This window comes from Colletotrichum gloeosporioides, assembly GCF_011800055.1.
Source record: "Colletotrichum gloeosporioides strain Lc1 chromosome Unknown consensus_6, whole genome shotgun sequence".
Lineage (NCBI taxonomy): Eukaryota > Fungi > Ascomycota > Sordariomycetes > Glomerellales > Glomerellaceae > Colletotrichum > Colletotrichum gloeosporioides.
Genome location: NW_025544651.1, coordinates 497,106 through 728,067, shown reverse-complemented (window position 1 = coordinate 728,067; position 230,962 = coordinate 497,106). Strand labels below are relative to the sequence as shown.

At 50.2% G+C, this 230,962-nt stretch overlaps 59 protein-coding genes and 2 pseudogenes across 61 annotated transcripts; 26 read left to right on the top strand and 35 right to left on the bottom strand.

Moving 5' to 3' along the window:
• Positions 1-2,656: 2,656 nt before the first annotated feature.
• Positions 2,657-3,625, top strand: GCG54_00014610 (uncharacterized protein; the record flags this gene model as incomplete). The annotated part of the gene is made up of 1 exon (XM_045414435.1): positions 2,657-3,625. One exon carries the CDS (start codon positions 2,657-2,659, stop codon positions 3,623-3,625), a length of 969 nt encoding a protein of 322 aa, XP_045271013.1.
• A 24,665-nt stretch (positions 3,626-28,290) lies between these two features.
• GCG54_00014609 (uncharacterized protein) lies at positions 28,291-28,725 on the bottom strand (the record flags this gene model as incomplete). The annotated part of the gene is made up of 1 exon (XM_045414434.1): positions 28,291-28,725. The coding sequence occupies one exon, from the start codon at positions 28,723-28,725 to the stop codon at positions 28,291-28,293; it is 435 nt and encodes a 144-aa protein (XP_045271012.1).
• A 2,133-nt stretch (positions 28,726-30,858) lies between these two features.
• GCG54_00014608 (uncharacterized protein) lies at positions 30,859-32,646 on the bottom strand (the record flags this gene model as incomplete). Its single annotated transcript, XM_045414433.1, has 1 exon — positions 30,859-32,646. One exon carries the CDS (start codon positions 32,644-32,646, stop codon positions 30,859-30,861), a length of 1,788 nt encoding a protein of 595 aa, XP_045271011.1.
• An 820-nt stretch (positions 32,647-33,466) lies between these two features.
• GCG54_00014607 (Serine/threonine-protein kinase PLK4) lies at positions 33,467-35,486 on the top strand (the record flags this gene model as incomplete). Its single annotated transcript, XM_045414432.1, has 3 exons — positions 33,467-33,778; positions 33,830-34,045; positions 34,098-35,486. 3 exons carry the CDS (start codon positions 33,467-33,469, stop codon positions 35,484-35,486), a joined length of 1,917 nt encoding a protein of 638 aa, XP_045271010.1.
• Positions 35,487-35,899: 413 nt separating this feature from the next.
• On the bottom strand, positions 35,900-38,672 carry GCG54_00014606 (uncharacterized protein; the record flags this gene model as incomplete). The annotated part of the gene is given in 7 exon segments (XM_045414431.1): positions 35,900-36,430; positions 36,444-36,909; positions 36,963-37,435; positions 37,476-37,843; positions 37,861-38,150; positions 38,276-38,615; positions 38,636-38,672. 7 exon segments carry the CDS (start codon positions 38,670-38,672, stop codon positions 35,900-35,902), a joined length of 2,505 nt encoding a protein of 834 aa, XP_045271009.1.
• A 621-nt stretch (positions 38,673-39,293) lies between these two features.
• Positions 39,294-41,581, top strand: GCG54_00014605 (Copper amine oxidase 1; the record flags this gene model as incomplete). The annotated part of the gene is made up of 5 exons (XM_045414430.1): positions 39,294-39,640; positions 39,715-40,417; positions 40,475-40,669; positions 40,719-41,368; positions 41,419-41,581. 5 exons carry the CDS (start codon positions 39,294-39,296, stop codon positions 41,579-41,581), a joined length of 2,058 nt encoding a protein of 685 aa, XP_045271008.1.
• Positions 41,582-41,712: 131 nt separating this feature from the next.
• GCG54_00014604 (uncharacterized protein) lies at positions 41,713-43,353 on the bottom strand (the record flags this gene model as incomplete). The annotated part of the gene is made up of 4 exons (XM_045414429.1): positions 41,713-42,244; positions 42,332-42,549; positions 42,606-42,868; positions 42,933-43,353. 4 exons carry the CDS (start codon positions 43,351-43,353, stop codon positions 41,713-41,715), a joined length of 1,434 nt encoding a protein of 477 aa, XP_045271007.1.
• A 1,110-nt stretch (positions 43,354-44,463) lies between these two features.
• On the top strand, positions 44,464-46,118 carry GCG54_00014603 (Polyamine transporter 1; the record flags this gene model as incomplete). The annotated part of the gene is made up of 5 exons (XM_045414428.1): positions 44,464-44,492; positions 44,557-44,848; positions 44,912-45,667; positions 45,721-45,825; positions 45,879-46,118. The coding sequence occupies 5 exons, from the start codon at positions 44,464-44,466 to the stop codon at positions 46,116-46,118; spliced, it is 1,422 nt and encodes a 473-aa protein (XP_045271006.1).
• Positions 46,119-46,359: 241 nt separating this feature from the next.
• GCG54_00014602 (uncharacterized protein) lies at positions 46,360-46,997 on the bottom strand (the record flags this gene model as incomplete). Its single annotated transcript, XM_045414427.1, has 2 exons — positions 46,360-46,659; positions 46,716-46,997. The coding sequence occupies 2 exons, from the start codon at positions 46,995-46,997 to the stop codon at positions 46,360-46,362; spliced, it is 582 nt and encodes a 193-aa protein (XP_045271005.1).
• Positions 46,998-47,509: 512 nt separating this feature from the next.
• Positions 47,510-49,454, top strand: GCG54_00014601 (Acetamidase; the record flags this gene model as incomplete). The annotated part of the gene is made up of 6 exons (XM_045414426.1): positions 47,510-47,818; positions 47,866-47,988; positions 48,043-48,195; positions 48,260-49,138; positions 49,189-49,276; positions 49,339-49,454. The coding sequence occupies 6 exons, from the start codon at positions 47,510-47,512 to the stop codon at positions 49,452-49,454; spliced, it is 1,668 nt and encodes a 555-aa protein (XP_045271004.1).
• A 54-nt stretch (positions 49,455-49,508) lies between these two features.
• GCG54_00014600 (uncharacterized protein) lies at positions 49,509-49,691 on the bottom strand (the record flags this gene model as incomplete). The annotated part of the gene is made up of 1 exon (XM_045414425.1): positions 49,509-49,691. One exon carries the CDS (start codon positions 49,689-49,691, stop codon positions 49,509-49,511), a length of 183 nt encoding a protein of 60 aa, XP_045271003.1.
• Positions 49,692-50,146: 455 nt separating this feature from the next.
• GCG54_00014599 (uncharacterized protein) lies at positions 50,147-51,311 on the bottom strand (the record flags this gene model as incomplete). Its single annotated transcript, XM_045414424.1, has 2 exons — positions 50,147-50,232; positions 50,429-51,311. The coding sequence occupies 2 exons, from the start codon at positions 51,309-51,311 to the stop codon at positions 50,147-50,149; spliced, it is 969 nt and encodes a 322-aa protein (XP_045271002.1).
• Positions 51,312-52,012: 701 nt separating this feature from the next.
• Positions 52,013-53,739, bottom strand: GCG54_00014598 (Cytochrome P450 71A20; the record flags this gene model as incomplete). The annotated part of the gene is made up of 3 exons (XM_045414423.1): positions 52,013-52,104; positions 52,164-53,381; positions 53,538-53,739. 3 exons carry the CDS (start codon positions 53,737-53,739, stop codon positions 52,013-52,015), a joined length of 1,512 nt encoding a protein of 503 aa, XP_045271001.1.
• Positions 53,740-56,238: 2,499 nt separating this feature from the next.
• GCG54_00014597 (Secondary metabolism regulator laeA) lies at positions 56,239-58,133 on the top strand (the record flags this gene model as incomplete). Its single annotated transcript, XM_045414422.1, has 10 exons — positions 56,239-56,319; positions 56,392-56,439; positions 56,688-56,778; positions 56,833-56,855; positions 56,924-57,116; positions 57,259-57,304; positions 57,359-57,383; positions 57,441-57,553; positions 57,609-58,028; positions 58,082-58,133. Coding segments are annotated over 10 exons (1,092 nt in total), but the record flags the coding sequence as incomplete, so codon positions are not given.
• Positions 58,134-58,499: 366 nt separating this feature from the next.
• Positions 58,500-59,003, bottom strand: GCG54_00014596 (uncharacterized protein; the record flags this gene model as incomplete). Its single annotated transcript, XM_045414421.1, has 1 exon — positions 58,500-59,003. The coding sequence occupies one exon, from the start codon at positions 59,001-59,003 to the stop codon at positions 58,500-58,502; it is 504 nt and encodes a 167-aa protein (XP_045270999.1).
• Positions 59,004-60,155: 1,152 nt separating this feature from the next.
• GCG54_00014595 (uncharacterized protein) lies at positions 60,156-61,259 on the top strand (the record flags this gene model as incomplete). Its single annotated transcript, XM_045414420.1, has 5 exons — positions 60,156-60,405; positions 60,468-60,590; positions 60,646-60,791; positions 60,841-60,921; positions 61,044-61,259. 5 exons carry the CDS (start codon positions 60,156-60,158, stop codon positions 61,257-61,259), a joined length of 816 nt encoding a protein of 271 aa, XP_045270998.1.
• Positions 61,260-61,598: 339 nt separating this feature from the next.
• Positions 61,599-62,713, bottom strand: GCG54_00014594 (uncharacterized protein; the record flags this gene model as incomplete). Its single annotated transcript, XM_045414419.1, has 3 exons — positions 61,599-61,738; positions 61,797-61,945; positions 62,016-62,713. The coding sequence occupies 3 exons, from the start codon at positions 62,711-62,713 to the stop codon at positions 61,599-61,601; spliced, it is 987 nt and encodes a 328-aa protein (XP_045270997.1).
• Positions 62,714-63,677: 964 nt separating this feature from the next.
• Positions 63,678-64,661, top strand: GCG54_00014593 (uncharacterized protein; the record flags this gene model as incomplete). Its single annotated transcript, XM_045414418.1, has 3 exons — positions 63,678-63,866; positions 63,919-64,508; positions 64,589-64,661. The coding sequence occupies 3 exons, from the start codon at positions 63,678-63,680 to the stop codon at positions 64,659-64,661; spliced, it is 852 nt and encodes a 283-aa protein (XP_045270996.1).
• A 1,649-nt stretch (positions 64,662-66,310) lies between these two features.
• On the bottom strand, positions 66,311-67,513 carry GCG54_00014592 (L-asparaginase 2; the record flags this gene model as incomplete). Its single annotated transcript, XM_045414417.1, has 1 exon — positions 66,311-67,513. The coding sequence occupies one exon, from the start codon at positions 67,511-67,513 to the stop codon at positions 66,311-66,313; it is 1,203 nt and encodes a 400-aa protein (XP_045270995.1).
• A 956-nt stretch (positions 67,514-68,469) lies between these two features.
• On the bottom strand, positions 68,470-69,676 carry GCG54_00014591 (uncharacterized protein; the record flags this gene model as incomplete). The annotated part of the gene is made up of 3 exons (XM_045414416.1): positions 68,470-68,948; positions 69,016-69,567; positions 69,637-69,676. The coding sequence occupies 3 exons, from the start codon at positions 69,674-69,676 to the stop codon at positions 68,470-68,472; spliced, it is 1,071 nt and encodes a 356-aa protein (XP_045270994.1).
• Positions 69,677-70,675: 999 nt separating this feature from the next.
• GCG54_00014590 (uncharacterized protein) lies at positions 70,676-71,595 on the bottom strand (the record flags this gene model as incomplete). Its single annotated transcript, XM_045414415.1, has 3 exons — positions 70,676-70,787; positions 70,840-71,377; positions 71,430-71,595. The coding sequence occupies 3 exons, from the start codon at positions 71,593-71,595 to the stop codon at positions 70,676-70,678; spliced, it is 816 nt and encodes a 271-aa protein (XP_045270993.1).
• A 971-nt stretch (positions 71,596-72,566) lies between these two features.
• On the top strand, positions 72,567-73,038 carry GCG54_00014589 (uncharacterized protein; the record flags this gene model as incomplete). Its single annotated transcript, XM_045414414.1, has 3 exons — positions 72,567-72,610; positions 72,671-72,923; positions 72,985-73,038. 3 exons carry the CDS (start codon positions 72,567-72,569, stop codon positions 73,036-73,038), a joined length of 351 nt encoding a protein of 116 aa, XP_045270992.1.
• Positions 73,039-78,016: 4,978 nt separating this feature from the next.
• On the bottom strand, positions 78,017-81,268 carry GCG54_00014588 (uncharacterized protein; the record flags this gene model as incomplete). Its single annotated transcript, XM_045414413.1, has 9 exons — positions 78,017-78,159; positions 78,226-78,378; positions 78,452-78,749; positions 78,810-79,019; positions 79,082-79,114; positions 80,043-80,338; positions 80,395-80,550; positions 80,620-81,148; positions 81,239-81,268. 9 exons carry the CDS (start codon positions 81,266-81,268, stop codon positions 78,017-78,019), a joined length of 1,848 nt encoding a protein of 615 aa, XP_045270991.1.
• A 2,478-nt stretch (positions 81,269-83,746) lies between these two features.
• Positions 83,747-85,168, bottom strand: GCG54_00014587 (uncharacterized protein; the record flags this gene model as incomplete). Its single annotated transcript, XM_045414412.1, has 5 exons — positions 83,747-84,029; positions 84,098-84,193; positions 84,248-84,633; positions 84,692-84,813; positions 85,003-85,168. The coding sequence occupies 5 exons, from the start codon at positions 85,166-85,168 to the stop codon at positions 83,747-83,749; spliced, it is 1,053 nt and encodes a 350-aa protein (XP_045270990.1).
• Positions 85,169-86,173: 1,005 nt separating this feature from the next.
• GCG54_00014586 (uncharacterized protein) lies at positions 86,174-86,776 on the top strand (the record flags this gene model as incomplete). Its single annotated transcript, XM_045414411.1, has 2 exons — positions 86,174-86,383; positions 86,456-86,776. The coding sequence occupies 2 exons, from the start codon at positions 86,174-86,176 to the stop codon at positions 86,774-86,776; spliced, it is 531 nt and encodes a 176-aa protein (XP_045270989.1).
• A 2,785-nt stretch (positions 86,777-89,561) lies between these two features.
• GCG54_00014585 (uncharacterized protein) lies at positions 89,562-90,564 on the bottom strand (the record flags this gene model as incomplete). The annotated part of the gene is made up of 2 exons (XM_045414410.1): positions 89,562-90,399; positions 90,473-90,564. 2 exons carry the CDS (start codon positions 90,562-90,564, stop codon positions 89,562-89,564), a joined length of 930 nt encoding a protein of 309 aa, XP_045270988.1.
• A 716-nt stretch (positions 90,565-91,280) lies between these two features.
• GCG54_00014584 (Mannosyl-oligosaccharide 1 2-alpha-mannosidase) lies at positions 91,281-93,142 on the bottom strand (the record flags this gene model as incomplete). The annotated part of the gene is made up of 6 exons (XM_045414409.1): positions 91,281-91,430; positions 91,488-91,741; positions 91,791-92,010; positions 92,062-92,273; positions 92,323-92,943; positions 92,995-93,142. 6 exons carry the CDS (start codon positions 93,140-93,142, stop codon positions 91,281-91,283), a joined length of 1,605 nt encoding a protein of 534 aa, XP_045270987.1.
• A 1,322-nt stretch (positions 93,143-94,464) lies between these two features.
• GCG54_00014583 (uncharacterized protein) lies at positions 94,465-95,523 on the top strand (the record flags this gene model as incomplete). The annotated part of the gene is made up of 2 exons (XM_045414408.1): positions 94,465-94,808; positions 94,860-95,523. The coding sequence occupies 2 exons, from the start codon at positions 94,465-94,467 to the stop codon at positions 95,521-95,523; spliced, it is 1,008 nt and encodes a 335-aa protein (XP_045270986.1).
• A 281-nt stretch (positions 95,524-95,804) lies between these two features.
• GCG54_00014582 (Nonribosomal peptide synthetase 12) lies at positions 95,805-103,999 on the bottom strand (the record flags this gene model as incomplete). Its single annotated transcript, XM_045414407.1, has 3 exons — positions 95,805-99,789; positions 99,843-100,990; positions 101,051-103,999. 3 exons carry the CDS (start codon positions 103,997-103,999, stop codon positions 95,805-95,807), a joined length of 8,082 nt encoding a protein of 2,693 aa, XP_045270985.1.
• A 7,477-nt stretch (positions 104,000-111,476) lies between these two features.
• On the bottom strand, positions 111,477-112,734 carry GCG54_00014581 (uncharacterized protein; the record flags this gene model as incomplete). Its single annotated transcript, XM_045414406.1, has 2 exons — positions 111,477-112,422; positions 112,481-112,734. The coding sequence occupies 2 exons, from the start codon at positions 112,732-112,734 to the stop codon at positions 111,477-111,479; spliced, it is 1,200 nt and encodes a 399-aa protein (XP_045270984.1).
• A 1,660-nt stretch (positions 112,735-114,394) lies between these two features.
• On the bottom strand, positions 114,395-118,817 carry GCG54_00014580 (Extragenic suppressor of kinetochore protein 1; the record flags this gene model as incomplete). Its single annotated transcript, XM_045414405.1, has 5 exons — positions 114,395-115,150; positions 115,473-115,655; positions 115,776-116,444; positions 116,495-118,078; positions 118,134-118,817. 5 exons carry the CDS (start codon positions 118,815-118,817, stop codon positions 114,395-114,397), a joined length of 3,876 nt encoding a protein of 1,291 aa, XP_045270983.1.
• A 4,378-nt stretch (positions 118,818-123,195) lies between these two features.
• GCG54_00014579 (Aldehyde reductase 2) lies at positions 123,196-124,979 on the top strand (the record flags this gene model as incomplete). The annotated part of the gene is made up of 5 exons (XM_045414404.1): positions 123,196-123,459; positions 123,512-123,692; positions 123,742-123,914; positions 123,965-124,359; positions 124,835-124,979. 5 exons carry the CDS (start codon positions 123,196-123,198, stop codon positions 124,977-124,979), a joined length of 1,158 nt encoding a protein of 385 aa, XP_045270982.1.
• A 479-nt stretch (positions 124,980-125,458) lies between these two features.
• Positions 125,459-127,816, top strand: GCG54_00014578 (G-patch domain-containing protein; the record flags this gene model as incomplete). Its single annotated transcript, XM_045414403.1, has 1 exon — positions 125,459-127,816. The coding sequence occupies one exon, from the start codon at positions 125,459-125,461 to the stop codon at positions 127,814-127,816; it is 2,358 nt and encodes a 785-aa protein (XP_045270981.1).
• A 2,817-nt stretch (positions 127,817-130,633) lies between these two features.
• GCG54_00014577 (Nitric oxide synthase inducible) lies at positions 130,634-135,580 on the top strand (the record flags this gene model as incomplete). Its single annotated transcript, XM_045414402.1, has 3 exons — positions 130,634-130,786; positions 130,839-131,637; positions 131,688-135,580. 3 exons carry the CDS (start codon positions 130,634-130,636, stop codon positions 135,578-135,580), a joined length of 4,845 nt encoding a protein of 1,614 aa, XP_045270980.1.
• Positions 135,581-137,058: 1,478 nt separating this feature from the next.
• On the top strand, positions 137,059-137,711 carry GCG54_00014576 (uncharacterized protein; the record flags this gene model as incomplete). The annotated part of the gene is made up of 2 exons (XM_045414401.1): positions 137,059-137,547; positions 137,637-137,711. The coding sequence occupies 2 exons, from the start codon at positions 137,059-137,061 to the stop codon at positions 137,709-137,711; spliced, it is 564 nt and encodes a 187-aa protein (XP_045270979.1).
• Positions 137,712-138,648: 937 nt separating this feature from the next.
• GCG54_00014575 (Nuclear distribution protein PAC1) lies at positions 138,649-140,148 on the bottom strand (the record flags this gene model as incomplete). The annotated part of the gene is made up of 3 exons (XM_045414400.1): positions 138,649-139,833; positions 139,892-140,057; positions 140,111-140,148. 3 exons carry the CDS (start codon positions 140,146-140,148, stop codon positions 138,649-138,651), a joined length of 1,389 nt encoding a protein of 462 aa, XP_045270978.1.
• A 2,769-nt stretch (positions 140,149-142,917) lies between these two features.
• GCG54_00014574 (Spindle pole body component alp14) lies at positions 142,918-145,932 on the top strand (the record flags this gene model as incomplete). Its single annotated transcript, XM_045414399.1, has 4 exons — positions 142,918-143,154; positions 143,216-145,427; positions 145,480-145,856; positions 145,906-145,932. The coding sequence occupies 4 exons, from the start codon at positions 142,918-142,920 to the stop codon at positions 145,930-145,932; spliced, it is 2,853 nt and encodes a 950-aa protein (XP_045270977.1).
• Positions 145,933-146,492: 560 nt separating this feature from the next.
• GCG54_00014573 (uncharacterized protein) lies at positions 146,493-146,885 on the bottom strand (the record flags this gene model as incomplete). The annotated part of the gene is made up of 1 exon (XM_045414398.1): positions 146,493-146,885. One exon carries the CDS (start codon positions 146,883-146,885, stop codon positions 146,493-146,495), a length of 393 nt encoding a protein of 130 aa, XP_045270976.1.
• A 1,106-nt stretch (positions 146,886-147,991) lies between these two features.
• Positions 147,992-149,788, bottom strand: GCG54_00014572 (uncharacterized protein; the record flags this gene model as incomplete). Its single annotated transcript, XM_045414397.1, has 1 exon — positions 147,992-149,788. One exon carries the CDS (start codon positions 149,786-149,788, stop codon positions 147,992-147,994), a length of 1,797 nt encoding a protein of 598 aa, XP_045270975.1.
• Positions 149,789-153,013: 3,225 nt separating this feature from the next.
• Positions 153,014-154,928, bottom strand: GCG54_00014571 (uncharacterized protein; the record flags this gene model as incomplete). The annotated part of the gene is given in 2 exon segments (XM_045414396.1): positions 153,014-153,098; positions 153,112-154,928. 2 exon segments carry the CDS (start codon positions 154,926-154,928, stop codon positions 153,014-153,016), a joined length of 1,902 nt encoding a protein of 633 aa, XP_045270974.1.
• A 2,323-nt stretch (positions 154,929-157,251) lies between these two features.
• GCG54_00014570 lies at positions 157,252-157,589 on the bottom strand (annotated as a pseudogene). The gene has a single exon. A coding segment is annotated over exon 1 (338 nt).
• A 5,648-nt stretch (positions 157,590-163,237) lies between these two features.
• On the top strand, positions 163,238-165,136 carry GCG54_00014569 (Amino-acid permease inda1; the record flags this gene model as incomplete). Its single annotated transcript, XM_045414395.1, has 4 exons — positions 163,238-163,531; positions 163,585-163,642; positions 163,702-164,822; positions 164,879-165,136. 4 exons carry the CDS (start codon positions 163,238-163,240, stop codon positions 165,134-165,136), a joined length of 1,731 nt encoding a protein of 576 aa, XP_045270973.1.
• A 2,260-nt stretch (positions 165,137-167,396) lies between these two features.
• On the top strand, positions 167,397-170,538 carry GCG54_00014568 (uncharacterized protein; the record flags this gene model as incomplete). Its single annotated transcript, XM_045414394.1, has 3 exons — positions 167,397-169,543; positions 169,595-169,872; positions 169,928-170,538. 3 exons carry the CDS (start codon positions 167,397-167,399, stop codon positions 170,536-170,538), a joined length of 3,036 nt encoding a protein of 1,011 aa, XP_045270972.1.
• Positions 170,539-171,102: 564 nt separating this feature from the next.
• Positions 171,103-172,298, bottom strand: GCG54_00014567 (uncharacterized protein; the record flags this gene model as incomplete). Its single annotated transcript, XM_045414393.1, has 3 exons — positions 171,103-171,445; positions 171,504-171,991; positions 172,047-172,298. 3 exons carry the CDS (start codon positions 172,296-172,298, stop codon positions 171,103-171,105), a joined length of 1,083 nt encoding a protein of 360 aa, XP_045270971.1.
• A 2,728-nt stretch (positions 172,299-175,026) lies between these two features.
• On the bottom strand, positions 175,027-176,151 carry GCG54_00014566 (uncharacterized protein; the record flags this gene model as incomplete). Its single annotated transcript, XM_045414392.1, has 1 exon — positions 175,027-176,151. The coding sequence occupies one exon, from the start codon at positions 176,149-176,151 to the stop codon at positions 175,027-175,029; it is 1,125 nt and encodes a 374-aa protein (XP_045270970.1).
• Positions 176,152-179,385: 3,234 nt separating this feature from the next.
• On the bottom strand, positions 179,386-180,880 carry GCG54_00014565 (FAD-linked oxidoreductase aurO; the record flags this gene model as incomplete). Its single annotated transcript, XM_045414391.1, has 2 exons — positions 179,386-179,873; positions 179,923-180,880. 2 exons carry the CDS (start codon positions 180,878-180,880, stop codon positions 179,386-179,388), a joined length of 1,446 nt encoding a protein of 481 aa, XP_045270969.1.
• Positions 180,881-181,578: 698 nt separating this feature from the next.
• GCG54_00014564 (uncharacterized protein) lies at positions 181,579-183,329 on the bottom strand (the record flags this gene model as incomplete). Its single annotated transcript, XM_045414390.1, has 4 exons — positions 181,579-182,386; positions 182,436-182,844; positions 182,903-183,256; positions 183,308-183,329. The coding sequence occupies 4 exons, from the start codon at positions 183,327-183,329 to the stop codon at positions 181,579-181,581; spliced, it is 1,593 nt and encodes a 530-aa protein (XP_045270968.1).
• Positions 183,330-184,860: 1,531 nt separating this feature from the next.
• GCG54_00014563 (Short chain dehydrogenase sol3) lies at positions 184,861-185,939 on the top strand (the record flags this gene model as incomplete). The annotated part of the gene is made up of 2 exons (XM_045414389.1): positions 184,861-185,759; positions 185,810-185,939. The coding sequence occupies 2 exons, from the start codon at positions 184,861-184,863 to the stop codon at positions 185,937-185,939; spliced, it is 1,029 nt and encodes a 342-aa protein (XP_045270967.1).
• A 4,717-nt stretch (positions 185,940-190,656) lies between these two features.
• On the top strand, positions 190,657-191,042 carry GCG54_00014562 (uncharacterized protein; the record flags this gene model as incomplete). The annotated part of the gene is given in 2 exon segments (XM_045414388.1): positions 190,657-190,985; positions 191,003-191,042. 2 exon segments carry the CDS (start codon positions 190,657-190,659, stop codon positions 191,040-191,042), a joined length of 369 nt encoding a protein of 122 aa, XP_045270966.1.
• Positions 191,043-191,054: 12 nt separating this feature from the next.
• Positions 191,055-193,881, top strand: GCG54_00014561 (Sexual differentiation process protein isp4; the record flags this gene model as incomplete). Its single annotated transcript, XM_045414387.1, has 5 exons — positions 191,055-191,123; positions 191,199-191,852; positions 191,918-192,348; positions 192,401-193,619; positions 193,678-193,881. 5 exons carry the CDS (start codon positions 191,055-191,057, stop codon positions 193,879-193,881), a joined length of 2,577 nt encoding a protein of 858 aa, XP_045270965.1.
• A 1,400-nt stretch (positions 193,882-195,281) lies between these two features.
• On the bottom strand, positions 195,282-197,243 carry GCG54_00014560 (uncharacterized protein; the record flags this gene model as incomplete). Its single annotated transcript, XM_045414386.1, has 2 exons — positions 195,282-196,891; positions 196,955-197,243. 2 exons carry the CDS (start codon positions 197,241-197,243, stop codon positions 195,282-195,284), a joined length of 1,899 nt encoding a protein of 632 aa, XP_045270964.1.
• Positions 197,244-198,861: 1,618 nt separating this feature from the next.
• GCG54_00014559 (uncharacterized protein) lies at positions 198,862-200,338 on the top strand (the record flags this gene model as incomplete). Its single annotated transcript, XM_045414385.1, has 2 exons — positions 198,862-199,488; positions 199,538-200,338. The coding sequence occupies 2 exons, from the start codon at positions 198,862-198,864 to the stop codon at positions 200,336-200,338; spliced, it is 1,428 nt and encodes a 475-aa protein (XP_045270963.1).
• A 465-nt stretch (positions 200,339-200,803) lies between these two features.
• On the bottom strand, positions 200,804-201,312 carry GCG54_00014558 (uncharacterized protein; the record flags this gene model as incomplete). The annotated part of the gene is made up of 2 exons (XM_045414384.1): positions 200,804-201,044; positions 201,098-201,312. Coding segments are annotated over 2 exons (456 nt in total), but the record flags the coding sequence as incomplete, so codon positions are not given.
• A 2,310-nt stretch (positions 201,313-203,622) lies between these two features.
• GCG54_00014556 (uncharacterized protein) lies at positions 203,623-204,918 on the top strand (the record flags this gene model as incomplete). Its single annotated transcript, XM_045414383.1, has 3 exons — positions 203,623-203,728; positions 203,782-204,046; positions 204,102-204,918. 3 exons carry the CDS (start codon positions 203,623-203,625, stop codon positions 204,916-204,918), a joined length of 1,188 nt encoding a protein of 395 aa, XP_045270961.1.
• A 136-nt stretch (positions 204,919-205,054) lies between these two features.
• GCG54_00014555 (uncharacterized protein) lies at positions 205,055-206,577 on the bottom strand (the record flags this gene model as incomplete). The annotated part of the gene is made up of 4 exons (XM_045414382.1): positions 205,055-206,002; positions 206,109-206,176; positions 206,319-206,338; positions 206,387-206,577. 4 exons carry the CDS (start codon positions 206,575-206,577, stop codon positions 205,055-205,057), a joined length of 1,227 nt encoding a protein of 408 aa, XP_045270960.1.
• A 5,445-nt stretch (positions 206,578-212,022) lies between these two features.
• On the bottom strand, positions 212,023-212,258 carry GCG54_00014554 (annotated as a pseudogene). The gene has a single exon. A coding segment is annotated over exon 1 (236 nt).
• Positions 212,259-212,351: 93 nt separating this feature from the next.
• Positions 212,352-213,035, bottom strand: GCG54_00014553 (Secondary metabolism regulator LAE1; the record flags this gene model as incomplete). The annotated part of the gene is made up of 2 exons (XM_045414381.1): positions 212,352-212,560; positions 212,636-213,035. The coding sequence occupies 2 exons, from the start codon at positions 213,033-213,035 to the stop codon at positions 212,352-212,354; spliced, it is 609 nt and encodes a 202-aa protein (XP_045270959.1).
• Positions 213,036-214,047: 1,012 nt separating this feature from the next.
• On the bottom strand, positions 214,048-215,154 carry GCG54_00014552 (uncharacterized protein; the record flags this gene model as incomplete). The annotated part of the gene is made up of 1 exon (XM_045414380.1): positions 214,048-215,154. The coding sequence occupies one exon, from the start codon at positions 215,152-215,154 to the stop codon at positions 214,048-214,050; it is 1,107 nt and encodes a 368-aa protein (XP_045270958.1).
• Positions 215,155-218,374: 3,220 nt separating this feature from the next.
• Positions 218,375-220,890, top strand: GCG54_00014551 (Trehalose phosphorylase; the record flags this gene model as incomplete). The annotated part of the gene is made up of 5 exons (XM_045414379.1): positions 218,375-218,491; positions 218,540-218,925; positions 218,997-219,277; positions 219,348-219,550; positions 219,745-220,890. The coding sequence occupies 5 exons, from the start codon at positions 218,375-218,377 to the stop codon at positions 220,888-220,890; spliced, it is 2,133 nt and encodes a 710-aa protein (XP_045270957.1).
• A 1,000-nt stretch (positions 220,891-221,890) lies between these two features.
• GCG54_00014550 (uncharacterized protein) lies at positions 221,891-223,600 on the top strand (the record flags this gene model as incomplete). Its single annotated transcript, XM_045414378.1, has 1 exon — positions 221,891-223,600. One exon carries the CDS (start codon positions 221,891-221,893, stop codon positions 223,598-223,600), a length of 1,710 nt encoding a protein of 569 aa, XP_045270956.1.
• Positions 223,601-226,379: 2,779 nt separating this feature from the next.
• On the top strand, positions 226,380-227,648 carry GCG54_00014549 (Flavohemoprotein; the record flags this gene model as incomplete). Its single annotated transcript, XM_045414377.1, has 1 exon — positions 226,380-227,648. One exon carries the CDS (start codon positions 226,380-226,382, stop codon positions 227,646-227,648), a length of 1,269 nt encoding a protein of 422 aa, XP_045270955.1.
• Between the last annotated feature and the right edge of the window lie 3,314 nt (positions 227,649-230,962).

The following is a 230,962-nucleotide window of genomic DNA, read 5'->3' as shown; positions in this document are numbered from 1 at the left end:
TATTATATAATCAATATTATAGTTATAGGTTATAATAAATAGAGTATTTTTATATAAGGTTTAATACCTTAAACCTTATTCGTTTATTTTATATAGAATATTAAAGTAAGTTAAGCGTTATTATTATTCTTATATTATTATTATTATTATAAAAAAATGTTATATATTAATAATCTATACTATAAGAGAGGTTAGGAGTATATTATTAATTAAAATACTTAGATAGAGTTATAGTAATATAAGTAGTAGACTTAGTGAGGTATTAAACTATAGCATTTATTTATAATAAGTGTAATATTTATAGAAATTATATAGTAATAAGAGATATAGGTTACTAAGGCTACTAAGAAGGAGGTTAAGTAGTAACATACTATATTAAAAAAGGAGGCTAAGAGGTAGGAGAAGGAAGTATAAGTAGAATATATAGCTATAAAGTACTAACTAATTAATAGGTATATAAAATAACTAAATTTTAAATAATAGCTTATTTATATTAATAAGATTAATAACTATATACTATTTAACGTAAAAGACTTATAATAATATAAGCTACTTAAGTTTAAGTAGTAGATTAATTTTAACTTTATATTACTACTAAAAGAGACTTTAGATATTATTAAATACTATATAAGGCCTCTTAGCTACCTTAATATTAAAGAGATATTAGCTATAAGAGGGTACTATATTAATAATAGTAACTTAAATATTTATAATAATATTAATAACCTTATTAAGGAGGATAGTAATAATACTACTTTAAGTGTTAATTTAATTAGTAACTTTAGAGTTAATAATAATATTATTAACGCTAATAAGCTTAAGTTACTATTATTATTAGTATTAGCTTTATTAGTTATATTAGTACTAGTAGTAGTATACTAAGTATCTTATTTTGCTCTATAAGAGGGTTTAGTATACTTCTATATTAATAGTATTATAGAGGGTAACCTTTTAATAATACCTCTATTAATATAGGTAATAAAAAAATAGAAATATATTATTAATAATATAAAAAGTAATAATATAGTTATCTTCTATAGCTTATTAATACTTATATAAGATATATAGATATTATATATATAGCTAGATAGCCCTACTTAAAAGTAATATAATAATATTACTTTTATTACTATATAATATAGTTAAGGCTAAAAATTATATTACGAAAAGTTATTAATTTAGTGGGCTAATATTGAAAAATACTACTTTTAGTGATATAAGTAGAAACCCCCTTTTTTGCGTGGAAACCCTGTTTTTTTACCTCCTATGTGAGTAGGGGGTCTAGCGTTAGCCTGCGCCGCTTGGACCCCTGGGTAACCAACTTATTAATATTGTGCACGCTCCAGTACCTTTTGATTTATCCCTGGCACGAGCGCGTCGCACAGCCCACTTTGCGGTTGAAGCATCAGAGACGGGACAAATGAGGGCGTCACGGCTCGATGTTATATTGCTCGTCGGCTGCATTCAGCTTGCATCCTGCGATAGCAGTCTCATCTGGGAATCAATGAAGGCTATTTCGAGAATAAACAGGCTTCGCGATATAGTTAAGGGATCATAAACAACACGATAGCCCCAACTGGCTTTTGCAGGAATCACGGATATCGAATAAGCCTCCACCACGCTTCCTCGACATCTGACCACACATAGCCTTTAGGTGGCCTGCCACTAAGATCTCGATAACCTGCAACTCCCCTCAAAATTTTTGTTGCCAAGAATAAGCTTACCATCCTTCCACTGCAGCTTCCGGCAGGCGACCAGCCACGAGGCTCGGAATCGGAGCCCGGGTACTCCTTCAGTCTGTGGCGTCTGACAGCGAGACTGCGCTGCCGCCTTCGACTCGCTCTAGTTCTTCCTGTAGGCCTAATGCAGTCTGGTTACCAAGACTGTATGACAGTCCTTCCCGCGTCTCAGCCCCAGGAACTCAGCCAGAGCCTGCATCTCAGCCCAGCTACCTTACGCTTATCGCGCTTGTTTGATCAGAGCTGGTAAGCCTTGCACACAGCTTTGGGCGAATTCCCAAACTGCTGATTGGATCCTTCTCGTCTAGTCCGGAGGGAACGACTGAGAGAGACAACAGAGTATGCAGGTCATGCAGCAACCCCATTATTAGCCTACTGCTGATACACCATTGTACGGTTGTTCGTCAGCTTCCACGGAGTGTGCCGGCATTATGAGTCCCAGCGGGGAAATGTAGTTTCCGCAGTCAAACACAGGTCCTCAAAGTATGTTGGCTTATACTAGATCACAGCCCCAGGATAGCAGGTCTCGCAGCCATAGCCCTCGACAGACAAGTGTGCTGTCGCCTCAACACGGCTTGCGGTCCGTAGTGTGACCTACCTCCATGTAGTTGGGTCTAGGAATACACGGAGAATAGTTCCCGAGAATGGAGTCCTATGTCCTCATTCTAGAACGAGGTTTATAAATTGATCGCGTCTTCTCCATCATGATTCTATCTTCTCTTCTCATCATCAACCCAGCTACTCAAGACAACTCAACAACCGCACCAATTTTCCCTTTTCTCTTCTCCTTTGTGATTTCCTTATTTCCTTTGTGGATCTATCTCTTTAAGAAACTCGTACAGACATCTGATCATTCTCTTCACAAACTTAACTAGTCGAACCCTGCTTGATCTACTATCCATCCTATCATCCTCACCATGCATTCTTCCATCTTCTTTACCGTCTTCGCCGGCATCGTCGGTATCACTACTGCATCTCCTACCGAGTCAAACACTGTTCCTACGGTCTGCGCTCCTGGCACCGGTTTCTTCCAATCCTGCAGCAATGGCTTCAGGGGCTGCTGCAAAGCCGACGCCTGCACGATTGGGCACTGCCCCGATGTGACCGTCACCTCATCCAAGACTGCCATTGTGACGGCGACCCCCGTTCCCGAACATAAGTCTCACTGGCAGCCCGAGACCGTCTCCGATTCGACTGTTTGCAAGCCCGGCACTGGCTTCTTCCAGTCTTGCTCAAACGGCTTCCGAGGCTGTTGTAAGGAGGACGCCTGCACTTTGGGCTACTGCCCTCCTGCCTCTGAGAAGCGCGATGAGACTGTCTGCCCTCCCAACACTGGCTTCTTTCAATCTTGCGCCAACGGCTTCCGCGGCTGCTGCAAGGGCGACGCCTGCACCCTTGGTTACTGCCCAGATGTACCTGCTCCCGTTATCAAGCGTTACGATCCGACTGTCTGCGCCCCCGGCACTGGTTTCTTCCAGTCTTGCTCGAATGGATTCCATGGATGCTGCAAGTCTGATGCTTGCACCATTGGCTACTGCCCTGATCTGAAGGTCCGCGAGCCTGCCGTCAAGCGCGATGAGACCGTCTGTGCCCCTGGCAGTGGGTTTTTCCAGTCTTGCAGTAACGGCTTCCGCGGATGCTGCAAGCAGGATGCGTGCACCATTGGCTACTGCCCGGATATCAAGAGCTTCGAGACCGTCACGATTGCCCCCAAGACTTCGCCCAGTCCTACCCCTGAGGCTAAACACGAGTGGCACGCGGAGCCTAAGAACACCGACCCGACTGTGTGTGCCCCTGGGACTGGCTTCTTCCAATCTTGCAGCAATGGCTTCCGTGGATGTTGCAAGGCCGACGCCTGCACCATCGGTTACTGCCCTTCCAACTAAACACATACTGGAACGGGGTTTAGTGGGCCCACTGGATTTTTCGGCGTTTTTAGCGTTTAGAGGTCAGATTACTAGCCCCCTTTAAGAGGCGAGAAATTAGCTCAGATATTATTATTAATCCTAATAAATTAGAAGTAGAATTCACTTATTTTTTAGTAGATTTTTAAGCTTTTAATCTTATTCTTTTTATTTTAGATCTATAAAGTAGATAAGAAATCTTTTCCTTTTTTTTTTAAAATTATAGGCTTTAAAACTATAGAATTATATAGCTATAGTAACTATATATACCTAAGGGTATATATATACTACTACGTTATATAGCTCTTAGCTACTAGATGTTACGGTCAGCTATCTAACAGTAGGGTCTACTAACAGAAGCTGGGGATTAACACATTATAACAGTACACTAGGGTCGTAGACTTAGGTTGCAGGTTGTAGGCTGATAGTAGATTAGGTCTTTAGAGGCTAAGGTGATTAGTCTTAGACTTAATAAGTAATTTATAGTGAAGGTAAGCTAAGAGTATTTATGAGGATAAATACTAAGTTAATTACTAAAGAGCTATAGAAATCTAACTATAAACTAAGCTTAAGGTTATACTATATATAAGTCTTAAATAGTCCCTTTATCTAACTACTAATTCCTAACTTAGTACTAATAAGCGCTTAGTAATTACTAGTAAGCGCTTAATAGTCCTTACTAAGTATTTAGTGATCTATACTACTTACTTAGTTTTATCTTATTATTATATAATTTATATTATAGTTCTCCTGTTTCTAAGTAAGTCTCTACTATTCCTATAGTTCTACAGTATAAATATCCTATCTTAGCTACCTAACACCTAAGGTAGGTTAACTAACTATTATCCTTATTTATAAGTTATAATATTAAGTCTCCTCTCTAAAGGTTTTATCCTTAAGACCTAATATAAGTAGGTTATTAGTCTTAAGTTAGAGATCTATTAATTATACTTCCTATTTTTACTTATAATACTAATATTATATTAGGTTATATTATTAAAAATCCTATAATTTCTACGCTTTATTACTATTATTATTCTCTTAATATTATAGAGAATAGTTTTAAAATTATACCTTATTATCACTATTATTTAAAGGGGCTTTATTATAAAATACTACTAAGGTCACTAGTTTACAAAGAGTATATTACTATTAGTAGCACCTATTATTCCTACAATACTTCTAATAATACAATCTGCTAGTGTGAGGTAGTATCTATTTTAGGTTTTTTCTTTCTTAGCTAATTAGTTATAGTAGAGCAGTTAATAGTAAAATCTTATCGTCTAGATAATAAAGAGGAGGAAACTAAGGAGTTATTTTAAAAGAGAATAGAGGCGCTATAAAAAGTATAAGCTAAAGTAAATAAGGTACTTATAAAATTAGATTATATTTATAAAGTAAAGAGAATAATTTTTAAGAAGGGTTATAAAGAGATATTAGTAGTTATAAATAGAGGTAAGGCATCTAAAGTTCCCTCTATAAAATCTTCTATATTAGAGGTTCAGTCTATAGGTAGTTTTAGTACTATAGATTTAAATTTAATCCTTAATTAGAATCTTAATACTCTAAACTTTTTATCTAAGGAGTCTTAGTTATCTTCTAATATTCCTAGTTAAATAAATAGTTTTCCTAGTTATATTAGCTAAAAGCGTTCTAATTATAATTATAGAAATAGAAGTTATATCCTTTATTTCTTAGCTTCTCTTTATTTCTATTATAGTCTTTTCTATATTTATTTTTCTCTTTTATTAGCTTATTTTATATATTCCTTAAATTCTTCCTAAGTTATAAGTAAGCTTAATCTATCCCTAAGATTAATATAATTAAGCGTTCTAATATACTTATTAATCTTATCTCAATAGTTAAGTAAGTTATTATTAGGTTCCTATATATTATCTTTATATCTATAGTTTTTCTATTTAATAAGGTATTCCTATTTATTATCTCTATATTAGTAGTTAAGTAGCTTTTCTACTTTATATTCTAGTTTATTATTTTCTATAATAATAAGGTTATTCGTTTATAATCTTTATAGTACTTACTTAAGAAGGGAAATATAAAACACTAGGTAATACTTTATAGTTTCTAAAAGTTTAAGCTTATAGTTAACTAATAAGATAACTTATAAGATTTTAAAAAGTTTAAGTTTTTTATAGTTAAGTTTATTACTTAGTTATTTTATTTTAATATTTTACTATATAAAATAGGTGCTATCTCCCTCTTTTAAAGTTAATCTCTTAATTTTTTATTTATTACTAAATTTTAATATTTACTATTAGATAAATTTAAGTTCTTTATATATATTATCTTAGATATCTTTAATTTATTATACTAAGGTAGTAGCTTTAACTATAGCTAAGCCTACTTAGAGTTCTCTATAAGTAGTTAGTTTAAAGCTATAGTTAAAATAAAAAGGGGATTCCTTAGTGCTTTCTCTAATTACACTATTATAGGTAAACTAAGTAATTAGTAAAAATATAACCTAGTTATTTTAATTATAGTTAATATAGGTATAAAGGTAAGTTTTAAGGATTTAGTTAATTTATTCTATTTATCTATTAGTCTATAGGTAGAATATAGTAGATATAGATTACTTAATATTAAGTTATACTATAATTAACTTTTAAAATTTAGAGGTAAAGATCTTATCTCTATCTAATATAATTTCTTTAAGTATACTATAGTTAGTGAGGATATACTTAAGGAAGGTATATATATATTCTTTAGCGTTACTTACTTCTTTATATAAAATAAAGTAAGTATACTTTATAAGTTAGTCTATAATAATAAGAATACTATTAAAGTATACTCCTATAAGGGGTTCTTAAGACTTTAGTAATTTAATAATAAAGTTAAGGAATATAGATTACTAAGCAGTTTATAGTATAAGTAAAGGTTATAATATATTATAAAGTTAATATTAAATAGGTTTACTTTTTAAATATACCTCATAATCCTTAATTACTTTTACTATATATTCTCTTATAACCTTTTCTCTATATTATTATTATAATTATTTCTAGGTTTTTATAATTCCTTAGTAACTATATATAAAGTATATATAAAATTCCATAATTACTTTATTATCTAGTTTATTAGTTAGGCTAATACTAAATTATCTAGCTATTATTAGGAGTTTAGCTACTAGTATTAGGTCTCTATTATCCTATTATTTAAGAATTACCTAGGTTTCTTTAAGTACTAAGATATTATAATTTAGTTATTAGCTAAGAGCATCTACTCTACTATTATCTAATCCCTTTTAATAGATTATTTAGAAGTTAAATTTTAAGAAGAATTCTAACTATTAGATTTATTATTTATTAAGCACTTTTAAGATTATAAAGTATAAGAGATTCTTATAGTCTAAGTATATAAATACTTTATAAATTATTCCTAAAAGTTTAAGTCTTTATTTTTTAAAAGCTTTAATAATTACTATAAGCTCTTTATTATATATCTAGTAGTTAAGTTTTAATCTATAGAGCTTACAAGAGAAAAAAGTATATAAATATAAGCATCCTTTTAAATCTTATTATAATAGTTATGCTCTAATTATATAGTTAAACGTATTAAGTTCTACTTCAAACTATTTTATTAAGTCTAAGATAATTAAGATAGGTTTACTAATAATAAAGTCCTTAATTTTCTAAAACACTATCTATTATAGTTCTTCCTATATAAAAGGTATATCTTTATAGCTAAAGCTAATAAAAACTATATTAATCTTACTATAGTTTTTAATAAATTTATAGTAGAAATTAATAAAACCTAAGAATCTTTAAACTTCCTTAAAGTTACTAAATTCTAGCTATTCTTTAATAGCTTTAATTTTATTTCCTAATATATAAACCTTCCTAAGGGTAATAATAAATCTAAAGTATTCTACTTTTTATATATAAAATTTACTTTTCTTAGGTTTAACTAAAAGTTTAGCTTCCTAAAAGGCTTATAAGATATAATAAATATCTTTTTTATACTTCTTAAGTATAAATAAGAAGATAAAGATATCATCTAAGTAAATAACTATATAGATATTAATATATTTACATAATACTATATTAATTATATTCTAGAATATTATAAGTATATTAATAAAACTAAAAGGTATAATAAGGTATTTAAAATATCTTTTTTATATCTAGAAGGCAGTCTTCTATTCTTTACTTTATTTTATTTAGATTAAGTTATAAGCTCTTTTAAAGTTAAAAGTTATAAACTAATTAGCTTTATATAGAAGTTATCTTATCTTATTAATAAAAAGTAATAAGTAGTAATTCTTAATTATTATTTTATTAAGCATATAGTAGTTAATATATAGTTATAATTTTCTATTCTTTTTTAGTATAAATAGGATAAAGCTTCCTATTAATAATATTAAAAGTCTAATATAACCTTTCCTAAGGTTTTCTTTAAGATATTTATTTAAAGCTTCTATCTCTATTAAGTTAAGTCTATAGATCTTATTAAATTATAGTTTTTTCCCTTTCTTAAGGGGGATTTTATAATTAAAACTAATATATTTAGGCAGTTTAGTTTCTAATTTAGCTATAAAGAGTTTCTTATAAACTCTATACTCTTCTAGAATAGATAGAAGTAAATTATTTTTTTATTTAAGATCTATTATTATTAATAGTTATAAAATAGCTTACTTTACCTTAAAGTAGTAAATATATTATCTTATAGTTCCTTACTATATTAGCTTATTTAAAGCTTATTTTTAATAAGGCTACTTAGAGACTAAATTATTATAATCCTAATAGAGTTAGCCTTTACTCTAATCTATCTATAAGTTACTTATTTATAGCTAAAGTAGTCTTAGCACTATATTATATATTCCTAAATTAGTAATATTAAATTAAATTCTTTCTTTCTAATTTAGGTAGCTTATCTTAAGAGGTATAGTCTTATTATAAATAGTACCTCCTTTATACTTAAATTCTTCTCCTTCTACTATATATAACTAATAAAGTTATTCCTTTCCTCTCTATAATACTTTTAGCTTATTAATAGCTTAAGGAGCAATAAAGTTTACTTTAGCTCTACTATTAATTAGTATAAATATTATCTATTAATTAATAATAACTTTAAGTTTTATATTATCTTAATATCCTTATAATATTTAATAGATAAACCTTTTCCTTATTACCTATTATAGTTTTATATTAATAGGTAAGTCTAGTTTTTTAACTACTTTAAGTATCCTAAGTAGGTAATTTACTTTCCTTTCTATTATACTTTTATAAAGCTATTTTTATAGTATCTAACCTAAAGAGGTTAAAGTCTATTCTTTATAATTCTCTAGGCGTATACTTTTTCCTTATAGTAGATCTAATATTTATTATATTAGTATTTATCCTATTTTATCTATTTATTATAGAGGTATTCTATAAGAAATTATTAACTAGAGATAAATATAGCAATATTACTATTAAACTTTCTAAGTTTCTATCTAGTGAAGGTATATATAATATAGATATTTTATAAAGGATTATTATTATATTACTTAAGTTAGAAATAGTAGTTATATTTATCTCCTATATAGATTTCATAATAGTTAAAGAAATACTATACCTAAAAGAGGTATTAGTAATTAGGGTTAATAATTTTAAGGTAGAAATAATCTTTAGTTTAGAGTTATAAGGTATAATATATTTTTAGTTTTATATTAGGTATACTATAAAGTTTAATAAACTATTTATTATTATATAGGTTAATTTACTTATATATAATTTGCTTAAATATATTATCCTTTTTAAATTCCTCTTTAAAGCTAGTATTATTTATACTAAGAGTAAGCTTATAAGCAATCTCTACCTAAGCATATTAGCATATAATATTATAAGGTTTATTTAAGTTATAAAGAGAACCTTCTTCTTCTCTAAAAGTCTAATTATTTATAAGCTTAAATAGTTACTATTCTTTTAGGGGGTTATACTAATGATTTAGCTTATTATTAAATTCTTCCCTTATCTATTCTTTTAGTGTTATATAGGTGGTCTAGTTTAAAAGTTTATAATTAGTCTAACCTTAGTTATTAGTTATTTTAGGGGTAGAACTAGGAATTAGTTAGAGTTACTATATTTATAATATCTCATCTAGTTATTTTTTAGTTTTTCTTTAGATCTTACTATTACTAATATATATTATTACTAAGGTTCTTAGATATATATCTAGAGTAATTATATTATATTTAGATTATCTAAGGTTACTATCTCTTAGGTAATATCCTAATATTTCTTTATCTTTAAAGTAGATTTAATAGTTATTATTATAATATTTAGTTTAAAACTAAGATATATATAAGGTTTTTATAATAGTATTAACTTATTAAGGTTATTTAGCTATTAGCTTCTAGAGAAGCTTCTTAGGCTACTTATAGTCTCTAGTAATATATCTTTATTTGTTATAATTATAATACTTAGAGTTTTAAAGCTTCTTATTATTAGGTTTAGTTATTATACTAAGATCTATAGGTCTACTATACTATCTATAGGTAGTACTCTAATAAGTGTTATTCTAGTTATTATAAGGTCTACTATTATTCTATTAGGGGTTAAACTTCTAATAAGGCTACTATTAATACTTATATCTAAAGTTAAGTCTTTATTATTTCTCACCTTTTTCCTTATAGTATTTAAAAAGTTAATTATTAATCTTAATAGTAAGGTTAGTATATTAGAGAAAGTTTTTAGGGCGATTAATCTTAATAATCTTATTTTTAACTTTATTTTTAAGTTTTTAATAGAATATAAAGATCTTAGTTTCTTTAGTAAGGTTAAGTTAAATACTAAGTTATCTAAATATAGTAGTATATTCTTTAGTTAACTTTATCTATTATAGCTATATAAAGTCTCTTTTAGCTTATTATTTCTTATTAGGGTTTTAGAAGAGAGAGTAGAGGGTATCTTTAAATCTTTTAAAGCTACTATAAATATTATAAGTCTTAATAAAATATTTATTTAAAGTTTTATACTTAAGAAATTCTTTTTAGATAAGTTTAAACTACTTAAGAGCTTATCTTTATAGGTAAGTAGTAATATAGATAACTTTCTTAGTTTAACTAGTAAAGTCTTTATAGTAGAAGTTCTAATAGTTCTTAACTTAGATTAAGAATAACTTAAGTTATCTAGAGGTACTATTATAAGTGATTAAGGTACTAAGTTTAAGTTTCTATTATCCTCTAATTAGGGTAGTAATAATATTAGTAGTAGCCTAAAAGGTATTAAGTTCTTCTTAGAGTTCTTAAACTCTTTTAAGGTTAGTATCTCCTCTAATATCTTTTTTTAGTTTTTTAAAGGCTACTATAGTATTCTAAAGTTATTTATTAAGGTTTTTAATAACTTACTTACTTTTATTTATAAATATCTATATTTCCTTAGATTTAGCTTCTTATTTCTAGATAATATATTAGAGTTTTTTATAACCTTCCTTAGTGAATAAGCCTTCTCTATTAGAGTTATACTTAAGGTTTAGTATATTATAATTTTTAATACTAATAAGTTCCTATACTAAATTCTAAGGCTAGTTATGTAAGGAAGATAAAGATCTTAAGGTAGGGGATTTAGCTAAAGTATAAAAAGATATACTTATCGTTTTACTATTAGTAGGTATTAATAGTTAACTTACTAAATAAAAGTAATTAAAGTGTTATAGTTAGCTATCTAATAGTAAAATCTACTAATAGAAGCTAAGGATTAATATATTATAATAATATACTAAAGTTATAAACTTAAGTTATAGGTTATAAGCTAATAGTAGATTAAGTCTTTAGAGGCTAAAGTGATCAGTCTTAGACTTAATAAGTAATTTATAGTGAAGGTAAGCTAAAAGTATCTATAAGGATAAATACTAAGTTAATTACTAAAGAGCTATAGAAGTCTAACTATAAGCTAAGCTTAAAGTTATACTATATATAAGTCTTAAATAGTCCTTTTATCTAGCTACTAATTCCTAACTTAGTACTAATAAATACTTAGTAATTACTAATAAATACTTAGTAGTCTTTACTGAGCGCTTAGTGATCCACACTACCTACTCAGTCTTATCTTATTATTATATAATTTATACTATAGTTCTCCTATTTCTAAGTGAGTCCCTACTATTCCTATAGTTCTATAGTATAAATATCCTATCCTAGCTGCCTAACACCTAAGGTAAGTTAACTAACTATTATCCTTATTTATAGGTTATAACACTAAACTTATAACTATTTTAATAGTACCTAAAAGTAGATTCTTTTTTCTTTTAGATATTTATAAAAGGTACTAGAGAAGAGCTTACTTTTATACTAAGTAAATAAATTAATATAATATATATAATAACTATAACTATTATTACTAGCTATATAATACTAAGAAATATAATATATTAATAGGAGTTAGGTAATTATTTATAGACCTAATTTGTAATAAGTAGAGAAGTATAATAGCTAAATATAATTTTAATAGTAGAAATATAAAGATATAAAAAGACCTTAAAAAAGACTTTAAAGGTATTATAGTTTATATAGTAGGGAGTATTAGATTTTTATTTATTTTTACTCTTACTACTCTTTAATATTATAAGCTATTAAGGCTAGATTAAATCTACCTAATAAGCCTTCTAAACTAATAAGAATATAAAACCTCATAATATTTAGATAAAATAGCTCTTAAGAACTAATAAGTTCACTATAGAAGAATAGAATAAATCTACTATAAAGTTATTAGTAGTTTATATAACCCCTAATAGATTAACTAATAGAAGTTTAGAAGAAGGAATATAAGGTTAACTATAGAGACTTAAAATAGTATAGCTAATTAGGCTTAAAACTAATAGGAGTAGAGGTATAATACCTACCTACTTAGTTATACTCTTTTCTCTTATCTCCTTTTCTTTTATTATATTTTCAGAAAAAGTAATAATAATACTTAAGATTAAAAAGACTAATACCTTTAATTACTTAAAAATAATAACTTATATATTTACTATCTTAATTATTAATAACTACTATAGCTAAGATATAGCTTAAGATAACTAAGGAAACGTTATATAAAGATATCCTAACTCCTTATAACTTTATTACTAGAGGTAAGTCTACTAATATATTTAATATTTAAGCTAAAGTGTTTAAGAATATCTAAGATTAAGCTAAAGTAACTCTAGCTTCTAAAGATAGCTTACTTAATAGCTCCTCTAGTTTATAAGCTTAAACTACTAATATTAACCTCACTAAGGTTAACTATATTACTAATAGTACTTACCTCTATATTAAAGTTAATAGAGGTAAGAAATAAGCCCCTAATATTAATCCTTACTATACTTTAAGTAATAATACCTATAAAGTTTAGTAGTAGCTTATAGTTCCTATTAGTAATACTTATCTTATCTCTATAGACTAGTTAATAGAAATTATTAAGTAACTAATAGAGTTATACCTTTAATATCTTATACTAATTATAATAAATCCCTTCCTAAATAAGAACGCTCCTATATTTATAGGTAATAATATTATAGATTTTATTAAAACTTATAATTCTTAGTCCTATAAAGCTTATTAAACTAATAAGGATAAGTTAATAAAGGTTTATTTCTATAGTCTTAAAAACTTAAGGTAGGGTATTAAATTACTAGTTAAAAACCTTAATAATTAAAAAACTACTAAAGCTACTTTTATTAACTAATATAATATTATAGATAAAAGCTTTTATTAAGATCCTAATAAAAAGCTTTAAGTAATTAAAGATAAGCTCCCCCTCTCTAAAATAGATATTATTAGTATTATAGCCCTCTTTAATTATATTAAGGGCTTATACTATAAGGTTACTATAAGGGAACTTCTAAAGTATTAAGACTAAGATCTTATTCACTTTATTTATAAGTACTTACTAAAGGGAGCTATTAAAGCTACTATAAAGGCTCTCTTTTATAACGTTATAAACCTACTTTAGAAGCTTTAGTTAAGTATTAAACGTATAATTATTAAATAAGTAGCTAGAGAGACCTCTTATATATATATTAGTAGAAGGAAAGCTATAAAAGTAACTACTCCTCCCTTAATTACTAGTCTTATTAAACCTATTAACTAGCTTATATAAGTTACCTATATTTAGTAGTAATATAATAACTTAAAAGTAGTAGACTCTAATAAAGTTACTACCTTTTAAGAGTAGATATACTAAATATCTCTTAATAATAAAAATACTAAAGAATAAATAAGGGTATTTATAACTAATATTTAGAAACTAAGTATAAATATTAACTAGTAGCTTAAATTAATATAGAATAATTATATTATAGATATAAACTAAGTATTTATAGTATAAAGGAGTTATAGATAGTAAAAAGAGGCTAGCTAATTTATAAGCTTAACTACTATAAACTAAATATAATATAATATACCTAAGATTAAAGGTTACTACTCTTATAGAATAAATAGATATTATATAGCTAAATATAATATTATAAATAAGTTAAGGAATACTAAAGTAGTATATTACCTAAAGGGATAGTATATTAGCTCTTATACTAATTATAATATTATTTAGAATAGTATTATTAATAAAAGATAGAAGAACTTAATACTTAATTTAGTAACTATTTAAGCCTATATCCTCTAAAGTAAGGTATACCCCTAGCTAGAGGTAGTAGTAAAGTAATTCTATAATAAGTACTACTTAGAGTAAATATTTAGCTTAGAATTATCTATTTATTATTAAGAAGCTATAGTTATAATAGATAAAGCCTAAAGAGAATAAGAAGAGGCTAGATAATAAATATTAATAACTACTATTAATTATATTAATATTAGGTATATATATAACTATATAATTAATATTAACTATATAAGAGATAAAGAGCTAATAGAGGTTAATACTATTACTAGAATAAAGAATAATAACTTCTAATATACCTTATATAATAACTCTTTAATAAGAAAGGTTCACTTTATAAACTAAATCTTAACTTAATAAAACGCTATACCTATAGGAGGTACCTAAGTTAAAAAAATAGTTAAAGATAAAATAATTATATAGGTCTTTTTATAACCTTAACTATAAAGACCTATTTACTATAAAGAGACTAAAGAGCTATACTAAATAACCCTCTTTTTAGACTTAGAAGAAACTTATTCTTAAGTTATAGCCCTTTATAGTAAAAAGTAGATAGATAATATTACTTTATTAAAATAGTTTCTCTTAAATAACTAGCTAAAATATAGATAGCTTAAGTTCTAATATATAATAGTATATATAGAGTAATACTAAGATTAAGTATATAGTAGTAATATAGTTACTATTAACCTAGCTTTAGCTAATACTTATATATAAATTAAAAACTAAGAAGTAAGTATTAGGGAACTTATAAGGAAATAGGATAAGGAATATAGAGCTAACCTATAGTAGCTTAAGAATAGTAATTTTAGATCTATAAAAAGTAGTACTAATATACTAATAGAAGAGCTATAACCTTTTAGAAGAAGTTACTATATTAATATAAATATAGTAGATATATTAATACTATAAGGCTTTAGATTAATTAATATTAAGGTCTTAGCTATAGAAGACTTCTAGTAACCTTAACCTAAAGTTATATTTTACTCTAGTAGAGGGCGTATAGTTATTATATATAACTTTATTATACCTCACTTTTAGGTAGCTATTTAAATTAGATATTATTTAGCTGAGGAATAGTTAGGAATTATTAATACTAACTCTATAGTAAATATTATATCTAAAGACTATATTAACTTTAATAGATTTTAAAATAAAGTTATATTAACTTTAGTTATAATTAGAGGCTTTATAGATATTATATTAGAACTATAGTTTATAAGTACTATTATAGAGGATATATATATTAGTAGCTACTATATACCTAATATAGGTTTTTTTATTAGCTTATTTAATAAGACCTTAAAAAGCTTAATCCTTAGTAGCCTTTTTATTTATTATACTAAGATAAAACTTAGCTATATAAATAAATAGATTAATAATAATTTTTATTATTATACTACTTAGTATTTATTAAAGTATACCTTTAATTTCTTTACTAATTAGTCTATAGCCCTCCTTCCCTATATTATCTCTAACTTAAATATATTTAATAAGATTTAAAGCTCTTATTATATTCCTAAAGAGGAGGGAAACTAGAGGCTACTATTATTATACTTAGCGTAGTAACTAGCTTATTAGAATTAGGAATAAATAGAGCCTTAAATCCTATTATAGAGGAGGATTATAGAACTAGTAGCTAGGAAGATATTTAGATACTTAATATTAAGTAGTTATCCTTAGATATAGTAGTATAAACTAAACTTAAAGATAGAGATAAGATTAAGAGCACCTTTAACTATAAGAGTAAGCTCTTTTAGTAAATTCTTAAGATATTAATCTAATAAGCTATTACTTCTAAGGTTACTTTTATAACTACTAAACTTACTAAACTTAAGAACTATAGTTTAAACTATACTTATAAGAACTAGAGGATATTAATAGATTATTATAGATCTAAAATAAGTCTAAAAAAGAAAAAAGCCTTATTATAAGTAGAGGAGGTATATAAAGCTAACTTTAATATATTAGCTATAACTAAGGGGATTTTAAATATAGTAAGGGCACTAAATAATACTATATTCTTTAATAAGCTAGAGAAGTCCTATAGATAGCTTTTAAGTTAATAAGGTAGTAACTTAGTAAATATTTTATTTCTTTAAAATAATATTATTATATAGTTTAGAACTATAAAATATACTATACTCTACTATAAAGCCTTTTTATATAAAGACTTTATTATAGTATATACTATTAAAGCTTTTTAAATAGTCTAAAAAACTTAATATACTACTTACTATTTTAGCTTTATAAATAGATCTAAGTAAAATAAATACTAAGAAAAGGTTCTATATAAAGTAGCTCTTATTAAGTTTAAGTTTAGTCTTAAGTTTCTAGAATAGCTCTTACTAACTAAGGTCTATAAATTAATAGCTATTTCTAAATCTAATAATAAATAGGGTATTAGACTTACTTAAGAGAAAGCTTAAGTTTTCTATTACTCTTAATAAGGTAAGAACCTTCTAAGTAAAGTTATTATAAAGTTAAAAATAATACTCCTCTATAAAGCTTTAGATAGAGGTTAAAACCCTCTTAATATAATTAAAGTTAATACTATATATAAGACTAAGGATAGGAAGATTTACTTTATTAATAATATACTATTAAATAGTATTATCCTAAAAAGAGACCTTAAGTAAAAGCTTAAAGTATAAACTAAGGTTTAAGAAAAGCTTAAGATATATATTAAAGACCTCTTTATAAACTTAATTATACCTAAATTCTCTAATATTCTAATAGGAGAGCATTTTATTTAAAAATAACTAAATAAGTTACTTAGTATTATACTATACTTAACTAACTAAGAGAAAGCCCTATTTATATAAGTTTAAAAGAATAAGGAGATAGCTATAGTATAAGAATTCCCCTATTATAGATCTATCTACCTATTAATAGCCCTACTATAGTCTATTTAAACTATTCTATATAAAGTATAGTAAGCTTAAAGTATACTAATCCTAAAAGTACTTAAAGTTAAAGTTATTTAGATATTTAAAGACTACTTATAGAAAGGTATTCTAGAGGAAAGTTATATATTATATTAGAACCCCTTCTTCTTTATAAGAAAGAAGGATAGGAAAATATACTTAATTAATTTAGCTACCTAAATTAATAGAGTTATACTTTAAGATATAACTTTACCTCTAGTAGGAGATAAGTTTTTAAAAGACTTCACTATATATTAACTTCTCTCTCTATTTAACTTCTTCTTAAGGTATAACTAAGTCCTATTAGATATAAAGAGCTAAAACCTTATAATATTTACTATACTAATTAGATTACTATATATATATACTTTACTATAAGGCGCTACTAACTCTATTACTTAGTTTATAAGAGTAATAATAAAGATCCTATATAACTTAATCCTTTATTATTATAAAGCCTTCCTTAATAATATTACTATTAAAAGCCTTATAATATAGTATAATAATAAAGAAGTATTTAGTTACTTAGGAATATAGAAATTTATCCTTAAGTATATCTAGAATATTAATAAAGTACTACTTAACCTTAAGTTAGTAAAGTATTTAATCTTAGTAAATAAGTTTTAATAAGCTTAAACTACTATAGTTATTATTAAATATATATATAGCACTAATAGTTAATACTTAAAATAGTTAAAAATTATTAAGATAACTAAATAGGAGGCTTATAAAGGACTTATAAAACTATATACCTTCCTTAGAATTACTTTATTCTACTAAATATAAGTAGTTCACTTTTTAACTATTACTAAACCCCTTATAAAGCTTCTAAAAAAGGATATTAAGTTTATATAAAGTTCTAACTAATAGAAAGCTATAGATAAGCTAAAATATAAACTTATATTATCTCTAATTCTTATTAGACTTAACTATAAGCCTAATAGAGGTATTATCTATTTAGTAGTTAATACTAGTAGTATAGGATAAAGAGTAATACTTAGTTAATTTATTAATAAAAAGAGATATATTTTATAGTATAAAAGTAGCTTATAGGTAGGAGTAGAGTTTAATTATAATATAAAAAAGAAAGAACTTTAAGGCTTTTTAAAAGTATTAAAATAAGTATATAACTATCTCTTTAGCTACTATTTTATTATTAAGATAGATATAAAAACACTTATAGCTTAGATTAATAGTATAGCTTTTAATCTCCTTAGCGCTCTTATTATTTAATAAATTATATAGATCTATATATTTAACTTTAAAATCTAATATATATTAGGTATATAGAATACTACTACTAATAGCTTCTCTAAGAAGTCTAATAGGCCTTTAAATAAATAAAACGAGGAAGTAGAAAGAGAAATTAATAACTAGATTAACTAATAGATCTTCTTTATAGATATATAAATATATTCCTTCTTTAATAAGGCTTAAGACTATAGAGATACTTAAGCTACTATAGATATTATAGCTATAACTATTAGTAATAATAATAATAAATAAGATACCCTCTTTATAATACTACTATTAGTATTAAGTAATTTATAGACTTAGTTAATAAAGTCTTAATAGATTATATATTCCTTTAGTACTCTCTACTACTTACTAAGTATTCTTATAAACTAATATAAGTAATAGTAAGTAAAAGCTATTAGCTATACCTTTTATAATAGGTTCTTATTTATATACTTAAGTGTTTATAAGCTAACACTATAATATATTATTAATAATACTACTAAGAGAAACTATCTTATTATATATACTTATATTAAGAGTAGCTATAAGGGATATAATACTATATTTAAAAAGCTTATTAATAACTACTTCTAGCTAAGCCTCTATAAGTCTATTATAGATATAATCTTAATATACTTAAACTATTAACTATATAAAGTATACTAGATTAATAATATATACTCCTTTATAATACCTATTAGACTTCTATTTATAAAAGTAGCTTTAGATATTTAGAAAGTAGGTAGGTATAATATAGTTAAAACTAAAAACCTCCTAATAGGATAAGTTAAGGTAAGATAGATATTATAAGCTAATTTAAAGCTTATTACTAAATTTATCTAAGAAGATATTATCTATTACTATAAATTATATAGAACGCTAGTTATAAATAGAGGACTAAAGAATAAAGGTTATATTATTACTTTTAATAAGAAATATACCCTTTACTAGTAAGTTATAGTAACTTATAATCCTTATATTAATAGAACTATAAAGAAAGGTTACTAGCTTATTACTTATACCTTATTAACCTAACTTAAAAATACTAGCTATAACTTTTAATTCTACTTTTATATTATACTCTTTATAGATTAAATAACTATTTAGATATTAACTAGCTACTCCCCTTTCTACCTTCTTTATAAGTATAACCTAGTTATACTAATTAAAACCCTTATACCTATATAGAGAGTTCTTAACTAAGCTAATATCTCTATACTAAAATAAAAACTTACTATATAAATATAAGCTTTTAGCTAGTTAAATAAAAATAGAGAGGAGGCCTAAAAGATAATTATAAAGTAGTATAAATATATTACTATATAGTTTAATAAGTAGTATACCTATATACTCTAACTAAGCTACTTAAATATTAATAACCTAATACTATCCTTTAATATTATAAAATCTATTAATAAGTTATTAGATACTAAGTTAGACTATAAATAGAAAGGTCCCTTTTAAATCTACTTCTACGCTCTAGAGAACTCTTTATACTAGCTTACTATACTTATTAGAGAACCCCTATAAGGTTTAATATATATAAAAAACTATTTAAAGAAGTTTATCTAATCCCTTAAGGGTTTTTAGGAACCTAATAACCTTATTATCCTCTAAGACGACTTTATAGACTATATTAAGTATATATTTCTACCCTTAGGGTAGCTAAATATAGAGATACTAAATAATAATTCTAAGGATAGAGATTTAGAGTAACTACCTATATAGTAAGGTATAGTCTAAATAATATAACTTTATACTAATAACTAATAACTATTCTACCCTCTTTTAATTATATTATTACTTAAGGATAGCTATTTACTAAGAGGATATCTAAAGAATATACTATAGCTATAGCTTTATAGCTTAACTAATACTACTAAATAATATTTTATAGGCCTAAATTATACTAATATTATCTTAGTTTATACTATTTTATTTTATTTTTATTATATCTTATTACTTCTATACTTTTATTCTATTATACTATTTATATTATTTAGAATTTATAGGGATACTTCTACCTATAATACTACTTACCCTATTTACTTTATATAGGTATCTTCTTATTTTATTTATATAGAAAGTACCTATTATATAATAAGTATAAGCTATTTATTACTATTCCTCTTTATTTTAATTACTTATATCGCTATTTTATATTTATCCTAAGAGAATACTTTATAAATTAAACTAAAGTAATAGGATTTACTTCCTTTATAGTAAGATATCTATACCTTACTTACTTAAGCTATAGTATTTTACTTATACTCTTCTTTATATTCTATTATCTTTACCCTATTATTCTATTATAATACTTAGCTTAAAAGGAATTAATATAAGTATCTTTACTAATTAATATATTATTATTCTACTTTTCCTCTTTCTTTCTCTTTTATACTTAGGATAAAGTTTTAGAAGATTATTATACTTACTCTTATTTAGTCTATTTTTATTATATTTGTTTTTTTATATACTTTCCTTTATAAAGAGCTTTATAGATCTAAACTATATATAGGTATCTATACTACCTATAAGGTTTTATTTATCTCTTACTTATAGCTTATTATTAGGTAACTTATTTCACTATATTTCTATACTATTAGTTATTAATTCTATAGCTATATTTACTCCTTATAGCTATTTATAATAAGCTAGGTTTATAAAATATATTTCCTAACTAACTTAGTAGTCTTACTAACCTTAATAGCTTCCTTTTTCTTAAAGCCTAAGAGCTTATATCTTATAATTAGCCTTATTTCTACCTATCTTTCTATTCCTAGCTTATATCTACCTCCTTAAATATTTATTTCCACTATAAGATAGGCTATATAGCTAAAGTAAATAGAGATAAGAAGGAGCTAGCCCTATAGAAAGCTTCTATAAAAAGTACGCCTTAATAACTATAAGGCTATTTTTTAGGTTAATACTAGTAATCTATTATTATTCCTCTAGTTTATAATGTAATAAATAATTAGAGCTCTAGCTAAATAGGACTACTTAGAACTAAGAATAGTAAAATAGAACCCCCCCTAAAAAGTTAAATACCTTATCCTATATTACCCTAATAAGATTCACTCTATTTATTTATTCTATAAGGATCCTAAAGATAGAAAACCTATAAAAGGAGACTAAAGTAGCTTAATATATCCCTTAATAGATCCTCTTAGTAGGCTAAGAGATTATCTTATTAATCTACTATTCTTCTCTATTTAGTTAAAGCTTTATTAGTATACCCCTCTTTATTTTATACTTACCTCTAAAGCTTTATACTATAGAGTAGAGTTATTACTTTATAGATTAGAATAAGATATAGTAACTATTTTAATACTATTTTATATTACTTACTACTTATTCTACCCCTACTATTTATATAAACTAGCTACTTATAGATAAAAACTATAGGAAAATAACCCCTTATACCTTTAGTATTTTAGTAGAAGTAGTAGTATTCCTTTTTTTAGTTTAACTAAGTTTACCTTTATTTAGATTATTTAGCTTAATTTATATTTAGATTTACCTCTATTTTTTTATTTTTATACTTTTTATTTAGATATATTTAAATTAAGTATAGATTTAATATTTAAATTAAGTATAGATTTAATATTTAAATATAGATAAAAATAAAGTAAATCTAATTAGGTATAAAAAAGCTTATTATTATAATTAATTACTTATTCTCTTTAAGTTAATAGTTTTTTATAATCCTTCCTCTACTTAAGCTATAAGTATCTAAAACTATAAGTTAAATAGAAGCTTTAGGATTATAAACTACTTTTAGTACTATAAGTAAGAATATAAAAGTATATCTCTAGCTAAATACCTATAAGAATACCTATAAAATAATAATATAGGATAGTAAATAGGGGATTATTTAATAAAATAACTAGGCTAGAATAACTTACTCTCTTATACTATAATATAGAATAGTTACTTTATAAATTAAAATAATAAAGTAGGATAATAAAATTAATTTAGTTATATAGTTATAGACCTTCTAGCTACTCTATATACCTTTCTCTTTATTCTACTCCTTAGTAATAAAGCTTTTTAGAAAACCTTACTATAAATATAAGAAGGAAGTTCCTCTATCTTATTATAATTAAGATTAAAAGGAAGCTCTATTATAAATAAGTAGTTTATAAATATAAATAACTTAAAAATAGCCTTATATTTATAAATCTATTTATTTACTATACTTATAATATCCTCTATAAAGTTTAGTACTTATATATAACTCTACTTTATAGTCTATTAATTAATCTTTAACTTAGTAATCTTAATACTAATATATTTACTACTCTTCTAATACTTCTTCCTTTTTCCTATTCTATAGCTAAACTCTTTATAGACCTCTTTATTAGTATATAAATACTCTTTTAAAATATCCTTATAGTAAATATAGTTTATATAAGGTTTACTAAGTATTAAAATATATTTAAAGTATAGTTTATAGACCTAAGTACTAGTTAAATTATCCCTAAAGGAGTAAGTATAAGCTTTATAGTAGTTATAAAGGATAGTATTATAACCTCTAAAGGCCTAAATAAAGAAACTATAAGATACTACTAGATAATTAGGATTAAGGACTTTAATTACTTAGAGCTTATAGGGAGTTATAAAGCTATTTATAATAAATACCTACTTATAGAGGAGGTTAAGAGAGATACTTAGGTAGCTAATTATATATAATAAGTACTTTATACTTATTAAGTTTTACTAGAATTATTTTATAACCTACTTTATAAATATAAAAAGTATAAATAGGTTAAAGTCTACTTTATAATATATATTATAAAGCTATAGAAATTTAAGTTTATACTAGATAAAGCTTATAAGTAACTATAAAGGAACCTATTAGCTAAATAATAAGAGATAATAAAGATATATAATAAAAACCTATAATTAAACTTAAATTATTTAATATAATATAAAGAGGAGAGTTAAACTTTATATTAATTAATTACTTCTTAGAGTTAGTTAGTAACTAGAACTTACGATAAGCTAGAAGGTATTACTCTTAGGACTAGTTAGTATTTTTAACTATAATAAAGAAAAGTATAAAAAACTTATTAGTTAGTGAGGANTAATAAAGAAAAGTATAAAAAACTTATTAGTTAGTGAGGATATAAGCTTTATAGACCTAAAGTGTAATAATTATTTACTTAGGGGATAATATAAATAGGTTATTAATAAAAGAAGGAAATACTACCTTAATAGCCTATAGAGGGGATATAAATAGATAAGTAAATAGGGTAATTAAAACTACTAATTTAATAGTAATTATACTTATTCTCTTATTTTAAACCTTAATTTACCTTAGTAGCTATTTTTTATCTTATCTTTAATAAAATAAGTAATTATAGCTACTTATTTATATCTATAAATTACTACTATTTTACCTATAACTTTTATTTATAAACTTTAAATAAATAACTATATAATTACTATTTATATCTATAAACTATTACTAAGTAACTATTATATTAATTACTTCTACTTTCTCTATCTTCTAATATACCCTCTATATACTATATTAATACTACTCTCTCTCCCTCTTTTTCTTTATTTTACTACTTATATATTATACTATAACTAATTATATCTATAAAATATATATTATACTTTTCTTAAGAACTACTATATCTTTACTACTATCTAACTTAGTTAATATAATATCTATCTAAAAAAGAGCTTTTACTAAAAGTCTTATTAAAGCTTATATAGTTAAGTAACTTATTTAATTTAAGTAGACCTCTAAGACTCTAACCTAGTTATACTTCTAAGTTAACTATAAGAGAGATAAGTTACTTAAATATATTAATAGAACTACTACTTAGTTAGAGCCTATATACCTTAATAATACTCCCTCCCCCTTTAATAAAGAACTAGTTCTAATACTTATATAGCTATAACTAAGAGATATTAAGTTATAATAATACCTCCTTAATAAATAGGAATTAGTAATAATCTACTTAAGATACCTATAGTTAGATTTAAGGATACTTAAAAGTATTATAGGCGTTTATAACCTCTAAAGTATTATCCTTATTATTATTATACTAAGTAGTAATAATATTATAGGAGGCTTTACTATAGCTATATATTATATTAATTAGAGAGTTAAGCTAGCTTTAGGTTTACTTAGAGGCCTCTTATTAGTAGACTACTCTATAGTTAAAAGTATATAATAGTACTACTTTATCTTCTTTACTAAATACTTTATAATACTATTTAGTAAAATAGACTAAACATAAGCTAAAATACTACTAGATACTTTAATAGGATAGATATTTATATATAATAACTACTAAGAAAATAGAGAAACTAAAAATAAACTTATTATAATCTCTAGAAATATTAAGTACTTTTTTACTAGCTTCTCGCTATACTCTTAATAAGTTCTATTCTAATAGTTTATTATTTTAGATATCTTATAAGTTAGCTCTATATAATACTCTAAGGTAATTATACTTAACTACTTTAAGTACTTTAATAACTTTAGTAATTTTAGTAGTCTAAATAGAGTAGTCTAAGATATATTAATAGATTAGGTTTAGTATATTATAACTAAATTTAATAAAGTCCTATAGAGTTTTAAGTACTAAAGATTTAAGCTTTAATAGTTTATAAATAAACTAAAGCTATTATAAGAACTAATTAGTCTACCTACTTTAGAAGCTATTATAAGGTATAAGAGACTATATAATAAATATTTAAAGTATAATAATAAAGAGAAACCTTTAAACTTATTAAGTAAAAAATAGCTAACTCTATTAGTACTAAATAGTAGGTTTATATTAATAAATAGACCTTTTAGAAGTAATTATACTATTTAAGCTTAAGATATAAGAGAGGTAGTTATTACTAAACTTAGAATAATAAGAGGATAAGATATAGTTATCTCCTATATAAGATACCTTTTATAGTAATTTAAAAAAATAAGGATAGTATATTAGTTACCTTATTTCACTAAAAGTACCCCTTTATAAACCTAATTTATTTTTAAAACTACTTAAAGTAGGCTTATACACCCTTATAGCTCTATTAGAACTTTATAACTTAAAGAAGTTAGATCCTATTAAGCTATAGAGTATTATAGTAACTTAAATCTTAGCTTAAAGAGTTCTTTATAGACTTAATTTACTACTAGTTTTAATAATTTTAGAAGATAGGCTAGCTAAGACTTTATTATATTACTTAAAATACTAGTTAATCTATATAATACCTAAAGTATCCTCTATATAAAAGACTTCCTCTAAATTAAATATCTTATTATACTAATACGTTTTATTATAAAAGATACCTACTATAAGGTTTAGATTTACTTATTAAATACTATATTATAGGATACTAACTAAGAAAAAGAGGGGGCTATTAATATAAACCTCTTTATAGATAAATATAAGGATAATTTATAGAATTCTAATATAGTTATATATTTCTTATAAGTTAAATAAAGCTACTTTATCTATTTAGTAGTAGATTAAACTAATAAGAAGAGCTATTTTATAAACTTAAACTTTAATTAGTAGAGTAACTAAGAGTTTATTAATACTATTAAAGTCCTTACTACTTAGTATAAGCTATTTAAAGTACTTAAGGACTTTATTACTATTTTATTATAATATACTTAAGTAGTTAATTTAGTATAGTAACCTAATAGTTATAGCTATAGAGTTTACTATATTAATTAGGTTTACTACTTTATTATAGAAGAACTCCTTAATACCTACTTTAGTAATAATACTACTACTAATAAGAGCTTCTATTACTAAAGCTCTTTACCTCTAGTTAGTAAGTATAAGTTATAGATTACTACTAAGTTTTATAGATATAATTTAATTTATAGGAACCTCCTACTCTATTTTATAATATAGATAGTAGTAGTTTACTTAAGTAAGATAGCTATAAAAGGAACTATATAGCTATCCCTAGAGTGACCCCCTAGTCTACCCCTATTAATAAACTTACCTTAAAAGTTTATAATACTAATTTAATTTCTAGTTACTATTTTATCTCTATTAGAAAGCTTAGTTTCTAGCCCTCTAATCCTAAAAGGGTATAATAATTATAATAAGCCTATATTTATAACTCCTAGCTATAAGAGTCCTATTTTATTATTATATAAATCTCTAGTTTTTATTTAAAGCTTTATAACTATAAGTAACTATTTTATTTACCCTCCTAAGTAACTTATTCTAAAGCTAATAGTAATTAATTAAGTAATATATATTAACTAATATATTAACTTTTAGGCTTAGATAGAAACTTATATACTACTTAGGACTTATACTTATAGATTTTTAAAACTAAAAGGATAGTAAAGATAAGTATACTATAAACTAAAGCTTAAATAGGATACTACCTATATAAGAGAAGTAGAAGAAACTTAGGATTATAAGAATACTTATTATAAGTTCTATTAGTAAATATAGTACTTTTATATATATATAAGTATATAAAGAATTATCTTCTAGCCTAAAAGATTAGAGGGAAGATAATTAGGGATAATTAGAATAGAGTTTAATAAACTTATTAAATTTTTTAGTGTTTTTAGTATTTAGAGGTTAGATTACTAGCCCCCTTTAAGAAATAAGAAGTTAGTTTAGATATTATTATTAATCCTAATAGATTAGAAGTAGAATTTACTTATTTTTTAGTAGATTTTTAAGCTTTTAATCTTATTCTTTTTATTTTAGATCTATAAAGTAAATAAGAAGTCCTTTCCTTTTTTTTTTAAGATTATAAGCTTTAAAACTATAGAGTTATATAGCTATAGTAGCTATATATACCTGAGGGCGCGTACGCACTACTACGTTATATAGCTCTCAGCCGCTAGGCCTATAACTATTTTAATATATAATAGAGGACTTGTGGTATAGATAGGAGTTTGTTAGATGATGGTATAAATTATATTGCACTGGTGGGTTAGATCAGCATTTTGGCGTCTTTTAGGGATTCGTTTTCACGGCGTTTGGCTACACATAATACAACCACATTCCTTTGCATTTTGACGGCCCTGTTTTGCGTGTGAAATGTTTTTGACGACTGGGTTGAGCTGTTAGACCACTCCATTTCGTCAGATCGCACTTGATCACGTTGAGTTCCACCTGGCTTATGCTCTACGCAAATTTCCACTTCTAAACGGACGTTTTTGTTTTCTAATCCGGCGAAATCTCACTAGACAAACTCAACATGACGTCTTGGTAGAGCATAACGATACTATGATCGACTTGCCTAGGCCTATACGCACACCTCGTGGAGGTTCCAAGCAACAGTGGACCAATAAGGATAGCATTCTATGTCGTGATTGAAGAAATAGTATAACTTCTCTCACGTGATACTATCAATTGCATATACAGTGCGACAACAATGGCTGAAAGTATATTGTAGTTGTTGCGACCTGGAAGACCGTTTTCATGGGCAGGAACTACAAAAACTTTCTGTGTGCCCGGGGTAACTTACAAGCTGGATGTGGCTGGACTCCAAAGGTAGAAGAGGAATTGTCGTTGTAAACTCTCGACCAGTCGCGGATGTCGGGGATGAAGTGCGCGAGCTGTCCCCGCAAAACAAGATTAACGAGTTTGAAGTTGATATCAGCTGAAAACCTTATCTGTGTTTTCTCTATTTAAGGCCGTCTGTCAATTGACAAGGCTTCATTCACACTTCGGACGGTTGATCTGATGAAGATCCATTGTTGGAACAACAACACATCTGCGCCTAGAGTATCACAAAGGCAGATTGAAAAGTTTGAGAACTCGTTATGCATCCTTTCATTACATTATACTAATATGTACTTTGCATCATCTCATGACTTTCAATGTCTTTTCGAGATCGTATTTTTCCTCCTCTGATCCTTCTCCACCGTCGCAAGTGCACCCATTTAAGGGAGGTTCTGGGGAGCGTAGCTCTGGTCGGGGTTGACGGCCTGGCCGTTGACAAGCTGCTTGTCGGTGTAGGCGGGCCAGACGATGAGCTTCTGGTCGGTGACCGAGAAGGTGGTGAAACCGGCATCGGGGCCGAACTGGCCGCTCCAACCAGAGGTAACGGTGTAGGCGCCGCACTTGGCATTGGAAGCAGCTCTGCTGGCGGGAGAGCCGGTGGTGGTGAAGGCGCAGGCAGTGGCGTCAGCCGTGTGGGTGTTGATGGAGAAGCTGTAGTTGCAAGAGGTGTCCTCGGCGTTGCAAGAGCGAGTGAACTTCTCGATGGTCCACTCGGGAACGGCGGCCATCATGGACTTGGAGTCGCGCTTCTCAACGGGGGAAGCGGAGACGGCGGCAGCAGCCAGGGCAGAGAGGAAGATGTTGGTGATCTGCATTTTGGAGGTTGGGGGTTGTAGAGAGTTGAGTAAAAGTGGTATTAAGGTTGTGGATTGATAATTAATGTGGTAATGATTGTCCTGTTGGAGTGATGATCCAAATAGTTGCTTCTGGGGAGGAATCTCTGGTCTTTAAGTATTGCTCTGGATGTCAAGGGTGTGCCCTTTGGAGGACTGCACGTGAAGGTGCCCAACAACATAAACACTCTGCCGAGAGACTCGAACGATTCGTAAAGTGACGTTGCCATCGTGTTCCGGGTCGCATTCTGGGAACCGAGAAACCGTGGAGCATTCGGCCGCTTAGCCACCCAGTCACCGCTTCCTTCGTGCCGTCATTTCATTATGACAACAATGCCAGAGTGACATGACCTTGAGGGTAGGCGACTATGCGATCAGGAACTTGGAAGTTACTCCGGGTGCCCAGTAACCTCGCTTAATTACGTATTGAGTTCATTCTGACAGCGAAAGTGGCTCAACCGGGTCCAGCGCATCGCCTAGGAGCCATGTTATCCAGCCACCAAAGCCCGTTTTGTTGAATGGTGGCTGGTGATGCTAGTATAACACAACTGACAACCCGGGACTGATTCTCGTATTCAAGGTCGCATGCATTCAATTTCTGGGGCAGGTGGACATCAACTCTAGGCGCATGACGTACCGTGATGAGACCCCGAGATTAATACGAGCGCTAACTGCCGGGGCCAATTAACCGTAACAACAAGACTCCACGTACTAATCTTCTTCCGGGGCCCCGATCCCTCCGACCATCATCGCCTTACTGTGCCGCCTCCGCTGATCTGCCTGTATTTCGATTGATTCTTCCTAGCGTTTCTTCTAGAATGCTATGTTTAGCGACCGGCTGAGCCGAGCCGATGCTTTCCTCTGGGTGCTGCCGGTGCCCGAAGAGCGCCCAGCCGGAATCGCGGGGTAGCGGTGACCCGTGGGATTTACCGATGGGCGGCTGAACGCGATGCATTGGACCTGCATTTTCTCCCTTGAGTTGCTGAACACCTGGGCTCACTATGCATCGCCACGCGCTATGAAGCAAGCTGCACTGATCAGCGAGGAAATTGACGGGACCTGCAAGCTGCATGCATGAACTAGACAACACTAAGATGCAATCAGACAGGAGGATCCGTTGCGGCCAGGTATTGCTCCTCCCTTCTGAGACTGGTGAAAGCCTTGTCGACGAACACGAGAAGGAAGCGGCCGTAGATGGGTCAGCTCCATCCCACATGCATACTCAAAGTTGATGATCCGGTTGTTGTTTCGATTCAACGAGGGCAGCATGAATGGATCGTCAAGTGCTGACATTTTGGCCGTGCTGCTGCCTGGGATAGTAAACGCAAATCCTGGATTTAAGGTAGGGCTCAAATGCTAGCGGTGTCTTGCAGACAAGTGACACCGCTCGCTTCCGCCAAGGCTTAGTTAAACGTTACAACGACTTTCCGTAATTTTCAAGTGGCCGCTACTAATTGCCACCATCTTCAATTAGGAAACGGATTTACATTTCCGACACTTCGACCCGTCGCAGAGTCGAACACCCGAATTCGTACTCTAGGAGCAAGTTGCATCACCTTTACCCCCTGCGCTCCGTGTGAATGTTGTAATTACTCAGTCACCGCTCTCTTACGAATGATGAAAGATGGAAAAACAAATCAGCCCATTGTTGATGTCATATTGATTCTACAGGGAAGAGTTTCGACAAAGGATAAGGCGATTAAATGATCGTGTCTAACCTTCTATCGTCTGGAAGACGAGCTGGTGTTTAACTATCATCTCAGAGTAAGGTAAAACGTCAATCCCATAAGCGTGAGATATGTGATGCGGGTCGCAGAAAAACTAGAGAAAAAAAGAGATGCCAGGCCATGAGCTTAGTTGAGCTGCCCAGAGGCGGATTCGAACCGCCGTCAACACGGTATCGCTGAGTGACGGAGACCACAACGTATCATCCTAACCAACTAGACGATCTGGGCGACTGGAACCGTGGCTGATTGGAGATACAGCCGGCTTGCGGGACTCTAGTTGGTGGCGCCAATCGCGAGACGCATCGTGAAGAGCGGTTTCCTGGGAAGTGGAGCACAATTTGAATTTTTGGGTGGAGTTGATTTCGACCAAGAAAGCTACCAAGGAACTCTACAGCACGAGAAGTCTTTCGTTCTCCCTGAGTGCAGATTGCAAGTCTCGTCCTTGCAAACCTTGAAGAGGCAGTCCGAGACGCCTCGCTTCGACAGTGTCGAGAAGCTCCAGCAGTGCGTTCCAATCTTCTTCAGTTGTTCCCACGTCCCAGAGGCCTCCATCCTCCTGCTCTTCTCCTTCCTCGTCTTCTTCCAACCATTGAGGGCACATTCCCATGTCGTATTTGTAGTATCGAAGAAACTTCTGGCTTACTTGATCAAGACCGACGCCGTCTTTATACCTGACTTGCGGCTCATGAGTCCCGGCAACCTTGTGATTCGGCCCAGGAGCTGCGAAGTTCAGAAAGACCTGGGCTGCAAGTTCTGTCCGGAACTTATCACGCTTCCTCCTGTAAGTTGACATAGCAATATCTAATTCTTTCGCGTCTTTGTTTGCGTTCTGGTGCCAAAATTCCGCGTCGATAATGGCATCGACATGCTCTTCACCCCACGAGCCTGAGCCCACTTTGAGGATCTTTAGGCCTCGCATGGTGTTCTTCCAGTGCGAGAAGACAGCGTGCCACCGGATGTCGAATTCAACGGTAACATCATCCCATTCGGCTTCCTCTTCATCGTTCGTTGTGAACTGTTTCTTGCTAGGGTACCTGTCGTTGGAAATTTCCATTGAGCTGCCACCGCTGTCTGTGCCAATGATCGTTGTGCCTGTGTCGAGATGCCCTTGCATTTCGGCCCGGAACAGTATGATACAATCATCGAGGTATAGCTCCTCAAGCCCTCCGCTGTCGTTTTTGCGGCCAAGGGAAGCAATCCAATCAATTTGCCATTCGTGGCTGAAAACGTAGTTCCCGAGTGCTAGGACTTTCAGAACAGGGAGTCCGGAATCGGGCCCAGATCCGGGGTTGACTGTTCGAAGATCTAGTCGGGGGCACCATCCCCAATAATCATCGCAGTAGAGAGAAAGAGTTCTGAGGTTCTTTGCTAAGCTTGGGGATAACCATGTGTGCGGAAGGCAGTCAATATCATATCTCTCAGGAAAGAAAATGTTCCTCTCTGGTGCGGCTTCGTCGCTCTCGGTGGTGATGAAAAGCTTGAGGTCCCGTAGATTTGGTGACGAAATGACTGATTTGAATGCAGCCGACTCCGTCAGCCGTTTGTCTTTGAAGTCCTGGAGGTTAGACACAGTGATGGTATCCACATGAACTGGTTGAAGAAGCTGCACGTCTTGGTCCGTCAGCTTAAGGCCCTTAGACTCCTCCCAGTTCGATGATTGGCCTTTGTACATGCTCGAGTGGACTTCTTGCATTCTCAGTTGTTGATTGTTCCCATTCCAAGTGCCTGCAAGACACTTGATGACAGTATCAAGAACCCAGAAACGAAAGTCGTAAGTCTCTTCAATTTCGTGGAAAGATTCTTGGCCATTGCCGACGTTTTCATTAAAACGGATGTTCACCGTCTTGAGCTTTGAAAACATTCCGACAAATGATAGGGCGGCGATGAATTCCTGCGGCATCGGGTAGCCTCCGTTCAAGTTGTATTCAAACGATGGGCCGACCCAGGAGTCAATAGTAAGCTCTCGGACGGCCCTGCGCAGATGTGTCGATCTGGCAATCTTCGCAAACACCTCGCATTTACGACGCGCCTTAAGTGAAACATGTCGAAATGCGACGGATGTCGCAATGTCCCCGACTTTCTTGTTGAGATGACGGCATGTCAAGAGATCCCGCTGAGGTAGCCACGAGAAGATGAGGCCATGGACCTCGTTGGGTAGTGGGCCCAAGTTTGACATATTGGAAACAAATTGGTCAAGACCGAGATGAATACAGAATATCGGGAGAGAAACAGAGAAGGAATACACCGCTATGGGAAAAAAACCAAAAAAATAAATAAATAAAAACCAGCGCGTGGTATGTTTTTGTTGGTTCTGTGGGATCCACATGCTGCGCCGCAGACACCATCGATGGCAGCAGGCAGCGACTCACGATCCACGCAACTATCACCTTGCGGTCTGCCACTGCACTCCAACCGTTGCCACTTTGGCTCAATGAAAATGGTGGTACATCAGGCAGACTTATATTTTTGATTTCCAATCCGTTCCGGATAAGAAGACAACAACAGCATTGTAAGACCCATCACCACCTACATCAAGGCTCGTCGCCGAAAGGCTGTGCTACCGATGATCATGAGTGTCGGTCTACAAGAATAGAAAAGTTTCAGAGGGGGAAACAAGCTCGCGAATGATGACAAACTTGCAACAACTACCTTCTCGTTGTTGAGGCTTCAACTGAAAGATCCTTGCGAGTGTGCCTGTCCGAGCACCACGGCAAATGCACACTGTTACCCGATATCCTCACAACACCGCATTTTCATGACGCTGTGTTTATGGACAGTGCGATTCCGCAGAACTCTCATTCTCACTGCCACACGTCATGAACTCTAATGCCCGACTTTCTCACGCGCTCCTCGCTCTTTTCGATCTCTTCTCTTCACACGTCTCCCAAGCAGCTGGAACCACAAACGGCGGCATCATGTGTTCAGTGTCTCCGTCTTGAATGGCGCCTTGATGTTCCTATCTGTATCAGTCGACAGCCTCAGCGCGCAACAGCAATATGAACGCGATGATCGACGACGACACCGTGCAGCTCGTCCAGAGTGCCGAGCTAGCCGTGAGGATCGGGCCTGACGAGACTGTTATCCATGCTAGCGCCGACAATGGGCCGGGGAAGGAAGAGCACTGGAAGAGTGAATCGTATCTGGGAAGCGGCGGTGTTGGCTTGGTTTTCCGAGAGAAGTGCATTGTGGGACCGTCCTTCGGTCAACTGCGAGCCGTCAAGGAAATCCCGCGACCTAGGACCAAGAAGGACATTGATGTGGATATCATGATTGAGCTGAAGGGACTAACTATCCTTTCTCAGCCCCAGGTAATAACCATTCCATGCCTATTATAGCAAAGCTGACCGCCTACAATTCAGTACGAGGCATACTTTGTAAAGACACTGGGTTGGTACCAGACGCCGTCCAAGGTGTTTGTGGCCATGGAGTTCCTTCCGCATGGAAATCTGCATTCGCATTTAATGGATCAAGGGCCCATACCAGAAGCCCAGGCGAGGCTCGTCATTCGACAGGTGTTCCGCGGGCTAGCATATATACATCAACATAATCTGGCGCATCGCGGGCTGAAACCATCGGTAAGCCTGACAACGTTCTTCTCCTCGTCATCAGTAAGTTGACTGGTTCTAGAATCTTCTCATCCGAACTCAACCTCCCGGGAACGAGTGGTGGATAAAGATTGGCGACTTTGGAATTAGCAAGCGACCCAAACGTACCATCAGCATGTCCTTGGCGGCCGGCGACACAATAGGCTTTATGGCGCCCGAGATTCTCGGTCTTTCTGGTATAACTGATGATCTTGCGCCCGACATCGCAGCTCAAAAGGGTGACATGTGGGCGGCCGGGGAAACACTCCATTTCATGCTAACATGCGCACACTCTTTCGGCGAGGACCTCGAAGCACTTCGCGAATACTCCAATGATGGTCGATCATTCCCCAACGAGAGGCTCCAAGGCCAAGGGGTATCGTCCCCATGTGTCTCCCTAGTGCAAGACCTCATGTGCTCTCATCCGAAGCTCCGTCCCGATGCTGAACAGTCCCTCGACCACGTTTGGTCTCGCATGATAAATCACTACTCAACGTCCTACTCACGAATATCCAGTCAAATCCGCTGCCGTGGACTGGAAGCGCCGTCGGTTACTTTCTCTCGTGACGGAGAGCGTCTTCTCGTAGTTTCTCCCGAGAAACTGTACTTGATCGAGTCCAACAGCGGAAGCGTGATCAAAAGCTACGAAGCTTCGGATCGGACATTTGCGAGCGCGGCAATATCTCCCGACGATAAGTTCATCATGGTGCTGGAGGATAGTGGTCGCCTCAGTCGATTCGATGCGAAGAAGTTGAAGCTTCTTGAAGAGAGGGGGCCGTTTGGCAAGATGCCAGCTGGCGACTGCTTTGTATTGTACTCACATGACGGGCATTGTGTGGCAACTGCACATACCGGCAACTTCGTTATATGGAGACTGAAGGGATCTGCTTTGCCGACAGCTGGTACTTGGCGAACAGGCAACTTCACCGTCCGATCTATGGCTTTCACCACGGACGATAAGAACATTGTGCTGGCGCTCGACAGAGCTGTGCATATCATACCACTAGAACCCGCCATCACTGGCACCGGCTATACTCGGGGAGAGGAGATGATCAAGTACCCGGTCTTTGGGCCCGTCACTGCTGTCTCCCCGGACGGGGCTGATTATGCACACTGCGACTCGGATTACATCTATCTTTGGCGGGACAACGCCCGATGTTGGCGCCGGCAATACTATCACTCCGTGCCCACCTCTGCGGCTTCGTACTCTGCGTCTGGAGCAACCATCGCGACAATTGACAGCCGAGGAGGAGTCACGCTATGGCGAGCCCGGAGCATGAGCGAGGTAGGATGCATGAAGTTTCCGGAGGAGATGGTGGCTAGAGTTGCAGTCTCACCACCACTAGGGAAGTATATCGCGTTAGGGTTAATGGATCAAAAAGGCCCCAGAGTTGTTGTTCGGGAAATCCTCAGCTTCGTACCGTCGGATTAGAGCATGTTGATAAGGAGAATGGTTCTCAGCCCATACGTTTGTAATGAATGCAAAAAGGAATAAGCTTGCCTCATGCCTGAATCGAACAGGCGATCTTCTCATTACTAGTGAGACGCTATACCACTTAGCCAATGAGGCTTTCAACTGCTTGTGATAATGCGGTGCTTCTGGGAACTCATTTCGTCTCGCGATCAGGATTTGTGGTTGTCCCACTTCGGGGTTGGGGCTCACGATGGGGCGTTCAGGGGTTCTGGTCTTATGTGACATGGACCAGGAGCCATACCGGTCTGTGGTCTAGAATCCACGTGCGTCAGAATCAGAGACATAGGATCATTCAGAAAAAGCCAAGGAGGAGATGCATTTGGATCTACCTGTTCTACCTACTCTTCCAAACGTGCTGAGATCACGACTTCTCATGCCTCGATCCAGGGCCCCACAGTCTTCAAACCTTGAGATACGGGAATCTTCGTACCGTTGACAATATCCCAAGTATCCGTACGGCAAATACCTGCTGCCCACGAGTCACCTGACGTAATCTCGTCCAAGACGTCTTTACGCATCCAAAAAAACGCCGTTCTTGTATCCGTCACGAACTTGAACGCTGTAACAATATGGACTCCACCTTTGCGGAACCTGGCGGCAGAGTCCGATACATATCCAGCCTCGGCGTCTAGGAGAGCCTTTCGAAAATCGGGCTGTTTGGCATCGACGAGACCTACGTTGACGAACACGAGGGTGAAGTGCATAATCCGATCTTGTTGTTCACGAAACCTAGGGAATGTGAAGCTACACTCCAAGATCTCCTCTGGCGGAACCAAGGCGTGCTCTGGTGCAATGACCCCAAAGGGCAGATGGCGACGCCAAATACTCAACAAGGTGGTGAACTCGGCTCTCCAAGGCCCAATGCTCACAGATACCGTAAAGTATGTTGGAAAGCCAGTGTGCTGGGTAGCCAACCTTGTGCATCTGGGTAATCAATCGGAACAAAGCGGTCAAGTTCAGAGGAGCATGAACCGGACGGTCGCTCCAGATAGGGCGGGGGTACGGGATGCATATTTTCAGGAGATGGCCGTAAAGCCAATTTCCCAAGGCAGGCCGAGACATCATCCTATTTCGCGGCACCTTCTTCGTTCCCGAGAGAGCCCATGGGAAATAGTTCTCTATCATGAACGTGTTGTCGCCAATTAACTTCTTCATTTCTTCGGGTATCTTCGGAGCGTTGGAGTCTATCTCACGCACGGCACCGAAGTGATCAGCCACCTGTTTGGCATCATGCATGAGCATGTACTCCGCAAGAAAATGGTCGTGGGTGTCGAACATCGGAGGATTGAGAAGGTTATTGAATCTCAAGTTAGACGGCCGGCCTTCGTGAAGAAGAGGCATGCCGTACATCAACGCCGTCAACGGCCCACCAACGTAATCCCTATTTTGGTCAGCGGACGAAGCGAAACGGCTTAGAACTCCAGTGAGACGTACGGTATATTGCTCAGATGGATTCGGTCGTACGCCCGTGGAAACAGAGTGGGATCTATAGCCTCGCTGTCTGTGGGCTTCTGCTTCCGATGCTCCATCCCGTCGTATTGTAGGCGTTCGAACACATCTGCCATCTCGCCAGCAATCAACTCGATCTTGAGACGCTCATGAAGCGACATGACAGAAACAGACAATAGGTCAAAGAATTCTGAGATGCCCTTAAGCACGCCGGAATTGTCACTGCTGCCCATCATACCCATCATGGCGGTCATTGGGTTTGGCAGGTTCTTGAGGATATCTGCTGGGTTGAAGTCCCAGTTTGGCAGCATACCCGGCCCGCTCTCCTCACGAGTGCGTTTCTCATAGTCCATATCAAGAACAGTCTGATTCACGACCCACTGCGAATCGACTTGCTCAAGGAGCTGCTTCTTGGATCCCGGGTTCTCAGCCCGGAATGCCTCGAGCAGGGGGATCAACTCTGGCTCGCGGCGTCTGGTGTGCCGTGTCACCAAATACCACGGCTAGTTCCGCGAATTCCTTGTCGTCCTTATTATCAGTCTTATCACGTTCGGCACCAAACACCCCTCTTTTCCGCTCCCGCGTCTGTGCGAAATCCTTTTGGATCATTGGCCGGAGACGTTTGGTGGCATACATAGCTCCAAGAGGCTCCGCCCATTGCTTCAGCTTGCGAAGAACTTGAATCCGGGTATCTTTCGGGACGTAGAGCATGAACATATAATCTGTCCCGGCACCATCGTCGGTGTCTTCAAAGTGATCGATCAATGTTCGAACATGCTCCAATATCTTCTCGGCAGCGAACTTAGGAATGAATGCCGATGAGTACATGTAAGCCAAGACCGTCGATACGCGGCAATTTCTGGGCCCTTCATGACGCCATAACGAAAGGTCATGTCAAAGATAATGAGGGTTCTCGCGAGCGCGGCGGCATTGATATCGACCAATGTGAAATGAGCCGGAGCCGATGCCATACCCTTTGCAGGACCTCCTACTGATGCAGCCGTTTTGTTGACGAAAAGAGCAACTATGGTGACGAACAAATGACGGGCATCGCCACTCCCGCAGAAGAGGAAAGACACCGGATCTTTCTCACTCATCAGCGGCCAAAGCGGGGCATCAAACAGCGGCTCGGCTTGATCATGGCCGAAAGCATAGTACTCTGGAGCATCTTGCCTGGAACATATCTATCAGCCAGAACAGGTTGAGTTTGATCCAATCAACCTACAGAGAGCCCTTATATCTAGGCAGGCGGTCCAAAAATGTTTTCCCGCGACTTGTCTGCGTCCAATGCGGATGACCGCAAGCTCTCCATCTCCTTGAAGGCGGCTTGAAGGTCCTTGCCCGAGGCATCATCACTGAGAGCCTCCACGGCTTGACTAGCCTTAGAAAGAGACAGAGAATGCAGGTGGCATTTGACCATTCGAGTGTACAACTTCTGCTTCTTTGGGCCGTTCTCCGGCTCGTCGGAGGAGAGGCACAAAGGTTTCTCGAGGTTCTTCAAGGAACCGGCGTAGTCACCCTGCTTAAACTTGATGGCAGAGATGTTGGAACATGGTGCGGGGTGCTCAGGGGCAGGCGAAGCCGCTTCTTTGTACGCCTTCTCCGCTACAAGGGTTCCTTCAAACTGGCGTCGACAGACTGGTGGTGGGATTACGAACCCGCCGTGGAGTCGGACGTTGGACTCGCAGAAGCCATTTTCGGAAGATGGTCACGCGTCGCGTCGTGTGACTTCTATGGTACGGTTCAGTCCTGCAAGGTGACAGTTTTCGTCCCAATTCCTGACCGCATTTGAATCCCGCGCACTAGCAGGGTTGGTTCATCGAGATAAAGGGCACAGGCCTCCTGTCTCAGATTAAGTCATCATGTCGTCAAGCATTTCGACTGTGGGATTTCAATCTCCATAGCCCCTCGAGCTGTATGAATCTGATGGTAGTGATTCACTATGAATAAGTTCACTGGGAAGGTTTCTTCCCAGCACCCGCGGGCCCCGACTAAGCCTGCGATGAGATGCTTCAACGTGCCGATGCAAACACCATCCTCCAATCATGCAACCTTCGATCTGGACTGCCGGATTCTCCACTGTACCGCGGTCCCTGGTTCAATTGACCCGATCTGATTGGCGGGTCGACCTGCCCTATTCAGGCAAACACTAGCAGTATGTACCTGAGGCTGGGTTGTGATGTGTCTAATGAGTATCATGTGAAGTGAAGATGAAGTTATCTGGGAAAATATAAATGGGAACTTCTTCAGTTAAACTGAAGATTTCCTCTTTCACAAAGCCGTTTAACACTGATTGTTGAATCTTTTTTTTCGAAAATGTCGCCAAAGCTCCCTTACGCACACCCACTTTCTCCCCTCAGCATTGAGGAGACCGCCGCTGCCGCGGACGTCATTCGCGCCTTGCATCCTGACACAATTCTTCACTTCCGAGTGATATATCTCAGAGAGCCCGACAAGGCAGATCTTGTCAAGTTTCTTGACGTTGAACATGCTGGCAGGCTGACACCCGAGACGCCAAGGCCTCCTCGTCTGGCCTCAGTGCATTATGTGGTCGTTGCCAATCAGGACAAGCCGCAATCAATAGAATCCATCGTCAACTTGGAGAAGCTTGAGCGCGTGTGGGAAAAAACCGTCAAAACTGATGTCCACCCGAGCTTCACATTGTACGTCCCATCATGCGGTTGTCAAGGCGTTCAGATCATCAATTAGTCGACTTGCTAACCCGGTTGCGATGTAGGCATGAACTTCAAGAGACTGTCAAAATCTGTAATGCGTCTGAAATTCTGCAGTCCAAGATCGCGGCCCTTTCACTCCCCGAGGAGTTCGAAGCGGTCATCGAGCCTTGGCCTTATGGCGGTCTCGACATTTATGACGAGAATCGCCGATATTTCCAAGCGCTTGTCTTTGCCATTGACAAACGGAAGAACAACCCAGATGCCAACTTCTACAGTTATCCGCTTCCTATAATCCCTGTGGTCGATTGGATCAAGCAAGAGGTTGTCCGGGTTGACGAATTGGCCACTGGAGGCGTGGACGACCCTTACGTTGCGCAGCCCAGGGGAAAGGGCATTATTGACCATTGCCAGCCTTCCGAGTACGTTCCGGAACTTCTCGAAACAAAGATGCGAGATGATCTGAAAGAACTCAATGTTCTTCAGCCCAACGGACCTAGCTTCAGTGTCAAAGACGAGAGTCTGGTGGAGTGGCAGAAATGGAGGATGCGCGTCAGCTTCAACCCCAGAGAGGGCGCCGTTATTCACGATGTTCTTTATGGTGGACGCAGTGTGCTGTACAGACTATCGATCAGCGATATGACGGTTCCCTACGCTGATCCTCGCAATCCATTCCACCGCAAGCAAGCCTTCGATTTTGGCGATGGGGGCATTGGCCACTGTGCGAATAATCTCGAGCTTGGATGCGACTGTCTTGGGGTCATTAAGGTAAGCTCTTGAATGAATTACGTGAGAAATGCGAGGTTCTGTGCTGACATTTGATAGTATTTTGATGGCGTTCTGAACCGCCCCGATGGTACAGCTCACAGCTCGCCTAACGTCATCTGCCTCCATGAGCAGGATAACGGCATTGGCTGGAAGCATACGAACTGGCGAACAAACAGAGCCGTCGTGACCCGGCGGCGAGAGTTGGTCATCCAGTTCATTTTAACCGTAGCTAACTACGAATACGTTTTCAACGTGAGTGCACCCTTCCTTAGTTTTGAGTAGCAATTGACCTTTCTCCCAGTACAAATTCGACCAAGCTGGAGGTATCACGGTCGAAACAAGAGCGACTGGCATCTTGTCTGCAGTCAACATCGATGCTGGCAAAACGGCACCATGGGGAAATATTGTGTCCCCTGGTGTTCTTGCCCAAAACCACCAGCACATCTTCTGCGTACGAATCGACCCGGCTATTGATGGTCATGAGAATACGTTGGTCCAGCAAGAATCGCTTCCACTTCAGATTGACACCAGAACAAATCCCAACGGAAATGCGTACAAGGTTGAGGAAAGACCGATCACAACATCGGTTGGTCTTGATGCTGCTCCCCACAACGCACGATTGTTCAAGATTCAGAATTTGAGCAAGCGCAATCCAGTCAGCGGAAAGCCAGTTGGCTACAAGATTGTGCCTCCGCCAACTCAGCTTCTTCTAGCGGATCCTCGGAGTCGTCAGGCTCAAAGAGCTCTTTTCGCGCACCATCATTTGTGGGTGACGAAGTACAAGGATGATGAACTTTACGCTGGAGGTCGCTACACCTTGCAAAGTACGATCGAGGAAGAGGGAGTGTCAGATGCAGCTGCGCGTTGCGATGATGTCTTGCAGAATGACATCGTCATTTGGAGCGTTTTTGGGCTCACTCACAACCCGCGTGTCGAGGATTGGCCCGTGATGTAAGTGCCAAGCAACTCGTTATCGGAAAATCACCACTTACCATGGGCAGGCCCGTCGAAACCATTCAGCTGCACATCAACCCGGTAGACTTCTTCACCTCGAATCCAGCCCTCGATGTGCCCTCGAACCGTGATTTGACGTCTAAGTACGCAGGCGAGACAACCTCAGTAAGTGTCAATGGGAAGGACTCGGGGGCGTCGTGCTGTAAATAAGAGCCATGACTGGAATGAATGTTGGATATGGTTGTTGGTTCTTGCGCTTCCTGCACAAACTTAGACCCAAGTTGGCTCAGAGAGGTCTGCCGTGTATTATCGTTGCTTTTATTCATTATCATTATACGGGCCTAGAAGACCGCAATCTCTACTCCCCTAGTCTGAGCTGCATTCTCAACGTCGAAGCTATCTGAGCCCTCCTTCCAGGCCGCTTCAAGGATTTCATCAATCATCTTCTGGACATGAAAAGAATCCTTCTTGTTGAATGATGCCCTCACATCATCCAAGACCTCCTTCCACTCCGGGTGCGCTGCTAACAAGGGAACCTCTACGCTGGCTGTGACTAGTGGATAGATGAGGCCATTGTGAACCAGCAAGTGGTGATTTGCGGGTATCTCAACTGCTCGAAATAAAGAGTAAATAGACGCAACAAGGCGGCACATGACAACTTCTGTCGAAGAAGACAGCGCCGAATCGGTTGATTTGTCATGCGTTGGCGATACCTTCGGCGCTGCGTTCGTAGCGACGCGCTTTGTCCGCCTCCCTCGCCTCCTCACATCCAGGACAGCTGAATATCTCCAGCAGTCCCACAGAATGCATTGCGCATGCATGCCTATCTCGCCAGGCCAGGCCCAGAGTCGCGCCTCTAGGTCTTCTCTCTCACTATCTTCGATGTCAGCCAAAATGTCCAGAAATGACCTCGGTAACCCCGAGACCACCTCTACGCCCCCGAGTCTTCCCCCTTCCCACTTGTCTTGATGCTTCCGCAGTTTGCGCCAAACACCCATGCTCGGGCTTATCCTTCCTATCACTGATGTTGGCAGGTCCATGATAGATAATACCTCAATGGAATGGCGTGTAGGGAAGTCGTGGTCGGCAGACGGCACTAGGACGTCAAGCTTCGTGTCAAGATGATAAAGGTCTGCCATGAGCTGCAGATACATGGTGAAGGGACGGGCTTGAAGTAACTATGCAGCCAAGATTAGTTCGCAACCATGAATCGTGCAGCTTAGCAAGGACTCACGCATAGAGTGCAAACGAGGATGCCGGCCGACATGGTCGAGACATCCAAAGAGCCATGCCGACCTTCCAGTTCCGCTCGGAATGTTTGCAGGGCATGGTCGACATGTTCCATCGCCAGTACCGAAAAGCCATCATCCATATACGCTTGGATGGCAGTGCAGACGACAAAAAAGGCCTGGCTCTTTTCTGCCATTGCCTGGAAGTGTGACTGGAGCCAAATGTAACTTTCTGTCGTATACAGGCGATGCAAACCGGCATTCAGGACTTGGTACACAAGTCAGCCGTGGATCGTATCTTGGATCTAGACAACTGGGGAAGGACGACTTACACTTATTGAACAATTGCCGTTTTGGGTCAATGTTTGCGCCCGGCGACCGCGCCAAGGGAGAGACAACCCCAGACTCGGAGGCGGAACCGGTCTGCGTGATCCCTTCGGCTCCGGGAGGGGAGGTAGAAGAGGAGGTGGATGGGGCGCTGGCCACCTGCAAATGTGGATCCTCGGTGCTCGGCAGATGATCTGAGTGTGAGAGTTTGCTGGGCTCCGAGCTGGAACTGTAGAAAGAGACATCAGGGATCGCGGCTCCAGCAAAGCGACCACGCGAGGCTATTCCGTTGGTCCACTTGAGCGTTGTGTTGTAGCCTTCGCACTGGATTCCGCGCCGCTGGCAGGCCCGACAGTCTGGACGCGTCTCGTCACATTTCCTCTTCCGCCGCTTGCAGTTGGAGCAGCCTCCCCTGGAACGAACCATGTTTGCCCGAACGATGATCTGTGAGTGGACAGTGGAAACAGGCCCTGCGGATAGTGGGCGTCGTGTATCTCGTTCGGCGAGCTGGCTGGTCCCGATGTCCGTCGGGAGGGGGAATGTCTGGTCGACGTGTTGGGCAAGTTTCTTTTTAGGAGATAAGCTACTCCGAAGAGGCAGAAGGAACCGAGGCGCATATATATGCCCTAAGGGGCATGGCTCAGACGCCTCAACCAGGGGTCTGAGCACGCTGTTGCAGCTTTACAAAATGCGGGGACTGACAGGCTAAAGCGAATAAAGTTCCCGGTCGGCATGCTGAAGCTGCTTTGGAAACGGGGTTATGACAAGTTCCTGCAGGGAATTGCTAGTGAAGGGTGTGGCATCAAAGTTGATTTTCACGCGGCGGCTATCCAAACGCGACTGCATACACACGCGGGAATGCAGCCAAGTCCTGGCATCAGATGCAGTAGGGTTGCTACACCACTGGCCCTGCAGGCCTGTGTGCCCTTATCATTTGACAGATGACTGGGGCTAGGCTACGGATGATCGCCAATAAAGTCTAACACGTCTGAAGAGGGTTAACCTGGACGCATGTCTTATCGCTGGACGTCCTCCTGGGTTGACAGGAGGACAGAACGTCGGTAGTTGCAACGACACCATATCAGGGTCATGTCAATCCAAGATATATCGAATGGCTGTCTGCCTCAATTTCTAGAACTTTTGGATGATCTCCAGCGAACATCAACAGTTAGGCTGGATCCTAGCACTCAATTTACCTACGTTGCCGTGTCTCTCTGACCTCTTGACTACCGACCAAAGCTTCCTATGGATAACTCCTCATCGCCGGGTGTCCAATCCACCCCTTTACCCCCTGGAACTGTCCACTTAATAAGCCGTAAGACATACCCACCGCCCGAAACGGCTTCATGTTGACCCAAACTCAGATGAACAAGCCACAGATTCATCCACGTTCATTCTTTCGCCCGTCCCATCTTCGGACCCAAACGACCCTTTGGTACAGACCTACGTGAACTCTCGGGAAGGCGGCTTGCTGACGAGTGTGTCTGGCATCAGAACTGGAGTAGATGGCGCAAGTATCTCAATTATGGCTTGGCCATGGGGGTGACGGTCGCTGCTTTCACCAAGTGAGTTCTGTTTCGACAGTAAAATTGCTAGGAGAAAAGGCTAACACATGGATTACGCGAACAGCCTATCAATCCAGACCGTCTTCTGGCAACAAATGACCGTTGATCTCGACGTGAGCATCGCCCAGCTTAGCAACGCACAATCAGCTCAGCTTGCAGGACTCGCAACCGGATGCATCTTCTTCATTCCCTTCACCATCAAGTACGGCCGACGACTCACATACTTGGTCTCAACGGCCATTCTGGCCGCTGCCGCTTGGTGGACATCGTCGATGCACTCATACGCAGAGCTGATAGTCACAGCAGTTATAACTGGCTTGGCTGGAGCGATCAACGAGACCGCTGTCCAGATGACGGTACGCTTGCATACCGCAGCCAAAAGAGAAAAGGGAGCATGCGTTTACTAACTAGTTCTCAAGATTGCCGACCTCTTTTTCGTACACCAGCGAGGCTCTGCTAATGGCCTTTACTTCATCGCCGTCATGGCGGGTAGCTTCCTCACGCCGCTGGCTGCTGGGGTGCAAGCCGTTTCTCAGGGATGGCGGTGGTCATACTACGCTCTCTCTATCGCGCTGACGATTCTCTTCATCATGTTCATCTTTCTCTACGAAGAAACAAAATACGTGCCGATTACCGTCGGCCAGAGCCAAGAGATCGAAACAGAGCCCACGGATATTGACAACGGTCTAACCAAGATCAAAAGCACGGAGAAGAATGGACTCGAACTCGACTATACACAGTCGAACGTTGACCGGACTATTCACATGAACACCTATCGCGAACGCATGCGCCTCGTGACCCCGACTTCGGAATCTCTTCTGCGCGTCTTCATTCTACCCCTTCATGTGATCATGCTCCCTCATGTCCTCTTCACCGCCCTTCAGTTCGCGTCAGGAGTTTGCTGGTTGGTGCTGTTCATGTCTGTTGTATCAGTGGTCTTCTCTGCCCCTCCTTACAACTTCGACACTGCTGCTGTGGGGTATATGACACTTGGACCGTTCGTGGGGAACATCTTTGGCAGTCTCTACGGCGGACCATTTGCTGACTGGGCCGTTCTTCGCCTGGCTAAGAGAAACGGGGGTCTTTTTGAGCCTGAGATGCGACTTTACCCTCTCTTCCTACCGGTAATCACCATGGCCGGCGGAATCGTCATGTTCGGAGTTACAGCAGACCGGGTAAGCCCGCCCTCAGCAGGGCCATGTTCATGGCAGGTAACTGACAAGAATAGGGGATGCATTGGATCTACCCCAGTATCGGCGGGGCCTTTTTCGCCTTTGGGCTGGGCGCCAACGGAGATATCACCTTCACGTTGGTTATCGACACCTACCGAGAGGTAAAGCCACTGTAACCGTCAAAACGCGCTGGATGCTGACTGCTGTTTCCCAGCTTACCGCTGAGGCTTTTGTGGGCGTAGCCTTCATCCGCAACGCCGTCAGTGTTGGCGTTCCCTCTGCTCTCGTTCCTTGGATGTCGAGCATGGGTCTCAGTAACATGTACATCCTCAGCGGGGCGATTGCTTTGGTTATTGGACTCTTGTACGTGCCGATGATCATCTGGGGCAAACGGATTCGAACGGCCCTCGCGCCCCGGTACTGGCGACTTGTGGAGAAACGCATGAAGATTTAGTGTGCAATTTTATTGCCTGGTTGGGTTAGGAAGACGTTTGGGGGCTTGGGCGGTTTGCACCCGCACACACCCGCATATCCACCCGCAGCCCGCAGGACCCTTGTCTTCCATCCTCCTTGTGCAAGCTGTATGTCTCGTTGCATCTAGTGTCGATAGCATTGGTTTCCAGGAACTCAGCAACTTGTATCATACTCTTTGGATTATAAACAAAACATGAAGTTCTAGATCCATCGATGTCTCTTCACAGCTTCTCAGCTGGCTTGCCAGGGAAATTTGTCAACCGGTAGCAATCAATGATTGGCTTCCCCTCAAACATCGTCATAACACCGATCGCAAAGACTCCATTCATCCAGTCATAAGGGCTGCCTCCAGGAGCCTCAAAGTTAATATGCGTAAAGTACTCCACGTCATCCTGAGATGCCGTGGGGGTCAACTTCTCCGTCTGTCCTGGGCCGCTTCGATAGATACCATGAGCGTTGACCAATATGAACACTCCATCGTTGGTTTGAAGTGTGTATCGGGCATTTAATCTCGAAAACACCTAATGAAATCATGAGACCCGCGATCGATAACGCGTATCTGGTATCAGTCACTGACCTTCCCAGGGCTGACCTGCTCCGCCCAGTCTGCGCCGCTGCGCTCCACTATCTTGCCATCGATTCTGGGTCCTTTCACCGAACCGCTCAAAATGGGCAATACAAGCCGCGTGGTACCAGTGTTGTCCACGTTGCGTATCTCGGACACAGACGGATCCATATCGCAGACGATCCGATAGATGAAGTCCAGATGCGGCATGCGCAAGGGTGGCACATCAACCCCGCTCGGAGTGAACGCGTTTCCCGGGGATGGAGTGTGAGCGGAGTCTCTTTCTGACCACATGTTTGGGGTAGTGTGCGTGCCGGATGATCCCTGTGTTGCAAAGAAATGGGTGATCAAGTCGGGGATTGACGCAGTTCTGGCGCTAATTGGGGTGACAGATGATGGCTGAAAACGCCGCCCGTTAAATAATTGTTTGTAACACGACCAACGATGACACAGATCACAGAGGAGAACCTTTTCTCCCGACTTCATTTGCCGGGGTTTGAGATGCGGGACACACACCTCACCGCGGCCTCGGCACTCGGCCGGCATAGCTCCCCCAAGCTCCGGCGCCATCTCCTTCCCAATCGAGACAATAGACGCGCCGCCACTTTTCCGAGCTTGCTATTGATAACATGAAGATGATCCCAAGTTCGTTGATCTCTGGCTTCTTGATAAGCGAGCGCGGCTGATGTGCAGTTCCGAGAATCGTTCCGCTGCCTGCATAGTTGTCATCTGAAGTCTTGCATCAGATCAAGCCACCCCTTCCCTTGCCCTCCTCCATTTCGACCAGTAACCACCAGCATTTCACGATGCCTGCAGCCATGGAGTGGGAAGTCATAGCTTCTCGTCACAGAGAGAAGCAACAAGCTTCGATACCCCAAGAATGGGTGTTGTCAGACCAGAAGCTTCAAGAGCTTCGAGGTGCTGGAACACCCAAGGAGGGTCAGTTGAACGCTCTCGATGTTGCGCGAAAGTCGGGATTGTTCACGGATAGCGAACTTGAAATCACCGAGTCTTACAGTGCAAAGGAGCTTCTGGGCAAGATTCACGATGGAAAGCTCACGGCTGAAGAAGTCACGGTAGCATTCTGCAAGCGGGCGGCTCTGGCGCAACAGCTTGTAAGCGATCCGTCAGATTTCATACCTCGAAAACTAACGAGGATTAGATAAATTGTTTGACCGAGATATTCTTTGCTGAGGGTATCACGAGAGCTAAAGAACTCGATAAACTTTTCAAGGAAACGGGAAAGCCCACCGGTCCTCTGCACGGTCTCCCGATCAGCATGAAGGTCAGCTGCCTAGTACCAATAAGACACGTCGAGCCAACTAGCTAACAGAGACAGGACTCGTTCAAAGTAAGAGGACACCACGCCACTGTCGGCTACGTCGAGTTCCTCAAGCGGCCTCCACCAACGACAAATTCGGCGATGGTTGACCTTTTGCTGGACGCGGGAGCTGTGTTTTTCTGCAAAACGAACGTTCCACAGACGATGATGGTCTGCAATCCTTATCCCCTGAAGCCTCTCCCCGAATCATCCAACTGACGGGGCAAGCACACAGACCGCAGACTCTGAGAACAACATCTTTGGCAGAACCCTGAATCCGCACAAGACCTCCCTCACAGCTGGCGGCTCAACCGGTGGGGAGGGTGCTCTCGTATCATTCCGCGGCTCTATCCTCGGCGTCGGTACCGATATCGCAGGCTCCATTAGAATCCCGTCCCTGTGCTGCGGCATCTACGGCTTCAAACCGACAGCCGATCGGACGCCTTTCGGGGGCCAGTCAAACTACCCATTCCCGAAGGCCCACCTGCCGGGTGTGGTGCCCGTGGCGGGCCCCATGGCGAACTCAGTCGATGATCTGTTCTTGTTCATGGAGACTGTGCTCTCGCAAAACCCATGGAGATATGACGCCTCCGCAATCGCCGCCCCGTGGAGTGCTCCCAAATCTGACAACACCAAACGTTTGACAGTTGGTGTACTTCCGGAAGACCCGGAGTATCCCATGCATCCCCCCGTTCGTCGAGCCCTCGAGGACGCAGTCTCCGCTTTGCTTAAGGCGGGACACAAGGTCATCAGGCTGCCGCAAGATCCTGACTGTAGCGCCGGGCTTGGCGGAAGATTGGGATTTCAGTACTTCTTCATGACTTCGGATGGCTTGGACGTCCTCGCAAACGAGATCGGAGAACCTCTCGTCCCTTCTGTAAAGCGAGGAGTGCATCCCTTCACGAAGACGAAGCCTCCGGTTTCTGCGGATAAGCCTGTTGCACACCAGCTTAGCGATTTCCTCGGTCTCCGTGACGCTTATGCTGATAGCTGGCGGAAGACGTGGCGAGAACATGAACTTGATGTGGTTATCGGGCCAGGAGCCATCAGTACCTCTGTGCCCCACGACACTTATGGTAACCCAGTCTACACATTGATGTGGAATGTTTTGGATGTAAGTTTATGAAATACTGATGGAGCAACTTTGTCGCTGACTGGGAACAGTATCCTGCTGGTATCATCCCGTACGGCTTTGCATCCAAGGAGAAGGACCCTTCACCTGAGAAGGCTGTAGCGGAATTCGAGGCAGACTGTGAGTTTCAGGAACCCAACACCACTGTCTTGACACAAAATGGTGATGCTGACTGTTCTTAGACGACCCCGAAGCAAGCGATGGAGCTCCTTGCTCGATCCAAGTGGTTGCCCCTCGATTCCATGATGAGCAGTGCTTAGAGGCGATTCGGATCATCGACAGAGACATCAGAAGATAGAAAGTTGCCGAAGACACCAAGACCGAGGGCTGGAAGATGATGTCAAGGTTGGGATCATGTCTCTTCTCTGATCTTATTTTGGTCACCCTTGTTTTCTAGACCGTGGCGGGTTCGAAACTGCGCCAGCCATTCAGAGTTATCTGCAACGGTCTGGTTCCACTCGTCGTCACTGTCATAAATGACCCGTCTTGATTCCTGCCTGAGCATATCGTCTGTAGGGTTAATCCCCTGCGCCATGTATTCGTCCGCGAAGTGCTTCAGGTGTCGCTCCAATATCTCGGTGAACGCTTTGGAAGTCGCGGCTCTCGAGGTCAAAACCGATGGCGAGGGGAGTGGGTCGGGTTCCTTCAGCTCTGTAGATACTTCCTCCTCAGTGTCTTTGAATCCATGTGTCCGAGAAGAGATTTGAGCAAAGTGATCTTTTGTGCCCTGTTTGGTTGCTGAGAACGGTACCACGCTCATAGACTCCGATCCAATTAGGTACGGCGGTAGAGCATGAACTACCTGCCCTGCAACCGCGGGTGTGAAACCATGCTCTCCTTTCCAATCCTTCATCGTCAAGCCTTTTCGGAAATGGGCCGCAAGATGGTCGGTTCTCTTGTTCCACGTCAACAGCGCCATGCCACAGAATCCGCACCGAGAGGTGATCTCCATGGACTGAACCTTCCAATCGTCGAATCGGGGCAGCTTCTCTAACTTATGCATAACGCGCAAGTGTTGAACAAGGTGATCTTTTCGTCCAAAGGAGCGTGCTTCGATCGGTCGGTCGTGGCAGGCGCTATGGTTGTGCATATCGAGATGTTCTTCTGTCGGGTCTATGGCGCTGCAGTATGCGCAATGGGGCCGTCCCGTCACAGTCGACATTACAGAGCCTCCATGGGGAGCACACACCCAGGACTCCAGATTCAGATGTCGAGATTTTTCATGCCGAGCCCAGTCATATTTCGTCTTGAAGTTGTCGCAACAAAACGTACATTTAAACGGGCGGCTGTCCTTCGTCGTGATGCTTCCACGCTTCTTCCCAACGCGGCCTTGGCGGGTTGGATTCAAGGGGCCGAATCCAGCTCGCCTCCCTCTTGAAGCCTCTGATATACCGGACCATGCAGAATTGCCCGACTGCATTGAAGAGCTGCTTCCACCACTATCAGCGCTCGTGCCAGAGTTAGCCCGGGAGTACGCTGGCTGAGATCGACTGTGTCCATCTTGCAAATCAACCTGATTTGTTCTGAGCGCGTCAAAGATAGCTGCCATCGAAGCAGGTTCATCTTGAGGCGGTGAGTCCTTCCATCGCTGCAACGGATCTGAGTCTTGCTGGGTTGTAGGGGAGGCGAGTATTGGGATGGGTATAGCCCTCTGTTCAGATTGCATGTATCGGTACCGACTTCGCCTGCGAGGGAGACCGCGGCGTCCCCTGAGTTCTTGCTCTTCAACTGCCGCGGACCAGTTGATGTTGTCTGAAGGCCTTGTAATTGGTCCAGGGAGCGGCCATTGAAGGTTGCTCAACTCTTGTGCCGGGTCTTCGTAAGACAGGTTGTGTCCAAACCATGACGGATTTTCGCCGTGGGAGATCGGCTCCGCTTGTGCCATGTCCCCGGACCAGAGGTGGTCGGAACTTTCGGACATCAGGCCGGGGTAAGTTGTGCCGGATACGGCGGCATCTGGTGCCGACCATTGCGGGTGGGAGCCGATGAAGCTGCCTCCATCTGAGTTGCCAGAAGCTAGCCCGAGCAGCGAATCAAGAACCTGCTGGTCAAGGTAGGCCTCATGTTGTGTATGATTTAAGGAGTCATTTGTTGTAGAGCGTGTCGTGCGACGGTATGCACCGCCGCTACCATCTGCAGGATCGCCAGCGGTCATCGGTTTCTCGGAGGTAAGGGATCGTTGGGCTTGGAACAGATTGGATATTTCTTTTTCGCGCGCCCTAGACACTGTGACTGGGCACGTAGGGAGTTAAAGGCGACAGTCACACTACTCCCATCTCCTCTCGTAGCAAACAGATTGCTGCCGGTATGTGGAGAACGATTAGGAAATTTCATGTACGTCCTACGCCTTAGGGCGTGAAGTTACTACCATAAGCCAAGCGTCTCCGGATCCACGTGACGCGGAGTAAGCGGAGACTCCATGTCTTTGGCAGTTGTGGTGTGCTGTCAAAGCGTGAAGAATTATTTTCGCGCCGAATCCAAACCCCGGAGAAAGGGTGCAGACACCGAAGCTTTTGCAGAAAGACCGTCGCTGTGCGAGGCCATCTTCGCTTGTAGGTACTCGGCCCGATGTTTATTACGAGACGGTACATGATGAAAGAGGTCCTTGCTACTTCAGGTTTCATGATATCCGTAAGCCGCTACTCTACTGGATCGTAACGAATTAGGGACGAACCTTCATTGAGCGCCCAGGTTGATTGAGTCAAGCTCATCGCCTCTGTGGACATACTAGACTCGAAATAACCCCAGGTATGTGCCTGACGAACGGCGTCACGACATCAGAACCCGCCTGCCGGCATTTGAAAACAGTTTGAAACTGTCATTTCTCAACTATTTATGCTATTCACGCCTTAGGTCTCAAGCAGGCGTCGCACGCTCAGTCACCTTGACGTTGAACTCCTTCTGGATATGAACCGCAAAGTTCTCCGTCGTCCAAGGTTTGGCGGGGTCTACAATCGTGAAGTCAAATCGCCGAAAAAGCTACGTAGCAACCGTGGTCAGCGATCACCTTTGACGTCCAGTTGCAAAGCGGCTGGTGGGCGGGAACTTACCTCAACATAGACCTTGTTCAGCTCGAGCATGGCGATGTTCTTGCCAAGACACTCCCATCGACTTCCCACTCCAAAGTCCAGCATAACTTGGGTATCCATCACACGGTACTGCTCTTTAGAAATACCGAGCCACCTCTCTGGTCGAAACATATCGGCGTCTGCCCCGAATACCTCTGTCTGACGCATCACTGCAAAAGGAGACCAGGCCACGTTGGTTCCCGCAGGAATGTGCATTCCATAGACCACCTCGTCTTTGTCGGAAACCTTGGGCAATAGACCCGTCGCCGGAGGGTAGATTCGGATCCCTTCTCTTATTACCGCCTGGAGATACTCGAACTTCCTGGCTTCCGCGTCTGTGATCGGCGATGAGATGCGGCCCTGAGCGACATTCGTATCTATTTCAGCCCGCAAACGGGCGTAGACATGTGGGTTCGTCATGATGAATAGCATTGTGGTTCGGATTGCTGCGGCAGTAGAATCAGAACCGGCAATGATTTGAACAGTCGTTTCACCCTCTGCTTCTTCTTTCGTAAGGCCATGGGAGACGAAAGAGCCAAGGATGTCGCGTTTGATAACGGGCTTCTCGCCGTAGCGCTCCTCAACGGCCTCTGCGGCCCTCCGCATGACATCGCCAATGCCGATGATATCCTTTGAGCTGGGCATGAAGAACTTTAGGGTCGAGGACTGTAGGATTCTGAGCATCCAGGGCTGCAATGCTATGACTAGTAGCGAAGGCAGGGTTTTCTCCGTGATCTCAATGTACCGCATTGTATCGGCGTCGGCTTCCAAATACCCAAATTTCTTGCCAAATCCCAAGGCGGAGATGACGTCCAGGGTGAAGTACTGCACCTTGCGAGCCAAGTCGACGGTCTTATATTCAGACCCAGTCGACAAGTATCGCGTTTGTAGTAGGTGAACCAGCGCTTCAACTCGTTCGTCGATGACATCTTCCACGCCATCGACATCCTTACCTGCGTAGCCGGCCGCGAGCTTGGCCCGAAGAGTGTCATGATATTTGTCGTCCAACGCTGTGAAAACACTGTCGGAGTATGGGTCGAAACGTAGGCCCAGATACCAGAGGCCTCGCTTCCAGTGGGAGCGAGCCGCCCATAGAACTCGCAGCGTAGCGCCATCGCCGCAGAGGACCCAATTGGGCGCAATCCGAACAATGGGACCTGCAGAATGGGTTTCATTAGCTTCGCATGCAAGCGGATTGCGTAGATGAGCGTCGTAGACTTGGTGTATATGTGTACTAATTGTATTGGGCATAGACATCGCAGGTTGGATGGGGAACGTGGTTACGCATCCTTGACAGCGGAATTATTACGCACCATGCTTCTTGTTCAGGTCTTGCAGAATGAAAGAGAGTTTGCCGCTGAATTGTGCCCTCATGAGCCAAAGATCGGTCCAGTGTGCCCAGAAGGGCCCTGGGATGTGTCTCATCCGTGCATAGTCACGTACTCGGCAGATGACCAGGTACGCAGTCCACAGCACTGCGGCGACGGATGCCACGGTAGTAACAGAATACTGCATCCTGAGCTCTTGACCCGGCTGATGGGCAGCTGAGCAGGCACAACCAAGCAAAAAGCAAGCTCAATTGGCAGAGGATGGGAGCACAAGACGGCCCTGGGGGTGTGACAGGGGTTGGGATTAGAGGGGCGAGGGCGCGAGATGTGAAATTTGTCGTGGCGGGACCCGGAAAACGGGCACCTGGCGACCTTGGTTGTTGACAAACAACTCGCTGCGCCTCAAAGACTTGATACTCAGAACTGCCGGTTGATGGCTGTCGGATTGTAATTGAAAGCGGCAGGTGACTGGATGTACGGGCAGTAGACTTTGCGACGCGTACTAGGTCGTCGCACAAAATCCGAGGTCTGGAAACCTGATCGGGTTCGGACGGCAGCGTCTGATAGTGTGATGCGTTCGAGCACGTCTGAGGGCCAGGATAATTGTTTCGATGATGTACTTGTGCGTTTTTCAAGCGACGTGCTGACTGCACATAATAGTGAGTACCTTCGACCGAAAAAGAAAGATTAATCCTGGATATGCAGCTCTGCTGGGGGTTCGAGAAGAAGTGATTTGCAACTTGCGAGGTGAGGATTTGAGATCCCCGGGCGTGTAAGTTAGCTGCAGAAGTAACAAGAAAGCAGAAAGCCTGTCAGAAAAAGAAAACGTGAACAGTAAATACGAAAAGCCCATCTCGAATATCCCCTGCTTCGGAATGGCACCTAGATATAATCCTGCATCTTCGCGTGAGCTAAAGGTGTTATCTTGCCTAATGTGTGTTGGCGTAGCGCTGTAGCAGGCCGTCACGATGCATCAACGGACGCCGGCAAATACGGGGCAGCAAATCGAGTGCGAGGTGCTTGCTGACAGGCAGCAGCAATCTTTCCAGTTTGTGGATATGTTTCCGTTGTAAGAGATGGGAAGCTGCAAGAGAAGACGACTCCCGACCGGGATGGTGACATGGATGTCGGTGATGTTGCGGTGCTAATGATGCACACAACCTGTAGCTTTGCTGTTCCCCGGCGTAGGGCATCTCACTGAATTCACTGTCTCTCCAATGTTTGCGACAGAGACACAAAGGCACTGGACTGTCCATCCGTTTAATGCCGTAAGCCTTCGGGCCTTTTTCAGTTCAAAGGCGTTTCAACTGGAAGTTGTTTGGTCCCATGATGCTGTTTGAATCCGAACTAATAATTGATGTTCCATCTCACAGTTGCGATGGTGTTCTTCTCCATGCCCTTGGTCCCGGGATTGAAACCATGTGCCTAACGCATCGGCCACAACATCCGCAACGGGCTCAGGTAACGGTGGGTGGGAACTATGGCGCACTTGTGTTCGCTCGGTGAAGAGCCCTTGGCAGCTTAACTTATCCTGCATGGGACAAGAGCTCGCTTTCATTGAAGCCATGAACGGAAGGTTAAATGAGCTGTGTTGTTGCCCATGGGTCAAGTGGGCGGGTTTTCGCGCCCCAGCAGCATTCTTTTGCAAGCCAAAGCACCTTCGATGCCCCCCTCCTATTGTCTTGTTTTCTTCCATTGCAATGGAAGCGCCTCACATTGTCCCCCACTTGACCCCCGAAGATGGCGGGGTTCCGGTGCTGTGTTTCGGCCAGCCAGAGCGTCATTCGTAACACACACCGAGCACCTAGACTCAGAACCAAACGGGTATTGATACGGGCCGCTTATGGATGATGCAGCGGGCGATGAGATGCATTTGATGAATTGACAATTGCTTGAATGAAAAGAAACTTGGTAATTATTCCCTCCCTCCTCCTGGCCCCATTTCCTCTTGACGACAGCCCAATCGGCACCGCTGAGAAAGCTTTCCCGCCTTTTCTGGACTCCTCATGTCATCATCTTCATGCAGCTAGTAGTCGAGCACGTTGGAACCGCGTTAGTGTCATAGTCCCTTGAAGACGCAAGACTCCGTCGGTAAACCACGCGATGCAACCCGGAGCGTGGGCCTTCTCGCTTCGCTGCCGTCTGTCTCTCCTGCGCAGTCTTCATCCCCGTTTGGCCGCATCATATCACACCACACTACAGACGCGAGGCCCCTAATTCCGCAGTAGTGCCTCCTCGCACGTACACTGAGCCGGCGAGAGACGTCTGCAATCTGCAGTCTGATGTACCACAAAGAATGCCTGGTTGACCGTTGCCTGAGGCTGGTCTGCCTCTTATTAAAGACAATGACATTTTGCAGCCCGCTAGGCGTAACCACTCCTCTTCTCCCTGCGTCTGCTTCGGCCTGCTTTGATCTTGATGTTTTCCTCTCTGGCAGTCTTTGCCTCTAATTCTCCCGCTTGAGTCTCTTCGCAGCTGTCTGATGCTGCATCGGGATACTCGGCAGCTCGTTCTTCTCAACACAGCCACTTCGGGCCCCATTCACAGTTCCGAACAATTGTGAACCCTCTCAGTGGAAGCTCGCGCCATGGTCGTGTCTCCGCCGCAGTCCCCGGTCTCCCCGGTGTCCGCCACAAACGCCCACCAAAGGCCCGCCGAATCCCCTAAAACGGCCCCAACTCCAGCACCGCGGCCAGAAAATGCCTTCTCGCCGCCACCGGAATCTTCATATGCATTGGCGTCCGAACAGGAGCCAGCGCCGCAGATTGTAAGTGAACGCTGCATGCTAGCTACATTCATGGACATCGTTCTCGGAGGAAAAATGCTAACCTGCCAATAGGAAGCGGACGCAATCGACAATTCTGACACCGATTCTGCTCTGGGTGTTGTTAGTCTACCGCATTTTCCATCATTCACCCGCCTTTCCGCCCCTTATTGCTCTCTAAAGACTCCTCCACTGTAACTCCAACGGTAGCCACTCTCAGAGCGCGTACGGAAGACGCACTGGAGACATCTGCGAGTCATCCGAGCAGACCAATCGTTTTTCTGCCTTTTGATATCCCAGCAGCGTCACGCATCGGACCACAAACCTTCTACGCTAGCCAAGGAGTTGCCATGCTGATTCCCGTTGCTTAGCCTTTCCGCGATTCGCTCACATCGCTGCGGTCAAGCATTCGCCATTACCAGCACGAAAATGGCCGTACGTATCATGCCATGAGTGCGGGGAGTAAGTGATGATACGTTGTCAGTCTGCAGCGTGCCGAACTGACCGCTCCCTCAGAATATTTCCTTCCAAACGATGAGGTGAGATTTTGCCCAGTGCAATCGAGCCCCGGTTGTGGATAGTGATTAACACTTTCATTCGTTGAAAGTCGGAGGTCGACAGGTTGGGTAGGAATTCTCCGCATCGCATCTGGGTCACAGTGGCTGACTGCCGCACAGATTTGCAGCATTATGTGATGACTCTTACGATAGGGGGCAATCATTGCCTCTGCCCGAAAAACATGGGTGCTAAAAGAGTGCTTGATCTCGGAACTGGCACCGGAATCTGGTCCATGGAGTATGGTAAGATGGCCCCTCCTGGCACAGCCCGCCCACTCAAGTGTGAGATTAAGGTCTGACATGATTCTAACAACCACCAGCGGATGCGCATCCTGATGCTGAGGTAGCACTTACACGTGTCAGAATTTCTGCCACCGGCTGACAGTATGGCAGGTGATTGGAGTCGATCTTAGCCCCGTCCAGCCAGACCTGTGAGTTGCCCTCCATTCACGATTTGCCTGTTGCGCCTCGCTCATCATAAGCAGTGTGCCCCCAAATTGTTCTTTTGAGGTATGTTTCGTCAACAAAAGACTGTTGTTCAGTTTCACCTGACACGATGTCACAAAGCTCGATGATTTGGAGAAGGACTGGACATGGTCACGACCATTCGACTTCATTTTTTCTCGCATGATGACAGGCAGTTTTGCAGACAATAGAAGTATTGTTTACAAGGCTTTTGAGTGAGTTTGACCTGTGCGGATCGTTGGTTTGATCGCCTACTGATACGCTCTGAAGCGCCCTGGAGCCAGGCGGCTATTTCGAGGCCCAAGATATGGCTCTTCCTTTGGGTTGCGACGATGGAACACTATCGGTTGACTCAGACCTTTGGAAATGGGTCCTCCTGGTAATGGAAGGTATGGCGAAGTTTGGTAGACCTGTCACCGCTGCGGAGCAGTGGAAACAGCTTATGGAAGAAGCCGGTTTCGAAGACGTTGTTGAGACCATCTACAAATGGCCCACAAACCGTTGGCCTCGAGACAAGCATTACAAGGATCTTGGCATGTGGAGCTTAGAGAACATGGACCAGGCCCTTGAGCCAGCCACGCTTGCTCCCCTCACAAGAGCTCTTGGCTGGAGTTATGAGGAGGTTATCGTTCTAGTCAGCAAAGCCAGAAAGGTATTGAGAGATACGAGTGTTCACGCATACTGGCCGATGTAAGGCTCCCCTTAAATACAAAGTCATATTCAGTACTGATATGAGGCTGCAGATACATCGTTCACGGGCGAAAGCCGTATAGAAGGGATAGGGGCACGGCGTGAGAAAAAAATAACATGGAAAGGTTCGGAATACGCAGAATACGAGTCGACTTGCGGATACCCGAGTTGCAAATGAACTAGAACAATTTGATTGCGAACGGAATCATGAATACGACTTTTTCTATCAATCGCGGCTTTTCTTGTAAAGCTTTTCAAGCCAAGACACGATGAACATACAAATACGATACAACCAATTGAAATTTCCCATGGTCCGAAGCTTCCATAGCAATCATATTAGCACAGCAATACCGTGTGGATAACTCGTATCAAGGATGCTACATTATATTATATGCCAATCTATATGAACATGTAAGGCGATGTTGCTATACCAATCACCAATCCTACGGCCGCCGACCGCGATATTTGTACCTAGTAGTGAACAGACTCCTCAAACTCAATAGCAGGCTCCGCTTCCTTCTTGTAGTGGACGGATTCCAGAAACTCGACAGCGGGCTCAGCTTCTTTCTTGTAGTGAACTGACTCCAAGAATTCGATGGCTGGCTCGGCCTCGGCCTCTGGCTCTCGCTTGTAGTGGACAGAGTCTTCGAACTCAATCGCGGGCTCGGCCTCCTTCTTGTAGTGGACGGACTCCAAGAAATTGATAGCAGGCTCAGCCTCGGCTTCGCGCTTGTAGTGCACGGAATCCTCGAACTCGATGGCGGGTTGTGCCTCCGGCCGAGCCTCCTTCTTGTAGTGAACCGACTCGAGGAAGTTGATGGCGGGCTCGGCCTCGGCCTTGGGATTGGCTTCTCTCTTGTAGTGGATGGACTCGAGGAAGGAGATGCTGGCCTCTGCTTCGGCCTCAGGCTGTGCAACGGGAGCCGCAACAGCGAGAGAAGCACCAGCGAGGAAGAGGATGGTGGAGGCCTTCATCTTGAGATTTTGTAAGTCGAGGTTTGGTAGAGGGTGAGAAGTTGAGGCGCAGATTGTGAAAGTCAGGTTGAGAGATGAGCGGAAGTCTGTTGATGATAGAGCAAGACTTCAGGTACATCTTTATACAAGCCAAGCTGCTACTTCTGAGAATGCAGTTGCAATGACTCCGACATCTTCGGAGGTCTCACAAGCTGCACTAAGGCAGAATGGGAAGCTGGCACTACACTGACTTGGATGACCTGGTGCTGTCGGCCCTGGATCCGACGAAGTTGCCATCCACAGTTTACTGGCCGGCATGATCATTGATAACAGACTCCACCGACATGCCCCAGGAACTTCTGTTGCGGGGAGGGCCAAGGTATTGACATAATGACGTACTCTCACTGTAGTATGGCGTTCAGTTTCGCTACATCTTCACTTCCATGGATGTCACATTTTCTGTCAGTTTCGAAATGCGGTATTCGCATTCACAAGAAGTAAATAAGATGAGCTGCAGCTATTATTGAAGCTTTCAGCTCAGACGCGACACTAGTTTGGAATGGCTTTGAGGTGATTCGTCCGTCGTGCGCTTCAGTGAAGCCTCGAAGCGGGATGATACCAACACAAGCTTTCTATCAAGAAGATCAAGCCTTCTTGGGCCGCAACAATTGTGACCCTGGGCCCAGCAGACCCAGCAGACCCAGCCCCTTGGGCAGACGGGACCACTTAGTTCGAGCGATCAGATTTAAATAAGCTTTCCGAAGTCGGCTGACTTGACAAGAAAGGAAGGTGAGTAACCGTATCAAGCTGTCGAGTCAGGTTCGGGTAAGGGTTGAATGAGCTCAGAGCCGGGTGAATGGGGGTCGGAAAGCGGAATGCCGGCGACACCCCAGCTCAATTGGACATGCAAATCAAAGGAGTAATCAATTTCACATAGTATGCTCGTATAGTGACCCGGAACCGTAGAACGCGCTGGAATCCCCAAGCTCCATATCGTGATAGCGAGTCATGTTGGGTCGGGTTGCCCTTGCTTGTCATCTCTGGCCCGTCCAGACCTTTCGGAAGATTCCTTATCTTGTTTCCATGTTCTGGGACTTGAGAAACCCCGAGACGACTTCTCATCGATTCTTGACCTCTTGTCCCGAGTCTCTCAACCAAGACCAATCCATCAAAATGGCGGGAAGATACTTCCCCTTAACCGAAGCGAAAGATGCCGCGGGGCCTGAACTAGAGGGGTTTCTCTCGGATGGCGACAAGCCAATAATGTACCCTCGCGGCGGCTCATCTAGAATGAACTTGCGCGACAAGTTTGCTACCTCCTTGTTCGTTGCCAGTTGCATCTTTTTGGGTCTTTCTGTGTGGATTCATTTGCATCCCAAGCCACCAACAGACCGACAATGCGTGAAGCAACTCAATGTTCCATGTATGTCACAACTAAACGCCACCAATGGTTTCATAGTGTCTTATAGCTAAACCCGAAATTAGCACCAGTTCACGATGTCTTGGAGTACGAGGAAGTCCAATTCGACAACGCTTTCTGGAAGCCAAGCCCATACAAGGGTAAGCCGACACCTGAACTGGAGGCGAAATGGAAAGAGTTGTGGTATTGTAAGTTCACCATGCGGGCTCATGGCAGCTGTGGCCACCGACTAAGGAAAAATAGATGGCTCTTTCGACTTGCCAGACTCATACTTGTCCTCCATGAATAAGTCCTCTGGTGGCGTTGGGGGAGATCCCTGGGCCCGTACCGAGTCTGGAAATCTCCTGGCGGGGCTTGAAGTTTTTCACAACCTTCACTGCCTCAATCTTGTAAGATAATGTCTTTCCCACCAATATTGACGCCGACTGAGATCCAAAGGTGAGACAATATGCACACAAAGACGAGTACGACTACAGCAACGATCCAGCGTTTCACGGAAGTCCCGAGCTTGTCCTAGCGGTGAGTCGCCTAGATACCCCGTTTGGCAGGTCTGCCAAGAAGAGTCCACTGCGCGCGCATCAGACTTTCTGAGACTTGTGCTCCTGTGTCTAAGATTCCTCGGCAATTCTGATTTCTTCCAGCATGTTGATCACTGCATTGAGGCGTTGAGAATCCGATTGCAGTGCGCCGCCGACGTTACACCATTTTTGCACACGAAGGGCGCCAAAGGCACGCAGCCGGATTTTGACTCACAACATAGATGCCCCAAATACGATCGTATTGTGGGATGGGCCAAGGAGCGGCAGATCATGGTCGAGAAGTCGGACTCGAAGGGAGGGCATGGGCATCATAGATGAATAATTATGCAGAACGATCAAATACTAGGTGGTTAGAATTGAGGGCGGGTTAGATTTGGCAGAGGTAAAACTAATTTGATATGCTTATAGTTGATTGGGAGTCTCATCCTGCTACGATACATCGCCAGATTTTTGTTGTCAAATAAATCAAATTGCATGTGCTTATCCCATGTCCGTGAACAGTGGACCATCTTGCGCCGGCCATCGTATCCCCGAGGGTAAATCAAACAATGGTTCTAGGTTACATTGGCAAGCCCCCAAAACAATAGCTGATCATCGCCAAAAACGCGACGCTCACAGACCCGTTATGTGCAGAGAGAAATGCATGTGGATATCATCTTAGTACAGACCGACCAGGATGTCACCGCGTACGCGGGCAGTGACGTGGACTTCGGCTTCCAAGTCCAACTTGATACCGACCATGAGAGCGGCCTTGGTCAGTTGACCCTTGTCGTCGACGGGGCCCTTCAGGAGGTTGCCTTTAAGCTTATGTTAGCATGCTTGGCAACGGTGCCAGGGGCAGGCGGGAAAGCTTACCGACGGGGCCGTTGGCGTTGCCAGAGAGGTTGGGCATGGGGACAGGCAAGCCAGGCTGGGGCATGCTGCGTCCGAGCTGACCATTGTTGGGAGGGTAGGAGGTAGGGTAGGCGGGAGCACGCTGCTGCTCAGCGGCGTCGGTCTTTTGGCTGGAGGCACTGAATGCATGAGCGATCCGCATGCCAAGATGTTGGGAGAAGCTGGCGGGGTTTTACTTACGGAGAAGACATTGTGGTAAGGAATCGGACGACTTGGTCTTGGAGAGAAGTTTGGAGTTCTTCGGGTGAGCTGGCTTCGTCGAGTTCTTCGGGATTAAGAAGACCTCGTTCTAACAAGAACTGCTTGGATGGTGACTTTGGTGAGGGTTTGGGGCTTTTGGCTTGAGGGACTTCGAGGTCTTTCGATGCGTTGTTGGCTTCGACGATAGAGGTCAAAGAAGAGAGAGAGCGTTGTACGGAATGGCGTTTTTTATCAACTGGTGATTCGGATTCTTGAGGAAGAGAAGAAGCTCGAGAACGATTTCCGCTGTTGGCGGGAGGAAAGTTATTATTGTCGGTTGAGACTCGGATGGGTAGCTTGAATGAGAGGGATCTTCTGAGAGCTCCTGGCGCAGCAGAACTGTCTTCGGGTGGAGGAGGTGTTGGAGTAGGAGTTTGGGACGGGGCCGGTTTTGCAGGGGTCTCGGCAGGGATTGATGCAGCTGATGCAGAGAGGCGCTTTGACGACGTGCTAGAAGCTCGGGATGCGTGGCCTGGTCTCTTGGGAATTGGTGGCTGCTGCTGCTGAGGAGGAAGTTCGAACTTTGAGGATATCGTGGCGATCGGGGAACCTGTTCCCACGGACTTTTGCTTTTTATGTTGATCTGTTGCGGTGTTGAGAGGTTGCGATTGTTGTGGTTGTTCGGCCTGCTTAGCCATCTTCAAGTTGGAGGGGGAACATGAGGAGCTTTAAGCTTCGAATGCGAGCGCGGCCGAAAGAACCCGGTATAGATAGTTGATGCTATCATTCTTCTCCGTCCGTCCATCCTAGACAAACTTGCAACAGGAGCAGAGGCGGCTCTGGAGAGCCAACTGACATCGTCCGATGTTGAAACCAGCCGCTCGGATCGAATTTTGCGTGCTGTGTTTTGTCAGACTTGGCCAGACCACACCGACCAACGACTCTCGCTCATGCGGATAACGGTCGCGTTTCCAGAACATCTGAAAATTGGCCAGCGTGGTACGATTCGACTGAGTAGATAGAACGTTTTTTGGTTGCATCGGGGCTCGTCTGTGTCTCAGAGTGTCTTCATGGGAGGCTCGGCAAGGGTCGTGTGCCCACCATACCCATGTCAGCAACCCTTATGCCGGGGAGTTTCAATGGCATCGATCAGGGGTCCTCAAAGATCTGCAACATGGGAATCGCATCTGACATTTTGCAAATGAGCCCATCGAAATCCGATTTCTCCCCCACTGCAGTAGCATTTGGCACATCTACCAGGTGCCTGCCGGCGCGTCCCACAAACATCAGTCGATAATCTTCAACTTATTCAACGTCTGTTCTGATCTTATGGAAGTTTCAAAAGGGTGAAACGACTCAAGCAACACCCTGACTTAACGGGGTTGAAGATCCCCCCGAAACCATCGTTACCACAGTAAACCCCCATTGCCACGTCGTCTGAGCCGATATTCAACGACCCTCACAATCCACCCGTCAAAGCAAAAGAGACACGTTGCTCGACGAGAACCATCACTTGACAAGAAAACAAACACATTTCTCGCGCTCACCTGCCCTTGTCGCATTGATTCAGGCGCTCATCGAGAGCTTCCCATGGGCCGTTTTTTATCTTTCGATTCTCGTTGTCAAGCGTACCTTGCAAATCATTGAGACGCTCAAGTGGGGATGGTTCTGTCACTCCTAGTCAGCTTCGGCACGGCCGTCGGTGCCCATGAGGGTATCAAAGCCTCCATGGCCAAGTCCCGAAAGGAGGAGCATCGAAGTCGGAAGAACAACCTTATTGTCCATTGCCCCAAGTCATCCCAGTACAGCCCTTATCTCGAGGGGCGGCGCGTGGTACTGTCCGGAGACAGGGTAAGTGACCTCCCCACCACAGAGTTTGACAGATGATCTGACAATGTAACAGCTCTACATTGACACTGGCACCGCTCACGATGTCCCTTTTGGCCATCCCTTCGAGGGATACTACATCCCTTATCCCGACTCTCGGTACGCGGGGCTGGTGACCACCATCACGCCTGAAGCACCAATCATGAACTGGGTGTTTATGGACCCTCTCACTTACTCATTCCAATTTGGTGTTCGTGCTGTGGCAGACGCCAACCTAACTGGGCCATGGGACTGCACCCGTCAAGATCGCCGACTTACTTTCTGCGGCTGGGAAGGATTCTGTGCCGTCCTTGAGGACAGTGGCGTTTGGGGTCTATACTATGACTTCGACGGCGATGGAATGAGAAAGAAGTTTGGTCAAGAGGGTCGCGTCGTGATTGAGATTGAGCTCATCAGGAGTGAACTCAGAACACCAAAGCCAGAACCTGAACCAGAGCCCCAGCCAGAACAAGACGTGACTGCAACAGCTGAGCAGAACGATGAATTGGCTCAACAAAAAAGAGAAAGTCCGACAGATCCAGAGAGTTGGAGTCCAGAAAGAGTCGATGCTCCATCAAAACCTGTCCAGGAATTCGGGGTCACCTTGGAGGAGAAGATGGAGAGGATGTATGTCGGAAAGGTGGAGGATGAGGAGACTTATTCTGTAATATCCGAACCATTATCGACAATGTCTACGCTATCAACAGCCAGTGGTGGCATGCCAAAAAAGAGGAGGAAAAGGAGAAGCAGGGCAAAAAAATACCAGAGCCCGAGCGTTGAGAATTCGGAAGAAGAAAAAGGGACAATTGGGGTCTAAGGCTTGGGATATGGGATATAAGTTCGGGAAAGCTCATGGTAGTAAGGTGCCAGTGAAGGATCAGACGAGGCAGATCTGCAGGAACTGAACTTTCTTTGATGGCGCAGAAGGGAATTGTGGCAGGAGCAAGTCGTTTAAACAAAGCCACACTCTCGGTCAATGACTTCTGAAAACGGTCCATCCGTCCGAGCGAATTGTGACTGCGGCCCCTAGTAGGATCGCTGGGAGGGGTGATAACGCAAGGGTCGCTGGCCAGTTCGCGTAGCGTCATCCGCATGGGTTTAAGGGTATTGTAGCCGATGAGACGGGAAGACGTTTCCAACCAGGGCACCAGCTGACAGGTAAGGCATTGTCGTCGGATCCGGCTGGGAGGATACCTTACCTCAGCTGTCACCACTCACGACGGGCCCTTGTTTCAAGCCGGCGCCGGCCCAATCGTTATCCTGCGATGGAGCTCAATGTTAACGAAGGCCATGTGATCGTAAAATCTGATAGTTGTGAAAAGATATTGGTCGAGCATCATTGGAAGTGAGATCTGACGAGGGCGGGTATCTATCAATCAGACATCTTTTCAGAATTGAAAATGGCCGAGGCCACCTTTTTGAGTCCGATTTCGATTCAAAGACCCAGGTGTTTGGCCTCGTCTCACGTGACAAAGGTGTTGATACGATCTCACGATAATAGGCAGAGACGATGTTGGGGGTGAATGTCAACTCGAAAGTTTTGATGAAGATCGATGTACATAAAATGGTCTTGACTCCTCGCCTTGTTCATCCGAGTTAACCAAGCAAATCAATCAACCAATCAACCAATCAACCAGACAACCAGACAAACACACAATCAGCCAATATCATTTTCATCAGACCGACAGAAAAGAGCAACTCAAACATACAGTTGTTCAGACTTCACGTCAACCACCCAATCAAGAAAGGTTTAAAGTCATCCGTCAAAGCTCGTCAGTAAGTAAGAAATAAGACCTGCGCCTAATTGCAAATGCTGACAAGATGACATTAGATAACCTTCCAACCTTACGCAATGCCTAGAAACAACGCCGCACTCAAGGCCATGCGCGCTCGTCAGGTCGAGCGATTCATCTCTCACCTAAAGTTGAATGACCCCAACAACGAGCTGATAAACCTTGTTAGCACTGGCGTTATCTCAGAAGCGAAGAAAATGGCAAAGCTCTCCGCGGGTGACTCTGATGAGGAGTGTTGGCCGGAAACCTGGACCAACGGTAACAATGCTTTCAAGACCTTTGTCAATCGCCATTTCCTCCGATGGGCAACATCACAGCGTGCTCGGGATGAATATGATGGACCTGCCAAAGGAACTAGATCACAGGTCGCCAAGCGTCTGGCAGAGAAACAGTCTGCCTGAAGGAGGCGCATCTTGTCACGGGGAGTTTATGGCACGGGGCTAGAGCGCTATATTGGATCAATTTATTTCTTCTGCGATGTATTTAAGTGTGTCATGGGTTCGGGAATATAGACTAGAGGAGGTGTTGAATAATACTTAAGCATAGATTTCCCCGCAATCGAGATCTATCGTCCTTTTGAGTTGGCGTCTAAATGTTTCAAGACCAATTCCTGCATCTAGCTTCTCGTCACTGAGTTTATACAAGTTCGAAAGCTCTCTTGATTTGCTCATGAGTCCAATTACTCGCAAGACACAGAGCCAAGAGAATGCGAGCTTTCTGGGGGTTGAGATCATTCCCAGCGATAATGCCCAGCTTCCGGTGCTGCTTGCTGTCCACAACCACTCCCGCTCCAAGCCTCGACGACTGGACCACAGTAATCTGCCCGTTGGAATCTTTAATTGCGTCACCAAATGCAGCAATCTCGGACGGTGTGCCTAATCCTGGCCCAAAGCCGGCCGACACAATTCCCCTGGCACCTGCAGCAACACACGCTTTCACCATGGTTGCATCGGCACCGACATGACTGTACACAATGTCCACACGAGGCAATTCATCACGCAGCAGGTCAGGTGAGAACTTGTTGCTGGGAGAACTTAGAAGCTGCGACGTGATGTTGACCGTGTCTCCATCGACGTATCCGATTGGCCCTCGCCATGGAGATTGGAAAGCTCCAACGCGAAGAGTATTCGTCTTAGTGACGGTCCGAGGAGAGTGGATCTCATCATTTATTACCACAAAAACGCCAGGACTGTTGGGATGCGTGTGCTTGGCCTTCGAAAATTCATGAGACGCCACTCGAAATGCTGCCAACAGGTTGGCAGCTGCTTCGGAGGACTTCCCATTCAGCGGACGCATACAGCCAGTGACGACAACGGGGATGTCCAAATCTAGAACAAGGGAGAGAACCCAGGCTGTTTCTTCAAGACTGGCAGTCCCGTGACCAATGACTATGCCATTGATCTTGTCCTTCGGGCATCCCTTCTGAGCTATCGTGCTGCATGTCTGGGCGATCGTGAACCAGTCTTGAGGTTGTATAGCGGTGCTGTCGATCGGAGGCTGGAAGTCGTGGATGACCGGCTTAGCGCCATGGAATATCTCCGAGATTCCGCTCTGGTCAAGTATCTGTTGGCCTGGAACGCGTTCGTCTGTAGCGTTGTAGTCCGTGAAGTCGAATTCATCCATGGCGATGGAAGCGATTGTGCCGCCAGTGGAGATAAAACCAATTCTTCTCGTCAGCTTCTTGACACCAGAGGATGTCCTTGGGCCTTCAGATGGCTGCGTTGTAGAAGGTGTGTCATTTGGACTATGAAGGTTATCCTTGATTGAGGGGTAAGGTGATGATCTGGCAGGATTCGCTGCATGGTGCCGTCGAGACGTGATGTTTCTGAGGACTGTCATGTTGAAGTTGTTGTTGCGCACCGCTAAATGAAGTGGCCGCAGCTCGTTTCAAGGCAATTCACCCCCAAAAAAGATTCGAAGGGACTGTCGCAATGTTTGAGGGTAAATAATGACAGATGGAAGTGCATGGAAAGATGGTACCCGCCAAATGACGGGAGCTTTTAGCATCCTAGTCTGACGAGGGAATCAAAGCGGCTACGTAAGTAATTTGGCCGCAGTGCTATCCCGCGGTTTCTTGCGTAACGTCGGAAGGACGGAAGACTTGCCACAATTGCGCTATCTTCGGGAGGACAAAGGACAAATAAATTAGACCGGGCTCGTGTATCTCAGAAACAAACTAATCAGTGCGCCTGTTGGCCCCCTTTCTGTCGCATGAAACGTGTGCGACAAACGGGTGTGTTCACGCCTGGCAAGATGACCTTTCGTGGGACTGTGGGCGGCGGGAGACGCGTCCTCAAGTAACATCGGCTTCGCATGTGTCTTCAGCCAGTGGATTGGACGTAACTCAGTAGCCAAGGGCCAACGAGCACGTGTCCAAAGATGTTGCTGTATGAGAATGTTGCCACTTGGCTGGAGCAAAGAAAATACAGTCCCAAGATGAGGTGGTCTACCACGGCAATCGTCTCTTTCCAATGAAAACACAACTTGGAGACTGAGATAAACTGGGCCGATGCAGTGGGAGCAGGAATAAAGGTAGGCGGGCCTAGGACTCCGTGGGAGAACGAAAGGCATTGCCTACCCGTCAAAATTCAGACTGGGGTTCTAGAGCATAGTAAAACATACGAAACAAACAAAAGTCGTAATTCGTCGAGGACCTACTTCGTCCTTGTCTAAAAAGTAGGAACTGATACAACATGCGCCCGAGGCCATCGAAGCAGTTTTTCGCCTGAACAAGTGTCTAGGCCATCGCACATCCCATAACGCCGAAATAGACCCCCACACCGACACACCTTCACTTATTCTTCCTTCTCCTCGTCGTTGTCGTACCGGCCCAGGCGGCCCAACGGGCTTACCATAAACACGTCCTCCCAACGTCCGCTCGCAGCCTTTCCGTCCCAGTCACCGCCACTGTACAGCGGCAGACGGAGTTTTCCCGTGCAGTGCTCGTCGATAAAACGGCAGACCTTTTGCATGTCGCCGACGGTGAAGTCATCCATGAACCACAGCATCGTCCGAGGGATGTCCGCCGGGCTGAGACGTTGGGTCTGGTTGGAGGTAGGTGCAACAGAGGACGCGCGTGTGCTCTTTCGGCGCGCTGGAAGCTGTGGCGACGCGATGAGGGTGGCATCGTCGCTTGGGAGTATCTTGGACTGTCGCCGCGTGGATTTCGGGGTCGCCTGGGCAGCTTCAGCAGGGGGTTGTGATTGTCTGCGCTTTGTGGCGGACGATTTGGTTGCGGGAGTCTTCGTGGCGGGCGTCGACTCGTATCTGGACGCTATTCGGTATCATCAGCAACTATTCAAGCACGGTGAAAAAGCAAAACAAGGGCCCGAGAAACTTACAACGTCGACGTTTGTCGCTCGTGGCCTCGGACTGCTCGGCGAGACTCTCACGCTTGCGCTTCGCGCTGAGCTTGGCAGGTGTCGCAACAGCCTCGACTGCGGGCTTAACTTCCTGTGCCTCCGCCACAGACTCCTCCATGCGCAAGTGGCCGAGAAGTGCAGCCTTGACATTGTCATCATCTACATAACCGCAATAATCGATCAACACGTCTGGCGCGTCGACGCGAATCTTGTTCGCGGGCTCCCACGAGACATCCTCGCCTTCGGCCGAGTAGCCGAGCCACTGTACGAGCACTTGCCACTGTCCGCGAACGCGACGGTGTTTGAGAAGTCTGTAGGGGTGGTAAAGCTCGCCAATTTTGAGGACGTCTTGACGTGTCTGGCCCTTGAAGCTAGCCCAGTATTCGTAGAGGAGCCCAGGAAGATGTTCTTGGATGTCCCATTCGGACACGTCAATCCGGTTGCCTTTTGAGAGTGCAATGAGGGTCACGAGGGCAGTCTCGGGGTCGATGGTATGGCCGACAATTTTCTTGATCGTTTCGTATGGGAAATCTGTATCTTGAAGATTTAGCGGTGAACCTGATAAGATGGATTAGTGACGGTGAGTCCTGGCAGACTTACCTTGCTCAGAGAGCTTTGAGCGGGGTCTGCCTCGAGGCATGTTTGCTGCGCTTGGACAGAGAATCACTTTTTGGTGACAATGGAATGTGGTGCTTGGAGATGCGACAGGCAAGTTCGTGGTTCTGTAAGTTGTCGCGCTCTAGACGCGTTCGCGTCGATCGGAACCCTGTTTTATTTTTATTTTATTTTTTCCCTCGGTTCCTGACGGGCCGGCCTTCGGGCCCGAAGTGGGCCCTCAGGAGTGGGGCCCGAGTACGCCGTCTAAGTCGGCAGATTGATCTGCGAGGCCCGAAGTAAAATAAGACACCCTCTTCCCGCGGTTTTCTGATGAAGAATAGCATGGTTTCAAGTGTTCATCTGAGATGCACAGTCATCGGGGGAAGTTGACCAACAATTGGGAGTTCAAAATTAAGTACCTAGATGATACTTCAGAAGTAAATCAACTGTGTTTTCAACACGAATCCAGTCTCATTCCAGCACATGCCCACCCTTTGTTGATCTGTGTCTTTGCCATGCCGCATACTATTTACCAAGTATACGTGTAAGCTTGACTGTGAGTTCGTTTAAGAGTGCGGTGACGGCGGACATTGTCCATGAATTAATAGTAGCAGGACCTTCGGAGCTGAATGGCACATATTTAGTGGACTCGAGTATCACACCCAAGCTATCAGCAGTGATTCCCTGAGAATTGAAACCTCCTACTAGGTTGTTGACCTGTTTATGAGATACAAATACTTCACGAGATGAATGATTTGCATGAAGTAGGTAAAAAAGAGGATTTGGGTACCACTTAAATTGATTAAGGCCTGGACGGCCGGTGTTATGTTATGTTCATCGCACCAAAACTAAATACAGTAGAAGAATTGTTTACAAAGTTTGTATGGGTATCCACGTTCCCTCATTCCCAATTTGCTCATAATGCGCCGTGGCTCCGCGCTGCGAACCGCGATGGAAGATGTCGTTGCAGATGTAGCTCGGATGCCTGCGGGTATGATCTACCTCCCCAGGCTTGAGACATTCAAGTACAGCATGAAGCCGTTTATCGGAAGTTGCCGCTGCCGTTGCAGCGAGACAGAGGGATGGAGCTCTGCTTCTTGATGCAGGCAGTGATGGCGCCGCCAACCCAGGTCACACCCTCGTAAGAGCCATCCCTGAAGATGTTGTTAACTCGAGTTTAATTAGTGGAAATAGGTCGAAACTTACTCGTGAGAGTCGGCCATGAAAGTACCAGTCTGCTTAAGCGCGCCAACGCAGCCCTGGAAGGTGCGGCCGTACTTGCGGTTGGTCCAGGGGCGGGTGATAACGACACCAGTGTAGCCAGGGTCGACAGTGCCACGGATGAGGTAGCCCTGAGTGGTGGTCCAGGTGCGAGAGTAGTCAACCTTGAAAGTGAGACCAAGCTTCTCAATGAGCTTGCTGATGTCGAAAGAACCACCAGCCGTGACACCGTTGGAAACCGCGTAGGACTTGGAGATGGTGATGTCGATGCCCTTGCTGCCAGCACCGATGACGACAGGGGACATCTGCACGTCCCAGTCGACAAAGCGCATCTGCTTGTCGACGACGAACTGGTAGTTGGCGTTGCAGTCACGCTTGCCGAGGGCGACGTCGGTGTGGTTGACGGGGATCTCCGCAAGACCCTCGCCAGCCTTGAGGTAGTCGTGGTCGATCTCGGGAGTCTCGGCCTCAATACCCTCGACCTTCAGAAGAAGGTTCCAAGTGTCCTGAGTAATGATGGCGGCTGTAAAAGCAAAGTCAGTACGATTCAATCCTGGTGGTTGAGGCATGCTTACTCTTGCCATCCTTTCCGAAGACAACCATCTCTCCATTGCGGAGGTTACGGTCGAGGGTCTCGGTAATGTTGAGAGCGGGATCCTGCTCGGCGAGGATGGGAGCGGGCGCGGCGCTGACTGCAGCAGCGAAGGCCGAGAGGAGGGCGATCATGCGAGTAGAAACCATGTTGGGCAAATTGAAGGGATGTCTGAGACCGGAGAGGCTTGAGTGGATGAGGATGAGAGTGATGAGGAATAGACAATACTTGGCGGGATTCTCCAGAGGTTTTATAGATATTTGCACGAGTATCACGACCTGGTGTTTCCGACTCAAGAGATAAGCTTCAGCAGTCACATCAATGATCAACAATGTGGCGCGCCCGCCCGCTTGCCTCCGCCTGGATCGTCTGGAGTTGAGGTTGCGTTCATCCGAGTGTCGGTCACTAGTCAAGCATGTTCCCTACAAGCCTGTCCCCGTAGAATGGGTCACCCTGGACCTTGTTCGTTGGGTGGACCAACCCAGGCAGATTTGAGATCCCTTCCTGGTATATTCAGGGGCCGATCTTCTCCATACTTGGACCCCATCCCGACAAACCGTCCAGCGAGCCTTCGTTGCGATGCCGCTCAGAAATGATCAGCCTCGTGTCGTCGTTGGTTGGAGCACCGACCTCAGACGTCGATGACCTACTTTCTTAATTGGGCCTAGCAGCCCCCATACCGCACGACTCAGCAGCCGTCACGAGAGTGACTTGGTGGTCGGTCAACCTCCTTGAGATAGAGGCCTCAATGAACTCCCAAGGTGACAGCACGATTATCATCACCCCCAAATGCCACTAAAATTGCGGGATTCAACGCCGTGACCAACGAGTAATGTTTTCGATAGCCGGTATCCAATAGATTGCCCACGCCTCAAAGAGGAAAGAGTACACGATAGAGTCATTACGAGATGCCATTATCAGGGTTCCTAGGCGAATACCTCTCGATCTCAAGTCTTACTTCCCAAACCGAAGATTTATTTCAACACTCGGTTTCGCCGTTCCGTTCGACTCTACTCAAACCACTCATCAAACCTTCTTGTCCACATCATCCCTTCCACTTGACTCAGTCTTCCCGTCTACACACAAGGCTCTACCTTTGTTTTCCCGACGCAAATCCAATATGCAGATCTCCACGCTCGCCACTTTTGCGGTTCTTACCACCGTGTATGTTCCACCTCCACGCGAGCTCCCTCATGGTTCACGGTTGTACTGACTTTACTTCAGTGCTTTCGCCAAGCTCCACAGCGCGGCTGTCTGCGTCAAGAGCAGAACGTACGGCAGCACTGGTAACGGAACTCCTTACGGCATCACCTATGGCTCCTACAAGGACTATGAGATCGACACTACCGGCACCCAGTGCGCCTGTGGCTACTACAAGAACCGCAACACCGGCAATAAGCAGTGGGACAAGTGCCCTGACTGCACTTTCGATGGCCTTCAGTGCACCTCTGGCGGCTGGCATATTGGTGGTGACGAGGTATGTGATGGAATAGCCTTTCGTTGTAGGAAAACAAGCGCTAACTGTAGCCTTACTACAGATGACCTACTACTGCGAGAAGAAGTGTGGCTCCCAGGGAGCTGAGGCGAACTAAGAGACGTGAAGCTGCTCGAAGCCGCAGGCGGAATAATTTTGGAATGGTTTTAATGGATGCAAATGCTTGATACCATGGGAGTGTGGTTGGATTCTCTTCTGGACGTAGATATTCACTTTTACTGTATTTACTTCGACGAAACAATCAATTGCCGTTCAACTACACCTTTATTTTTGACTTTCGGGACTTCACTGTACTTTATCTTGATGCATAATAACTTAGAGTTTATTGTTGCCGCACAAGCCAACTTTTACATGTCGTCACCAGGGTTTTGGCTGTCAGCCTGTGCAGTAGCGAAAGGCAAAAAGATGACTCGGCAGTTGCAAATGCGCCGGCGTTTCTATCCAAACAAAGTCCATATCTTAATTCGACTTCAATGTGCTTCTTCATTCAATCTTCACCAAGTTCTGCAATTCTCTTCTAAAACCTGTGAAGTCGCGCTATCCCATGACCTGTAATCATCAACCTGCTCCGTGGCCCCCAAAGCGAGCTGCACAGCAATACCACTCCAACGTCGCACTCCCATGCAGCGCTGTGGGCTGCCGCTACAGTGGCCAAGCCTTGCCACTTCCGCCCAGAATTGGCATCCGCGGGGGTGGGCCTTCAGACTCCAGATGACACCAGAACAACGACTTCGGAGCCCATTCCAACAGTTCCCCTTGCCCACGTGCCCAGATGCCAGACTCTTGGCACGGTGAAACAGTCTGTCATATTCTCAAATGCCGACATTGGCTGCCAGCAGTCCAGCAATAACGATTCAGCGAGGATATTGCCGGTTTCTGCCCATTTACCCTGGAGTGTAAATCACAAACGGAAAGATATTCAACGGCGCACTAGTCATGCCATGCGGAACGGGGCTGGGGGCGAGTCCAGTGACCCCCTGGGCTGAAGGGTTACTTACGCCCTGCCAAAGTGCACCCTACAGGGCTTCAGCTAACGTCGGGTACACGGCAATTAAGTTTTCAGGCATGCCCCATGTCAATTCAGCTAATGAACTCGCTGACGTTCAACCATGCTTCGGGTAGGCCCCAGCTGATCTCTCTTTCAGAGGAGGTTCAGTGCAACGTCGAGCTCAGCCCAAGTGCGCAGATATCCACAGACAATGAGACTTCGTCCGATTAGTGCGGCTGTCAGGCTAGGCCTTCGGGCTAGAAATAGATGTTCCAGACCGATGTGCAGCGACGGCTAAGCTGTTCAGGAACCAACAGCCGAAGGGGTGAGGCTCTTGATCAGCGGGAACAACAATCTAGATAAGCTTAACATGCCAAGTCCTACTTCGACAGGCATTTCAGAATGCTCTACAGCGCGGGCAGACTTACCAAAGCTTGTTTACTCGGGTAAACGTAAACATCTGCTCAGCTTGGGGCTCCAGGACACCTATGGACATGATAAGGGAAATGGCAGACAAAATGGTTTCGAATTGAGAGCCCGATGGCATAAACTCAAAACCTTGGGCAGGAAACTTCCGCTTTGTCTCCATGGTGAATTAACAACACCTGGGGCTCGCTGGAGCCCACAGGTGATCCTAATTTCCTCCACCAATCAGGATTGACTTGTTTATTTCAGCTCCAACGGTTCACAGTTGGGAGCACCCCTGTACACGCAAAACTTTTGATTAAGTTTACACAAGGTATCCCTTTTGGGCACCCTCGCAGAAGCGCTGAACAAGCCGTTCGTGCCTTTTCCGAGTCCTCGGAACCCTAGACTGTGCCATCTATCTTGCTCACAATCTCCCTGCAATAGTTTCATGTCCAGTAATGTTCCAAAACCGTGATGACGATGGTAGATGTCATTGGTTATCTTGCCACTACCTGGGTAACCTCATAACCCCGCAACGATCCGTACTTGTGTCGGCAGCAAGTGGATTACCTGGAGGGTGCGTTTTCCGCGGGACCTACATTGACTTTCTGGATATACATTTCCGGGAATCTCTCCGAAGCAGCATCTTGCGCCTCATCATATTCTGTCAGCCGATTTCGACTCCGACTACTCTGGCCACCGGCGGTGAAAGCAGGCATCGCGAGTCGTGAAGTGGGCGGCTTGATGGGTCGGGACCACATCCAACTCCCAAGATGGGGTAACGGGAGCTTATTGTCACAGACTGTTGTCATTTGCAGTGCCACCAGGTAAGCTTCTCGTCGGACCTGCTTAAGCACCGTGCTCGGCTTCAACTCCCCCGTCGATGGAGAGTTGGGCATTGGATTCTGTCTGCTGTATCTTGTGATGGAGGGCTCCAATGGAGCCATGTGCCCACCGTCTGGGACTTGGTTCAGGATGATTACGACACGTGCTTCCAGTGGACCGCGCACTTCAACGGAGATCGGAAAACACGAATACTTGCCGTGATTGTTGGGACAGACGGTCCAGGCTCTCAGCCTCCAGGTACTATAAGCGACAAAGAGAGCGTACCTCCGTCTAGCTCCGCTGCAGAATGGCGAATGCGAGCATCATGACTAACATCAACGCATTCAACATTTTGTAAAATCACTCGCCAGGGTAAAATGCCGCCAAGTCCACATTAAAGGCATTCAAGAGCAAATCATGGTATTTTTGCCGCTACCACGAAGTCTATACCAGTTCTAGCAAAATGCAATATCTGCATTCCCAAGAGCGATGTGATCTACTTTCGCCACATCAAGCGGTGAAGCACGCAGATAGGTGGGTATCTACTAAACATCACTTCAGGTGACTAGACTTGAGATATGATATCCTAATCTTCTGCCTGCTGGTCCATTTTGCTGTGTACTGCACAGTAGCTATGTGGGAACCCCCACTGAGTCAAGAATCGCATACACGTGCTCTGGGGTCGCCACATATGCCAGCCTCGTATCCATAACAAAGGATGATACCATCCAACCCACTGTGCTGGCAACCCCAGATTCAAATTGGACCCGACTAGGTAGTATAAAGTATATGGTCCTTTTGCTCATCCCACTTTGCTCCGAAGCCATGACTCAGATGCGGCTCCTTTGGGGCTCCTCATGTCTAGGGTCCCGGGGACAGAGCGAGCGCCTCTGTGGCCGTGCACCCACAAAGCCCGAGCCACAGTCAGCTATCCTTGTCGAGATGGACAGTGAGGTTCTCAAATGCGCCCGTTTCAATCTATGAGATGCTTCCTCTTCATCCTTTAACGGAAAGATATCCAGAAGCTAGGCGTAAATCGGATCTGCTGCCCGAAAAGGTTAATGGCGGATCATATGATGTACCAGGCGTCTAGAACCTCTGGGGCGGGACCGAATGGCTGGAACGTTCGGTCAGTGTACGAAGACCCTGTCCTAGCCGGGAAGACTGCGCCTAATTACTTCTTGTTGACCAGTAAAGTATAGATCATCACTGTGATAGCAATCGCGGCGGAATAATACGCGCTATGATCCTACTTCGGTCTTATATTCGCACGAGGCCGCACCGTGACCAGCAATATCATTATGGCGAGTCAGCTTAACCAGGCTGTAGAGCTGGTCAGACATCATGGGTTCATCACGTGTACTTTTTTGATAACGAGGATGTTTAAATCGCAAATAGAACATAGTTGAAATGAGTCTTAGTACGCGATGGCAAGAAAGACATCTCACCCTACTAGCGGAGAATTTCTCGCTCGCAGGTCTGGAGGCGTCTGCCCAGCCCCCTAGATGCCAGCCAGGAGAAGAGAGATATTTGGGATGAAGCTTTCGGCGTGCATGATAGCCCGAAAAGCAGTCGGCGTGCCGAAGTCTCCCGAAGAAGGCTACGGTAAGTTGAGTCGTGTCACCGGCCTATTTTGTGTGTAGCCATTGAAGATGTTGCCGCCTCGACTTCCGGTTTAAGTCGTCCCGACGTGATGGACATACGCTGTAACTGGATGCCCTTGCATGGAAGTATTGGGTCATATTTATTGATTTCGTAAAAATATGAGGATTTACCGGAGGTTCTGGCATGGCGTGTACACAATGATGTGACCAAGATCGTAGGGTCGTAATAAGGATCGTACTTAGCAAGTAGTCTTTTTGAATACTATTGTAAGTCGAGTTGTGGTAAAGCAGCGGTAGGAGAAGTAAGAACGCTCAGCGCAAATGTCTACATCGTGGGTTTCAATACTTGTAATGGCGAATACAAAGCATGGACCATGGTGCCAACAAAGTCGCAGTGTAGCTCATGCTCTTCTGTACCTATTCCCTTCCATGAAAACTATACAGCGTAGGTCTGTCGATATTGCCGTTTGCCATCTGCGGCAGCCGGTAGGTCTTGGACTTCACTCGGCACCGGGGGCTGGCCGAATTCGAAGTGGGACCAGCTCCGGACTCGGGAGACCGTCGGACCGGCCGGATAGAGTCGGCTGTCTGAAGCCATGTCCAGAGAGACCGATAAGGGCGAAAATCAGATATCAGAAAGGGAAATTAGAGTAAGGGCAGCATAAGAAGTGTTTAAAGAAATTGAAATACTTCCTTGGGGGTAGTGGTGATATGATAAAGAACTTGTCATTAGGCGATGGGTATTCAGCCTAGATGGAATTCAGTCTCTTCAAGGGAAAAAACAAAAAAGACAAATCAACCCATTGAACCCGTACAAATTGTAGAAGAATCTACGCAAAGCATCTCGTGGTGTCAATGTCAATAATATTTGACCTCGTTTGGCAAACCAACAACCGTCTACTCTTAGGGATTTGTCGATAAATGATTTCAACTACACCGTTGACAACGAAAACATCCCCTGTCACGACTCACGACTGAGCATTAGACGCTCTAGAGGGAATATTAAAATTTCACTATTTGCTCTCCACTATCTAACGCTTGTGAAATGCCATTTGGCGTACGGGTAACTATCATGCCGACTAAGGTTTTCCTCAGCCTTCAAAGTAGCCCATATATAAGTTTACATAGCCAAGGCATAAACTTTGCGTCTGTGACAACAAAACATGCACGTCTTTGGTCTAGCCACTGATTCTCAAATCAGAGGCCCCCTTCTAAGTATCGCAATCGGTCGTTTCTTGTCACATGGCTTTTCATGAAAACGTCTTGTCCTGGTTCGTGACCTCGACGGTATCTACGGAGGACTCTCGCTTCGAAGAACGATCGATCAAAGGCTTCAATCCGGGAAGGGCAACAACGGTGATGGCAAGAGTCATCTCCACCATGCTCATGGGGTCTGTTGTACAATTGTTAGGCGAATGTTGAAAGATAGAAGACATTTCTGACGCCACAGTCCACTTACAAACAAGGTTCTCCTGACCAGTGCCAACCTTCAGCGTGATGAAACGAACAATGGTAGTGAAGATGGTCAAGGTACCGAGGCCGAATGTCAGGGTGAGACCCTTCGAGGCTGGCAAAACACCCTGGATCAAGAGTGCAAGTGGGAGAGCGTAGACTAAACGAATTTCTGGTCAGTATCCAGGTATGCCCCGAAGATTTCCTGAAAACAGAGAATGAAACTTGCTTACCTGCGAGGTAGCAGGCAAGGTTCAGCGTAAAGTTGAGGATGAAAGGCTCGGGCGCGTAAAAGACGCTGCAAGCACCGTCCTCCTGCGACCACTGAATGGAGACATCCCTGCCGCAGAAGAAGGTATCATCCCAGAGAATTGCCATGTAAGAGATGCCGACGAAGGCAGTGATGCCCCAAAGGGCCTTGCGCATGATGGGGCTAGTGTCGGCGGGGAAATAAGCCCAGTAGAACGCCAGCATGCTCATCTTCGGGAAACCCATTCCGACATCGTAAAAGTAGTTGGAGGCGAAGGAGATCTCCACCAAACGTCAGCATTGTTAAAAGCGTAGGTAATCCGGTAGCTCGTAAGAACCTACTTTGGACAACGCAACAGATGGGGCCCAATCGTCTAGAACACCCATTTGGTAGGTCAGGGTGTCGCAAATGATAAGACCGAGAGCGTTGATCGCCGACAGGATCAGAATCCAGTCCGATACCGCCAGCTTCTCACGGAGACGAAAGAGGCGGGCGTAGACGCGGAGGCCAACGAATACATAGGAAACCGCCAGCAGAATCCATTCGGATATCTGGATGCGTGTGGTTAGGATGTGTAAAACTTTGGTCAATCACTTGGGTCAGGTCAGCTTACCATGCAGTCCTTTCCGTCGATGAAGTACGCCATCTTGTCTGATATGCCTCAAATCACGGACGAAGAGGAAAAGAAACTTGACAATGCGAGTACCACTGCTGTCAGAGTTTTGAGACAGGCGGGACTGCGATCCCATATAACGCCACGGAGAAAATGTCCGCCCACGGTGAATGTCGGAAAGCTCTGTCAGCATGCTATGCATGGAAGATATTCTATTGGCCCAGGATCACAACGACTCTTCTCGGTTGGATGCGCCGAGGATTTGGCAAGGTTGAGTCTGCAACAAGGGGCAGGCGGAGACCGGGGAGGCTTAATCGACTGTTGCGACCGTTGATGGCGAGCATCTCGCCAACATCGGCAGGCGCACCAGTAACTCTGCAGATTCTGCACGAAAGAGCGCCACCCGTTGGTGCATAAATCAGCCCAGGACCCTTTTTTATTTCTTATTCTTTTTTTTCGCCCCTCTGGTGTGTCAGGACAAGGTCGTTGGTTTCTAATATCTGTAGGTTTACGGGTTGAGGTAGGATTGCCCAATTTCTCTGCGCGACTGTGCCGCATATTCGCAGATACGCGGTCGAAGCGAGCCTGAATTGGGCATCGTTTCCCACACAAAGAAAGCCGGCCATTGGTCGTTCGGTTCTCTTCCGTTCGGACCGGCGGGCCCGGGCGATTCCCGCATGCTGTAGCTCCAGGCCTCGCGCTTTTTGGCCCCCTGTTGGTCATCCTGTTGGTTCCGTCTCTCGCGCAGAGCGTCTGCAAAAGTTCACCAAAGCATACAGCTTTCTCCACTCTTGCAAATGATTTTGTATTCGGTACCTCGCAGAAACTTTGTTCTTCCCATCGGACTCCAGGTCCTCAAATGATTCTCAGACCATCAAGATCCTTCACGCGTGATTAACTAGTATCTGGGTCCGGCCTTGGCTTCATCTCCTTCTCCATCCTCGCGTCGCTGATAGGTTACGCTAACTCGTTCCGACTTGTATATCACATCCGATCGCTTGAAAGTGTTGAGTTCCACCTCACTCCCAGATTCGTTTTCGGCGGCCACGCGAGTTGTTGCCATGTACGGATCTCTTCCCGATGAAAGCTTGATGTGGGTATTGGCCGTTGGATGCTTGCTGTATCCCAAACCCGCAGAGCCTGACTGGGCTGTCCCGTACTTTGATGTGCTGAGCCCCCGACGGTGGAGGAGCGATTTGAGTGCAGGCAAGGACACGACCAGAATGGCGGCTGATACCTCAGTCATGGACAGCACGTCTGATTCCATGTCAGCACAAGAGCTCGGCATGTTCTCCTGCTTGTTGACAACTTACAAACATTGGTCCACGCTTTGATGGATTCCACGGTAGCAAAACGGCCTACGCTTGCTCCGATTGTGATGATACCAGTCGAGAACGTGGCAATCAAACCGATGATGTAGCGCCTGCTAAGTTGAAGGCCATGTAGGAGGGGAAACGGGATCGCAAAAACTGTTATTGTTTTGTCAGTGACTGGACACACAAGAATGTCGCACACAGGCGGAGATCATGGCGACTTACTCAGGAGATCTGATATGAAGTTCAAGACCCAATCAATCCGAAAGACGTCCTTGGAATCAAAAGTACTGCAAGTACCCTTGAGATCCCAATTGACTGACACATTTGGACCACACCAAAAGGTGTCCAAGAAACACGTTGTTACAGCGAATGTCAACGTCAGAGCGCTGACTCCGTAGAGAGCCTTCCGCAGCAGTGGCATCGTTTTGGGGATGAGCTTGAAGTAGAATGCTAACATGGCCAACTTGGGGATGTAAATGCCGGTGTCGTAAAAGTAGTTGCCCGCGAATGAAACCTTCATCAACTTGATTTGGTCTGCCACGGGTGGCTCCGGTGCTTTTGGGTCGTACTCGTCCATGCCACCCAGGTTGTACGCCATCGCATCGGTTGTGAACAGGGCAATGGCATCGCATAGAGACGCAATCAGGATCCAATCGCTGAGAGTGAGCTTTTGACGCTGTCGGACAAGTCGGAGAAAAAGACGAGCAAAGACGAAGACGATAGCTAGGCTCAGAAGAGTGGCCTCGATGGGCTGGCCCGTGTCTCGTGTTAGCAAGCAAACACTGTAGCAAACACGCAGATCTGGGGATGCACGTGCGGAGTGTGGATAGGGCTGACTTACCACAACGGCCTCTTTTGCGACACCCGCCATGATGGGCGGCCTTCGGACTCAGAGGGTGTCGACAATGTGCTCAGAAAACAGGTATCAAGGTCGGATGGCACATTGGAGATATATGAGCTGAACTGGTAAACAGAAGAAACTCCTAGCGAGTACGTTTGGATTTAACTTTTCAACGGCATGGCTAGTCGGCACCTCGGGCGAACGCCGTCTTCACAACTGATGGCATCGCTTAGGTATAACATTGGATACATCTAGTTTTGGGGGCTTCATCGACTGTCTCAGGCTAAGAGCTGCAGAACTGCAGGTACGGACACTTGGAACCGACCTGGGATGATGCCGGCGTTGGTCAAGCGAAGGACTCGTGCCGCCAGGGGGTGGCAATAGAGTTTATCTGCTCGTTGGTGCTCATTGGTAGAGCGATCATGGAAATTGAGCGGCTGCAAATCCAAAGGATCGAGCCGGGTCGCGAATCACGGAAGAACAGCGTCTGGACCAAGAAGTTGAAGGTACGAAGTGCGAAATCACGTTATGTCCATCTTGGAACAAGGGGTGATGGACCAAATGCAGTCATCTAATACTGGGGCCGCTGCAGATGCGCCTCACAGACTATGCAAGCTCTGATGGGGTTTATGTGGGTTGCTGTTGGCGGAGGATTCACCATTTCGGTATGATACTTGCGAGTTTTGTGGCGGGCAGGTTTGACTACTCTGAATAGGGCTTTGGCCGCCGTCGATTTTGCCATGGTTGCTTTCTTTTTGCCCATGCAGTTGCCAAAGAAGTAGATGATTTGGGAATGAGTGCCTTCCAAAGTGTGACAGGCAGATTGAAACGATGGACTGGCTAAAGCAGCAGGTTTACCCCGGCGAAGTTTCCGATTCAACGGCGGATAAAGCAGCAAAATGTTTTCTTTTGTCTGTCTGTTAAAGTTCCAGGAAGAACGAGCGAGTCGGGTGGTTCGGTTCAGTAGAAGAGTCAGTGGTCAGCAGGGTTGTAAGCGACTTGTAAGCGGCCACCCATGGATCCATGCCTTTTGATCTTCGCAACCATTCCAACACGGACGCAGGTAAATTGGCCAAGCTGTGCGGGATCGCGGCGGGTAAATGCGGGTCAGAGGCACGGACGAGAGAGTCCCACTGTCAACTTAGGCTGTTTCTTTTTCGTATTTCGACTTTTATTCTGAATTGTGCAATGTCGATTAAGCCACAGGTTGGACGGGTGGAGGGATTGTTAAGGGTTGGTAGCATTGGATGAAAATAATGCAGACTCTTGGCAAGAGCAGTCGTTGCAGCCTTTGGTTTGATTGGTGGAAATGCATGCTCAAAGACTTAGCATAGGTATTAATGTATCCGTAAGTGGCTCATTTGATGCTTATGATGCACAAAATACGGTTCCGCTGAGTAGCCAAGTGCATACTGATAGCACAATTCTATTGGCAAGATGCATGGACAATTCACAATTCCTGGCTTATCCGCAGTTGCACCCACGTTGTGATTGATGCCCAGACATCCTTTCACTTATGACATAGGTTGAAGACACCACGCAAAGGCGCTTGTGCGGAGGGCAGAGATAGAGGCCCAAAGCTCGGCCACAATTGACCACCAGAATACCAATTGCATGGATGAGAACCGCCGAACTGGGGCTGAAGTTGACAAATTTAGCCAAACGAATGTTGAATCACATCATAGAGGACCTAGCCGATAGCAATGGTGTTGCTTTTCGTTGAGAGAGCCCCTCGCTAGGTTCATCAAGACCACATGTTGCTGTGGTGAAATTAAGGATTCGACACTGCTGACGCGTTGTGGTTTTGACTTCAGAATGGCATTTGGGAAGCTATCACAGAGCTACCCCAGAGCTACGTAATGCGATATCATTACAAACATCCAGCTCGACTTCATTCTTGTATTGATAAAGTGCCATCCATTCAAGGGGGTTCCCACTTTCGTTGCCCAGCCGAAGAAATCCATGTTCTCCGGCGCTCGGCCGAACTTGGTGATCGGCATCAGCGGGGGTGGCCCGTGAGTGAACCCACTTTATCGGGCCAAAATTCCGGCCAAACCGGAGCATTTCCGATCGGGGGAAATGCTTAAATGTGTCGATCGATTGGGGGCCGATGCGAGGTCCTTTGTCATGTCGGCACACTCTCATGTCTGATGAAGACAGGGGAGCGCTATCCTTCAACTAGGACCAGATTATCGTATGGACGCTGATCGATCTTGAATAGGCCTGGAGAACAACAGACTGGGTATTCACAGCAATGACGAAGGAACTTGAGTGAGAGAAAAAGTGTTTTGATTCAAAATGCATCGCTGACTTTTCCGTGTCGCACACCGGAAATATACGCTTGTTCATTCCTTGCCCATGAGGCTCGACAACGAGTCTGAGTTGCTCTATGTCCCTTCCGATCAACATGCAAATTACCATTCATACGCATAGTCGCCCAGTACATCATGAAAAAAAGAAAACGCTGGATCCTCCAACTCCAAAATATCCAATAGTCGTACCTTAGTATTACTGTGATTTGACTTCGAAGTTTGCATGGCGCACTGCGCTCTTATCTTCTTCCAAAATTACTTGCTGGCTCGACATGCTGTTCATCTCAACATCGTAGTGGGAATGCGTGTCGAATTGCGAATACTCGCTTCGAGGCCCGCGAGAGGAATTGGATGGTCCGGCGTGCTTGACGCGTGAAATGTCGTGTGAGGACCCCATGATTTTGGGCGCGATGGACCTGAAGAACCTTCGCAATGTAGGCATCGAGCCGCAGATGATGAACAAATTCACTTCGACGAATCTGGATCTCAAAGTATCAGTGAGCTGTCCGCCGTGACGGTATAGAATGAAAAGAGACAGGGTACTCACGACCAGACGTTGGCGGGCGCGGCAACCCAAGCCGTATCTGTGGATTTGAGCATGGCTTGGAGATAAACCATGCGAACAACTGATGTCGTGACAGTCCTGGAACTCGAGTCAAAAATGGGCTACAGTGCAATTTTGGAGAAGCAGACTTACAGGGAACCGATTCCAAACATGATCAAGGCGCCGACTTTGACAACGGGGCGCATCTGAAGACGCAGCACCATTGGAATAGGGATTAAAAAGAGAACAACATCGGACACGATGTTTGACGTAGCAATAGCCATGTAAAGCATCGCGCTGTTCAGCGGTCTGTGTGTTTCCGACACCTCGACATAGGGATCCCAGTTTGCACGAATCGGCCACGTGCCAAACAGGAGCATCGAAGCAATCACAACGGTATAGCAAAATACCATTATTATGCCTGCGGTGATTGCTCGGCGATACCATGGAAGAGGGGAGATCTTGAGATACGCGAAGAATAGCGAAGCTTTCGTTGACCCGTTGGCGCAGATGAATATCGGAGCGACGATGTAGCTAACCTGAAGACATAAGGATGTCAGTAAATGCCTCAACCTGTGTCGAGTTCAGAAGACTTACGAGGGCCTGCTTGGCCCAGACATCAAGGGACATTTCCCAAGCGTGGTGACCCAAGCCGCCAATCGCGCAAGACCCTAGCGTCTTTTGCTTAGCCGAAGTCTTTGCAGGCAAAGGATTCTGACCTACAGGTTTGTAAAGATTGCATGGCGATGGAGCATATCTGACCTCACGAGTCAGTGACTGGCGACAAAAGTGACACGAGCAAACTCGCGTCTTGGTGAACTTACCCAGGCAACGAGCATCAATGCTAAAGATAGCAATCACGATCAGTCGGAGTTACGCGTTGGCAGCGAGAGTTATTTCGGGCTCACCATCATCGATCTTCGGGCCATCCGAAAATACCAACTTGGTATAAAACCTTTGGACTAGGCATACCAGAGCGAGTGGACCCAAGATGCCAAACACCAGGTAGTGTTCCAACACACTCTGCCGCTGCGGGTTCTCAAAGTCGACGACATAGCCTTCAGGAGGCGACATCACTGTGGTTGTGCCATTCGTGACTGGGTATTCGATAGCCATCAGAACGGGCCACGGGGCGATCACGTCGCCAAAGGATTGCGGCGAGGGCGGCGGTGTAGAACGAGAAAGGCAGAGAGAAGCGAGAAGGAATGTACCGGTGTTGGGTAAGAACGGCCAAGGAGAGGCTGAAAGTGACTGAAGATGGCACGGACAAACCGGTTGAGCTCAAGAGAAGAAGAAGAAGCACAAACCAATCTGTGACAGTGCGTCTGTTCGAGACCTGCTAGGTGTATTATATCCAACTGTCGTGATTGCAAAATCCTTTCCAAGCACTTCGCAAGCCGTCAGAATACCAGTCGGGCGTTGGATGGTGTTATCAATATCGGGGACCATCAAGCCAAATTCCCGGGGTCTCGGGTCTGTGGTATTGTGTTCATCAAAAGAGACAATATCTCAACTCCAGACCTCCTTCTGAACAGCCCAAAAGTCACGCCTGTTTGCTTTGGCTTGTAGATTGCAAAAGCTTACGGCCGGTAGGTAGGGCTATCAATGCTTGCAGTCCACGAGACTGTTGGTGCAAGATCGGAGACCCATGTTCCGACTACCAGGGGAGCTGGTTCACCGTGTTTGCTTGCTGGAAGAGAAATTGGGCCAATCCAGATGGGACTGCAGTGCTTACCATATTCCTTGCGCATGAATCTGGCAGGGAGCTGCGGCTCACCGGAGGAAGCAAACAATACCAATTCAGAGGTTCCGGCCGGATATCCAATATTCCAGTCCAGCTGTTATGATTCCCACGGAGTTCTTCTCCCGAAGGAGACGCCACCTACCCAAAGGTCGACAGATACACTTGCACCGCCTTGGGTCTGAGAGTCCTTAAATGGTACGTTACGGTCCTCTTCTTGTGTCAAGATCGTCCCGGATAAATCCAGCGACTCGTGAATCTTCGCAATCTACCCTCCAACCGTTCGATCTTGCCCACATCACACCCCTAGTTCTCTCTCTATCCTGTTGATCGTCATCATGGTTCGCATCGTCCCCTTCACTGTTGCCGCCATGCTTTTCGCCAGCAGCGTGGCGATCTGCACGAGAAACGGTCTCACGCAGATGTTGACCCACGTCAAACGTCACCCAAACTACACGCAGACTGAATTCTGGGACTACTGGTATACCCAGCATGCACCCAAGGTCGCTCCCTTGGCGTCCTACTTCAACATCTCGCGTTACCAACAGGTTCGTGATTCACTTCTCACCATCCACTATCCTATCTAGGCCACGTCTGGAACACTCGCTTACCCGTCACAGGTCCGCATTGGAGGACTCGTACTCCCTACCGAGGCCGGTGCAACTGAGCCTGCCTCTGATGTTCCTGTCGAGTTCGATGGAGTTGCGATGTTTCTCTACCGCTCTCCTGACGATCTCGCTGCTATGATCTCTCACCCGTACTATACTGAGGTGGTTCTTCCTGATGAAGGCGTCTTCATCGACAAGTCTGCCTTTGGTGGCGGTCAGGTCGCTTCCTTCGTGGGCGCTCACTTTGAGGTGGTGGATGACAAGAAGGATGTCTGGATTGGCAACGATGCAGACAGGGAGAAGTATCAGCAGCTGTTCGATTCCTACAACTAAGAACAGCTCGAACTCCCTGGGTAGTGATCGCGAACGGTGACTGGCAAGATAAATGGCATTTAAAACGGTTATGGATCTAATCGGAGTACAAGGACCGTTGTAGGTTTAGAGGTCAATGATGATACAATCGGACTTATCGCTCACATCTCAACCTGCCCATCATTGCTCCAAAGAGAGGCGTTCGTGATCGAAGACCACCATGATCGCGGGTCACCATGAGAACATGGGTCTTGGCTGCCGCGAATGCCCAGAATCCAAGCCTGCACCGATCCCAATGAGATTGCCGGTGAACACATGGAGTGTCACTTTGCCAAGTGTAGGCCGGTGGTAGGTGAAATGTGGAACACCACATGACGGCCATCAGTCAATCCCATCCCACCCATGCTGCGTTGATTCTCATTGCAGTGCGCCTGCAGGCACGGCACGAGACACCAGCGTCGGCGTCGTCAATTCGAGAGATGTATGCCAGCTCACGAATCCCACCTTACATTTTTATCAGAATGAGCTAGACATCATTGGCCTTATTTCCATGGGAGTTACACTTCATCTCGTCGGCTTCTTCGGCCCCTAGCCTGGTTAGAGGTCCGTCCGAAAAACTTCATCCGTGTCACCTGGCGGGTCTTCATTCAATGTTTGCTTCTGACCGGGCTTGGCTGCCTGGACTTCCGGATCCATGATAGCAGGTGGATACAAACACATTCCTTAGCCATTGTTCTGCTTCAACAATGGGCTTGTGTGATTTACAGCAGGGGCTCGAGGGGAAGAATCTCAACTTTGGACGTTCAAAGTCCGAGCCTGGCGGGAGGGGTTGCTGCGGGTCGTCAAGAGAGCGTTGTCGTTGGATGGCGGCCCTACCCCTTGCTGTATCTCTCCTCGGGATTGGTTCGTTGGCGTCGGTTCGAAAGAAAGCAACCTGGACCCTTGCGTCAGAACGAGTTCCAACGAGACTTGGGATTGGTTGCCGCCCAGATGGTAAATGAGTACATCCTTTGTATCGTCTGAGTGCCACATAATTCACACCGAGTCAATGCATGCGCAGGGATCGCGTTTACTGCTTTTGGAAGTCATGTTGCGAATTGTGATCATGGCGGAGCGGGAGTTTGTGTTCTTCTCTTCCCCCCCGGACGTGCAACCCCGGCATTGACATCTTGGCGGTGTGATAGCAGTCGCTGGAAATCTATTTCGCCCGGGAACTGAGCGGATTTGGTTCGAGCTAGGATGACTTCTGGGTCTGGTTGGTGCGGGCGATGACTGGAGTGAACAGCCACCTGAAGTTTGGCAACGAGAAGCGATATGTCATATTCAGGCTGTGACAAAGGCGGCAAATGCGCGGAAATAAGAGACGCACCGAGAAAGTCGCCGGAACTCATGAGGAATGTCGTTCTTTACTGTGGCGTTGATGGCACGAGGCCCCTGACCCGGGGTAGCGGAAGAGCCCACGACGAACGGGTTGCCGCATACGAACCGAATAGTCGGGGTCCTTCCAGAAGATATCCAAGGCTGAAAGGAGATGCAGGTTCCCGTTCGCTAATTCATGCGACCCAGACCGGTCCAAAGACTCTGCTCGATCTCGGTTCCGTCGAAATCGTATGTTAGGGCAGCGTTCTCCCTGCTCTGTAAATACGTGCATCTTCTCGGGCTCTTAATAATTTCAGTAACCCCAACTAGCGTGAATAAAAGAGCGAGGCTTCCGTAGTGAGTTTTCAACTTCTCAGGGGACGTCGATGTTTCTGCACTGCCGTTTACCCTGACCACACCCACTGTCGCATTGGAAGGCAACTTCATAGCCCAAACCCAGGTTGATGGCTCCCTGAATAACATCGGACTTGACCGGAACGAGTCGACGCATCATTTGTAAGTCCTATGAAAGAGACAACAAGAGATAAGTGACCATGAAAATATGGAGGGTGACAGTTTTGGAAAACCCCTATTCAATATGGCTTGTCGGATGGTTCCGGGATCAGTTCCTTTGATAAGAGATCTGGAGTAGACCCTAGATCACGTTGCATTAAAATGGTACAAGCAACAGTAAATTACCTACACGCTCTTCTTCATTCACTATGAGAAGCTGTGAGTGTTGAAAGGCCTGTTTCGTGACTTGTTGGTGTCCGTGCAATCTTGTCGGATCGCATCTACCGGCGGTCCCCCGGGACCCCTTAGTATTTGCCACCCCCGTCAAGTTTGTGTTCTCTTTTTGCTGGGCTGGTGTGATTTGACCAGCCTTTTTCCCTCTCAACAGACTAATGGTGGCACTCTCAATTCCAATTTCCGCGCCGGGAATTTTCGTACTATCCTTCATTGGAAGTTCACTGGAGCCCACTTCTCCAGTCCACACAGGAGGTAAGAGCCCCTTATGCGGCAGTGTGTAGCGGTGTAGAGCGGTGGGAACAGGTTGGATTTCTTGGGATACTCGGGGTTATTAACGCACGCCAAGAAGAAGAGGCCCAGCCCGAGTTTGCGGACCTTTTCCTCTTCGTGTGGAAGATACTCACATAGTGAAAAGTCAATGTTAGGCGTCCTTCTACTCCAGAAACTTGTGGTGGCCAGTAAAGAAACCTTCTCTTCTACGATTTGAAGAAGGAAGCTTTACAGCTGACGAAGTCATGCGCAGAGACAAGTCGCTACAGTCCACTCCCTGTGCCATGTTGACAGTATCGTCACAACCCGGAAACCTTAAAACGTCGACACTGCAGGGGACAGGGGAGAAGAGCAGCTCTGAAGATCTGGTTCAACGACAGTGTTCTATTCGATTCAATGCCTTCTACTTCACATAAAAATAACCAGGTCAAATTTTCACAGGCTGCCTGGCATATCGTATCAGACCTTCCTGAGTGCAAGACAATAACAGAGTCCCATTCTGCGCATTCCAAAGCCTCTGTGTGATGAGAACCCTCCCGTCGCCAGCCCATTCCGTGGTCCTTAGACATACCATCCAATCGTCTACCTTTGCGTTCGGGTCGTGGAAGACTATCGAGTGGTTCAAAGTGATTTGCATTCCCGGCGTGCCTTTCATTTTGCCAAACTCTGCATTTGAGGCCATATGAGGCACAGATAGGGTCCAGATATCTGTCAGGTATGCCAGCGCAGAGAGATGAACAGCTTGAGAGTCAACCGAAACTTTCGGGGCGCGTACAAAACTAAGCGACTCGAATCTGGTCGGGTCGGCGGTAGTTTCGTAGGGCAGAAAACGCCAGTCAAACGGGTTCGGCAGGGCCTCTACGATGTTCGGAGGAATACCCATGTAGCTTTTGATCGCTTTGTAGCCGGGTTCGATGTCCTCTGGAGACTTCCCATTCATGCTCGGCATCTTCGTCCCGTATTCGAAGATATTTGATGGATCTTTCTTCGTTGTATACTTCTGGAAACTGATGAATGCCATGAATATGGACTTGTCATTTTGAATGGTTCGCACGACTCTGGTGGCAAAGGTCCGTCCATCTGCAACTCTCTCGACATGATGAACAAGTCTAGAGTCCTTAGAACCTTGGCGTATAAAGGTTGACTGAAGGGAATGCACGTAGTATTCCGAGGATGGCAGCGTCTCCTGGGCAGAACGGATTGACTGAGCAAGTAAGAAGCCCCCAAAGATGCCTCGCGCTTCTGAAGGAGGATCCCATGGGCGACTGATTGTGTTTGTTAGCCAGATCTTACTATGCACCAGCGTAGAAATAGAGACGGATCTCATTTCTAACGTACTTTTCGTTGGCGTAGACGTCTGATCCGCCTTCAGCATAAGAAACGACCGAAGTGCATGCCTCGACAGGCATCACAAGGCGGCGCGAGGTCATCTTTTTCGACGAGAGAGGCAACGATTCGAGATATCGTTACCATGAGACCAGAATTGAAGGGTTCATCGCGCCACCTCAGCGATAACCAGATCATTGGTGACCAACCACCTTCGAGCCCAACCGCCAAGCAGCTCGCCAAACGCCGCAACCTCGGCAACGGGCATCACAACCGCATTTGAACTGGTTTGACTAAGCACATCCTGCAGTGACACCCCGGGCATTTAAGCGTCGGCCGGGGAGAATATCTCAAAACCGCTAGCACCGCCGGGGCCGTCGGTAGCGAGCGTGTTGGAAGTGATCCAATCAGTTGGGCTACAGCATCCCACCAATCCCGGGTTATCTTCACCTGTTAGCAGCGAAAAAGCGGCTTCCGCAGATTAATCCCGGCACCATTGTATCTGTTTGCGATCTCATGCTATCATGAAAAATTAAGGTTGATGTTCTGTATGAAAATCCATTGATTTCATTCCCTGTTGAAGGTACGACAACATGAACTTGACAGCGAGGCATGATACCTTGAGTACAGCCACCCCGTTCTGTGTGTCCTAGTGCCATTTCTGAGGAGCCTCTCGTGAGAATATAATCAAGGTGTATCGCCTTGAAAAAAAATCTTATTGTCTATTCATAAGTCGTACAAACTACATGATACACAGTTTTGTAGCGATTTCTGGTCAATGGGGGGTTTATTTTTTTTTCATTCCTATTTTTTTCTCCTCTCACCGTGGCGACCTCTCCCACCCAGTTGTCATAGTCCCCGTCGGAGTGAATCGAGGAAAGGGGTGTGCTTCGGTATTGAACACGACCTCAGTCAAAGGCATGTAATCTGTTGGAGAGAACAGCAAGTATAAGTACTTCAGAGTCTCGGCCTGTAGAACGCTGTATCAGCTCAGATCACTATAATTGACTCATCATGCATTTCTTACCAGCCAAAAACTCTCCATGTTGTCTCTTGTTGATGGTGGTACTGTTCGCACATCATTGAGACTCGTGAAGCCTTCTCCGTCAGGGGCCATAGTGTGCTCCCGAAAGGCTTGGAAGATTTTCCAACCCCATTCTCGGTACATTGAATCGCCAGTTACGCGGTACATCATGAAGAGACTTTCAACTGTTTCGGGTCTCTGCAGGTTGTGCGCATCCAGAGGCTTGATGATAAAGTCTTTGTGCCAGTTCGACAGTGCTGCAGGAAGATGTCAGAAAAGGCCCACATACACTGGGAAAATGCTTACTGCTACTAGCACTACGCTGCTTTCTATCACCAGGGTTCGGTTGCAGGTCGTATTCTGTGGCGTTGAACCATGCGATCTCCGGCGCAAGTCCAGTGCCTGTGACAGCGTACATGCCCCAACAGGTTTTCATGAGTTCGATGGCAAGTTGCACATCATCTTCATGATAGGGCGTCCATTCCGGATCGCGACGAGCTTCGGCCAACGTTCGGCCCTCCGTAGCCTAGGTGCATGGTCAGACATGGATGTAAAGGGCTGACTTGGAAATACTCACACCCATAGCAATAGTACCAGGAAGAAAGCAAACGAGATGATCCATTTTGGGCGAGAGAGCACCTCCAACACCCGCGGGAAGTTCAGCGATGTACTTCAAAGCAGCATTGCGTGTTGTGGTGACAAGATGCTTTTGAATCCCATCCAGTACGTCTTCCCACATGTCACGATAGATCGTCTCTCCCGTCTGGAGGTATTGCTTGGCGAGATACTCTGCTCCTGATTTAGAACAGCACAAACAACAAGAGGACACCTTACTCACCATAGTATGAGTCACCCCGACTTCCGAGCCGAATCTCTCTTGTAGTGAAGCGACCATGATTGGGATGCACGAAGATCGGTAACAAACCACCTTCCATCTTCTGGTCATCAAGTACCTTCATCACATGCTCGGCCTTTTTCCAGTACACATCGTTCCCTGTCAGATGTGATAGATATTTCATCTCCAACTGCACTGTAGCCGCTTCTGCCGTCGAAGAAGCGCCACCATCGGAATGGGATGGGATGCCCTTCCTCTTGCCGATGTTGACACTAGCATAAGGGATGCCTGAGTTGCTGTCGAAAGCAACAAGCAGCCGGTCCGCCAAGTCGATTGCTTTGGCAAGGTACACAGAGTCTCTCTTTGACGCAACGTGAGGCAGTTTCGTCGAAAGATAATGCGCGGAAAGTAAACCACCCAGCATGCGGATCGTGGTCTCGAAAGTGTTGACATCTTGGTCCTGGTCCCAGGTGAGACTGCGATGAAGCCACTTGCGTGCATCAGAAAGGGGCTCTGTTAAGTTCATGAGCATCATTGTGTCGAGGCTGTCAACGATGATCCATCCTAGGCCTGATGGGGACATGTTCCTGCCCGTCTTTGCAAGTGGGTGGAACACATCATTACCTGGAAGCTTAGCATGTGCTTCTGGTCACTACAGAATGCAGCAGAACTCACCCCAAGCGTGCTTCTTGTATGCATCCCAGCTGATGACGAAGGTTTCTTTGACTTCTTCCCTCCGAGCGTCCCAATCAACGAATTGGGAATGTGGTGAAAATTGCGAGCACCCAAGGGCATGATCTGAGAAGTAGCTTGCAACGAACATACTTGCTAGCCCAATAAAGCATAGCATGATTATGACGTTGCGAATTGTGCGCTGCATATTTCTCCTGCTATGGTGGGATGAGCGCCTGGCTCTTCTAATGTCGTCGCCAATTGATTCGGTGGTCTTGGAGGCAGAGTAGGACGAGTAGACTGAATCTGCTGACGAACTTCGTCGTCCGCGTCTGGTTGGTGATGACGCCATATCAAATGGCACTGAATGATGAAGAGTTGAGCGGACAAGAACAACCGCAGTGCCCTCGGTTCAGCAAAGAATATGTACATGATGAATCTTGGGAGAGTGACGGATAGCCTCCAATAGGGCTCCGGGACGCTACGGCGCTTAGCGTCCGCGACAGCGGTCCCTGCCGCGAGCATCCCGATGTTTCGATCGCCGAGGCCGTCGGCGGCTACTTCAAATGTGTTGGTAGCATAGAAGCCATGGCCGCATGGCATTGGACCGGCGCAGATCCCCGGTAGACCGGTCTTTTGGTCATCATCTCCTGCAATCTGAAGTTGGCACTCCTGCTCAGGTAAACATCACCTGAGCAATTACGAGCTGGCTGACGCTATTGGATACCGAGGAGCTGGTTGGGCGAGGCAATGACCTTAAAAAAGACAAAGACCAGTGCGATGTTGTTTTCTCGAACCAACGAAGAGATTTCACTCGTCGAGACCCCATAAATCGATGGTTGGTTGGCATGGGTTTCTCTTGGTTCTCTCCCGCGCGCTACGGTCGCCGTTTGGGGCCGTTGTTGATGATTGGTAGAACTGCTGCAGCATTGCCTCAAAAGGGGACAACAGCGCGTAAACCAGTGTGAAATAAGTATGCGCCCGTGGCCTATCCCCATTTCGGTTTCCTTGGCATGAATTCATGTTTGCTTCCAACGATTAACATGAGTGTTGGTGCGTTGATCATCTGCACCAACAACGAAGATTCGGGTGGGAACACAGCATCGTGAGATGAGTCCAAGGTTGAAAGAAGCCCGACTGGCGCCTAGCTAAAACCTGCGCCGCACTTCAGCAGATGCAATGGACCTTATGGCGGGCCATGAGATGTCTTCATCGCTAGAGAAGAGTCGCAGCCGCCAGCGCGCCGGCAGACGATGAAAGACCTTATCTTCAGTCGTCTGCCTGTTGGTCACGGAGCGCATCAGTAAATGTGATCCATAGACGGTGTAAGTCGGGCAGATCATGCCCGGCTTTGACCTTGTGCTTCTTCCAAAATCTTTGCTACACCAGAAGTAATCACGATCTTTACGTTAACTATACTTTTCATCCTTCTTTTAATTTATTCCATAGGCTGTTTCTCTCTTCGGCGACAAGATGGCTGAGCCATACCCTGCGGAGACGAATGCATCCGGCGAAATCACATCCTTCATCGCGCTCCCAACGGTCTTTACCCCGCCATCGAGTTGTTCAACCGTCTTCCGACTCAACGGCTTCAGTATAGTAGCCTATGACCCAGGCTTCGGAATTGATGTCGATACGAGAGTCCGTTGCGCACCGGCCGCTGTAACGACATGGTGGGAGCAAAGGCGACTCGGAGTCTACAACGGCGACGGGCACACTGCCATGAGCATCGGACCTTTGACATGCCCTTACCAATGGTCCACCGTCGCTTCGTACGTGAAAGATGAAGTCAGTACGCTGGCAATGTGCTGTCCGCCGTAAGCCACGCCGCATCCAATTCCCGAGTCCTCTCTAACCGACTTATTTAGAGACTACACCCTAACGAACACGAATGGCCATGTCGGGTCTCTTGTCGGAGACTGCCGGTCCAACGTTTTGACTGGCGCCGTCCTTACGTTTGCATCTTCTAATGTGTCAGAGGGTCGGTGGAGGATGAACACCACCACCGTAGAGTGGGAGTCTTTCATCGGGGCCATTGCTGTTGTGGGATGGAACACTCTTCCAGGGGCTACCGGCGCTCCATCCAGTTTATCTGCCACCGTAACAACCAACCTCAGCCCACCAGCAGAAACAAATACAGACGCTTCAGCGCTTCCCCGGCAAACAGCACCCACAGAGCCGACGCCAACGATACTGCCGTCCACCCCAACAGAGATCCCCACGGCAGTAACCCAAGGCATGCAGCTTAGCACGACTGTCGGTATTGGGGTCGGAGTAGGTGTCGGTGTCATTGCAATATTTCTCGTTGCGTTCTTGCTCTGGAGGAGAAGGCGACGGCAATTTCGCAATTCAGAAGAGCCCCCAGCTTTTGATGCGCGGGCACCAATACCGTACGAGCCGGACAAGTATGCGTACCAGTCGTACTATCATGAGCTTTACGGTTATCAAGATGGAAGACCAGCAGGAATGGCGGAGATGCCTGTCCCTCAGTATGTTGCGGAGCTAGATGCACGATACCCTCGAGTTATTTGATGGATTAGACGATACGATGTATGATATCTGGAATAATGGTTGATAGAACGAAGTCTGGCAAGGATCACAGGCGGCAATGGAGACAAAGCAGACAGGCTCGAGTTGAACAAAGACAAGACAATTTATTGGGATATCTTCATGCCACGGCCTACCAATTTTCTCTCTTGATCTTTTCCCCAAACAAATGAAAATTATCGACATTATCCATACGCCACTCTCTCTTTTCATGTCCGAAAACATCACCTGACGCCAATCGCTTGCAAACAACAAGCATCAATCAATCAACTCGCTTTAGACCCGGCACTCACAGGGCTGACAAGCCCGATCCTGCTCATCCGACTGAACACACTGCCGGCCTTCCTTCGAATCTTGCTCCCCTCAGCTGGCGTGCTCACGGCCGGCGTGGTCAACGTGCTCGCGCTCATAGGGCTGACGACATCCTCATTCTCCGCCTCAGCGTCGGCCTCATCATCAGTAGTGCGGCTGCTTCCTGTGGTCATGCTTTCCATACTGCTTCCATCATGCTGGACTGCAAGACTCAGCCTCGGGCGGCGGGCCAGGGTCTGGGCCGGGGCTTGTGTCTCAGGTACATCCGTCTCCAACTCTACGGGCGAAGCAGTGGTGATTGCTGCGCCGATGTTCGGCTGCGCACCGCTCGTCATCTCTGCGATAGAGTTCATGAAGGGCTGCTGCACGGCGGTCGAGCTGCGGTAGACGTCAACAGAGCTGGATGAGCTGGCGGAGGTGCTGCTCAGTCCTCGCTCCACTGTCTTGTTGGGAGTAATGGTGGTGGTCAGCCGACGCAGGCTGCGGCCCCATGCCGGATGGGCCTTGGGTGAGAAGACCTCGGATATGGTCCGTCGCTTGGCGTCACGCAGTTTTCGTGCGACAAGCTCGAACTGTTCTGCCATGGTAGGGTGCGCCATGATCTCCTCCATGGAGATGTGCAGGTTGTGTGAGCCCGGGATGCCCAGCTTCGGAAGCTCTTGCGTAAGGGCCTGGGATAGCTGCGCAGCGGGCATCATGCTTCCCCAGAGATCATAAAAGGCCGCGTTAGGGAGCTGGCTCTCTGGAACGCCAAGGGACCGCGGGTCAAGGATCTCAGTCCAGACTTTGGAGATTTTCTTCTGGATTGAGGTGCGGTGGTCGTCGGACATGCTTGCGCCAACGTTGGTTGTCTTTGGCTCCATGTCAATCTGAGGGAGAGGGATTTGTGGCGTGGCGGCACAGTAGTCGGCAGTCGAGGGGATGAGGGGATGGAGCATCGACACAGAGGTCAGGAGCTCGATGGTGGAGCAGAGAGCCTTGAGAGTCTCGTTGGCGAACAAGCTTGGAATGCGATTCTCGCAGAATGTAATCGAGATCTCTCCGCAACTGGGGTTGTCCTGGGTGGAGATAACGTGCAAATCGTACATGTCGCGGCTGATTGGTTCCACGATGTTGAACTTGCACTTGACTGTGCCCAGGTTGAAGATCGCGGCCTCCTTGGCGGCATCCTGGTGGCGGTGCTCGACAACAGTGCTGAAACGCGTCCAGTAGGGAAGCTTGGTACACTTCTCTACTACCTCGAGCCAACCCATGTTCTCGAAAGGGATGCTCATGACGCGCTGGCCATGAACGTACTTCAAGAGCTCGAGTGGGCTGCTGAGTGTCTCGGCGAAGCGGACACGGACGGGGATTGCATTGGAAACGGGACCCAAGGTGCCGGAGATATCGGAGCCGTCAGCGAGGCGGAGATGTCTGCCCTCAATGACTTCGCCGAAGAGAACATCGCCAGAGCCAGAGAGGTTGGCAAGGACCATTGCCCATGCAGACTTGACCACTGTGTCGAATGAGATACCGAGGTTGGCAAGGGACATGACGGAAACGTTTTGGGAAAGGGTCTTGATGTTGGAGCTCAGAGCAGGCGGCTTAGCGTGGGCGACGACTTGGGTCATTTTGGCACCGTCCAGAAGGGAGGTCCAATGCTCCAGGGCGCCGGCGACATGAGAGAGCTGCGCGGAACGGACGAAATCAAAGTATGTTGCCCTGCGGGGCGGACAGGACGGGGCGATGTAGATGCTCTTGAGATGTTGCAGAAGTAGAGAGATGGACGCATCATCGTACTGAGCCCCGGAAAGCCGCAAGACCAAGTTAGACTGCTTGCCGGCATCGACGAAGAGGAACTTGGTCATTGGCGTCTCAAGCGCGAAGGGCGCTGCCTGGTCCCTCTTGATCAACTTCTCAGTCATGTTGGCAACTCTCCACGTCGGAACCTCGATTCTTCTGAATTCAGGGTTAAAGGATTTGAGAGCCACCTGGTAAACTCGCCTCTCATGCGTGACGAACGCCGTTCTCAGGATGGGATGGATCTTGGCAAGGCAGATGCAGACAGCCTCGAGCTTCTTGGGATGAACGGGACCAGTGAAGCTGAAGGTGAAGTAGGTGAGACTAGAGCTTCCCTTGAGAAGACCAGTCTCGAGGAACTTGAGTTGGGTGGCGGATGCCTCCGCGACGTCGGTGATTTCCTCCCGAGATATGCCCATCTTCGGCGCGATGATGTCCTGGATGAACTGCTCCTCGAATTGCATCTCTGAGCTCGAGCCCATGGAAGATGAGGCGTTGGATGGCAGCTCAGCAATGTCGACAGTGAACTCCGCACTGATGGTGATACCCTGGCAGAGCTCGGTGAGGGTTGCGCCGCGAAGGATGTCAGGAAGTGCAATGATGAGACCCTGCTTGCGGCACTCGACCACGAGCTGGGCAGCAAGGAAGGTCTCGCCACCGAGAGAGAGGAAACTCTGGTTACCGCGGATGCAGGCTGCATCGACGCCTAGGAGAGTAGACCAGATCGACCGCATGCGCTCTTCAACCTGTGTGAGGGGGAGGGGCTTGATGCCAACCGTCTGCACATCATCGGGCGACGGGACGGTTGACAAATCCAGTAGTTGTTCTTGAGACAGCCAGCTGACCATCTTCTGGAGTTTGCGGCGGTTGACCTTTAGTGATGGGGTGACCGGAAGATGTCTGACAGGGACAAAGATGGTTGGCATCATGTGCGAGGGAAGACCGCTGCCCACCGAAGACTCGATGAGCTTCTTGGCGATGTAAGTGCGCTCGCGGGTCGTGATCGTGATTCTGGTAAGGTCCTCCGAGCCCTCAAAGAGCTTCTCGCCCAGCTCAATGAATGCTGCCAGTGCAGGCTGGGCATCACGAGTGATGATCGAGTCCACGGCGAGGTCCATCCCTTGGCCAAGGCAGCGACGGAGCTGCTGTTCAACTTGGGCGACAGGGATAATCTGACCCTTGATCTCGACATCATCACGGCCACTTGAGACGAAGTCGAGCATGCCATCGTCCATGTAGCGAACTCGGTGGCCTGTCTTGAAGTACCTCGTCTTTGGCTTCCCATCCTCAAGTGACACATCTGAGTCCTGCGGAAGGTGTGCCAGAGGCTGTCCTGGAACGAAGCGATGCGCAAGTGTCGGGCTCTCGATGATGAGCTCGCCAATGGCACCAATTGGCATGAGTCTGCGGTGGTCTTCCGGATTAACAATCCAGAACCTGCCGAGGAAGGGTCGCGCGACCCGGGTCAGATCCTGCGGCTTCGTGACCTCGAGAACCGAGATGCCGAGTGGGCAAATGTCTGGAGCACCATATGCCAGAAGGACCTTTGTCTTTTCAATCCATGGGGCGCAGGTATCCTCGTCGAGGCGTCGAGTCCTGAAGCAGACGGTTCTCAAGCTGGGAATGGCTGCCGGAGTCATCTTCCTTGCCAGGACTGGCGTCATGTAAGTCCAGTTGACGTCCATTCTGCGAGCGGCGCCGACGATATCGCTGGTCTTCTCAACGCTAGAAGGTACGCATACGCAACCGCCGTGTACGAGTGTTGAAAGCAGCTCAATCAGCGCCGTGTCGACGTTGAATGAAGACAGCTGCATGACACGGCTGTCGGCATTGAGGTTGAGTGCGCGGCCCTGTGTGACGAAAGCTGCAGAAAGAGCGGCGTGGTGGAAGATGATGCCCTTGGCCTCTCTGCCGCGGGATGAGGCAGGAGATAGAAGGATGCAAGCAGCATCGTTGGGCGCGGCCATGGGAAGAGGCGACTCAAGAGGGAAGCTGACGTTGAAGAGAGAGTCATCAACGACGATGACGCCCTCGATGATTGACTCGAGATACTTCCAATTCATGTCGGTGGCGATGAGAATCTTCGGCGAGAGCTGGCGAATGAATGTCTCGACGTTGTTTCGGTCTTCGGCATCGATAGGCACAAAGCAGCCACCAGCCCTAGATGTATGTCAGCAACATTGCAGCCCGTCAAATAGCTTGAGCGCACTTACTTCAAGACGGCAAGGATGCTGATGACTGCCCACTTGTTCTTGTCCAGGATGACTGGTACAGGTACACCGGGCCGCACACCCCATTGCACGAGATATGTGGCAAGTCGAGAAACAAGACGGCCCGTCTGCCTGTACGAGAGGTGGCCGTCCCAGGCACAAATAGCTTGAGCATCTGGCCTGAGCCTTGCTTGCTGTGAGATAAGCGCATGAACACAACCATGAGATGCCTCGGTAGCCTTGTCCGTTTCCCAATCGCTGATCAACAGCTGGGCGTAGTCTCTATCAGTGAAGAGATCAATGCTGTTGATGGAGCCGTTAGCGCTGCTTAGGATGGAGAGCACAGCACGCCCGAAGGTGTTAGTCAAGTTCTGAGCTTGAGAAGCAGTCATGACTCTGTGAGAGACACCAGTGATCATCTGCCCATTGACAAGAGTCAACGAGAAGGTGACATCGTAGTCGGGTGTGTTGAATGCCTGGACACAAGCAAGTCCCATCGGCGGTCTGGTCGAGCTGAATCTGCTCTTCAGCTCATGAGGCTCCTCCTGGTAGGACAGGCAAGTGTTGAAGAGCTTGTCTCCCTTGAGACCCAGAGCATGTTGAATCTCTGATATGCAGACATTCTGGTGTGGGCGGAAAGCAGCAGCGTCTTCCTCGACAGTTCGAAGAACCTCCACAACGGTCTTGTAGTTCTCCAGTCCGATCGCACAGGTAGTAGTGTTCTCGAATGCACCCACTGCCATGCTCAACCCCTCAGGAGCGCCATCAGCGTCCCGGCCAGCTGAGCGGTAACCGAAGCAAACCCGACTTGACCCCGTGAAGGCACGCAGAACAAGCGCCCATGCCAGCCGAACAACAGTTGCCCGACTGATGCCTTGGGTGCGGCAGAACTCATCAATCTGCACCATCGGCAGGTCGATGAAGAAGTTGGTGTGTTGCATGATGCCCTCGGTGACGGTCATCAATTGCGGGAACAAGCATGGTTGAGTCTCCTGAAGACGGCCCAGCCAGAAGTTGAGGCTGTTTTCCTGGCGCGCTGACGAGATGTACTGCAAGCACGCGACATGCGACGGGTCCAGAACTTTCATGGGTAGCTTGCTGGAATTATACATCCTCTTCAGGTCCCACATGATGTTTTGAAGGCTCAAAGCCTAAAAGAAGGTCAGCACGTGGATCGGGTGTAACGAACGGGACGAAGGTTTCTTTCTTACATCACAAAGCGCATGGCTGATATCGAGCCTCAGAAAGGTACTGGCATGGGACCTGCAGACCGACACCCGGTGGCGCGGGTTGTAAGGTGTTGCACTCATCGGCGGCAACGCATTAAGAATGGCCACCGGGTCTGTGCCCGCCTCAGCGTCGACGAAGAGCATTTCGGGCGAACATTTCCTCAGCACGACCTGGTCGAAGAGCCCGTTGTCGGAGATGCTGTCGATGAAAACCGTCCGAAGTGCCGGGTACTTGGCAACGATCTGCTGCCAGACCGAGCAGATCTGAGCCTGATCTGCGACGAGACCGTTGGGGGCGGAGAGCTCGTAGATGGCATGGTTGTGGCAGGTTTCTAGGTTCTGGGTTTGGCTGATGAGGATTTCCTGCTGGAGGGTGGTGACCGGAAAGACGTCCTCGATGTCCTTGGCGCTGGTCAGGCCGAGAGCAACCAGGCGGTCGGTGTTCAGCTTTGCCAAACCCTCGTAGGTCGTGTCCAGCATTGGCACATCAGACAAAGTCAGCTCCTGCCCGCGGTAGCGGAGCCGACCAATGGCCTCATAGAGGAGGTGTTCATAGGTTTGGATCCATTCGGTAATCTTATCTTGGTGCTTGCAGTTCTTGTTGTAAATAATCTGGACCGATGCAGCGCCTTGATCAACCATGGCTGAGACCTCGAAAAGAGCAATTCTGCTGACGTCCGGGCCGATGTCTGAAGCATCGGTTGAGAGCAGTCTACCGGGAATGGTGAGCTGCTCCAAGACGCCCTTCTCTCGTTCCAGTTGTTGGACTGAGCCAGCGTAGGTGAACATGACCTCGAATGGCCAGCCTTCGGCATTGCGGGAAGCCGCTTCAGGACCAAAGTACCTTGAAGCGAAGTAGTTCCAGCCACGGCGAATAATGGATCGCCTCGTGTCCTTCATTTTGCGCAGAACTTGGAGAAAGTCGTCGGCCATATCGACTTGAAGCGAAACCGGGCAGAGAGACGTAAACCAGCCAACTGTCTCGGTGATGTCGATGTCCTGGCTCCAGGGCTCTCGTCCGTGCTCCTGGTTCCAAACCACCGGCGCCCGGCGGTCGTGGAATGTTTGGCTGAATGAGAGCATTAATGCGGCCATGTAGATGTCCGACATGTCTGTTCTGAAGACCTGGTTGCATGCTGTGTGAAGAATGGCGGTCAATTCCGCAGTGAGAGTGAAGCTTGCCGTCGCGATGTCGTTGTAACTGTTGAGTGAGTCTTCGAGGCCCCAGTAGTTGTACTGGCCGCTCGGAAGTTGATAGGGAAGCGCCAACTGATCTGCGTTGTTGCAGATGTACTCCTCCTGGAGCTCGTTCCATCTTTGAAATGGCATTGAGCGCTCAGAGAACAAAGTGCCCTCGCGTAGAAGCTCATCGAGGTCGTGGATGATTATACGCCATGACATCATGTCCACGACGAGATGGTGAGCGAGTAGATAAACGAGCTGCTGGCCATCGTGTGTGCGGAAATGTTCGACTGCGAAGACGGGGCCAGTCTCAATGTCAATGCTGGACTGCGTCTTTGCAATGATGCCGAGAACTTCTTCCGTGGTGCTAACTGAGTGATAGCGAAATCCATACGAATCTTCCACCGTTGGTACTATCCGCTGCATCCAGCCGTCGGCAGTGGATCGAAACCGGGCGCGCAACATGGAGTGGTGACCGACTACTGTTGCGATGGCGGCGTGGACGTCCTCGAGAGTTGAGTTGTTCTTGACGCGCAGCAAGATGCTCTGATTGAAACGGTAGCCACCATTCGGGGCAAGTCGTTGTTCCAGACGGCCACCGATGCCAGTGTCAAAGTAGAGTTGCTGCATTGGCGACAACTTGAATCCTTCAAGTGACTCCTCATTCCATGCGGTCTTGTGCTGAGTTTTCCGGATCGCGAGTGCCGCTAGTTGGCCGAGCGTTGGACATTGGTGAACGTCCTCTGGTCTTACTACGATGGATGCCGTCCGACACTCAGCGACCAGCATCATGGCGGAGATGTCGTCGCCGCCGAGCTGGCTAAATGAGAAGTTCATGCCGACCTGCTTCTGTGGTATCCTGAGAACGTCGGCCACGGTCTTCTGCAGGATGCGCTCCATCTCGGTCAAAGGCTCCTGGAAGAGCTCATGAGATTCAAGGCTGGAAATTTGGTGGTACATGTCTTCGTTGATGTTCTGTATCCATGTTTGGAGCCGCCTCCGGTCGACGGAGCCCTCACCGTCGGAAGGCATCTGGTCGAGCACGATCCATGAGTTTGGTACTGAGTGAGCCCCTTCTGAGGTTTCGAGAGCCAGGCGGACTGCTGCGACCTGGCTTCCAGCAAAATGCATTTGCGACTGAGGAATGAGGCGGATACTTGAGAGGCTGGATTGGGAGACCCGACCGGATGCCAGAGTGATGAATGCCACGAGCTTTCCCTCCAGGTAGCCGGCCTTTGGCCTGATAACAGCCGCGCTCGTGACCTGGGGCGTGGACTCGATGAAGCGTTCAATGGCAACCTGTGGTGCCCTCAAGGGTGCTACTTCGGCGCTGTGGGTGGATTCGCACGATGATGTTGAGTAACCGCCGCTGCTTCGTCTGGGACTTGAGCTGAAGACATCGGAGGGAGAAGCGCTGTCTTCGTCGGACTCCTTGGACGCAGGCACAGGCACGGTCTGGCCGAAGGGGGTGATGCAGGTCTGAAGCTCCGCCAAGGTGTGACAGCGAAGAATGTCGCTCGTCCTGACTCCGAGTCCGAGGCTCATGCACCTTTTCCTTAGCTCGATGGCGGCAGGTCGATCTCCACCGAGGTCAGCGAACGAGTCGAACAGCTCGATGCTGTTCCGCGGCAAACTCAGCACGGCGGCTGTTGCTGAGAGTAGCCTGTCCTCGACGGACTCTGTGTGTAGTAATGACGACATTGTGGTGTCGATTTTGGGGAGGAATTTGGTGCTGACTGAGTCGGCCATGGTGGTGTAAGTGGTCCGAGTCGCGATCTGATCTGAAGAAGAGAAGAGAGGCTGCAGAAACAGCGTTGAGGGGGTATCTCAATAACACATAAAACACACAAACAAAGGTGGCGGCCGGGTGCGGGTGGCCGACTACACAGATCAGACGTCGGTCCTTTAAGGTGGTGGACTTTTCTTCCTGGGTGAGGGTCAAAGGTGCCGGGTGTTGTTGGTTGGACGGGACGAACAGTCGAGGGAGTGTTTGGGGGATGACGCTTTCGGGGGGCCGTTTGTTGGTACGAGGTTCTTTGAAGAACCAACGACTCTGTCACACGAGGGCAGGGGACGATATCACCGGTAGGAAGCAAGGAGAAGCAAGAGAAAGAAGACGGCGAGGGGGGAAGCGGGCGTTGATGTGGTGAAATAATGTGGAATGCGCAGCAGATGGCTACCCACCCAACCCAAACCAAGACCAGAAGAGGCTCTAATCATCCATCCTCTTTCTCACTCGAGAAAAGAGTAAGAGCATTGGGACGGAGGTTTCTTGCTTACCTAGCCATGCCAGCCAGGCAAGATGGAAAACCAGGGTAGGTACCGGGTACTGGCAGCGTAGGGCCAGGTTAGAGCTAGCAAACGACCAGGAACCGGCATGGTTGTAGATCGAGCTTCTTCTCATGGCCGCCCCATGGCCCCGGCCCCTCTGACGTGCTGGGGTCCAGCTTGTCGCTGCAGAAGGGTGGGGGAGACTGGCTTCCATTGGATGGGTGGGAGGTCTGAAGGAGTGACTAACGAGACGAAAGACTGATGGGATGGGAGGAGGAGAGAGTGCGAGTGGCAGCAACTTGCGACCGCACTACACGTAGGGTTGCTAGCTAAGCTGCTAAGGTGCTGAGGTATGGCCGCGCCACGCCATGCCATGTCACGGTCTGCCGCGGCCTGGACATGCATACCCGCGTCTTGCTGGAGATTGTCACTCGCGATTGTGGAATGGGGGCCGGGGCCCGGGGGCCGGGGGTCGCCCAGGCAGTTACTTGAGAGTGTGGAGAGCAACTTAGGCAGTGAAGAATGCCTTGCTCGTTACCACATGAACAAGTTGATACCACCTTATTTGCGGGTGCCACAGACACCCGGGAATAGCTTTGCAGCGAAAGCGAGACGGGCGACGAAGATAGGGACGAGGGACCAGGGTAAAATGTGGGATAGAAACATGAAGATCGGAGGGTGGAGCAAGGCAGAGGCACAGGCACAGGCACAAGCAGAGACACAGAGTAGAGGAGAGGCAGAAACAGACGAGAACGCGGACTGCGCCCCCTCGGCGGCCGTGGTCCGTCCTCACAAGCTCTCAACGGGCCGTCCAATACCATGCAACAGAGCAAGGGAGGCATGCACTACGCCGTAGGTCATTATTGCAGTGTCCAATGCTACAGAGCAGACGACGACGACAGCTGCGTAAGGTAGATTGGTTCTGAGCCACGCGGGCGACGATCTAGCCGTGGTGGCCCCCAGTCTTTTCCGTGTGCCCGTCAAACAAACAGAGGAAGCGCGGCACTACTGGCGAGCAGGGATGGTGCTGGACCTTCGGCTGTGAGACTGTGATGGAGGTGCAGTCTGGGTGGATAGCTGGCGCGGTCTAGGTGTAGGTGTGAGGTGACATTGGATTGCCGCGACAGTGCGTATGTCCCGTTCAGACCTCTTGATGATGCGTTTGCAGGAGGAAGAGGATTAGAAAAAGAGACAGCGAATGGCGATGGCGACAGAGTGGAAGAGCAAGTTGGGACGGAAGAGAGAGAGAGAGACAGAGAGAGGAGATGGAACAGCGGAGAAAGACACACAGGGCAGAGGCAAAATAAGATACATACAAGTTCCCAACAAGGTAATCATCATGAACATACGCCACAGATCTATCGCCATGAACCAATCAGAGTCTCTGAATGGCTTCAGTCTCATCAGCCACAGCGACAACTCGTCAACTCGACACAGTATCTGATCTCTGCAACAGCAGCCACAGCTGATAAATGCAGAGTAGCACTGCGTAGTACAGTGATCCCTCGCCATCTCGCAGGTGCCATTGGACGTGCTAAATCGATCCAACAAGCGCCGTCCCCTCACCCTCCAGCACCCACGGTGCGGCTATGTTCGTGGTGCCTTGCCTTAGCGGAAGGGGGCTGAGCTCTGAAGCTGTGCAACGCTGCAGCTGCCATAATAGAAACAGACAGACCATCCATCCATCATCATTGCCGAGCCATCCAACAGCCACTCGAGATCGCCAGTCCCTGCACACACAACTCTCCAGCATCATCCTCTTTGTGTTGCAGTCCTCTTCGACTCTTCCGCCCCGGGCAAACAGACAGTCTCCAGGAAGCACCGTCTCCCGGCGAGGGTCTTCCCGGTAGGACGGGGGCGGGCGGCGGGCTGGACAACGGCACGACAGAAGCTTCAACGCTCTTCCCGTCCCTCCAAAACCCCAAAAATGGCAGCCGAGTTTCTCATCTGCTTCTTGAGTAGTAAGCAGGCTTCATCAGCATGAACATTAACGCTTGTGTCCACGAATCCGGATCAGCTGTCCGACGCGACTGGCAGCGAAACTCAAATCTCCAACGCCGGCTCCTGCCAAGCAGAGACCACTGCGTATTCAGCTCACCGAAACCCAAAATATCGCACCCTCTCTGATACTGCATCTCCAGGGTGTCTGTCATTCACTCGCAGTGAAGCATATTATTACTCTTGCAGTGTGTTTGCCTTCCCAAGGATGTTACTTAATCACAGGTCTTTCACCTCGTTCCATCCTCGGTCTGGACTTGCAAGGGCTGAGCACCTTTTCCCCCGGGACGGTGAGATTGCGAGATATTCCGTCCCCTCCCATAAGAATTAACTCTCGTAACCACCATCTTCCTACACCTAAATAACAGACTCTACTGCGTATATGTCCACTTACCCCTCTGCGCATGCTCGGACGAAGACTCGCCTTCAAGCTTACACCGCGCAGTCAGCATCCCTCTCATGCCAATCCCTTCCACAACCAGCACCTCCCTATCAGGTCCAACCTTGTGCCCCGAGGCAATGTCCACGAAGCTCCCGACAAATTTGCATCCACCATTCCACACCTTGGGGAGTTGCTGATTTCCATGTTCTGCAGTCTCCCATTCTCCGATTCTCTCTGTCCCACCATTACGGCCCTCGGTCACGTACGCGGTGTACGCGGCCGGCAGCAACCTCTCCGCTCACCGGCCACTGGACCGCGACCCTGAGCCACCATCAGGGTCCAACATGGTTATCGTCATGATTATGTTGTTGGTCGGTTTCATCTCCCCGGTACATGAACACTTACAAAGCCCCGCCCCGCAGCGGGCAACGGTCTACAGTGATGCCCATGCCAGCGAGGTCCAACCAACGGGCCCTTGGTAATGCTTCCTTGGGGCCGAACTGATTGCCAAGTGGCGGACATGACAAAGAGACTTGGCCACGAAACACCACAATCCACTCCGTCTGACCCAAAAGTTTCACGAACATGGACACGGAGACTGGGGGAGTGACTGTGACTGAGCAGCGTCTTCAGCACACACGAGGTTCCGACAAAGCGTAGGCTCACGGACCAGAGGCGACGGCATCGGGACCCGACCCCGCCAAAAGCCCGTCGCCTCTTCATCGCCTCCCTCCCCTTCGCTCTTGTCCCGCGGAGACGAGCAGACGGAAGGGTCCAGGTGATTAGGAAGAACCGCCCCAACAGCTTTCGACCGTATCCGGCAGTCATTCAAGCTGTAAGGGGTGGCTTCGCCTCCAAAAAACTACGCTCGGGGCCGTCTCGGTCACTGTCGGCCAACCTTAAAAGGTAAGCTGCACGTACTCGAAGCAGCAGAATAAGTTCACCGCCGACACAAACCGTAGCACTGCCAAGATCACGGATTGCTCCTGCCTGTCAACAAGGCACGGCAAGACTCAATCTTCGTCTGATCATCTGCCAAAATCGGCCTGGCCCAGATTCCCATCCAGAATCCCACTGATGAATACACTGTCCTCTTCCAACAAAACCCATTTCATCCTCTTTTGCCAGCGTGTAAGTGACGATGTGACATGTCCGACTCCTTCTCTCAGTGCGGCTTCAGCACCGCTGGATTTTGCATGCCCACGCTGTCTGGGACATGTGAGAAACATGTGAGAAATTCAACACAGCCAATGGCCACCCTCAAATTTCGGTTCACGAGCGCTTCATCCGCGCCAGAGTCGGAATCAGCACCACTATGAAATCATATCGATCCTCTTTGGCGGAGCGCATCTATCCACCTTGAGGAACTGCCCACGGCCCCCATCACTCATAGCAAACCTCTGCCAAACAACGCAGCAAGACCCCAAACTTGTACAGAGTACAGAATCACAAGTTCCGCTCGAAAACCGTCACCGCACGCCCAGAATCCTTCCAATGTCAATCATGTCACCGTAAATCTTCCACACGCTTCCGACCGTCCTTCCCCCCGCGTGCCAGCAAACCCAAGCCGGCGCCCGCTCCCCGTCCGGAACTCCGGGGACGCGCTCCAGTTCGAGTCGAGTCTGTTCACCCGCGTGCGACCTGAAGTTCCAACAAACCCCTGCGGCAGGCCTTTTTCGAGGCAGTGATGGTGCGGCGTAGTACCAGACCACTTCTCTGCTAGAGCGGTAAGCAAACAGAAAAAGAGCCCGTTTCACACGCTTCTTGGTCGCACGCGCTGCCTGTTTCTTTGTAGAAAAGAGCTCCACCCACCCGCAAGGGACGCTGCGATGCGTCTAAAAGAGCTGCCTAGCGTCACCCGCGGCGCCAATCTTGCCGCTTCTCTTGGGGGCAGACGCTGGTGACGCTGGGCAGCGGGGCTAGGTTGTAATTGCGGCTTATCCCCACTCGACGTCAGCCCTGAGGACGAAACGGGCAGTGAGGTGCTTCAGCTACAGGCGGCAGGATAAGCTGTCAATATGTGTGGCAGATCATGGCGGCGGGAGGCGGACGGCAGCCGAGATGAGCATTGGCTAGGTTGCCGCAGCCGAGTGCGCCTAATCTGAGCGGCAGTGGCACACGGCATACTACCTACTGGTGTCTTGATCGACCGCACGGGAGGGCATTTGTTTGCTGGCTAGTCATGATGACGGCTACAGCGGTTGCCCGAGGGTCCGGCAGGATGCTGTCAGACGGCGTCGCATTCGCTGGTTTTCATTGACATTGTTCAATCGGGTTGGGTTCCTCCTGGGGATCTACTTTGGGGTCGATGGGGGAATCTCTATCGCCCGCTGCTTGACTTGAGCAATGCCATTGGTTATCGAGGTTGCATGTCGTCAGTCGCTGGTCACGCACGTAGGACTAACGGCGAAGCAGGTTTTTGAGCATGGATCGGGGCATGTCGGTGTCATATTTTCAGAATCGAGATCTCCTTTGATACATTTAGGAATAGAGAAGTCGAGGGTACAAACAAACATCATGGGATGTCATCCAATTTGATGTCCACGCAGGTTCGATATGCTGCTGTTGATTGCAGGCCTTCACTGGGTCAGTCGGAAGGAAGCTTGGCTTGATACGCTCCAAGAGGGCTTTACCAACACTTCTGCCCAACTGCATCAACGTTTTTGTATAGACAAAGAGGGATCAAACACTCTTGGGCTCTTTTTGAACCCGATGGTCTTTAAATGAGTTGTTTGAGGTTCCAACGACTTGGCATGACGCTCGCCGGCGTATCTTAACAGGGACAGACGTGCTGTACGACCACACATAGGAACGCCCGTCTGAGAGGTCCACAAGCCTAAGTATGTTCACGCACATAATTGAAGCTATTGATCATCCTTGGTGAAGTAACGTTGCCATCTACCTAAAGTGAGCGCGATAGCCGCCTGTACCCTGAACGTGAGTCCAGACTGGCGCCTTCATCCTACAGGTCTCTTCACTCTTGATCTAGGATGGCCATGATAGCCCCTTACATGGGAGAGGGAGGATCTAGGAGACTTTCTGTTGCTGTTGCACTGGCGCTTTCTGAATTGTAGGGTCATTTGGTTTCATTTAGAAATCCTTTCCCTTTATGGAAGCGGGCCAAGTTTTCGGAAACTTGTTCTACTATTCTGACATCTCAAAACCACGCTGTAAGTCTTCTGACGTGAGTCCTCGCAGTCGAGCGTTGGAATCCCCGGTTTCATCATCTTTATTCACCTGGCAGTATTTATACGGACATATTGTGAAGAGGGAGAGGGGTTTTAAAGGCCATTAAGACCATTCGGCTACTCTGCTGTCTTCTATCATCGTTCTCGTCAAAAATATTGATATATCATCCACGAGTTAGTGAGACAAAGACTCGTCGGGCTGCGAGAGGGACATAGTAATTTTGTGTCAGTATGGTTTATGATTTCGAAAGGGTTCTAGTAGATCTTGCTTTATCTATTCAGAATCGAACTCTACAGGCATACCATATCATGGGTTGCTGCTCTTCACCAAATACAGACCACATCGAGAACAATTGTTCTTTTAGTCTCTGAAAAACGAACCTGGTCCCCTCCAACATGTTAGGTATATTTGATGGCCTCTTGAATCACTGCATCCATTCATATCCATCAAAGGTAGACCGATGCTCGATCTTATCGTGAGGGCCTTGAGCACCCTCAACACCTGACCCTACTACATGTATCTTAGAGAGTATTCTTCCTAAATCCAATACTTAGTGACCATACCTGGTCCCGCCGGACCACTCCAGATAGACTGAAGCTTTAGAGAACTGAGCCTTCCCAGATGTACTCCTTGAGACCGGGCTGGGTTCGGTGCTTGCGTGCCCATGACACCCACATAGCCCATCCATATCGACATGAGCCAGCTCGGCAAGGCGGCCTTCTCCATGTCAGTGACCCCCAATTTCGTTAAGTCAGATCATCAAATGCACCTTATGCGAACGGGCTTAGCAAATTGAGCATGGAACCAACATCACAGCACAAGGATGGATCTATGCACGTGGGAGGGTGCCGCACAAGGTCTCCAGTCCATCGCCATCGTTCTTCGAGGCGGATTGTACGAAGATTCTCGGCCATGGAACGGCGCATGCGGCTGAGTATCGCCATCGGTCTGGGTCATGCACGAAAGCGCCCCCACATCGAACGGATAGATATCGGCATCGCCTTCTCAGGGGACATCAGGCAAGGCACACCACCAACCCATGACCCAGCATCCAACATCCAACAGAGACAGCCCACAATCTTCACCAACACGAACTACGCGGCTGAGCATGCGCTCGTCATGCACCTCGACATACGAACCACCTGCACAGCTTGTTGGTCCAAGGTCACATTGGGGGCGTTACCAAGACCAACCAACGCACCTCGGCGGTTAACGCCATCTCTCCCTGCAAGGCACACACACACTATCATTCGGTGAAGATTCATTCTATCAAATTCCAGGTGATGATGCTATTCAAACGCCATGTCTACATCCCAACCAACTCCCCTGAAGAAAAAAGTTCCTGAACGAAAGTCGAGAAATCCCAACCAACCTCATCCTACCCATCTACTGCTCAACCCTCCCCTCAACCTTCCACGCGCTCCCCCTCAGCCACTCCCCAAGCACCTTAATCACCTTCACCGCCTTCGCGTTCCCGTCCCGGATGGTCTCCTCGTCCGACACCATGGCCCCCATCTCATGCATATCAAACGCGTGAATCACGTCCGGCACAAGCAGCCACTTCACGCTCCCCCTCTGATCTCTCACCTCCCACCCGAACCGCTCGTCCTCCGTCTCGAGCTCCTGCGTCTTGGCCACCTCCTTCCTCCCCACCACCGCCGCCGTCACGCTCTTCCCGCCCAGCTTACACGCAAATTCCCACCCCTCCCACGCGAGGTAATCCAGCTCCGCGCCCACCACGCACACATTGTCCGGGAAGTCCGCCCTCTCAGCGTACTTGGGCGACAGCAGCGGGTCCTTCAGGTTCGCGCCGTACGGCACGTACGCCCAGTCAAACACGGGCGCGAACTCGAGCACGAAATCCCGCTGCTGCCCGCGGATCCCCGGCAACATGCCAATCTTGTACGGGCGGCGGTGGCGCTTCTTCTCGCAGGGCGTGACGAAGTCCACGGGCGGGTAGATCGGCATCACGGCCTTGGGCGCCGCCGTGGGATGGTGCCGCACGCTCTTGAGCTGGCTCAGGCACAGCGACAGGTTGCCGCCGGCGCTGAAGCCGCCGATGGCGATGCGGGACTTGTCGATGGGGAGCGAGTCGTCCTGCACGGCGGCGAGGTAGAGCGCCTCGAGGTCGTGGAGGCCGTTGGGCCAGGGCGCCCAGGGGGCTTTCCAGTAGTTGAGCGCGACGACGAGGGCGCCGTTGAGGTCGGCGAAGGTGCGGTTCCAGGCGTCGTCGTCGTCGGGCACGCCGATGGAGAAGCCGCCGCCGTGGATGGAGAAGAGCGTCGGCAGGGTCTGCGGGGATGTCTGGTCGTAGTCTGAGGGGAAGAAGATGCTGTCGTCGTTGTGTCAGTGGACTTGCCCACAACTACGGCAGAAACAGGGAAACGTACCGGATGAGGAGGTTTGGTCTGCAGGGGTACTGCTTCATCAGGTCCGGCCGCTGCGCCGCCGACTTGGGGAACCAATACGTCTTCCAGAACTCGAAGCTGGCCCGCTGGTAGAACCAGGACTGCAGCCAGGACAGCTTCGTCCCGTACACGATGCGGTTCATGAGGGATGGCGCTTGGCGGTAGACTTGCTGGGGATGGCGGGAGTCGTCGTCGACGTCCCCGTTCGTCTGCGCAATCATTTCGCCTTCCGCCATGGCTTTATAGGTTGCGCTGCTTCAGCTGCTTGGCAACGGCCTTTCCCCAGGTGTTTGGCGGGAGGTGGTTGTCGCAGATGGCGACGAGACCGTGTGCTGCGATGCGAATAGGTTCTGGGACAAGGAAAGGAGGGCAGCTTCCTGTGTATGTGTATGTTGCATGCAGAATGCAGTGACAGGATGGTACTCGGACGATTCTGGGCTTTCAGGATCCAGGAACAGGAACGAAAGGGGTTTGCAGCTACCTATGTAAGGTAGTCTACGTGCGGACTCGGGGAGGTGGACGCTCCCGACAGAGAACCTGCTCGAAGGGACGGTTAGCTAGTGATGCCAAAAACTTCAGACGTAGACGTAAGGCCAAAGACGACACGAACGAGAAGAGTCAGCCCACGCGAGGCTGTCCGCGTCATCGTGCGTTGAAGCAGGCAAAAGGGGGCTTTTTCTCTGCAGGTCGTCTCGTCTGGTTTCACGAGTGAAGCTCAGGGACGCGGGCAGAGGCAAGAGACCGAGGATCCGGACCGTATCGCCATCAACGACGGGCCCGGGGCGCAGTTCTTTTGCAGCAAAACAGGCAGACAGTAAAAGAGAAGAGACGGTGGACTCACGCGAAGATAGATGCCGGCGTAGAAGCCCAAGGCGATGACAGAGACGAAGCGGACGATGATGTCGGCCAGGTTGTGCGACATCCACGACAGCAGAGAAGACGAGCGGACGGCTCCCGCACCCTCCTGTGCCTTATTCATCCTCGTCCCCCGTTTGCTTTCTTTTTTCCCGCAGCAGCGTGTTATGGACAGGGAAGGGGGCTGGGTGGGATGGCCACGTTCATGCTGCTGCTGTCAAAACACCAGACGTGCGCATCTTGTTGGATGCATGTGCCTCCTCCTCCTCCTCCTCCTACTCCTCCCACTTAGTACTCAGTTACGCCTGAGCGAGGTTGCCCCTCGGCCGGCAGCATCCCCGGCTTATCGCTTATCGGAGTCGGGGAACTAGGAACCCCCCATTGACTTCCATAACTTAGCTAGCAGCTACAAAGTGTTTAGTCCAGGGGTCCTGCGGTGTCCAAGCTCCCCTGATTGGACCCTTCAAGTGCCCCGAGAGGATCAAACACGACTTTCAATGCTCACTCGCCTCATCCATAAATACGTTCAAGATTTCTGGAACCCCTCAATTGGGGTATAAAATCGAAAGACTCAGCTGGAGAACCAGTTCGTTTGATGTCGTGAAGTTTGCCTGTCTTTCAATAGCTACGACGGGTATCCCGACTTGTGTTTGCTCCCGCACAGTCCGGAGCTCCGGTCTGGCCTCGGGCCCAGCTCCGGCGGGGCAAGTACTAAGGATATGGCGATGCAGAAAAACATTTGCGTGCACAACGAAGGAGGAAACCAATCTTCCCCCATTAGAGATGGTTAGAAGTCAGAATACAGTCACCAAATAGGAAGCATTTAGGCATGCTCTGTAGATAAACCAATGAGTGATTTCAAGCGGATTGGTATAGAGGCAAAGATACAGTCTAGCACCAACATAGCCCCTCACAACTCTCCCATGATTCGTTTCCAACGTGTTCTCCATTCAATCATACTCTACAACCATGCAGCGTAAACAAAACACATATAGTACAAGCAGACCCGTCTACCCACATGAATAAAGAAATCTATTCATCTCACAGGCTCGACGGCTTCTGCACGACAACCTCCTCATCGTCATCCGCCTCCTCAATGCTCGTCCGCCGCGCCGCCTCCACGGCCGCCTGCACAGGCTTCTCATCCTCTCCCGTCACCGTCTCCTCGCCTTCCTTCTCGCTCTTCTCGTCCTGGCCGTCCTTGGCGCTGCCAAACGGCCACAGGCTCCCAAACGCCTTGCCTCCAGACCCAGGCGGGTGCACCGCAAGAGGCTTCAGGATGACGTTGTCGTCCCCGTCAGATCCCGGCGCCGGGTCAACTTCAGGCATGGCGAAGTCCCCAAACTCCTCATCGTCGTCGTCCACCTCGTCGTCCGAGTCGTCTTGCCCGTCGAATCGTTGATTGCCGCCCCGTCGCGATACCCCGCGCCACCATGATCCCCGGCCTGACGCACCCCACGCGCCAGTCACCGCCCCAGCTGCTCCAGAACCGTGATGGCTGTCGTTATCTTCATCGTCGCTGTCGGCATCTTCATCTTCCTCGTCGTCCGCGAACGGGTTCTTGAGCCGTTCCCCCTCGTCCTCGCTCTTTTCGTCCTTGGCGTCCTCGTCGCCGTCCTCACGCGATGCCGCTGCTGCGGCGTTGTTCTTCTGGTGCATGGCGAGCCGGGCTGCCAGCTGGAGGCGGGCTCTGGAAGGAGGAATGTTCAGCGGTGGCGGAGGCGGCGGCGGTGGCGGGATGGATGGCGGGTTAAGAGATGATGATGAGTTGTTCAATGGGTCGGTATAAGCCCGGAACTATTGAGCGATATTAGCTGGGCGGTCCTGGCAAAAAGGCGCACGCGAAATGGTTCCCCAGATGCAAGTCATTGTCGTGAGCCCCAAAAGGTCGAGTGGATAAAAGTCCAACAGTTGTGCCTGGTATCCCAAGGAATCGACGCCGGTACGGACGGGGAACATGTAAAGCTTATACACTACTCGCCGCCCTGCCCATCATGAAAACGCGCCCCAACACCACCCGGGCTCTCACATGTCCTGCCTATTCCTCCAGTGTCTCATCCATATCGCTTCTGTTCAGTCTCCGTCTAAACCACGCCACGACATCCAGCGAGGGCCGAACCATACTCATTTCCTCATCTGGTTCCTCTTCGCCGCCCGTCTCGCCATCTCGATACACAATAACCGGTTCGTCATCATCATCGTCCTCATTGCCCAAAAGCCCAAGTCCAATGCCATGGCCAGCGTAGGCGTGGTCCTCATGGAAAACGTGACCGCGAGGGGACCTTCTAACTTCATCTGCGTACTACGCATCTTTACTGTCTTTCTCCTCGTCCGAATCGGGGTTGTTGTCCAAGAGTGACTGCGTCCAGGGGTCCAACGCGGGAGTTTCCATCTCACGGAGCTCAGAGAGCATATTACTCACCTCATTGTTGACGTCGTCCTCGTTCTCTTCTTCACCTTCGTCTTCCTCGTCGCTGGAGCTGCCGAAACCAGACATGAGAGTACCCGAGCTAATGGCAAAAGGTCCGATTCCGTTGCCGCTATTCTCCTGCAGGTCCATGTTGCCGTTGAGTCCGGCATCGGCCAGGGCGCTTGACCCGGTGTTTCCTCCAGAGTTGGAAAAGGATGAGCCAAGGCCAGAAAGGCCAACCGCGGCCAGTCCGTTGCCAGACATGCCGGCGCGGTTGCCAAGGGCCACCTCTGGTCGGACACCACCAAGAATGGCGTTATCACGCTCTCTGGTCTCCGCGAGGGCTCCCTCCACGTAGTTGATCCATCTAGGGTCCATCACCCGCTCAAGAACCGTCTCTGACAGCAGCTCAGGAGGGTGTCGTTCCGTAAACTTGACCACCTCTTCAGCGATCAGCGTCAGGTGACCCATGTAGCCCATGCGGGTCTTGATCTTGGCCTGGGACTCGTCGCTAGCGAGCTGGCCTTGGATTATGGCACTAGTGATGTCTGCGGCCTCGAATAACGATACGGCCAGGGTAGGGTTGAAGCCCCTGTCCATTGGGCCATTAAAGACCTGCTGAACGATATCATATACCACGTTGTGGAGAAAGTTGTTCCACGGGTACGCGAAGAAAAATGACTGCTTCCGTTAGCTCGATTCTGATGCGTTTCTGGGGTTCTTTGGCTTACTAGGATGGTGGGCACAACGCGATACTCTACAAATTGCTGCTTAAGGTAGTCGCCAACTACCGGCTTCACAGTGCTGGGGTCGGGCCGCTCAGGGACGGCAGGCGGCTGGTCTGAGTCCGCTCCGGGGGGTGCTGGCGCTGCGGGTACCTCTGGAGCCATCGGAACTTCCGGGGCAGGCGCAGCTTCTGACTCGGCCTCCTTGTCCTCCGTCTTGGCAGGAGAAGACTTGGCAAAGAGCGGCGCAGGCATATCTTCCGGTCGGGGAGAGATCGGGGGTTCGGGTGCGGCCGGCGCTGTTTCAGCCGGCTCCGTCTTGGCCTCCGACTCGGTCGCGCTGGGGGTGTAGACGACAGAGGAGTCAGACTCGTCACCCTTCTGGCTAGAATCTTCCGAGACAGCGCTTTGGTTGGCCTTCTCATCCAAAGACATCTCTCCAACCTTGGAAATCGTCACGTCTTCCGCAGTCTTTTCCGAAGCGTCCTCCTTGGACTCATCTTTAGTCTCCACTGGCTTTTGCTCCTCGGCGGCGGGAGCCTCGGTCTTGGCTTCGGTCTCCGTCGGCTTCTCTTCCTCGATCTTGGTTTCCGTGGCAGCAGGGCTCTCCTCGCCGAGGGGTGCCTTGTTCTTGCTGGGTGAGAGCGGCGCAACGACCAGGTCGGGATCATCGAATCTCTGCTCCTTGATTTTGTCGTCTGCCACGTTGAGTCTGGGGGAGCTCAGGGGTTCGTCCACGAAATCGTCTTCGTCTCTATCCAAGAATGACGACGCCGGGGCAGCAACAGGAATCTCCTCCTCGGCCTTGACGAATTCGTGGGAAGTATCCTCGTTCATTTCGCGGCTGGGTTCGACCTCCTCGAAGCCGTCGTCATCTGAGATGTTGGTCACTTCCAGTCGGCGACCCTCCTCTGGAGATGAGTGGCCGATGCGCATGGTCAGGTCGTCGGTGGACTGGGCCTCCTCGCCCCGGTTGGGGGAGAGCTTGCCTTCCGTCCTCAGTCGCTGACGCTCGGCGTCCCGTACCGCAATCACGTCCTCGGAACCAACCTCGTTGAGCAAGCCCATGTTACTGCAGTGCAGCAACTCGGCCATCAACTCGCAGGTCTTGAATCGGTCGAAGCCGAGAGGCTCTATCTTCTCGCCAAAGGTGGATTCCAAGCGATCCCTGTGAGCGGGTGCGTTCATGATCAGGTTGACAAAGTCGGGCACGTGCTGCGCAAACAGGCGCAGGAGAGTTCCCAAGTAGATTGGGTCTCTGCTCGAGGGCATGGAGCTGGATTCGGTACCGACATCGGGGTCGTAATCCGAGTTGTTCTTGCGGATTACCTCAATAACGATGCCCACACCAACCGTCAACGGGTTTCCGCCTCCTAGCATGTACTTTATGAGCTGCTCGACGCAAGGCTGCGACACCAGCTGCCGCGTAAGCTCGTTGGGGCCGATGCACTGCTGCTCGTTTTGTGACGCGTTGGCGGAAATGGTGATGATGGCCTTGATGAAATCGCCGGCAGCCGTCTGGACGACCCAGCTGTGTTCGGGGCTCAGGCAAGTAAGCAGGGTAGGCACGACGTCCTGGGAGTACAGCCACTGTCGGAGCATCGTTAGTTCCAGGTCGCTTCTGGTGGCCGCCAGAAACACTCACCTCGACAACACCCTGGCCGCCCTCGGTGCGGTCCAGAGCAATAATCTTCAACAGCAGGTCCATAATCATGGGGCATTCAACGTGGCGCAGCAGATCTGACACGGCATCCGGAAGGGACTTGAGCAAAATGACCATTTCTTCCGTCTTCTTGTCGAACAGGGCCTCGTTGACCTTTGTGAAATAGCTGGCCTGGAGAGGGTCCAGCGGGGTAGGGCGCTTCAAGAATTGCCAAAACTCGCGAATCAAGGGCTGGTTTTCCATCAAGGCCTCGTAGATGGACCAGGTGTCGGAAGATAGCACCTCGGCAGCGACGTAAGCATAGCGATTGCGCTTCTTTTCTTGCTCCTCTTCTTCATTGTCGGTGTCTGTGGCGCGAGAGGACGCGCGGGGTCTTGAGAAGGGGAGCAGGCGGCCCTTGCCTTTGGACTCGTCGGCCGGGGCTTCTTTGGGTTCTTCGATGTCGGCCGGGGTGGCGACGGGCTCTAGTTTCGGGGCAACGACATATTCGAGCAGGGTCTTGAGGACGTTATCCTCTCGGAGGTATTCGATAAGCTTTGTGTTGTGCTGCTTAAGCTCCTGGATGAGATCGCTCTCGTCGAGCAGGTCTTCGACGGTGAAGTCTGGCTTCTCGAGGATGGTATCGATGGTGGAGATGTTGGCGTAGCCGCCAAATCGCCAGAACATTTTGGCGGATTTTGTAGACGGTCTATGTCACGGCGCCGGAGGGATCGCGGCGACGATGGACACAGAGCGGAAGCAGAGTTAAGCGGTGGGCAATGCGGCGGTTGTGCATGCGAAAGTCGGTCGACTGTCCGGGCAGGCAAAGGCTGGTTCCAAGGTGGGTAGTTGAAGTGGTGACTCGAATCGAAGGAGGGACAGATGCAGTCTATGCCAGTCTTTCAATGCATGCGAAACTCGTCAGGGTATATCGGTCGCTTGGAATAACTGGTAAGCTGAGGGCGGCAGCGAGATTAGCGACGTGGTCAAGCGAAAGGATGGTGTCAGCCGGATGCAGCAGGGACGAGGGCTGAGGTGAGGAACAAGAGGTGGTGAATTGTGATGTCGCCGGCGGAGTGGAGGGGCCGGCGCATCGGGGTCGGAAAAAGAGGAGCTGATTGATTGATAATGGAGGGGGAAGAAAAGGTGCGGGAAAATTGAGGGTGCAGCACAGAGCAGCAGAAAGACGTACGGCGGCACAGCAGCCACAGCTGGGTGCAGTCGTGTTTTTTCCGGGAGATGATGATGGGGAAGATGGTGATGCCGTTCACGGTGTCGCCCACGATAGTGCGAGTGCAGGAGAGAGAGAGATAGATAGACGGAGGAAGCGAGAGAGACCGAACGCGCGCACACTGCCTCTTTCGCAGCTGCAGCAGGAAGCAAGCAGGGCAGCGAGCGAGCGAGGCGAAGCAGAGAGACAGCGAGTGGTCGGGGAGAGGCAGAAGACGGGACGGGACAAGGGTTCGCACGTACAAAAGTGGAAAAGGCGTCCAGTCCAGTCGGGTGTTGTACAGCGGGCGGCGGCGGCGGACGACGGGGCTCGATAGAGGAGAGAGATGGAGAGGACGGGCTGATGCCGGAGCCGTCGTCGCTCGTGAGGTTGGAGGCGACCGTCTCGTGCTGCGATTGCGGTCGTCGTTGTCGTCGTGGTTGTCGTCGGGTGCGTGGAAGAGGTAGAGGTGGTGGTGGTGGTGGTGGTGGTGTTCGGGAAGAAGAGGTGGATTGGGAAATCGCCGTACCTTAGGTACCAGGCTGGGTACGGTAGGTAAGGTAGGGTTAAGTGGGAACCCGATGTCGTCGAGATTGAACTGAACTTGCGCAGCGGCGGACTTGAGGAAGGTACCTACCTACCTTAAGGCTTAGGTACCTGAGGTACTTGAGGTAGGTAAGGCCCTCCCACTAATTGCTGATGTCCGATGTGCTAGCAGTCTGGAATGGCAGCCACAGACTTCGCTCAGTAGGGGTTCGAATCGCTGGGTCAGGCGAGTCCAGCGCTATCGCTTTGGGGGGAGGGACGAGAGCGACGAGAGGCCTTGGAGCGTTCAGTGCACAAAGTACCTTTCCTTCTCCCGTCACTTTTCCCGACGGCATGTGCAGTGTGCAGCACTCGACCTTGATTTCGGGGTGAGCTGGAGCGACGGGGGACCTTGGGTACCGCAGTGAGGCCCTGAGTGAGGGGCATCGGGTCCAGATTGGGTTGGTGCACCGCCCGTGGAATGGTGTGGTTGGGTTGCTTCCCGCCGGCTTCTAGCCTCTTGTCAGGCCGCTGTAGCCCTTAAGCGAGCACGCGATAGCGAGTGCAAGTATCGCACCACCACTTTTTTACGTAGAGGTACATCTGCAGCTGAGGTAAGCACAGGCAAAGCACCTGCACCTGCACCTGGCTAATCGTCGAGGACTCAGATAAGGTCGAGAGAGAAGCCCCGATCGCAGACAACAAAAGAAAATAACAAAAGCAATGGTGAGACCAGACGGCTGCTTCGGCCTGCTCTAGGTCTGACCTGACTGCCTTGTTTTGGACTCTGTCTTCTTTGCGTCTTCTTCTGCTTCCGTTGCATCCAACTGCGTCCTCGACTCTTTCTGCTTGGTGAGGGGTTCACAGAGTCCCCCAAAATCCATGCGAATGCCCTCAGCTGCAAATCTGTCCAATGCCGTCCCATTTCCCATCCATGGCCACGGTCGAGATTTTCAAGGTGCCCCTCCTTGCCCTCCCTCCTTCTCCCACTGCTGGCTGATTGACCCCTCCAGGCTGAGGTGCCCGAGGGAAAATTGGGACAAGTGGGCGCCCGAGATCCACGTCCACTTGCAACTGGACTCGATTGGTGCCCTGGCCTGGATGCCCTTTTTCGCCATCTGCCAGCTCCAGTCCAGTCCCATCCTCATTGTGTGCGTCTGTTGAGCAAGGGTTTTGTTGAGCGACTCCAGACGAGGATAGAGCCCCGAACAGCACTTGTTGTTCTTGCTGTGTTCAACTGTGTCTGTCCGTAAGGTACTTTAGACATCTTCTGTGGTGTTTTGGGCACCTTCTGCGAATGCTGCCAGACCGATGCTCCCACAAGTACCTTTCCCACCAAATCACCACTGCTCGTATGCAGCACTCGGGTCATGGTACAAGCTCACTAACACCATCACACATCGCCCCCATCACCAACGTCGTCTGCCAGCATCTCAATCAAGCCTGCACACGACCCTTGGGGAAAAGGGACATCAAAGAGAATTAAGAATCCGTCAGTGTTTCTTATTCCGAGCTGTACCACCCTCCCCCGGCACCATCTCAGGGGCTGCTTGTTCATCTCATGTCTCTCCCTGAATCTTATTCCCCTGTCCGAGTCCTCCATCATTCCAGCCCCCCATAATCATGTGCTCGCCAGCCATGCTGCCTTGCTGCCGTTGGCATGTGAGCCATTTCCCCATTTTGACTTCCCCCTCGATATGCATGCACAACACCTTGAACACGTAAGAAAACAGAGACACCCACCCCCGTTTTCCCACCGCGCTCTCGTCCCGTCCACCGTCACGTCTCTCATCCCACATCAGGACCAAATCAGCAGTCTGCTGGCAGTCGTCTCTTCTGCAGCCCCCGGCTTGCCACGTTGCTCAACCTCCCTGCAGAACACACCTCCCACTCCCACGTTGTCTGGTCACAAGCCAGCTTGGAGACGGCTGGTCGGCTACCTGCCCCCGATCCAGCGATCCAGCGCCTGGCCTGGACCGTTCAAGTCAGATCTTCCCCCCCGTGGGCTCCCCCAAACAAAGTTTCCCCCCCGTGCCGCACGTCACCCGCCTAATATTTCCTCCGACGGGCGGTGGCCCAAGCGACCCGTGGTCCGCCATACCGTGGCTGCCCGCCCGCCTCTAAAAATAACGTGCAAGCGCTCGTGAAGGGCAATAAAGCGACATTCACTACCTCACGTTCTGGGAGAATCAGGATGAGCCTCTGCTGTTCAAATTCACTGAGGGGTGACTGCAAGCTGTGAAGAGCTCAAATCTTGTGCATCTCGATCGCTGGGCGTCTTCCGTCATCATCATTGACCCACGGCACCTCAGCCTGCTTTGCTGCAGGTAAGCTCGCCGTCGTAGCGAGATGCAAATATGCGTAAATTTCGACGATCAGGATGCTAGAAAGGTAATTCGACGATACCCTGAAGCATAGCGCTGCCCGGACATGCAGCAATATCACAATACCTTAGGTCTTGGCCCATTCGCCCGACCATGTCCTTTGACGTGGGTAGATGTGCAGGTTGTCGTGCAAGTTACACTCGCATGTAATCCGACCAGTGCTCTCGCCCAACTCATGACATGGCCACGACATGAGTTATCTCGGGGTTTGGCCGTGGATAATGACAAAGATTCTGAAGACGTTCGGCCCTTGAAAATGTATGGAGTTCCGGCGTCTTCACTCGGGGTTTGGCTTAACTGCTAACATCAATCTAAGCGACATCCCATTTGTCAGCCCAAAACTGCCATGGACTTCCACGGTGTATGATAATCCAAGGTCACACAAGCCCACCTAGGCCCAATGGTTCATTAAAGAAGATAGTCGTAAAATTGAAACGCAGACTCTATGCAGTAAGCAAACCATTGCAACGGCACAACTCAACCTCCCGCAAAGAGATGTGCTTGTTCAGGAAATCGCGCCAACTTCGGACGGCCTGGTGTCATGTCCCAATACGTCATAGCCGGCACATGGATTTCTCTCCCCCCTTTCAGAAACGCCGTCTGTACGGCAATGCTATTGTTTGTAATCCAGTCGGGCTAAGTAATACCTCTCGTCCATTCTTTTGACCCCATCTCGGTGCGTTGGATGGATTTCAAAGCTCCACCGTGGGTACCAGGCTGCTCTGCCAGTCTGATGTGCGGTTCATCGACTGTCCGTTCGGCCTGTTCCATTGAGTTTTGGGTTCGGGGGAAGCCATGGGTTGAAACAGATAAATAGTTGACTTCGTCCTGCGTTGGGATCTGGCATTGAATACCAAGTTATCATCACACAAACAAATCCAGCGTTCACATACTTGATCTACAACCTTGCTGGCTTCAACTTTCCTCCACCGCAACCTCAATTACAATGGCCAAGCTCAACGCTCTCCCGCAAGGCTCTACGGTCCTCGTCACCGGTGCCAACGGCTACATCGGCTCTCACGTTGCCAACACCATCCTCGAACAGGGCTACCGCGTCCGCGGCACCGTTCGCTCCCCCAAGCCATGGCTCGACGAGCTCTTCCAGAGCAAGTACGGCAAGGACAAGTACGAGTCCATCACCCTCTCCAACTTTGAGGATGAGGAAGCCCTCGCCAAGGCCTTTGACGGCGTCTCCGCCGTTGCTCACGTCGTAAGTCTCAAGGGACTGTGTACCATCTAGACAAGTCTGACAAGTAAACAAGGCATCCGATGTGAGCTTCAGCAAAGACCCCAACGCAGTCATCCCCTGGGTCGTCAGGGCCACCGAGACCGTTCTCGCAGCCGCAGCCAAGTTCCCCGCCATCAAGCGCGTCGTCCTTACCTCGTCTTCCTCGGCAGTGCTGATCCCGGAGACTAACAAGGCCGGTGTCCGCGTGGACGAGAGTACGTTCCAAACACATTTCCCAATGTCCGTTTTACTAACATGTCGTAGACACCTGGAACGACTCCGCAGTCAAGTCGGCCTGGGACCCCAACCTGGCAGAAGACAAGAAGCCGTACTACATCTACGCCGCTTCCAAGACCGAGGGCGAGCGGGCGGCGTGGAAGTGGGTCGAGAAGAACAAGCCCGGCTACGTCTTCAGCACCGTCCTGCCCAACTGCAATGTAAGAACCCCCCCCTTTGTCGCTGAAGCCCGCGCACTAATAAACTTCAGTGGGGAGAGATCCTCCACCCCGAGATCTACGGCTCAACGATGGGCTGGGTCCGCGACGTCCTCAAGGGCGATCACAAGGCTTTTGCGCTGTACGTCCCGCAGTACTTCGTCGACGTCGTCGATACGGCGCGCCTCCACGCCATCGCGCTCCTCGGCGACAACGTTGAGTCGCAGAGGATTTTCGGCTTCGCGGAGGAGGTGAACAGGTCCGACGTCTTCAAGACGCTGCGTGCGCTGAGGCCGGATAACGCGAACATCCCGGAGCCGGACGAGAACGAGGGGCATGACCTGACGGAGGTCGTGCCGGCGAAGAAGGCGGAGCAGCTGTTGAAGGACTATTACGGACGGGGGTGGGCTGGGTACAAGGAGAGTTTGGAGGCTGGAATCAGGGGGCTGTAGATGAATCTTGCCATGTGCGACGGGCATGAGAATATTGTGCATGTTGTAAGTTTGTTGTCGTGTTGGCCAAATTAGCGTGCTTAGAGAATGAGATGTATACAACAAAGTACACTCTTACATCATGGTCGAGTATCGTTTTCTATGAAGCATTGAGACGACAACAATGCCTGACATATCCAGAAAATCCCGCGAGCAGACCTGCCCCGGCATTCGGACTCATCAATCGTAGTCTCATCCTAATACATATCATCATTACGTACCAAGGCAGCTTCAGCCACGTTTGTAGTGACCAGAAAGGTCACCAAGCAAAGTTTCATGTGCCGTGGCGCTGGATCTGGTGAGGCAAGTGACCTCCAAGGTTCGGTCCTCAACGTCCTCGTCCGGATGTTCACTGATACAACTTTTGCAAGCCTACCATCAACTACAGAAAAGCCCTTTACTACGGTAGTCGCTTTTCTTGTCGTAAACCAGCACAACAATGGCCGAGTCTACGCAAAAGAAGAGCCTCGGCCCAGAAGCACTCGAAAGTGACGATGAGGACCAGCGCTTTGCCAACCGAGTCAACCAAGCTTTGAGAGAGTACGTTGAGATGAGACATGGTCGAGGGCATTGCTGATAAATTTCCAGCTTCAACCATACCGTCCCGCTTTCGCTGCTCGCCTGAAATGTTATGATGATTGCGGGCTTCGACAGAGTAGATGCCAACTGGCAAGCTCTGATGGTCTTTGGCTTCTTGTTGCTTCTCAGGGTCATTGTCGGTGATCTGGGGCAATGGCTCACAAGTCTAAGAAGGCAATCCTGGGCATGGCTGACAGGGTGGAGAGTCTTCAAATCTTTCTTCTATTAACGAGAAAGTCTGAGGTTGATGAAATCTCAGGTCATTATTAGTTGCTTGTTGAGGTGAACTATCAGGGCACCTTAGTCGCGGAAAGATACGTTCCTTCAACATCACGTGGAGATTAGATAAGAAGACCCACTATGTAGTAGCTCCAGTGTCGGTGCCTCTGAATGATGCACTTCCAAAAAAGTACCCTGACTTGAATCCAAACATTTGGCCTCCTCGACTTCGCGCCGCCGCCTGCGCATCTACACAGCATGGCCAGTTTTCCAACATTCGACCCCTCCCGCTTGACGAAGAAGGCCGCCGCGCACTACTCGTCCGAATCAGAAGAGGACGACGATGACTTCCTTGCGCCGGTCGCCGATCCGTCGCAAGATGACTTCAGCGACCTCAACCCGCGCAAGCGCCGGCGCGTTGGCGATACAAAAGAGCGCGCCGCGCTAGGCATATTCGCGTCAGACAGCGAAGATGACGGGCCCGGTCGGAGGTGGAAGAAGAAGAGCCTGAGGGACAAGGGCATGAGCTTTGTCTCGACAGGCGCGACAACACTCGACCAAGACGACGACGACGCGAATGCCAAGGAGTACTCTGATGATGACGAAGACGACAACGAGGATGATGACGATGAAGGAAATGGAGGTGTCGGCCTCGGATTCGGTGGAGCACAGCGAGGCTTAGGCTTCATGTCTGCCTCGAAAAAGGACAGCGACGACGAGGAAGCAGCACCGGCACATTCCTTTGCAAAAACGAAATTCGACGGCAAGAACCCACTCGGCAGAGGCTTCGTGCCATCGTCTGCAAACGTACCAGTCTTGAACCCCGACGTCGCCGATACACCCTCGATGCCCAAGATGGCTCGGCCAAGCGCTTTCGGTGCGAATGGCGCCAAGGGCAAACCGAACCCCAAGTCCTTTGGTGCAAGGATGATGGCCAAGATGGGTTACAAGGAGGGCGAGGGTCTTGGAGCAGACGGGAAAGGTCGCAGCGTTATTATCGAGGCGCACCTCCGACCGCAGGGTGTTGGTTTGGGTGCGGTCAAGGAAAAGTCAGAACACGAACGCAAGGAAGAGAAGCGGCAAGCGAAGCTTCGTGGCGAGACCGTCATCGACTCGGACGAGGAGGAAAAGAAGAGGAAACGCGAGAGGAAGAAGAAGGTTGCGAGCGCTGGGGACAGTAGTGCCAGCACGCCGAAGCGGCAGAAGCCAAAGTACATGACCGCCGAGGAGCTCAGGAAATCCGCCCCTGGACTGCACATTCCCGAGGCCTTTGCGCCCATATTGGATATGACGGGACCTGGTAATAAGCTACTTACTACGTCCTCTGGACTGTTGACGCCGACGTCTGCGGCTGTGGTGGAATCTCCCGAGGTGGCGGCAGCACGGAAGCTGGTAAAGCGGGCACACGCAGACCTGGCGGCCTTTTCAGAAGAATGGAGGAATCTGGAAGAACGAAAAACATGGGTGGACTTGGAGCTCCGGGAGCGGGAACAGGAGATGGCCGACCTCGCTTCAGACTTGGGCAGGCTTCAGCTATTCTCTAACATTGTCACCAACGAGCTTCCAGCAGCCACGGAATGGTCGGAGGTCATCCAATGCCTAAATAAGGCGGTTGAGCAGATTGGGTCGACGACAGGAGAGATTGCGGATCTCGCTGTGGCCGCCATACATCCTTTCCTCCGCGACCCCGACTGGGACTTGCTCGAGGAGCCCACGCGGTTTGCTACGGAGCTGAAGGGCCTGGAATCGCTGCTCAAAAAGTCGGGCGAGGGCGACAAGAGCGTGGACAAGTGGGACTCGACGGGCCTGAGCAACACTGACCTCTACCGTCAACACCAAAAGGCGACGACGCCGTACGAGAGCATGATGTACAAGCTGTGGTACACGAGAGCCATGTCAGCCATCCGCGACTGGGACGTCTTCAACCCGACGCCTCTCCTGGCCGTCCTTGAGGCATGGAACGACCTGCTGCCCCCCTTTGTGCGTGCCCAGTTCCTCGATGGCGTCGTCCGCAAACTGGAAACAGCCGTGGCGGAATGGAACCCGAAGAAGAAGCGACAGAGCCACAAGCTCCCGCACCTCTGGCTGTTCCCCTGGCTCCAGTACCTCCCCTCGTACCACCTGGACCCCAAGGGCACCGGGCTGGTCGCGGAGGTTCGGAGAAAGTACAGGCAGCTCATTGACGTGTGGGAGTTTGACCGCGGCGTGATCCCGGGCCTGGAAAAATGGCGCGAGGTCCTCGGCGACCAATGGCGGCCGCTCATCTTGGGCCATGTGCTGCCGGCGATGGGCCGGTACCTGCGCAAGAACTTCAGGATCGACCCGAGCGACCAGGAGCCCTACCTGCCCATGCTCGAGGGCGTGCTCAAGTGGTCTGACATCCTGACGCCAAAGGTGCTGGGCGAGGTGATTGTCGCTGAGGTGCTTCCTTTGTGGCATGACAAGCTGAGCGAGTGGCTCGGGCTGGAGGAGGCCAGCTTCGAAGAGATTGCTGCGTGGCTTGAGTGGTGGAGGGACAGTGTGTTCCCCGAGAACATTAAGAACCTCAAGTCGGTCCAGGCAGAGTTCAACAAGGGCTTCGCCACCATCGAGAAGGCGTTGGAGAGTATGCTTTGAGCGGGATTCGGAGGCTAGGAACATGTCAAGATTTAGATACTTAATTACCCCATACCCTTCCCTGGTATCAGGTCGAAGCTGTTCAATGGTAGGCTTCATAAGCAAAGCTGGGTTCACTGCCGTTGCAAAGTCGTCCCCTCTTCGTGCCATTCGCCCAGCAAAAACACAGAAACACGCCCTGTTTGCAACATGCGATACCAATCAGAAACGTCGCCAGCTCATGCTCCAAGACTTGGACGGCGGAAGATGCCGTCCATTGAACGTGATGTTCTATACCCAGGCGGCGATAATCCCCAGCTCGGACTTGGTCGACCTGTCATATACGCCATCCCAGCTCTCCTTCGGCCGGACGGACGGACATTTCCCCCAAACCAGATACGTTGCGACAGACCCTTGGCCGGGGCCAGCTTAAGGTTCTCAAGTTATGCCATTAGCTAACAGAAAATAGCCCTGCTCCGAGCTCTTCATACCAAGCTTTTTGGGAAACAGGATTGCGGGTCGCAGGCGTTGTGGGAATGGAGCTTGGAAGTTGCAAAGCCAAGCCGCAACAAGCAGCGGAGCATAAAACATGGAGATTGGAAGAGACAGGCACACACACGACACCCGAGCGCTTGCTGGGGGGGTTGACGGAAGAAGAGATTTCTTGGGTTGCTGACGGGAAGTTCCCTGCGGCAGTTGAGGTTCGGGAGGCTCCTTGGCGGTGCGACACGCGAGCGTGATCGCCGGAAAGGGGGCAGAAACACCGCGACGGCGAGGAGGAGTTCGCGATCATTGGACGATGGAGGTGTATTCCTTGGAGCAGTCTGTTGCATTAGGTTATTCAAGGATAATTCTAAGCTTAACCCGGGCCGTTCAATGAGCATTCGAGAAGACGAGCACAAGACGTTCGGGCCTATGGGCTTGCTTCCACATGGCCGAGTGGCCGCTTTTCCTTTTGCTCTTCCATGTTGACCGTGACACCGTTGAAGGCAGCCAAGATGCCAGCGCCTCGTCTGAAGCAATGGCGCAAAGTGGCAGTTTGAGCCCCTGAAACTGGACGAACACCTCCCCCGTCAACGTAGATCTTGCCAACCAATGAAGTGCGCTTATGTAAACCACCAAGGAAAAGTGCCAAAGAAGTTTAAAGCAAAAAAGGTTCGGGAAGTGGGAGCCTCATCCCTTTAACAATCCCTGCCCTCCAGTCTTCTTCTGTTCACCCCTGTTTCTCACCATGTCTTCAGTTCTTCCTTCGTGCTCCTGTGCCTTTCGAGCCCACGTCACCACTTTGAAACAACCACAGCCGTGAAACCTGGGGGGCCAAAGTTGAAGAGGAAGAAAAGAATATTCGGACGAGCCCCAGAGCGCGCTCTCCTTAATCACAATGCGCAGTTCATCGTAGCTGTCATAGACACCGCCTACCAACGTCCGATTTCCGACAGTTATGGCCCCCTACGAGATCTCTCTCCGCACGGCAGCACGATGCTCCGGGCTCGTTGTGGCCCCATTGGATCCGCCTGTCACGACGAAGACGGCGGAAGGCTTTGCTTTGGGATGCATTCCCGCGGAATTTGGGGGCCGTGATGATAAGATCGAGAAGGCTTCTTAGCAATGCGGAGGGTCCACTGCGGTGACCTGGAACAGAGACAGAAGGAAACAAGCCGATTCTCCGAGGCCATGAAGTTATTTCTGGGCCACTTGTGTGGCGTTCAAGTGGAATGCCTGGCGATCAGACTGTGATATGATCTGACTGATGATGTCCGGTAGACGTTTCTCTACCGGATGATCAGGAACCAAGGCGCGAGAATACTTGTCCGGCCCCCAATGGCAGGGCAAAGGCCAGCGGTAACCTGCACTCGGCCATCACGAATGTGACCGTCTGATTCAAGTGAAGAGATATGGCTGCGCTTTCAAGAGATACAATATCGGCCCCGAGGTTGAAGAGGCACCCCGATGCTCCTCCTCCTCCTACGCGCTCACTCCCACCGCTGGCCATCGCCAAGGCAACACCAACGCAAGGCGAAGCAAACATCCGGTCGATGTTACTCGCCACCTGAGTCCAACTGAACCCCGGCCATCGTCCATCAACAACGCCACGGACCTGTCATCTGTAGTTCAGACCATCTTCAAGGCTCCACCAGCACAGGCCCCCTACAACCTTGTGCGGCACTTGGCGTCGTCTCATCACGTTCCCAAAACAGGGGAGCAGGGCCACCGCCAGCCAGGGATGGACTAACCACCCCGAATAGCCTCACGGGCGTCTTCTACTCAATTTCGCTTGCTTCTCTTCCAACGTCACGTCACGCCTGGCGCTGTCGTTGCGCTTGTGGCTTTCCCCAGACCGCCACGGCACTTCCCACCACACCCCTCCTCGGGCGGCCACATGGGCTCCCTCGACTCTTGACACCGGCCAGGAGCCGCCATCATCCCCCCGGTCTAGAACCACCTCATCAACGTCTCAAATACGGTTAATCACTAGCGTGAGGCTGTCGCTGCACGCTGTCCAGGATGCCATGTTTGGGCCTGCACCGCCAAGTTGGCGCTAGCTCCCCTACATCCCCGGTCGTGAACAGCTGAGATGCCTTGCATACATAGTACATATCAATGTCATCCCGTCTCCCGCGCGTCTCCGGTAGCCGGTCGGATGAAGTTGGTCTTCTAGGGCTATCATCTCGATAGTGTTCTACAACCACCGTCGTGTTTTTGTGTTTTGTGTGTATTTTGGTTTCTCTTCTTTCTAGCCTTGACGGCACCTTTTCACTCTCTTTGCCCAGGTGGCTCTGCTTTCTAATCTTGCTCTCTATTCCAGAGGCAGGTCCCTGGCGTCTTATTCTAATAATCATGTCTGAACGATCGTGTCCCGTTTCGGGGTCCATTGGTGGTGGAAGATGTCCTGCAGGAAATCACGGGCAGTCTGCGAGCAGGAGAGTTGGGCCTAGGGGTTGCTCGTTCTCGGGATACACGCAGCCTGGTGACCTACATGCAGCTTTCGATGTGAGTGAGGAGTAATGGATGGTGCAAGGCCATATGGAGCTGACTCTGGCAGATCCCTCGAGGTGTCGATGTCGACGAGTGGCTTCGTGCCAGGGAGCGCAAGGCCATCAACGAGATTATCTACGCAGATATCCCCTCGGCGGAGACAATTACACAAGTCAAAAACGTCGACACGCTGGTTGCCGATGACAGAGACCTCTTGGCCGTGGCCCTGGGCGCGCCAGCCCGCCAAGTCATCCTCCGAGCCGAGGGAATCGGGCACCAAACCGGGTGGAAGGACGGCTACCTCAGCGCCGAGTACGGCTTTCAGCCGCCTGACTCCAACGAGGCCGCCGGTGCTCTCGCCAACAGCCCGGGACGGGTCTGGTCCGACCTCTGTGAGAGGATGCCCGGTTGTGTTTCCAGAGGACGAGTGCGCGAGTCCGTCGCCGCGCTGCCTCTCGTCGAGGGAACGGAGGACAACATTCCCGACCAGGCCTTGTGGGCAGCCATCGTTGCCCTGGGCATGCTGTGCTCCATCTACCGGTACGAAGACAAGAATGACGGATACGACGGGGTCAGCATCAACTCCATTTCAACAAAGCCCCGCGTCGAGATGAGCGACGATCTGGGGCCTGAGCTGGTTGGGATCCCGAGGACGATTGGACTTCCCTACTGGCAGGTTTCGAGACGCATGGGACGCGCCATCCCGCACTTGACCTTTTTTGATCAGGCCTCGTACAATATCAAAGTGCGGGATCCGACTTCGATCTACCCCTACATCGGCCGCTTCGATAATACAGACTTGCGATGGCCCATGTTTGGAGAGCGGACCGAGATTGCCTTTTTGAAAGGATGCGCTGACACGTCGGGTTAGTACGAAATTTCTTTGAAAGACATACACAGGCTGACACTTGGATAGCATCCTTCCAGCATGGCCCTGATGCCATCGCAGCCTGTCAGGAACACGTCATGAACCGAAACAACGAAGGCCTCCTGCGAGAAATGATCAGACTCAAGGAGATCCTCGAACGAATGCCAAACGCCTTTCACTCCATCTCGACCAACCCGAACTCGGGCGACAACTACGTGTCTGCAGCCGAATGGGTGCGATGGGGCAAGTTCTCCGCGCCCCTATCCAAGAGATGTCCCGCCGCCTCGGGCCTCCAGTTTCCCCCGTACCTCCTCATGGACGCCTTCCTCGGCCGCAAGAAGTACGATTCCTTCCTGGGAAACGAAGGCCTGCACCTGAGAGCCTGGCTTCCCTCCAACCTACGAGCATTCATCGCCTCTGTCGAGTACCATTACCGCATCCCCGAATACGTCAAGCAGTCTGGGGATCCCCGTCTCATGGGCGTCTTAGACGGCATCATCGAGGCTTACACGGGCGAACGTGGGTTTATGGGAACGCACCGTTATAAAGTGTTTGGTATCTTGGAGGTAGCGTCCAAGACTGGCCGCACGGAAACGAACGGTGCGTCGGGTGCCTCTGACGACTCGGGAAGACCTTGGGAGGAGGTCCATCGCCAATTCTCGGATGCCATGAAGGAACGCTTGGAGCCGTACCGCGGAAACATCCCCGTCGAACCCCATGAGATGCGCGGGACGTTCGAGGAGTGCCGCTACAAGTCACGCATCCTCACCCGTTCCTTTGTCGACTCGGACCACGAGCGGTCGATCGCCATGGTCACTCTCGACCTCCACAACACGGGCATCACCTTCCAGCCCGGCGACCGCCTCGCCATCATGCCACTCAACAGCTGGGAGGAGTGCGCCAAGGTCGCTGCCGCCCTTGGCCTCGACTCCATGCTCGACGCTCCTGTCCTCCTCGACCGCAAGTGGTCCCGTTTCGCCGAGCATCTCGATACCGTCTCGAACCATGGCGTCGCCAGCCCTGCGTCGCAAGTGAAGAAGTTGATGGTCAAGGATATTCTGCGTCGAGGCCACCTTGCCCCCTTGACCCAAGAACTCGTCCTCAAGATCCATGCCATGCTGAGAGCGTCATCCAACACTGTCCTCCAAGTGCTGGCAACAGACGAGTGGCCAGTCCGCGGCTCCCTCGGTGACCTCCTCCAAGCCGCCGTGATGGACACGCCGACGCACATCTGGGACCAGGCGTTTGACCTCTCCAACGACATCCCCTGGCTGAGCGACCTCATTCCCGTCGAGGTGCCCCGAACATACTCCATCTCCAACTATCCCGAGGAACTCCTCCCCAGCACCCTAGACCTCACCATCTCCCGCGCAGAATACAACCTCTGCGCCACCTTCGCCGGAAAGTCCACCGTCACCCGCTCTGGCGTCAGCAGCGGCTACCTCAATCCTGCCGTCGGCTCACCGGATGACTTTGTGTCTGACGAAGACGAGCTCCTGGTCGGCATCTCCCGGCCCATCGCCTTCCAACTTCCCCTCGACGCCTCCGCGCCCTGTGCCTTCTTCGCCGGCGGCAGCGGTATCGCGCCGTTCCGGAGCTTCTGGCAGGCCCGCTGCGGCCGCTCCGTCGGGCGCAACATGCTCTTCCTCGGCGTGCAGAACCGCGAAAAGTTCTGCTACGAGGACGAGCTGCGGCAGTACGTCAACGCCGGCTTCATGGAGGTCCACCTCGCCTTCTCCCGTGACAGCCGCGGCCTGGCGTACGACCCCTACATGCGGGACCTGGTCGAGCGCCGCACCGAGCCGCGGTACATTGACTCGCTCATCGCGGAGCAGGGCGCCAGCGTGTGTGATTTGGTCATGTCGAAGAAGCAGGGCGGGCTGGGCGGATACCTGTACATCTGCGGCTCGGTGGCCGTCTTCGACTCCGTCATGAGCGGTCTGCGTAAGGCCATCTACAACCACCGCACGGCGACGATGGAGTCGACGGACCTCATCATCAACACCGCCTTCGCCGAGCGCCGGATCATGCTGGACGTCTTCATGACGCCCAAGCCACTCCCCTGCAACCGTCCCACGATCCCGCTCTCCCAGCTAGCCTCCCACACCGGCCACCGGCCTGGGGGACGGATGTGGATCAGCGTCCACGGGTCCGTCTACGATGTGACAGACTTCTGCCCGATGCACCCCGGTGGTACGCTGATTATCAAATCGAACGCGGGCGTGGACTGCAGCAAGTCCTTTGACAACCTGGCGCACACCAACAACCCTGAAGTCGCCAGCCTGCTCACCAAGTACTTTGTGGGACACCTCACCCCCAAGCCGGAGTACCACGACGCCGAGGAGCTCAGCGGCCTCTACGACATGTGGTCCGCCTACCTCCGCACGACCGTCGAGACGCTCGTCTCGCAGCAGTTCGAGATGGACGACATCCTCGGCTCCTCGAAGCTCTGGTTCCAGGGCAGCCTCATCAACATGCTCGGCGTGCGCATCTTCTACCAGTACCAATCCCGCCTCCTCCAGGGTGGCTTCTCCGCGCTCTTCGGCCCCAAGTTCCAGGAACTCGTGCTGAAGCTCTCCTTCGCCATGGCCAACAACGCCGCGTCCCCGGGCGCAGACACCAAGCTCCCCGACATCCTCGGCATCATCGCCCGCGCCAAGACGTCGTCCGACGCGGTCGCCACCTCCAAGGAGGTCTCGCGCATCGGGCAGTTTATCTGCGACTCGGAGCCCGCGCGCTTTATGGAGCGCGGCATCATGGACTACGCCAACAAGTCCGTCCAGCTCGACATCGAGCTGCTCGAGGACATTCGCGAGGAGGCGTGCCACGGCATGGACGCCTTCGACACCCTCATGAACCTCGACGCGGCCTCGGACGCCCAGCGCGTCACCGCTCTCTGTCAGTTCCTCATGCAGATCCTCGAGCGCATGGCGAAGCGGCTCGAGGTGTTCTACTCCAAGCTGGCCCAGTACTCCATCTACCAGCCCGAGATCGAGCGCAACCCGGCGCGCACGCGGTGGAACCTCGTGCGGCGGCGCATCCGCGACGGGTCCTTCTTTGTCTTGTCGCAGAACGCCGTCGTCGGCGCCGCGCCGGGGTACAAGCCCGTCCAGGAGACGGTCGAGTTCGACAACGTCCTCTCGCAGATCCAGCAGACGATCCGCAACGCGCCGCAGGTGGCCGCGCCCCTGCCGTCGACCGCCACGCAAACGATGCAGCTCAACGAGCGGCACAGGGTGCGCACCGAGGCGCCCGTCAACGGCGCGTCGGCGTTCGAGTCGCACCAGAACAGCAACGCGCTGAACCGCATGTCGACCTTCATCGACAAGAACATGCGCGCGATCCGGAGACTGAGCAAGATGCCGCCGATGCCGCTCAACATGTCGTTCGAGCAGATGGTCGCCGCGAACCAGCCGCAGTTCCCCTCGCACGGCGTGACCACCCCACCGTCGAGCCGCGGCTCAAGCAGGTCGCCCACAAGGGGACGGGCTCCGGGACCCGTGAACGCGCTGCACATCCAAGGCTTCCCGCACGCACGCGCGCCGTCCCGGGCTGAGGAGTCCATGACCCGGATCCCGCTGAACCGACGCGGCACGAACGGGTCCGACGGCGGGCGGTCCATGTCTTCGCTGTCGTCGCATCAGCACCATCATCACCAGATGATGATGATGCACCACCATGGGATCCCGACACCGATGGCGACGCCGCCGCTGGACCCCAACACGGCGATACAGAGCATGGTGAGCCGGCTGAATCTGAAGTCGCGGAGCGTGGCGGGGTCGCAGCCCGCGTCGCCGGCCCTGTCGCTGGACGAGAAGGGGCGGATGACGCGGTTGTCGGCGGGTTCGATGCACAACCCGCGGGCGAGGTCGACGAGCACGTTGAGGACGTTCAAATTGGTTGCGAACCAGGAGCAGGCGAGGATTGCGCCGACGTTTTGAGGGGTGGTAGCTTTGTGTGCGGCGGACAGGCCGCAATAAAATAGGATTTCATTGTATCAATTATTGTCTATTTCTGAAGTCAGCCGTTTTTGGAGTCTTGACTGTGAGTGAAACGAGGCCCACCAACTTCGACTTCGTGAGTTCGTTTCTCCGCTACCTGGTACGTCGTCTGGCTGTCCATTGATCAACCAACGGCGTGTGATCTTGGTTCTTTGATCGACAGAAGTAATTCGAGGCTATTCAATAGTGCCTGTCTTGCCTGACTGCGACATCCCGTGGGCAGTGTCGACGATCAATCCTTGAGGATCAGTAAAGGCAGCAAGATGCTCTCAAAGTACCTTTTCTGATGCTTCATTTGAGCCTTCTAGAAGATTCCTGGACACAGCATAAAGATCAAGCTAGATTGCATCTGATGGAACTGTGTCCAACCCTTACTGAGCAATCGGGACAGACTGGTGGAAGAGACGAAGAGACGAACTCCAACTCACCAGCACCAGCCACAGGTGAAGCCCAGGGGTGTGTGGCGAGTGAGTAACGTGGCTGACACCCTCCCACTGTGGCGCAGTCTCCCGCCCAGAAGCGCCATCGCAGCTCGGCGTCCAATCAGCGCCCAACCCTCCCCCTCCCGCGAATGCAGCATCGCCACATCTCATGCGCATCTCCTTCTCTCTCGGCGCGTACACCAAAGTCCAACAAATCAAGCTACCCATTCACCCACCGCCGGTCCCATGATATCATCCGTCCCCTTGGCGGGTTTCCCGACGTAGCCACCGCTCCGCCCGTCCTTGCCGTCTCAGCATGATCGCCCAGACAGGGACCACCCCAGGAAAGCCATGTCATTGCCAATCTTTCTGGTCTGGCTACCCACCGCCCCGGCATCGCCTCCGAGCTCTGTGGTGTTGGTGTCAGTGTCGGTGTCATTGTCAGTGGGCACCGTCAGAAACATCCCAGGCTGAGCTCTCCTTCGGTCTCGCTCACCAACACCTCGACCGCGACGGACTGCGCCCGGCCACATAGACGGATGAAGCGTTTGTTCTTCGTTGCCTTGCCCCCAACCAAGCGAGTACGTAGCTGTACTACTGCGTACATGCACATGCACATGTGCCACCAACACTTCAGACGTGACCCTGCCTGCTCTGCCTCTTCTTTCATCTGATCTGCCTCGAACCAACCTGCAGCCGCCGCAAAAGGATGGAAAGCAACCTCCGGCCGCCTCGGTACAAGTGACACTCTCCAAACCCCCAAATCAAGGTTAAATCGGCACCGTCTCCAATCGCTTGCCTTGCCCGTTGGGCAGTGCCACACCCGTCTGACTCTTGAACTTTGGATATAAGTGACGCCCCGAACTCTACCTCCAACTTCCACATACGTTCTTACTTCTCACATCTATCACCACTCACACGTCTGTCTCTGACCTTCGTCAACCCATCACCGCCTCGCATTTTTCAAGGCGAGACACACTCAATCCCGCCTTCACAATGGACAAACCAGCACAACCCCCTCCGGGCCCTCACCCCGCCACGACGTCAGACCCGAACCCGTCAGACAACAACTACATCTCCCCCGCCAGCCCTCCGCCAGGCTACGCGCCACCGCACCACCACCAGAACACCCCGGGCCCTCAATCCCAAGGCTACGAGATGCCCAAATACGGCAGCCCTCCCGACCCAAACGCCGGCGGAGGCTACTACAACCCCCAACAACCACACGCGCAGCAATCCTTCCCCCAAGGCGGCGGCGGCGGCCCCCAAAACTTCGCTCCGTACGGCACGCCCCTCCCCGCCCTCGGCCCGCACCCAGCGCCCATCGAGTGCCCAGACTGCCACGCCCGCGGTGTCACCGCCGTCGAGTACACCTCGGGCGGCTTCACCCACGCCCTCGCCGCGATTGTCTGCTTCGTGAGCTGCCTGGGCTGCATCCCGTACTTCTTCACGTCTCTGAAGGACGCGAGGCACAAGTGCGCAAAGGTACGTTCACGTTCATTTCGCTTTCGCTTCTGGTTGTTCCGTGTATCCTGAGACGAACATGGGGGCTGACTCTGACTTTGACATGGCAGTGTGGGATCCCGCTCGCGACGTACCATCGCAGCGGTCGCACGGAGGTCCATTGGCACGGTGCCTACAACGGCTGAGGCCTGGGTTTGACCGGGGTTGTGTAGGTGTGTTTCCCAGATCGGAGGTTTATTTCGAGCACACGGGGAACGAGTTCATGGATGGTGTTGTAGCATGTCATTCATGGTGGAGAGTAGGAAAACAGCATCAGGATTGTTCATATTTTGCGAGGTCACTAGGATACCCTTCTTTTTCTTTTCCTTCTTCTTCAACATAAATCGAGACAGTTTATTCAAGCATGCGCCTTCTTCCATTTTCGTGAGCTTCATATGGTGGTCGAGTTCTAGATGCAGAAACCAAATTGCCATAATTCTTGTCTCACTCTAAATCAGCCGTGCCGAACAACGTCAGCAGCCACAATTCTCCGACGGCCGGTCATCTCCACACCCCGGAGACCGTTCGCCGCGTTCCCCAGACAAATCGACGCCGACGTCTCAGCCGCAAATTGCTTGCAGCTGGTGCACACGGCTCGACCATCACGACACCAAGCGTCGTCCCATGCTCACACCACCGCTCGGAAACCGAAAGCGTCTGTTGAAGCCCAGCGAGGACATGTTGCGGGTATCTATTCGATTATGTACAGCTCCCCTAAAATCTATATCAATCAGCGAAGGGCATCACGTAATCGTCAGATGGTACGCCGTACTTTTGACCCCTTTAGACGCCTGCCTCCCGTATGACCCATTGCCTCGTGTGAATCGTTACGCCTTCAAGTTTGTTGCCGACACCCCCCCCCCCCCCCCCCCCCCCCCCCCCCCCCCCCCCCCCCCCTCCCCCCCCCCCCCCCNCCCCCCCCCCCCCCCCCCCCCCCCCTCTCTCTCTCTCTCTCTCTCTCTCTCTCGGCGCCTCGGCATCGTACCCTCCTGCTCTTCCACCGCGGCGCGGCATCGCCTCATTCGGCGTCTGTTGTCCGTACTTGCTTGCACTGTACTGTACTTTATCCACGATGGTGACGCTCTAGTTGGCAAAAATGCGGACGTTCAAGTCGACGCTTCCTGTGGCGATCACGCACCGGATCGAAACCTCGGCCGGCTTTACTACCGCCTTGCTGGGGGTCCCGTTGGCGCCATTCTGCCCGTCGCCGTTGGTTGCCGCCTCGCGAACAATACCCGGTGCCCATCGCAGGCACGAGACAAAGTGCCCATGCACGTCGTCCAGCACCTTGACGCACTTGCCCTCCTGGGCGAGATCCCAGCATCGTAATGTCTTATCGTCGGATACACTGAGGAGGTACTTGCCTCCGGGATGGAAGACCAGAGCGCGCACCCAGTTGTCGTGGCCCGTCAGGGTCTTTATGCAGTTGCCCCGGGCATCCCACAGACGGATCACCTTGTCACGACTGCCTGTCGCCATAAACTCCACCGTACTCGTTGCTGGTGGCGGCTTCTTGAGGCCTGCCAACGTGGCCAGGTGCGGGTATGCCGTCGCTGGCGCAAGTGTGCAGCACTCGACCACATGTTCGTGGCCGACCAGCGTGAGCTTCACCTCGGGATTCGCAGCGCTGATGTCCCAAAGGCGACCCGTCTGATCGTTTCCGGCCGAGAGGAGGAAGCGGCCGTCGGGCGACGGACAGACGTCTCGGACCCAGTCCGCATGCCCCCGCAGGGTCTTGACGCAGTACCCCGTGGAAACATCCCAAATGCGCAGAGTCTTGTCTCGACTGGCTGAAACGAGTAGGTTTCCTGAGCTCCCCGCGCCTGCAGCGCCCGATGGTATAAACCGCACCGCACTGACGCTGTGATCGTGGCCGGGCAACGTTCGGATGTTTTTGTACTCGTCTGAAGGGTCCCAAAGCTTGATTGTCAAATCGCTCGAGCAAGAGGCCAGCAGGGTAGCACCTCGCGGCCCTCCAAAATCGACGTCCAGGACGGCCTTGGTGTGGCCCTTGATTGTTCTTTCGAGCTCGCCCAGCTCCCAGTCCCAGATCTTGATGGTATAGTCCTCGGACCCCGAGGCCAGAGACGAAAAGACGGGGTGGAAGGCGACGCAGGTGATGGGGTCTCGGTGGGATTGGAGGGTGTGGCGGGCGGGGGACCGGGGCAGCCAGCTGGTGGGATCCTGGTTTCGTCGGGAGAGTGAAGTCGGTGTCGCGTTGTCGATCTCGGATTGTAGCGAGGCAGTTCGGGACTCGAGCTCCATGATCTAGGCCGAGGTCAGTCTCGTGCAACCAAGCGTATCGCGATAATCACAGGTGATGGACCTTTTTCTGTAGCCTCACTACGCTGGTCCACTTCTTCTCGAGGAGACCTTCGTATTTCTTGGAGGTGGCCGCGTCGAAGGCTTCGCCGATCTGCAGCTCCTCCCGCAGGGCATTGGCGGCGTTGGGCAAGTTGCTCGAGGAGAGGTAGGCGATAATGGCCTTGTGCCTGCGTAATGCTGGTCAGTAGTGCCCCGCAAGACGTTTGGCGGGTTGACGAACAGCTCCTCGGCTTGCCGAGAGGTAAGGATTTGGCTCATTGCGGCGAAGGTTATCGTTGGTTGCAGCAGAACTCGAAAACGCGGTGTATGCCGAGTAGCAGCAGCGGCAGCAACAGCAGCAGTAATGCGCACAATGACAGACAAGAATGCACCTCAGGCTCTCGCTGGCGAGGATGTGATTATCTAGGCGCGTGGAAAGTGCTCGGGACTGCGGGGGGGCGGTGTCGCGGCAACCTGCGATGGCGATGCGCGACTGAGACCAAAGTCGACAAGCGACAGGCTGTCGGTGGATAGACAAGGTAGAATCTGCAAGGCTGCTATGAATTGATGGGCCAAGGGGTCCCAGGGTGTCTTGGGGATGGCAGCCTCGTGGGCCGGGGAATTTTGGACTGGACGGACTGCGGGCAGCGAAAAATGAAATGCAGAGTCAGGGCCGACCGGGCCAAGTGGCAGTTGCGAGAGAGCGAAAGGCGGTGTCGGAGGAGGAGGAGACCTGACCACGAGTCGGTGACGGTTCGGGGGTTTGGTTGAGAGGTTCCGGCTCGTATTGTTGGGTGTCAGTGCTGCTGGAGGCGGACGTGTTTAATCTGGAAGTTTAGGGGTTGGGCGTCCATGCGGTAGGAAGCATGTCTGTAGTAGGTGTCTCTCATATGCTATACGGGCGTCAAAGGACAGGCAACTTTGCAGCCAACACACAGTTGCATTCGAGCGATGACGATGGACAGCAGTGCAGAATGCAGGGTTTGGAGAAATAAAGAATAAAGACTCCTGGGTTTGGAGCGAGGGTTGAGGCTCGGTGGGCGGCGGCGGGATTGTGACGCTGGAGGTAGGCGGCCAAATGTTTCATGTGCTTCCGCCTCCAAGTCCCGACCTCAGTTGAAGAAAGTCGGTGGAGGCTGCTGCTGTTGGCTGTTGGCTGCTAAGAAATGGCAGTTCGTAGTGGCCGGCTGATGGCAGACGGCAGGCGGCAGATGAGCAGCGACCCCAATTTCCAGCTGGAAATGACTGGAGAAGACGGGAGACGTGAACGGACCCCTCCACGGGGAATAAATTTGATGTGCACCGCCTCAGCCCTGCTGGAGCGAAGACTGTGGCTGGTCTTGCGGCTTTCCCCAGTGACATCACCCGCAGCTGGCTGTTTCTATGGCAATCGCCCAAATGCTGGTTGCCAATTGGCGGCGGTCCTGCGTCGACATGTGGTGGTACCTGCGCCGCAGCCATTGGGTTGGGTCGGGAGAGAAATTCTGAGGGTCACAGCATCTCGGGCAGAATGATTGACTTGGCTTGTCTCTGAGAGCTGCAAGTTGAGATGGATCAAATGTCAAGTTGGGATGGCGATGGACATTTGTCACTCAGCCACTGCATCTGAGGTCATTTCATTATGCCATGATTTATGATCATCAAGAGTGGGTATTTGGAAGTAGACAGGTCCCGGGGAGTGGCTTACAACGGCCATTAATGCATTAAATGGACAAGTGCATGTCTGCTAGAAAGAAGAAAAAATTAATCAATCCAATCTCAGGGCTACATACGGTACACTAGCCTGGCCTGGTCCACGCAAGGACTTGGAACAGAGGCTGGGTAGGCTTCACAGGGCTGCCGAAAAAGGCGCAAGGTAAGGCCGAGGTGAGAGAGAAGGCCATTAGAGGTGAGCCAAGGTGAGAGACAGGTGGAGCCCAAGTGGAGTCCTGTCAGTGTTATCAGCTCTTATCCATTGGCTTCAGTCTGGATGAGTCATGTGATGTTGTTTACCTCTTCTGAGAGATACCCAATCATGCCCAATCATCTAGTGTGGCCCCACCTCCAGCATCACAAGCGAATCAAGAGCCTCAGCTCAGCCCCCCAAGTGCTGAGTCTGCTGGCTGCTCCATGCACTGGACCACACTCACAAGCAGCCAGTCCAGTCAGTGAGCAAGAGTTCCAGTCAGTGAGCAAGCCCAAAAACCCCATCCAAGTACACGGCACACAGCTAGCTGCACAGCAAAGGACGGCAGCTGCTCCTGTCCTTGTCCTGACAACCAGAGTTCCCTGTGCTCCCCTCCTTGCTGGCTGTTGCTGCTGCAGGGTAAAAAAAACAAAAGAAAACAGACAGCACCCCCGGCCCCATTCCTCAAGAGCCTGAGGTGAGAAAGTGAACAGTCGGACTGACGTCGATTTTTGCATTCCACTTGGCTTCCACCTGCTACAACAACAAACCACCACCACCACCGCTAGAGGTAAGGTAGTTAGTTGCCTTTTTTCACACTACCGAAATCTTCAACCACCATCTCCCGTCGTCCTCCAACACGGGAACTCCCTCTGCCGCTGCAAATCCTCTGGCGCGTCGTCGCTTTTGCGTTAGCCCTTTGAACTTTGACCCCCTCTTGTTTCCACGCGAACAACCCGCACATACCTTTGTTCATCGCACATACCTTCAAACCTGTGTGCTTCCACCTCCAACTACCTACATACCTCACCACACCCCTACACGACTTCCTCTCTTGTCACTCGGGCAAGTCACTGCTGCTGCCGACCTCCTCCTTCTACACAGAACAGGAGACATCTTCCACAGTACGGTACCCTCTCTGCTGTACCGCCAGGTATCCCCCCATTGACTTGGCCGACCCCAGCACCTCTTCTTGCTCGCGCTGCCGCGACAACCTCACCACCTGATTTGGCCTGATCTGGTCCAGCTTGGTTTGACTCCCATACCTGCCCAGGGTCTTCTATTGTAAGTCATGCCCTCCCTCTCCGGATCACCACTTCCCCAATCCGGTCGCAGCTGCCGGCAGCCTGCATGCCTCCCTCCAGCCCTCCGCCGCTCCCAATATGGATCGCCGAGTCAAACACACCCGTTCCCTCTCCAAGCTAATTCGAAGAGTAGCCAGTCTCGGGAAGCCAGACCTCTTCGACAAGGAGAACCGACAGACCGACCCGAGTCCTCCGCCGCCTCTGCCCCCGACACCCCAACGACTACCGTTACAAACACGCCAGCAGCCTTCCGTTCCGATGGCCGAAGAGGAGGACTTTAGCTCCCTCCCCCTCCAGGACAGATTTGCCCACAAGGTAGGGACTTGCTGGCGCCGCGCGCTCCTTGAGGAGGAGGACGTATGCTGACGCGAAACAGGTGTGGAAAGTGCGCAAGCAGGGCTACGAAGATGCCGCCAAGGCTTTCGCTGCCACCGCCGACGAGTACGACAATGCCTTCAGACCGTTCCTCTCAGACACCGGCTTGTGGAAGGGCGCCGTAGCAGACTCCAACGTCGCCGCCCAACAAGAAGGTCTCGCCGCATACTGCGCCTTCCTCAAGTTCGGAGGCAAGGAACACAGCACGAGGACACGCGGTGTGACTGTCGGTCCCATTTGCGAAAAGGGTCTGCCATCAACACGTGCCGCCGCTAAAGAGTCTTCACTAGAGGCCCTGCTACTGCTCGTTGAGCTGGATGTTGCCGCTCCCGTCATCGAGGAAATCATTCCCGCCCTCTCCAACAAGCAGCCCAAGGTTGTCGCCGCCGCAATCACCGCCCTCACCGCCATCTACCACAACTATGGCTGCAAGACTGTCGACCCCAAGCCCGTTCTGAAGCTACTCCCCAAGGCTTTCGGTCATGCCGACAAGAACGTCCGTGCCGCCGCGACGAACCTCGCCGTCGAGTTCTACCGATGGCTGCGCGAAGCCATGAAGCCCATGTTCTGGGGCGATCTCAAGCCCACCCAGCAGACCGATCTCGAGGCACAGTTTGAGAAGATCAAGGCCGAGCCCGCCCCCAAGCAAGAGCGGTTTTTGCGCTCACAACAAGCCGCCATGGCGCGCGCGCCGCCTCCTGGTGCTGAGGGAGAAGAGGAGTACGGGGGCGACGATGTCGAAGAGCCGGCCGAGGTGGACGCGTTTGACCTGGCGGAACCGCAGGACGTTTTTGGCAAGATTCCAGGCAACTTTTCCGAGGCTCTAGCTTCGTCGAAATGGAAGGAAAGGAAGGAAGCCTTGGAGGCCCTGTACGCGGCGATTAATGTTCCCCGCATCAAGGACGGCGACTTCAACGAGATCAACCGCGGCCTCGCCAAGTCTATGAAGGATGCAAACGTTGCCGTCGTCACCCAGGCAGCTCAGTGTATCGAGGTCCTGGCGAAAGGACTGAGGTCGGGATACGGCAAATACCGCACAGTCGTTATGCAGCCCATCATGGAGAGGTTGAAGGAAAAGAAGGCCACGGTTTCGGATGCCCTCGGTGCTGCTCTGGATCAAGTCTTCCTCGCCACCAGTCTGACCGATTGTCTCGAGGACATCGGCACCTACCTCGTCCACAAGAACCCTCAGGTTAAGGAGGGTACCATGAAGTTCTTGATTCGCTGCCTCAGAACGACGCGCGACGTTCCCAGCAAACCCGAAATCGCCTCTATCGTTGAGTCCGGCAAGAAGCTTTTGTCCGAATCGAGCGAAGGTCTGCGTTCAGGAGGTGCCGAGATTCTGGGTACCGTCATGAAGATTATTGGTGAGCGAGCCATGAACCCGCACATGGAGGGCCTCGACGACATCAGAAAGACCAAGGTCAAGGAGTTCTACGAGACCGCCGAAGTCAAGGCCAAGGAGAAGCCCAAGGCGCCTCCACCAGCACCGAAGGCTGCCGCGGGCCCGCCCAAGAGACTCGTTGGAGGCAAGAAGCCCGCTGGCGTCAAGAAACCGGTGATGCCTGCTGCTGCCCCACCCGCCGAGCCCGAACCGCTTTCTCCTCCGCCAACATCTCGCCCGAAGCCCGCTAGCAAGCTCGGAATGGCGAAGCCGTCTGGTCTTGCGGGACTCAAATCGAAGCGGCCTCTGGGCGCTCCGGCTGCTGCTGCTGCCCCTGCTGCTTCTCCTCGCCGTCCCGTCATGCCCGAAGACGACGAACCCGCCCCTCCCCCACCTCAACCCCGCATCGGCCTCGGCCGCGGCGGTCTCGCTGGCCGATCCCTCGCCAAGCCGGCCGCAGCCCCCGTTCAAATGCCCCCTGCGTCGCCCCCGCCATCAAGCGGCCTCACGGCGATGGAGCGTGCTGAGTTGGAGGAGCTCCGAGCGGCCAACGAGCGCCTGACCCGTCAAGTTGAGGAGATGCGCCATGAGAGGAGCAAGCACATGTCCGAGATACAGGAACTCAAGAACCAGAACGCCAACCTGATTGAGGACCACACCCGTGATGTCCTCAGCATCAAGGCCAAGGAGACTCAGCTCGTCCGCGCGAGAAGCGATGCTGAGGCAACGGAGCAGACCAACGACCGCCTGAGACGCGAGCTCGACCGACTTAAGAGGGCGCTCAACCACGCCGAAGGCCTCAACTCAAGACAAGGCATGGTCAGCCCAGGTAAGCATGCTGTCGTGACCTTCTTAGGGAGTTCCAAAGCTAACAGGAATAGGCATCACATCGCCCACTCATGACGATGCAGGCATTTACCGCGACAACTCATACGGCACATCATCCTCTAGACACAACCGCGCTAGTTACGCCAGCAACATGTCTGAGGAGAAGGAGAATGGAGACCACCACTACCCGCGCTCAAAGGCTCTCAGCCCCGAGCTCAGGTATACCGGCAGCGCCTCGTCAGGTCGCGGCAGCCCGGCTAGAGGCTACCGCAGCTCCGGGGCCACTCCTGTTGATGAAGCACCACCACCGCCGGCACCTCACTACTCTGCGGGTGGCGGTCACGGTTCAAACAACAACAATGGTGTGGAGAGTTGGAAGCGTGCGGCTGAGGTGACCAGCCAACTCAAAGCGAGGATCGAACAGATGAAGGTTAGTACCCCTTAAAGTCATTCCTGAAGTCATCACTGACAACATCTAGGCAAAGCAAGGATTTGCTCGCCCATAAGCTGGGCCTAAAATCGGAAAAGGAGGTATTGTCAGATATCATGTGAACATGAAGGTGGTTTGGTAGGGGGGTCATGATGGTCACGGTCGGAGGTGTACTAGTTTTTGGTTGCATAACATTGGCGTCGGATGCATACCCATACCTCAGTCTGGCCTGCAGTTGGGAGCAGACATGTTTGTGTCTGAATGAAGTTATGGATTTCTCTAGTTCCTTTTCGGCCTCGTCTGTATAGCCCACGGGCGCGAGTGTACTTTTAATTCATGAAGATTATGAACACCTTTGACACGACGGAACATTGAGGCAACCATTGTAATGGTGAGTAGAAAGTGTAAATTATGGTATCTCATTTCAACTAATCATTTCCCATTTGAGTGCGAAGTCCATTCTGAACTCTCTTCACCCTCTCTCATGGTCTCGTATACGCTTGCGCCGCCATTCGAATTTTTGTTGTTCGGGGCATCCACGCCATCCCATCCAGCATTTCACATTATCTCCATTTTTGCGAAAACAGTCCGTACGCCGCCGCACACCACGTCGTCCGCCAGTCACCCGCAACAACATCAGGCCGGACTCATCCAATCGTACTCGGCATTGTACTTCTTCTTCCACCGCGGCACATCCTCAGGCGCGTTCTTCTCCCGCTGCACCCTCTTCTCCACCGGCTCGTGCGCGGCGGCCGGCTTGTCGGAGTAGGGCGACGGACGCATCGCGTTGGGGTCCGTCACGGGCGAGCCTTGACCGGCGTCTTGGCGGTTGTGCAGGTCGATGCGGACGGGGTCGACGCGCAGCTTGGTGTTCAGGTCGACGTTGTCGACGCCGATTTTGCCCGTGTGCTGGCCCAGGTCCGTGGGCGGGAGGAGCATCTTGTTGTCTTTTGGGAGAGGGGTCGGGGCCGCGAGGGCGAGTGTGCTGAGGAGGAGAACGAGGGTTGTTGTCGTTGCGCTGTGCAGCATTTTCTTTCTCTTTGGATGAAGGTTGAGTATGGGTTTTGATTGTTGACGGTTTGCTATGGGTTGAGCTTGGTGCTGTCTGTGGACATAATGTAGGTCTTGGCGGATAGCTTGAGAGGGGTGGGAAGGCTATCTGAGAGATTTGTCTTATAGTTTGCATGAGAAGCTTCTGGTTCTTTGCGGTTCTATTCGATCGGAGATGAGGGGGAAAGGAAATGCGAGCGCGCGCGCGCGCGCGCGCGCCGCGGCGCCGCTGGGGAGGGAGGAGCTTGTGTGTACGGCGCAACGGCATGAAAGGTAAAGCTTATCGTGAGGCGCGGGGTTGAGAAGGCAAAAGGGTTGGTCCTGGTGATGGAGGGCGTTTGAGGTGAGGTCATTGATGGGGATTTGAGACGAAGTTTGTAGGGGGCAAGCTTTGGGCACCGTGGTGGAAGGTTTTGGGGGAGGGGGAAGGAGAGGGGGGACGAAGAGGTTTGCGGCCCGAGGTTGGAGGGAATTGAAGGGTGTTTGATGTGAACATTGATTGGCAAATATCTGTGACTTCAGACGCAGAAACGGCCTCTCTCTCAAAAACGTTTTGGCGTCGAGATGTCATGTTGATGGCGTTGCAACGGTGTTAGCTACCTCGATTTATGATCCCGGATCCTTTCATGTCATTGCACGGCGAATAGGCTCGTGCCATTGGGGTGGACTACCTCTAGTGTGCACTTTATGTGGACTTCACCTTGGACATCGATGACTAACTCAACAGCAATGAAGTAGCGTTCAGTTCGCAGCCTCGTACAAACAAGAACTACGTAAAGGGGTGCTAGAAATGACATGGCCTCGTTTGTTCATGGCCACAAAACTGCGGTAAATCGGCAGCATATCATGGTAGTGAAATACACAGTCTTCAGGTTTTATAGCTCCTCAAGTCTCTAATGAAGTCCTCGGAGAGGAAAGACTTCATCATGGCTCCTGATTCAAACGCAAGTCCGGGGATGTGTTGTTTAATGTCGCAACTCCGAGCAAATGTGGTGAGCGGAGTGACGGGAAATTCACAGAAGATAGGATTTACATATGCAATAGTACGCTACGAATCTATGACGTGGCCCTTGACCGTCGCATACTCAGACGACATGAAAGGTAGTAGTAGGGAGGTCGTCTCCATCTTCCAAACCCTCCAAGACCTCGCCATGCATGATTCCATGTACGTATGAAGTCCCTAGCAACTTGAAATGCGTCTCGGGCACCGTCTGTACGTCATTGACAGGGCGTAAAACACAGGGGGATTTTGCTCCGAACAGTATTGCGACCACATCTCTAGCTTGGCATGAGTTTGGAGCGAATCCAAAGTATCCCTTCTCGGTAAGAATGAAACTCCTTCCATACAATGCGGCTCGGAAGAAATGATGGGCGCTCAGTATGTCATCCATGTACTGTTTTGTTCCGACTGGCACGTGTATATAGGTGACGCGACATTCGAGAATCCAGTCCATCCACTCAAGGAGACACTTATCGACGGTTTCACGTCTTTCGCAACCGCCGGATAGCCGGTATTGCAGGCCCCCCGTCATTGTCAGCGCAAAAGCGTCATGCAGTGACTGTGAGGTAGGTTTGTACATGTCGCTGGTAGACTCGCTGAAACCAATGAGTGCTTGAGCTTCAAGAATTAGATCGGCATATTCTTGATAATGTGTCGTAGTTACCGCCTTTATGGTGTCCACTCCCATGCCGACAAAAGACGCACTGCCGTCGGATTCCATGCAAAACTGCGGCTTTCGGCCCACACATGCGTCGTAGAGGTGCTGAACATCCCATCGTTTGTTGCAGTCCCATCGATCGTGACCCTCCGGCCGCCTCTCAGTCCAGTTTGGAACGAATGACTGGGTGATAAACGAAGGGTAGTCTGCCGTGTGCTCTAGGAAGTCGAGGTTCCTGTAAGCTTCCACCCACCTTTGGACAAGGGCTGCACATGCTTCTTGAGGGCTTTGCTCATAAAGCGCGTCCAGGAAGGGGCCGCCATTTTGTCTCGCAATGCCAAGGAATCCATATATGCGATCCTTTGGATCAGTGGCAAGTCTGAACTCGAATCGACCCAAAGTCGAAAGGAATGTCGCAGAATGTTTGTTGCAGTAGTCCTTAAGCATCGAAACCGTGACAATACTGTCCCCCATGTTCATCCTGAGACCGTGAGTCCGGTGGACAACCATTATTCGACTGCAACAATTCCCGCGATGAGCTGCCACATTCTTGGAAAATTCTTCGACGACTTCGCCTTCGATCTTTCGATCGCCACAGTAAAACGTTCTGCGTTTGGCGAGAACATACTCTTGCACTGTCCAAACGCGAAACCACCAGGGCACGTTGAAGAACGCCGCAACTTCAGCGGTTTTCTCATTCTCGGTTCCGTCGTCCTCGAAGACAGCGGGTCCACTCTTTGGGTCTATATGAATGGTGCTGTCTGTTCCTAGCTTCTCGATGATGTCAATGGCATAGTACATCAATTCAGAGCCGGGGCCCAGCCAGATAGCAACAGACGCAGCCTCGCTGTAGACCTGAGCCATCAGTCCAACCTGATGTGTGCGTTCACGGTGGCAATCTTGGTTGATGCAAAATGCATCAATCCAAATGACAACTGCCTTGTCTCTCTTGCGCAGTTTCCTCAAAAAGTCGTAAAGGTTTTTCCGAACGTCAACAGAGATGTTGTTCAGGAGTATGGACATTGTTGGCAATGGCGTGCCCCAAGTGTACGAGCCCGCAACATAGCTGCCAGCCGCACGCGATATGGTAGTAGTGATAAGCTCGCAGCGTACGGGATCCTGTTCGAGATCGGGCAGTAGCCGCAGCAGCCGAAAGCTGTCATTCTCTGGCAAGGATGAGAACTTGAACAAGGGAGCGCCAGCCGTAAAGGATGTGGACTCCATGGTTGTAACAGAGCGTTGGTTTTATTGATCTGATTTGATCTTCTGACGAGCCTCGTATTCTAGTAATGAGGGCTTGTGGGGGAAAAGAGGAAAGAGAAAACGAGGGCCAGGTTCCAGTACCGAGGACAAATCGCGCCCTTTTTGAACCATGAACGAAATGTAGGCATTCAGTCTGACATCAGCGCTAAAAAGTGCAATCGAATCACTTGAGTGCTATTTGCTGCTTGCTTATCGTTACACATAAAAGCAGGTAAAGAAAAGGCTTGGCTTTCGTGAGGCTTTCCTTCCATGATCGAAAGGCGTTATTGCAGATAGACACACTGAAGGAATAATAGCCGCTTAACTCACTTAACTGAGGGTGACATGTTAGCAAGGTAAATACTTGACGTTTTCGAGTTCCGCGTCAAGAAATCTGTTCCACATACTGTTTCCAAGCTACACCATGTTCCTGGATATCGAGTACTTCTGGATACTGCAGACGACTGTACAAAGAGTTTCAACATGCGGTCGAATGGGAATCGCATAGATAATGCCGATGATGAGAAGAAAGATTACAGGGAGATAATAGAGACGATGATGATAAGAGCATCGGCGGTAATAATAGCGATGAAGAACGTGCAAGGTGGTAAGACGAAATGATTGTTCAATAATCCGCCCGAATAGAATAGCTGAATACAAAAATGGAAATCCAAATCAGTCAACAACTGCTTGACCCGAGTTCTCTTGATGAGCACGACTGTGACGAACTGGGGCTGCACATTGTTGAGGTTAGGTTGGTTTACCGGATTGGCGAACTGAAGGCCTGAGAACATGGTCGAGCATGGTTCCAGACGCTTCAGTGAAATACGTCAGTTTTGATGATCCAAGGATGAAACGAATATGTCGAAAGTATCAGGTGTAATTGTCCAGACCATGGTCATCTTCTTAGAAGAAGGGAAAGAGGCAGGCGACTATTGTTCTCGGTCTTCATTGATTGAGGGAGCAACCAATTGACCTGATATTTCTTTTTAACTTGGGAGCTCAATAGTTCAGAGTCGGCTTCTGTTATGCACCAGGAAGATTCTATACCATCCACGATCATCTATTGTGAAGAAACAAGACCACTGTGGCTCATCCTGGTATGTCTAATCTACTGCAAGATATTCAGACTGAGCTATCCTTAGTCTTCCGCATCGCCAACGCCCTGTTCACAATATCTGCTGAGACTACCTGGAAGAACCCGAATGACACAAATTCAGGTCGACATCCTCTTTCCATCCCGTCAGTATCGAGACCAGAAACTCGTGTGTGTGGAATCAGGCCAAGACTGGATTTAAACCGCAGTTGACCATCTAAGCAACCTTAGTCCTCATTAAGATCTACATGTAATCAATACCTCCTCGCCGGAATCCTCCATGCTTGTGATCTCTACTAATACCTCGAGCGTTGGTATAAGAGACCGAATTTGTTTCGGCAACGGATTCCTGCGGTAATCAAGTTCGGTAACTTTCGCAGGCTCTTTATGAGCTAGAAACATGACTTTACCACCCTCCTCGCCATTCCAATACCATTTGTCGTGATATATTTGCCAATCTTTCTTACATTTAATCGAGTCAACACCAGATTCGCTGTAAAACATGAATGTCGAAAAGGTCTTCATACCACCCCAGGCAACTTCGTTATCTCTGCACTTGTAAAGCGAAGCTTCCAAGCATAGATTCGTGGCAACAGCAAATGTGGTCGACCACTCGTTGTCTTTGAGCATTCTGCACCACTTCTGATCGCCTTCAGGTGCCATCTTGACACAGTGACGAGTCTCTGAACCATTTGGCCATAACAATGCGAATCGAACTCCGTTCTTGTCGAATCCCGTATCTTTCAAGCGTTTAAGAAGCATGTCAACTACTTTGACCATGCATTTCCTCGACTCTGACTCTGGGCTCAACTTTGCGTTCCATTCCCAGAATGCCTCTTTCGAAGACATTGCTCTCTTCGCTTGTTCCTCCAATTGTTCCCATCCGGGAACCATAAGGCTTTGAACGTAGTCCATTAGGTCGTGGCAGACAAGGGCTCTCAAAGAAACCCTTCGGGCAACCCCCGTGCACAGGCTGACTTGAAGCCCGTATAGCTCCTCGAGAATTAAGAGATTTCCTTCATTTGTCCATCGGTCCAAAACAGCTCGTTTTGCTGACACACCAGGCTGTTTCATTTGATTACCTCCGATCTGACCTAGGAGCTTGTCACCGAATTGCAGCATCACGCTTCGTTCAACAAACCTCCAAGTTTCCGGCTCTGTTCCCAGCATTGCTCGGTGTCCCTGAGAGGCTCGCCACGTTTCCCATGTATCTCTCTTGCAAGACTCATTAATGCGGACTGATCTGTAAATTTTAGGAGGTTGACGTTGCGCTTTTTTGAGGGTTCCAAGAACCGGTATTTCTGATTCCTGATGCTGAACTTGTGGCGCGTTCGCCTGCTTCTCTTGATCCCTGTTGAGGACCAAAGATACCGATGGCTCTCGTTCAGTGTCTAGCACAGCGCCAATAACTATTTTGTCCGTGTAGCTGAAGACCACAGCTGAGACTGGATTGGTGGTGATGAATTCTTCTCCCCAATGAAACAGGAGATCACCATTGCTCAGCCTTCCATGTTGCTGGATAATACCCCCCCGAATCACCAAGCCAAATATCCTATCCTTGGAGGGCTCCTGTGAATCTGTGAAAATCAAGGATCCTGGGCCCCAAGAGTCCACGATCTCTTCGCACGTGGCACTAAGATGAAGTGGAGACTGATTCTCTTCAATTAGGGCAGCTTTGGAGATCAATCTGAAAGCGAAGACCTTATCGCCAACCATGTCTCCCATGCAAGAAAGTCTGTGCTGTTCTGCAGCTATTTGGAGACAATCCGGTGAGCTACCACGAAGCACGACTCTGTTGAGAGGCTTTGTCAAGTAGACGGGATGGAAGGCCCCTATATGAGCTCGCGAGTAGAGCACCAGACTTAGGGACAGAAGCTGCACTGATAGGGAGCAATAGTGCAACTTGAGATCGACTGTCGATGGTACAGGTAAAGTGATGTCGAAAAAGCATTTGAGAATTTCCGTACTCGTTGAAGCACATTGGGATATGACAGAATCGCTGAACCCTCTGTCTCTCAATGCCGTAATGTTCTCAGCCAATTCCAGCACAACATCAAACAAAATGGTGTTCATGCGGATCACTGCCTGACCTGATCCAGTTCGAGATGTCGTTAATGCAGTAAGTTGGTTGCAGCAGAATCCCGCTTGTTGTAGACAAATTGCTCCAGAGACCAGTCCGCTGGTCGCTTGATGAAGCTGCAGAACCAACTCGTCTCGACCTGTTGGCTCCGCCAGATCCTCGTCTGGATTGCCAGTGAAGAATATCGATGCCTCTTGAATCGAAAAGCTGGCCCATCCGAGAGCACTGAATGGCCGGCTTCCTGGTGGGAGCACACCAGCTAGCCCACAATGGAGGGAAAGCTGGTTCTGCATATCGACTCGGCTGAGATGCTGAGCTCGTAAATCCGAGTTTTGATGCATGACAGGGTCGCTTGTGTTTTTCTCCCGAAGCTTGTGCGCGCAACAGACCTGGTGCAAGTTGACGTCCAGCTCACTGAAGGCAGGCAGCGAATCTGCCACCGCAAAACTTCCGTCTTTGTACTGGGGAAGCCAGCCAGCCTCTTCAGAAACATCAGACCCCTTGAGATCTTCCACCATGAGTAGTCGCAGTACGACTCCCAAGTGTCCCTTTTCTGCGGCTCTTGCCAATGGTGTGTAGCCATCGTTGTCCTTGGAGTTCGCATCAGCGCCAGCGTCGAGTAGCTGTTGAACGGCAGCTTCTTGACCTTGCTCTGCCGCCCATGATAAAAGCGTGCGACCGTTATTATCTACTGAGTCCAAATTGGCCCCAGCGTGCATCAGGTGTGATACGATGCTCTTGTGCCCCTTCATTGCAGCCCGTGATAATGGTGTCCAGCCAGCATTGTCCCAGGATTCCATATCGCTACGATGGTCCAGTAAAAGCCTGGCGACTCTCAGTTGTCCTTGCCCTATGGCCCATGACAATGGTGTCCGGCCAGTATTGTCCCAAGATTCGATAGTGCTGCCACAGTCCAGCAAATCTCTCACAATTGCGTGGTGTCCTTCTCCTGCTGCCCACGACAGTGGCGTCCGGCCAGCATAGTCCCAAGTTTCGATGTTGCTGCCAAAGTCCAGCAAATCCCTGACGACCATGGTGCGTCCTTCTCTTGCAGCCCACAACAGTGGTGTCTGGAGCATGTTATCAAAAGATTCGGGGTCGCTTCCGTTGTCCAACAAAATTTGAACGACGGCGTGTTGTCCTGCGCCTGCAGCCCATGACAGTGGTGTCCGGCCTGTGTTGTCCTTGGATTCTATATCGCTTTCTGTTTGCAGGAGCAAGAGAGTAATGGTCTTGTGTCCTTTCTCTGCCGCCAATGATAGCGGTGTACGACCTTTTTTATCCTTCTGGTCCAAGTTGATGTCGTTGATGTTGAGGAGATTCCAGACTATTTCTTCTTTTCCACTCCTTGCGGCCCATAAAAGCCTCGTTCCGTACTGGTCCTTGGCCAGATACTTGCTTGACGGTTGCGGGGTAGAGTCTGAGGCTGGTAGAGACGATAACGCATCAGTGAGTATTTTGCAGGCAGTCTCCAGCTTTTTGTCCTGCCCGGACAATGCGACATCCTCTGTGATGCTGTAGTTGACAAGTAACATTCTCAATCCAACCAACAAGCTCAGTATCAGAGCCTCGATGTTTTGGCCATTGCCAGTTGACTTCACTATCTGGCGATAAGAACCAATGATGCCAGGCCAACTGTCTGAGCCTTGCGTATCGACAACCATGACCTGACGCAGGATGCTTTCCATAGAATTGACGAGCTCGAGGCACTGATTAAGCCCATTACTGAGGGATTCGATGATTGCAGCTTCATCTTGCCAGTCGAAAGTTTGACTCTCGAGAGCCTGTTGAAGGAGGCGCAAAGTCTCTTCAGCCAGCGGGAGAACATTTCCGACTGCGACGAAAGCTTCAGGAAGTCCCTTGATGCGTTCAAGCTTTCTATGCGTCGAAGATATTGTTTCGATCTCAGCGAGAATGAAAGCGACGGTAATATCGATGGATTCCATGCTATGTTTTCGCACGTCGCAGAGTTATACAAGCTGGAGTGGTACCTTACTTAGGGGCTTTCTTCAACCACTTCGAGGTGTCGTACACAGTCTCCAAGAGCTTCTTTATCCGCGCGACAGAAAGTTTTGGCATCGCCGCACAGATATGACGCACCATGAGCATACCTACTTCTCGCATATATACTGGGGATGATCTCTTGGAAGCTGAATTGACCCCTCACTTGAGGCCAATAGGATCAAATTAGAGGCAGCTGCACTGGTTGGACGGCCTTAATTTTGACCAGCTTGCCATATGCAGCTTACTTCGCTTCGAAGCATATGGTGGGCGGCCGTGCGTGTGTATTGGGTGATATTTGTGTAACATGCAGCCGACATTAGGCAGGATCTACAAGCTGGGCTATCTCTGTGGGAACAGCCACTCCCTGGTCATTGAGAAGGGAACCGAAATATTATGTATCGCAGCCTTGTCTAAAGAATCTACGTGTAGTTCTTGTACCTTACAAGGGGTTCTTGAAAATGATCTAGCGCTTGAGATTTATCATAGCCAACGTCTGCGCCGTGAGAGCGACATGACCTGGCGTTCTCGTGAAATAATCTGTAATCAGTGGACGCACAAGGACTACATTCTTCTACATGACTTGAGTTCCATATATGTATCTGAGGCTATGTAAAGGCTGGACTTTCATGGAATATCAGTCGAGTAATGATGTCGCCATGTGCGCAAGACTAGCTCGAGTACGTTGAGCGAATCTTAGGTCGAGGTCTAAGCAGAAATGAAAATACCCAGTGAAAGTGTTCAGGTGATACGGGGAGGAATTTTCAGCGGCACATCTAAAACTGACATGAAAGGGCTCGAGACTGATGGACGACGAAGGCTAAATACAGCCAAGCACAAGGGCATGCCAAAAGCGAAAGTCAAGCTTTGTTCCAGTGAAATGAAGCCAACGATGTCTCGTACTTTCGAGGCGTGCAGCTTCCTACTCTGGAATAGAATTCAGGCCAAGGCCATGTTCTTAGGCTTCAAGGCACAATGAATCGAGGACGGAACTGCCTTTTTAGAGCTTTTTGGCCTCCTTAGCAGTTTTATTGTTGGCACGTGCAGCATGATAGGCAGCAGAAACAATCCACTGATGGGTGTTGTGACCAGAACTTTGTAAAGGGTTTTGGTCAGCTCTTTTCTGAAAGCAGATGAGACTGATGACACGCTTTTTGGAATTGCGAACACCCTGGACGAATATGTGAACATACTCAGCTCCTAAGATGCGATCTTGAGGCGCTCTTATGCTGCCATTGCTTCTTCGATACCGATTACTCCTCCATAAGACGTGTAAATACGCCGAGGAAAGATCCGCCAACAAACACCACTGCTTGAAGGGAGTCTCGAGCATCATTACTCGACGCTGGGTAATCAATCTAACGGCGGCAGGACATCCAAAGATGAAGCGGGTGTACATAATCCAGTACTCAGGATTGCTCCCGTCGAACCCATATCTATTTGACGATGCTTCCCTCACTGCTTAAATACTCCCAGCCTTGGTCAAGCGCTCTACCCGCAACCCATGGCACACATCGTGCCTTGAAGGCCACCCAAGCAGGCAGTTTCATAGACACCAAGCCCATCGCTATATCTAGTACACTTAGTGGAAAGATTCACATGTTTCAGGCAGCAAATGCCTTCCAATCACGTCGTTCTTTGATCGACGGACAACGGCGTCGTTCTCAGTACCAGTCACATCGACGACGACACCATGCACGAGGGCCCCAATCTCTGCGTTGTTGCCTGCTCCGAGCACATGGCACATACGGACATGCGAATAAACGCCAGGAGGAAACACCGTCCTGACAGTGCAAGTGGGTTCTACGGTGTCTCATGATATCAACATCAATGTCCTTCTTGGTCGTGAAAGGCGAGGTCCAGAACAATTCTCAACTAGTCACCGATCAACATCATCCGTCAGTTGGCAGCAGTAGCTAGGAACTTTTCGGGTCAATTCGTGGCGGGCAGCTGCTACTGAAAGAATCCGATCTCTTATGTACGAAACCCATACGCCTCATCCTATTCTTCTAATCCTACTCATCCAAAAACGCCCATCCAACACGCGTCCAAACGCCATACCCAAACCCTCGAAGCACTCCTCAACGCCTCGGCCCAGAACTACAACACGCCGCCTCCCCGCTCGAAAAACAACACCCCTTACTATCCGAAAAGCAACACCCCTCGGTATCCGAGAAACAGCACCCGCCGCGATCAGAAAAACAACACCCGCTCCGATCCGAGAAACAACAGCCCCCTCGATCCGAGAAACAGCAACCCGCACCATCGCTAAAGCAGCACCCAGGCTCGCCCCTCATCGCCTCCCACCTCTCCTCGTCCTTGCTCCCCGTGACGCTCATCGGGCTCGTCCTCTGGTACCCGCTCCGCTGCGGGAGAAACGCCGCGTCCTCCCCTCTGACCGAGCCCGCGGGGCTGCTGGACCCCGGCGGCGTGAAGGCAGGCGCCGCGGTGGATGCGGGTGTGGACGCGGTGGCCTCGTACGGGGGAGGAAGGTCGAGCCGGTCCTGGTCGTCCCCCTCGACAGGCACACTCTGCCTCTGCTCGAATTCCGGAACGAGCTGCTGCACCTTCGTCATGCCGATCCCATTCCCCTTCCCCGGATCCATAATTTTCTTTTCTGTTATTAAAAGATCTGTTTTTGGCGTGGTAGGGTGCGGCCGGCGGCCAGGCTCGGCTTTCACAGATCGCGGGGGAGAAAAACTGGAGAAATGGAGCACCGAACGCACGGCGCACGACGCACGAGGCCGGTGGAGACGGGTTGCGGCGGCCGTACGTAATGAAATGTCCACGAGAGGATTCTCTCAAGTAATAATTGTAATTGATGGAGCTCCCGGCCGGCTCTGGGGAAGAACGTGCTACGTATATGAGACGTGGATTACGCGGGGTAAAATGGGCTTTTTCTTTGAAGCGATGTGTCAATTGAACTGATGCCAAGAGCGCAGAGTCTGGGGAAACGGACGTCGGTGAGTTCATATGCATCGGTCGCACGGAGGACGCCAGCTCTCAGAGGTCGCCAAAAACATGCCAAAAGTCGTCGCAGGATGCAGAGAGGACTCGTAAGCTTCATCGTATGAGCGACGAGGCCTTGCCCGTTGGGGACATGTTGTGTGGCTAGGTACTTCAGCTCTCAGGTAAGTGGCTTGCAGCCAAACGCCTTTTCTGCACACGTGTGGAATGTCACTGGCGTGATATCGAACGCTGGCAGATTGGCTGACGACTAGATCGCAGATTCACACGACCCTTTGACGGTTGCTGCCACAGAGGCCTCTCATTCGCCAGTAACCAGCTTGCGCGCAGGTATGTTGCGGCACAGTCACTCGCAAGACGACACAATCTTCCCATCTCAGAGCTGGCGACTGACCAATGTGCAGCAACAGGTCAACTTTTCCCAGTTTCGGCGGGTGACTAAGCTGTCTTTGAGCACAGCAAAGCGACGCCGCCGCCGATAGGAGCCAAGCTTGGAATGCAGGCACTCCTCGGGCCGCCCATCCAGAGATAAGAAGCCGCTGTATCATCGCGTCGAAGCCAACCCAGGGACCAGGAGCCAGCGGCCAAGCCGTCCTGTCCGATTCCCGAGACGGCCTTGCCGCCTGTCTTGCGGGCGTTCAGCCCTGGAGTTTGAGGGCGAAGACGCCAAAGAAAAAACCTCCTGAACCCCCGATCGTGCCTTATCAGCGCAGCAGCCCTTGGCCATGCCAGGCGCTGCGCGGCGGGTGATCATCGACGGCCCCAAGCCCTCGGCAGACTGGGTGTGCATTCCTCTGCCTAGAGTCTAGCGGCGGCGGCAAGGCAGGGTGATAGGGGAAAGCAGGGCGGCGTCATGGTCAAGGACCACGGTCGCCTCGCATTTCAGCTTCGACTGCAGGGCCAAGATGTCGGAATGTTCTTTCTCGACGCATGGAAGTTCTGGGCAGCCCTACGGCGGCGCCTATCTCTCAGCTGGAGATTCTGGAGGCGGCGCATGTTAACGACATGCCTTCTGTTCTGTATATCCAAGACAATTGAAGAGATTCACGACGGCGCGGCCGACATATCCTTAAACCAGTCCAGCCTGGCGACTCATTAGCCCCCGTTGAAAACGTCTTCTACGCCTTAGCCGTCATCCTCGCGATGTCTTCGGAATCGGATGTAGATCACCTCATGATAGGATGCAGTGGTCGAAAGCGCCTGCCTCACCAACAACCTCCGATATCAGCATTATGGACCCCAGGGGTCGCGCGGTCGACATAAGATTGCAGACACATCGTAGCGGGTCCTGTCACCTACTTCGGTCAGTCCGAACGCAAGCGACCCTCGTCCCATCCCAGGTGTCCACAGTTTGGGGAGATAAGAGCCGAGGAAGCAAAGGCCAACGCCTAACGCAAGCTGTTACGTACGAGAAATTCTTTGCGCACGAATGAGCACCTCGCGACGCTTCCCCAGAGGATGCTAATCCACCACCGTGGATTGGAGCAACGTGAGGGGGAAAGTGTCCGCTACCTGTTCGTTTGAGAGGCATGCGCCGCTAACGCGAATCATGACACGGCGGCGCGGGATAGCTTCGTTCTTCACATGCGATGAGGGGTTTTTGACGAGCAACTCGCGATTTTCGGGGCACCGGCGTGCAACTCGACTTGCGCGTATGTAGGGGTCGCAATAGCGCCCATTCCTCAGCCTCTTCCCGTTGACGGGATGCGAATCCTTCCGCTGGGCAGATGCCGTTGTGATGCTACGTCGGCCCTGTCGTCGCTGATTTCGCATGACAGACGACAGAGTCGTGCGCGTTTGTGGCCAAGATGCCATCAAGGAGCTCACTGCCGTTTCGAGTGTCTTTTGGTCGAGCCAATCTTGAATACGGGTCTCGCAGGACTGCCGCCGCGCCAGTGTGGGTTGGTCCGACTGCCTGCCGGCACGGCGACAATCGGGTGCGTTGGCGCTGCAACCCGGCGAGAACGCCTCAATCCCCTTCTCACATGGACCATTGTTGGTAACTTTTGCGTTCCGACACAAAGCAATTCGGAAATACCGCCTATTCAGTTGGAAACTCGTGAGATATCAAGACGAGACACGGTCATCAGCGAAAACGTGGCTCTTCCGAGAAGCTTGAACGAGCCAAAATCATCGACGCCGGCTTCAACTGGGTGCTTCCTAGGAACTTCCAGTCCGTCCGACGCCCCTGTTCATTGGCATCGCGCTCCGTGGCAACTGAGTCGTGTGACGCGCTGCGCACCAAATGTACAGCTCCTCACTGGCCATAACCATTGCGTTGCCCGCTCGCGGCCTCATCCTCGGAAAGTCTCCCCTGACCAGGCTGACCGACATGTCCTCGAACCGCCTGGCGCCTAACACTCTTGGGGGGGTTTCCCCGAGTTCGCCCCAATTATTGTGGATTTCTTCCAGGGAGCACTCCGGAACGGTGGGCATCGGACTGGGGTCTCGTCTGGCAGCCCAAAGTCGAGACGACTCCGCATGAATTGTGGTCCAGTGGTTCTGGTCCCTGGGTCTCCTGCGCAGATAAGCGTTTCCGTCTCGAACTTCCGTTTGTTTGATATCGGAACCATAGATAAGACCAACAAGCTGCAGCTGCAAGCTGCTGGATGACTTCACACATATCTTGAAGGGTGCGACTCGTGGGAGTCTCAGGGCAGCTCTGATCACCCTCAGATTAACGAATCGAGATGCAGCAACACGAGATTGGACACAGGGCCGATAGAAGAGCGCTAGAAGCTTGAATCGAACGCTCTAATCTGCCCATGAAGCAATGATGGCTGGGATGTGCATGCCATCCATCTGTTAGCTCGCGACGGCACCTAGATACCTGCCGCTAGACCAAGAATAGCGCCATAATGTGGTGTGGTTGGTGTGGTGAATGCGACAGGATTGGCGAGCAAACGAACAGCAGGTTGGTGGCGCTGAGAATGAGGGGACGCAGACAATCCCCCAACCCACCTTGGCTCATGTGTCTGCCACACCGAGAACGCTGAGCAGCCGCATTGATGGCATGTTCGAAACAAGTCTGCAAATGGGATGAGCCGGGTCGCACCAACACCACCAATCCCTTATCGCATTGCCACCTGTCAGGTCGGTCCAAGATGGTTCCGGCTGTGTCTCTGTCCTATCGCAAAGCATCAGCTCATCACCAGACGTCATAACCGAAATTCTGTCATTGCCCTATCGCGATGGAGAGGTGCCCGTACGACCCGTCAGCCAGAAAAGTGCATCCCACGCCGCGGTACCCGACGAACTGGTAAGATCACTACCGGACTGGATCTCTGATGTAAAATGGTCAGCAATTGGTGATGAATGCGACAGATATAGCTGCGATAGGGCATACACCGGCGAAGACGTGGTGCTGTCGTGTACACCGCGTTGCAACTGAGAGATATCAACCAGGGGGTGGGACCCAATCTCCCACCCTCCCTTGCATTTTACTGCAGAACTTGCTTCCCAGGCGACAGGCTATCAAAAGTGCACCGTCTTCGAAACAAAACGCACTGCACTGCCTAAAAAGACCCTGTGGCTGTCGCCTGACCAGCAGTCTGAGTTGGAAAAGACACAGAAACCGCGCCGGCCAGGATCAACAAGAATGACGCTGCGCGGGAGAGCTAAGCAATGGCACAAATGGCACAAATGGCTGTGAGCGTGGGCGCGAGTGGTCGTGACAGCTAGCGTCAGGCCGACGCTAGCACTTCCACGACCTCGATGTTGACCCTGTTCTCCGTCTCCTGCACGACGTCGGGGGGTGATGCAAGGGTGAGAGAAACCTGGGGCGGCCAAGATCGGCCATGGCCCACCCACGCATGCATCGATGCATACCCGGCCAGCCAGCTGTCTGCAGCAGGTTGAGCCAACAAGCCAGCTGTGCTTGGCGATGCAAGGTCGCGAGAGGGAGTTGCCATTATCCGTAGGTGCCGTGCCCAGCTCCGAAGAGCCGCTGCAACCTTGGACAACAGCCGGACAGAAGCTTGTGGCTTGTCGACAGAGATTTCCGCCTAGTGAGCCTCCTCCTCCTCGACGTCTATGTTGCCCAGAAATGTTGCGCATGATGGTCGACAAATCAGCAAATGCCATCCCAGCCAGAGGGTAGCGGTTCAGATTCGTCCCCAGCGTCCTGGACCGGGACCTAGACTTCTTGGACCTGGACCTCTGGCTGGCCCCCTCGCTGCCCAAACCCAGTCAGACAGTCCCAGAGACTCGTGCTCGCTTCTCCACTTGCTCCATTTCCACACCCAAGTTCGAGGGAACGAGGGCCGACTGGATCCTCAGATAACGTTGAGGAGGCAGCGCCAGTGGGTGAAGGGAGGGGCGGCCACTTTTTCGGAGCCATTTGCTAACGGCTTCAAGTGACACCCTGCCCATTGGCCAACCAGCACCGCCAGCGCTATCTGCACGCTCCAAACATTCAATCGCCCGGATGGGGCGCTGCCGGTGGAGAGAGTCTGGAGAGCAGATTGCCAATCCAGTTGCATGGCCCTCATTCTCCCGAGTCCCTCGTTCATGTTCCCCGTCCTGTCACCCGGAGGCGTGCGTCTGTCTGTCCGTCTCGTCGTCTCGATAACCCCCCATCTGCTGCGACTTTGACTGTGGCTGTCGCGTAGGCAGGGCTTCTGGTACCTCCTTTGGCAGCCGAAAAGAGCTTCGTACCCGCGCCTGGATACCTCGTTAGCGCGCCATGCACCTCGGATAGTTGTCCGCCTAACCCACCTCAGCTCTAGATTCGACACCCGGTGTAGCTTTCGCTGGTTCCCGCAGCCCGGGGTACGTATCCTGAGCACGTCCGAAAGCCAAATCGCCCCCATCCCACACAATACTATGCGACAAGCAACGGGGTCGTTGTCTAGGATGGCCTGCCATATGCCCGTCCACGCCAAGATCTGCGTCTCTCGTCCGTCGAAAGAGAGAGGGGGCAGACCCAGCAAGACACAGGCCTCATCAGAAGACCAGCCCCAGACCCTCGCCTCTTCTCTCCCATGTGTAATTTTCCATCGTCAACGGACTACAACCTAGCGGCCTTCCATGCATGACTGATCCGCTTGTCGCCCTTGACAAGAACCCTTAGTCGTTGTGCGCCGGTGCTTGTCTTGTTCTCTTTTCCTTCAAAAGGACCTGGCCTCCCCCGTCCCATCTTCCCTGAGATCGTGCGGTATCCCTCTCCTTCCTTTTCTCATCCCACTCGGGTCTCACTCCCGTAATCTTTGTTTTTGCAACAGACAACTGCGTCTGTTCACCCCTCACAAGTCTTGAGTGATACAAGGCTCGTCGACACATCATCATCATGTCTTCAGACGGGGTCACCCCCACCAAGGTGCTCGAGGCCGATGAGAAGGCCTCTGGCAGCCTTCCCGGATACGACAGCGGCAGCGGAAACGCTATTCGCGGCGACATCCACGAGGAGAGCTGGGCCACCCGTAACGGCCTGAACGTCGAGTCTTTCAAGAAGAAGGAATATGGCCGCGGAGTCGTCGAGCTCGACCGTGCCATGAGCACTCGTCACCTGCACATGATCGCCATCGGTGGTTCCATCGGTGCTGGTTTCTTCGTCGGTTCCGGTGGCGCTCTGAGCAAGGGCGTGAGTAATTGCCGCCATAGACGCATTCGTTTCTTCGCTAACGGATTTCCCAGGGTCCTGGTGCCCTATTTATCGATTTCTTGCTGATTGGTATCATGATGTTCAACGTCGGTAAGTTGAAAAACCCCCCTTTCGCATTGCGCCCATCAAAAACTAACGCGCCGCAACAGTGTATGCTCTTGGTGAGCTTGCTGTTATGTACCCTGTCTCTGGTGGTTTCTACACGTACTCGACTCGATTCATCGACCCGTCCTGGGGTTTCGCCATGGGCTGGAACTACGTCTTCCAATGGGCCGCCGTTCTTCCTCTCGAATTGACAGTCTGCGGTCTCGTCATCGGATACTGGGATAGCGAAACTAGCGTCGCTGTCTGGATCACCGTCTTCCTCGTCGCCATCATCGTCATCAACATCTTCGGCTCTATCGGGTACGCTGAGGAGGAGTTCTGGTCGTCGTGTATCAAGCTGGCCGCCACCATCATCTTCATGATCATCTGCTTTGTCCTTGTCCTCGGAGGAGGTCCCAGCAGCGGCCGCTACAACACCTACCAGGGCGCGAAGCTGTGGTATGACCCTGGCGCGTTCCGCAACGGCTTCAAGGGCTTCTGCTCCGTCTTCGTTACCGCCGCCTTCTCCTTTTCTGGAACTGAATTGGTCGGTCTCGCCGCCGCCGAGGCGAAGAACCCCGTCAAGTCGCTTCCTGGTGCTATTAAGCAGGTCTTCTGGCGTATCACCCTCTTCTACATCCTCGGTCTCTTCTTCGTTGGTCTGTTGATCCCCTCCGACGACCCTTCCCTGCTGTCTGAGTCCTCGTACTCTGATGTCAAGGCCTCTCCTTTCGTGCTCGTCGGCAAGTACGCCGGTCTTAAGGGCTTCGACCACTTCATGAACGTTGTCATTCTCGTCTCGGTTCTGTCGATTGGTGTGTCCGGTGTGTACGGTGGATCGCGTACTCTCACTGCCTTGGCTCAGCAGGGCTACGCCCCCAAGATCTTCACTTTCATTGACAAGTCTGGCCGCCCCCTGCCGTCTGTCTTTGCCATCCTCATCTTCGGCCCCCTGGCCTACGTCAACCTCAACGCTTCCGGTCCCGTCGTGTTCGATTGGTTGTTGGCGCTCTCTGGTCTTGCCGCCGTCTTCACCTGGGGCTCCATTTGTCTGGCTCACATCCGCTTCCGCAAGGCCTGGGCGTACCACGGTCACACTGTAGATGAGATTCCTTTCAAGGCCATTGGCGGTACCGCTGGCTCCTGGCTGGGTCTCTTCCTCTGCTTCATCGTTCTTGCTGCTCAGGTAAGCTTTGTATTCGTCATTCTGAGACAGAAGCAAGATGCTAACTCCGAGACTAGTTTTACACTGCCATCGCCCCTCCTGGCACAAGCGAGCTCAACGGTGCTGAAGGCTTCTTCAAGTCATACCTTGCTCTCCCTGTTGTGATCCTTTTCTGGATCGGTGGCTTCGCCTGGAAGCGTACTGGTTGGCTTCGCACCTCCCAGATGGACGTCGACACTGGCCGTCGTGAGCTTGACTGGGACGAGATCCACGCGTACCGTGCCAAGATTGCTGCGATGCCCGCGTGGAGACGTGCCATCAACCACGTTTGGTAAACGGGAGAATAATTGTTTGAACGAGAAAAAGAAGGGCTCCCGGGTTGCACTAGTTCAGTGTCCGGGGCCAAGGCAACTTGCCATTCCATGTACATTGTAATGCAGGACCGCCCACCATCCACTAGAGGGGTGCCTGCCGGAACATACACGTTCCCGTCTAGTCATTTCTTAGCAAATCAAGATACCACGAGTGTTTTCACCTACCATATGCTAGTTGGCCCCGTCTTTGTGATGTTGTGAATGTCTCCTGCTGGATTGCAGAAGATGCTATCGGTTGCGCCTGGAAGAAACATTCCAGGGCGATGAGAGAAGCGGTTGGCGTCTTCGTGGGGGCTGATGTGGTGGCTTGGTGTTCTTATGTACCGCGGAGGAAGGGCCAAGACAGCCAAGCGGTGGTGGTGTCTTATCTCTCCTGGAGCACTGCCAGCTCAGCCATCTCCCACTCCTGAAGCAGTGGCCGGATAGGCTAAATGGCAATCAATCTTGGGAGACAAGGGCTCTGTCGAATGAGATGGCGCGGGGAGGTCTTGGGGTGCTTGGGGTTTCGTCTTGGGTCATTGGCGAGAAGATAACGCCAGGCCACCCAGAAGAGCAGGTCACAGGGTATCTTCGGGGGTTGTCGCCGCTGCTGGTTGGGCCGGTTCAATCGATATCTGCTGTCGAGGACTTGTTGACGAAGCGTTTGGGGGAGCTTGTTGTAGGGTCTAGCCGGATCCAGTGCTTCCTCCTCGTCGAAGGTGCGGGCCAAGAGGTCGAGATAGCTGCGGTTACCGATGCCGCTCGTCTGCTGGATCGCGGGGGCAGTGTCTGGCGTGTCGGGCGTGTTGAAGATATCGGCTGTCAAGGCCGAAATGACGGATGAGATTCCGCCGATAGCGATTTGGTGTTGTGACGCGATGATGTGGGAGGCCGAAGTCGGTGAGGTGTTGTTTCTTCCAAGATTGAGGTGCTTCTCAGGCGTCCATTCGAATGACTGGAATCGGATCAAATTCTTCCGGTTTTGTCTAATAAATTTCATCATTGGAAAGTGCGATCGAAAAGTAGCAACTGCGCTGTGTGTCGAGGAAAGAGCATTACATCCCGTTCGTTCCTTCTGTTCTCAGCCGTCGCGTGGTCGGTGGCTGCTCCCAGCTTAAAAGGCGTTTCCTGTTAGCGCCGCAGGGTGTCAAAGACGCCTTAGAGGGGACGCCCTTCAGCGTCCCCAGACTTAAACTGCCCCATAACTTGCTGTCAATATGGCGCCCTTTGGGGACATGTCCTCCACAACGACCCGCTAACGTCAAGGTTGAACCCCACCAGTCCCTCTGTAAAATCTCCCCATTCGACCGCCCCGGGGAAGCTTTCTGTTTCTTGCGAGACGTGGAAAACATCCGCGTATTCGCCATCAAAACCTCGCATTTTCCTCTATTTCACTATTGAGATGTTGCGCCTCTCCATCTTTCTTCCCATTTGTCCAGGTACTGCGTTAAACGAGGATATGCTTCCGAATTGGGCGTTGGAGCTTCGTCCAGCACTATTGGACAAGACATCTTGAACACTCTGAGGCTTCCATCATCTGATTCGTCCAGGAACATGTTTGTTCTGATGGAATGCTCTGCGTCGCTGAGAGCTCGGCCGCTTGCTACTGTTAGTTTAGAGTTCGTGAGATCATGAAGCGAGAGAGAAGCTACCTACCTGTAGCCTTCAAGAGTGGATGTCGATGAGGCAGTGCTTGTGTTGCTGGCCATGATGGTGAACGAGTGGTTTGGGATGAGCCGTGAAGTCTCACAAGGGCCTTGAAGCGATCTAATTATACTGGCCCCGGGCATTGAAACATACGTTGCACTCCTACAATAAGTCAGAAACCTCATGTCCACCTGTTTTGCGAAACGGCGCAATCAATCTCACCAAGACGGACCGGTGCCATCCCTTCGGACCAACGAACTGCACCGCACGGCCGGGCAACGGCGTGGAAATTAAGTGGAGACCCCGTACTCGGCCAAGTGGGTCCCTCAGCCGCAATGCGCCCCCGAGTTTTGCGCAGCGGCGTAAAACTCGCGCCGCTCAATCCTCACTCATAAGCCGCTTGCCCCTGACATTATCACCCTCACTTTCACTCACATCTGCACCCCAGCTGTTAACAATCTGTCGCGAATCGCAGCATAGCATCATTTGGTTTCTGATACTAGATGCTCACACTGGGCTCACAGCCATCATAGTTGGCGCCACTTTTGTCTGCTTACCCCGCCATTGACTCCGGCCCAGGCACACGACGACAATCATGAGCCCCCCGCCACCAGAAAAGGGCAAGGCTCAGGAATCGAAAGGCAGCAGCAGAAGCAATCGCAATGCGTCTCCCGATGCGACAGACATCAGTTCGGAAGGTGGGAATGCTGGCCCGGACCTCTCCGTTTTCGACCCGGAATTCGCGAGCGTTGAACCACAGCATCCACAAGTTGGCCAATCCGAGTCGGCCGCAAGTCCGAAGACAAAACTCGAAGAGCAAAATCGAAGACCGCGCTTTGAGGATACTGTTCCTCACTCTTCCGACAGCGAAACTATGGCCACACGTCAAGCATCTAATGCCAGCACACCGAGTGAGGCAGCCGTCAAAAACGAAGATTCTTCCAATGAAGAGGGCTCATCCAGTACTCACGATGAAGACCCTGATGGAAATGAGGACCCTTCAGAGACTGTACAGCAAATGATGGTCGACAGTGTCATGACCTCGTTCATGGACTGGCTTGATGTCAAGCTGAAGGTGAAAGGAGAGGAGGAGAAGGAAGATCTGTCGAGTCTTCCTTTACTGGGGGCACCTCAACCCATGACCGAGGGCCTGAACTCAACCCTAAGTCCTCGATTCACAGCTCCAATGCCAGTCCCAACGGGTTTCGCTCCATTAAAACCCTTGACTGGTGCCTTTGGCTCCGGTCAAACTTCAGGCACGGACAAGGCGGCAGAAAGTTACACACCGGCGGAGGACGCCATCATCATACATGAGAAGCAAAGCAGCAGTGAAAGTCTGGAGCTTTCGAAGAAAGGAGAAAGAGCAGAAGACATCGAGAGGAAAAGAACGAAGCTGGGAGAGCTCAGAGCGACCAGAGAAGGCCTAAGAAGTGACAGAGATACCCCCAAGGAGTCTCTTGTCCAGTCCTTGGTCGGTACCTCGTCGACTACAACATCGTACTCAGCTTCATCCCGGGACGAGCCCAGGAGACTCCGACGTTCGTCAAGACCAGTGGATACGCAGTCTGCACTGAGAGCCCTTTCTTTGTCGGAGGAATCTGCTGAAGATGAGCGGCACAGCACGATGCCAATGCTGGCGTCGGCTCCTCCACGACCCGCTCCCAAGGCGAAGTCTTCCTCGTTCTCAAATTTGTTGAAGAGAAGCAAGAAGAAGAAGAGTGTAGAAGACAGTGAGGAAGAGAAGAGAGGATCAGGTCTCGAAAAAGCGGAAGAGGAAAACGAGGACGAGGACGAGGACGATGAGGAGGTCACGTCAGGAGCAGGGGCTGCATCCGAATTGGCAACTAGCCGGGGGGCTGAGGCCGTGGAGGAGCTCATGGCATACCCGCCGGGGGTATTAAACCTCGACTCTGAACCCCGTGGAAGCCCGCCATTTGTAGGGGGGTCAGCCCCCGTGCCTGCTGTTCCAACAAGGTACGAGGCAGTTGAAGAGGTTCTACCTAAGGCCAAGGCAAACGCGGCCTTAGAACGTCGGTATAGACGCCACAGAAGCTCAAGTTCATGGGTCCCTGGTGTCGGCTTGACGGCTGACGCCGAAGAGGATGAGCGGAGGCGTGAGCGGCGACATGAGCGGGAACGTGAGCAGTTACGTCAAAGGTTCGAGCCTAGAGGCTCAGCATCGCCGCAAGGCTCGGTGAGCAGATCTGCAGCTTCGTCGCGACCGAGTGAATCGTCGACCCGAGAACCTTCTGTCAGAGCCGCACTGGGAGCATCGGCAAGCTACCGGCGCTCAGCAGCGACCGACGACAGGTTACTTCTGGACGCTGCCTTATCGGATCAGATAGCCAGAGACAATGAGGTGGTGGCACGAAGATCAGCGTCCGATGACAGCGGCTCTCTGCCCGCGCACGAGCATGCCGTGGCACGCACCAGACCACGCGCGGTCGGAAGCATTCAGAGTTCCGGGAACAACAAGTTACCAGTGAAGCCGGGCCGCAAGAAGAGATCGTTGGCATCAAAGCGCAGCAGATTGGATGGCAAGGATAACGGAAACGAAGACGAAGAAGGAAATGACGGGGACAGAGACGGGAATGGTCCGCCTCGCGCCAAGCTTCCCAAGGTTCAGGAAGAACAAGTCAGCGGTGCGAAGCTGGCTTGTCCGTTTTTCAAGCACAACCCGCGCAAGTACAAGAACCAGCGTCCTTGCTGTGGTCCGGGGTGGGATCACGTTCACCGCATCAAGTAAGTATTTCTCATCAAAGATGGCAGACAGGATGCTAATACACGACATAGGGAGCACATATACCGCAAACACTCGCTTCCCAAATTCTCATGCCCGCGCTGCTCTCAACCATTTGAGACACAAGCAGACCTCCAAGCCCATGCTCGCTTGCTGACTCCATGCGAAGTCAAGGAACCGGAGGTGTTGGACGGCATCACCCAAGACCAAGAAAAGAAGCTTCGGTCACGGAAGAAGACTAGCAGTAAAGAGCTCACTGAAGCCGAAAAGTGGACACAGGTCTACAGCATTCTCTTTCCAGACGTCAGAGAGCGAGAGATTCCATCCCCATGTAAGTCAAGTATCTCACGCTTGTCTAACGGGACACAACAGCTAACGATCTTCAGACTACAACATAGAGGACGCCCAGACGAACCTCGGCGGATACGAGGACTACCTCCGTCGCGAACTCCCCACCCAGGTCCGCCGACAGCTCGAAAAAGAAGTCGAGCAGCAGCTAAGCTTCGTCGAGGAAGGGATGAAGCAAAAGGTCATTGAGATCGCGCGCAACCTGCAGCTCACGTTGTTCAAGAGCTACCAGCAGATCGAGACTCAAGAGAGAGACACCGAAGGGCCGTCACCGAGCGCCGGCTACATTTCGAATTCTGACTTCGTCTCGTTCACCGCGACGGATACGTCGCCGTCGACAATGACAACTGCCGGCACGACCCCGGAGATGCCAGACCCGTTGGAGATTTTCGGCGGTGACCCTGCGATCCCGGATTTCAACTTTGACTTCTTGTCCCAGGTCCCCTCCGCAGAGTCGCAAGGGCCCCAGAAAGCCTGTGACCCGGCGTTTGGGATTGACCGCTATGCTACATCGGGGCCACCCACGATTCAACCGGGCATGGAGATGTTCGGAGGTCAGCAGTTCGGTATGTCATACTACGATATGGAGGATTATGATGAAAGGCAGGGCACAGTCAGAGACATGAGCGTGCTCAGCTATGCGCCCTGAGGTTCAGGCAATGAGTAATGACTAGCATCTTAAGATACCCTTCAATGTCAGCACGAGATCCCCAAAGTGGGTTCATTTTCAATCATCAACACGATGCCAAGTGCTTGAACGCCCGTCGGATGCGGGCTGCTGACGCCCACCGGCTGTTAAACCTAGCGAAACCTCCTAACCCCGGTAGGGTGCTCAGTCTGATGTATTATTCTGCCCCGGCACAGGCCCGTTCGACCTCGTGAAACAATTGTAGCGCTTGGCACAGCTGGCGCTGTTTCCAAACACCCTTCACTCGATTTTGGCCATCTTCAGCTGAAGAAGCCAGATCTTTCTCCCGCTAATTTTGGCTGAATGGACCCTCTTCTAGATGCCAGCACCAATCGAATGATCTACATGCCGTCTGATTGAGCCCTTCGGGCGCTTCCTAGCGCGTACCACTTGGCTGGTAGTATCGCACCGGACTACAGATCACTGCATCATGCTTCGATATACACGGCGACTATGTAGAGAAAAAAAAGCATTCTTCATATAATCGTGGTATCATTGAACTGCTCCTAAAACCTTAGACTTCTGTCATGGCGATGTCATGACATGGACCGGCCGTTGCTGATTTACCGGATCAGAGCGCCATACACTAATCTCGACAGTCTTGCTGATTCCTCCCAGCGGTTTTGGTGTTTCTATTCGCTCAAGGTCGACGTCGGATCTCGAATGTCCACTGCTGCTGAGTATGTTCACCTGCGAACTTGTCCGCTTGCCGCCGCGGACTTCTATTACCCTCTCGCTCTGCTGCGTCACCGGATCCCAGTCCTCCGGCTTCCTGCCCGTGGTGATCCCTCGGAAAACCGGGCGGCTTGGACAAGTCGGATCGTACACCTGAGTTGTGAAGACCAACTTGGATGCCAGCACATCGATGCTGGTTGCCTCTCATTAGTGAATATGTCTCACGCATGGTAGAGATGCTTTTGACTTACAACATGACGACGGGAAATAGACACTCCAACGTGTATGCAAACCTATCCAATTGACTCGCGGCATTCGTTGCGCTCTGAGCCGTCATCTGAAATGAGTACGTGATGGCCCTCATCGTTCCAAGGATAGCAAGCGTTGCAAGTCGGACCTCCGTACTCCTCATGAGATACTTGAACAGACCACCTTTCAATGCCGCTCGGATCGACGTCGATTTGACCTCGGCAAATGTCTTCAGTAGAAAGAACGCGCTTACGCATTCCAGCGCTGCGATGAGCACGAAGTAGGCGATGTGAAGATTGTTTACCGTGCTCTGCAGATTCGTGTTTCCTCGGAGAATAAACTTGACGCGCGAGGTGGCGATCATGATCCGAAGCGCGACGAGGGCGGCGACAATGATCCAAAACAGGCTGTTGAAGATCCTCCATCCCCGATCTTTCAGTATCCTGCGCAGGAGCACGTAGCTATAAAACGATAGCCCGACCTCCTGGATCTGTCACGGTCGTTAGTCTGGTCCCCGGCACTGTTCAGTTTCTCCGAAGACGAACCAGCCAGAAGAGATCCCCGAACGCTGAAGCGGCTGCCTTGTTCTTCAACCCGTACCCTTCGTCATAGTATGCGTAGTAGCAAAGACCATTTGCGATGGCTCCCGCCGCCGATGAGATGATCGGTACCACAGTGATCTGAGAAAAGGTCGTGATCCCGACGATGAGGAGTCCGAAGAACACGTTCGCAGCGCCAATGGTGCTGAGAATCGACCAGCTCAACTCAAAGTATACTGGTAGTATTGGCGTCGACATGATGCCGCCGATGGAACTACTGCGTGGCTGCCGAGCTGGCGCATGGCGTACGCGGAGCGGAATGGGGTGGCATCGAGAATCGCAAAACTAGGAAGAAAGCGGCTGATCACAGGCTTATAGGACACCCAAACCTTGCAGCTGCACCTTAATCATGAACAGGATGGGTTCACTAGGCGCGTCTATTCCCTCTGAGAGCCGTCCATGATGCCTCGAGCTTAGACTTTAGCGACTGGGAAGGGAGAAACTGACGGAGCTCCACGGGGCGGACACAAACTGCGCGTGGTAAAGGATGTTGCCTGATGAGGAGCTGTCCGCCTCGGCCACTCCTTGCCTCTGGCACGCACGTAAAAACCTTCAAAGCTTTTGGCCCCAGGTATGGCACAGTTTGCCGGGCTGTCTCGCCAGAGGTTACTCTTCGGGGTACTGGGATGTACCTTCCGAGAAGCTCGGATTGCACGGAGAATACGGGAATGATCAACGTCCGGAAATATGCAGTATACGATGCCATGTGTCTTACTTAGGATAGGGATGTATTACAGAGCGCTTATCAAAATTCAGCAAGTCTCTTACACGGAATCGGACGAGCCAACTGTTCAGAAATGCCTAGGTGCAACGCGGTTCTTGGTCTTAGTCTCGTAGCAAATCGAAGCCGCTCAGCGGCCCCAAGAAGATGGAAAGGCACATGGCACAGTCAGATCATAGATGAGACGATTCACCGAACATGTGAGGATGGATGCGCTCCCTCAACGATACCACCGTATACCGACTAGAGCGGATAGAAGTTCCACTAACGGCAGCATACTTCTATCGTACTAGAGCAAACGATAAAGCGACCAATGACAGTTTCGTGAACTTTGCCGCTGAGCGGTAGCCCGCGTCTCACCTTACGAGTCCATATCCAGCTGTCATAGTTTCGTGGCGCGGCACTTGCGAGTTTCCAAAAAGCTTAAAGAAACCCTACTCCTCCTACTACTCGGGGAACTGACATGGAAAGGTCCTTGCAGAATGATGTGCTACTCCGTACCCACTCAAAACGTGGGATTGTTGGTGCAGGGGACGCCATGGTGGCGAATTCAAAGACCCTCGAGGCGGGGTCTAGATGTAGGATGGAACCACCATTTTGTCGAACACATGCTGAGATGCTGCAGGTGAAATGTGGAGATGGACCCTGCTGTATGCGACTGTGACGACCGGTGGCCGTAATGTTAACGACAGCATGTGTGATTATGAGATGATCTGCGTTGACATGCTTAGCAAGCTCTTGGCGGAGTCATGTAGTCAGTGTACATCGTGTTATCACACCAACTCGTAATCTTGATGGCTGCCTCCATCTCCAACACTTAAAAACCTGTTGGTTCTGCACCCATTACCTAACTGATGGCCCAAGGAGTAGCCGGGGTTTGACTTCGCGCACGTCTGAAGGCACACATCAGAAGGCCGAGCGCTTGGATGAGTTGGAACACGGACTCGGACGCCCACTCATTGGATGCATCCCACTGGCAACACCTTGAAGCCAAGTGAAAAGCACGTAATTGGATCGCGAGTCGTGCCTGTTCCGCATGTTCACGGCTTCGTCTGATCGCCTGGGCCATCTGAAAAGCGCGCAAATGCCGGGCCCAAAGAACGACGATGCCGACCCGTCGACTCAGAAAAGCTCGCATCCCGTTTAACAGCCGGCTGGACATCGGACTATGATTCCACAGTCCGAACGAACAGGAAAGAACATGGCTGTATGAGAAAAGAACCATTTGAGTCTATTTTGCTCATGTGGCGGCAAAGAAGACCTCATTGGACCTACTTCCTAGTGGGTTGCACAACCAGTGCTGATCAAATAGTATGCTTAGAAATACTCGAGACCAGCCAGTACATCATGCCTAGTCAGAAAAGTTCTCGATTTTGAACTCAGCAGCTCATGGTATGAGCGAGCCTTCGGTGTTATCTGCTCGGGCATCGGAGCTACTCGAGGTTTCAAGTCCTTTAAGGCACTCCAGTGCAACTGACACGATCGAATGGTCCCTTCGTGAACGACGACTCAGCACGTGCATCTTCATAGGGCTATTGCGAAATGGTGTTCGCGATGGGAACCTATCCGAAACAGAAACCCGTCGGGTTTATCTTATGCCTCCGCGCGCCCCGCGCGCCCCAAGTGCCGCGCGAGAGATGAGGCAGTATTCGTTATCCCACTCCCCGCGGCGACCTGCCATCGGAAACTCTCGAATGATTCGCGTAGCGCGTCTGCACTTGGCTGACAGAGATGGATGCGGTCTCGGGATACACCATGTTCGTCGAGTGTATCCCTAGCGCCCGCGCCGCTTGTCCGTCGTTCACCGTTGTCGAAGTTGAGTCGATCGGATCTTGATGGTCTGTCGTCCGGCGCGGCGGCTTCAAGCACCGCCGAAGATTTGGGTCCAGTAACATCAACTGATCATTTGCCAATTGAGCACAACAATTTGAAAAACGCAGAATTTAAGTCATTAATCTCATTATCTCATATCCCAGTGCTAAGCCATGAGGCCCTGGTCCTGTGTAGAAACAATCCTCTCCAAGACGCCCACGCTGAATGTCGCAATTCCAAACGCCCTAGCTACAGATGTGATTTTGGTAGCAAACTTTTCTTGCCGGCCTTGCGGACTTTACTTCTTTCTGTCCTCAAGAAACCAATGAGAACCTGCCAAGCCAGTGAGGTGAGCTGGCGCAAGTCGAAACTTCCTCTCGTCCATTCGTCCTCCTAAGCCATCATGAACTCCTGCGATTGAGCTCTCCCGCCAAGGGCGATGGAGGCATCGTCGAGTATCGAGAAGCCATCGTCGGAACCCAGTGCTGATATTTCAGATTTGCGCTCATCGGTATCGAACATCTCCCAGTCCATTGATGAATCGCCTCCGGGTGCTGTGTTGTTCATCGCGGCTCCTGCATTCGCTGTTGTCGCATTCGCCGCCATACTCGACGAGACCAAGTTCTGCGCAGCGCCCGAGATGTATTCTTCGATAAAAGAGCATCCACATCCGCCGTGCTGAAGCACCATGTTCTTCAGCATCAAGATCTCGCTGCGCAGCATCGAAGCCTCCGCGTGCAAGCTCTTGTTCACATTTTCCGCAACCACCTCCTGCGACTGCAGCTCTTCGATCCCCTTCTGCTTCTTTTGCCGGCACTTGTACGCCGCCTCTCTGTTGCGGGCGCGGATGCGGTTCTTCTTGTCTTCGGTGGTTTTTGGAGCCTTGGCATCGTCGGCGCCGCTCACGGATGCCGTCGAAGCGCGTCGCGCGGCTGCGGACTTCTTCTGCACCTTCGCTCCCGTCGATGATGTGGTCGTCGCTGGCGCGTCTGCCGCTCGTGTCTTGGGCTCTGTGAGACGAGGTCTGCCGCGCCGCCTCTTTGGCGACTCGATTGCTGCTGCCGGCAGGGGTTTCGTTTCTTGCTCGGGGCTAATGATCAAAGGGTCGACTGGAGGAGACTTGATGTTCGAATTCGGCGGCGATAGTACGGAGCTCACTGGCGACAACAAAGAGTTGGTCGCGGGCGAGTCCTGCCACACATCATGAGAGCTCCGTGTTGAGGGGGACGATGTGCTGTCAGAAATGATTGACGCCGCGTCGGGTGCTGAAGTCAGGGCCGAGGGCGCGACGAAGAACTGTGGCGCAGTGTTGGCAGCTTCATTCTCTCTCTTGATATTCAATTGTCGCTGGAAGTAACAATCCGCTTGTTGGTGGTCCGGTTGACGCTGTTGTATTTGATGTTGCGTGGTATATTCGTCTGTCGGGTTGGCGGAAGAGTCAGAGAGCAGGTTGTGAAATGCGCTATTCGACAACCCACGTTGAAGTATGCTCACACCACCTGCTGAGCCTGAATCCATGGTTGCTGAGCTCTGTGGCTTATAATGTTGCGCCGGAGCAGAGAAGGTTTACCAGGGTATCTTAGCCTGTCAGGATGTGGTTGGCTAGGTTTGGGGCTCGGAATAGCGTCGCTCTGGGTGTGGCCGTGCTTTGTTGCCAAGGATATGGAATGGAGTATTCGAGGAATCGTATTTGGGAATCAAATGGTATTGTCGAAATGGCTGTAGATTGGCATACGCAGTATAGCTCTGCGAGGGGGCAAAAAGAGGAGGTCCTGGGTGCTTTATACAAGCCCTCCATGGGGAGTAGGACGGACACCAAGTCCGGTCGTTTGCCTGAACCGAACACGACACACAAGAACAGACAGACAGTAGCTCAACACGGTGGACAAGACAGGCAGGCGTCTGCCGACTAGATCGAATCTGGGCTTGAGGAGTGATACCGTACAAGGGATAGGACCAATCGCGTAGCACAATTGGATCCCAACAAGGTCGAGGAGCATGAGCAGCCACAATGCCGAGGGGGCTTGTGGATGGGCTTCTCTCATCGAGATACTAGACATGCCGTGCCGCCCTCGAAAAGACCGCGTATCCGTGCAGGACCAAGCCACTTCCAGGCCACTACCAGGATGGTCCAAAAGCACCTGGAACAGTTCCAGAGACTGGAATCGGAAGAGGAAGCTAACACTGTACAATGACGACTGATGTCCCTCCAACGCCATCTCGACGTCCTGCTTTCGTCGTGCCAAGGGGGGGCCCCGGAGGTAACGTCCGGGCAATATGGCGCCACTCATTGGGCCGCCACCAGCCGGAAATCCATCCGGCCTCTCTCAACGGTCAGTCTCTTCCCACACATTGTTGGACATTGACCAAGCAATGGAGGAAATGGGGAGCCCGTGGCTGATCGGCCGGGAACTTCTTGATGGCCCAGCTCTGTCGGCACCAGTTCACGCACTAACATGCCACTAGAATGGAATCGTGTGCCCAGTGTTCCCAGGCACATTAGACACCCCTCACACGGCACCGCTCCACGAGGTGTTTCCCATTCCCGTGGCATCTCCACCTCTTGCTCCCCTCATCCCACGCAAGTTGTGCAGCTCGCCTGTTTTCTGCCACCCTCCACAGCGACTGTCCACGTTTCCCGAGTTCCCGAGCATGTCAAATGATTGGAGCTCTCCACCCTGTTAGTCAAGAATTGTGGCTTTAAGTGGCGAATACCCCGGCCTGTGTGGCACATTCAGCATCCTCGAGCCACATATTCTGCCAATGGAGGTCTTCTCCATCGCACACGTACTGTCTCGAAAACTCAACAAACAAGCACATGAGCTTGATCGCCCCCGTGAAGATCTTCCAGCACGACGTCACACTCTCCATCATTGGACGACGGAGCTATCTCCTCGACCTGGCATTACAAACTGTTCCTGAGTCACCCCGTCGGGAGCCGCACTATTGCAACCCCTCATCTTGGTTTACTAATGCTAGGCCGCGCACGACCTTCGGGGTTCTCTTAGTGGGCGAGGCAAACTCCGATGGACTTTTCAAATCTCGATCTGAAGAAATCCCATGCTATCCACCCGGTGTATCATGCCGCGGGGATCGTCAGGTTGTCCGGAGAAGAACCTCCTGAAAATTCCTGCAATTGCCTGCCGCAACTGACCTGATTGTTGGTTTCCAGAGCTTTCTCGTTTTCTATTCTTCTTCGCCCCCCACCCTTCAGTCGTGTTCCGTCTACCGGGACACATTGGAAACAATCAATTCGGGTCTGAGCGCGTTTTCTTTCGGCTTCCACGATCGAAGATCGCGATGAAGACAAACATTTGTTGTTTTCAACTCACCCACCGCCCTAGTGTCGGTGGTCACCGACTCGGTCGGCCCAATGCAAAGGGCCAGCAACGTCATTCAACACGCGACCGAAGGGTCCGACGCGATCGGTCTATCGGCATTCGAAGCTTCAATTGACGGTCTGGGCTCGAATAGACGGTGAATCTTTCGCTGTCCATTTGTCTAGCTCGCCAACTCACCTGCCCAAATCGTCAATCGCGAGCATACCGATGCCAGATTCAACCTAGACCGGCCGCATCTCCCGTCGCCGGCGTTGAGACCATTTTTCTAACTAAGCTGAGACTAACTGGAGACAGGCTGAAAATGGAAACCAAGAGGCGCTTGTTGCTTATCCTGCGTCGTGGTCTTGAACCTTGTGTCCCACTTGGCGACCTTGCGCGCCGAAACCCGTTGATGGAGTCTTTCCGGGTCAATTGCCAGAGATCGGTCCGGCTGCCGTTTTTTGCACCGTTTCTGTGCCGGGACGGTGCATCGATGCAGGCCCAATTGCGGGCCCGATAGCTCCGCACTCTTCGGTCCTCGACCGAATCATACACTATCGTCTGGGCTTCTCATAGATGAAGCTTATCGGAACGAATACATGTGAAGCCGTTCAGCTCGTCGGCGGGAGTGGCCGTCTGCGGGACGACCTTGAGATCCATGACGATCGTCAGGTCGCCCAGATTGCAGCTCGTCTCGGGCTAGTCGAACCCAATCATCGCTACCAGAGTATGTTTAGGACGCAGAAGTTCGGCTGAGAATCTGGGACAAGAACTCGGCACGAGGCTTCGCAATGCTTTCACGGGCGGCCACTTCGTGCTAGACTCAGGGGATCGTCGACGGGCGCGTGTAAAACATAGAGTTCCCCGCAAGCTGAGGCTTCACGGAGAAAATCCCGGAAGCCAATCAGGGTGTAGGAGGAGAAGACCGCAACGGTTGTTGGCCGTTTGCGGCTCCCCAGAGTCCCTTTCCGGCCCCCAATTACTCGTTGGACGCCAACTCATCATAGAGTTGCAACCTCATCACCACAGTACAACGTTCACACCACTGCCGAACGCGGTCTCGGCCCAGATCAGCCAGATCCCAGATCTCCTTCCGAGACATCCAGGGACATTCCACTCACCAGGGTTGCCGGGTTGGGTATTTATGCCTTGAAGATGCACCCAACAACCTTGCAAAGCTGTTGAATAAATGGTCTTTGATAACTTGGCTCACGTCGAACGCGGCATTGAAGACAGATAAGACGTGGCACCGCGTCAGTTCGTCAGATGATCTTCCCATTAACTACTAATAGCGTCGATCGAGCCTTGGTGAACTAGAAGTTTGTTATTACGAGTGGAATGTAGATGTCTTGATCGGAAAGATGTTCGAACCCATTCCTCGGCCCGAGGAGGCCTCAAAGCAGTCGTCCCGTCGGCGGCTGAACGCCTGGTATCATAACAGGTCCAGCCGCGGATATCCCGTCCTGAAGACGTTCTCAGGGTCGAACTTGTTCTTAACCCCCTTCAACCTCTCTAGCGTCTCCTCTCCGTAAGTAGCCACCCAATCTATATCCGATTCAGGAGACAAATTGCGGTAGCCGTAGGGCAGGGTCAGATCCTTCTCCTTCAACTTGGCTATAAGACCATCAGTCCACTCTTTATAACCTTCGAATTCTGTGGTTTCGCCCTGAGCATCCTGAACGCCGGCATTCGGGTTGAAGATACGGTGGCGCTTCCGCAGCGGGTAGCACGCCTCCGGGTTCGGCTCTAGGACCCTACCGTGAGCGCTGTGAATGACGTTCGCGCACCACGGACCGGGAGGAGGATTGGCGGCGATGATGTTGTTGATTTCTGGTGTCATGTACTCAATAGTACACACTCGAGGGTAATAATGAGTGCCTGACGGGTTGGGAAAGGAGCTGAAGAATCCGTAATCGGTAGCTGTGGGTGTCAGCGCTTGTTGTACACGACAGGCGAGGATGCAACGTACTTTCTGCTACGGTGTCCAAGAGTACCGTTCCGAGAGACTTGATCTTACGATGAAACTCCCAGCCCTCGTCCAGGTTACCATCAGTAGGCGTCCATACAAGGAAGAAATTCAGGACGGGCCCGACGCCAGGCATCGCCATGTGAGTAATCTCTGCCGCGGTATTGATAGGCAAATCCTTCTCCATCTCACTAAATCTGTTCAAGACCTGGCCGGTCTCGGAGTTCGGGAATCCTACGAGACCACCCAAGCAGGCCGTCTCAGGATACACCTTGAGTCGAAGCTCGACCACGATACCGAAGTTGCCATTGCCGGCACCGCGAAGTGCCCAGAGTAACTCCTTTCCGTCAGGGTGCTGGTCAGTGTCGACCACTTCGCCGCTCGCGAGCACCAATCGGGCTCCCAGGATCTGGTCTACACCAAGACCATAGAAGGCGCTGGAGTACCCGTAACCTCCACCCATGGCCCAGCCCGCGATTCCAACGCCCGAGCACCATCCGTGAGGCGTCAGGAGTTTGTGTTCATGAAGGAATTTTGACAGGGCGAGGCCGATGATACCGCCGCCGACACGGACCGACTTCCTGTCCTCGGCGACGACAGCGCTGTCAAGGGCGCGAAGATCGATCATGATGCCACCTTTCCCTTGGTTTTGGGTGAAGCTTAGGTCGTGTCCGCCAGCTCTAATACCGAAGGGCAGGTTCTGAGCCTTTGCTTCTTGAACCACGGCAGCGACCTCGGCGTCTGTTCTTGGTCTGAGGATCGCGAGAGGCTGCTTTGTCGCCGCACCATTGTAAAACGGTCTCACGATCACATAGGATTCTGACGAGGGTGTGTATATGGGTAAATCGGGATGCTTCTCGGCAAAGCCTTGAAGCTGGGGCGCATCTTTCGCGATCTGTTCTCGTGTTGACCCCTCGGGGTTGGAGATGCGGAATTCGCCGGTTGCTTCAAGCGATGCCATCGTGGTTGGTCTTGTCGGTATCTTTGTGCGCCAAGTTTCTGTTGCAGATTCCTTCAACGAGAGAGTAGCCTGCTTTTATTGACAGCCCGGACTATCTATCAATCCACCTAACCCCTCACTCCAACGCAGGCCAGACCAGATCACGACGTGTTGGAACAGGGGTCTTCCGGACCCGTGAATGTGAAGTGTGACGGGTGCTCCTCTTGAAGAACCGAGATGCCCAATCGCCATCGTTGAGCTTGAAGTGGATCGCGACACTTGCAGGTTGCCGAGGGGCTAATGCCGCTCACGTCAGCTTCGGATGCTGCTCAATTTGAGAGATTCAACTGGCAAGACTTCAAGACGCTAGATGCAGTAAAATGGAATTCGACATAGTCTATATTGGCTTATGCGTTATTCGTCGTGTTCTTAAAGTCCGATGCATTTGCGACCCAAAGAATAAAGCATCGTAATGGAAAGCAAAAGCGCCAGTTTACCCGCCGAGCAGCCCCGCTCTACCGTTGGTCCGACTTATCATGCCGGAGATGCACTCTGAAAAGGGACTTTGGAAGTCAAACGGTACCCATTCTACGAGGTCTTTTCTCAAGTGGGTTGGTTATCAGTGCCGCTGAAGAGTCGATATTGCAACGGCAAGCTGCAGAAATGCTGCAGGGTCTCCGAATCTGGCGCGCCGTACCTGCACCAGTCATTACGACCCATCATGTTGACACGCGTTCTTTTTCGCCAGTCATGCGATGGAGAACTTGATGGGATTGATCGGAAAGCTCAAAAAGAACGTCGATGTCTTGCGACTCGGCTCCCTTATTGGCAGAAGGGATTTGAGCTACGTGCAGCACCAGCTTTTCGAAAACCTGTACACCTTTCGGATCGTGGATGTTATCAATCCACATGACCTTTGCGAGATTGTCTTTGGCTTTGGGCCAGGTTTGTCCGAGCGAATCGCGCAATGAAGCCAGCTTCGGTAGTAACCAGACGTCGTCGTTGTCGTTGAACACGGCCGTAGACCCGATGACTAGTATCCAGGCCAGAAGTAGTCTCGATGAACGCGTTTCCGCTTGCGACAGGTCAATTGCCTGTAACGTTTCCCGAAGCCTGTTTGATAACCACACAAACCGCAATCTGGAACCTAGAATGTGGAGATAGAGTGTTGCAATGAAACCAAGCATGGCCAGACGCAAACATTCCGCCATGGTATCGTCATCCAGCTCTAGGTAGAGCAGCCGATACTGGATAGATGTCATGAGTTGTTGAAACTTGATAGGGTCTATCTTCTGTGTTCGGAACAAGATTTTCACCATGCAAGAGAAGTCTTGCAGATCTTGGAATATGTAGCTGAGTCGGAGATCAAGAGATTCAACATAGTTTCGCATAGGAGAGAGCCCTTGTGAGGGTGTAACTCCCCCGGGTGAAGGACCTAGAGTGGAGGCGAATGCCGGCTCGTAGGAAAGGTTATCGCTAAAGTACACCGGTCTCTCTCCTGTGATGAGCGACCAGCCGATATCAACGCTGATCTAGGTAAGCTTTCTGAATAGAGACATCGCCACGGTAGACTCACCGGCATATCTTTGCAAAGAGCTGTAGGTTATGTCTAAAGCTTTCAATTCCGCCTCTTAGCTTGACTATTTGCCGAAGACCAGCAATATGCGCAGCTGATGCCGCATGATCTCCGAACATCTCCGCCACCATGCTCATAGTCACGATCGTGGCGACCGTTGAGTCGGCGATTGCCATCTCTTTGGAAGCAATGTTCTCGTTCAAATAATTCAGCGACTTGTAGATATGGTAGTTGGTCTTCTTGCTCCGCTGGCTTCCTAGAAGCCAGTCATGTAGCATCGCGACAGTGAAGAGGACGGAGTGTAGGTAGGCTGGATCCACCAGCAGCCAATGGAACCACGGGGTCTTGCTTGCGTCGAATCGAACGCACCACTCAACAGGGTACATGGCTTCCTTGATAACGGCATAGACTAGTGCAAAAATGAGCATAAACGGACTTGATTTGCGAGGGGGTGGAAGGCGACCTACATTCAAACAACATCTCTTTCGAGCTCGAGTCAATCTCATCTGCAAATGGGCACGCAAAGACGTCGAAGGGGGTACGCAACAGCCTCAGAAGACCCTCTGGCTCGTCTTCACCACTCGACCAGGCAGGGTCTTCTATCATCAGGGGGCTCCATGTCGATCGAGGCACCGTTGGCGCGGGAAGTGACGTCTGCACACTGTCTGTCGTTGTGGGGGAGCTGTGACGGTTCGGCGCGACCCTCGTCCGCGTTGGGCGAGTGTTCTTTCCTCGCATGACATGGCTCCGGATCAACTTGCGGTCATCCGAGTTTGGCTTGCCATTTGAGTCTGCGATGACAAACGCGAACCCCTTGTTCGCTGATGAGACGAGTCAGACATAAACAAGTTGACAAAAGCAGAATGCCATACCACCAGACTTCTGTTTTCCCATTATGGACCGCTTAGCTCACTGCAGTGTCGCAGCATACGTCAAGAGTCTGCGGTTTCCAGGCTGCCAGCGAAAATTGCCTGACCTGAACTTCTTCTGGCTGCTGTCGGGGTGCGCGTGGCTGAAGCTATCGGAGATGAGCAATGCTAATTCCGCAAGTGTAACTCTTGATGAGTGGCCAACGATCGCTGGCTTGTAAACCACAAGCAACGCCGGAGTAACGCTATAGGCCAAGAGTTGAAGTGTACTGTTTACCCAAAACGGCATGCAATGAAGAAGCTGAAGAGTCAGGGTCTAAGATACAGGCAGGTCGAAGCAAAACCCGTTCGGTGCAAAGACACGTGCCCATTCCTTACTGTTCCTTCATTCATCGTAAGCCTACGCGGTCGCGTACCCCGCTCCGGTGCCGAGCGCCACAAGCCCAGCCATGCTGACACTCGATTGTTGCCCTCTTCCGGCCTAGCGTCTTTCTATGAAGATTTCTGCCCCAATGAGATTGCTTAAATGGGATAGCAATCGAGAAAAATCACCGGGATCCGCTTTTAAACCCTTTGGTTAAGCCCGGAGCAGGCGTGGTGTATCTGCAACGAGAGTGGGATGTAGGATGCTTGGATTGATAACTGCCTGGTACTGCCTGGAGAAGGTATATGTAGTGACGTGTGGCGTCACGTGCCTATGGCAATATCCCCCCTTCTAAACATGACGCTGACGTCCTCGTTGGTGTTTTTCTCCTAAAATTTCCTCCTAAAAAGCATGCTATAGGGTTGTATAGAGTAGGGTAGAGTCGTATAGAGTAGTGTAGTAGTGTAAGGGCTGCTATGAGGGCTGGTGCTGTGAGGGCTAGTGCTATGAGGGCTAGTACTACGAGGGCTGGTACCGCGAGGGCTGGTGCTACGAGGGCTAGTGCTGCGAGGGCTAGTGAGTCCGATAGTGGTAGTATCGCCGTGGTAGTACTCGTTTAGTGAAAAATCCGATAGTGGCTACATGGCCGTGGTGGTATTTTTCTGGTGGTTTAGATAAACCGGTCGTGCTACTAAATTGCAACGAGAGTGGGATGTAGGATGCTTGGATTAGTAACTGCCTGGTACTGCCTGGAGAAGGTACATGTAGTGACGTGTGGCGTCACGTGCCTATGGCAGTATCCCCGAGCTCTTCCGGGATCAAGGCGCAATCATGTGGGGCTTGGTGCCGGTCGGATTTGGTGACTCCCGGGCTCGGGCCCGGTGACGCTTCCGAGCATGACTATTTACCCCTTTAGGTCATCATTCGACGTTTATTCAAGACGGCACAACACAGACTTGTGCCTAAAAATGGAATGGGCAAAGCAATGACAAGCTTCGTTGCGCACAGGTGCTGATGACTTCGTGTCTTTGCTCCAAAATATAAGAAGACGGTTGAGATGACAGGATAGAGAGACTTGAACACACCTTCCACAACGACGTTGAACACTGATATCACAGTTTTCTCAGCAAACGCTTATAGGCGACATCACATATTCATTCAGCCCATCACATACCACGCATCACCTGTTATCATGACGAGCTCCATCAATCTTCCGCCCCTGACCTCAGGCACAGTGGGTTTAACAATGAAGGCCATGTGCGCCAAACCGCAAATGCCTCCCAAGGACCTCTCGCTCTCCGGACAGACTGCAATTATCACAGGCTCCAACGTCGGGATCGGGTTGACTTGCGCGGAGATGTTGCTGGATCATAAACTGACCCACCTGATCATGGCCGTTCGATCTCAGAAGAAGGGAGAGGAAGCCGCCTCAAAGCTGCGCCAGGCGCATCCGACTGCCAACATTGAGATTTGGCCTCTGGATATGATGTCATACGATTCCATCCAAAAATTCGTCGACCGGTGCTCCGCGCTTCCACGCATCGACTTCGTCATCCTCAACGCCGGTATCGTGAAAGAGCATTTTCAGCTCTCGCAATATGGGCATGAGGAGTCAGTTCAGGTCAACTACCTGTCAACAGCACTCCTAGCTATCCTCTTGCTTCCAGTCCTGAAAGCAAAGAAGGTTGATGGCAAGGCCCGGACTCTGTCCATCGTCAACTCGGGTACATCCTTGATGGCCAACTTCAAGGAAGCCGACAAAGTACCTCTTCTGCCTGCCTTTGACGACGAGAAGACTTTCAACAACCTCGAGCGGTATCCAAACTCGAAAATTCTGGGCCATTGCTTCATTATCAAGCTCGCCGAGTACGTAAGAAAAGAGGACGTCGTCGTCAATCTCGTCGATCCAGGCTTGACCAAGGGAACAAATCTGCACACCAACCTGAGCGGCATATTGAAGGCTTTCATGGGAGTGGCCAAGGGCCTCACCGGAAGATCACTCGAGCAAGCTGCATCGACCTATGTCAATGCCGCTGTGGTGAGAGGGGAAGAGACACATGGCAGCTTTCTCATGGACTGGGAGATCTGTCCGTAAGTTTTCCATCCAAATTAGTAAGGGCTTAGCTAACATGACCGTCAAGGTTTGCCTCCATGCTATACGAACCGAAGGGAAAAGCTGCCACTGAGCGCCTTTGGGAGGAGACTATGGAAGAACTCGAGTTTGCCGGGGTCCGTTCGATCCTTCGGTCCATGCAGGAAGACTCGAGATAAGAACCGGGCGATGTCCAGGGAACTTTTAACCCGCCAGTCTGGATCGCTCTTTGGGTTGCTGCAGTTGGGTGGCATACATGGCGTTTGGGCGTTGATTGATCGTATCGGGGCGATGCCTATGTTGGACGATGGCCGCGGATTGGGCAAGGGCGCAAATAGACGATTGTCTTATGTTCGGTCATGTCTTTGGCACTTCGTGGCTAGCTTCGTTACTGTAATAGAATGGGTTCTTCTCTCAAACCATTTCATGTATGTTCTCCTCTTTACCTGCGAGTTTGACGAAAGTCCTTCGAAAGTTCTTCCTTGGCGGCGTCAAAAGTCCCTGATCTATCTCACTTGGAGGATGAGTCGAGAAGTCTCGAATAGCAGAGCCGTTGGCGATTGCATGCTACGGCATCACTACACCAGCCTGATAGCTCTCGACCAAGCCCCCCTCCTAGATGGCAGGCATGGCGAGTTTTTGATTCGCCTTCATGGCTCTTGACCAGAGTCCGTATGAGATGATTACGCAGGTCATGATGGCTGGGGGGATGCTCTCAGCCTTAACAGCGGGATCAACAAGCAGTTCACATCTCCGAGGAGCAGATCAGCATGGCGTCTGTTCGCTGTCTCCGAGGTTCTGGCCATGATCTAAGCGAGGCACATCGAGTCTGCACCCTGTTGACTTACATGGTGATCCTGACGCCATTCCACCTGGTGGCAACGCGCCCGGTTTGGAGAAACGGGGGTCTGAATGAACCCATACAGCTGATCGAGACCTTCAAGCAGATTGGAGGGCACCCGATAGGCTATCGCCGGTTCGAATTCCTCATGCAGAATCCCCTCTCAGCTTGCAAGTTCACGATACTACCCGAAGATCTGGAAATAGCAATGAAATCGTGGAGGGAGGCAGTCAACCAACAACAGTCTCGCACTCGCTCCATCAGTCTCTCAAGGACCTTCCGCAAACTGACGACCCGGTACGATGGCCGATTCCAGCCATGCAACCGATGCCAAGCGGTCGGGTGCACTCCAGACTTCCAACAGCCTGTCAATGCATGCCAAGAATCATTATCAGTCAGGGATAGTGAGGGGGGAGTCCCCGACCAATAATTTAAACTGCGATAGCAATTCTGCTCAGAGGCACTTGAGAGACATGGTGGGCTCAGCTGGCGAGCTGAGAGTTCTCTGAAAAGACAGACTACCAAGACTTCCAAGACGGCAACATGTGCCCAGACGGAGCATTGGCATCGCCAAGTCAGGACCTAGAAGCCGCGAACCGAGGCGGCGTCTGTAACGATTTGTGCGACTAGGGTCTCGACTACGGCTGCAATAGAGTCTTTGGTGATACTTTGAATCCAGCAGAATTGAGATACTGTAGGGGATTCCCATCACGAGGTCCGAATGAAAAAGGCATCCTTCTACAGAGCCGTAGAAGTGCTGGACGTGTGCCCCGGGCGAGTCAGTATGTCTCGCTGCCAAGCGCGCCACCGCGGTGAGTCGGTTCGAATACGGAAGCTTCCTTTGGCCGGAATAGCCACATGACTGAAGGTTCCTACCAGTTGGTTCGGTGTTCGGGACAGCAGAAGAGTGTCGAGTGAGGGGATCCATGGTTACGAGCCTGCCTTTCACGGCCAAACCTGCGGCACGGCGGCTGCACCACGAGCGCCCTACTGATGCCATCGATTGAGTCGCGCCGCACAAACGTTCCTGACGATAGCTTGGCGCGAGGGAAAGGTCTTGGCGGATGAGCTTGACTTTAAGCACTTTGTCGAACAAATTGCCCCGGAGAGATAACGATCACGCGCGCTATTGCAGTTGCGATAATGGCGGAGGAGATTACGCCATGCGCTGAAGGACCGGGGAGGGGATAAGATTGAGGGACGCGCGCCTCCAGTTGGTGTTGGGGAGGGAATCGACCTGCCCGAAGAAGAAATCTGGAGAAGAAACCAGTCCCGGTCTGGTTTAGACGAAGCGAAAGTCTGCTCGTACGACTGGCCAGCTGTCGCAGGGAACTCGTTGCGAATGGCTGGTACACATTATATTGTGAACATGAAAATGAACACCTTTTCTTCTCCCTGTTAGTGCATAACTGACTTGAAGGTAATTCTGCGTGAAGAACACGAAACCCGCGTTGCTTGATGAACATGATTGTCCTTTGGTGAGGAGAGGAGGCTTCAGTGAGTGTTGTTAGCGTGGGGGAAACCGAGGTGCTTGGTTTGGAAGAGTAGCATTCTGGCCAAAGCAATGAGAAAATCCAGCCAATGTCGGGGCAGAAAATCAGCCGGGGCGATTGATAGGACGCGTCGTCGACCCATCTAATAAGCTGCCGATACTAGGAGCTCGTGAGGGGGCTCGCCAGGGTCGACATTGGTGGCCCCTCGCCGACCGTCAAAAAGTTCCTCCCAAAGAACTCTCCTGCGGCAGACGAACACAGGTTAATCAACTTGCCACCTTCTGTCTGGCCGGATGATACCACCAGAGGAGGCCTGACGCATGTGAATGGCCAATGGGGCATGCAAATTCCCGGACGTCTGGCCGATAAGAGACGGGGAGACGGAGCTGGTGCTTGCGAGAGGGGATGGGAAAGACAACCGGGGATGGCCGTTGTCTCTGGATGAACGTGCTTCCCGTCCCACGAACGTAACGACTCGACTTTTCAGCTGTTCATCTCAGGCCTGGTGAGGCGGCGATGGTGTGCAGTGAGAACACATGGCGGACAAGCTTTTTTCGGGCAAGATCTCTTGACACTGCGCGGATGGCAAGTCTTGGGCGTCTTGGAAGCATATCGCGATGGTCTTGGAGCTCTTGGAAATCGCCTTGGAAAGCTTGTGAGTCTTGGTCGGTCTTGGAGGCTTGGGAGGCTTGGGAGGCTTCGGGGACGGCGCCACTCCTTCACCCTCGCAGGGTCCAGCGGGTTCAACGCCCATCTTTGATCATGTCCGTCTTGGTATTCTGGCCAAATTTGCCAAGATGTTAGTCGCCTATGCCGTCGACTAGTGCACAACCCTGAAGACGGAAAACAGATGCCGACGTTTGATTCGTTGTTAGGGCACACAGCCATGCGTTGCGTCCAGCCACCACACCAAGAGGATGAACAACCGTTTTCCAGCATCCTTCTATGCTTCTTCGATGCCAGCCTGACGGTGCCTCCCGGGCATGTCTCTCGGCATCCACGATGTCTAGAATGTTGCATTGTAACGTGGTGTGTCGAGAGCCGAACCAGAGCTTTTCGGTCTAGTCAAGTCTCTTCATGTTGTACTTGTAGAAGCGAAGCGGCACAGCGAATAAGACTCGCAGATCTTCAACGATTAGGGTCTGAGGAATGCGTTCAAGGGCTCAGAGCACCGTGCCCGGGCGCCCTCCCAGTCCGCTCCACGACCCCGACAAGGGTTCACCTCACCATCCCCCCATCTTATCGCGCGCTCCCTGCTGGCCCCCAAGCTGGGACTTCACTCGCAGAAAGAAACGGACTTCAAGACGACGTTCACTTCTTCCGCGGAGGTTCCCTCACACTGATCGATCACCGCGTCAGTCCCACAAGAGGTACGACTTGGCAGACGCAGGGCGTTGAGTGTACATAACGATACTGCGTGCACCCGCAAGCCCACGCGCTACACAACGCACACAAGCAGCGCCGTTACGGTCAGTGCCGAAAGAGACCCCGAGATGGGCACAGATGGCACGCAGCGACGGATAGCCACCTTGCCACCAGCATCCCCCCCGCCACTGCTTTTGCCGGGGGAGATTGCAGAAGGTGTGGGAGCCGTAGCAGCAAATCATCCTCATGCCGGTTGATGAGAAGGCAGGATATACGAATAGAAGAGTTGGTTCGCCGACCGACAACCTGCCTTCAGCCCGATCGACACTGAATGAGACAGGGCTGCACTATGTCTGTGGGCGGAAACGTCGCACCACGATGAAGCCATCGCGATTGCGACTTGAGCTGCGTCCAGCCCTGAGAACCAACGGCCTGGCCTGGCTTGGTTGGGAGGATAGGTTGCCTGTACTCGTCGCACAGTAGTTGCTCTCAAAAGTTCCTCGGCCGAGAGCTGTCTAACTTTGCCTTACCAGATCAAGGTCGTCCGAGGTCCCAACTGCACGGGATGACTGAAGGCCGGCGGAGACCCGCGAATCTAAGGAAAGAGATATGCGCCATCTCAGGCTCGAAAGATGCCAACGGCGACAATGGCGGAAGCTCTTGCGTCTTGAGAAAAGGTTCCGTGTCACCCATGCAATGCACCAGGGATCTCTCTGCGTTGGACTTGATGCCCCGTCTGCAGGTTCGCAGTGACTGGGACTGATCCCGGTGGGTAGCCGGGAGGTGGAGGTGGCATTCGTTTCCGTCCGTCCCCCCAATCCAAGAAAAGAAGTGAGGATGAACCACAAGAGGGCCGTAGATAGGCATCTTGCCGTCCATGTTTGTTCATGGAAAGCTCATGTACATGTTCTGTACTGAACTGGCTGGGGCATCTTGCCTCGATCCTTTTCACGTTCCTTCTTCTTCATTCTGCTCTTCGTCATCATGTCTCTCATCCTCCCTCTCTCACGCTCGGCTGGGCAAGCCACCCAATGCGGGCAAAGTAAAGACGCACATCGATCCCTCCTCCAACGCCTGGGAACCTTTGATATCGGCCATGTCGAATGCAGAAGGTAGAGATGTCTGCCGCCAGGGTTGCACTGCACCCTCCGGCTGCACGTCCAGACGAGGGGGGCGGCTGGAAGTCCAGCCCTGAACATGATCACCCATGCCACATCACCCCTGCCTTCTGAAGAGGAAGCTCTGTCCATCCCAGCCTATGCCGTCGCAGCATCAAGTCCCATCATGGGGAGCAAGGGTCCTTTCCTGAGGATCGTCTTATGTGGCAACACCGACTGTCACCATCGTCCTGCCCGTTCGTTGCCAGGCGGTTGGAACCCCCGGGTCCCACCCGTCGATAAGCATATGGATGGCGAGCTTGGACCGGTAGCCTCGTGGCACTGGATATTAAAAGGTCATGATGTCCTCATCCCCTCTTTCCCCGTTTCTTCTCGTTCCTCGGTCACTGGCACATATCCAGCCCAAACGTCAACGGGTCCTGCAGATCAGCCCCTCCGTACCTTACTCAAGGTGAAGAGTTCTGAACCAGCGCAACCATGTCCGAAATCCGTGAACAACGGCCCGCCGCCCAGGGCGGCGTGATCTCCAATGAGAAGGCCGAGCCTGTAAGTACATCGTCTTCTATGAGCCTCACTTCAGCCTCAACTTGACATAGCGGTGGACTAAATCGCTTGACCTAGTTCGTCGACGCTCATCCTGAGGGCACCGACTACAACGAGCACGTCGAGAAGGAGCTCAACGTCACCGAGGACGATCTCCTTGAGGCCAAGGAGCTCGCTTCGCAGATGTCCCTCGAGGAGGTTCGCGAGATGATGTTCAACGTCCACAAGATCCACGAGAAGGACCCCAACTTCCCGCTCGTCATTATCGAGAAGATTGAGGCCTTCCTCCAGAACGATGACGTCTTCGAGAACCCCGAGAAACACGAGACTCTGATCCAGGAAATGAAGCTTGAGGCCGCCCTCATCACGGGCAACTCGCCCTACTCTGAGGTGCGCGCCGTCGTCGACAACCACGACGACCCCACCATGCCCTCGTCGACTATTCGTGCGTGGGTTATCGGTCTGCTCTTCTCCGCCCTGCTCGCCTTCGTGAACCAGCTCTTCTCCGTCCGCTACCCGTCTATCACGATTTTGGCCAACGTTGCCCAGCTGCTCGCTTACCCCTTGGGCAAGTTGTGGGAGAAGGCTCTTCCTGACGTCGGCTTCACTGTCTTTGGCTCCCGCATCTCGCTCAACCCTGGCCCGTTCAACCGCAAGGAGCACATGCTCATCACGATCATGGCCAACGTTGCGTACAACATCCCGTACACCAACTACATCATCTGGACTCAGGTAGGCTTCTACCAGGCGCAACTTTGCACCTTAGACGATGAACCCCAACTAACAGCACTCTCCAGTGGCTCCCCCAATTCTTCAACATGCCGTATGCCGCCAACTTCGGTTACCAGCTCCTCATCTCGCTGTCGACCAACTTCATCGGCTACGGTCTGGCCGGTCTCTGCCGTCGTTTCCTCGTGTACCCTTCGTACTGTGTCTGGCCCGCGTCTCTGGTGACCATCGCCCTGAACGCCGCCTTCCACAGCGACAAGAACAGCACCGTCGACGGTCCTTTCCGCAGTGTCTGGAACCTTAGCAGACAGAAGTTCTTCTACATCGCTTTCGCTGCCATGTTTGTGTGGTTCTGGTTCCCCAACTACATCTTCACGGCTCTCAGCACCTTCAGCTGGATGACTTGGATCGCGCCCAACAACCGCAACCTGGCCACCATCACCGGCTTCAACAGCGGTCTTGGATTCAACCCCTGGCCCACTTTCGACTGGAACATCCTGTGAGTACTGACACTGAGTTTGAATCATGAGTACACTTACTAACGGGCGTAGTCTTTTCGACAACACTGACCCCCTGATGGTTCCCTTCTTTTCGACCTTCAACAAGTTCCTCGGAACTCTCATCTCAGGCTTCGTCATCATCGCCGTCTGGTACACTAACACATACAACACCGGATACCTTCCCATCAACTCCAACAAGGTCTACGACCACTTCGGCAAGCTGTATAACGTGTCGCGCGCTGTCAACGAGCACGGCCTCTTCGACAAGGAGGCCTACGAGGCCTACTCTCCCCCGTTCCTGGGCGCCGCCAACACCATGATCTACATGTTCTTCTTCGCCATCTACACCGCCACCATCACCTACGCTATCCTCTACCACCGACATGAGATCGCCCTTGGCTTCAAGGCTCTGATCGGCAGCTTCCGCAAGAACAGTGACATCGAGAAGGACCAGGTCCTCGACGTCCACAACCGTCTCATGAAGGTCTATCCCGAGGTCCCTGAGTGGTGGTACCTCCTCACCCTCGTCGTCGCCATTGCTCTTGGCTGCGCCGGTATTGCCGCCTGGCCCACGTACACTACCGTCGGCGTCGTCTTCTACGGTATCATACTCTGCCTGATTTTCGTCGTCCCTGTCGGTATCATCAAGGCCATGACCGGTATCGAGGTCACCCTCAATGTGCTTGCCGAGTTCATCGGTGGTTCCTGGGTCGAGGGTAACGCCCTGGCCATGAACTACTTCAAGTCCTTCGGCTACGTCACCTGCGCCCACGCCGTTTGGTTCTCCAACGATCTTAAGCTTGCGCACTACGTGAAGATTCCCCCTCGTCATACTTTCTGGGCTCAGATGGTCGCGACGCTCGTGTCTACCCTCGTGTGTCTCGGCGTCTTGAAGTTCCAGATGACTAGCATCCCGGGAATCTGCACTGCCGATGCCAAGTTCAAGATGACCTGCCCCGGCATCAACACCTTCTTCACCGCCTCTGTCCTTTGGGGTACTGTCGGTCCCAAGAAGATTTGGGGTGCCGGTGGACAGTACACCGAGACCCTCCTCGGTTTCCCTCTCGGTGTCGCCGTCGTCCTCATCTTCTGGGGTCTCGGCAAGGCCTTCCCCCGCTGGAAGTGGATCCGCCAGATTCACCCCGTCGCCATGATGTACGGTGCTCTCGTTTGGGCTCCCTACAACATGTCCTTTGTCTGGCCCTCCGTCCCCATTGCCTACTTCTCTTGGGTTTACCTGAAGAGCCGCTTCCTTGGCTTCTGGTCCAAGGTAAGTTTCCTTCCCCCCTCTCAACTATTACGTTTGCAGTCACTGACCATCTTCGCAGTACAACTTCGTCCTCTCCGCTGCCTTCTCTTGCGGTATTGCCATCTCTGGCATCATCATGTTCTTCGGCCTTCAGTGGCAAGACATTGAGGTTGATTGGTGGGGCAACAGCGTCGTGTCAGAAGGCTGCGAAGGCCTGGCCTGCCGTCTCAAGACCCTCGCGGACGGCGAGTACTTCGGCCCTCGCATCGGCGACTTCCACTAAGGGACCCCGTCGCTTGCGAATCTCGCGGCCTGGCCGTCGCGGTTGTGCTTTTCGTGTGTTTTCAGCGCATGTATGATGTGATGAAAAAGAATTTGAAGACCAGAAGGAGCGTGGTGGAATTGGCGTAATTTGGTGATTGTAATGAGACGAAGTATGGAGACGAAATACCCCCAAACACTCTTTTGCGATGTAGCGGAAGACTTCAATGAAGAATGTTTCTCTTCCGACCTGGAGCTCGTGACTCTCTTCTGAAATCAGCGGTGCGACTCATCAGCCGGATATGAAATGAAGTGACCGTGCTTTGATCGTGACTAGTGACTTTCGTGGCAGCGACACCTAGCATGGCGGTGTAGGTCGTCTTGTCGTGATCCGGAAGAGGCGACTGGGCAAGTTGGATCCCGTAGAACCCCCTCAGGATTGAGGTGTCGTGTACAGGTCAAGCAGCTATCTTTGATTGTCGAGCTTTGTACTGTGCCATGTCGTCAACGAAGTAAAGATTGGTAGTCTGTATTAATATCATCTTGGAACCAACTTGGCCCCGCAACAGCTCCCGGCTCGGTGCCGTACCGGCGTGGCTGTGCTAGATAGCTCGGCGATCTGGCATGACCAGTGCATACCGGGGATGATACTGGCGGTGGGTGACTGGCTGCAAGAGAGCCTTAGATATTGGGTTGTGGAGCATTCAAGATACCTGAACATTGTCTTGGGGGAATTCTCGCCTTTTCAAACAAGTCTACCTTGGCGTCAGCAGGCTTGAGGATAGTTTGTGTTTGAGTCGGTAAATGAAGTTGCCGAGCGGGCTGTGTTGTGGTCGTCACCGATGGAGCCAACGCCTGTGTAACGTGAGCACTCGAAGCAGCTTTTCAAAATGGCAGCCTCCGAATTAAAAAGACCCGGCGGTGAGAGAACTGTAAAAAGTAAAAGGTTTTTTTAATCAAGTATTATTGCTAGAACAGTCTAGTCTTATCAATACCGCAATTTCGACCGGCTCTGACGGCACAGCTGACAGGTCTGAAGTTCGCCCGGCTAACGACACGGATAACGTACCCGAATCTGCCTGCCAGTCACCGGAACAATACCATTTCTTGGCTAGGCATTTTGCTCTTTTGAGGAATGAAATGGTCGTTAGATTAGACTGTCTTTATTAACATCCATTTTTCCTCTCCCTGATTAGGAAGAGACCACCTAACTTTCCTATGTCTGGGCTGCTACATTTCCCACACGCCTACTGGTAACTTTTATGAGAAGGACGACGAGAGAAAGACTACGACGGCGACAACGATAATAACGACGATAACGATGACGAGCACACAGGAAAAGTAGTCGCTCTAGCACAGGGAAAATAGGCGGTGTCGATGGAAAGGACAATATTTAGCTAGAAGGTACCTTCGCACACTGGCTCAAACTAATGTTACAGTAGCTCTAGAGGATACAAGCTCATCAGCACCAAACTCCTTTACGTCCTGAACAACTGCGCCAATTCTTCTCATACAGCCTGGCCGGTCCATTGCAGGAGTGACATAGATCCCGTGAGCGCAGGGGTTCTTCCGCTCGGGGTCCGGAGTTCCTGGTCCGCCATATGTGTAGGCCAATATCAACGCGTACACTTCCATCGACTGAATAAGCTCTGCACTGGCCTCAAAGCTTCGGTGGATGGTATCCAGCATGCCGAAGCAGTCAGCGCCTCCCTTCTCGCTTCGGAAAAGCATGTGGCCTGTGGGCCCCTTCGCCTCGGAGAGCGACATTTTAACCAGAGGGGCCTCGAGCTTTATCCAGCCGTCTTTCACGCGACCAAAGGGGTTGTCCCCGTCAATTTCAACCTTGGCTTCGAGAATTTTCGCCACATCTTCCGTCGCGCCAAGTAAGCCGGTCGCCGGTATTCCGTCGACTGAAGCCCAGGACCATGAGGGCGCACGGTATTGCTCAATAGGTTTACAGCGCAGAGCCTGCCAGCATAGGCATTCGATCAAGGACCCACGCCAAAGACCAGCCAAGTATTCATCGTTGAAGGTTTTGCTCAAGGACTTGGCAATGCCAGAGAATGCCGGAAGCTTATCCAAAGGATTTGTCAACTCTCGTGGGCCGTACTCCCAGAGGAGTTCGTGCCAGTTTCTCGTCAGGGTGGAGGAGTGGTCGAGTCCTTCCCACTTAGGCTTTGCGGGATGGGCGTTGTTGCGACGCTGGTCAACATACTCCACCAGCTGAGTGTCATCGTTGATGAAAGGTATGCGGTAATTCAGCTTCAGCCCTTGCTCTGCTTCAAACCCTTCGAGACATTCCCAGTACATCTGCTGGCTTGAGAAGTGCAGAATTCGGCGAGCGAGGACACGTTCCTGGAAGCCCCATGCTCTCTTCGTGAGAGGCTCCTTTTTCATACGCATGTGAAATTGGTGAATGGTATCGTGATCGAGGGTCAAGGCCGTTGCCAAGATGTACTCGTCTGGAGAAGAACTCTTTCGTGGAAGTTTGAAGTATGTTTGAGGGGTTCGAGCTGACAGTAAACCTCCATTGGTATCGCCAGACTTTACAGCGGCAAGCGTGAGATACGCGTTCGAGTACACGGCAGCCATTTGCGCCGACTCTCGTTCCCAGTCCTTCAGGTCATCCTGACAGATACACAGGCTGTCGATCCAAAGGTATTTTACTCCGACCATCCGAGTCAGTGTTACAGCGTCTCGAAGAGTTTGCGGAAGTTGATCGATATCAATACCGTCTCTTCGAGCCTGAATGGTCTCACTGGTAGTAACAAAGTGTTTCTCCCCCTTTCCCCAACAGTAACTGAGGGTGACATAGCGATCACAGAGGTCAGGGTCCGGCTGAACGAGTTTGATGATTGACCCAGAGTCTGATGTGCCGACGTCCAACAGGCGAGTTGGCATTGGAGCGTGCTGCGCTTTGCAGTGCGGGTGCTCATCGCAGGCTTTGAGCCACTTCAGAATGAGGTTCAATGTGGTTTGGTTCGGAACCTCTTTCAAAACGCGGTCGCTAGAGCCGATAGAGAGAGGATCATCTATCAGTTGTTTCTGTCAGTCACAAGACGCGACCAGAGCGTCCTGGGAATCCAGACACCCACCTTCATCAGAAGCAAAGCCGATCGATGCGACGGGCATCAAGCAATATCGACCCTCGTCTTCAACGCTGCTGCAAACAACCCAGAACCCATCGCCGCCAGATTCGCCACGTTGAGTCAACCACATGTTCCAGTCAGGAACCCACTTGTATGTACCCAGGTTTGGATGTTCTAGTATCTTAATCTCCTCCAACAGCGCATCGACCTCCTTCTCAATTGCTTGACATAGAACGCATCCGTTGATTGATGCTTGACGGAGCGAAGCAAGATCGGGATGGTACGGAACACCCATACATGGAATAGGTTTCCCTTTCTCATGATCGTCCAAGATAATGTGCTGGAATCTCTGTTTCCCACTTAGAGTTCTCGTGGTCTTGTCGTCAGGAAAGGGGGGCAGGTCTTCCAATGGAAGAGACTGACAGAGGCTGCAGAGAATCATGATGCCTAAAACCCCGCGAACGGTGTGAGATGATGTAATAGCGCATTCGCATAAGTTTTTTCAGATCACGGAACTACTGCAGTTGAAATAAAATCGAGTTGTCTAGCTTTGGTGGCGATAGAGACGCGGATCATTCCTGTCTCATGCCGTCAGCAGTGTCCTACCCTCCATGTGACTACTATTCACTGTGGCTAACGCGAGGGCTAAGCCATGGATGCTTAGGGGCTAGGCCTGCTGCCTGCAAGTCTGCCTCGGCGGACGCAACCATCAAAGACTGACGCAAAAGGATGAAAGACCATTCTTCTTCGCATACCTATGCGTGCTCGCATTTACTGCGCTGGCCATGAAGAGACACTATGCCAAGAGCGCACCGCTAAACAAGTTGAATCATCATGTTTATTATCATTCTTCTCTTCTCCGCCAACTCTGTTGTCTTTGTTTTCCAAGTCGTCCATGCAACTCTCCGTCCGGTCTCCTTCCGGGCGGTAAAACTCGTGAGAGAATTTGGAACTTGAAAATACCAGGATGTACGGGGAAAAGCCATACACCGACAGAACAGGCAGAAAGGCAGCCGGGCGGCCGCTTATTTGCGCGCCAAGGAAAGAGCTGAAGATCCCCTGTGCGCCAGGTTGCCGTCTTGCTGCCTGCAATTGGGCAGTGCAGGGGTTCATCACTGGTGCCATCACGCCTAAATGCTGACAGACAGTAGGCGAACTAGAGGTTAGGGACTTTGGTCTCTCAACGTGTCATTTGGCAGTGCACACGCAGCCAAGGTTTATGGCGGCTGCGTCTCCTGAATTCAGCCTTCTCTTCATATTGAACGTTCTTGTACGCAGTACATTCTCGAAGGCCAAGTACCACTGTCGCCCCCTGAGTAGTCATGTACCAAGTAACGTGTCTTGTCTCATACCCCGGGAGCCTTGCCATAACCTCACGTCTTACCAATACACTGGAGTCGACATCATTAGCGCCGAGACTCACGACTGGTGGGCGCAAACAAGCTTTAATTAAACTATGGATACACCTAGCCTGATCTAGCGCCCGTTGCAAGGGCTTTATGGACCCCACGTTCTTAAATACCGTGTTCCTGCGGCACAGTTACCAATTTCCTTGGTCTTAAGCAACGAGAAGGGTTGTTTACCCCCTGTCGCCGTTGCCGTCTCGGCGGGATTTGTAGGGATTTGATCGTTTTGCAAGAGTAAAAAGGATCTTCATGCTGGATTGCCAAGACATGCGATGTCTCCTTGCCCGACCATGCATCAATTAAGCCAGACGATGTGGTGCTTCATAGTCAACCTAGCGAGTGGGAGCCGGAGAGATCTAGCCGATACTTATGGAGACCTCTTCGTCTCTTCCCCCCGGGGGATCGAAAGGTAAATTTCTGACTTCAAGTTTGTCGATGTCACTTACGGTCTTTCGGACTCTGGTTTCTTGCCCATTCCCACCCGTCACATAGTTAGCAGGGTTTGCCATGGATCAACCACGACGGTCTGCCCAACCTGGACTCGAGGTCACGTCACACTACGACACCACTCCAGTAACTCTCGAGGCCCATCACTGGACATCACCATCACAGAACGGTTCGGCTCCAAGTAACGACACATCTCACGAGCAGAAGATACTAGCGGGTCATGGGTACGAATCAACGGGACACAACAACGGACATACGGGCGCATACTACCAGAACGAAGCAGGAAACACACCTCAAGACAAGGCAAAGCGCAGAAGGCCTTGGCTGCTCATCGTACTCGGCGGAGTGTTGACGTTCGTTCTTGCAGGTGTTGTAGGCGGTATAGCAGGCTGGAAGATCACATCCAACCAGAACCAAGAGCCAGCGCCAACTGTCCCGGGCTCTGACGGCAGCACGCCATCGACGAGCGCAACCAAGATAGTACCGAATTCAGGGCTCGCAGCTGTTGGTTATCGTTATGGGACTGACATAACCCTGCAAGTCTGGTTTCAGGGACCGGACTCTTTGTTGAGACGGTTGCAGTACATGAGCATCTACCAAAACTGGACTGCACCATTGGAGGTCGACGCAGCTCCCAAGGTGGGCTCGCCCTTTGGGGCTAGTCAGTTCTGGACGAAGCCAGATGAAGTATGTGCCTCCTCACGTCACCCCAAGTTATAGGCGCTAACTACCGAAGCCACTTCCGGTCATCCCCCAAGCCGAGCTGTTTTACATTGGATCAGGGGAAAAGATATTGGGCGTGAACTGGCGAGAAGGGTTCACACGTGGAGGCCTGAGCGACAGCGTTAACCAGGGAGGGTGGACAGTTGGCAACACTGGCACCCAGATGGCTGCTTACTGGCCCTCAACCATTCTTCAGGCTTCCAATGGGGATGTTATGGAAGTCTTTTTCAACTATAAGTCGCCGGGGTTTCAAGAGCCCAAGAGAGTCGGTATCACGGCTTCCCCCGGCTCAGCGCTGGCCATTTTGCCCCGAGAAACTACCCACTCCGCTGGCGATCAGACCGCAGCGTCTAGTGCGCGTATCATCTACCGCGATACTACCGGACGCCTCAAGAACTTTGACCGATCCTCAGGCGGTCAGTCTCTCACCTCTTCGGGCGAGATTCCCGTGACAGTCGACTCAAACTTTACAATGGCTGCCTTCGCAGTCGCGAGGGGTGACGTAGGGGGGCAGAAGTCAACGGCCGTCAACACGTGGATCTTATATCAGGACTCCAAGACTGGAAAGATCTCATACGTATATGAGAACGACTCTGAGGGGTGGAAAGGCCCAGAGACGGATCCGGTATTTGAAGGAGCTGATAGCCCAACCCACCTCGCATGCGTCACGGCTGCATCATCCACAATTCCCGAGGTCCCGTTGGAGGCGGCCCACGATATGAGCCATTGCTTCTTTCAATCCGGACGCAAGTTGAAACATGTCCACTTTGATGGTAGTTCGTGGACGGACATGGGCTTCATTCCCATCCCTTGAGCAAGCATAGCGACGACAAATCCGATAGAGATCACAGAGAAGTGGGGTGGGGTTAACGTGATGCTTTGTCTTCAACCACGGTAGAAGTGCTAGCTCGCATAGCAGAGATTATGAAGTGAGCGAATCTACGAATTGTAATGAGACTTGAGACTTTGGGCTCAGTGTATGTGAACCCCATTATGAATGTACAGTAGGAACAAACAGTACATGAGCTTCGCTATCCGGGTCGTGTACGTAATTAAATTATTACTCCCCACTAGTTTAGTTATTTTTATCCTTGCCGTTGCCTCTTTTGCCGTCCTTGTTGTCGTCCCCGTTCGTCCTTGTCCGTCACCGTTCTTCTCTCCGTCCCCGTTTTATGGGCGGATAGCCACAGTCATTAGGGTTCAGAAAAGGCAAGACCACCTCCCGGCTGTTGAAACCCGTGAGGCCTTATCCTCAAGAACAGCAGAATCATGTCGCAAGTCAGTGCTCATATCCTCCTGTGGTATTGTCCTTCGGGGCCAGGCTGACGCTCAGGTCGTGGGCGCTGTAAGTTCCCAACGACACAAAGCTTCTCAGTTCATGTGTCCCGTTTGGGGAGACAATGTTGCCGTCGTCGTCCACGGTCATGACCATGCTAGGGTGAAACGCGGCTAGGATGAATGTGACCAGGAAGATGAGAGTAGCATCAAAGATGTAGAGAAACACCTCGGTTGTTTGCAAACTAGGACATGGTCAGTAATCGACGATTACAAGTTCGAGCTAAAAGAAACTCACTATCCATCATAAACTTGGATATACTCAATGACACGAAATAGCGAACGGACAAGGACGAGTACGCTGACGCCGTACAAGATCCAAAGAAAGTTGTCCCAAGAGACGGCGTGTCTCAGAAGTTGCCCTCGAATTCTAGACTCTTGAGAAATGCGCCGTTGAAAGATTCCGTCTCTCTTTTGGATACTGAACTTGGGCCATTGATGACCAGGGGGCTCGCTGCAGATATGTACGACAAGACCATACAGCCAGACCAGGCGCTGCAATCTCTCGTAGCACACTCGCCTAACTTGGAAGAAGAGGACAAGTCTGCGTGCGAGATGGCGCTTCGCCTTGTGGATACTGGTATTGATGATCTGAAAAATCCACTTAGGGTTGATTATGGTCGGCGGATGATGTTAACTTGGTCAATTATGCTCCCAGATCGTTGGGTTCGTTTGCTGGAACGACAGACTCCAGAGGCTTTGGTTGTGTTGGCTCGTTATGCCATCTTTCTGCATTTCGGGCGGAACTTTTGGCAGATCGGGAACGCTGGACCGTACCTCCTTCGTTCAATTAGTAGCTATTTAGGACAAGCATGGCAACCGTGGCTCTCGTGGCCGGAAGACTTAGACCTTTGGAGATGATTCTAGACAGAGAAAAGCTTTTAATTAAGAAAATGGTATACGCCAACGATGCATTTATTATGTAGATGAGGTAGACTTCACACGCGAACACGAGCTTGACAATTGAGCTGACCCATGTGCTTTGGACATCGGGCATAAATTACAAAGCAATGACAGCATGTGACTCTGCGCATAATGAACTCCCAGTACTAAAAGCTCCGGGTTGCCTAAAGCGACAGGAAGTAAGGTAAGTGACAGTTTGGTGTTAAATCTGCCGCTGTTGAATCTGCCGCGAACCCGCCCCCCAAAGGCGTAGAAGGCAACCAAAATCGGAACTAGATTCAGTGCTATGAATATCAACAAGCTGTTTCCCCAGCCCAGACCCAACACCGCATACCTTTCCAAGCCAGATAATGGCAAAAGTGCACCAAGAAGGGACCTCAAAATCGCTAGCGCTGCCGTTACAAGTTGCAGGAAAGAAATACGAACGACCCTCCTTCGTTGTTAAATGTTTCTTGCCAAATAAACCCTGTCACTGGTTTTATTAGCATGCGGGAGAGGAGGGGCACAATCCCCGGAAAACGCGTAATTGAAGTGCCAACTCTTACTCTAGTGACGACCAGAAGGATTGGATGACCGATCCCAGCCCGTCGTCGACATTATCATGTGGGTCTTATACAAATGGTCTGAAGGGGCATCCTTGATGGGCTGGACAGGTTGACAGCGTCATTCCACAGTCAGTGACATCTTCGTGGCGGTTAATACGTCGCACCGCTCAGCGGAGATATTCCCGGGGGTTCAATGACAGCTTATTTGCAACTTCTCATGAGCCATGCTCTGCCCGAAGTTACTGGTATTGATGATTCTGAATAGAATATCGGAGAAGGGAAAAGAAGGTCTAGTTAATTAGCAAGATTATCGGCTCCATGCAACAGAGCATGATCGTGACAAGATGGCCACACATAAAAAGAGCGATGATGCAGCTTTGATCATTTTCATAGCAGGTATACTAGGGTGGACTAATTCACATGAATAAGTAGATATGATGCGATGAATAATACAACCACTCAAGCAAATGCTTCTCACGATGGGCTTCAAGTATTTCCAAATGAACACCAATGCTAAAGCCACTTCCAAGATGATAACAACATTCAAAATAACAGAACCATGCGAATGGCCGAAGAAGAAGTGCGACAAAAGCAGTAAGGACCATGATAACGATGAGGATAGAAAGGATAACAAGGACGACGAGGACGACGAGGACGACGAGGACGACGAGGACGACGAGGACGACAGAATTTAAGTGCTCTTTCTAGTCATCCTCTTTCTAGTCATCCCAAGGTTGTCACACGGTGATGATTCAACTAAGAAACACCAACCTGGACGCAATAGTTGGGTGATCAAGGGTTGCTCACTACGTTCATGTGAATAATTCTGGGACAGACACTGGCGTGTTCGGACTGCGCTGACGCGACGAGTAAACTTGCCTGAATAGGTGCACCTCTCGGACTGCTGTGGCGTTCAATTGGGCCAATTCCGATGCTGACATTGATACCTAATAGTAGCTAATTAGCGGGCGCCCCTTCTGTCTTGCTAATCGTCTAGACATAGAACATCACACAATTCACAGCAGGTGCGGGGTTCTCTTCTCACTTGGCATAAGCGAAGTGCCGCATCTTCAGGCAGCCGCCGGAGTTGAATCGGGCAGGCATAATCGTCATTCTCCACCCGGACCGTCAATCAACTTCATCCCGTTCACCAACCTCCCGGAGCAACGTGGCCTGTCACCGTGTCCGCCACCGTGTCCTCCGCGCCCGAATTCTACGATATCCATCAGAAACTTATAAGATTGTGCCGTCGCATAGTGATCAATACACCATCATCCCTTCCTTCCTCGATACAGACTTCTACAGCCTACTCATTATGGCCGCTTCTCTCGATGCAATCCTTGCGAGGAACACGCCCGCTCCCGATCAAGATGCCGCTGAAAAGGTTCCTGGCGCTGCATTTATCGTCGTCAACAAAGATGGTATTCCTTCCACCCGCTTTTAATTCAAATGTCGTTCCTGACCCAGAATACAGGCGTTCTCTACAATGGTTCAGCGGGTCGCATCGACCCTGCCCCAGGGTCTCGCGCGTGGAGTGTCGACACATTTACCCATGTTGCGTCTTTGACGAAGATCATCACCGCTACTAGCATTATGCAGCTGGTGGAACGCGGCTTAGTGGATCTCGACGCCGATATGAGGGAACTCGTTCCGCGATTGGGGCAAATGCCCGTCTTGAGAGGCTTCACCGAAGACGAGAAGCCTATTCTCGAAGATCACGACGTACCGATCACTCTGAGGTACTCAGCAGCATCTCTTGCTACATCTTGCAGGATGAACTAACACAGGTGACAGAATGCTCCTCACTCACACCGTTGGGTTGAGCTACGACGTTATCGAGCCAGACCTGATGAGATGGCACAATGCTGTGGGCCGCAAGGCGACAAATCTGGACTGGAGCTTGGATGGCTTCCATACGCCTCTACTCTTCAAGCCTGGCGAAAGCTTTTACTACGGAACAGCGATTGACTGGGCTGGTCAAGCGTTGGAGAAAATTACCGGCAAAACGCTCGGCGAGTACATGTCGGAGAACATATTCGCCCCGCTCGGCATGAAAGACACGGGCTTCTGGCCGGAGAAGTTGCCCCACACCGCCGACCGGACCGCCACATGGTCTTACCGAGGCGAGGATGGATCCAGTATCGCCCCCGGTCCGCAGATGTTTGCCAAGGAACACCCGGTTGAGAGCGGCGGCGCGGGTCTCCTGACCACTGCGCAGGACTACAGCAAGTTCCTCCACGCGCTGTTGACGAACCAGATTGTGAAGAAGGAGACAGTGGATGAGATGTTCCGTCCGCAGCTAAACGAGAAAATTGCGCAAGATTCACGGGAATTTGCGAATAAGTCGTTGACCGCGGTTGAATTCGACCCGGAACTCAAGCTCAACTACGGCCTCAGTGGATTCATCAACATGGAAGATGCTGAAGGGAAGCGCAAGAAAGGCAGCATGGCGTGGAGCGGCATGTGCAATAGCCATTGGTGGATGGACAGGGAGTCGGGTATCGCAGCGGTACTGGTCGTACAGCTCATGCCGTTTGGTGATCCAATCTTCGTCAAGTTGTTCGACGAGCTGGAACGAGCAGTCTACAGTGATTTGCTTGTGACGGCTTAGCTTGGAGTTGAGTTGGCGACGTTAGCATTTTGTATAAGAGATCATCAATCGATTCCTGCATCGACTTGACCGAAAACTATGCTGCAATCAAGTAGGGTATTTCATTAAGCTCGTCGTCCGGTATCATGATGCTATGCTAAGTATCCCGTCTATCACCCGATTCTAAGTGCCGTATCCCCTCATCAGCACCTTTCCGAGCCCATTCTGGTGATGAAGGACCCGAAAATGTCGGCGAAGTAACCTTTGTATACCAACTATCTGGTCTCCCCGACTCTGGGTTTCGCAGTGGTACCGATCCAATCCGGCTCAGCCTCTCAAACGGAAAGATAAAGTCTCTCGGCTCATGCATTACCTGTGTTCCCTGTGAAACCTGCTCGGAGGGGTTGACCGACGAAGACTCCATGCCCAGCTCACTCGTCCTCAAGACGCCTGTCAGGTGCTGCGTTTGAAGCTTGCTTCCCTTCAAAAACTTCAACTCAATGGGCGCAAAGAAGTTTCTCGTAGCCCGGCTTGAGTTCGGTGTGAAGTCGCACCTGCGCATTACCAGAATGTTGACAGCTGGAAGGCACGCGCAGATCATGCCGATGCTTACTTCGGCTGTTCTGATGTTACGGTTAGCTGGATCTCCATAGTAATCCGAGCTAGGGTTGAGGGTGACCAACCCGAGAAGATTGAAACGGATGAAATCCACCGGCTCATCGTTCGACTTCTGCAGCTGTACCACAAGAATCATGCGGACAATGCTCGCCGCCGTGGCTAACCCTCCCGCACTAAGCATGGCGAGTACCTTCAGTCTCTTCGACCAGGACATTCTGAGCGTTACGGCTACGGGTATCGGGATGGTCAAGACTGCGAGGTCGGTCACGGCGCTGACGGCAGTGTCCGCGACGAATACGGCACGCTGATTGAAGCAGTCCGCCGGTAGGTCCGGATCCCAGAAGCCGGCGATGGGACGGCAGATGAGTGTCTTTATTACAAGGACAGGCGCGTAGTATCCAACCATGAAGACGATGACGGCGTAGGTAGCTATCACTGTCTTCTTATAGGTTCTGAAAACCCTCGTGACGATGAGAAGTAGGGTAAGCTTGGTGAAGAAGGAGTTTGGGCCGTATACGAGGGTGTCGGCGTAAAGCCCCAGAGAGGAGTTCAGCTACTACGACCAGACCTGAGTGGGATCGGTTCGCAATTACCTTCTTGAATCCGACGAGGCTCTCCTTTGAGATTTCGTAAACGTGATATCCTCCACCAAAGTGTTGCACTGTTGTCTTGTCAGTGAGATACTTGGTGTTGCCCATCTGGCAATACTCACTCACGAGTGCTGTGGCACTGTAGGCGATGGATAGAACCTGTTCAAAATCAGGTGATGTGTCTTCAGACATGTGTGATAGGGAGCTTCATACCCACGCCACGAGGGCCATCCCTGGAACGTGTCAGCTCCGGCCAATACTCAAGAAGGGCGAGGGTCTACTTGCAGTCATCAATCTGAAATGGCGGTGTCAAGGCCCATTTCACATAGCAGCGAATCATCATAAAAAGGCTGACAGATATGATAGACAGTATCTGTGACACGAGATTGATGGTGTGCAAGACATCCGTTGGGTTTTCGAAATTGGGCACTACGCCTTCCGGCGGGGGGGCCGCCCCCACTTGGCTAGACATTGCGCATCGGGTATGGGCGTGACTGGAACTCGTAGGGGTCGAGGAGGTATGACGGAGCAAGGCATGCTAGCAAAAGCGAATGTGAGTTAGTTGGGATTTTGCTGTCGAGCCACCAGGTTCGGTCGAGAAATCGAGCTTCGCGGTCGGAGTCGGATTGTAGATAATGTGTTGACAGCAGTGTGAAGGTGTGGGCGTCGCATTTATTTAGACAACCTGGAACGAGCTGGAGGAAGGCCCTAGCTGGACCTTGCTCTGGGAGATATGAGCGACCAGCCATTAAGAGTTCAGCTAGCAATAATAAACCTTAAAGACAACTTAAAACGCTAATCACGGGGGATTCGGCCGTCTTCGGGACAAGCTTTCTGAGCGGGGGCGACGCCCGGATCGTGGCAAGGCACTTCGCTTGGAGGGCTCCGCGTGGGAAAGACAGGATCTGTAGAAATGACAAGGGATGATGGAGATCGGCTATTGTCATGGCAATGATGGGTTTTGAGACTGGCAATAAGCACCGCAACCATGGGTTTCAGGCGCAGATGGAAGATTACTTTGGCGTGGTCTAATAAGCGAATTTTGTTGACCATAAGTCAGGACCCCAAGAGCTAGTCTGCGAAGATGCCCTTCCCCAGAGAGCGTTCGAGCCTGATATCTCAGTTGGGTAGTTAGGTGGCCTGTCCGCGACTCATTCCGTTGCAGGAGCTCTTTCGGATGGGTGGTCTGCGCTGATCAAAGACCGTTCTAGAGGGTCGAGTTGGCATGTGCCGGATCAGACTCCGACTGCGTACATTTGTGGTCTGAAGTATCGACTCTGACTCGTCGCGAGGGGAAAGTCAAACCGAGGCGGCCGGACGATGGGGGTTGAATGCGGGGTTGCAACGCAACCCATATTGCGTACTCGCGGCCATGTTTCCCGAAGTTTTGAGGTTGCTTGATTCAGCCCGGGCAGACCAAGGGTGAAATCTGATTCACCGGTTACCAAAATATTCCCACTGTAGAAGCTTCAAATCGGGATGGAACTGCCGTTTGCAGTCCTCGTGGTGAAAAGCTACTTTGCCATGTGCCGAACCAATGGCACCACCGTTGTCTTGGAATTTTTCTAGAACAATTCGAAGAATGTTCCATCAGAGAGAGTAGACTTAGACTTTGGAAGCTATGACAAACTTGCCGTATCAAGGCAAATTTAGTCATTGATAGAAAGGGGCTAATGCGAGGTCGCGAGACCGAGGCTTGGCGGGGGAACTGGGATATCTACGGAAATATTTTCGGTCATTCCCTGAGGCAAGATTCGGCAAAACGCAAGAAGCCAACGGCAACTCCCAGTTATAGTAGATTCGTTCTTAGCTCTTGGCAACTCATTTCAGGTAAGACCCAGTATCCTGTAGAGAGTTTATCTAGAACGACCCGTCCTTCTGGTAATGACATCTGCGTAGTTGAGGTTTGTCTTGTGCCAAAAGTCCTTCTCAGTGATTATCCCACCGGTCGGATCGACTGCCGATCTATGGTGAGACTTTGAATCTGAATCTGAGGCATGTGTTCTTCGCTACAAAAGCATCATCGGCAGATATGAGAAGCTGGCCCAGCGCTGCCTTCTTCGAGTGCTTTGAACGTTTCCTTACGAAAGGCTCAGGCGTCACGCAGCGCTTCCCCATCATCATGATAGTCTTTGAGAAGGCGAATTATGGGCTAGTTCTGTCTCAGGCGCCCGAATTCCGTGCAAGACGATCTCATCTGACCTTCGTCTAGTCATTCCTACCAAGCCAAGGCGCAAAACTCGTGTACTTTTGAAAGAAATGGCCCAAAGCTCAGCCGGCGATCCCCATCCTGGCATGTATGACTTGCCTCGTACCAGGCGCATGCGATGTGGTCCAGCACGTCGCAAAATAGGGGTCTCATTAGTCATGCTCTGCCGTGACTCGTTTCGTGGACTTGTGCATACGTGAAACCTTTTGAATGCTTCATCTGCCCTCCTAGTTGCTGATTAAGCGGCGAGAGAGAAGCCGCCGGGTCGAAGCTTTGCCGGTGGAATGCCATAGACGTACTGTTTGAACTTGACATGGGAATCTGGTTAATCTTGTGAAAATTTCTGATAGATTGACAAAAGAACACCTCGTTGATCTAGTCCTATTGCTACCCCTGTATTTTCTCTTACATCCAAGATCTTGACAGTTTGGTGGTTTCTATTTTACAACTGTCGTTGCGATTCTGACTTGCGATATGCTGCACCATTTTCTTTAGCCCCGAGCCACGAGAGTCTGCTCAACCTCAGTAATGAATTTCAAATATTAAATGAGATGTCATGACATGTGTGTAGTTGGAGGTTTGTCCTTTACCCCAGAGTCTCCTTATCCGGGATTCGCCTATCGACCATCGGCCATCTCTCTGATGCAGATAATCAGATATTAGGCCCCCGACATGGCACCATACATATCTTCAGCTACTGCTCCCCTCCTAGAATTGTTTACGGGGAGCTCTAATCTTCCCTTGCATAAGGACAACATCGTTCATGACACTTGTTTCGGACGGGGTCATAAAGTCGATCGTCAATTGAATGCAAAATTGCAAGATAGGGCCGTTACTCAGAATTTAGCGTTTGATCTTGTTCGATGAGAATACACAAGAACAGTAGGCAGTCGTTGAGTGGTACTTAGCTACTCATGTTTTTCGGTAGACATCATGGAACTAACCACCTGAAAGCTACTAAGTTGTAGGATTGAGGAAAGCTCTATTGACTGTTCTGATTAAGAAGCAACAGTATCTAAACCTTCGAAACAAAATGGGTCCAGAGCATAACCTCTTCCGCCATATTCCGGCAACTTTACTTTTTCTCGATGCCAAGCATCTACCGGATATAGCCGCCAAATAGAGATTCTCATCGTTTTCTTAGCCTCTTCAGTTGCTTCCTGGGTGTGACGCATCCACACGCGGTCGTTCAGGTCCTCCCCTTTCCCAAGGAACTTGTAGGACACGAGTGATACAACGCGGGCACCACTGATTGCTAGGTTTCTGTAGCTGAAATGAAAGAGTGTCGAGCAATACTTGCAGGTATAAAAAAACCCACGGTTTGGAAATGGCTTGGTTTTCGAGCTCCATACATCTGGATATTCATCTTCGAGACGGTGTGGCCTGGGCGGCCTATCTTGGAAGATGTTTGGGTATACTCGAGACCACTTGATGTGTGGACATACATTACACAGCCTCTGCCTTTTCTCGATCAGTTTCAAAAGATTTGGGGCTGCACTCCTAGCCTGTCCTCTGATTGGAGATGACAACAACGTCATCACCGTCCGGAGTAAAAGCTGATTATCAGCTATAACGGAAGTTGCCGTATACCGAACTTTCGCATTTGTCGTTTCATCAATCCAGAGACTGTTTGATGCTAGCACTCTTGGGTCATACAGGTTTAGACCGTACCTATACGATCTCATAACAGCTTTGACCATATTGAAATGTAGCTTGGTCGGCAAGTATGGAGACGATGCAATCCTGTCTCGTTGGCTTGGCGATCGCTTTGCGCATGGTCGGTTGCTACCATTCCCTTTTCTTAGGGTTGAAGATATTGGCGGGTGGAATACCTGGCATCTGCTGCATAGGATCTCCTTCATGTCGTAAATCTCCTTCTCTAGTTGAAGAAGTAACTTGAACCTCGATACAGCGCAGCGGTTCAACTCGACGAAGCTTGGATAGCCGACCTTTGAGAGCATCATTTTGCTCGCTAAAGCGAGTGCTACGCTTTCTTCAAGGGCTAGAAAACTCGATATTATTGAAATGATTTCGGTTGGAATAACTTCGATAATGGCGAATCCAGAAAGCAAATAGCCGTTGACAATTCTTGGCGCGTTGCCTGACTTTGGCCGAAGCTTGTAGCCGAGTCGAAGGAAGGGTCTCAAAAATTTCACCTGCATGTGAATTGAAGATTTTGTCGTTCGAAAGAAGCCTTCCGGAATCTGTATGCACGTCTTTTCCGAGACATCTCTTGTTCGCGCCACAGGAACTGGCGGAGGCCTTGAAGCCTGCCATGGATGGGCCCGTATCTTTTGATGGAAGAGGATCATTGCAGAATTCTCGACAAGAAGAGAATAAATCTTAAAGAAATATGCCGCAGGAGAAGTGTTCACAAAAGAATGTAGGTTGAAACGTTCAAATGCGTCTGGTGTAGGCAAATTTATGGCCCGAACTTACAGGTATCCCTCGAGCCCCTACTCTGAACCAAGCTCATAGATTACTTTCGAAGCCCATCCTAGGTGCAATGAGAGTCTGTGGGGCTATGCGTCATATGAAGCCGCTTTTTATACAGGTGCCTTCACCAAAACCAATAGAGTTTTGCTGTATTTGGCAAATTTGCACGTTTTGGGGCAGCCGCATCCTTAACGACAGGTACGGATGGCATGGACTTCTTGCCAATTCCATCTGGCCGTGTAAAACTTGCGTCATTATGGACTCTCAGACTCTGTGACATTCGTAGGGATAGGTCATGAGAATTGCGGAGTTCCTGCGTCGAGAACGTCTTGTGTGGGGTGGCTTGTTAACGTCTAGTGGAGACTCCCTTCCGCCTAAACATTTGAACTAGTGTTCGGGGGTTGAGAATGGCGCCTTAGAAGCATTGCACCAGCTCCTAAGATTGAAGTCGGATCTTTTAGGCAGAGGCATGGGAAGATGGGCAAGGCCTTCACTATGTCTGCTAGGCAAGTGCAAACTGGGTTACGAAAGTCACGTTGGATCCAACCAGGTTGGAAAATGCCCCATGCTGTGCGCCACAAAGGTTTAGCAGACCGTTATGAACTTACTGAGAAACAAAGCGACTGGCTCAGAAGCCAAGCATTAATCATTATCGCGTGTCGCATCATTCCCTCATTCTTCTTATTGTTCGCCTATCGTCTGTTGTTTCGACAGGGACTGGAACGACAATAGACGACGAAGAGGATAACAGAGGACGACGATGCGGAACGACGACGACGACAACGACGAGAATAGCAATGATAACAACCACTACAACAGCAGCAATGACAGAGAGCAAATGGGAAAAGGAGGCGCTCCGGCACGGGAAGATGGGGGGCCTGTTATGTAGTTACCTGGGAGGTAAAGAAATCAATCCGGGCTCTTTGTTCATCTCGTTTGAACTTTCGAATTATGAAGATGCGGAATTTGAGCCTACCATACCTTCAACTTGTAGTATCTACCACACTCCGTAATCTTTGCTTGATGGTTTGAAAAATTCGAAATAAGCCCGCATGCTATCCCAACAACAGTCACACTCACACAGCAACTCGTCATGATAATGGTTTTTGACCAGTAAGCGCATGAAAATACACATACGAATGAACCCCCGGATCGACCAATTCCGTCCTCACCCTCCCCAGTAACTTCTCAACCTCATCCGCCGTCCACCCTAACCCCCTCGTCAGGGGCCCAATAGTCACAGCATGTAGTCCGTCGTAAATGACGCTCAGATTATACAACCCCACCGTTCTCAGAGACTTGCTCCTCGTCCACCCGCCCACAGGCACCTTACGCATTTGGTGTCTGATGTTAGTGAACCCCGCAGCCGCAAGACGCGCCGGGTTGCGTTCCGCAGCGTGCATGTCGACCCCGAACCGCGCCAGACCCTGGCTGATGAGGTCCACCATCTTCATGGGCGCAAAGTCGTCCGGCATAGTCCCGTCGTCGCAGCCGTAGACCCAGCGCATTTCCTGTAGCTCGATCCAGCCTCCTGGTTTGAGCGTTCTAGAGCGTGCGTCAGCTGACGAACCCGCGTGTGATGAGTGAGACGTGGGAGACGGTTACTTGTACGCTGACTCCAGAAGTTTCGGCCATTCTTGTATTGAAGGCGCCATGTTTCCCAGCCGGATGAAGTCAAATGAGTCGGGCTCGTGGAACCACTCTGCCTCGGCGTCGTCAACTACGAACTTGACATTCGGGGGGACCCAATCTGGCCATATTGGTGATAGATCGATGCCCGTGACTGCTGCTTCGGGGTACTCATCGCCCACTATCCACCGTCAGCTCACTCTCTGGTTCAGGTCTTCACTCCATGCCGAACGCAAGGGAAACAACACCAACGCACCATCAATAGCCCATACCCCCGTCCCAGTCCCAACATCCAACACCTTCTGCGGATTCCTCACAGGCGCCTCATGCAACTTGCCGCTCATCATGTGCACCATCACCAGATGCTTCATAAACTCCCTCTGCTGCTCACTATCGTCATTCGGAAAATGGTACCGCCCCTCGCGGTATCGGTGGTAGCGCCGGTTATTCTCAAAGGCGTAGTCGCGAACGGACGGCGAAAGCGACATCGTCCCGGCGTGGAGGGACGGCGCCGGCGACGCGGAGGCGTAGCCGTCGTCGGCGTCCATCTCGAATGCGTCGATCGTCTCATCGCCGAAGGTTGTGGGGGTTTGATGGGTTGAGTTTGAGGGTGCGGGGGATGCGGGGGCAGATGCGGTGTGCTGGTGCGCCGCCATTGTGAAGGTCGGATCTTGCGCGTGGGCATAAGTAGTTGCGCGCGCCGTGGCGGCCGTGGCGGGCGACGGAGATGAGGATCGCGGCGGTGTGAAGCCGGTTGACGTCGGTGATGTGGGAAGTGGGAAGACGTCGGTATTTCATTGTCCATCCGCGGCAGATGGGACGGGACCCTGGCTGTGGCAGGGGTGTCGAGGTAGCATGGGATGACGCCCGGGCGCTCTTGGTCTTGACTTGGGTGGGATTGTAAGCCGTCAGGTACATCTGAATGTGTGGATTAGTTACTATTGACCGCAGCATTAATAGCTGGGAATTTATCAAATGCGAATTGTGAGCGATGAAGATGGATCTGGACCCGAGAAGTCGGTAGTGAGTATTGTGTCGGCATCCCAGGCATCGGATGCTGCGATCCCGCTGCAGGAGACCTAACCCGGCATCTGTAGCGAGGTCAGATGCACTGCTGAGAAATCGAGATGCAGGCCGTCTCTGCAATTGAATCGGTTCACTTGCCGTACTTGATTATGAAGCTCACTCTCAAATATTTGGCTACATGGATAAGTCCACGGCCAAACGTTTTGTCACTTATGCCACCCAGGCTTTCGACCACCGTGGTCAAGCGGAGCTTGAGATCGCTTCTCCATGGGACTTGTAACAAGACCTCGATTCGCTCTCCAGAAACTGTGAAGTTCTATTTGTTCTGCTCTCATTGTTTTACATACTATGCAATCCGAGTAAGCCCCGTTGCTTCGGCGCCTGGGGCCCAGCTGCAGCTCCGCACAGGTGGGGCCGTCCGTGTCGGATCCGGACCGCCGGCGGCAACTAAGATGGCCGTGAGATCTCGCACGTCCTGCCGAGGCACATCAAGTGCAGGCGGGGGGTTCTGGAGAAGATATGGCAGCCTGACGGCAAGGACTACAGACAAGAGAGGCTCGCCATCGATGATACAGCGCATGGACAGAGATGTTCTTATACCTTACCCATGGAACTAGTGGTCGGTAACACATTTGAATGTATTCAGGACTCCTCTCCCGCTGTCGCGTTATGACTGGCGTAAGTGCCAATGGACCTTTGTCTCCTGGCCGCAGCCGGAGCCGGGTTGAGCAGGAACGCACTCAGCTCAGCATCAGTAAGCTCGTCTGCACTTACACCATGGTTTACAAGCAACATTTGCGCCTGAGCGATAGTCAGATGACGGCGCAGCTCGCCCGGCTCGCAAGCAGCGCTCCATTGCCGATGCCAAAGCTCAAGGTATCTTTTGTGTTTCTTCAACTCCTCCTCAGCGCCTGCACCTGCCGTAAAACGCATTCGATGAAATATCTCTGACCATATTCCTTCATTCAAAACGAACTTTCGATAGAATGGGTAGCCCCGGTCGTATCTTATCTGGTAGGCCACGTTTATGGCGTCTCGCAAAACCTCCCTCCGGCCCTCAGGCGGGGCGCCGATGACCCTGCACAACAGCTCTAGTCCCCGCTCACACAGCCAGTGAATGGCAAAATAGAAGTTCTCAGCTCTAGCGGTGTAGGTTCCGTCTTGGCCTCTTGCTAAATGATGTAAGCCCTCGTCTACTATGATGCGGACGTAGAAGAACCCAAGCCAGTGCCAAACATCTTCCAGTGCTTCGAGCTCTGGCATTGTGAGTCTCCTGAGAAACGAAATTTCGTCGGCATTCTTTCTGGAGGGGGCTGGACGTTTTCGCCACAAGGCGGCATGGTGGTCGTAGTCAATGAGCGCCTTCGGGTTCCACGAGGGCGTAGTGGAAAATAACGCGACAAACTCGTTTTTGTTCCTGGGACTGCAGTGCCAATCTTCCAATCCCAGACGCGTTCTGATATCTCCAGGGAGATCCACAAGAGCATAAACTTGTGACAACGGTTTGCAAATGTTCCAAAACCATCTCCCGTGAATCTTGGAGTATTGAGATGTGTCGCGTCCATCTGTGTAGCGCGCGACGAAGTCGGACGGACTACCGAGGTTTTTGGGTGTTCCCGAGAGATGACGGCGGAGGAACATAGTTCGGTATTCGCGAAAGACGAGCTGTATCTCCGGTGTCGACGTCACGAATGCCAGGACATCCTTCCATGACAGGGGACCGTTGCATTTAAATATCGCATCGATCATTTCGAAAAGAACTTCCGAAGGCAAGGGCGTGAAAAGGGTCTTGCAGGAGCGAGTCGCTGGTTGCCGTCTGGAATGACGGCATGTTGGAGCGAATTCATCATGCCGACTTTGATGAATGCGTGTGAAGGTTTAGGACGTCGGTCGTGTCGAGGAACGATTTGGCGGTGGATGAAGGTGAGTCCCAAAGTCGAGTCTATGGTCTTGCGTTATATACGCCTTATATACCTGTTCCTCGACTAAGTTCAGCCAGAAGATAAACTTTTCATGTATGAGAGCACTCTGAATTTCGTTTCTTCTTCTTCTCAGTGCAAGTCTTCAATATTGTGCCTCATTGTTCTTCCGGGTGAGATGAAAAGGTGCGGGCTGCGTTGTCCTGATGGAGAGACCATCTATGTTCGTAACGCCGAAAACTCAATCCCACAGACGACGCACCATGGCATTTCAACCAGCATGCGCCACACCGCGGCGAGACGGTTTGGAAAACGCCAGTAGCCTAACGAGCCAATGGGACTAAAGAAGCAAGAGCCGATGAACGAAGCCAAGAATTATACGGTTGTACGAAATGATCTGAGAAAACCGGGGAAGGTCATGCAGAAAGGTGACCAGTCGTGTTGATGCACGGGCATCGTATGATGCTGTGACCAAAGGTCCCGCGCTGATAGTGGCATTTACTCTTTTCAAAGCGCCCCGGTGCTTGCGGCTTTCCGAGCGACTCTTCCGAATTCTCTGTCAGGCATGGTTCCATCGCTGATTGGTGATGCTCATATTACTGGGCCTCTCATCGCGGCGTTTGCCACAGGTGTACCTGGTCGCCAGAAGGCCGCAGTGGCACAGTGGTTCATCACCAGGAGTCGTGGCGGCATTGCGGGGTTGATTGTGTTCGAATCTTACAGCAGGGTTCTTACTGCAAAGTCCACTGTTAGCCGTAGCACGAATCCACAGATTGGGGTAGAATTGGGGATGGAGAGAAAGAAGCTGCTCAGGAGCCTGGAGGGTGGAAGTGGGCATGAGAAACTATCCTTCATTTAAGAGGCGGGAGACAACTAGGCGAGTGGGCTAATGTCAGTTGATCAGCCACTCGAGATGCCCAGCAGCTTGCGTGTAATCATGTTTGCAGATTGATGAGCGACCAACAGAAGCAAGCAAGGGTTTGCCCTGCATGGCCCTGGAAGCCCAGGGCCCCCACAGTGAAGTGCCTGCTTCCGAGAACCACGTTGCACCGCAGCCCGAGAGCTGCTGGTGTCGTCGCGGAGGGATTTGAACCAAGATAGATGCTGGCGAGGCTAGGTACCAAAGCTAGACCCGGGGTATAGCTCCAGTTTGACCTTAACATGACATGCATGTCAATTCATTCTCCACCTCGGTGTGTTCAGAGAACTTGGGACAGTCTTGACTGATAGTTGACCTTCCCGGTCGGGAAGAAGCTCTCTCAGACGGCCTGCAGGTCAGGCGCGGAGCCGAGTTCATGATGCTGCTTGTCGTATTTTGTGATATCGTATTCTCGAGGAGCATTCGATGCCGGTGCCGCCACGCAGGCCCTGACATATTCGTGTGGTGGTCATCAATCTGGCCTGAAAAAGAGATGGTGGGCTCGAGGGGGCTGCCGGCAGCCGCATTGCGCCGTCCAGGTAAGATTCAGCATGGCACAGGTTGAGATGGGTATGAAGGACCTGAGCAGTAGTCACCGACCGCCTGGTTCTCATGGAGTCGCATCCTCGAGGTGGAGGGTGGACGATGAATGACGGGCCAGTAGGGACTGCTGCCAGGACGTTCCCACCATCCCCAACGGCTGTAAGGATCGAGTAGCATTGCATCTAGAAGAGACTGCATGCTCACCGACAATTCCATTGTGGGTGACCGAGGCCACTTATGTTGAAAGAAAGCAAGCGTGGTGCTCTGACGGGCATGGTGACAATATTGGGATACTGATAACATTGGGGGAACGAGTCCGACGGGGTGCGTCGGATGTAAGGTCGGGTATCCGATACACCGCATGTTGAACACAGGGTCGTGAGACAAGCGGGGAGATTTGGAATTGAGTATGATTGCTTGGTAGGACATGATGCTTGAGAAATTCAAGGTGTTCGTGGCTGAAGTTGAAGCTCACGACAGACGGAGAAGGATTTGGCATGAGGCAGAATGGAAAACACCCAGATGCACAGTGAACGGTAAGCTACGCTGTGGCGGGACACTAAGGCAAGCTGGCGGGGCCGTTGCAGGTGGTGACACCGACGCATCTAATGGAGGGGAAGAGAGGGGAAATGCAGCTTTCATGTCTCACAGTAGAGCTGAGAAGGGCGGAGAAACGGTTTGAAGTTCCCCAACGAGAGCTCCTTCGAAGCCATGTTTAGCCTGGCACATATGGAAGGAGCTGGGTATCTGAACGATGCATTAACGGCTGTAGTTTGGGGAACCGTTAGGCCAGGGACCACGCTGTGCAACCGTGGCTTCCGGCTTAGAGCCCAACGGCATGATTGCAGGATGGATGGACTTTCCTCCATTGCTCTAGTCTTTCTCGCCTGCCCGTGTTATCTACTCGTTTCATTTTCCATCTCAAGGAATTGACCAAGGGTCGTTGGTAGAAAGTAGTCTGACCTCAGTGTGACCTTGCCCGATGTTCAGTTGTAAAAGCTGAAGTGGGGGGCTTCCATGTCACGGTGCCCCGCCCACCCGCCGTTCACGGCCGGCCCCTCTTTTACCGGTACCCGTCCGTGGCGCTACCCCGGTACGTATCTCGCCCGGTAGTAGCTACACCACCGGCCGGGCAAGGAGCTCCTCCCCTACAATCGTTTTTGCGGCCTGGTACTTTCTTCTGCTATGGTTCCTGCCTGTCCAGTAATCAGGCACGGCAGGATCGACTCGTGGTGGTTTCCCGTTCCCTACCACCCATCGTCACTTCCTGAGGCAGCCAGCCACTCGCCTCCTTTGCGGCCTCGCGTGTTCCTGACCTCACACCGGCGTCCGTATTAGCCTGCCTGCTCCCCTGTGCCCCCTGTGTCCCCTACTCCCGTCGTCCTTGACTCGGCAGCCAGGGCAGTTTGGGACACAAAACCCAGCTTGCTCCTCTTCTAGGTCTCCAGCTTGCTTCCATTCTTCCTCCATCACCACTGCTATCAGCTCTACGAAAGGCTTTCAGAGACGCCACTGCTGATATACTCACCTCTTCACCACTCAATTGGCCTCATTTGAATACACACAGAGCAATACGACCGTCGCAATCATGCCAACCGACCACAAGCAGCCGGGTCGCCAGTTCTCGCTGGGCACCTCGGCCCACCGCAAGAGGCAGATGAGCACCATGCACGAGCAGGGCAATGCCTTTGGTCCAGCTTTGACAGTAAGAATCCCACAATCAAGTTCTTTTCCATATCACTCACAGATATAGACCCTCTACTGTGGTATCTCGGCCGTCTTCTCAGACTCTCACACGGCCGTCGTCGCTCTTGCCATCCACGATACCGTCTACCTCATTGACTTCACCGTCAAGCATATCAATCTCGATGACCAGACACAGACGGGCAACGATGCCATTGCAGACTACGTGATCAACACCCTCGAGGGCTATGAGCACGAGAACTTCTCCAAGTTCATCGGTGCAGGTCTCCCCACCACTCTCAAGTACATGAGCCCTACCCTATGCTCCCGCCTCTGGCTCGACCTTGACATTGTCCCCGTTGTCCTCCGCCCCGACGACGAACACAAGGAGCAGAGCTTCTGGGACATCAAGCGAGTCGATGAGCAGGCTGATTCCATGGCCCGCAAGTGCATCATGTAAGTCGCCCATCCTGCATCTACCCCGGTCGCACATCCAGTGGATCCCGTCACTGACAGCCCACCCCCAGGAACTTTGGCCCTTCTCTCGTCCCTCTTCTCCAGGTCGGCTTCCGGGGTATCGTCCAGACTGATGCGGGCTTCCGCGTCCAGCTCAACACCATTCAAAACCACAAGGACACGTGCGGGTCGGCAACATGGGATGCCACCATGCACTATGCCAAGAAGCTTCGCGAGAACAAGATCAAGGTTGCTTTCTTCAGCAGCACTCCCCAGGGAGGTGGCGTGGCCTTGATGCGGCACGCTCTCGTCCGGTTTGCGCGTCTCATTGGCGTCGACCTGACTTGGTATGGTACGTTTTTCCGCCTTGAGACAAGTCGGTTGAGCTGTCAAAAATCGTATGAAACTGACATCATACCCAGTCCCCAAGCCGAGGCCTGGCGTGTTCAGGGTCACCAAGAACATTCACAACATCCTCCAAGGTGTCAGCCATCCTGATCAGCGCATCTCAGACGAAGAGAAGCAGTCCATCATTGACTGGATCACGGACAACGCCAACCGCTACTGGCTGTCCGAGGGCGGTCCCCTGCGTCCTCCTGAAGAGGGCGGTGCCGACGTTGTCATGGTGAGTTCTCCAAACCATCCCCTCCCCCGCGCCCATCTCCAATTCCATACCCCCCCACTCCCTGAGCTACCCCTCCGTGGTGCACTGGAAGTGGGATCATCCCCACAGGAGCTCTGCGTTCGGGTTTGCCCCGCGACTTGACAGGGCGCCGAAGCTTCGGGTCTGAACCTTGACTGACTGGTGTGCTCGCACAGATTGATGACCCGCAAATGCCCGGCTTGATTCCTCTTATCAAGAAGATTACCCCAGACCGACCCGTTCTCTACCGATCCCACATTCAGATCCGCAGCGACCTGACTTCCAAGGCCGGGTCCCCTCAGGAGGACATCTGGAACTTCTTGTGGAGCAACATCCAGTATGCCGACATGTTCATCAGCCATCCGATTCCCATCTTCGTCCCGCACAACGTACCGCGGGAGAAGGTTGTCTACTTCCCAGCCACCACTGATTGGCTTGATGGTCTGAACAAACCTCTCAATAAATGGGATACTGGCTACTACGGCCACATCTATAACAATGCCTGCCGCAACCAGCGCATGACAGAGCTCGAGTGGCCTGCCCGCAAGTACATTGTTCAGGTTGCCCGCTTCGACCCGTCCAAGGGCATTCCTACCGTCATTGACTCCTATGCCGAGTTCCGTCGTATCATGGAGCAGAAGGGCGTCACTGACATCCCTCAGCTCGTTGTCTGCGGCAACGGTTCAGTTGATGACCCCGATGCCAGCCTGATCTACGACCAGACCATGGCCCAGGTCGAGAAGCATTACCCTCATCTCATCAAGGACTGCAGCATTATGCGCCTTGAGCCCAATGACCAGCTGATCAACACAGTTCTTGCGAATGCCCACGTTGTTCTCCAGCTGTCCACCCGCGAGGGCTTCGAGGTCAAGGTCTCGGAGGCCCTTCACGCGGGCCGTCCCGTCATTGCGACTCTGGCTGGCGGCATTCCCCTGCAGGTCAAGGACAAGGTCAACGGCTACCTCGTCGAGCCCGGTGACTACAAGGCAGTCGCCGGCCACCTTGTGGACCTCTTCACGGACGATGAGCTGCACAGAAAGATGAGCTACGAAGCCGAGAACGGTGTCAGCGACGAGGTCGGCACGGTCGGCAATGCCTTGGGTTGGTTCTACTTGGCTGCGAAGTGGGCCGAGGTCGGTGTTAAGCCCGGCCTGCGCGGCGGCGAGAAATGGGTCAACGACATGGCCAGAGAGGAGGCCGGCAAGCCGTACAGGGACGGAGAGAACCGTCTGCCGCGTCACTTTACGCAGAAGAAGGACATCCCGGTTGTTTCTGGCAAGAGCAACGGCGAGAACGGTCAGAACGGTCAGAACGGCCAGTGAAGTGGGTATTTTAGGAACATGTGTGACGAAGCAATGCTTTACAGTTGATGATTCTTATCAAGGAAAAGTGTTTGGGACCTGTTAGACTGCGAGATGATTCTAGAGTAGATTCATTGTCTGTGCCCAAACAATTCGTTATCGTCGTCCTGATTGCCGTCGTCGTCCATCGTCGTCGTCCATCGTCGTCGGCCACCGTCGTCGTCCATCATCGTTGTTCACCGCCCTCATCCATCATTCTCATCCATCATAGTCGCCCATCCTCATCTATCGTCATCGTCTACCGTCCTCATCTATCATTGTCATCGGTTATTGTCGTTCGTCGTCGTCGTCGTCCCTCTATTCCTTTCACTCCTTCTACTACCCTCCTTGGTCGAGTAGCTTAGTAAATGTAGTCGTTCTGGCACAGGGAAGATAGGCAGTCTCAATCGATTTCCCCACTTCGTTTTACCTACCACCTGTTGGTGTTTCGAGTCCGGGTGGCGTTGGGGATGGTGCTGTGGCTCTGGCCGTTGAACGTCGACGGCACAAGACTAGCGCCCGGTTGAAGCTGACCATGCCGGAAACCTCACCACACCCATTTAGGAAGCTGGGCTGTACCTATTCAGGCTGCGGCTAATCCTTCCCAGCGATGATTTTCCACAAGTTCTGAACCTTCGCAGGAGCAAACAAAGGGTCTGGCCGTCTGCAGGATCCAGCCAGGGTGATCCCAGGCTGCAGCAGGTGACAGCCCGCCGGCCGGTTTCCGACGAGTCCACTCGCGCCCCCGGTCGGCCCTCGGATTGCGCAACATCTCGAGTCTCACCGCGAATCAGTCACTCGTGGGACGCCACGCGTCCAGGGTCCTTTTTGCTAGGCTGATCCTCCGGACTGATAGATAAGCCCAAGGACGTAATCTGACGTTTCCCAACGCCGTTTTCCTGTTTTGTTTCTGTTTCTTTTGATTGTTCTGCTTTATTCAACGTCGCTTCATTCCCATCTTGCGCGATACAGGACAACGAAGATGGTGCGGCTTTCAGCAACTGCCATCCTGGCACTCAACCTATCGCCGGCGGTATCGGCATCGGCCTCGGCGCCGGCACCAGCGCAACCTCCGGCGCCGTCAAAGTTCGGCCCGAGCGCGCACCATGCACGCGAAAATGCAGCGCATATCTTCAACGCGGTGCACTCAGCGATGAGGCAGTGGGGCAGCTCGATTCACCACAACGGGCTGGCGGTGATTCCCGCGACGGTGCCGCGGGGCACGATGCTGTTTCACGGGGCGCGGGGGAACTCGACGCCCGAGGGGTTCGAGTGGCTTGCGTTCGAGATGGAGCACTCGGAGGGGTTTGCGAGGAGTTGGAGGGGCGGGGGGAGGCCTGCGCCACGGCCGCCTTCAAAGCCTGGGAATGGGAAGCCGCCGACAGTTTTGGGGGTGGAGGGGGAGGAGGGAGGGCAGAGGAGATTGCGGGATGGGGATGAGAAGAAGCCTGAGAGACCGCCGCTGCCGCCGATGGAGAATATGAGGGGGTACTTCCACACCTACCGCGCGAACCGGGACTTGAAGCTGTTGTACATCGACGGGATGGCGGCGGGCAAGACGGACATGGGCACGCTTGACACGCAGGACTTTTTGCTGCGCGGGGTGGTGGACCAGCCCAAGTTTGGCGAGTTTGAGCGAGCGGGGGACATTTGCGCGCTCGTGAGGTCGTGGGGGCTGGACGGGGTGATTCGGATGGAGATTGGGTTCGAGAGCATCTACTGCGACTTTACCGACGGGCTGGACCTGGTGAGCGTGCTGCGGCGGCCGTGGAGCGAGGACTGGGTGAGCGCCGGGGGCATGCCGATGTTTGAGTGGGCGCGGGCGGTTGGGCAGAGGTATGATGGCATCGGGGGCGGGCGGGTGAGGGTGGGGTTCGGGGGCATGGTGAGCGGGTTGTGGTATCCTGTGAATGTGAGTAACCCGGCGAGAGAGGATATGCCGCGGCTGGGGAGGTTGGAGGAGGGCGTGAGGGAGGCGATGATGGAGCGGGTGAGGGAGAATGCGATGGGGGATAAGGGGGGAGTGGTTGAGTGGCAGGGCGTGGTTGATATGGTGGTGAGCAGGTTCGCGGACCGGATCGGGGCGTTGGCGGAGGAGGGGGAGCATGAGGCTGATGAGGACGGGTTCGTGAGCCAGGTGTTGGTTGTGACGAACAGCTGGCTGATGTTCCCGAGAGATGAGTACGACGTGGAAGTAAAGGGGATGGTTGGGGATGCGAAGGAGAGGTGTGTGAGGCAGTATCTCGCGCCGGCCGAGGTTGTGAGGGACGAGTGGACGGTTGAGGACGGCCTCATCCACGCGGCTGTCGAGACTGTTCTTCAGAGGATATGCGGAGATCTCTACTCAGCTCGGGGTTTATTAGTTGACGCCGCGCCGAAGCTTGAGGCTGCGTTCTCGGCGGAGGCCATGAGCGAAGCCGTCGACGGGGCCGGGGCCGAGCTCGGGAAGGCGGTCGAGAAAGCGCGTGGGGTGGTGAAGGGGTTGAAGGAGTATCTCAACTGGAGCGGGTGGAAGAAGTGCAGGCCTGGCTGTGCGGTGGACGAGGTCTGCTTCGTTGCGATGTGGCCGTTTGGTATGAGGGGGGATCACTACGGTCCGAGCTGTCAGAACCGGACGACGATGGAAGGACGCGGGAGGGGGGCGCGCGGAGGCGATGAGGAGGGGTATTGGGATTGGGAGCCGAGGCCGTGAGAGTTTAGAGGGTTTGGGATGATGGATAGGGCGGTGTGCTTGTTTCTAGAGAGTTTGCAGGACTTCTTCGCGGAATACATCATGATGCCGTTTATGAACTGTCAGCTTAGCTTCTGATTTGACTTGTATGATGATTTCAGAAGCATGATTCATGAAGGCAAGGCACATAAAATACATGTACACGCAATCCAGAATAAGAGGAAAATATTCAAATTACAGCCGCGGTAGTGACGGATGTTATAACTCTCTCTAAGTCAAATCAGAATCACACAGATAACTCAACTACTCCGTATCCGTCCCAATACCGTGGAAGAAGACCTTGATGTGGTCCAACATGAAATACTCCAGGAAACAAACGCACAACCCGAGCACCCTCAGCATGTTGATCGCACAATCCTCACACGGATCCACCGGAGGGCGTGGAGGAGCTGAGGATGTCAGGTCGTGGCATCTCTGGCGATTAAAAATACCGTCTGGAAACTTCTTCCTTCCCATTCGCTTCTTAAACGTTCGTCTTGATATCGACCGCCACGCCCTCCGGAGCACGTCCACGTCTGTGGACCGGCCAGCGCTACAACAACCACTGCACATAGCATCACGTCAAAGGCTTAGCGTACATTCGCAGGGTCCAGCTGCAGCTCATGCAACTAATGGCATGCTCGCAAAATCCATAAAAAGCCCCGTTACATACTTCTATTCCTGGCTCCGCGGAGAACGTCTCCCAGCCGGGGCGGGCCGGGCGATGACATTTTCTCACCTGGGGAACGTGACCACGATGCATGTTTGCATGAGGTAAGCCCCCCCAAGACCACTATTCTGGTCTCGTGGCTCACGCTGTTCCGAAAAGTTCCTCGTTTCCGCGGGGGACGTTATGTCAGCGGCAGCAGTGTGTTTATGGCGCAGTTGAGCGCGTGGCAGGGGGCGGAAAACGGGTTTTGGTTCCAGAGACGATCCAGGAACAGCGCTGCAGCCCGTGGGACTATGACCCAGCGATCGGCTTCCAGGGCTGATGGTGCGGGACTGGCCGCTATGCTGCGCTGTCATCGACGGATGGATGCTTCGCGCGCGGAATGTCGTCCTATCCCACCGGCTGTCATGTTGCCCGCAAAAAGTTTTCACGTCTTTTGGTATCCCCCATGATGAAGATGATTTGGAATGACGCATTTTGCTCCCGAGGAAAACGAATGAAGCTTCTCCGGGAACCTTGTCCATGGGCTACACATGTGCAATGATGCCATGTGCTTCGGGGGGAGGGTTTTTTCCCATGCTGTTCCAGTTCAGCCCTCGTTTGTTGTTTTTTTGTGCGGGAATATCACGCCCGCCTCGGTAACGCGGAACCTTTTTACGTGCGAGAGGATGGCGGCCCAACTGCCCGGGGGCGGGCAGGCGAAAGAAGCGAAAGGCGGATGTTTAACTGAGAATTCCGTTTCAATTTATTGGAGGTGATCAATGTCTTTGCCTTCAGGCGTTACAGGAACACACAGGTAGGTATGTACACACATGCACAGATAACCAGGGTAGAACATACACAACAAGATGGCTTGTCCGAAAGTGTCTGGCGGGAGTGGCGGTGCGACAATTGTCAAATGTTTTAGACTTTCGAAACAACATGTGGGAGAGTCAGAGACAGACCAATTTCGTTCAACGTCCTGGAGGCGAAAGCCGGGCCTGAATAGGGAGCTGAAGCTTGGTGATCCTTCGGTCGCGTGGGTGTCTGGGTGCCATGTGGTGGTTTCGTCGCACCGCCGCGCGCCCTTTGAGTAACAGAACGCTCGAGATCTACTGGCAGCCGATGCAGCAGCTCTTGGTGAGAGCTTCCAAAGACCGCGGCCGACACTAGTTCAAATTATTCTGGCGCCATTTCTCCCGTGAAACTTCCTTGGCTGCTGGCGTTTAGTCTCCCATCGTGCATGGACTCTTACCTCAGACTGCAGCGGCCGTGGGTTCTGTCAGATCTTGCATGACGAATTGCAGCGTTGCAGAATGGCATGTGAAGTCGCAGAATCCCCACAGTAGATCATCAAGGCTTCAAAGTCTTCACAACTGCCGCGCATAAACATCGCTGTACAGACCAAATCACCGCTTCATACCTTGGGATAGCAGACGAAGGCACCAAATCCAGAATGCAACGGCCATCCGTCCCACCAGCGGAAGCCCACTAAGCGTCCCTCCAGGCGGCCGTTCCGCAGAGTCAAGCCGCCACGAGGCGTGCCTGAACAAGGGTGGGCCCGGCCCCGACCGCCGCGGAGATGCACAAACTCTACGACGGTCCGATGTCAGGCCACGGCAAGAGGATGTTACGGAATATCCAGTTTTTTGGTCCCTGTTTCCTCGCGGCACCTTGGCCCATTCTACCCTCCGCGGTTTAGTCTCCGGAGCGGGCAGGTGGAGCTTTCGATCGGGACCACTGAGCGCTCTGATATTTGTCAATTCGGGGCCACGGGGTTGCCATCGTAAGATGCGTAAGATGGATGGTGATGAGTCGTGCAAGCCGATGGGATTTCCGCCTAATGATATAAAGCCAGTTTCCCGGCTTGAAACGATGAAACGGAAATAGAGTGTGTCACCATCCCTCATCAGATTCCAGACAGCCGTCTTCCATACACACACGGACGATAAGAAACATCAGACCGAAGCACTGGCTTCATCATCATACATCACTTATCTCACAACACACCTCTGGTAGATGTCTGCCTTTTCCAAGACGTCTCGTCTCCTGCCACGCCTGGTCCGCCACCAACCCATCATCGATCGAAGCTTTGCAACCTCGTCTGTCAGAATGGGCCTCACGCAACAACAAATCGACATCGTCAAGTCGACGGCACCCGTCCTCAAGGTGCACGGCGAGACCATCACCACCCTGTTCTACAAGGACATGATCGACACCCACCCGGAGCTCAAGAACGTCTTCAGCCTGCGCAACCAGGCCAACGGCGAGCAGCCGCGCGCCCTCGCAAACTCGGTCCTGGCCTACGCCACGTACATTGACGACCTGCCGAAGCTCAAGGGCGCCGTCGAGCGCATCGCCCACAAGCATGCCTCTCTGTACATCCGCCCCGAGCAGTACGACATCGTTGGAACCCACTTGATGAAAGCAATCGGGGAGGTGTTGGGGGATGCGCTCACGCCAGAGATCGCCGACGCGTGGACCGCGGCGTATGCGCAGCTTGCGCAGGTCTTTATCGGTCGCGAGGCCGAGATGTACAGCGAGGCGGGCTCGTGGACCAGCTGGCGCAAGTTCAAGATCATCCGGCGCATCGATGAATCCGACGTTGTCACCAGCTTCTACCTCGCGCCCGTCGACGGCAAGCTGCCGCTGCCCAAGTTCAAGCCCGGCCAGTACATCTCTCTCCAGGTCCCCGTGCCCGAGCTGGGAGGTATTACTCAGCCCCGGCAGTACTCGCTCAGCGACGCGCATACGGGCGAGTACTACCGCATCAGCGTCAAGCGCGAGGCGACGGTACTCGACGGCAGTGCGGAGGACAAGGGCAAGGGTCTGGTCACGGGCTTGATTTCGAACATCCTGCACAAGGACTACCAAGTCGGCGACGAGGTTGAGCTGTCGCATCCCCAGGGCGAGTTCTTCCTCGACGTGACACAGGCCGACAAGACAGACGTGCCGCTGGTTCTCCTGTCCGCCGGCGTCGGCGCCACCCCGCTGATGGCCATCATGGACACCGTGCTCAGCCCCGAGAGCAAGACGCCAAACAGGCCCGTCAAGTGGGTGCACACGGCGCGGAACAGCTCCAGCTTGGTCTTTGCGAAGCACGTCCGGGACCTGACCCGTCAAAAGGAGAACGTCAGCGCTCACATCTTCCTGAACGAGGTCAAGGAGGGGGATCAGAAGGGTCACCATTACGATTTCCACGAGCACCTCAATCTGGCAAAGCTGCCTACCGAAGAGCTTGGCCTGGCGGACAAGAGGACCGAGTACTTTGTCTGCGGGCCGAAGGAATGGATGCTCAAGGTGAGAGATGCGCTCGAGGGCATGGGTGTCGAGAGGGAGAGGGTCAAGCTGGAGCTGTTTGCGACCGGTGACGTCGCCTGAAGTTGAGGCTGCGATGATTTGAGTATTGAGTCAGACAGGATGAAAAGTTCCGTGACGGGGATCTTGCGAGGGATGAAGCGTTGGCGGGGCGGTGGTCTTGTTCGAACATTGTTCGTTTTTCCCATGTTGGCGCGCGCCTTGCTTTGGATGTACAGATAGACAGATACCTCTCTCGAATTTTGGAACTTTAATTTTTGACAGATTTTAGAGAGCTTCCCTTGTTGGAGACCTCGTATAAGTGACGAAAGAAAAGGGTTGACCGTTGGTTACTTTTTTGTCTTGTGGTGGTCGTTTTTGTTTGGGTGCCTGGCGCTCTCTCCCTCGGTTGAGCGCAGTGTTGGAGTTGACGTTTTCTTTTTCCCCAGCCTGGCTGTTTCGGGGCGATGAGTTCTTTGGGCGCTGAAAATTTTCTCTCACGTTAGAAAATTTTTCACGATCGAGCGCTCAGGCTTGCCTCGGAGGCTTCTAGATGCGAGATCGAACCCTGTCGTGTTGCGTGTAGATGAGATGGCTGAAGAATGAAGTTGTGTTCGAGTGGGAGCGCGGGATGAGACGAGACCGCAAGACGGGCTGGTTCAACGCTCGTCGTTCGTCCCATCAAACGGCGCCACATGGAGAACAGCGTCCATCCTTGAGTATTAGTATGGCTCAGTATAAGACGGCCAAGATACTCGTTCGTGCCAACTGTCTTAATAACGGCCAGTTAATGGTGTTTGGCAGTTAGGTGGCCGTTGGACGGCTGGCTCCTCAGGGTATCAGCCGCTGCCGGGCGGGCGAGGAGGAGGATGCAAAGGAATGGGGGTGGGCGCTGGCTCAGGAAGACGGTTCGAGGGCGGGAGTGTGGCCAAAAATAAACTGGGTAAGGTGACACGAGGGGGAGAAATCGTATCACTCGTCGAAAAGAACGTTGCTTATTCTTAGAGCTAGGCGAACGTAGCCAACGACCAGAGAGACACTTGGCTTTGGACGAGCGAATCGTGCATTTTGTGACGACGATTTCTGGGACCAGGCGATCAGGTACGGCGGACGGCTTCTGGTTGCCTCTTTCCCCGGCGGACGGGGGATGCGGTTCGGTTTCCGGCAGGGCAGAGGAGGGAGAAGCAGGGAGGGCGTGCAGGATGAGGCTGCTCCAGATCCTCGATCGTCATCGACGCGTACCTTAGGGTGCGGGTGCGGATGCGGATGCAAGATTCAGGCCCCCCCCATCCGGTTGGGCGTCGTCCGCGATTCCGGGAAAGAGGCCAGCTCCATCGAGCTGGGCCGTCGAATGTGAGATGCGACGAAAGCCAGGGCAGTGGCAGGGCAGGGGCGAGAGGTGAGTTGTGAGTTGTGATGGACCCAAGGCCGAGGTGATGGTGTTGAAGTCGGGAATTTGGGAATTTGTTGGGTCAATAAATTGCTGGATGGATCGGCCCAGGGGTTCACCTGTGCTGCTGCTCATCATGTGCCCGAGGCAGGTGCACCCTCGTGCCTTGCCATGAAAGTGCCTGCCTCTGCTGCGAGGAGGTCTGCTTCGGCCGTGATTGGTGAGACCACGTGCCCGGGGACCCGGAGCGCCGATGTGCCGGCCTTGCGCTACCCGGAAAGAGGAAAGGGCGAGGCGATCCCAGGCCGCCACCGTACCGCCTTCCGGGACGGGATCAAGCTGATCGGACGGGGGGAGGCAGGAGCGAGCACGGAGCACCGGGCAGGTGCACCTGGTGTTGCGAGGGAAGGTAAGTAGGTGCGCCTGGTAAACTATTCGTTCGGGCAGGTGCACTCCCGCGGCAGAGCGAAGGAGCACAACAGAACAAGGCAGGTGCGAGTGAATGATTGCTTGATTTTCTTGGGCAGGTAGGTGCGGTGCAGTGTCCCGCTTTCCTTCCTTCCTTCCCGGCCGAGGTGAGCACTGAGATGTGAGGCAGGCGGGGGGCCCCGATCCCGTTCCGCCCGCCCCTTCCCCGGTCTGTCGCATTGATGAATCGTGTTTGCTTGCTTGCTTCCTTCCTCCTCAACTGCCCTGCCTCATCGCATCGTCTCTTCCACGTACTTCGCACTCTCCCTTTGTCATATTTTCCACTTCTTTTGTTTGTTTGGTACCGAGCGATTCCTCCCGTCGTTTCTTCATCGCCCATATCCCGGTCGCTTGGGCTTTCTTTCCTTGCAGCAAACAGGGGCCGCCTCGACATGCAGCTGCTCGACCAGCATCAGCACCCAGCGTCCCGCAGTACCGTACCATCAGCTGCAGCAACAAGGGCTGCAGGGCTTGCGGAACAGGGGACCTTCGACCCGGGCGCTGCGAGTCCCATCGATCTGGAACCTCCAAACTTTCTTCTCGACCCTTTGCTTCTTCTTCGACCTCACACTCCTCTTTCGATCCAGTCGAGGCCCATTTCGCGACATGGCAGTCCTGGCCGCCCGCATCCTTCTCCCTCGCGCATCTCGCAGAGATTTGCACGCTACGGCCTCAACGGCATCGCCGCCCTTCTGCTTCGTCATATCTGACATCGCGCCTCCTCCCCCCAACCGTCGATTGCCCCGAGGACCCTCGCCCAAGCATCGTCCAGGCATTACCCACGCAATGACACTGCGTCGCCGGAACACCTCCGGAATACACTGAATCCCTGCTCGGTCATGTCTTGCTCGGCCACGATCCTCGCCCATCATCGTCATTCCAGGGGCTAGGAAAACGACAGAAATCACAAGAGATAGACGAGACGGCCAGACTTCTGGAAGAGTCACCGGCATTCCTCGTTACCCTCCCATCATCTGCCGTCCCCTGTCAACCTGCTCTGAATGGCAATCATGGAATGCCGGTACTCAAACTCTATCCGCCCATCATCTCATCACCCTCCATCACCGGGGGGGAATTCGCCGACCGACCCAGACTGGGATTGGTCTGGATCGTGCTGCGCTGATATTTACACGCCAGCCGGAGGGCTGGTGGATGAATGGTGGTGGATCCGGGAGTGCCCTCTCATGACCGGCTGCCCAACCGACCCCTCGCGTTTTTCGTCATATCTGGAATCACGGCTTCGTGGCCGGCTGGCGGGCGCGTTCTCCTCCTCCTGCGGGTTGCGTTGCCCAACATCGCCGAACCGCCGTCGAGCCCGACGCTGGAGACTGCCCAGCCCAGCCCAGCCCAGTCGCCAGCTTCCCCACGGACGCAGCCATTCAGCTGTCAATCCCGGCTACTGGTTGCTAGCATGCACCGAGCCGCTGTCAATCGCCGCCCGCGATGCTCGTTTGGGTGCATCCCCCGTCTATATTGCCCGTCGCCGTCAATATCGTTCCCTCCATGTCGCAGTGCAGCACTTCAGCGGTTTCCGCCTGTG